The sequence below is a fragment of the Podarcis muralis genome, chromosome 3 (genome assembly GCF_964188315.1).
Source record: "Podarcis muralis chromosome 3, rPodMur119.hap1.1, whole genome shotgun sequence".
NCBI classification, from domain to species: Eukaryota; Metazoa; Chordata; class Lepidosauria; order Squamata; family Lacertidae; genus Podarcis; species Podarcis muralis.
The window spans coordinates 25,938,979-26,227,336 of NC_135657.1; the positions used below are offsets into that span (position 1 = coordinate 25,938,979).

General features: G+C 44.6%; 4 protein-coding genes across 10 annotated transcripts; 3 read left to right on the forward strand and 1 right to left on the reverse strand.

The window, feature by feature from the left end:
• The first annotated feature begins 539 nt into the window (after window positions 1-539).
• VASH2 (vasohibin 2) lies at window positions 540-40,297 on the forward strand. Of its 3 annotated transcripts, none has more exons than XM_028724674.2 (9): window positions 540-735; window positions 1,619-2,081; window positions 8,120-8,208; window positions 10,354-10,410; window positions 18,070-18,144; window positions 26,354-26,735; window positions 27,282-27,397; window positions 28,670-28,708; window positions 35,870-40,297. In XM_028724674.2, the coding sequence occupies exons 2-9, from the start codon at window positions 1,812-1,814 to the stop codon at window positions 35,940-35,942; spliced, it is 1,101 nt and encodes a 366-aa protein (XP_028580507.2). In that variant the 5' UTR covers window positions 540-735; window positions 1,619-1,811; the 3' UTR covers window positions 35,943-40,297. The 3 variants fall into 3 exon arrangements, with proteins under 3 accessions (XP_028580507.2, XP_028580510.2, XP_028580508.2); XM_028724675.2 differs by lacking the exon at window positions 540-735 and adding an exon at window positions 874-1,064; XM_028724677.2 differs by lacking the exon at window positions 28,670-28,708 and having other exon boundaries at window positions 541-735.
• Window positions 40,298-43,334: 3,037 nt separating this feature from the next.
• On the reverse strand, window positions 43,335-57,420 carry ANGEL2 (angel homolog 2). 3 transcript variants are annotated; one of them, XM_028724671.2, is made up of 9 exons: window positions 57,002-57,420; window positions 54,302-54,714; window positions 51,820-52,076; window positions 50,986-51,055; window positions 49,773-50,197; window positions 47,092-47,218; window positions 46,420-46,483; window positions 45,298-45,461; window positions 43,335-43,774 (listed from the first exon to the last, which is right to left on the reverse strand). In XM_028724671.2, exons 2-9 carry the CDS (start codon window positions 54,705-54,707, stop codon window positions 43,623-43,625), a joined length of 1,665 nt encoding a protein of 554 aa, XP_028580504.2. In that variant the 5' UTR covers window positions 54,708-54,714; window positions 57,002-57,420; the 3' UTR covers window positions 43,335-43,622. The 3 variants fall into 3 exon arrangements, with proteins under 3 accessions (XP_028580504.2, XP_028580503.2, XP_028580505.2); XM_028724670.2 differs by having other exon boundaries at window positions 51,820-52,079; XM_028724672.2 differs by lacking the exon at window positions 43,335-43,774 and having other exon boundaries at window positions 45,362-45,497; window positions 51,820-52,079.
• Window positions 57,421-57,606: 186 nt separating this feature from the next.
• KTI12 (KTI12 chromatin associated homolog) lies at window positions 57,607-59,814 on the forward strand. The gene has a single exon (XM_077925568.1). It carries the CDS (start codon window positions 57,716-57,718, stop codon window positions 58,502-58,504), a length of 789 nt encoding a protein of 262 aa, XP_077781694.1. The 5' UTR covers window positions 57,607-57,715; the 3' UTR covers window positions 58,505-59,814.
• A 4,031-nt stretch (window positions 59,815-63,845) lies between these two features.
• Window positions 63,846-162,316, forward strand: RPS6KC1 (ribosomal protein S6 kinase C1). Of its 3 annotated transcripts, XM_028724667.2 has the most exons (16): window positions 63,847-64,409; window positions 72,930-72,965; window positions 81,271-81,391; window positions 90,967-91,082; window positions 93,662-93,755; window positions 94,509-94,565; window positions 95,009-95,371; window positions 115,546-115,667; window positions 120,080-120,172; window positions 132,071-132,118; window positions 134,302-134,434; window positions 140,444-141,967; window positions 142,239-142,328; window positions 155,246-155,328; window positions 156,203-156,298; window positions 160,148-162,316. In XM_028724667.2, the coding sequence occupies exons 1-16, from the start codon at window positions 64,305-64,307 to the stop codon at window positions 160,256-160,258; spliced, it is 3,192 nt and encodes a 1,063-aa protein (XP_028580500.2). In that variant the 5' UTR covers window positions 63,847-64,304; the 3' UTR covers window positions 160,259-162,316. The 3 variants fall into 3 exon arrangements, with proteins under 3 accessions (XP_077781695.1, XP_028580500.2, XP_028580502.2); XM_077925569.1 differs by lacking the exon at window positions 155,246-155,328 and having other exon boundaries at window positions 63,846-64,409; XM_028724669.2 differs by lacking the exons at window positions 63,847-64,409; window positions 81,271-81,391 and having other exon boundaries at window positions 72,935-72,965.
• The last annotated feature ends 126,042 nt before the right edge of the window (window positions 162,317-288,358 follow it).

Consider the following 288,358-nt stretch of genomic DNA (forward strand, 5'->3'; position numbering starts at 1 on the left):
ACGCTCAGCGTTACTTGTGGAATATCCTAGGGTGGGGGGGAGGGGAGCGATGCCTTCAGATCTGTTCGAATCGCTATGAATACGCAGCAGCGAATCAAGAAGACACGCCGCCGCCACCCCTTTCCTTTAATGGATTCGTTTCATCAAATTTATACACTGCTTGTTTAAAAAACAAAAACGAAGCATCAAAGCGATAAAAGATAAAAATGGAAACAAAGATAAAAAGATGAAAAAGACAAAATATAAAAATGGAAATTCACAACCATTCCTGAAAGCACTAATTAAAAAAAACAAAACATTTTTTTAAAAGTTAAAATACTAAAGCAGATTAAAATCACCTCATTTTATAGACCCTTACACCCACTTTGAAAGGGGCGCTGGTGGGAGAACCCCGCTTAATTATTTTTTTAAATGACACGAAGGCCTGACTCGCAGCACGAGCGATCAGATTTCCCGGGCTGGCCTCGCTCGGCGCCCGACGCGGCAGCCAATCGGAGCCCGGCCAGCCTTCCTCGCGCCGCTGCCCGGGCCCGCGAGGCCCGCCCTTCTTTGTTGCGGCGCCCAATGGGGGCGCTCGGAACGTCGGCGGCTGCCGGGTAACATGGTTCCATGTCAGAGAGCAACACTTGATCATGGAACATGGGCTGAGGCCGGGGCGGCCGAGGCAGCTGCAGAGGCAGCATCAGCCGCAGCCGCCGGGAGAGGCTCCGGTGCAATGAATCGCTGCGCGAGCAGGTGAGGCGGGCCGGGTTTTGCGGGGGGGGGGGGGGAAGCCCGAGGATGGGTGGGGTCGCCCGGCGCCGAGAGAGGGAGGAACCGCCTGCTTTTTAAAAAAGGGCTTGCAGTAATCACAGCGGACAGGTCCGCCTTCCCGCACGTCGGGATCCCGAGACCGGTGCCAGCTCGCCTGCAGGCGTGCATGCACCCAGCCTTCCTACCTGCACCATCCGAGGCTCTTTGCCGCATGCAAGCCCCGGAAGAACGAAGCGCGCCGATTCTACTGCTGAACGGCGGCGAGGCTCGCCGAGATGCTCGGTCGGATCCTCGTTCCGACGGCCTTAGCGGTGCGCCCTCCTCCTCGCCTCCCGCCCCCAAGTCAGGCTCCATCCAGGCGCGGAGCCGGGTAGCCAGACACAACAAGCAGGGAGATCTGGCGGAATCCAGCCTCGCTGTGGGGGTGACAGATTTATGATCACCCGGGACAATGTTATGCGGGAAGAGAGGGATCCAGCTCTGCAGCAGCAGGCTCCCGCTTCCTTTTGTGTGGCAGTTCCCAGAGGGTTATTCCAGGGTGTGCGTATAAATGTGTAGATGCGTGTCCTTAGAGGGAGATCAGGGTCCCTCTTCCCTTCTGCCGCGCTCCGGTGAGAGAGAACCTGAGCGGAGTGCTGAGGAGGAGAGGGATCGGAGGGTCCTCCTCTTTTGTTTCATAGGTGTATCCGATAAGTGTCTGCTTTATTATTGCTGTTCCATTGTTTCCCATTTCTGGCTGAGAACAACGGGAGCCTCTGCCTGATGCATCGCGCTCGCTAGTTCTCCTAGTGGGAAACGGGCTGTTTCGTCTGACCATGATGCTAACATGTGCTGTCTTGCACCTTCTGTTGTTATTTTCGAATAGATTCTGCCTGCAAGAGGAGAGACCCGCCGGTGATCTGCTTGGCTGCTGTTAGCAAGCAACTTCATGCCAACCTGATTCCTTGGGGGGTGGGGGAAGAGGGGATGGGGAGTGCTACCTGGTTGGGACACTGAGCTGTCCGTCTCTTCCCGCTTTGCCCCGGAGAGGTGCCTCTCATCCCTTTGAAGGCTCAGCGATGACGGGGTCCAGCTCCAATGCTTCCCGCTACCCTAAAGGAGACAAAGGGGGCCGTTCCAGGAGCTCGCACGCCCGGACGGTTGGCCTTACCAACAGCGGGGGCTCGGAAGAGGAAGACAAAGATGGAGGGGTGGTTTTCCTCGTCAACAAAAGTGGCTTCCCTATTGATGGGAAGACCTGGGAGAGGATGTGGGGCCACGTGGCGAAGGTGCATCCGTCGGGCAAAGAGATGGTGGAGACCATAAGGAATGCTGACAACCTTGCAAAAGTAAGTTATGACTGCAGCTTCCTTTGTCATGGGCCTTATTCTGTGGCAAGGGTCTGCAGATTCTCTAGCCCAGACAGGTGGCTAGTGTACAGATCTCCCAATGTTGTTGGACTTGAAATCCCACCAGCCCCAGCCAGCATGGTTGATGGTCAGGGATGATGGGACACGGAGTCCCATGCAGCACTTGGCGGGCCAAAGGTTAACCACCTCTGCTCTGGCCAGGTGTGTGAATCAAGCTCATGGGTGTGTATTTACTCATTTGCATGATCATTTCTGCTTTCCCCAGTGAGGGTTTCAAAGAACGGTAGAGTTGGAAGGGACCACAAGGGTCATCTAGTCCAACCCCTTGAATTGCAGGGATCTTTTTGTCCAACGTGGGGCTCAAACCCACAACCCTGAGATTAAGAGTCTCGTGCTCTACCGACTGAGCTATCCCGCAGGCTAATTGAAGGTTGGTAGCTCTTTCTTTTGCAAGCAAAGGATTAACTGTAAGGAAGTCAGGCATAGGGTGAGGTAGCCATGGAAATGGGAAAAAGAAACCCCAATTAAATTAATGGACATTAGGCATGCTCATGCGTTCCAATGGGTCTGCTCTGAGTAGGTCTAACATTAGACACAACCCACCAGCTCTAAAGAGGGCACTGAAGTCTTGCCTAGGGACCAGTGTATGCCTTGCTCAGCCTCCTTTGGTCTTTGAGACTTTGCCTAAGTGCCCACATGTTTCCAGGCCTTTCCTGTACCATGAGGACTAGTAAGTTGCTTTAAAAGAAGAAGCTTGTACCAATTTGTATGCATGCGTGCAGTACTGTGGTGTAGTGTAGAATATTCCCAGCCTTGGTTATACTTGCATTAGTAGACCTTTGAGACATCTATAAACGCAGCCCAGCAGCTGTTCATTTTCATCCCTGGAGGAAATGCTTGTAGTTGCACATTAGAGCGGAGGCCAGAGGTGGTTAACAGCGACAGTCATCTGGGCATTTCCATGCTAAGCACTTAATTTTGAGCAACGAATCGCTTTCCGTGCATTTGGAAATGTCGGGTCTCGTCGTTTCCCTCCATGAACAGTTGTGAAAGTTTGCAGCTCTCTGCTAACAGCTCTTGTGATGAAATGAAATCACAGGTGGCACAACAGCTGCAGTTTGGCAGGAAAAATGACACTTGGCTCAGGATTGCGTTGAATTTCGGATTTGATGGGATGCAATGAGAAGTCTGTAGAAACCCTCAAACCAGGCAGTTTGGATTGTTTCACTCTGGCCAGCTGCTCCAAGCTTGTTCTGTGCACTTACAAGTACTACATGAAGCTGCCTAGGCCAGATCATCTAGCTAGTCTTGCCTACCCTGACTGGCAGTGGCTCTCCAGGATCTCAGAGTCTTTCCTACCACCTAGAACTGGAAATGCTGGAGATTGAATCTGCATGCAAAGTATAGACTCTACCAATGAGTTATGGTTCCCTTTCTATCAGATGTGCTCTGCTACTGAGCTATAGTCATCTCCAGAGGCTGCCCACACCTTCAATATAAAGGAGAAGCAAAATTGCACCATTGGTGAGCAAAGAGGCAGGCTTGATGTTGCTTGCAGTCATGGCAACACTAAGGATGATGGACTGTACTTCAAGATGGATTAATGGTTCTTCAGCCCTATACAAGGTCCTCCACACATACCCAACGATATAAGTTGTTTGGAGAAGGGCATTCAAATGGCCTCCAGATGTTCCTTCAGAATTAGTTAAGAACTCTGTGTAACGTTTGGGAAGTGGTATTATCTATTTATATATCACATTTATATCCCACCTTTTTCTTCCAGGAGCCCAAAGTGGCACACATGGTTTCCCTTTCCTCATTTCCCCTCATGGTTTTCCCCTGAACAACCCTGCAAGGTAGGTTAGGCTGGTAGGCAGGGACTGGGCCTAAGGTGGGAATTTGAACCCTGGTCTCCTAGGTCCTAGTCCGACACTACTAACCCACATGGGCTGAATTTGCCACTACTGCAATCCTATGCACATTTAATTAGGTGTAAGCCCTTGACCAAGACTTTCCTAATGCAGCAGGAATTTTAAAGTGGTTTCCACCCCTGTTTTTAGAATGAATTTTAATCTTATTCTTTGTATGATTTTTTTTAACATTCTGTGTACACAGCTTAGAAAGTCTGAATATAAAGCCACATATAAATGCCTTAAATAAATAACAAAATGAAAATATAGTCCCTTAGCCATACTGCCCAGAATCTGTTGTGTATTTATTTCAGCATTCCCCTTTGCTTTGAAAAATGAGGGTGATAATTAGGGTTGCCAACTGACCAGAAAAACCCCCGGCCTGGCTTTCTCCTGTACCTGTCACAGCACCTTGAAGGGCACTGAGTGAAGCATCATGCAGATAAGCATTACCAGCTATGAATGTATGACAATCAAACCATTAAAGGCACAGAAGCAACACTGGGTTGAAAGAAAGACCTGGGTTTTGGTTTTTTGTTTTTTAAGATGGTTGGCAACCCTATTTCCAACCCCTCCATTTTAATTCATCAGCTGCTAGATCCCAATTGAAATCCTTGTGAATGGACTTATTCAAAGTAAGTGCTAAATTGCAACGTATGGGAATCTGGCATATGCCACCCAAATTAAATCTGTAATTAGTGATGATTTTCTTATTAGTGTGTCAGAGGCACGCTATTTCCTCTCGGCCAGAAAGGAATCGGGATTTGGGTTTCAATGAGCATCCCAGCGCCCCAGTTGCTATTGCAGGCGGTCAAGGCAGATGCTTCCTTCCCTCAGCTTTTTCCATTCTGAATTCTAATTCTGCACCATGTGACTTGCGGCTGGCCTGGTGATTGATGAAACAGCTGGCGATGGAGACAACTTGCGATGGAAACTCTCCAGAGATAGCTGCCCTTCCAGCCACCTGTTATGTCTGCAAGGCTACATACTGCGGGGCACTGAGACGGCTTTCCTCTTAAACTCCCTTGTGTTTTAGCAGTCGTGAGCAAGCATGTCGTCCATCTGGGCAGGTTGACATTTTGTTATTATGTGCCACAGAGTTGCTCTGACCATTTGTTTTTCTTTTATACAAAAACAAAACAAAACAAAAAAACCTGAAAACCTGGTCTGATACCCACTGGACTGCCTGATCCTACAGTAGATCTCAGGGTGGCAACTAATTTTTAAATATCCTGTGCACATCTGCGCAAGGCAATTCCAGTGCAAACCAGGAATTAACCCCTTCCGTCACCATGTGTGGAAATCTGCCACACCCCGGATCAGATTATTTATTGTGATGTCAGGTGATTGACAGGTGGGCACAGTCTCCCACCATCAAACTTGGCCCATGGGGGATGGGAGAAAAAACAATCTGTAATACTTTCAAGATCCAGTACTCCACCTCTGGTGAATTCAGTTGAGGGCTTGTGGTCCTCTAGGTGTTGTTCACCTACAGCTCCCATCATCCCTTGCTGACTCAGGCTCATGGGAGTTGGAGTCCAGAAGAAATAAATATGGAGGGCCCCAGGTTCCCTGCCCCGGTCTGCTCTGACTAGTAGGTGACCTTCTCTTCCTTAATGAGCCAGTGTGGTGTAATGGTTACAAGTGTCGGAATAGGACCTGAGAGACCAGGGTTCAAACCCCGACTCAGCCATGAAGCTCACTGGGCCAATCACTGCCTTTCAGCCTAACTTATTTCCTAGGGTGGTTGTGAGGGGAAAATGGGGAGGAGGAGCTATAGCTATGCTAGATCACCTTAATCTTCTTGTAGAAAAGGTGGTATGCAAAATGCAATAAACACAAATAAATAAGTTATAATTTCCTTAAACAAAATCTAGCACCCTGGGGGAACAGAAGAGCAGCATCAAAGGGCTGGGGCAATATTCCACATTTTTGGAAATCGGTGTCCCATTTTTAGGAGTAGGCACTATCCAGAGCTGCGACAGCATTGGAATCCCTGCCGAAATCAGATTGTTAAGAGCGGGTGCTTGGCATTCTTTTGTAAATCTGTTATGCAGCTCTAAATGGTAAACTTCTTTAAAAAGTTGTTCAAGAACCAAGCATGAGATTCTCATGGCAAAGGAAGCTTGTTTGTGTTTCAGACATTTCAGCATCTGGTCACTGGCTCCTGTCACATATGCCAGCAGTCCGGCTGCTGAAGGCATGTGTCCATGTCCGTTTGTCAATTGCTGGCACAGAAGAGTGACATGTGGCATCATAACCAGCTCCCTTTGACAGTGCCGCAAACAGCTGCGGTGAATATTCTGGGGAAAGTATGGCTCAGGGAGCAGTGCTGAGTGATGGGGAACTGTCTTCTGTGCATTGCAAGGTCAAACTAAGAAAACAGTTACTTGATTTGGCAGAGCTGGCCTGACGCTAGAATGAAGACCAAACTGAGCCTGGAGAAGTTGGCTCTTTGCAGCACTGAATGTGTACGTTCTGTCCAAGACTGTCCAATCTTATTGTCATGAATTGGCTGGAAAGAGAAAGGAATGGTGGGAGGCTGGGGAACCCCAAAGGGAAGAAGGCCCCCGGACCTGGCGATTGGTGGTGGGACGATGATGAGTTCTCAGAGGGAGAAGAGGGAGCAAACTGGGAAGACGAAGCTGAAGAGGTAACAGGGCTCAGTGAGAAGGGAGAGTCTTAGGTAAAGAGAAGTTCTGAATCAGAAGTTGCAGCAGGAGAGAGGGGTGAGGGAAGCCAAGAGGCAAAGATGAGCCAGGGTGGTGAAGAAGCTTCCCCCTCCCTGGTCTCCCAGGACCAGGAGAGGCATGAAGTGAGAGAAGCAGAAGCAGACATGCCAGCGTAGTCTCAGATTGCTTGGGAAGGACCTGGGAGAGGCTGAGACTTCGACAGTTGTAGGAAGGTAGGGCTCCTCAGTCTCCACAACTGTCTCATAGGGGCAAGACCTACCAAAGAAGAATTGCTGTGCTCATTAGGCCTGGCACACTATGCTTCTAATAAAGAGTTAACTTTGCTTACTCCATATGATTTATTGCTGGCTGGCTCCTGTCACTTATGCACTTGCCAGGAGTGAAGAATCTGTGGCCCTCCTGAGGTATCATCTGTGACCATTGGCCATATTGACTGGGGACGGTGGGAGTCCTTCAACATCTACAAGGCCCTAGACCAGGCTTCCTCAACCTCAGCCCTCCAGGTGTTTTTGGCCTACAACTCCCATGATCCCTAGCTAGCAGGACCAGTGGTCAAGGATGATGGGAATTGTAGCCTCAAAACATCTGGAGGGCTGAGGTTGAGGAAGCCTGCCCTAGACGCCTAGATAGGGTCAGGCTGCACGAACTTCCTTAGTGTAAACCAGCGATGCTGCTGGCCAGTTGGGACGTGGGGATCAGGAGCCAAGTATCTGCATAAATGGAAGTGTGTCTTGGTGCAAATTTGAGAGTAGGTGGCTAGGGTCTTCCTGGCATTGATGAAGGCCAGTAATCCTGTTGGCAAAGCTTTTTTAAAAAAAAAATTAAGAAAGAGAGCATTTAAGGAAGAATGGAAAATGTTTAGAGAACTTTGGAGCAGTAGTCAGAGAGATGGTTAGTTAGACAAGACACCTTTTGCAATTTTATGAGAAGAAATGAATATGATACTTCTTCAACAAAATATCATAAATGTATACATTTATAAAACAAAGGACCCAACCCATACCTTCCCCCAATTAACTTTATTAAGTATGCTGGTTTCTTTTTCTTTGCTCCCCCCCCCCTTTAAATTTTTTGTCCATGGTTATTGGTATTCTGGATTATACAAATCATTGTTATTTAAAGTTTACCTGCAATTTGCTGTATCCTGTCTAAACTCTGCAATTTTTGTGTGCTTCTTTCCATGTCAGTACTTGCATTTTCAATGTACTCGCATATACCTATCCATATAAATATAAATCAAAAAAACAAATAATGGTAAAAAGCAGGGAAGCGAAGAGTCAAGAGATGTGGGGCCACTGCACAAAAGACCCAGGGCTTGAGCCACCCCATAACCGGACCTCTGGTGTGAGCTCTGCCCCCTTCCTGCTTGAATAAGCAACAACCTCTCAACATTTCTCTCTCTCCTCGTTCACAGCCATCAATGCCATCCTTGCCAAGCTACAGGGCTTCCATGACCATCCCTGAGTGGCTTCAGGCAATACAGAATTACATGAAGATGCTGCAGTATCCTTTTTAAATATATATATATATGTTCTGGAGACCCAAAACTGCAATGTTAAGCTTTTCCATTGAGCTATTGGGTGAATGCATGGAGGGAAAAGGGTAAAATGTGACATGAGAATGGAAAGCGAAGGAGGGGGGAAATTCTCTTTGCTGCCTTTCCCCGGCACTAGGGAAGATTTGTGAGGCTACCTAAGCTTTGGCCTGCTTGGCTTGGTCTTGAGGGCCATGCAATTAGCTTGTGCTGACACTGATGAGGATGTAATTGAAGAGGGAGATTTAGCATCCAATCGATTGAAAATGTCCTTTGTGAACTCCACTTCCAAGGTCATTGGGAAGAGAATTTTCACGTCTTTGTGGTGATGAATTGCTGCTGAGGAAGAAAAGGTGGCGGCCATACCTTTGATATGCCAGAGCGGCCTGTATTGAGCTGAAGGGGCCTGTGAAGCCTTAGGAGCTTGGTGGGGGTAGATCATTAGATGGAACAAGTGAGATCTGCAACAAAATGTTGCCATTCCCCTACACCCCAAATCAGCACTACAGTGGTACCTCGGGTTAAGAACTTAATTCGTTCTGGAGGTCCGTTCTTAACCTGAAACTGTTCTTAACCTGAGGTACCACTTTAGCTAATGGGGCCTCCCGCTGCTGCTGTGCCGCCACCGCATGATTTCTGTTCTCATCCTGAAGCAAAGTTCTTAACCTGAGGTACTATTTCTGGGTTAGCAGGGTCTGTAACCTGAAGTGTCTGTAACCCGAGGTACCACTGTATTTTGTGACTACTGAGCATGCTCAGTACTCCTTGAGCTGCTTCTTGGGTTCCCTCCTCTCTTAGGTGCTGTTTTGCAAATTTTGGGTTCCCCCCCCCAAGCTTACTGGTGCTATCCTCTTGTACATGAACAGTGCCATGAGTGGTTCACAGCCTGGAAAGAGAGGAAATGATACGGTTTAGCAAACTGGGAGTTCTGTAAGAAGGAAGCTGAGTTTTCACCTAAGGAGAAACCCACACCATACATTTACAGACCATGGCTCTGTAGTTTGTTAAGGGTGTGGCGAATTGCAGCTGAGTGAGAAGAAAACTACAGTTCCCAGAATTCTTTGGGGGAAGCCATGTGCTTTAAATGTACAGTGTGGATGTGCCCAATCTATCTCAGTATTGCCTACCCTGACTGGCAGTAGCTCTCCAGGGTTTCAGGGAGGGCATCTTTCCCAGCTTTACCTGGAGATGCTGGGGATCTGCATACAAGGCAGATGCTCTACCCCCAAGGCTACAGCCCTTTCCCAGATAATTGCCTGCAATTCAGACTAGCAGTATGGATTGGAGGGGGAGAAGTGTGCTTTAAGTATACAAAGCATTAAGGATGTCTTGAAATCTGAGTGAACTTTGTTTGACATTGCAACGAACCTGACCAGCTTTTAAAAAATTGACCATTCTAAACCTCCTGAGGTTTACAAAAAAACAACTCTAAAGCAGAGCCGCTTCTCCAGTTTCCCACGCATCTAAAACAGCAAATTAAGCTGGTGCTTTGCTTCCTTTTTGACACATCGCTCCATTACAGTTCAGCTCTCCATGCTGGAAACAGATGTTCCCATTGGGCTATTAAGTGGCCATCCTGTGTCTGGCTATTAAGCTGCAACTCTGAGTCAGAAAGTGATTTAAAACACTGCCAAAAATAAACCACTGTGTTGGCCACAGCGAGGGAACCACCAGAAGGCCCTCAGAGCTGGACCTCAGTGTCTGGGCTGAACAATGAAGATGGAGACGCTCCTTCAGGTATATAGGGCTGAGGCCATTTAGGGCTTTAAAGGTCAGCACCAACACTTTGAATTGTGCTCAGAAACATACCAGGAGCCAGTGTAGATCTCTTAAGACTGGTGTTATATGGTCCCAGCATCCACTCCCAGTCACCAGTCTAGCAGCCACATTCTGGATTAATAGCAGTTTCTGAGTCACCTTCAAAGATAGCCCCACATTCATTGTCAAATACATCTCCATTGTGTATCTTTTTAAATCTGTGATTAATTTGGAGGTAATAACTTTTAATAGATGGTATGCATTTATAGAAATGATGATGGTCATATCACTTGCTCAAACCAATTGATTTCTCCTCCCTGTTATGCAGTTACTTTGCCTTAACCAATGAAACCCAGATACAATCACACAGGGACTCAATTTTTTGAAATTAGGAAATCAAGACCTCTAAGTGGGTAAGTATCAATTGGATTCATTGGGGGTGCCGGATGCTCTGGTGGGCTTGGGTTATTTTATTTTTAAAGAGAGCTCCTAAGGTTGGGTAACTTGTCTGCATGGATAAAACAGGATAGAATGCTCGACATAAGACGAGCCTGTTGGACCAAGCCAATGGCCCATCTAGTCAAGCATGCTGTTCTCACAAAGGCCAGCCAGATTCCTATGGGAAACCTGCAAGCAGGATGCAAGCACAAGAGCCCTCTCGTCTCCAACAACTGTTTCCAGCAACTCAGAAACTTTGGCCATGTGAACAGAGGCCGGAAGGGGAAAGTTGCAATCTTAGCTCAGGTCTGGACCAGTGACAAGGCCAGTTGCCTAGCCAAAAAATGCCAGCTTGTAGTTGCTTCATCGTGGACCAACACTATGTGATAAGTCATTGTGTGAATTGCCCCAAAGACTGCATTACAGTGGTGCCTCGCAAGACGAAATTAATTCGTTCTGCGAGTTTTTTCGCTTAGCGAATTTTTCGTCTTGCGAAGCACGGTTTCCCATAGGAATGCATTGAAAATCAATTAATGCGTTCCTATGGACAAAAAAAGTCCAAACAAAGCCAAATTTGGTACAACAAGAGTTTATTAACTGCTCTTTAAAGTCACACATACTGTAAAGAGCATTTCAAAAATTGAAGGAACAATAAATTAAGTTTCTAAACATGACAGAAAAACATTTAAAAATCAACAAAGTGTACAGTACATTTTCTAAGACTCTGGGGGACCACTCGAAGAAGGTTCCTCTTCCACTCTTTGCTTCTTGCTGAAGAACCTGTCCATGGTCTGCTGCTTCATCCGCCTTTTCAGCACCTCCCTGAAAGGCGACATGACCCTCGTATCAAAAGTGTTCGCAAGGTCATGTGCCACGTGCTTGTTAGGGTGGTGCCGCTGTGCAAAAGCCTGCACATCCTTCCACTTCATGCAAATGTCCCTCAGTTCTTTGGAGGACAGCCGTTCCTCAGTTGCTTCCTCCTCTTCCAGCGAGGCCTACTCCTGCGCAGCCTCTGCCTGCAGTTTGACCAGCTCCTGGGTGGTCAGCTCGTGGTCGTGCTCCTCCACCAGCTCGCTGATGTCCTCCTCTGTGACCTCTAGGCCCATGGTCCTCCCCAAGGCAACAATGTCCTGCACCACTGTTGACTCTGGTGCATCAGAGTCACTTGGTGCCACACAGTCCGGCCACAGGCTGCGCCAAGCGCAATTCAAATTTCTCTGGCTGATCCCGTTCCAGGCCATGGTGATCATCTTCAAGCAGGTGACGATGTCGAAGTGGTCCTTCCAGAATTCCCGCAGGGTGATGGTGGTGCAATCGGTCACCTCGAAGCATCGCCTGAAAAGCTCCCCCAGCCCCTCCCCAACTGTTGCAAACCCCTCCCCAACTGTTCCCCCAGTCACCCAGCACACAGAAATTCAAATCCAGATATTTTTTTTAAAAAACAGCAGAGTGGACCAATGGTCACAGAAAATCATAAAAATGCAGAAAAAACCACACAAGCTTCTAGATTCTTGCAAACCCCTCCCCAACTGTTCCCCCAGCCCCTCCCCAACTGTTGCAAACCCCTCCCCAACTGTTCCCCCAGTCACCCACCACACAGAAATTCAAATCCAGATTTTTTAAAAAAACAACAGCAGAGTGGCCCAATGGTCACAGAAAATCATAAAAATGCAGAAATAAAACCACACAAGCTTCCAGATTCTTGCAAACCCCTCCCCAACTGTTCCCCCAGCCACCCACCACACAGAAATTCAAACCCAGAATTGTTTTCGTCTTGCGAAGCAAGCCCATAGGGAAATTCGTCTTGCGAAGCAGCTCAAAAAATGGAAAACCCTTTCGTCTAGCGAGTTTTTCATCTTGCGAGGCATTCGTCTTGTGGGGCACCACTGTATATGGCTCATCCGCAGCAGCAGCCAGTTGTCAGTTATGACTAGTGGTGTATTAGTAAGTTTTGAAGTGCAGGAGCTTATCATGACAGCCCCATAGCCCTGCTCTCCAGGAGAGACAAAAACATGGTTTTTGTTCCACACCCACACCTAACAATGAGCGCTAGCATAATAGCATAATACAGGCATAGGCAAACTCAGCCCTCCAGATGTTTTGGGACTACAACTCCCATCATCCCTAGCTAAGAGGACCAGTGATCAGGGATGATGGGAATTGTAGTCTCAGAACATCTGGAGGGCCGAGTTTGCCTATGCCTGGCATAATACCTAGTTTGTTAGATCAGCATGATATGCCATCATATCCAGGACTTCCTAGGAGTAAGCTCCAATGAACTCAGCAGTGTTAACTTCCCTAGGATTGCATTCAACGTGACTTACTTAGGTCTGTTAATTTCACTAGGTCTACTCTGCGTAATAGTTCGCTGTAACTACAACCCGTAGGCTTATCTTGAAAAACACATTGAGACAAGGTTTAAACAAAAGATCCCCGTCTGCTGAATTGCAACCTCTTTAGCTTTTGATTGGAAATGCAAACCATCTTGCAAAGAAGGTTACCATTTAAACTGCTAGGGAGAAGTAGGAACAGAAAGAAGAATCCAGCCTCTCCTTGATTATTTTTCTCCTTCTCTGGCCTCCTCTATACTAATTTGTCACAAATAATCTTGGAGGCCCCATTCATTTGCCAGAGCAAGAAGGGTCCATCAATTGCCCTGATGCACTGGCCAATGACATCATTGCTCCTATCCTGAAAAAAGTCGAGAGCTGCACTCCCCTGTATTTCCCTTCCACAGTGCTGCTGTTTTTTGGCCTTAGAATGCAACTCTGTTGCTGGGTCAATGGTCCCACAATGGGGCAGAACAGTCTTCCTTGTGTAACGAGTGGCAAGCTTTTGTTCTGCTGACTTCAGTAACGACCCCAGATCACTGGATGGAATAATGCTTTTAATTGCTTCTACAACGTTTTTAACTAATTGCTCTGATATGTTTCTAACTGCAATTGCTTTTAGAAGCTTTTAACTTAAAAATATGTATCTTTTCATTACTGACAACCCAAAAGTGTGGTAGCAGGGTATTATATCATACCATATAAAAGTGTTTAACCATTTTTTAGAATGGTTTTGCTTTTGCTTTTTAAATTGTGGATCTTCGTGCCACCCTGGGTATTTTTGTGGGGAGGAAGGGTGAGATATAAATTAAGTAAATAAAATCAATCAATCAATCAATCAATCTCAATCAATCAATAATTGTGCAAGTATTGTGTGACCTGACAGACAACATGTGTCTACTTAAATTAAGCTAGCAAAATGCCCGGCATCTTGGATTTTAAATATCTGCCTTCAGTATGTTGGTGAGCAGAGGATCCTGATAAGTGAGGTCTTGCATTGGAAATGGGGCATACATTAAAACATGACTTTGGTATTTTGACAATAAGAGGAGGATGAGTTGCTGCTTGCGTTTGCTCTGCTCAGCTGGTGAAGACTGTCAGGCACTGAAACCATTAATATTCTGCCCACCCTGATGGCTTCAGGAAGCGGGGATAATAATTACCATCTTGTAAAACCCTGTATTGAAAAGCTGCCAAGACGCGCTCCTTTTTCCCAGCTAGCAAGGAGATTGCTGCACATGGCTTTGCATGCACATGGCCTGCTGCTTCTGAGCCTGGTGTCAGAAGTTCTCAAGGCAGGGGGTTCTGAAGCTTCCTGTGGAGATCCAGAAGGTCAACTATTATTTATCCTTCCTCGTATGTCTTTACCTAGGCAGGAAGCTGATTGACAACTAGCCTCTGCTTCCTCCCAACTGGTGTAATAGAAGAGCTTTAAACTTCCACCTCTCATAGTATTTCTACTAAGTACACAGTATTTCTACTAAGCTGGGTTAGATCAAAGGACTACCTGGGCACCAAACTAATATATAGTAAAGCTGTATAATATAAAATAGAACCACAGAGACTGGGAAACTGTGTCTCTGCAGATGTAGTTGGACTACAGCCCCATCATCAATGAACATTCAGTGGCCTTTTAAATGTGATTGTGGTGGCAGCAGCGGTGGTTTGTTTTGTCCTTGTTTTTGTCTTATGTATTTTGTGTTCTTATTTGTATTTTTAAGTTGCGAACCTCCCTGTGATCTTCGGATATGAAGGGTGGTGTACAAATTTAATAGCTAAATAAATAAAGGCAAATAATAGTAATAATAATAATAATTAATAATTTTGTTTATATGGTGGAACATTCCATAAGACACAGCAGTGCAGATGTCTCAGCTCTGCAGGGTCCACCACTTATTTTGACATTTTGATAAGTCTCAGACGGGACTGGCTGGAAGACAATTGTAGGAGACATATTGTTCAGTGTTACTTGGGGGGCCTGTTTGTGCCAGCTCCTCCCAGCACAGCAGGCTGCTTGTCTGTGTTTTAGCTGCTGCATTTCCATAGTGTGATCCCTGATCTATGAATAGGAATTGTTGTGAACGTGGTGAGCCAATGCCTCAGAATGGGGACCTTGAAAAACGCTGAAGCTGTGTCTGTAAGCAGCTTTGGCTGTGATGACAGATGGGATGGGGGGGGCAGGGGAGGTTGTTTCTCTGTCTCCCTGCAGGGGAGATGCAGACATGCCTTTTTTTGAGTGAACTGGAGAAGCACATGGACAGGTACTTGTGCTTCCTGTTCCTCATGCATCCTTGTCACATCTGAAGCTTCTGTGAACAAAAAACACATTGCGGTCTAGACTGGGCTAGTGTGATAACTAAAACAAGGCTTATTCTCCAACTCCACCCATCTACTTTTACAGGGAGCTTCTCTGAGATGTCCTGTTTGGGGACTCAATTGTTTACTGCCGTGACTTTTGTTAGTATAGGGTTTGCTATACGCCGCGGGTGGCGCTGTGGGTTAAACCACAGAGCCTAGGACTTGCAGATCAGAAGGTCGGTGGTTCGAATCCCCATGATAGGGTGAGCTTCCGTTCTTCAGTCCCTGCTTCTGCCAACCTAGCAGTTCGAAAGCACTTCAAAGTGCAAGTAGATAAATAGGTACCGCTCCGGCGGGAAGGTAAACAGCGTTTCCGTGCGCTGCTCTGGTTTGCCAGAAGCGGCTTAGTCATGCTGGCCACATGACCCGGAAGCTGTACACCGGCTCCCTTGGCCAATAAAGCGATATGAGGGCCGCAACCTCAGAGTCGGTCACAACTGGACCTAATGGTCAGGGGTCCCTTTACCCTTTACCTTATACGCCTAAAGCATGCCTTATGAGGAATGGTTGAGGGAATTGGGTATGTTTAGCCTGGTAAAGAGGAAACTGAGAGCAGCTATGACAGGCCTCTTCAAATATCTAAAGGCAGGGGTCAGCAAACTTTTTCAGCAGGAGGCCGGTCCACTGTCCCTCAGACCTTCTGGGGTGGCCGGACTATATTTTGAAGGGAAAAAAATGAACGAATTCCTATGCCCCACAAATAACCCAGAGATGCATTTTAAATAGAAGGACACATTCTACTCATGTAAAAACACACTGATTCCCAGACCGTCTGCGGGCTGGATTGAGAAGGCGATGGGGCCGGATCTGGCCCCTGGGCCTTAATTTGCCTACCCATGATCTAAAGGGCTGTCATCTGGAAAATGGAGCAAGCTTGGTTTCAACTGCTCTGGAGGGAGGACTCAAATCAATGGCTTGAAGTTAGAAGAAAGGAGATGCTGGCTAAACCTCAGGAAGAACTTTCTGAGAGTAAGCCCTGTTTGGCAATGGAACACTCCTTCCTTGGAGGTTGGATAGCCAACAGAGGTTGGATGGCCATCTGTCATGGATGTTTTAACTGAGATTCCTGCATTGGACTAGATGACCCTCAGGGTGCTTTCCAACTTTACAGTTCTATGATGCTATGAAAAGAGGGAATTGCTTTTTTATGCCTGGAAAGTGGCACTCAGGTGAATGGGAATGTTCCTTCGTGCGCTACAGCCAATGTGCTACAGCCACTGGTATGAATGGAATCCAGCGGGATGAACATACGCCAGAAGTGTGATGTGGAGAAAGTCAATTGCAATTCAGCTTGCAGTGAAAGAGCAATGTTTATGAGCGCTAGGAAACTGCCCATCTGGAAGCAGACAAGGTTCAGCAGGCAGCCCACAGAGACGTCAAGACAGAATTGCAGGGCTATAATTAACATATGAGTATAAGAAGAACCTTGCTGGGAAAAGCCCTTCTAATGCAGCAACTGGAACACTTTGGGAATTGTTCTGACTTTTATTGTGTCTGAAATTTGTTTATCCGCAGGAGTTCTGGTGTGCTACAAACGGTCAGGAAAAAGTCTCTATTAGGAATGAAACTGACAAGACCAGAAAGGGGTGAAACATAGGAAATGGTCTAGACAGCCTGATACTGTCTACACCTGAATGTTTTTTGCAGCCCAAGGTCTACATTACTTTCTGGGCAGCCTGGGCGGAGCAAGGAGTGCAAATGTAACCCTTGCAACACAGCTATGTCCTCCTTTGGCCAAAGAGATCAACAGATCCCCAACTGGTTTGAAGAGAGGGAACTTGTTATTGCTGCAAAGTGCGACGCTCTTGTGGACTACAAGGGTGCGCCCTGTGAAAAGGCACTTGCCACACTGAGAAAGGTCCAGAAGATTGCCAGACAATGTGCCAGTCGAGTGTGAATTTCATGCTCTTTATTCAGCTTGTAGTAGCTGAATAAATGAATGAAACTTTCCCCAAAACGTCTGCTATATATACATTATTTACGCAATGGGCCTCGCGTGATTGGCTAATTCCGGGCTGCTCCTGTAGGCCAATCAGGTTACGGATTCACTTCCTCCAGAAACCTGATTGGCTGTTCCTGCAGGCCAATCAGGTTGCGGATTCACTTCCTCCAGAAACCTGATTGGCGGCTCCTGCAGGCCAATCAGGTTGCTGATTCACTTCCACCTGGAGCTGAATTGGGTGGCTCCTGTGGACCAATCAGACTGCTGCATTCTGGCTCCTATTGTTCTAGGATTCAGCTCAGTACATAACACAATAACTATTGGCTAAAGCTTTGCACAGTAGGCTAGCCTCTAAACACCCACCCATCCCACCTAATTCATCCAGACAAGCAAGAGGAATTCAGGGACACATCTCAGCCAGACAAAAGCACTCAGGGTGCAAAGCAGCATCAGTGAGGGGGCTGGCCTTGGGAGGGTTCAGAGGGCCAAAAAGAGAGGATCGGAGGGCCACATTTGGCCCACAGACCTGGGGGTTCTTGACCCCTGGCTTGCAGGGTTTCAGACAGGGTTCTCTCCCAGCCCTGTTTGGAGATGTTGGGGGCTGAAACTGGGGCATTCTGAACTCAAAGTGATGCTGTGCCACAGAACTGCCATCCTTCCCCTGGCAAGCCAATATGGTCAGTTTCACAACTCCAGTTACTTATGTGGAACTAAGTCATGTTGAGGAATTAATAAAGCAGTATAAAACAGGCTGCCCGCTCCACAAGACTCCTCCACAACTCAGTTAGGTTTGTTTAGTCATGAAGTCATCAGTGCCGGATCAAGCAGTTCTTAACATTGTTTTCTTCTGAAATAAAATGTCTGTGTGCAGCTTCCCGGTGTGAAAACATCAGTTGCTTTCTCTGAGTGACTATAGTACATGGCCGTGGATTTCAGGCACAGTGATTCTGGGTCCAGCATTTGTATAAATGATTTGTTTTCTTTTTCCTCCCCTGCTTTCGTAGGTTAATGGAATCGGCAAAAGAAATGACCAGGGAATCTTTACCTATCAAATGCCTTGAAGCAGTTATCCTGGGGATGTATCCTTTTATTTACAAGTTCTTTGCTCGGATCTGTTGTTGTTGTTAATAATGATGATGATGATGATGATGATGATGATGATAATAATAATATAATGGGAACCTACACTTCTTGGATGCTGTGTAACAGCACCGGCCAAAGGTGAGTTAAAACAGAGCTGGTTTGGGGAACCTGCTTCCTTCCAGATGTTTCTGGATTACAGCTAACCATGGGGCTGATGGGAACTGAAGTCCAACAACATCTGGGCTACACATCTGTGAGGCAGAGGATTGTTGGAAGCTTGGCTCCTTTTCAACATGCTTTGAAACATCTCCATTGGCCTAGTTTACTTAGATTACCTAGGAGCAAAGGGTTCATTTTAAAATAAAGCAAGAAATTGTGATGGAAAACTCAGGCTTTCCACATCAGTCACTTTGTCACAAGTATTTTCCCCAAAAATTTGGCATGGTCCAATATAAATCCACCACTCAGTGCTAGGAGCATACCTAGGAGTTAGATAGGTTGGCCTCCACCAAGGGTAAAGTCTCCGGGGTGGGGCCCTCACAAAAATCACATGTCTCCACCCTGGCTTGGTGTCACAGCATCCCTGAGAGGGCACCTCCCCAGTTGGCCGGTAGTGCTATTAGTTCCTTGTCAAGGTCAATATACTATTATTGCGCCCATAACTTGTTGAAGGATATATCCACCAAAACGCAGCAGTCTGGAGGGGCCCTTAGTCAGCAAGAAATTAGCACTCCCCTCCTTTCTGAATGTCAAGATCATGACTGAGCTTCCTGAGTCCCTCTCCTCCTGTGGAAATAAGATACAGGCAGTAATAACCTCATTACGCTGACAGGCCTCGCTGCTGTTTGTGTTCGGGGCAGGATCACGCCAAAGCAGCAGTGCTTAAAAAAAAACACGGGAGCTTCCCAGCGCCAAGCAGATTACTGAGTTGTCATTTTAATCAGGTCTCTTGACAGCTTGCACTGTCAGCTTTTACAAGTGATTTTCCTTTTTTTTTTTTAATAAAAAAAAGATCACTTCTGTAATCTCTTTGTGTGTCAAATTAGGTTTTGGAGCACTCTCTTCCTGCTTAGAAGCCTCTTGAAGTTTTGTGAGGCGGTGAGTTGAAGCACTCAATTCACTGCAAGATTGGTTGAAGGCACAGCTGATGAGTCCTTATCAGAAACTCCCTCCCCACCCCCTCAGGATATCAGACTCTCAGTAAACAGAGCAGGAGAGATTATATGGGACTCTCAGTAAACAGAGCAGGGGAGATTATATGGGTTGCCTGGCTGGAGATTTTCAGACAGCTTCCTCTCCTCATTTGCTTGTTTGGCCTGCAAAAATCCTCCCCGAATTACAGCCCTCCTGAGATAAGAAACATGCTCAATTTTTGTTTAAGAACATAAGAAGAGCTCTAGTCCAACACCCTACTCTCACGGTGTGTTTCCTTTGGGAAACACACAAGTGGGAACTGAACCCAATAGCACTCTCCCCACTTCTGAATCCTAGCAACAGGTACCCAGAGGCATATTGCTTCCCCATGTTGTGCACTGGCCCTGATCTAACAACAGCCATGTAACAGCTGGTATCTTTGGATTTCTTTATACTAACTTGGATCCAGCCTTTGGCTTCTGCATAAAAAAAGAGGCTTTTGATCCAATGGAGGGGTCTCACCAACAGAGGAGAGGTGGCTTTTGCTGATATCTCCCCTTCTCCCTGTAGCCCCCCCGTGCCACCGCCCACACCAGCTTTTCCCAACCAGGTGCCCTTCAGATGTTTTGGACTGTAACTCCTATCAGCACCCGCTACGCGCATGGCCTGTGGTCAGGGATGATGGAAATTGCAGTTCCAAAAACCTGGAGAGCACCAGATTGGGAATGCTGCTCTGTTCAGTTGTGGAGGGCTTCCCAAACCCTGGAAACATGTGGAAAGCGGTGTTGGGAGCTGCAGGGGGAATGGGAATCCAACTAATTCCCACCCCCATAGGTGCTAAGTCTAGATCTAGATCCAATCCTCTGCATTACACACACACACACAGAGCATCCTTCCCTCTTCCCTTTTAAACAAACATGCAAGACAATTTTCATTCTAAAGCAAGATAAAATGTCACTAAAATTAAAGTTTAATTCAAAATCAAACTTTTGAAAAGAACCAACCAGAAGTTCAATCAGTATCAACCAATACAGTCATTTCAGGCAAATATATTTACTGAGCCAAAAGTAAGCCGATAAAAAGGCTGGCAGTGTAGGTGAGACTTCACTATTTTCCGGAAAACACAGGTTGTGTGTTGCTTAGGCAATGAATTCTGTATTTGTAGAGCAGTTACGAGTAGTACTCTGCTCTTCGGTCCTTCCTGATCTTTGTGTCTTGGCTGAAGGAAGCACGGAACAATGTCCTTATCTTGAATGTCCCTTCATGAATGCTCACGCAGATAAAATCTTCCCCTGATGCGCACAGCATCAGTCTCAAAACATGTCCAAATTTATAAAGTTACTATCAGTGCTTTCGGTGTCAGCCGCAAATTCTTGGGCAAGACGGTCACATGGGACTTCACTGAATCTACTCCCTTGTTACAGCAAGTGCAAGGGGCTCTTGTCAGTGGGGCCCATCTGGGGGATATGGGTCCTCAGCAGATGCCTAACTATGCTGACCCCTTGGCGCCATCCCTGAGTGGTTTGTATCAGGAGCAACCTGTCAATCATGAACAGTGAACAAGAATGGATGTTGCATGCCTTCTGCCCAGCAAAAGCCACAGAATTGCACTTATGACCAGCTGAAAATTCTGTATGTGTCTGAGACAAGCCCCATATGGGTGGAGGGTTAACTTTACTTCTGTTTGCGTACATCGTGCAGACACAACACCGGTGGGGAAGCAAGCTTTCTTTCCTGCCGTTGCTGTTTTAGAGTAGGCTCAGGAGTAGGCTTGTTCTGTGTCTGGTTGTACTGTTGTCAGAGCTGCCCCTGGTCCCAGCTCACAAAGGACCAACGCCAGTTCCTCTTTATATACAGAAGTCTTTATTGAAGTTCATTGTTGGTTTGACAGCCGTGGCGCGCAGCCCTACGTCTGAAACCCTAGACCGTCGGAGCTCCATCTGAGTCTCCTCCCCCCAGACACCAGTTTAAGACCCTAGCTTTGCTCCACCTCTTCCTCTGCTCCCTCTTCCTCTGGGTCCGCTTGTCCGCCGAGGTCTTGCCCTTCCTAGACTCTTCTGAGGCTGAATCCCCTGAGTCTTCCCCCTCCCTCCGGCGAGCTTTAGGACCTGGTTCCCAATCCGTGCTTTCTGCTGTCCCGCGCGCCTGTACATTTGAACTTGGCGCGCGCGCCCAGCCTGCCACCTTCCTTCTGACCGTTATACTGCTCCTGTCGCTGCTTCCCTCTTTGAGGATGCCAGCTGGGCTTGACTCCGCCTCCCTGATTGCCGGAGGAGACGCTGACTCTGACCTATGGGGCTCTTCCCTCTCACTACTCTCTGGTGGGGAAGCTGGCCCTGATTTCCAGCTACTGCTTTGGGAGTCTCCGCTGGTCCCCTGCTTCTGGTGTGTCCCCCCTGGGACCCCCCTTGCCCTGGCCATCGGCGCCCCCTTCTGGGAATCTTCTGATTCACTGGAGAGGCTCATGGAATCTCTCGGGTCACTGTCATTCTGCCCTCCGCTGCCCTCAGATTCTTCCCCTTCGCTCTCCATTTCCTCTCTCCCCTGCGCCTCTGCTCCTGAGCCCCTGACAACTGTATTCACCATGAGTCTTTTCATTTCAAAAGAAGAGGTTGATCCCAGCCATTGACTTGCACAAGGTAACAAATGCCTGAAGGTCCCCTTCTCTGGCTATTGTTTCTGTGGTACACAAGAGTGCAAAGTCAAAGGTGATTCTCCTCCTCCTAGTTAGAATTTAATGGGATTAAATAGCAAGGATTTGGGGACCTGAAGGCTTTATGGCTCTGACACAAGGGCAGGTGGTGACAGGGGGCAGCTGTTCAGACTTAACAAAGATCTGCTTGGAGGCAAATGGAGTTAAATTCTTCTGAGATGCAAGGAACAATTGTGACGGATCAGATCAGTGCCTGAAAGACTTGACAGATGCTAGCAAAAGAAAGGGCAGACCTAGAAGTTGGTTACATCGAAGAAGAAATACAACTGGCTTTATAATTTATCTGAGATGAAGTCTGCATTTACTTTTCTTCTGGTGACCCCAAAGCACTTAAAGTTCTAATTAGCAAGAAGGCATTTTGATTTTAAGATTGTAAAACTAGTTGAGAGCTGTATGAGAGGCCTTAGGAGGCTGCTCCACAAGTGAAGAGCGAGGTCTTTGCATGGGACAAAACTAATATTGCTAGAACTCTCCCAGCCATTGCTTTTTTTCTGGGGGGGGGGAATGCAGGGGTACGCAAACCCCTAAACATTTTGTGAATCTAAGTTTGGCCTCATTGAGGGGCAGTATTTCAATATGAGTAGGAAAATGAGAGTATCCCTAAACATTTTTTTAAGAAAAAAGTATTGCTCCCAGCATAATGTCCCATTTGTTGTGTCCTACCAGTAGAGTGTGTGTGTGTGTGTGTGTGTGTGTGTGTGTAAAGGTGTCAGATTGCTCATGGATCTGCAGGATTCAAAGCCTCTAATTCCCCCCAACATAAAAGATTGACCTGAAACAACACCAAGCATATTCTGTTTGGGTATGTGTTGCTGTTCAGTCATTTGCTTTCCACACCAAGTGACCAGAGCATGGTGGCATGTTCCTGTGCTGTGTAGCTTTATCTTTTCCCATAATCACTCCTCCCTTGCCCTCTGCTACCCCCTTTTTTTGTTCTAGGCATGTGCGCAGATATTTCTGTACCCCAGAGGTGTGCAAGAGCACAAGAGCAGGTGTTACCAGCCATTAGTTATCATGTTTCACAGCAGACAAAATGGAGGCTTGGACTCTCCTCCCCCCATATCCATTTGGTGTTTGGTTGTTGTTTTTTTAAATGAAGATTTTGGTCCTGCACCAGAGAGTGATATAATTTCACTATCTTGATCTGCTGCTTGCTTTGGTGGAGACTGGCTCTATACCTCCCTCAAACTAGGAACTAGGAAAACTCTATAGGCCCCCATAGCTATTAGGAGCACAGTCATGCTTCTCCCCCACCCCCAATCCAAAACATACACAATAGCAATGAAATTCTGGAATTCTGATATAGAGGTTTTGTGCAACACCTCCAAATGTCTGTGTATGTGTGTATATATGTACACCCATCTTGGTGGATACGATATGATACGATAATCTTTATTGTCATTGCCCCATACAGAACAATGAAATTGAAAAAATCTACATCAGACATTCAAAAACCAACAAGCCTGCTATCCCAGCCTGGTTAATCCCCTAAAAAATCTGATACCCCATAATTAAATACAATATACTCCCACAGAGACTACCTTACACTGCGTTTAAAACCAAAATCGCATTTGGATAAAAACTGTTTCTCAGGCGGCTAGTCCTAGTCTTTATAACTCTGTACCTTCTTCCAGAAGGCAGAAGCTGAAAGAGATCATTTCTGGGTTGCGTACTATCCTGCACTATCTCTGCAGCTTTCTTATGACACCTGAGGTAATCCACCACATGTGTGGAGATCCTGAGAGAACAGTTATTCTGAACTGAGAGGTGTGGCGATAGAACCCACTGAAACATCAACACACACATATGGTGCTCACCCCAAAAAATGTGCTAAAGAGCTTCCACATCAGTGGTGACTAGGGGTGCATAACTCCTTCTTTTTACTTTGCGGACTTTCTGTGCAATGGGGAACCTCTGTGGAAAAAGGACAGGTTAGCGTTTTGATGTGGATGATGTTATGTGGATGACGGGAGCAGCCTCCAAGCATGAGCTGTATCAATTCCACAACAAACTCCTGCCTGGAAGTGGGCGTGTTTTTGCTTCTGATTTGATGTCGGATCAAGCCTTGTAGGTCTATCAATAACCTTAAGTGACAGAAGGAGGAAGGGAGTGTTTGTCAAGCTATGGCATATCCTGCATTCCATGTAGCCTTTGCTGAAAGGATCAGTAGGAGCGATGTTGGAAAACCATGACTGCAAATATTGCGGATGCCTATAAATTGGTACTGACGTATCCTAAAATGATATTGTGCTAGCAGCGATGCATAAAAAATAGTGTGCACATGACACATATTGATCTGGATAAAAAAGTCTGCTGAAAAGTCCTTCCATTTTTAAGCACTTTCCTGGCACCTCGGGAGTTCATGTTTATGTGAGAATGCAATGGAGGGCAGGCTTTTCTCAGCTGAGTTCCATGCCATTTCAGTTAGACAAAGCCTATTGTTGTTGTTTTTCATTTTGCAAAGGCGTTTTGCAATGTTGGGAGTGATGGAAATGCTTTAGCTCCAGCTCCTGAGTTCACTTTTTTGTATCCTTAGGTTGTACCCTGAGTGTCATAATTATCCAGACCCTTAGCTGGGATAATTACTTGGGGAAATATTGTGTGGGTGAAAAGAGGTTGTGCAGAGTGTTTTAACAGTACAATCCTTCCTGAGCAAATATACATGGATGTTAAAAGGCTCTGGGTTCCCTGGGACTTGCTCTCTACAAAATCCATTTAAGACTGCAGCCCAGTCATCTTGTTAACTTCGAATTCTAAAAAGATGAATAGAGCTTCAGATCAGAATTTGGCACTCATAGAAGCTGCTTTCAAAAAGGAACAGTTCCTTTGCAAACCCCTTTGAGATTAAAGGCAGATAGTAGTTTACAGAGGTTGCATACAGACCATGCATTTAAAGCACACATGCCCCACAGAATCCTGGGAACTGTAGTTCACCCCTCACAGGTCCCAGCATCCTTGACAAACTACAGTTCCCAGAATTCTTTGGGTGGTGGAGGAATGTGCTTTAAACCTATGCCATGTGCAGCTGAGGCTTAAAAGTAGTTTGGCAAGGACAATGGAGCCACACTATACACATAAAGGACCCACACTATGCTTGTGTCTGTGTCTTGTTTTAGACTGTTGTGATATTCTACTTTAAATGGTTGTAATGCACCACGGGACCTTTCGGGCAGGAAATACATAGAAAATAATAATAATTTTTAAAAATAATCTTTTGTCCCACAGCGTCTGTTAAACTGTTTTTGCAGGTTTCATTTATACTGTTTCATACTTTTATAAAACCTGTTTAAGCAGAGGTGAAAGAACTACCTGTGAGGGACAATCCCTTTCTTGAAACTGCTTTCCACACTCCATTAACCAACTGCTCCGAAGTGTTTCCAATTAGGTTGGAGAATATACATCTCTCAGAACTGATGGAGTGATTGTTGCTCTTGAGACCCCTCTGAACATTTTGTACTTTATAGAACAAACACCATCTTTATAAACTTCCTTCCTTTTTTCACTTTACGTACGCTGTGATCTTGAGTCCTTTCAGCAGAAGGCTAGGGCTGACTCAAGCGTTTTGGCAACTGAGGTATAAAACCCAAGTACTGACCCCTCATATAGTTATAAATTGAGTGATACCATCTCTTTAATGGTGGTTAAGATTTGCTGCGAAACTGCCTAAATTGGTTGCCCTGTAGAAGGTACCGTAATTGGCTCCATTACACACACATTTCATGTATTGTAGAAGATTACAAGTTCAATCTCTGACATACCCACTTAAAAGGATCCTCGATAGTAGTGCTTGGAAAACCCTTGTGTCTTGGTGGCAGAGGCCTTGCTAATTGGAATAGATAATACAGGGCTAGAATGACCAATGGTTGCATTCAGATATCACAATAAAACATGGCTTATCATAATAGGAACAACCCTAGGAAAGCACTGGTATTATACACTCCTTTCCTTTCCTTTCTTCTCCTCCCCACCATCACAGCAACACAGAAGAGTTTGAAAGCATTCACTTCTGGTTTTATTCTAACTACAGTTTGTAATGCCATCTGACACAAGCCAGCTACAAGCCGTGGGTTATGAAGATGGTTTGTTTCAACAAAACACAGTTGAGAGGTGAACCATCGTTTGGATGTAATGCTAAACTGTGGTTAGCTGAAATGGCTTCTGATCTCTTGGTTACAGTAGGAAGGAGAGTGTATGAGCTCAAGGCTCACCTAGGTTTGTTCCTACTGCAACAAACCATAGTTGATCATGATGTCTGAACACAGTACAATATAGGCAAATGTTATATGTGTATCACATTCTGCATTGAAAACATTTCTCTCAACAGATGGTCTTTGTTGCCTTGACGCTAGCCTTGCCAGATACTTAACCAATGGGCAGCCTTCAGTGGAACGATTCCCAATCAGTTTTAAATCCCATTTCTCAGGGAACAATTTTCATCATGTGGTGCTTGGAATTTATTTCAATGGTCGATATGGATCTCTGGGCATGAGCAGAAGATCGGAGCTGATGGACAAGCCTTTGATTTTCCGAACTCTGAGTGACCTCATCTTTGAATTTGAAGAGTCCTACAAAAAGTATTTACACTCTGTGAAAAAAGTAAAAATTGGATTGTATGTCCCCCATGAACCACACAGCTTTCAGCCCATCGAATGGAGGCAGTTGGTGCTCAATGTGTCAAAGATGGTGAGGTCAGAGATAAGGAAAGAGCTGGAGAAATATGCCAGAGATATGAGAATGAAGGTATGTGCCCATTTTGTGTGATGCCTGGAGATGATGTGTGTGCGTGTGTGCAAGGGAGCAAGAGAGAGGCAATTACATATAAAACAATTTTAAAAAACACTGACGACAATAAAGTATATAAAACCAATTTCATATCTAATACAGATACTGACTGGAACAACAATCTGCACTTAGAAGGCTTCTTGAAACAGGAAAGTCTTCAACAGACCCCTAAAATAAACCATATTTTATGGTGTATAAATGCTGAATGATAGCTCTCCTTTAAGTCTTTATATTAAGGGGATCCACCAAAAAGAGCACAACTAAAGCAAATAAGCAGAGTCCATAGAAGGCTGAATCACAAGCCAGCAGCAGATACATTCAAAGAACCCCAAAATACCCCATTGTCTTTGTCAGAGTAATCTATAACAGAATGGAGAAGAAAACCTTCAGCTGTGTTAAACCACAATGCAGTTTCATAAATGAAAGGTGCACTTTCTCTCCTATCCAACAATGAATGACTTGCCAGGGAAAACTTTTCTTAACCCACCCATTTCCCTCTTTCAGATTTTGAAGCCCGCAAGTGCCCATTCTCCAGTCAAGCAGCGAACACGGGGGAAGTCCCTCTCCCCCCGAAGAAGACAAACCAGCCCTCAGAGGCGGGCCTGCCGAAGAGACAAATCGTGAGTATAGTCATGTTGAGTTTTGCACTGCTGACTGGGTCAGATATTTGTGGTGAATATGACCTCCAATGCTTTTCAGGCTATATTCTGACCTGGGAAACCCTGAGCTTCCTTGGAAACTTCTCAGGTGTCCTCAAACAGAAGTAGTGGTAGAAAAATCTTTGCTGGAAGACGGCTTGCCTATTATTTAAGATTTAAAGTGCATTGCTTGCCTTCCTTCCATAATGGAATTTATGTTGAAAAACTCAGGTGGTTTCCCATCCTAGCACTGAATGGCTGAACTTCAGCAAGTTTGCTTTATCCTATACCTTCAGACCAAACCTCTCCTCTACAACATGCAAATCCAGAGGAGCAGGGAAGACTATTTTAGGGGTGAGGTGGGCAGAAGTTAGACTTGGTTCTGCTGATGGATCTCTAGGGAATTAGCTGTAGATCAGGAAGAGTTTCTGAGTCCCAGTCATATACTAGCCATGAGCTCAGATACTGAGGTATTTATTGTCCCTCATTTCTGCCCCACCTTGCTTGCATCATTGAACCCAAGGCGGGTTCTGACCAGGCCTGGATATGTTTAGCTTCAGCAAGGTGGTGGCCTCACAGCCTGCATGCTGACTATGTAGCTAAAGCATGGTTGCTGACAAATTAGGAGGCATCAGCCTGCTTGGGTGCACTCCAAGGTTTGCTGGAGTCATATATATGAAAAACCTAGGAGGCAAGTGCCTTTCCCAAAACAGCCCAGTGAGGACTCGACATGCTCAGTGGCCACAGAATGAGAAGCGTCTGTTGTGGGTGGAAAATTGGGGATGTGTGAGAGGGCGAATGGAATGGAGTTCCTGGATGGTTGAAACAATGAATGGGTGCATTCCACAGCACCATTTTGTTGCTGTTCTGAGTTGTTTAATAATAGCAACAACAGAAAGCTCCCCACACTGCAATGTTCCACAGCAGATAGATCTTCTGAAAACCAAACTTGACTGAACACCAAACTTGGTTGCAACTTAATGCTTTTCTTAAAATGGTGCCTGAAGTTGAAACTGCTTGAGTTTAGTTACACTTCAAACCTAACCTAATTTAATTGTCATAGAGAGAGAGGAGGAGAGATTAAGATTGAAATTTCAGCCCTGTGCACAATCACTTGGGCGTAAGGCCTACTAAAAAGAATGGGCCTTACTTCTAAGTATACATGCCTGGGACTATGCTGAATGTAGCACATGTAGTGGATTTAAAGCAAAAATATGCATCCCACAGCAGATTCTGCTTTCTTGATCTTTTTAGGCAGAAACTGAATCCTATCCAACGGACTGGAGTCTTCAGGTATCACGTGACATCACAGGTTTTCAGAGCGAGAACGTTCAGGTGTTAGGAAGAAAGAGGAAATCAGATATAGCCTTAATTTCTAAGACGAAAAATGCCAGGCAGCTTGTCTTGAAGTTGTACCCTCTGACTTAAAAACCCTTATCGCTGCTTTCTCTGGAGAACTGGAGTCAGCACCTGACATCCTTGGCTAGCTGCCAGGGCCTATGGCTGATGCCAGTCCTGAGCCCCCTTGAATTATTTTTCAGGCCCAGCGCCAGGCTGCCAGATATAGCCATGTTCCAATTTCCCACAATGCACCTAACCTAGCATTGTTCTAGTAAACTGAAAGGGTGACTAGACCCAGCTGGCTAATACAGGTTAGAGCATTGCCAGGTATGCCCGCTGTTAAAGGAGCAATGCCATAGCTACGCGGAGGGAGGGGGAGGGGAGGGGAGGGCTAGCCGGTTTTATTTGATGGGTGAAGGCTCCAGAGGGGCACCACTGAGGCTCCCAACCTGTGTGCTTGTGCAAATGCACGCAGTGTGCGTGTGCCAAACCGGGTCTTTGACGTGGGTGAAATAAAGCCTAGTTTCGCCCCTGCATCAGATGACGTTTTGCTCAGGTCCCCTTCAAACCCTACCCAGATCCTTGGGGTCTTTGCAGAGGTGAGAAGAAGACATTCTGTATGTGCTTAAAGGCTCCCTTCTTACATTTTACACCATATGTTTCAGGTCTAAGGCACTGGATTGAAATGAATCTTGAACGGAGGCAGGGTGCCTTTGAGGGATTTGGGGTGTGCCAAAGCGGGTTCTGTTCAAGGCTGCGCAAGTTGAAGCGGGCAACCCTGAAGCACTTTGTGGTGCTTTGGCGATCCAGACATTTTTAAAATGCTGTGTACAAGTTAAAATGTGTCTCTTAAGTTTACAATACAAGGACAATCTCAGGGTACAGGGGCTTTGCAAGAGCGAAACTCTTGTACAGTGGTGCCCCGCAAGACGAATGCCTCGCAAGACGGAAAACCCACTAGACGAAAGGGTTTTCCGTTTTGGAGGTGCTTCGCAAAACGAATTTCCTATGGGCTTGCTTCGCAAGACGAAAATGTCTTGCGAGTTCCTGCAGGGTTTTTTCCCCTTCCCTCCCCTTTTTCCCAAGCCGCTAAGCCGCTTATCAGCTGATCTGCTAAGCCACTAAGCCGCTTAACAGCTGATCCGCTAAGCCGCTTAACAGCTGATCACTAAGCCGCTTATCAGCTGATCCGCTAAGCCGCTTAACAGCTGATCCACTAAGCCGCTTAACAGCTGATCGCTAAGCCGCTTATCAGCTGATCCGCTAAGCCCGCTAAGCCGCTAATAGCGCTAATCCGCTAAGCCGCTAATGGGCTTGCTTTGCAAGACGAAAAAACTGCAAGACGAAGAGACTCGCGGAACGGATTCTTTTCGTCTTGCGAGGCACCACTGTATTATGTATTAAGGATATTTTTGACCAGCTGATCCCAGGGCAGGCTACAACATCCCTTAAACCAAACAGCAATCTACACTTAGATAAATTAAATGGCAAGTAGAATTTCCAGCACACCCAAAGCAGCAGTGGAGTAAGATCCCCAAATGCTTGGAGAAACAGACATATTTCGACCTACACTGAAATGTTAGCAATGCTGGGGCTGGTCATATTTCAGGGGACACCTGAAGGGTGCCAGGTTGCAGAAGGCTGCAACCTGTGATTATTGTGATGCGATTGAGCCACAGTAAGCCTCGGCCTTGCTCACTTCCCTCTGCCGCACTCCTAGTCTGGTGAGGTTTTCCTTGCAAGTTGGTTTGTTTCAAAGCTGTAGCAAAGTGAACACAAGGCAAATATCCATGTTGGAGGAGGAGGAGGCAAAAGGGAAAGGGAAACTGTATAAGCCTGGGACTCACTGAGGTTTGTTCTGGCCCTTCCGTGTCTTGTTAAATGATGGTTTAGAATGACATCCGAATGTGTCCGTTAGGTCCATAATGCGTATGATAGTTGCATTTTAAGTAAGTCTGTGGAGGGGTCTCTTTGCAGTTTCTTAACAGTGAAAAGTGTCACTAGACTGTCTCTCTAAATATACCCCAATGTTCCTCGCAGCTGTTGAATTAACCACACACTTCTATTTTCTCCACAAATTCATACTATCGCTGCACCACCAGCATTCTTGGGGGCCTCTCGGTAGGAGTGCCTGGCCTCATTTAGTGTCTGGATAATTATAGTTGTCAGAGGTTGCAAATCTCTGTGCGAGCTCCTTCTTCCTGCCTCATCGTGCCTACTTTAGGGGAGTATTTTAATCTCCCTGTTTCTGTGGCTGTTTCCACAGTTGCTAGGGTGGCACAAGTGTTCAAGGGGGAGGTGTGTGTTTGACTAAGATGTGTCAGCTCAGCAGGCCTCTCTGGAGCGCCAACTGCTGGGCCAAACGCCAGGTGCACTGTTGCTAGCTCCTTCCCTGCTTTTAAATTTCTCCCAGGACAGGGGCAAGGGAAATTGAAATCCATCCCTTGGCACACTCATGGGTTGCAGCACTTCTGGCCCACAGGTAGGCTGGTCAGCAGCAGGGTCAGAACTCCAGAATAGTGTGTGACTTAGTTCAGCCTTTGTGAACCTGGGGTGCAACTCCCAACAGCAGCTCTCTAAATGTTCCTGGACTACAGTTCCCATCATCCCTGTCCATTGGGCATACTGGTTGGGGCTGATGGTAGTTGTAGTCCAAAACAGCTAGAGCAGTGTTTCCCGAACTTGGGCCTCCAGGTGTTTTTTGAACTACAGCTCCCATCATTCCTAGCTAGCAGGACCAGTGGTCAGGGATAATGGGAATTGTAGTCCCTGAACAGCTGGAGACCCAAGTCTGGGAAACACTGAGCTAGATGGTGAAGACTTTCTAGTTCTTAGAGGTAAACATGATAGGATCCTATGGCGTATTTAAAGTTTTAACACAGTTTTGGAGTAGGATGAGCTTGAGGATCATGAGCAAGGATGGGGAACCTGTGGCTTCGTAAAATGTTGTTGGGGACTTCAGCTCCCATCTGTCACAATAGCCAGTTGGGCCAATAGGGAGGGGTGGTGGGAACTGGAGTCCAACATCTGGAGGGTTCCCCACCCTTGATCATGAGGATTGCTTTGCTGGGATGGTCAAAAGGTCCATTTCACCCAGAATTCTCTTTCTGATGGCGGCCAGCAAAATTCCTCTGGGAGACTCATAAGGGGACTCTGAAGGCAGCAGTTCAGTAGTGTTGTGATTTACACAAAGGCCCACCAATCGCCTCTGTGCAAATCCGGCTTCTATGAAAGCTACAAAAAATAGTTCTTCTCTAATTTCATTTGAGCATGAAAGATGTACAAGTGTTTAAAAGGTACTGAGTACACTGGACTTGCCACTTGAATGATAAACTTCTGAACGCAGCCTGTAATTTTCCGTCTACACCCCGACCGAAAGGAAGTGAAAGTAGACCCAACTACGTTTGGTTTTGCTCACTTTCATCTCACGCCTCTCTTACACATCCTCTCTCTTTCTGTTCTCCTTCCCCTTTGAAATGTGTAAGCTCCTTGGAGCAGGGATCTAGTGCTCTTGGAGGCAGCAATGCGTCTGAATACCTGTTGCTGGAAGCAGCAGGAAGGGAGAATGTTCTTGTGCTTGGGTCCTACTTGCCCGTTTCCTGTGGACATCTAGTTGACCACTGTGAGAATAGGATGTTGGGCTAGATAGATGGGCCATTGCAGCAGGCTCTTCTTACGTTATAAGCCAAATATTATAACAAATAATGTTATAAGCCAAATCTCATAATGGGGCTAGTTTTTAATTTCCGGATACCTGATACATCAGAGTGGCTTCAAATTCCTAATCGGATGGTAATCATTTTCAAGCTGCCTCCTTCAGGCCCCTTAACCCAGAGGGAAAATCCTTTAAATGTAATGGGATTACTCTAGCAAAATTAATTAGGAGGATGCTGTTTCAACTCCTGGTTCCCTTCACTGATGCAGCTAAAATAATGAATGTCTACCAAAGTTGCTTTGCCTCTTTATTTATGATTTTTTTCTTACTTGGGCACGCTAATTAAATCTGATCAAGTGACAAGGTAGGAAACAGGCCCTCAGTCAGCACTTTACCCACCTTCCCCTGGGCTGCATAATTTCATTGGCAAGGGCTGAATAAAAGACTTGGCATTCCCCACGGGGAAGCTTCACCTTCTTAATGGAGTGCTGTGATTAGTCAATGCCTTTTGTCAACAATTAGATTACGTAAGCCTCTTTCGGGGCCAACATTCACTTCACCATTTTTTGAAAACCCAAGTACTGTACAAAACTCGGTAAGCCTCTTATCAGAAACTTTTGTGGAGTCCCCTGTAGCAAATGGGGATCAGGAGGCCTTTAATGCCCCTTCCTTGCCCCTGGCTGCCAGACAGCCCTGTAGGAAACCAGCTACACCTTCTGGCCTTATCTGGTATTTGTTGCCAAGACCTTGCGAGCCCACAGCCTCTTCCCTGCCTCCCCATGCAAGGAGGGACTTGGGGTTGCCCAATTAATAACTAGATCTTAGGATCCTGGACCCGCACATCTTGCAATTCCAGCCAATACTTTATAATTTACTCAGAGTATCTCTGCTCTGCAGCAGCTTCCTGGTCTTTACTAACGTTGATATTGAATTCCAAGTTGTAAAGACTGGAGTTAAACACCTCTGATGCTAAACTCCAGGCTTCTCTATATTTCATCCTGTCCCGCTGCTTTCCACTGCGGAAAACTGTTCTTTAGCGCTCAGTCAGAGCAAACAGCCATTTGGGTTTTATCTGGATTGATGTTTCCTCCTGTTTAGCACTAAAGAGCAGGAGGCTGCATGAAAAAGCGCCTGCAGCTGCTAGGTTACCGTGTGCGCCAGCTGTTAGACAGGGAGGCTAAGCAGACTAAACAGAGCCCTGCTGTGCCTCCAGTCTCCTTGGGGCTTCCTCTGCCCTCTTTGGGCTCTGGGGAGAGCCTCCTTGTGAGCCATGAAGACTCTCCATCTCTCTCCCACCATTTCCTGGTTTGAATTGATCTATTTATTTATTTCCTGGTGCCACAAGTATATGTGGCCATGCGCAAGTTGATAGCACATAAGTGGGAGAGGAGACACCTGTATATACTGAAAGTTGGGTTTGCAAGCTCTTAATGCTTGATGGTGCTTATATACCAAGCACAAGAGGAGCTTGCTGGATCAGGCCCCAACATCCTGTTTTCACAGTGGCCAAGCAGTTGCCCATGCAAGGACATGAGCGCAGCAGCACTCTGCCCACCAACTGGTATTCTGGCCGCAGAAATAAAAGGTTGCTGCCACTTTGTCCAACATGGAGTGAGACAATTTAGTATAGCAACTTCGATTGCTTGAGGCTTGGTACCTGTGTACCTGTCAGGAACGGCTGAAAGTGGGGGTAGAGACCTCTCATGAACTGGGAGTCATTGGATTCCGTTCCGTTTTCAGTCTGTGTGTTCTGATTTAACTCCTCGGCTTCATGGTTATAAAACCAGGCAACGTTCTTCTGTTATTAATCTTGAGAACTGGAAGTAACAGCAGCCTCCAGCTGCAGCTGCTTGGAAAATGTCACTTAGCAGAATCGATTATCTTCACATTTGATTCCAAGTGAAGTTTTGGAAATGCATGCTTTGGGAGTGCCACAGCAAAGTGAGCTTCTGCTTAGATTGGGTTTGTTATGTAAGGTGGAAAATATGTTTCCCCCCCCCAACCTTCTTTGCTGCAATTTGACTGGAAGCTATTGCATGTCTAGGAATGATGACCCTGTGTTCTTCCTGATGAAAAAAATTGCAAACAGGGTGGGAGAACCTTGGCCCTCTGTTGGCCTCTAGCTTCCATTGGCCTCAGCCAGCATGGCCGATGGTCAGAGATGACTGGAATCATAAACCAGCAACATCTGTAGGGCCACAGCTTCCCCTCTCCTGATTTACAACATCAGTGCCTATCTGACAAGTTATGTGCATGTGAGTGATTGTTATGACTATGTATACCTATTTATAATCTCATATGAGAAGGATAAATCACATATGCAACTCAGGCATCAATGTTGTGGAAGTGGTACCTCAGGTTAAGTACTTAATTCGTTCCAGAGGTCCATTCTTAACCTGAAACTGTTCTTAACCTGAAGCACCACTTTAGCTAATGGGGCCTCCTCCTGCCGGTACTATTTCTGGGTTAGTGGAGTCTGTAACCTGAAGCGTAAGTAACCTGAAGCGTATGTAACCCATGGTACCACTGTAGAAGTAAGGCATTTAAAACGTCATATGGGGTGCCATTTGGTCTAGGGCTTTGTGCTCAAATCCTTCTTGCAGTTTCCCCATAGGCATCTTGTTAGGCCACTGTGAGAACAGGATGCTGGACTAGATCATATAATTGTAGAGCTGGAAGGGACCCAAGAGTCATTTAGACCAACCTCCTGCAATGCAGGAATCTCAGCCACAGCATCCATGACAGATGGCCACCCAACCTCTGCTTAAAAATAATAGCCATTTGAAGATGGCTATCATATCTCCTCTTATCCAAGCTAAACATACCCAAGGTGAGCCATTGGGTTGATACAGAAGACTCCTTGTGTTCTTATTAATACCCAAAGCTGCCGTTATAATCCATTCTCACTGGGAGATGCGGTTTGGTAGAAATGTCAGAGATGTGTAGTGAATCAGAGCATCCTGTGAAGATTGGTCAGGGATGATGGGAGTTGTAGTCCAACAACAACAAAATCAGCTGGAGAGCCACCACACTGGCTACCCCAGATTTAGATGGACACAATAGCCTCCTGCTGGTGGTATAGACTGGAAGACCACAGGAGCACTCTCACATTAATAAACAACTTGGTGACGCTTGGTGTTTAGGAATGGCGGTTCATTACTCACTACCTGAAAACACCACCACCATACATTTAAAGTACTCATCTACCACTTTAGGAGTCATGGCGAATCCTGGGAACTGTAGTTCGTTATGGGTGCTGAGAATTGTAGGGCTGAGAGGTCACATCTTCTTTGAAAAAAAAATTCACGGTTGTTTTAGTGCAATAAGAGTGGTTTTTTAAATGTTTGGTGTGGATATGACTTTCAGATACAACTCTGAAACGCTGTTGGCAGTGGTCTCATCCTAGGGAAATCTAATCATTTGCTTTTGAACATCTCCTCTCCCCTTCTTGATTCTAGGCCCGCTGCGCTGGATAAGAAAGTGAGCGAGCTCTCAACACTGAACGATGTCGGCTACCAGCTCCGCATCTGACAAAGCCAGAAGCCAAACGAGACAGCTTCCAGGGTGCTTCTTCCTGAATTTTACCCTGCGATCTATGGACAAAGGGGTGGAAAGAGGGAGCTGCGACTATTTATTATGAACATGAGGATTTTATTTAAGATCCTATGAATTAGGGGTCTTAGTAGTGACAGTGGTGGGGTTTTTTATTTTTATGTTTTATTTTTCAATTCGTGAAGTGGGAATCAAGGAAAAGGGGGAACGGGGGAAACTGGTTTTTTTTTGTCTACAATAATGTTGTTACTCTCCATCAAGCTGAAAAGGGGAGAGGTGATGTGGTTGTGTGGCTTTGGTCGTCGTCCCCGGTCTGGATTGAAATAATTGTTTCCGTCGTGGCTGTTTTGCATTGGAGCTCGGAGCGTTGTGTGGTGTCTGTAGGGTTTTAGAAACCGGCTACGATGAAAGTATATCCCCCCGCGGCGTTGGAAAGGGCTGGGGTGTGGTCGGTTGCTTGCAAGTCAAAGGAAGCCATAGTCCAGCGGGAACTTTCGTTGCACGACTTCCATTGGAATTAACGGGATCTGAGCAACCCCCTCCCCATTTCAGTGGAGCTCAATGGAAGAGGAAGAGGCCAGCAGGCTATTTGTCTCTCCGGTCTGGTGTTTAAATGTGACATTCAGCAATAAAAACAACAAGAGCAGCAGTCCGGAAAAATTATGCGAGTGGCTTTTTCCTCTCTACGGAATATCAATATTACCTCAAGAATCTTGACAATAGATATGCAAAGCTGACAGTATTTTGATTTTATAATGGATTTGTACTGTGTTCCCAGCTTTTCTGGTAGCAGAACATTCACTGGGCCCTTTCTGACCCCACCTCCTCCGCCTTACTCCCCGTATGTGCATGTGTGTGACAAAAGAAAGTATCATGATATGCAAGGGTTTTCTTAAGAGCTCTGAAGTCTTACAATTATTCTGTTAAGGATGCAGCTAACTGTTGAAGCAATTGTTTGCCTACCATAAGGGTAGCCAATGTGGTGATCTTCAGGTGTTCACTGACCATTCACCATGCTTGGATGGGATTTGCAGTCCAGACACACCTGGAGAGCATCATGCTGGCTTCACTTGCCTAACAAATGACTGATACCTGGTTTTTTTGTTTTTTAAAAAATAATGTTTTGAAAATATTTTGTGTCCGGCTATGCAGGGGTAGCCAGTGTAGTCGTGCCCTCCAGATGTTGTTGGATTATGGTGCCCATCAGCCCCAGCCAGCAGAGCCAATGGTCAAGGATGATGGGAGTTGTAGTCCAGCGATGCCTGGAGGGACCAAACCACGGCTACCCTTGGTCTTTAAGCACAAGTGGAATGGCCCAGCAGTTCTGGTGCGTATCTGCGAGCTGTCAGGTTTGCGTTTTGCTCTGTGCATGCAGGTGCACTGTCTTCTGTGCAATGGTGAGTCCTCTGCGCATGTGATGAGCATTCCCCATTATGCTTGGGGAGCATTCCCAAGGGAGAAAAGACTAGGGCGTCCGGCTTGTGCCACAGAGCCCCAGGGACCTTTGGATCACGCCGAAGAACCATAGATGGCTGTTTTGTACAGATGAGCCTTGTAGTGATAGTCATATCAGGTATGTGTGTTGAACATTCTTAAAAATAATGTCAGAATCTATGGGCTTCCCTCAAGAATGTACTCTTCTTCCTCTGTTTGTATGCCTGTAATATTATTATTAATAATAATTGTCTTCAAAAGGATGGACATTTCCAAGCTGATGATGTCTTGGCATCTTATATTAAGATCAGACATCCTGTATGCAGTTATGGCCAAAGTATTAGGGGAAAACAGCCATCTGCACGGAGTGCAGTCAGAGAAAAATGAATGAGGGAAGATACCCCTGGCCAAGGAATTGTCTTTTAGAATGCACCTTGCATTTGGACAAATGGGGTTTTATTTTTGCTTATTGTGGTTTGGAGAGGAGCAGGCTGCTGGATGACTGGCCTGATGCAGAATAACGCTCCTGGTCTTTTAAACACAGTTAAGAGATCTGTGGCTTCAGTCCAATACAGTCTTCCCTGGAATAAGCCCCATGGAATTTCATGGGTCTTTCTTCTGAGCCGACACGTCTTAAATTTGCATTGTCCTCAAACCTTATGCATGCTGACTTGGAGGTAAATCCCAAGTTCACGTGTAATAGGAGTGCAGCCTATGAGCAGGACACCCTCTGGCAAACTCTCTTCCTTTCTCACCTTTCCTATCGGATTTAATTTCCACCGGCTTTCCCCTTAAATAATGTTGATTGCATCCTGATGAATCAACATTATTTAAGGGGAAATGGCTTGCAAAAAAGTGTTTGTTAGCCAAACAGCACACACAAGTCTGCGCCAAGATGCTAGTGAATTTTTATGAGGATTTTCCCCCGCCCCTGAAAAACAATGCAAATTGCAGGAATGTAGAGAACTGAGTTTAAGATTGGGAAAATGAGAAAGGGAGAGAACCCTGATGTGGAACCAGGAGCATGGTGATAAGGGAAAGGAGGGAGAGCAATTGGCCTAAAGAAGGGATGAAGCGGTGGAAAGAAGCATGCCAGCTTTTACCCTCCTCCAGCTCTCTTAACTAAGGTTAAGAGATCAGCAGTGATGTGTCTGCACCAGATCTGTGTGATCATGGAAGAATCTCACATTCAAGGAAATGGCCAGGTGTGGCCAGGTGTATCGCAGGGCCTCACCGCAGTGTAGCCCCTGCTGAGAGCCAGCGGGTGGGAGAGGCTCAGTGGACTTCCTGCTTTGTGACTGTATTCCTGAAAAGCCTAGCCTTCCTCATCCAGTAGTCTTGGACTACAACTCCCATCAGCCTCAGCCAGCATGGCCTGTGACCAAGGACGATGGGAATTGTAGCCCAGGAAGATCTGGAGAGCATCCATGGATAAGGGCTGCCTTAGCCTCATTGGGCGTTCACACCAATGTGTGTAGGCTAAAAGTGGAGAGTGGGCAGGGGTGTGCACACGTATCCTGCCCCCGACACCCCCACATGCTCATGCATGCCCCGCTCCCAACATGCTGGCCTGGGCGAGCTCCGCATGAGATCTGCCCACGTTCTCCAAGCATGCTTAGAAGATCCTTTCAGATCTTCCATCTCAGCACAGAAGTTCTGAAGTGGACTCTGTGTGCTTGGGGAAGGCTGGAGCATGGCTTAGGTGCTCATCCTCCTGCCTGAATTCTCGTTTTTTAGCCCACACCCCTTCACCCTAAATGCCTGAAGAGGACTGCTGTCGAAAATCTAAAGGGCAGGGTTCCCCCCCCCCCAATAAGTGTTAAGTACCACTGAGGGCTGATTAATGTGACACTTTTCTTATTGCAGTGATTTTTTAGCAGTGAAATGCAGTGTTTGGATTTAAAAATAAAATAAAAAAGAGGCTGCGTGCCATACGAAGAGCTGGTTCACATGATTAAATGAACCAAGCTATGGCTTAGTGAGACCACCCGAGTGTGGGGGCTACGGGAGGAGTTTGCTGTTCCCTGATCATGCTGCGCCAAGGACAAATCTGCCACAGCTCATCGTTAGCGAGGCGTGAGCTTAACCACGGGTCCCTGTTTGGATGATGTGCTGCAACAAACCCTGCTTTGGCTCAGCACAGCAGTGGAAGACCAGGAAGCAGATTGGGTGCAAGCTTCTCTTGAGACCCCCATGCTTGTCTGGGCTTGCTAAGCCAGTCTGGCTTACTGTGCTGTGGGAACCAAGTCACATTCTGAGTCTGGATTTTCTCTCTGTTTTTTTCTAAAGTACTATAATGTATGTCTCTAATATATGTGAAGTGTTTGGGGCATGATCCATCATGAACTCTACTTGCATTAGTTCTTGAGATAAACACACCATTCAGGGTTTGCACCATCTATTTAAAGTACGTTCAGCACACACTGACCCCCCCTCCCCAAATAATCCTAGGAACCGTAGTTTTATTCTCATTGGGCTTTGGTTCCCCAAACCCTTAATAAACCAGTTTCCCAGGATTTATGGGGTGGAAGCTATGTGTTTTAAATGTGTGTTGGTTCTGCTTTATTTGTATGGTGTGAATCTGGACTTAGGCCCTCCCCTCCGCCCTAGTCCAAACCTCCTAATGAAACTTTTCTAATGTGGATGAATTATTTTGTATCCAGGCGTCATTTTCCTTACGTACAGATGAATCCTATTCTATCACAACACATACCTGCGATTTTGAAAACTTAGTAACTGTGATTTCAATGACTAGGTTTCTCTATTGCCATAATTTTTTGTCAAATGCTGTTCTGGGTGAGAAATGTGCATGATTTCTTTTTCTTTTTTTTGTTTTTCTCATCATTTGTATGTTTAGTGCAGCATGGAACTTTAATAAAATATCTTGGAAGTCTTGGGTTTTTTTATAGCCTCTTGTGATTTTTTTAAAAAAAAGAAACACAACTTATCCCACAGTGACAGAATTTGATGAGACACCAAATGGTCCTGATGCAGCTGAGCTGCATTTTTTTAATGCAGTAATTGTGCCAAGTATTTTATTTATTGAATGTCTATCCCGCCCTTCCTCCCAAAGGAGCCCAGAGCAGCAAACACAAAAACATTAAAACAATACAACAGGAAGAGGAACTAAATCCAGCTCTCCAACCAGGAGATCAGTGCGGTTACTGTTTTTTAAAAAGAAAGGGGAAGCCCTCTAGCTGTGGTTTGGACTACAACTTCCATCAACCCCAGCCAGCAAGGCCAATGTTCAGGGATGATAGGAGTTGTAGTCCAGCAAGATCAGTGGGCCAGTTTCCTATCTAAGCTTTGCAGAGACCCAGAAGCAGGATTGAAAACATATGCGTAGCACTTGTTGCATGTAAGGTGTGGGGAACCTCTGGCCCTCCAGATGTTCTGGGACTCCAGCTCCCCTTAGGCCCAGCCTGAGAGGCCAGGTGTATCAGGGATTATGAGAGTTGTAGTCATCCAAAACTAGTTTGAAACCCATATTGTGATAACTGTTTCATAATTTTTGACCTGGCGATGTGGGAAAAACCATGAATGAATGCAGCTCTCCCCTGCCTCATACAGGGGGCAGTGAATCACAAGAGCAGGCACCCTGGTCAAAATCACGATGCACGAAAAAACCTCAAAGCCAGCCTCTACATAGCTCTATCCTTATTTCAGATCAAACCTATCCGTTCTTAAGGAAATCAGCCCTGAGTGCTCACTGGAAGGACAGATCCTGAAGCTGAGGCGCCAATACTTTGGCCCCATCATGAGAAGAGAAGACTCCCTGGAAAAGACCCTGATGCTGGGAAAGATTGAGGGCACAAGGAGAAGGGGATGACAGAGGACGAGATGGCTGGACAGCGTTCTCGAAGCTACAGCATGAGTTTGACCAAACTGCGGGAGGCAGTGGAAGGCAGGAGTGCCTAGCGTGCTCTGGTCCATGGGGTCACAAAGAGTTGGACACGACTAAATGACTAAACACCACCACCACCACAGTCATGGGGAAAAGAAAGTATACCCTCTTTGAATTCTGTGGTTTTACATATGAGGAAATAACAACAATCACCTGTTCCTTAGCAGGTCTTAAAATTAGGTAAAAACAAGCTCAGATGAACACCACTACAGTACATGACATATTATACTGTGTCATGCTCTTATGCTTGGGTCCTGCTCACAGCTTCCCACAAGCATCTGGTTGGCTATGGTAAGAACAGGATGCTAGACTAGATGGGCCATTGGCCTGATCCAGAAGACTCTTCTTACGTTCTTATCCCACCTGAAACCCTGGAGAGCCATGTAGACAATATTGAGCTAGACAAGCCAATGGTCTGACTCACTATATGGCTGCTGCCTATGTCTTGTGTGTGTTCCATTAAGTCATTAGCATGAGGATTGTTTCTTAAGCTGCACTGCAGAGTACAGAGTTATAACTATACAGTTGTACCTTGGTTCTCAAACGCCTTGGTACTTGTCCGTTTCGGCTCCCAAACGCCGCAAATCCAGAAGTGTTCCAGTTTGCGAACATTTTTTGGAAGCCAAACATCCAGCGCGCCTTCCGATTTGAGTGCAGGAAGCTCCGGCAGTCAATTGGAAGCCGTGCCTTGGTTTTTGAACGCTTTCAGAAATCTAACTGACTTCTGGAACAGATTTCGTTCGAGAAGCAAGGTACGACTGTATTTGGATTATTAAACTAATGAACTGTGCTTCCATCTGTTTGTTTCAAACCTATGGAGAAATGCAGTCTTGGTGTTTGGTTTTCTGCCAAATGCAAAGGTTATTTCAGGTGTATTCTTCATTGCTTCGTGTGCAGTTAATTAGCTACTCTGAGCTCTCCCCTTTAAAAAAGAAACAAAGTCAGCAAAACCTGCAGGGACATTGTAGAACATTAGTGCTGAAGAACAGCTTCCGAGGGCCAAGGTAATCGGAGAATACAGTAGAACTGCCAAGCAAAGGGCTTGACTGTGCTCCCCTTGAATTAGCAAAGCTGCCCGTACAACCTTGTCATCTTCCTCCTTGCTCTCCTTGCAGCTCACAGTTGCATAACTGGCCAGACTTGTCAACAGCCACTCACCTGTGATGATCAATAAATTGCTTACAGGGAACCAGGCCAGCCAGCCAAAGTATTGTAAATGGGAAGGTACTTCACTCAGGGTCCCGTCCCCCCCGCTTCTAGGCTATCAAAGAGTCAAAAGTAGAAATCAAGTTCTAAGTTGATGGGTGATACGGCTGCCCCAGATTTATTTGCAATGCAAATATTAAATAGGTGTGGCTTTGCAAATCGCTGTGGCTCTGTGCCAGGGACAGAAACACCCTTTCCATTTTTACACACACAACTGCCCTCAAGGCCTAATTGTATCTTGCACAATTCGTGAAGCAGGATTTCCTGATATCTGACCCTTTGCCTCAGGCTGTTTACCTGATAGAAAAATACAATTTGCACCACTGCCACTATGAGCTCCATGGACACAGGTTCAAGAAACAGACACCCAATCCGCTGCCAAAGTTAGAAGAGGCAGTCAGACCTTTGGGGAATATCATAAAAGCAAACTGGGGTGAAGACCCTCTAGGAACATAGCCGCAACCACAAAGTGCTGGACTTAGATGTCAGAAACTCAAGTTCAAATCCCAGGCACAGCCCTGAAAGCCCAGATGGTAGAAAGGGGTTCACTTTCATCATCACACACACCTCTCTGGGCTACTCAGAGGATGAAAGGAGGTAAAGATATAGTGAAGCCCATCTCCTTGGAAGAAAACAATTAAATCAATGTCTAGAAGAAATGCTTGCCTGTAGGATTAAGGAAGCTCCATGAAGGCTATAGCTGAAAGGACGTGTGACGGTTTTTACTTGTTTTATTTTTATTTTTTTGCTGCCTTGAATGTTGCCCTGGACTCCTTTGGGAGGAAGGGTGAGAATCAAAATATTAAGAAATAAAAATCTGATCAACATTTCTGTTTCAAAAAGCACTTTATACCATCTCTTTGATGAAAAGTAAATATATATTTTTAAAAAATTACTGCACAAATACTTTCCATTATTAAAAAAGGAATCCCAATGTAAAACTCCAATTTGCTTTTTTTATATCTGAGTAGCTGTGATAATTTACAATATATATATATACCTGTATTTAAAACCCATCAAGGAGGCATGCACTCTCCAGTCCCTTTTGATGATGTAGAATTAAGGAAAAGGAAAGTGGAACGACAAAAGACAGGTGGGTCATCATTATTTTGGTGTTACTCTTCCAGCCTGAACTTGGCTAGGAGAGGGAGATGGTCAGAGGAGATGGTTTCATTGGGAAGCCCATTGACAGCCCAGAGATCTTTTTCCGTCACCAGTGATAATCGGCCAAGAAGGTTCAGGCGTCCGTCAAAGGCATGTTCAGCTCCTGCGACAGAAAGAAGAGGCTTTCATCAGGTGCCTGTGGACAATCCAGAGGTTTGAAGCATAGCTGTCACCTTTTCTTGCAAGGAATCCTATTCGGAATAAGGGAATTTCCCTTTAAAAAAGGGAACAGTTGACAGCTATGGTTTGAAGAGAGGTACATAAGCACGTAAATTACATTGCAATTGGGCTGGCACCAAGCTGTTCTGAAATAAGCAAGCAGGGAATCACAGTTCCTCTATTGGTCTTTACAGACACTGCATTCTGGGGAACCTTCAAGTCGACGTAAACAATACTGAACATTTATATGATGCTTTCAAGTAAGCGCTTCACACACACTTCCCCACAACTTGCTCCCCTTCAAATATTATGGACTTTAATGCCCTATTCCTGACAATTGGGTCATGCTGGCTGGGGCTTATGGAGGCTGTAGTCCAGCATCAGGCTGGAGAAAGCTACATGATCTACTTATTTCATAGTTCATTGTGTTAGGCACTCTGCCACACCAGCTCTCCATTTATCTCCCAGGTGTGTGTGTGTGGGGGGGGATGTGTGATCCTTCCCCAAATATAACATGGCTTACCTAAGGTCAGTTTCACCACTGGGTTGAAATCTGAAGCGAGAACTTCTTTGTGTGCATCACAGTCTCTTGGCCAATTATGTCCTGCTAGTTCTCCTGATCAACCCAGACTTAATATTCCATCCAGTGGATTTTGCAAAGATGCACAGCGCTGAATATGTGCAACCAAGACAAGCTTCAGTACTGACTTATCCACCGAGGAGATAAGCTTGAAAGCACTTTTAACATTATGGCACCATCTGGTGAGCTTTTGCTGTAACTGCTATTGCTTGATTATTATTTTTTAAAAGAAGTAGTAACCTGGCACAATGTTGTCAGGTAAAATGCATGTAATAACGTGAGCAAAGGCTTCGCCACACTGGAATTGTAAACTTTTAAAAAAACAAACTGGTCCTGTGCCTTTTCAAGCAGCTTGATTTTTAGAGATTAAATGGAAATGTGGTATCTCTTAGTAGTGAGAAGCTCCACTTGCTCATATCTTATAGATCCAGTTTATGTTAAATGCATAGGAACAGGTTGGGCTGGTTTATTTGTGATCCACTGGAAAGCCTGAAACTGAACTGTGTAGGGAGGGAAGTAAGCATTACAAAGACAATGATGCAAAGAAGATCTGTTGGTGCAGGCTACAAATGCAGGTAGTTAAGTGGTGATAAATCTTCTGGTAGAGAATACAGCCAGGCAGCTTCTATATTAAGCTGTGGACTGAGCTGTTTGTTCAGTCAGCACTGAAAATCAAGAGAGGTCTTCTGTTCGAATCAAGTCCCTTCTCTTAGTATTAGCGTTTTATGAATGTGGAATAAAGAACATCTGGAAGCGACAAAGCCACGTGTGTTTATGTGTGGGTGCTTTAAAGAGGCTCTACTGTACTGGAAATTTTTGCTCATTGTGCAGACTGGGTGAGCACCTAGCCAATCATTAGTCACCTATCTTGCTCTAGAGTCACTTGCCTGGTTCTGCAGTTGTGTTCTCCTTTGCTGCAGAATAGAAGATATAATCCACAGTGACGGCGCTCCTGGAGTGGCAAGTGGTGACTTCTGGGGTTCCACTGTCTGGCAGATAATGAGTGTAGGCCGAAGACAAGGGAAAACTGTGGTGCAAATATGTGGGCGACCTAAAATGGGAGAAGTGTTTCAGAAGTCACCAGCGTCTGCTGAGACAAAGGATCACAGATGAGGCCATGCTTACACCAAGCTACTGATGTTTCAGATTTTCCACCCACAATTGTCCATCTGGCCCAGAGCTGCTCTGTTTTCTGTACCTAAGCCACGCACTTTGACATGACAATCCAGACCGAGAATGCTATCGCAACAAGGCAGGGCAAGAACAACGCATTCGTGAGCCACAATCGTTTAACAAAGGAAACATTTGTTCTGCTACTGCTCCTCATCCACTTCATAGTGGACACAGCCTAAACCATGTCCTTCACGCTTTAAATACAATGCTGTATTTTATTCCTTTGTTAATTTTATATCCTGCCCTTCCTCCCAAAGAACCCCAGAGTAACAAACAACAAGAGATCAAACAATGAAAAATATCTTAGAAACAGTATCCAGTATCTTAGAAGCAATTCCAATGGCCCAGTTCCTATATCGCACAGAACAAAACCTCTAAGACAGCATCTGCAAAGTTTTAGTGCAATTATATTGCTAAGAATTATATCCAGGTTAACCTACAGCTTTGCTCAGACCAAAGGCAAAACCAGTTTAGTAACAGGGGCACAAGACCTGGACGGTGTGCTCTCCTTTATCCCATCAGGATGGCCATAAGGAGATCGGAAGCATTTACTGTTGCATCCAAACCTGGCCAAAATATGGTTTTAACTACGGTCTCTTTGAACAAGCCAACTTTGAACTGGGGTCGGTTTGGCTAAACCATGGTTAACCCTAACCACCACATGTTGGATATTCACAAACCCTTGCCAGTTGCAAATTTCCAATCTCTTCTTCCTTGGTGTGTTGGAGGATGAAGTGGGGAGTGCATATATAGCGTTTTAGTGAGTATACAGGTCCAGAGGTGTAGGAGCTGATGCCTGCAAACAAGCTGACAACCGCAGTGATGTCAACATTTACCGTTTTGCTACTGTTACGACCTCTTCTGAATTTTCCAAGCTTGCTTCTTTAGTCTCTTTTCTCTCTGGAAAAAACCAACAACAACAATCATAGAAGCACAGGAAGATGCCTTATACCTGATCAGACGCCTTATACCTGATCAGACCATTTGTTCACTGAGTCCAGTATTATCTAGTCTGCTTGATAGCAAAGTCACCAGCAAGACATCTTCCACCCCTGTTTTGTTATCTGATCCTTCTATAACTGGAGATGGCAGGAATTGAACCTGTAAAACAGGTGATCTGTGTATGAGCTATGGCTCCTACCCTATATGGGAGAGCGCGCACAGATCTACAGCTGCTGCTTATCCATTCAGCCAAAAGTTGTTCATGAGTTGACCTGCAGCTGAGCGCTTGGAAAGAACCAATGTGACCAGTCAACTCTACTAAAATCACTTCTAAGGCTTTTGTAAACATCCACAAAAACTTTTCAGCCACTGATGAATTCCCAATGACTTTATATTTTTAGCTTTTCTGGGGTCAGACAGCGCCTGTAGGACTTGAACTGCCAGCATTATGTGACTGAACTGCTGAAATTACACACGAAGGAACTGCTAGGTTAAATTCAGCTGTAAACATCTGAGGGGAAGTAACCTTTTCGGAAAACACTTGGGTCATCTGCACTGAAATTTACCTCTCTCTTTTTCTAGCTGCTTCTGTTGCTCCTCATACATACAGTCCTGAGAAATGCCGAGGCTTGGAGGCCAAATGGGGATAGTGAGTATCCTATTGCCCCGTGGGGACTGTTCCTGGCCAGACACCTTAAAAAGCAAGAAAGAAAACAAAACAAAACAAAACAACCAAAGAGAAATATGTGCATTTCTAGAAGATGCTCAACAGTGATTTCTGCTGTAAACCAGAACCCACTCACTTACATCACAAACCTAAAAATGTCTACTCAGAGGTAAGCCCCATTAACTTCAATTGGACTTAAAATGGTAAAGGGACCCCTGACCATTAGGTCCAGTCGTGGCCGACTCCGGGGTTGCGGCGCTCATCTCGCTTTACTGGCCGAGGGAGCTGGCGTACAGCTTCCGGGTCATGTGGCCAGCATGACTAAGCCACTTTTGGCGAACCAGAGCAGTGCACGGAAACGCCGTTTACCTTCCCGCCGGAGCGGTACCTACTTGCACTTTGACGTGCTTTCAAACTGCTAGGTGGGCAGGAGCTGGGACTGAGCAACAGGAGCTCAACCCGTTGTGGGGATTCGAACCGCCGACCTTCTGATCAGCAAGTCCTAGGCTCTGTGGTTTAACCCACAGCGCCACCAGCACGTCAGTGCAAGTAGATAAATAGGTACCGCTCTGGCGGGAAGGTAAACAGCGTTTCCGTGCACTGCTCTGGTTCGCCAGAAGCGGCTTAGTCATGCTGGCCACATGACCCGGAAGCTGTACGCCGGCTCTCTCAGCCAATAAAGCGAGATGGGCGCCGCAACCCCAGAGTCGGCCATGACTGGACCTAATGGTCAGGGGTTCCTTTACCTTTACTATATCCCACTCTTCATCCTAAGACCCCAACAGTTAATATATAAAACAATCCACATCAAAACAAAATAGAATATCAGCATTACAAGGAAACAGTCAGTTTGCTGGAAGATGCATGGTGGGATATAAAATTAAAAAATAAACAATTTCAGTACCCATTTTTCTATGTACTTACTTCTAGACAAATGATTTTAGGACTGTAGTCTTAGGTTCAGCCATCTAGCTTGCAGAGCTATTTCATGGCAATTCATAGTTAGCTTGGGATTTTAGCTTTCAAGATAAACTGGCATGATATATTACCTTACTGTTCACTCTCAACTCTGGATCAGTTTTGAATGTTAAAGCGCACCTGTCTTAACACAAATCCTTTCAATGACCCAACAGTTTATTTCTACTATTGTGAGAGCTGCCACGTTTATTTTTAATTTTTGGCTTCCCATTTAGCCACTTTTTGAGCCACAAAAGAACTTCTGCGCCACAGGTACACATTTTTGGAGTCTAGTTGGTGAGAGAGCTGGCAAAAACGTAATTACTTTACATTTATTATGTGTTTGTATGTTCCTATATGTGTGTGTGTGCGCGCACACACACACACACACACACACACACACACACACGTACCATCCCCATTTCATGCAAAAGCAACTATGCTCTAGATTATTTTTAATTCACTGTGCTACCAGTCAGCTGATCAGCAGCACCTGCAAAGCGCTATGAAAAGCACTCCACAATACTCTTGGGTCTTCCTTTGCAAAGAGGCTCAACAAGACCAAACTATCAGCTGACTGATGGGTCATGTGGAGTACTTTGCAAATTGCTCTGCAAGACCCATGTGGGCAAAAAAGGGTCATCTGATGCCAGGAGACATCAGGTGATAAACAAGTGGGTGGCCCCGTTAGCAACCTGTCAGACCTGGCCCAGAAGGGGCAGGAAAGAGAATGATTCTGTCTGCTGGTTAGATGCAGTTCATCATCAGTGTTAGAAACAGAGATATGATAGCTAGGAGCTAAATGGCACCTTAAACATAGGTTATGGGCACCGCAATGGAGTGTTTAGGTGTGCTTTTTAAAAACAAGAGTACAAAACTGAAAATGAACTGCAGCTAAAATCTTATGCTCATTTTTCACATGGTCTAGTCCTCATCTGAAGACTGCAAAAAACAAAACCTTCTCCAGTCTTCAGAAAGTGGCTGGAAGTGGGGAGGCAGAATAAGGTCCTCCTTTTCTTCCAGCAGTGGCAGTTTTAATCTGAACTCTTAGGCTCAGTACTGCGCTCAGAGCTCAGAAACTGCTCGCGCTAATGAAATTCCCTGTCACAAAATGCACCTAGAACAATGGGAGTTTCAAATGCTGTTCGCCATCCCTGCCCAAAGCAATGCTTTGCAAAGTTCTACTCTTCAGTGAACATATCCTACATCACATTTTTTGCATCACCTGGTCTACTGCAGAACTCCTCAGCATCTGACACAGAACCCCTGCTCATCACAGGAAGAGGAGGAGCAAAGACATGTTCTAAGGAACTCAGAGTGTCTTAGAACCGTTGGCCTCACCACAATCCCATGTCTTGGAATTGTCTTCCACCCTCCTGTGGGCTGAAAGCTCCAGAAGATTATTAATGGATGCAACCAACTACTTCCTAAGAACACTGTTTGAAAACCTCATACCTGCACTGGCTTTGGACCACACAGCATATTTTAGAAAGAACAGCAATGCAAATTATCATCATGGAAACCCTACAATGCTATAGGGGTGGGTGGCAGGGACATCGTCTTTTGCGTGTTGTCTACCCATATATATTTTTTCGCACACCGACTTGACAAATGGCTACCTACTTTCCCTATCGCCAGTCCTTCGTAATTCAGCTTGCCTTCCCTTAAGAAATTGTACAGGGGAGAGTGAGGGACAGAATTGAAGTCCCCGCAGATGACGAGGGGGCAGAAACGCCCGTCTTCCTGCATAGCCACGCTGGTAATTTCCGCCAGCAGCATGGCAAGCTGGGTGAGCTTAATGTCCCCCCGCCTCGGGTTATACAGCAGGTGTGTGTTGGCTATGCAGATGGTGGCTGAGGGGGCCTTGCAGGAAAAAAGAGGCTGCAAGAGAACCACCAGGCCCACGTTATCTCTGTCCAAGAGGGGGATGTTGCGACGAAAGAATTCCACTGGATTCGAAGAGAGGAGATGGAACTTGGAGGCCTTGAAGCAAATGGTGCAGCCATCTGGCTTCCTTCCTGTCCTCATCTTGTACTCACAATGATAGCCTGGCGAAGGGAGAAAAAAGGTGCTTCAAAATGTGTCTCCTTTATACTCTGAGCTAAACTCTAAGTACACATGTTTAATATGTTCTGGTCCATTGGGCTGTATGCCGGGGATGGGGAACAATTGGTCCTCCATAAATTGTTCAATGAAAACTCCCATCAGCCCCAGCCAGCGTAACCAATGGTCAGGGAAGGCGTGAGTTGGAGTCCAACATCTGGAGAGCCACAGCTTCCCCATCCCTCAGCTACACAGCAGGGGTGGGGTGGTTCTACTTTTTATAGCAGGGATGGGGAATCTCCTGCCTAAAGGCCAAATATGGCGCACGAGGCTATTTCCACCAAACCACGCACACCTGCCCCGTACTTGCACATCAAGTGTGCGACAGGTAAAGATGCAACTGGATTGGCTGTGTGATTGAATTCATTGTGAGGAACTCAATTGCACAGCCCACCCCTTTGGAAAGCAGGCTTAAAGTCATCACCAATCAGCTGACAGGTGGTGACTTCAAGACTGCTGATTCACTGCACCTCAAAGCACTGTGAAGGGCTCTTTCCGCAGAAGTCCCAACCCTGCCTGCCTGTCAGATTTGGCTTATGGAGGGTTGGGGAGATAAGTACATGGTCTACTGGCAAGACTGTACCTTGGTTCTCCCCATACCTTCTTGCTTTCTATTTGCTCATGGAGATGGGCTGGGGTTAAAATGGCCAAAATCAGTGGACCGTAGGGAGGTAAGCTGGGGAAAGCGGGGTGGGTGGGTGGTGGTTTGACATGTATACTGGACAGTTTATACCTAAGGCTTCCAAACTTGGCTTGATCTCTATTCTGTAGTGGTCTTCTTGTACCTCTTGCAAACAAAGTACCTGTTGGGAGGAAAACAGCTGATCAACAAGTAGCATACTCCCCAGCATAACTAGGCTGGCTTTAAAATTTTAGAAACTGGATTACAACTTTCAATAACATTTCTAAGAAGAAATAATAATGGTAATACTGCAACTGAAAATAATTTCAGGTTATTTAATAGTAAAATTATGTATTGTTAAGAACTGGGTACGATTCAGGCAAATTCAAGCATTTTCAAGCCACGCTGATTCCTGAAGAGCATGGTTAGCTCTGCCAGTGAAATCAACGTGCCTTTAAAAGGAAAATTAACGCTATAAACCGATGCATGTCGTATTGGAAGTAAATCCCATTGTATTTCATTCAGCCCAAGGCTGCAGTTTTATATTCACTTGAACTAAAAATGATTTACTTCCTGAGAAACATGCAAAGGACTGGGCTGTAAGAAAATAAGACCAGGTTAAAAAGGGTTGGTTTTTTTAGAAGGAATCTGAATGGAGAGACATGGCACCAGGTGCATGTTCACTATAGCTAAACATGAAGTGCATGAAATAACCACATGCTCACTTATGGCAGGTGTGGGAACTTCTTGGCCTCTGGATGTTGATGAACTACAATTCCCATGAGCCTCAGCAAGCATGTTGAATGGTCAGGGATGATGGGAGTTGTAATTCAGCAACATCTGGAGGGCCAAAGGATCCTCATGCCTGGCTTACAGTCTGTAAAAGATTTGTCTTCCTATGGATTTCTTTTTTATTGACAACTATAAGGTTAGCTTCCCACTTACATCTGCATCCAGCCGTTTGATGTCTGCGAGAATGTTAGGAAAGCGATAGTTCCAGGCTAGCACATGCCGTTGGCAGTGTCTATACAGGTGAGAGTTGTCTTCTAACAAGTCTTGGGAAAGGATGTTGTACGACATGACGGTGAAATCAAACTTCTCCAGTGTGTCTTGATGATCCTGGTTGATCGGCTTATCCTCTTCAAAGACCTTCATTTTTTTACTTTGCTGGCAGAAGTATTCCCAGTGTCTCTTGACCACACCTGCTGAAACACAACAACCAGGCCAGGAGTGGTGGATTGTTTGCATTCATACTTTTGACTTGAGCTTTTAAAGTCCTGTGTAAAACAATTTAAGTCCTGTTTTGGAGAGCCTACTAATTAAATATGAACTGTCCAGCTCTGCATTAGGGCCTGTTCCCCTTCTGAGATCAGGTGTGTACTGATCAGCGAGGCAGCCTTCTTAGTTGTAGAGCTCTGCCTAGGTATTCCTCTGCTCAGACAAATCTAGGAGGTAGCAAGCTAAAGCCTTTTCTTTTTGATAATTTTGTTGAACTGCTGAATTTTATCTCTCTTTTGGGAAAGCTTTCTGTGGGTTGGGGTATAAGTGTTTCAAATAATAATAATAATAATTTTAAGTGTTTCATTAAGCAGGACTTCTTGTAATTTGGCAATAACACTGGCACCTCTTTAAATAGGAAGTACTTCTGTTCTTGAATTGTTTAACAACAATAGTACCAAAAGAGACCCATCTCTCTGAGGAGTAGCTTTAGTATATAACAGAAAGTAGGAAGAAAACAACAACAACAACAACAACAACAACAACAACAACAACAACAACAGGAAAACCCTGGGATAGCAATAAATAAATTCCACTCTGCTGGGGAGTGGAATTTAACATAAAAGTTGTAATAAACAACTTGCTGGATGCAGGCAAATGAGTGGGCTGGTGGAGGATGGATTCTTCTATTTTGTGATTAATTTTTGTTGGTGAAATTTAATTGATATGCTACCTTTATGTTCTATTTTTGGTACTGAATTGCTGTTGAGTTGCTTCAGCACTTCTTTATGTTTGAAAATGACACATAAACTGAATCATAACAACAGACACATTGCAAAAATGCCTCCCTCACCAGCCTGCTTGGTCTCCATACTAGCTGTGAAGAAACGGAAATATTTTCTTCCATTTATTTCCTGCACGTCCTCCCAGAGGAGCACAGGGTGGCAAACACACGATAAATGTGCCAATTAAAACATCTAAAAACAGTTCAAGATTCCAACACAAACTGGGAATGATCTTTCTTTAAAAGGTTTGTTGAAAGAGGAAAGTCTCCAGTAAGCGCTGAAATGACAACAGAGATGGTGCATCTCTAATATTTAATGGAAGTTATTTCCAAAGAGCAGCTGCCACAATACTCAAGGCCTGATTCCTGCACTGTGCAGAATGGACATCTTGATAAGATGGTACCTGAAGGAGGCCCTCACCTCTAGAGCACAATGATTAATTGGGGATATAAGGGGTGGGGTGAACTTTCAGGTATACTGGTTCCAAGTTGTTCAGGGCTTTGTGCTTCAGAAACAGCATAAAGGTATCAACTGGCAGCAACAAAATGCAGTAGGCTGGTGGTGGGGGACACAAAATAGTAGGATAGAATGATCCATTCATCATTCACCAGTCCACTTAGCAGAGATATTATTATTATTATTATTATTATTATTATTATTATTATTAGCCTAAAAGATTAGTAGCTCAGTGGCAGTGCATCATCTGCCTTGTATGCAGACGATTCCAGGCTCAATCCCTGGCATCTCCAGGTAAGACTGAGAAGGATTCCTGCTTCAGCCTCTGGAAAGCTGCTGCGTGTAAAGCACTGAAGTAGATGGACCAATGAACCACAGAATTGTAGAGCTAGAACGGACCCTGAGGGTCATTTGGTCCAACCCCCTGCAATGCAGGAATCTCAGCAAAAGCATCCATGACGGATGGCCATTCAACCTCTGCTGACTCAATGTAAGGCAGCACCCCATGTTGCTAGAAGCCCGCGTACCCAAGCAGGATATGAAGGAGGGGACTTCACCTGCTCTCTTACAGGCCTGGAAGTGCAGGCAACAACAAAAATGATAACTCTAGTAAATTTTGTTGGCTTATTTCATCAGCTGTTGTCAACAGTGCAAAAGAAAGGTGTGAACAGCTTGTTCATAGGACCATAAACTGAATAGTTGTGCTTTCTGAGCAAGTTGAATTCAGCATATATAATAATATCACACTTTTATCTCATCCTTTCTCCAAGGAATTCAAGGCACCACAAGAATCCGATGAGGTAGGTTAGGCAAGAGACATTGACTGGCTCACTTAGTAAGCTCCATGGCTGAGTGGGGACTTGAACCAAGGCACCCCAGACCCCATGGGCTCTCTTCTCTCCTAAATAAGTAACACAACCCTGTAAATATTAAGAGCAAAGGATCAAGGGAGTAAGATGCCACCATACCTCTTGGTTCTGGAGTGCTTCCTTCTTTACACTGAAGTTGAGGTGGAGACCAGGATGCTTCATCTGAAGGTGAGGTACACAGTTTTTCATTAGGGCTGTGACAAATGTCCTGATCCCCACTATGTCTTCTTCGCTTTACACATGGCTCATCTCCCTCAGCTTTCATTGTAGCAGAGAGATGAATGGAAGAGTTTTGTACGAGGCTAGGAAACTGTGTGCTCCAGAGCAGAGGAAGCCTACAGCTCCCTGGGCAATCCCAAGGGTTCAAGGGCGAGTAACAAGCCCCAAAACAGGATGCAGTTCTCTTCATATGCTGGAAAGCTTGACCATCCCGGAAGAGTCTCTGAGCAACATTCCAGTGGCAAACCCAATCTCTGCCGAGCCTCTGTACACGATGGGACAGCATGGGATATCTGGAAAGAAAGCAGTGTTAGGAAAGATCCTTTGCTGTGAGATATACAGAAATGACAACTAGACAAAGGCCTTGTTCTTACTGCAACAGACTAACATGGTTTCCCATCTGGAAACTGCATCCTCCTCGCTGATCTCGGATGCTGCAACATTACACTCCTCCATTACTTGAAATCTGTAATTGGCTTTATCCTCAAATTACAAATATTTAATCTCATTAAATAAAGAAGGGCATTACTTTTTCTTCAGGAGAAAAGAAACTCTGTCCATTAGCTATGATCCAGGTCTTGCTTTGGTCTCTTAGATGTCTCTACCAAAAACACATTAGGCTGCAATGGGCAAATGCTTTATGCTACTTTGTGTTTCCAGGTGCTGTTGGTTATGATAAAAGGCTGAGCAGTTTCGCCATATAGAACAGGCTTCCTCAACCTTGGCCCTCCATATATTTTTGGCCTACAACTCCCATGATCCCTAGCTAGCAGGACCAGTGGTGAGGGATGATGGGAATTGTAGTCTCAAGACATCTGGAGTGCCGAAGTTGAGGAAGCCTGATATAGAAACAGCAGAAGTGAAACAGAAAGCACACAGTTTGAGAATGACTGGCAGATACCGAACATATTCACTAATGCTCAAGTTCAATCAGCTACTAACTTGTTTACACATCCATGGCCACCATATCAGTTTAGCAGGGACGCGGACTTATAAAAAATATTGGGGGGGGCCCGGGAAAGCTCATGAATAATAAATAAGCTCATGAATATGCAAATAAAGTGGCGCCGCCTCCTCGTGAGCGAATAGGGGAGAGCGTGCTGCGCCTATTAATCAGCTCCAAAGGAAATTGGGTGGAGCTTTTGCTCGGGAGGGAGGGCAGGAGGCATGCAGCCCGCCCCTCCCTGTGCATTTTGGGCTGGGGGAGGGGCGGCGATGGCGCTCTGCTGGAGGGGCGCCGGAGATTATTGGGGGGGCGGAGCCCCCCCAAACGAATTTTTGAGGGGGCTCGGGCCCCCTCAAGCCCCATGGAGTCGGCGCCTATGCAGTTTAGTAATAACCTTGCCCTGAAGCTTCCTATGCTCCTGTGCCTTTTTGGTTGATCCCAGAAAGCTTTACTCCTACCCTGATTTTTACTTTCTGAATATTTTTTTCTAACACATTACACAGCTACCTGCAATGTTTATATATTTTAGATCTTATACATATATGTACAGAAACATCAATGGGCTTATCTCTGGACTCCTCATTAATGGACGTTTTCCTGTCTAAATGTTTTGTCAGCAAAGCAAAATGTGTAACACTGAAATCCTAAGATCATTTATTTGTTAGTTAGTGTGTATGTATACATACATACATACATACATACAAGGACATGAAGGCAGCAATCCTCTCCTGTTGTTTGCTCCTAGCATCTTAATACTCAAGAGGTACACATTCTGCATATGGAGGTTTCACTTAGCTATCATGATCAATAGCTGTTTAGACTTGTATTCCAAAGAGTACCAGGGTATGACTGAAGGCACTTTGCTGAAGCTATGCAGATCTGGGCCTGGTCAGTGCCAAGTACAGTAACTGAAAACCACATGTATGCTGCCTTTCATGACAGGAGAAAGGCTGGGTGCAAAAGTAATTATTTGAGTAACATTTACACGAAACGATGATGTCAAGTGGTATATAAAGTGTCGAAATCAAAAAATGTCCCTCTTTTTTTCACGGGACAGGTAAGCACAGGAGGCCCTAATCCTCCTCACTGCCACCCTTTGAAACCAGGGTGGCAAACTTGTGGCCCTCCAAATGTTGCGGAACTCTCTTCACCCCCTGCCACACTAGCTGGGTCTGACAGGAGAGGAAGTTCAGCTTCACCTGGAGTGCCAAAGGCAACACCTGCCATGGGTGGGATGGGGATCCTGTGGTCCTCAGGTCTTCAGAACCTAAGAGGAGCCTGGTGGATCAGGCCCACCTAGTCCAGCATCCTGTTGTCACAGTGGCCAACAGCGTGGGAAGCCCAGGAGGAGGAAAATCCAAGTGAAATGGTGCTTTCCCCACAGGCAGCCTTCAGAAGGATGGTGTTTTTATATTGCAAGCCGCCTTATGATCCGCAGATGAAAGGCGGTATACAAATTCGGTAATAATTCTGACACTGAAGGCGGAATACAGGCACCAGGGTTGGCAGCCCTGGCCGCCGTTTCTTCTTTGTCGATTCCCTCCCATGTTGCCAGTGTCGGGGGTGATTCGGAGGGCCACAGGTGGCCCCCTCCAGCCTTAGGCCGCCCACCCCGGCAGAGCCGCCGCAGTTACCTCCAGGGGGGACACCTGCCCTCCGCCTTGCCAGGCCGCCCCGGCAGGTTCTCTGCTCCCCGCGCCGGCCCCGCAGAGGGCTCATCTCAGAGGGCCGTGGCCGGCGGCTCCTTCACCACACGCGCTCCAGGTCCGGCTTCCCCCGCGCAGCCGCATCCAAACAAACCGGACTTAGTGGTCGCTCCTCCCCTCACGTAATGAAGGACCCTCTCGCTTTGGCGTCCGCGGGGGCCCATGGGACTTGTAGTTCGGCTTCCGCAACAGACGCTGCCCTCGCCAGCAGACTCATAGATTTATAAATAGACCTACTGAACACGACTTCCGGGTTCCTTTACACTCTTCCCTTTAGAACCTGCTGCGATATTGCGCGTAAATGGGGAAGTTCCATTTCTCCTCTGGCGGAGACCAAATCTTTGCTTCGTTGCTTTCTACCAGTTGCCATTTCCGTAGGACGAGTTCTACTCTAAAGGCGAGTTTGGAAGTATCGTTAGGACTCCACACTCTACTTTTTCCTATCTCTATGGTCCGTGGATAGACGTCGTCGTAGAACACTTCAAAGAAGAGCGGAAGGCGGGGCGAATAATCTCTCGGGAACCATCTTTCTTAAGGGCAACATTAACGCCTCCGCCGCCATTTTTGTGCCGGGAAGAAAGGCCCTGAGGGGGAAGATGATAACAGCCGGCCCGGCTTGCGACTGAGGCGGAGAGAGACGCCATGCCGCTGGTCGTCCTCTGCGGGCTGCCGGGGAGCGGCAAGACCCGGCGTGCCGAAGAGCTGAAGGCGGCGCTGAGCGCCGAGGAGGCCTCAGAGCGGCGGGTCTTCGTGGTGGCCGAGGCCGACTTGGGCGCGGGCGGCGGGGACGGCGTCGCCCGGGCTGCTCTGAGGGCGGAGGCCGAGCGCCTGCTGAGCCGCCGCGACGTGGTGCTGGTGGACTCGGGCGCCGAGCTGAAGAGCTTCCGCTACGAGCTCTACTGCCTCAGCAAGCACGCGGGGACGCCGCACTGCGTGCTCCTGTGCCCGGGAGGCGCCGCCCGCCCGGACCGGCCTCCCCTGGAGCCGCCCGACTCGCGCCACCGCTGGGACTGGCCGCTCTTCGAGGCGCCCGCCGACCCCGCCGAGCCGCTGCCTTGGCCCGAGATCCGCGCCGCCCTCTTCGAGCGCCGCCCGCCGCCGCCCAACCAGTCCACGCGCTCGCAGCCCCTGCAGGCCGCCGGCTTCCTGCACCGCCTCGACCGCCTCACACAGGACGTGCTGGCCGCCCTCATGGCCGCCCAGAGGAACGGAGCCCAGCCGGGGCAGTTCGTGCCGCTGGCGGTGGACGAGCTGTCGCAGGCCGGCGAGCCTCCGGGGCTGCTGCTGACCCGGCCCGTCAGCCTGGCGGAGCTGAGCCGGCTCCGGAGGCAGTTCCTCAGCTACGCCAAGATGCACCCGGGTGAAGGCGAGGGCGACCTGCCACAGCTGGGAGGCATGTTCCTGCAGTACCTGGGCCGCAACCTCCAGTGAGGAGGGGCTGGAAGCCGTCGAGCCGAAAGGAAAGCAAGCCCGAGGGGGATGGAGCAGGCGCGCCGTGGGATTTGGAGGGGCGCCCGCCCGCTATGCACGTGCAGTACACAAGACCCGAAAGAGCCTCCCCGACCATGAAGGGAGTTTGTCTGCTGCTGGAGCTTTTGGCCCTGGGTCGTCTTTGCCGTCTAAACCCGAGAGAGGAATGCACTTCCTGCCTATCAGTTTAAGTGTGTCGAACTGGTCCGAAACCCGATCTTGACAAAAGGGGTTCAGGATTATTGTAAATAAATGAGTTTTTCCTCTCCGCACATCACACACCTGTTTATATTTTAAGTTGCTATTTTGGTTATTTCGTTTTTGTTATGCTTCCTTGCTGCAGGGGGGTTGGACTAGATGACCCTTGGGGGTGTCCAGGTCCCTTTCAGTTCTACGATTCTAGGGTTGTGTACATGGTTCATGTACAGCATACTAAGGGAGGTTGTATCTGGTGGCACAATGAGTCAGTGTGTCAGGTTGTTTTAACAGAAGGTTGGTGGTTCAGGTCCCCTGGAGGGACACTAGATGACTCTCAGAATCCTATCCAACTACAGTTCTATGACTGAGAAACAGTGGCCAGTCTAAAGTCACCCAGTGTGATGCTAATGTGGTCAGACGACGATTCTGATGTAAACTGAGTGTGATCCCCTGAGTTTCTTCATCATGGATTGGGCACAAACCCACTACAATCAACTGCTGGACTGTGTGTTGCAGGACCACAACTTCTGCTATTCTTAACAGACAGCTACTATTGCCTTTTCCAAGAGTAAAACAAAAAGGATGAACATCAGGGCTGGCTCAAGATGCTGTATTTGGTACCTAGGGGGATTATATGTATACTGTACTGCTTTTGTAGATTTGGTGTTTGAAACTTACCTTAAAAGCTATTATGCTGTTTTTAATAGCAAGCTGTCCTAATAAGGTATTGGGAGGGTGGTGTATAAATAAATAATCCCACATCCTACTTAGTAACATGGAGCATGGTGCGCTCCCATATGAAGTGCACTGAAATGAATGGGAATTAAGTGCTCCAGTCCATTTCAATGAGGCTAACACAGGAGACCCTCGTGGGAATTGCTCATAGTTAATGTGCTATCACTCTAGAATGAATTACTATTTGCCATGGGTGGCAACTTTTTAAGGTGCCGCTTTTATTATACCAAAGAGATGCATCAGTGCCTCTAGTGCGAAAGGGAATATGCTGTGATTCTTTCCTGGGGCCAATATCGCTTTATTGGATTATGCTAAATAAATACAGTCTAAACTATAAATTTACTAGTACTGGTAAGGAAATAACATTAAATGGCAGTTTTATATAGACATTGTGAATGCAAACTGTACACCTTGACAATATAATGGGGGAGAGATGGAGGCTGCTGTCCTATGCACACTTAGGAGTTTGCCCAATTGAACAGGTGGCAATCTCTATGCACAATCACATTGGGAGTGAGTCCCATTCAACATATTTATGTACTGCTTAATGTCAGAATATGCTTCTAAGTAGTTTGCAAGTATAAAACCAATGGCGCATAGTGGAATAGCTCAGTTGGTAGAGCACAAGACTTAATCACAGTATGGTGGTTTAAGCCCCACATTGGGCAAAAGATTTCTGCATTACAGGAGGCTGGACTAGATGATCCTCATAGTCCCTTCCAACTCTACAATTCTATGACTTAAATTTTTAAATAAACATACACAGAACCCAGTAACAGAACAATCAAATGAGTTCTAACTAGCTAAGAAACTCACCTTATGGCCATGATGCGGTTCCACATCTAGTTCTACCTTTAAATGAAACAATAGTTGGCGAACTGTGAGGGCAGAATTGGTCCTCTTGGAACCAAATCACAATTGCCATGGAAACCTGTAGTGCTAGACCTAGAACTTTGGAACCATTGTTCTATTGTGATCACACAAAACACCAATCTTAATCAGTGGTGTGGGTTTTCTGGAAAATTTAGAACTGGAGATTTTTTCTAAACAAATTAGGATAATTTGCATCTGGATTTTTTTCAGTGCATCAAAAAGTTTTCTGATGAGAGAGTGATCTAATTCAACATTTTTGCTTTATTTGTATTTACTAAACAAAACAACTTTGAAATTGGTTACCTAATAACTGTTGAGCTCCTTAGAGGAAAGGTGGGATATAAAGGTAATTAGAATATATATATATATATATAATAATATATAAATAACAAATTATTATTAAATGAACTCTAAATGGCCCTTACAAGTTCTGTGCATGTGGTCTTTGGAGGAATAATAAATGAAAAAGACATCACTATATGCTGTATGTTAAATTATGCAGCTAATGAAACTATGGCAAAATACATTAAAAAATCAGAGTAAGGTGATTTACCTCACTGTTCAGTGCATGATTATGAAGTGGTGGCTTTGATTGACATTAATTAATCTTAAGTGCATACCCAAGGGGGTAGTATGTTCACAGTTAACTTCTGGCATCAAGATTTTAATTCTTTACCTGTACTTGGAGATGCCTTGACCAAGGTACTCCATGCTCTGGTAACTTCCAGATTGGATTACTGCAGTGTGCTTTACATGGGACTGCCCTTGAAGACAACTCAGAAACTTCAAGTAGTCCAAAGTGCAGCGGTCAAGTGGCTGCCTTTAGAACTTACATACGGTAGGCGCCGTCCTAAAACATCTGCATTAATTTCCATGTTGTTTCTGGGCCTAATTTAAGGTGCTCACACTAATGTTTAAATCCTTAGAAGGCTTAGGCCCCAAATTTTTGTGAGACTGCCCCCTTTATGATTAGAGGGTTGTATCTCAACTTCCCTTAGAAGTTTGAGGGGGTGATAGCCCAGGAGAGGGCATTTTCTGTGACAGCTCCTAAATTGTGCAGTTACCTCCCCACAGAGGCGTGTTTGGCATCTTCACTGTACAGTTCTCAATGACTGCTGAAGATGCATCTCTTTATCCTGAAATTTGGTACCTGGTGTGTGTGTGTGTGTGTGTGTGTGTGTGTTTGTTTCAGGGCCCACCCTATTCCCATGACTGTAAATTGCTCTGTTTTTAATGCTGAATTTTAAATAGTTGTAACTGCCTCTGGAACCTCCTGGTGAAGAGTGGGTAATATAGCGAAATCAATAATTGCTTATTTTTATTTCTTTTGAAAATTTCTAATCAGTGCCTTTATACAAAACATGGATTTCTGGATGGTGTACATTAAAATCAAGTATCAAAACAGTATTGAAACAATTTTTAAAATAATAATAATAAATTGAGCTGAAAAGGAGTTAAAGTGAAATAAGTCTGTTGCTTTAAAAGGGAGTACCTAGCTGAATGGCAAATAAATCAAGTGGTAAGCTATGGATGTGGATAAACGGTGACCTAGTAATCTAAAAGCACACACCTAGTTACAATAACTAACTGAATTTGCAGCATAGTGCTATGTATAGCATACTGGCTAAAATGTGGGCCTGGGACTGGGGAGTCCAAGGTTCACATTCTCACTCAGTGGGTGACCTTGGGTCAGTAACTATCTCTCAGTCCAACCTGCCATACAGTTGTGAGGATAGGAGGGAGAGAACTATAGAGTGTATAGTATATTTCAATCATTGCACAAAAGGTAAATACTGTATAAGTGCAATGCATATTTACCGGTAAATAGACCAATAATTCCTAAACTAGACCTGTCACACCTGACCATAGCTGTCAACGTTTCAAGCTTCAGTATAAATATTGTTTGTAAATCAGTTCTTGAATACAGTCTTCTTTCCACCCTAAATCATGATTGAAGAACTGGGCCCAAACTAACAAAATGAATTTCAACAGGGACAGATGTCAAGTTCTACGCTTAGCCAGGGATTCCAGTGCTGAGAGTGTGACCTCAAAGCAGAGTTATGCTCCAGCCGTTCCCCACCTTTAAAACTCAACAGACTGCTCACAGTGCTCACATACAGAGATGTGAAAAGAGAATTACAGTGGTACCTCGCAAGACGAATGCCTCGCAAGACGGAAAACTCGCAAAACGAAAGGTTTTTTGGTTTTTTTGAGCTGCTTCGCAAGACGATTTTCCCTATGGGTTTGCTTCGCAAGACGGAAACGTCTTACAAGTTTGTTTCCTTTTTCTTAAAACCGTTAATACAGTTGCGACTTGACTTCGAGGAGCAACTCATAGCACGCGGTGTGGTAGCCTTTTTTGAGGTTTTTGAAGACTTTGGTGATTTTTGAAGCTTTTCCAACACCGTGCTTCGCAAGACGAAAAAAACCGCAAGACGAAAAAACTCGCTGAACGAATTAATTTCGTCTTGCGAGGCACCACTGTAATAATAGGTGCATAGAAAATAGCACATCTGAGACCACAAAGCCTTTCTTCCAGAGGACAAATTGTAGTCTGTAGCTTTTAGGGGATCCTTTGGAAAGGATATGCACTTCCTAAGAATGTCAGAAGAGCTCTGCTGGATCAGGCCAAGGGCCAACCTACTCCAACATCCTGTGGTTGACCACAGTGGCCAACCACAAGCCCATGAGATGCCTGCAAGCAGCACCTGAGTTCAACAGTGCTCTCCACCCCCTACAGTGCTATCCCAGCAACTGGTTTTTCAGGGACATAAAGCATCCATGACAGATGGCCATCCAACCTCATAAATACAGTACTAAACATTCTATAACCTTGGTAGCTATGCGTAGATGTAAGAAGTCATAAATGCATGGACGTAGCCAGGATTTTTGCTGGAGGGGGTCAGACCTTCTATTAGGGGGCTGCAGAACCTCAGTTTGCTACCTATTGTTACTGAATTTTATTGATGGGGGACAGCTGCCTCTCCCCGCCCCTGCCCCGGCTACACCCATGCATAAATACAGGGCTTCATTCAGTCTTGGCATCTTTTTTCAATTGCAAGATTAAACCCTGGCACGTAGGAAATAAAAATAGATTTAAATTGCCAGAGCAGGTGCAGAGTCTATTTCACTCGCCACCACTGAATAAATACATAGAACTGATGTGGTCTACTGGCTAGACATCTGTCCTGGATTTACTAAGTGGCCTTAATCTCTCTCTTAATCCCCCCCCCCTCTGGGAATAATAATACAGATCTTCCTTGCAGGGTTGTTGTGCATAGGCCTACATCGAGACAGTGTGTATGCGACATGCCAGGGACATGAGAAAACGCTACATAAAACGCATCATTATTAGAAATCGTGAGTCAGGATTAAGACTGCACATTTACGCACCGTTTTATTTGGGAGCAAGAAGGACTTACTTCCGAATAAACATGTTTAGGCTTGCGGAAAGAGCGCCCCCAGAAGCGGAAGAGGTGGTGGGAAAGGACAACAACCCCGCGTCTTCGTGTTACTGTACTTTCTCTCAAATTAAACTCTGAGCAGAGGAACCTTTTTTTCCTCCTGATTCTGAAAAGGGTCGCGCGCGCACAGTCATGCGCCCCTGGACATTCCGAGGGACAACCCAGCCGGCCTGACTCTGCCGGCGCTTCTCCTTCCAAGGCGTGTGTGGGTGGGGAGGCTCCATCCCGACCCCCGCGGGAAGGATCGGGCACAGGGCGGGTGGGGGAGGAAAGAGAGGCAGGCCGGCGAGCTGCGTCGCGCGCCGGATCCACGCCGAGGAGAGGAGAGGCGCTGCTTTAGCGGCTGCCGCCGCCGCTCCCTCTCTCCCATCGCTTCCGCCGCCGGCTCGGGCCTGACCCGGGAGTGGATCTTTGCAGCAGCCGGGCGGCGCTGGGCCGGCGCCGAGGAAGCTACGGCCTCCGCACCTCCTGCCGGCCCGCTGCAAGCAAGGATGATCTCCCCGCAGGGACGAGGCGGGGACGTGGCCCGGTTCTACACGGTCACCGAGCCCAAGCGCCATCCTCGGGGATACACCCTGTATAAGGTCACCGCGCGGGTGAGTGAGCCTTGGGAAGCAAAGGGAAAGAGAAAGAGAAATGGGAAGGCCGTCTTCCATGCAATCTTTGATTAGGTTCGGGGGTGACGAACGAGATCCTTCCCCTTCTGTTCTCCGCCACGGGCAGGGAGATCCTGGGAACCTGCCTACCTGCAAGTAGGCAGGTCGTCCGTGCGGCTCGCGGGCAGCGGTTTTCCGGCATCTTCCGAAGCCGGAGAAGGCAGGATTGGAACCCAGGGCCTCTTTTGGCAACGCCCGGCGGGCATGTGCTTTTGCCACAGCGCCATGGCCTCTTACAGGGATGCCTTTGCTCGTCCTCTCTCCAAGCAGATGTCCATCTCTCCCTCTTCCCCCCCCCCCCCATCTGCTGAGAGGAGTGAGTGGGCGGCAGAGAGAGAGCATTGATTCTTTTTCTTCCCCGACATCTCTATTCATTTTTCCTCGCTCTATAGCAGGGGTAGGCAACCTAAGGGCCGTGGGCTGGATGCGGCCCAATCGCCTTCTCAATCTGGCCCGCGGACGGTCTGGGAAACAGCGTGTTTTTACATGAGTAGAATGTGTCCTTTTATTTAAAATGCATCTCTGGGTTATTTATGGGGCATAGGAATTCGTTCACCCCCCGCCCCCATATAGTCTGGCCCGGCCCACGGCTGAAAGAGTTGCTGACCCCTGCTCTATAGGATGGAGGGAGTCGCATTTCCACTCGGAACCCACTCCAGAAGTACCCAGTTTGGGGGGTAGGAGGGATCATGGCATCTCCCTTCCATCTCAGATCCTCCTCATCCCTTGTTTCCATGCATGTGGGTTTTATCTGGAGGGGAGGTCAGTATCCTCTATCTTCAGAGGAGTGGATGGGATGTAGGAATAACACTGCAGGCCTCTGCATGCTTAACCTGGGATAAACACCGCCGAACACGGAGGGACTGGCTTCTTGAACATTGGGTCAGGGATGTGAGCTTCCCCCAGTAGAGATGTGTTTGGGGAGAGAGCCAAAATCTGCATTATGTAAGGCTAGGTCAGAAGGGACAGCCATCGCTATAGGTGTAGAGATGGGAAGCAGTTTGTGGTTGTGCCTGATTTATGGATGGGCCTGGTTGTCCAAAGGGCAACAGGAGGTTTTGGTTTGATCTGGGCTTCCAGCTCAAAGGGCAGAGCCAGGTTTTGATGGTACAGTAGCACCCATTTTTTTTCCTAGACCTGGTCCTTGAGTACAATGCAAAGAGACCATGTCCTCTCATCTGTGCTATTGAAAATGAAGGAAGAGCTGGTTTTTTTGCACAGATGACAGCCTAACTCAAATGAAAGCAAAAAAAGAAAAGAAAAAAAAAGGCATATTTCCTATGTCTTGATCTCCCCACCCATATTTTAACATTTATTTGAGACCCAGTGTGGCATAGTGGCATAGGACCTGGAAGATGAGGTTTCAAATCCTTACTTGGCTATGAAGTTCAATGGGTAACCTTGAGCCAGCCACTGGCTCTCTGCCACACCTCCCTCAGGGTTGTTGGGATTAAATGACAAGGGGGAGAACTATGTCAGGAATTTGAGCTCCTTGGAGAAAAAACATGGGATATAAAAGCAACAAATAAGTAATCAATAAATAATAGATTGGCACCTATCAGAGAATAGCCTCTTTTGAAATTCCGTGCTCCCTTACATCTCCGTTAAGAGACAAGGGCTCATTCAGACATTACTTGGGAGAAACCTTCATCTGCTAAGAGTCTTGGACTCTCATCTCTCTTCTCCTGCAATCCAGCCCACATTCTCACTGCTGGGAGAAAGTAGCATTATATGCAGGCTATACTGGTGTTAATTTAATATATTTATTTTGCAAGGTTTATATATCTTTTAACAAAAGCGGCCTCCAAATGGTTTCCATAAAATACTCATTATTATTATTATTTTAAAATGGTATCCACCTGATTCCCTATCTGTCCTTGGAAAAAATGTGAGTTTCCAATCGTGATGACGGAGATACTGCAGTCAAATAAACATGGTACAGCCTGGATTAGATGCTGCTTTCTTTTCCTTTCAGTAGTTATTACAACTGTTGTGTGTGTGTGTCCCAAACTGTGGTTTGTGGACAACCTGTGATCCGCAGGCTTCCATGGCATGCCTGCATTAAGTATTCGTAACGATTTTATGTTGCATTACTATTGCTGCTTTTATTTCACACACACACACACATATATATACTGTATATATACTGTATATCTATATGTATTTTATTAACATAAGAGCCTGCTGAATCAGGCCAATGCCTCATCTAGTTCAGCATCGTGTTCTCACAGAGGCCAGCCAAAATGCTTATGGAAAGCCTGCAAGCAGAACATGACGGCAACAGCAGTCTGCTCGCTTGCAGCTCCCAACAATTGGTATTGACAGCTGAGATAGCCATCATGGCTAGGTATTCATTGATAGCCTTGCCCTCCATTGACTTTCTCTACTCCTCTTTTAAAGCCATCTAGGTTGGTAGCCATCACTGCCTTCTGTAGGAACCAGTGCCATAGTTTACCTGTGTGCTGTATGAAGAAGTACTTTCTTTTATCTGCTCTGCTCCTCCTAACATTCACCAACCTGCTACTATCAAAGGTGCACCGGTTTAACAAACATTTAAACTCTAGTTATAACTGCCTCTACTTTTTGCATCTTGGTGCCCATTTGACTCCTACCTTGTAATTTTTCTCTGTATTCAGTGGTACCTCGGGTTACAGACTCTGCTAACTCAGAAATATTACCTTGGGTTAAGAACTTTGCTTCAGGGTGAGAACAGAAATCATTCTCTGGCGGCGCGGCAGCAGCAGGAGGCCCCATTAGCTAAAGTGGTGCTTCAGGTTAAGAACAATTTCAGGTTAAGAACAGACCTCCGGAAAGAATTAAGTACATAACCTGAAGTACCACTGTACTTGCCAACTAAGATTTCGCTTTGTGCATCTGAGGAAGTGGGCTTCAGCCCATGATTGTGTTTGTCCCAAGAAGTTTGTTAGCCTTTAATATACCACAAGTCTCTTGGGCCACACCCAAACCCTACATTTAAAGCCGTATAATACCCAGGGACGCGGACTTATAAAAAATATTGGGGGGGCCCGGGAAAGCTCATGAATAATAAATAAGCTCATGAATATGCAAATAAAGTGGCGCCACCTCCTCGTGAGCGAATAGGGGAGACCGTGCTGCGCCTATTAATCAGCTCCAAAGTAAATTGGGTGGAGCTTTTGCTCGGGAGGGAGGGCAGGAGGCATGCAGCCCGCCCCTCCCTGTGCATTTTGGGCTGGGGGAGGGGCGGCGATGGCGCTCTGCTGGAGGGGCGCCGGAGATTATTGGGGGGGCGGAGCCCCCCCAAACGAATTTTTGAGGGGGCTCGGGCCCCCTCAAGCCCCATGGAGTCGGCGCCTATGATAATACCACTTCAAACAGTCATAACTCCCCTCCATCCCAATCCTAGGAACTGTAGTTAGTTAAGGGTGCTGAGAATTGTTAGGAAACTTTTATTCCCAGGGCACCTCTCAGGTGGCCTCCTTTGCCATTATAAGAGAACAAGGGAGGCATTCACAGTGAGTTCTTGCACCTCTTTTTCTAGAAAAATAGCACTGCTTATTCCCCTCACAAAACTCTGGAAACTGTAGCTCTGTGAGGCGAATTGGGGGTCTCCTAACAATTTCCATCACTCTTAACCAACTACAGTGTTTTCATTGTTGGAACCTGTCCTGGGACCTGGCAGGTGTGATGTTCTTTCCTGTCATGTTTGCAAACATCTTCGAAACACAGAGTTGGTCTGCCAATGAACTTGGTGCCAGAAGCCAGCTCCCTATAGAGCACACCTTTGGGGGACCTCTTGTCTTCCATTCTGTGGACGGGACCAAGCCAGCGTTGATGTTGCTGAGATAGGAGTGCAAACATGCTGGGAATGTGGCCCCAGGAGAGCACATATTTGCTTGAAACTCTGTCCTGCCATGTGATACCGAAAATCTTCCTGAGGCAACACATGTAAATAGTAATAGTAATAATAATAATAATACAGTTCCCAGGATCCCTTGGGGGAAAGCCATAACGGTTAAAAGTGGTATGGTAGTACTTTAAATGTAGGGTGCAGATGATGGGCCCTTTGTTGTCCATTCCTGGTGGTAAATTCAACAGTGCCTTTCTCTCAAGAGATAAGAAAACAGGCTTGTCCAGGAGGATGGTAGATAAGAAAACCCGGCTGTTAAATTTCCAAGACAATTCAGTTACTTCATTGTAAGCCTGAGGTGAAGTGGGGTATATGTGTGTGAGAGAGACAAAGAGGAAGAGGGGCGTAAAGATTGTGCAAGGCATGTGAAATGTAAACAGTGAAAGCCAGAACTGTTCCACAATTACAGATAAATGCTCTTAAATCAATATATTAAAACCTGCAGGCCCTTTCTCTTTAAGAGAATTGGATTTTAAATGCACTCGCCCAAGCAAGGTTAAAGAAAAGACTCAGCGCACCTGCTCACACCCACGATAACAGTCTCCAAAAGAGGCTGGGATTCCTTTCCTCCCCCTGCTCATTGCATCATGCTCCCTTGGTTTTATTTGGTTCCCGAGTAACCAAAGCAAATGCATCCGAAGCTTCAAATACCAGGGGGATAGTGCTTGTTAAAGTAATGTTAACAACAAGCATCTACGTAAGGTCTCCCCGTTTTTGTCACAGAATAGTGCCAGCCAGCAGTACAGAGTTTAGCGCTGGTGGCTCTTGAAGCTGCTGGCATGAACTGAGCTTACATGTCAACATGCTGGAATTGGAGTTAAAACTTTGACGGTAAGCTTCCTTAGAATGCTCTCAGTCTTCTCAGGTTGTATTGTGAAATGAGTGATAATCTGAATCGGCCTTCCTGTGATGGTAGGATTGCTTAGTCTTGGGAATTGCGGACTGCCATTGGTTGAGTTGCTGTGATGTCACCGAAGGGCTGCGCAGCCATAGGACAGGCAGCCCAGCATGAAAGCAGATTGGGAGACCTTTAGCAGTTTGAGTTCTAAAGTCCATCAGAGCCTTTATTGAATTAAACTTTTTAAGTGTGCTGCCTTCTTGCCGTGGGGTACTCGGTTGGTTGAGTGGATGCAGAGAAAAAAATAATCCTCTGCATCTCCAGGTTTGGCTTGGAGAGATCCCTATCTGAAGCCCTGAAGAGGTGCTACCAATCAGTGTAGACATTACTGATCCAGATGGATGGATGGTTTGACTCTGCATAAGGCAACTTTCTATGTTCCTCTGAGTGGTATTGGAACATTTTAATGACCACTGACCACTCGCTGCAAGTACCACCAAACACTTTCATTAAGAGTTGATTGGAGCTGCCTTAAGGGTACAAAGGTTATTGCCCTGACCCATCACACACAAGCTGCCTGCAGAATTGGGTTTGTCTATAGCCCTTTTCAATTGTTGCTAAAGTGGCAAAAGTTATCAGCTGGGAGTGCGGGGCAGTGGGGTTGATGAATGTACAGTACTAGCTCCGCACCTTTCTTTTCTTTTAAATTGTTTCTATTAAAGATTTTCTTGGGTTTCAAAAGTACATACAGCATCACTGCTATCAGTTCATAGAGTTCTTTCTAACAGATCACCCAGTCCTCCAAGAAATACGCAAACTAACACAAAAAAAAGGTACTAGAAACAACTCCAGAACTGGCCCTACTGAATATTTTCCAAGACAATAACACACTCAGGCTACACACTCAGGCTACATAAGCCACCTTCTCTCAGCAGCCAGGAATCATAGAATTGTAAAGTTGGAAGAAGTGACCACACTGATCATCCTGCAATGCAGAAATATGTTGCCCAATGTGTGGCTTGAACCCATGATCTTGAGTTTAAGAGTCTCATGCTTTACTGACTGAGCTATCCCAGAGGTAGCATCATAGCTGGACACTGGAGGGACCTGTCAGGAGTAAACATGGACCACTGGTACCAAACTGTATGGGAAACAGTAGGGGACAAACAAAAGATGACGCCGTCACCCCGCTGTGGCTCCCCTTTGTTACGTACACAGCCCAACAAGACAACAACAGGAGCCCACTGACAGCATATGAATCGATATTGCTCCGCACTTTTCTTGCCTTCCCAACTTGTGGAAGCTGACCTTCTGAAGCGTGGATCTTGCTATGCTTGTGGAGGTTTCTGTGTTTTAAAATGCTGGGAAATCAGCCTTTAAGAGTGCAGAAGGCTCCCCATTTCATAGAGGTAACCTCCACAATTGGAGGGAGGTGAGAATTGGAGTGGAAAAAGCCCTTGCTTGTGTTAACTCTCTTTAGTAACACCTGAAGAGGATTTGCCTGCTTTTAAATGGGCTCTTAAGACTGCTTCCTTTCACCAGGCATTTTTTAATTAGAGCCTGTGGGCTGATGCATTTTTATCTGCTGTTCCTGGTGTGTGTTGTTGCGGTATTTTATTGGAGTATGTTGTTGTGCATTTTAGCATCCATCTCTATATGCCATTATATCTTTAAAGATTCTGCATGCCACCTTGATTTGGCACAAAAAGGTGGAATATAAATGCCAAAACGAAGAAAGGAATAGCTTGGGACTTTTTAGCTTTAAGAAAAGGTGAATAATAGAATCTTAGAGTTGGAAGGGACCCAAGGGTCATCTAGTCCAACCCCCTGCAATGCAGGAATCTCAGCTAAAGCATCTATAACAGATGGCTCTCCAATCTCTGCTTAAGAGACATGTTAGAAGTTCTCTGATGTTGAGAAAGTGAAGGCCCCCTCCCCTCAAAATATTGGGCTAGCCTTTTTATCACTTGAGCCCTGCAGCCTGTTTGCGGCCTTCTAAGGATTGGGGCATCTAATTAAAGAGCTTGTGGCTCTAAGGTCAAACTGCCTGCTTGGGTGTCTCAGACCTGGTATTGGCAGTGAGCACTGGGACCCCAGTAGCTGCCTAAGATTCCAGCTGCTGCTGCTGCTTGTCCTGCATGCAGAACAAAAAACATCATCAGGTTTGTAAGCCCAGAAATGGCGGTTGAGTGAGGTCCCAAATACAGTAGTAGCTTGGATGCTACTACTCTTTGCGAGTCGAACGTTTTGGCGAACACCACAAATCCGGAAGTGAGTGTTCTGGTTTGCGAATGTTCTTTGGAATCCAAATGTCTGATGGGGCTTCCGCAGCTTCTGATTGGCTGCAGGAGCTTCCTGCAGCCAATCAGAAGCCGCACTTTGGTTTCCGAATGTTTTGAAAGTCAAACAGACTTCCGGAACAGATTCCGTTTGACTTCCAAGGTATGACTGTAAGGAGGACTGGCAATTTAAAATGACAGAATATGCAGAGCTGGCAGGTCTAACAAGTAAAATAAGACAAGAAGATCAAGTATATAAAGAGGAATAGACAAATTTTGTGTAGTATCTGGAAAACAACTGTAAACATGTGAAAATGTTAGTAGGGTTAAGGTAAATTCAACAGTATAACACATAACAAAGGAGTAATAAAGGAATAAGGGAGTTAAATGGCTAGGCAAGAATATGCGGGAATATTAAAGGAACCAGGGAAGGGGAAGAAGAGAGTTCGTGAATGATCGGTTTATTTTAAAGAAAGATATGAATGGGGAAATGTTTCTTTTAATGTGAATGTGGTTTTGAGAAAAATGTAACACTGAAAAATATAAATAAAATTAAAAAATACAAAAATGTAAGTAGGTCCCAGTGTATGCATTCAGACTTGTTGGTTTGTTTCACCTACAGTGCATCCCTCCTTTTACCTGCAAGCTTTATTATGGTTGTTCTTCCATCAAGCGGGAAAGACCAGTCAGAGACATTTCCGACTTTAGTAATTCAGCAGGAAGGAGACTTTTGGATGCTTTCTAGGGTGTACTTTCAGTTCATACTGGGCAATGCTGAGATCTTGGCCAGCTTGTCTTGTGAGCTGACAATGTACCTTAGAAATTTCCCTAGAATATGGTACCGTACAGGGAGCTTCTCTGTTAGGACACACAGGGGCTTATTAGTAGATTGGTGTGGGGGAAAGTTGGAAATTACTGATGAAGAGGGAAAGAAGGAGGATGAAGAGGAAAAAGAGGTTTCTTTTCTTATCGTGCAGCTGGATTCCATTGTTTTAATGACTTGCCTTTCTGTTCCCTTGCACTTCTGCACTTTTGCCTACGGTACAAAAATACGCTGAATGTGTTGTTGTAAATGACATGGTATTTTGAAGACAGTTTGCAAAGACAACATACACTGAGAGTAATAGGATTGGGTGCTCTTGCTCTGCCTTGCATTGGATCATGATGTTCTCATACGGTCTGAAGTGCATTGAATTCAATCTGCATAGGCATCAGATGCACTCTATGGGACTCACATGAATTGGATTCTACATGTGTAAACCCCTCTGCAGATATGATGCTGGAATGTGTGGATATCAAGACTGGTATGGATGAGTGTAATCCTAAACAAGCATAGTCCCAAATAAATAAAGCATTTTAAAAAATCAGTATTAGATCATTGGGCACTTTTGTGTGCTCTCTGTCTCTCATTAACAAATTCAAGCACTGACAGGGCTTTTGCTTTTGTTTTTCAGATTGTTTCTCGAAAAAATCCAGAAGATGTCCAAGAGGTAAACTTTTTTCTTTTAAAGCATCTTTGGTTCTAGCATAGGTATGGCACAAACTGTTTTGTCTTTTTATATTGCAAAATAGAACAATGAAGTTCTGTTCCTGTTTTAGTGACTAGATTGGCAATTGATGGCTAATCTTGTTTCTGCTGCCTCAGTTGGTCATTTGCTCGCAGGCTAAGTCTAGGGACCTCCTGTGCAGGTGTGCATACACCTCCACATGTACACACACACACACACACACACACACACACGTTCCTCATCATCTATCTGATATTTGAAAGAGAGTCCTAATGGATTGTTAAGGAAATGGGTAGCAATGCACTTTTCTCTTTCAAGCTACCATTGTGTAATTACTGCTTAGCACAGTTCTAATTAAATTAGTGAGTTCCTCAGTCCTACCTTGGGGGTGTTACCTACCCAACATAACTGTTAACTCTTGGTGGCCATTAAGTTTTGCCCAAAATGACAAATACAGTACACACACACACACACACACACACACACAGATAAAACAATGCAAAACCCCCAAAGCATAAGCACAGCACCACTTTCTGAAAACGTCTTAAGAGTCAGGGAAACTACTCAATAGCCTATCTACAACAAATACCAGAATGATGGATGGAGAATTGGAGAGAGATGTGATCCATAACCATCTGAACACCAGGCGGTGAAAGTGATTATGTAAGATTAACAGGATGCAAAACAGAGTTGACAAAAGGAAAAATAAGGATAGGAAGGTAGGAATCCGTCTTCTCTGACAGGCAGTGGCTCCCTAGAGCCTCAGGTAGAGAGGTCTGTCATATCATTTCCTACTTTTTGTCTGAACATTTCCGGGATTAAATCTGAGATTTTATTCATTCACATCATGTGCTCTACCACTGAGCTATGGCTTCTTTCCCAAGGGAAGCGGAACAATCTAAAATACTTGCAGCTGAGAAAGTCTTCACATAAACCTTCGGGCAAAAGCTTTGATGAGTGGAGGAGGGCTGTTTATGAAAACACAACCAGGCCCAAGGCCTATTCAGGTCACATCCATGCCATGCAGTTAGGGCACATGGCTTCCCCAGAAAGAATCCTGGGCTATGTATTTTCTTAAGGGTGCTGGGTTTGTCCCTCTGTGAGGGATAAACTACACTTCCCATGCTTCTTTTGGGGAAACCATGTATGGTGTGGATGTGAAAGCAGTTCAGCATCTTCTTGTCATGGTGTCCACATGTGCATCTGCACATGTGAAGCCTGCAACAGATCCCAAGTCCTGCTTGCAGCAACTGGTGTACAGAAGCATGCTGCCTTTGACAATGAAGGCAGAACATAGCAATCATGGCTAGTAGCCACTGATAGCTTTATCCTCCAAGCATAGGCCAGGAGGCCTGAGGCTGTGAACAGAGCAATATAATTCCACTTGTGCAGTTTTGGGGTGGGAGATGCTCAGCCCCCGTACTGCTGAAGTGCTCACCCGGCTGCATGAAACAGAAGAACCAATGTTTCTTAGTCTTTTCTTGCCACATTCCTCATGCAAGGCTTCCCGACACGTTTTGCATGAGAAAGACACATTCTCTTTAGATCGAAAGCTGTTTCTGCACGCGAAGTAGACTTCTGGGCATGATGCAAGAAATCAGCATGTAGGAAGGTGCAGGCAGAATCAGACAAGAGGGACTGAAAAGAGCAGATGGGTCTGTAGGCAGAGGGGTGAGTGAGAAAGGGTGAGTAAGGTCAAGGAGAGTTGGGAGTGCTTAACACAAGGTTCTGGCAGTATGCTGGCAGTAGAGACTTAGTGAGAATAAAGTGGGTATGATTTCAGTGAGATGGGATTCTAGCAGAGGCATTTTGAAATGATGAAAGAGGGTGGAAGGGAAAGTTGGGAAGATGGTCAGGGTAGATATATCACAAAGCCTTCTCCCTTGTGGCTTCTACAGTATATTTAATATTTCAAAATAAGATCTTTGCCATAATGAAAGATGCATTATGCACTCCCACTTCACCCACAATCTAGAAATAAAACATTTTTTCATAGACTCAGTTGGTTCACCTATTTATAGCAAATTTAGTAAAATCTATCATCTATCTATCTATCTATCTATCTAATCTATCTCTATCATCATCATCAACAACAACAACTATCATCTATCTATCAACGAGGGAAATTTGAACTTGAAACAACCTGATTGATTTTGACAGTCCTTGGATATGGATCATTGAGTAAGAACAAATATAAAAATGGATTAATTACAGAAACATTATCCCAGTACTGTCAAATTGTTTGCTTCCTACTTTCTGTGTGCAAGGGTAAAACCAAGTTGCCAAATCTTTTCCTTGTTTGCCCAGTGGAGGGTGGAGAACCTGCAGCCTTCATAGATGTTGCTGGACTCCAAATTCTAGAATGCCTGGCCCAGTGGTCATACTGGCTTGACCTGATGGGAGTTGGAGCCCAACAAAATCCGAAGGGCCACAAGTTCTCCATCCCTGCATCGATCACAATCTTTCTCAGACCTTTTCTATTTCACCTTTACGTCTGTGACAAAGGCAGACCAGCAAATGAACTCTCTTCCAGATTTGTCTTCTTCTAGTTTGTAACTTGTTGTTCACCTTTTCCAAGGAGGATCCTGAACTGGAAATAACCTGTGAAAACAGGTTGCCATTATCATCTTCCTAAAAAGCCTGCTGGATTGAGCCAATGGCCCATCTAGTCCAGCACCCTGTTCTCACAGTGGCCAACCAGATGCCTGTGGAAAACCCAGAAACAGGACCTGAGCACAAGAGCACTCTCTGCCTCCTGCGTTTTCCAGGAACTGGTTTCAGATGCGTTATTGCCTCTGACTATGGAGGCAGAGCATAGCCGCCATTTTGTCAGACTAGCCATAAGTGTTACATTCACGAGGCACACCGTGGCCTGGTTCACACATCCCATTAAACCATAGTTAAAATACACAAGCCATGGTCTGGCTTGTCACATCATTTGAACCTGGGCTCTTGGTTTGTTTCTCTCTAGACAAACCATAAGTGGAAGATAAAGTTTGTTTTCGGCTTGCCACTTGTGGTTTATTTGGAGGAAAGAAACCACAAGCTTGGGTTTGGATGACACAACTAGTCTGACTTTGGGTTGCTTTTCAGAAGCAGGTCAGATCCTGCTTGTGGGCTTCCCATAGACATCTGCTTGTCCATTGTGAGTCCAGGATGTTGCATAATATGGGGCTTTGGCCTGGTGCACCAGGGCTTTTCTTATGTTCTTATGATATGTCATTGTAAGTTTATCAGCCATTTTAAGTTTACTTTCTGTTGCTGTTCTACAATCCCCAAACCTTGACATTTCTCCAGGGCTTTATTAACAAAGCATAGTAATGCATTTCCTTTCTGGGCCTTAATGGTTTCTGAAAGTGCAAACACTAAGGTGCCATACATGGTAAATCACCAGGGAGTTTTAATTTATATAGATGCGGAAGGCAGATAATAATGCTGGTATACCAAAAGCATTTGTTTGCAGCAGCAAATGCTGCTGATGTGAAAGTTTGCAGCAGTTGACTGTAAGACATTCACTATTTCAGACTGATGCCTAAACCTTTCTCTGCATGAAATAAAATTACTTTTCAAATGGGTTTGGCTTAATGTCTTGTGTGAGCCAGTTCGTTGCACAGGCTCTGTTTTAAACAGAGATGTGATTCCGGTGGGATTCCCCCATCCCATTAATCTGTTGGAAATGGAAACAAGACCTACTGTTTCGGGGGTGGTGAACCTTTTTCAGCTCAAGGGCTGCTTTCCCTTCTAGGTAACACTCTGAGGGCCACGGGTTTGTGCTAAGTGGAGATAGGAGCAAATGCTAATTTACTCACACATCCCACTCTAACCCCCCAGGTAGGCAAGGAGGAAGCACTTATCAGAGTTCAAATACACATTGTAGCCTGGCAAAAGCACTCAAGGGGGACTCAAAGTATGACCAGGGAGGGATGTGGCCTTGGGAGAGTCCTGAGGGCAAGATAGAGAAGCCTAGAGGCCTTCATTTGGCTTACGGCCTCTTCTATGTTCTTAAAGCAGCAACAACAGCACACATAATTTATAATTTTGGAGCCATTAGTGTCTTTTGCTTCCAAACAGTTGTTCACGTGTAAACTTTGGCCCAGGTACAGGGTGAAATGCGCTGTTCGTTGTCAGAAAAGAACCTGCCATTTGTCCATATGGAATGTCTGACTTCCAGACTTGGAGATGAGGGAAATTATCTGGCAAATAGATAGTGCAATTGTGTTTAAATTGTTTTGTTTGATTGCCAGTTGGCTTTGCTTAAAGCTAGTATTATGTGCAGTATATTTTAAAATATATATTACATAATAAATAACAATAACAACAATAACAATAAATGAACCATGATCATCCAGATTTTACTCTTAGGGTTAGAAGTGTCAAGACCTGGAAAGAACAGTATCTCCCTTTCTGTTTTTTCCAATTCTTTGGAGAGAAAAAAAGCAAGTTAAAAACCACATTGCCAATTGCCACTGGAAAGAGGCAACACAATCTGCAAGGCACTGAGGCCCTCAGCTATGCTTAGTTGGTGTGTCCTGGTGTTTGCTGGGTCCTGCTCAGTCTGCTCCTGATTATTGCTCTAGAAAAAGGAACAGTCCACTTCAGATCTTCTGAATTAGCACTGAGTTTTCTCACCAGAAAGCCTATTCTTAATTTGAATAGTGTTGCAATTTGAGTAGCCCAGCAGCTTCTATGTCTAGTTGCTTTCAGAAAATTGTTACCACAGGCAATTTAAGTGGATGGCTATTTAGAACTTTGTGGCAGGGCCGTCTTGAGAGGAAGGACAAGATGGCGGCCATCTCCATTTCTCCTACAGAAAGTGTACTGTTACTGGAAGTAACAGTAAACAGTAAACACTGTCACTTCCACCACACCTAAGGGTGGCAAGTTAGCTTAAGGGGTGCAGGGCTGGCTGCGTGGCACACATACCTCTGCCCCCAGCAGAAGGGGGCTTTTCTGATGCTCCTCATACACTTCAGTACCTGCCACCTGAGGCAGCTTCCTCACTCTGCCTTATAGTAGGGCTGGCCCTCTCTGGTAAAGTGGCAGGAGCTTTAAAGGGATGAGTCTTGATGTAAATCTTTGAGGTGAATGGCTTCCCTCAGAGTAAGAACCTTCCATGATTCACTTTGCAGTGAATTTGGGTCATTGTATTTGCTCACTTCAACACCTTATCAATTTTATCTATCCCCTCCCCCTTTACCATAAGAATTGGCAAATGTTTCTTGTTTTCATCTTAACCAAAGAGCTGCTCCGGTTTCTTAATTTTTTCATTCCAGCAAAAACGTTATAACTAGGTGGAATAGGCACAGACCACATATTCTTAGCATATCATTATTTTTAGTGGTGGATTTTCTGTTTCTGTTCTTGTGGGTGGACATTATTCTTCTCCCTTTCCTTTAACTTTTGGTTGCTGTTAAAGAAATACAATAAGACAGAACCCTTTTGCCATGCTTAGCATTCCTTGTAGCACCCTCCTCTTCTGCTGGATCATCCGCTCAAAGATGTTAGTTTGCTACATAACTGCTGCAAATGAGGCTGAGGTTTTGAACCAAGGGGTAGCAAAGGGCCATAGTAGCTGGTTGTTGTTCCGTGATGCTTCGGTGGTCAAGCTGTACCAGCCACCATTTTGGTTAGGGGTTAATGGCCTGCAGTATGGACAGGGCCCAAACCCGAAGTGGATGGGACCAAGTCATACAGGTGTGCAGACATAGGCACACACATGTACACACACATAGATTTTGAAACAAAGTTGGCTGACGACTGAAGCGTTTTGGGATGCTGTGTGCCCCTCTCTGAGATTATAATTTAGAGGTAGTGAGTGCACTGCCCTTGGGGCCAGCCCAATGCATTCTGCCACCTGAGGCAAAGGACAAGATAAGGTAAAGGTAAAGGTACCCCTGCCCATACGGGCCAGTCTTGCCAGACTCTAGGGTTGTGCGCTCATCTCACTCTATAGGCCGGGAGCCAGCGCTGTCCGCAGACACTTCCGGGTCACGTGGCCAGCGTGACAAGCTGCACCTGGCGAGCCAGCGCAGCACACACGGAACGCCGTTTACCTTCCCGCTGATAAGCGGTCCCTATTTATCTACTTGCACCCGGGGGTGCTTTCGAACTGCTAGGTTGGCAGGCGCTGGGACCGAACGATGGGAGCGCACCCCGCCGCGGGGATTCGAACCGCCGACCATGCGATCGGCAAGTCCTAGGCGCTGAGGTTTTACCCACAGCGCCACCCGCGTCCCTAAAGGACAAGATACACCCCTCCAAACAAAATTCTGTGCGCAGAATCCAGCTGGACTGGCAGCTGAATCTTACTTCAGCAGTAGTGGAGGACAGCGGCCTCCACCACATGTGGGTGTGGCAGGCTATTTCAGGGGGCAAAGGCATATCTCTGTCCCTTGATACCTTTCCACCACTGCCCAACCACCTGGTGCCTGAAGCAGCTGCCTCACTCTGTCTAACGCAGGGACGTCCAACTCCCAATAGACTGCGATCCACTCACAGTATAAAAAAACTGGCAGTCATTTACCCATTGTCGTTGGATCTCAGTTGTTGAGCTTTTTTTTGGAAAGGCAAAGTTCTTGCGCTTTTTGGGGGAGGCCAAAGTTGTTGAGCTTTTGGGGGGGGGGGAGTACCGTAGATCACTGAGGGGCTAGAGATCTACCAGGAACACCCCGCGATCTACCAGTAGATCGCGATTTACCTGTTGGGCATGCCTGGCGCTGGCTGTGCTGCCAAGAGTGCCAAACTGTTTGCCTCCAACTATGGGTGACTGCAGGGGTGGGGGTTGGCAATGCGGGCTGTTGCCCCTTCAGCAGTTAACTGTAACCTCCAGATTCCAAGCTTTCGGTTTTATTTTGTTTTTCAAAAAGAGTGTTTTCCAGCATTTGTAGAGATAAAAGGCAAATGTTCTTCCCACTTTTGTGTGTGAGAAATTATAGACTGTGCCTTTTAGTGTTTTACTTTGTCCTGGCCTGGAAAAATACCCCGCAGTTGCCTAGGGCTCCAATCTTTGTTCTGCCTTTATATTTGTAAGTAAAACAGAAGAACAGAAAGTCCCCATTCGATAGGAAGTCACATCCCCAGGTTAGCGCTATGCCTGGAACTTCTTCCTGCCCAGCAAAGTGAGGAGCATGTGGTAGTACAAAGTAAAATTTATATAGCAGAGACCATACATGTTGCATAATGTTTGAGCTGCAAAGGAGGAATTGAGGGAAGGGCTGTAGTTCAATGGTAGAGCCTTCCTTGCATGCCAAATGTTCCAGGTTCAAATCTCTGACATTTTCATGTAGGGCTGGGAAAGAAATGTTGGGCCCCTCCAGACTTCTGGTTTTTGTGTGTCTTTGTTTTGCGGGTTTATTCTGCAGCATGTCATTGATTTAATAATAGAGTGTTGGGGTGGATTTGTACCGGATAGTCTATGCATCATTCTGCTTTATTTGTTACTTTGCAGTGCTCCCGCAATGTTACTTCTACTATTGCTGTTTGGAGGGGCACCTTTGAGTTATTATAGTGCAGCAAAAGCGAGACACGCGCTTTTCATGATATAAAAAGTCACAGGATTTTAGCAGGAAGCTGCAGGAGATGCACGTACTGGGAATGAGGCAACATGTCTGCCTTGAAACCTTTGCAGGTGCAAATGGTATTGAAAGTAAGGTCGTGTATGACTGCCCTGATACCACAAATCACAGAATTGATCATCATCTGGTCCAACCCCCTGCTATGCAGGAATCTTTTACCCAACGTGGTGCTCAAACCCAAGACCCTGAGATTAAAAATTTCATGCTCTGCTGACTGTGCTATAATCATGAATGCACAATACAAAGCAAATTGAAATTGGGGGGGGGGGGGCGGACGGACTGTCCCGAAAGCCTGCAGAACTGCTGCCACTCAGTGTAGTAGACAATACTAAGGTAGATAGACCAGTGGCCTGACTCAGTATAAAGTAGCTTTCTTCTGTTAACCCAAATCCACAAATGCCCTTTCATTGGGGTGGAAATTGCTTAAGTTCAAGCACAGCAGCTGCTTGTGTAGTTTAAGTAGTTTATGGACTGCCTTGGAGATTAATTGTTGCTTAATATATTGGCTGAACGATACTTCGCAGGGATGCGGGTGGGTGTACAGCAAGGGCAAGATTTGATTAATAGCTGCAGTTAAAGAGTTTAGTGACTTTTAAAAAGATCTCATAGGGCACGTATAATGCGCTACTGTGTTGGTTTCTGCCATTCTTGGTAAATGCTCAATTAGCAGGAATGATTGCCTCATGGGTGTTTGTTTTCTGTTTTCACTTCAGATAGTCGTTTGGAAGAGATACAGTGACTTTAAGAAATTGCACAAAGAACTCTGGCAGATTCATAAACACTTATTCAGGCATACAGAATTGTTTCCTCCTTTTGCTAAAGCAATAGTATTTGGTAAGCATATATACTTTTTTTTTAATTTGCTAAAATGATTTGGGAATGATTGGTGAATAAATCTGTGGATTTTCAGAGTTCTGTATTGTGCTAACATTGTTTTGATTCTGCCAAAAGCAACATAGTAACTGAAGTATATTGTGTGTGATCAGTTTAATAATAATAATAATAATAATAATAATAATAATAATAATAATGTCCCACCCATCTGGCTGGGTTTCCCCAGCCACTCTTTTAAACGCTAGTAACTGGTATTGCATAAGGAAACAAAACCCACAAACCTCTCCTCACCTCCTACACTAGGTCTATAACACATGCTAAGTTTTATTAGTGACTGTAGAAACTTAGACATAAATGATAGTGCAGATCTGCAAACTTTGCAGGGAGACACTTCTGTGGATTCGGTGTAGTCCCAACACTACCTAATATTTTCTTTCATATGTAATATTTTCTTTCATATTTTCATATCCTGGAGTTCCTTAAGCCTTTCTTATTACTTCCTTCATTTGTGCAGATTCCCCTTCCCTTTTATTTTTGAAATGCACCAAGGGTTAGCCGTTAACCATAATTTCTTCATGTGTTTTTTAATAACCACGGGGTTAGCTCCAAACCACAGTTGGCTGTTGTGCTGATCTGTGAGTTGAGATAACTGTGGTTAGTCATGTGTTAGCTCTGAAAAATTATTAGGAAAGGGAAATCTCATGGGCTTGAGGCTGCAAGGCATCCCTGGTATTATAACCGCAATTGCACGGAAAGGGCTTCTATACTTCCAAGTGTGTTTATCTTCTTAAAAATAAGAAATTTTAGTATTTTGTCCGTGTTAGGGCAGAGGGGGCTCACCTGGTGGGTCAGAGTCGCAATGTTAGCTTCCTGGGGGCAGGGTTGCTGCGGCTTACCAGGGAGGCGGAGAAGATTGGGAGGGTGGCACGGTGCAAATGCACTTGTGGAGTGCCGGATTGACTTCACCACTCCCCTCACACACTGCACTGACCTCTTTGCTACCTCTTATTCCCAGTAAGTGACAGCAATGGCTCAGACAGAAAGCTACCATTGTGGCTCTGCCCGACTGGGTGAGCTGCTGGCAAACATGCCAGCAGGTGGCAAACATGGTGCCTTTCAGATGTTGTTGGACTGCAACACACATCTTCCCTGCCTATTGGCCACCCTGGCTGGGACTGATGGGAGTTGGAGCCCAACATAATCTGAAGGTCACTTTGTTGGCCACCCTTGTACTAAATTACCGTATTTTTCGCCCTATAGGACGCAATTTTTCCCCTCCAAAAAATGAAGGGGAAATGTGTGTGCGTCCTATGGGGTGAATACAGGCTTTCGCTGAAGCCTGGAGAGCGAGAGGGGTCGGTGCGCACCGACCCTGCCCTCCTGGGCTCTGCGCAGCTCTGCGCAACCCTCGGGAACCCGGCGGGAAGCCGTGCTGGGCTCCTAAAGGTTGCACAGAGCTGCCTGCATTCCGAAGGCTTGCGGATAGCAGGCTGTTCTGGGGGCTGGGGTCAGGGGTCGGGGGAAGCTCGAGCTTCCCCCGCGCCAGCCCCGTGCCTGGGGGGAAATAATTTTTTTTCTTTATTCCCCCCCCCAAAAAAAAACTAGGTACGTCCTATGGGGCGGTGCGTCCTATGGGGCGAAAAATACGGTAAACAAGAGAGGAATTGCTAGGACAAAACAACCATAATAAGAGAGAGCTTGGTCTCACAGCTTCTGCTAGCACCAAGAATGAGCCTTGTAGTAGGCTGCAGAAAGGCTTTCTTTCCTTTCAGCGTTGCAGTTTCTCTGGGTTTCTCTGTTGCAGAATAACACATTGGCCCAGACTGAATGGGTTCTTTTGCAAGGCTCATGCCGTGCCTAGAACAGGATTGGGCCACACTTGGCTACCAAATTGCCACAGAGCGTTAAGTTTTTAAAAAGCTCAAGGACATGATGCTGATGTGCCCAAAAGACTTGGCAAGGAGAGAGGGGGGGGCAACCTATTTCTATAATTTAAATGTCATCCTGGTTAGTATACAGAGCTGCTGAGCAAGTGGTCCAAAAGCAAGTGACGAAATTATTGCATCACTGAAGTGGCAGGCAGCTGTGATGTTTGAAATACATGCACCAGGGCTTCCCCAGTTTCTTGTAGCACCTCTTCCTGCTGAATGCAAAGACCATGTTCGTGATGGGGACCATAGTTCAGTAGAAGAGAACCTGGTGCAATCTTTGCAATCTTCTGTCAGGTAGCAGTGAGATGAATCACCTCTGTGCCACACTCAGTGGAGGCTTAAAGGTAGCAAGCTGAGGACCCACTTAGAAATGTGCCGTATGTGCAAATAATGATGCCGCCCATCAAACTATATCCATTATTAGGGACTACGCTTTTGCTCTCTTTGCTCACCAACCCCACCTGCCCCCTACCAAACCCCCCTTGCCAAAGCCACACACACACACACACACACACACACACACACACACACACACACTGTTTCTGCTAGAGTACCCAAAACTTCCTCAGTTCACCTGGGCCACCCGCTCACTTGCTTGCCTCACCAACCTGCCTCTCCTAAGCACCCACTATCTCTGAGGGGTGCCTGAGAAAGAAGCCTGCTAGCCTGGAGGTGGGGTGGGTGGGTGATGAAGGAGAGAACAAAGCATCTTTCTCCCCATCTTTTCTCCACCTGCCAATGCTGTGGGAAGTGTGAGAAAGAAGCCTGCCCACTGGCCTGGGTTGCCAGTCTGCCTATTGGCCTGCTCGCCTGCCTCCATCTCCAGTTCCCTCCCTTCTTGCCCACCCCCTCCCCCAGCATGCCTGAGAGCCCAGTTTGTCCTCAGGGTGCAGTTCACTGCCCCACCTGTCTGTGGCCAAGTGAGCCGCAGTGTGATAACATTCGTAGATCTTCATTATATGTATAGAAAAACATGTTTGATGATATTAGAGTATGCACTTTCCCATGTATATTTGGCTAAGTTCTGTGCCATGTGTCGGAAGTTATGTAGCACATAGTTCAGGTGGTGCAGATATTATATATACACCTGTATACTTTTTGTCCTGGCTTTCGATGAAAATACTGATTTTTCAGATGGCCAGCTACACTATGCACTAAAAGTTCTAGAGCATCTCTTGCCTTTTATTCATCTAAAGTTCATTAAAATCAGCCCAGGAGGTCCTGACCAACCCCCCCTTTATTGTTGTGTGGATGGGAGATCCCGAACCTTTCCCCCTTTCTCTCCCTTGGGAATCCCCTCCCCAGAGAGGGACATCTGGCTGGCTTCCTTTTATCATTGATCTTTCAGAGGGTAGACAAAATCTTCCTGCTTAGGAAAGCATCATGATTGCCACATTAGCTGGTGAGATTGTGACTTTTTTAAAAACTGCTTTTTGCAAACTGTATAAGCAATTTGTTGTGTTAAACTGCTTCATTGTTGTTTATCCATTTATATGATTATGCCAGCCATTGTGAGAGGCATGTACTGATCATGGAGGGTAGCAGTATTAAAACATCGAAGTTGGCAAGTATTTTTCCATCCTACTGGGTACAGTTGGCTGGTAAGGGCAGGTGTTTGTAAGTCGCTTTGGGTTGCCTTGGGCAAGGCAAAGCAGCTAACAAATTTAATAAAGAATAAGAATAAGAATAAGATATGGGGATGCCATTGAAAGTGATTGTTGTTCTCTAAATCCCGGTTGTTATTTTTTGCCTTAAATTTTGAATTAATTGGATAATAATTTATCCAGTCTGGCACATATTCTTTCATCTCTTCTATTTTTTTCATTTTTGGTTCTCCCTCTGAAAAATGTAATCACTCATGGTAGGTACCCCATTTATCCCCCATGTTCATTTTACATTTGCCTTCCAAATCTGAAGTATCAGGTCTCCCACTCCCAATAGAAACTTGTGAACTTGGGAATTGGATGAAGGCTGTCCTCTTCTTTTCCTTTTTTAATAAAAAAGGTGAGCTTGGTTTCCAACTGCTGATCCTCAGATAGCCAAAATGGCACCATCTATACCCCAGAGGAAGATGCTGGCAGGCTTGGTGGAGTTTCAAGGTTGGCAGAAGCACAGATCAGCTCAATGAGGACTGAACATGCTCAGGGAGCATGGGGTATTGGGTGTCTGTTGGCGGTGGTGGAAGCAGGGAGGGTGGAATGGGGTGTCTTGGAAGAGGTCATGGCTGGCTGGCTGGCGCTCTGAACAGGAGCACTTGATGTTGCAACATTTTGTTGCAGGTCCCATTTCTCTAATGGAATTTCCAGCATGCTTGTAATAATACAGCAATTCTGAGGAGTTCCCAAAAGGAAGCAATGATCAATAAAACAGTCCCCTCCCCTTCAAACCATCATCTCCTCACCTCCCTGGATGCTTTTATTGAGTTGCATGAGCAAGATTAGAATCCTGGGTAAAATGTGCTCTGAAAGTGGCATTGTTTAATTTCTCTGCTCAAGCAGAGGTTGTAAAATATTCAACGTCGTGATTGGGTTTTGTGGGTTTTGGATGTGTGTGTGTGTGGTTTTTTTTTTAAACAACAGCTTGCATTGGCAACAAGAGTTGGCAAGAGCGAGAGCCCAATAGAAGGGCGGACGAATATTTGGAAGGATGAGAGTAAGACTGGAATGTTTTGCGCATTTGGAATAGTAAAATTAAGGGGATGCGCCTGACAGTTATTGCTCGTTAGTTTTCTCATTTATTTTTTGAAAAAAGCAAAAACTAATTCCCCTGCTTTCAAGACATTTTCTAACACAAAATAGGGACGAAAACCTATTGTTACCTGCTCCTTTGTTCTGTAGACCTTCCCAGTCAGGCATGGTGGGGGTTGGAATCCATTTGGAGGCTACCATGTTGGCTAGCCCTGTCTTGGTGTATATACGGAACAGAATATCCACAGAACAGTTAACCTAAGTACCCCCATGTTGAAAGAAAAGGCTGTAGTGTGGAAGGCAGTGCTGGTTACCACTGGACCAGAGCCCACCAAACATCGGCAGCCACGTTCATGAACCTAAACGCATTCTCTGAGTGCCAGTCCTTACGTCACCAGGCAAGTTGTTAAGCCTTCAAAATCTACTAGGGGCCAAGCTGATCTTCCCTTTATGGGAATAATCTCAAAAAGGCAGCCCACTTCCAGCAAGGCTTAGTTCTCTGGGTGATGAGGGAAGCCAGAGTGTGCCCATTCTCCTCTCCTCTCCTCCACAGCAGCACAGCAACTTGAATAAATGTTTTCTAAATACTTCTGCAGTCCGGAAGAGCTGCTACATTCCGTTCTCTCTGCACCCTGTCCCCCTTTGCAAAATGGGTGGAGAGCTAAGAATTCCCCCGTTCCCACAAAGTTTCAAAGATGGAAAGCCGATGTATTGTTCTTTCGGTGCTGCTACAATAGAGACCTGTGCACCGCGGGGTTGTAAGAACCCTTTGATGATGAGGAAAGAGTTCATGCTGCTTTCCTGAATTTTGCTTGGAGTTTTCCACCTTCTCCACCGGATAGACAATGCTGGCACGGAGCATGGAAACCAAAAGTTAATGACAATAGACCCAGCTGCTCAGCTTTCTTTGATCTTCCCAGATCTAGCTCCAGCAAAGTAACTTACAACCCCGTATGCACCTACTCAAAAGTGAGTGCCCCTGAGTTACTTATAAGTGTGCATGTCAGAGGGTAGCCTTAATCAGTATTTTAAATTCCTGTTCCCCTTCCTTGTGAGGCTCTCTCCAAGTGGCTTTTGAATGATTACAAATGTTAGATGAAAGAGCCTTTCCCTCTACAACTTGGTCTCTACAGCTCACGCCAGCCCCAGCCAGAATGGCCAATGCTGAGGGATAATGGGAGTTGTGGTATCACAACATCTGTAGGATACCACACTGGCTTCTCCTGCTTTATTCATTCATTGAAGAGACAGCTAATACACAATGACAAGCAGTGATCCTAGTCAATGTGGCACAGAGCAATAATGCATCTCTCTCACTCAGAGGCAAAAGTCCTCTTGAAAACCTCAGACTGTGCAACTTTTCTAAATAGCTAAAATGAATTGGCCATCGTAACTAGTGGTGTCTTTTATATCTGACCCGTGTTAGAAAGTCACATATAAAAACCAGGCGCCAAAAGGCTCCTAAAACCAAGGTTTCAGTTGCCAAAATCGAATGTCTAGTTGCCATTTTTGGGCAAGCTGGCTGTAAAGTCTTCTTTTTCAAATGATGGACTGACTGTGATTGATTCTCAGTTAAACATCTGGCTAGTTCAGATGACAAACTTGAGCTAGGCAGTGTTTCTCAACCTGTGGATTCCCAGATGTTGTTGGACTACAACTCCCATAATTCCTAGCCAGCATGACCAGGGGTGAGGGATGATGGGAGTTGTAGTCCAACAACATCTGGGGACTCACAGGTTGAGAACCACTGAGCTAGGCTAAGAACTTTGAGAACTTAAAGAAGAAAAGCCACCTGATCCAGGGACAATCCACAAATATCTTGGCCTATTCCTACCCCCTCTTTTAATGGTGACACAGACCATTCATAACGTAAGAACATTCTTCACAGCTGTGAGCGGGGCAGTGGGGTGGGATAAGTGAAGACAAGTGACAACCATGACGTTGTTCAGTGCTCCTGAAGCATTTTGGTTCCTGCAATTCATTCTGATAGTGCAGATAAAATATAACGGATAGAATTCTACAGGGTGTGGTTATTAGTGTGTGAAAGTGGTCCAGATCCAAGGATCCCCAGGCAGGCACCTCCGGATGGTGGAGATGTCTGATGCCATCCTGGCGCCCAGGCATCTTCACTTGGTCACAAGCGGCTGATAACCAGCTGCAAAATGCGTCAACGCCTGGCTAATTTCGAACCCTGATTATGACACTACAGTGAAAAGTCCTTGGAGGGCTGTTTCAGTGTGTAAAGTTAAGAACACAAGAAGAGGCTGGCTTCTGGATCAGGCCCGTGGCCTGTTTCATCCAAAACCCTCTACTCATAGCAGCCAGTCAGATGCTAATGGGAAGCCTGCAAGCAGGACTCCAATTGCATTGGCACCCTCTCCTCTCACGGTTCTAGCAGCTGGTATTCAGAAGCACAATGTCTCCAGCTATGGAGGCGGAGCTTACCTTCCATGCATCTGCCTCATGCTTTTTTAAAGGTCGTATTTTTAATATTTTCCCCCAAATAGATACATTGCATGGAAAATTGCATAACCAAGGAACATTACAGCTACAGTATAAATAAAAGTGTCTTTCCATCAGGGTTGGGGAAGTCTGTTTCTGTTAGTCATGTGGAAGTGTGAGAAGCAATACAAAGCCCTCGAACTGCTTCCATGATGGCTGGAACTCAGCCACTCCTGTAAGATTTTGTCAGCCGTTACCCAGAGCCTTTTAAGCCTATTTCTGCAAAGATAAGGGACATTGGCTCCCTACGTTGGCTCCCAGTATGTTTCCGAGCACAATTCAAAGTGTTCGTGCTGACCTTTGAAGCCCTAAATGGCCTCGGTCCAGTATACCTGAAGGAGCATTTCCACCCCATTGTTCAGCCTGGACACTGAGGTCCAGCTCTGAGGGTCTTCTGGTGATTCCCTCACTGCGAGAAGCAAAGTTACAGGAAAACAGGCAGAGGGCCTTCTTGGTAGTGGTGTCTGCCTTGTGGAATGCCCTCCCATCAGATGTCAAGGAAATAAACAACTATCTGACTTTTAGAAGACATCTAAAGGCAGCCTAGTTTAGGGAAGTTTTTAATGTCTGATGTTTTATTGTATATTTAATATTTTGTTGGAAGCTGCCCAGAGTGGCTGGGGAAACCCAGCCAGATGGGCGGGAAATACATACATACATACATACATACATACATACATACATTATTATTACTATCATCATCATAATCATCTTAGCTACACAGGTGAATTTATAACGTTATAAATGCATCATAAAAATGTGACACCAGATCCCGCTGTAGAGCGGAAATCCAATGTCTGTGAAAATTTCAATTGGGAGCTGTATCTTTTTATAGCTTTTCTCTCCATAGTGTTTTTTATATCTGTGTAGATCCAGCCAAGGTCTAAAAGCTTGCTTCCCTCTCACCCCCACAATGAAGGCTGGCGGGGTTGAGAAAGCTGAATTCATCACCCAATTCAAAAGATAAAGTATTTATGGAGCATTTCAGAATATAAATATTACTACCGTTTTGTGTTGTTGTTTTGGCCATCATGGTCATATTAACCACAGAAAAAATGAAATGAAATGTGCACTGTTAATATTATCTTTACATTAAAACAGACCAAAATACTACTACTAAATATTCAACATACAAAAGATGACAAAAGAATAAAACAAAAATACTCATTAGAGTACAAATGGTCAAGAGAGCTGATACATTTAAAGGCATCCAGATAAATGTTTAAATCAAATCATCCAATTAAATTATCGTGCTTTGCCATATTAGCCTCCATTAGTTTTTCCCTCCGCTTTTGGGCTGCCGCTGCAAATCTCATAACTCTGTCTTATCTCGAAATTGTCAAAAACAGACAACTGATACGGAATACATATGTATTGCAATGAGCCACACTTTTTGGGAACAAAATAATAAATAAAAAAAATGACTAGAACATTTCTGTGGAGGGGAAGACTCCTATTTACATAAGAACTTTTAATCCAGCGGAGGCTCTCTTTGATGCAGGGAGGAGAAGGTGCCAGTTTCTGACTATTCCCATTTTCCCCAGCAGCTCCTGCAGCTCCAGCTGTTCTGGGCAGTCCTCCAGCCCTCCGGAGCAGATTTCCGGGTTGGGGGGTTGGGATGCACAGGGGCTGCAGGTGGAAGAGGGAATCGGGCGAAAATTGCCTTTCCTTCTGATGGGAGCGTCCCATAAGGAGAGTTCCACTCAACATCCATCCAAGCCTCTGCCTTTATGTTAGCTGAGGGCCCAACTACGTGTGATGTTAATGATGCGATTAGTAATCGCGCTGTGTGTCTTTAAAAATTAAATAACTGTCTGGGGGGAGACCCACACCTGGTACCAAGATTGCAGCGTTCAGGAAGGTGAAATAGAATCTTTACCTCTCCAGCTGCAAACTCTGTAAAATCCACCCCCCTCCACTCCAGTCCTGGTGCAGCAATTACAATTAGGGGAAGGGAAATTAAAAAAAGAAGAAGAATCCCATTGGCACCCGGTATTTAATTTTAGCAATCGTGTTGTTGACTTACACGTGCAGTTAGAGCCTTGCTAGGTGGCGATCCAGTCTGCGCAGGGTTAGGCCTGTAGCTAAGGCAGAACGTGGCCATCCATAATGTGACAAGGAGGATTAGAACATTTAGCTTCTGGAAACTGATGGACATATGCTTGTGTCTCTTGGCTAATCTGGAGTGTTGCTTCGCACGTCTTTTAAAGAGGGTGGAATCTTGGGCTCTGCGAGCCGCTGCCAGATTATATCATTTGATTGCAGGAGGCAGGATTGTAGGGGGCATTTTGAGAAGTGTGAAGCTCGTCGCTGTCTCCCAAAGCGATCATGCGTCTTCATAGATGCAGGGCTTTCTTCTCGTAGGGTGGTGGGTTTTGTTTTGTTTTTTGTTTTTTGATAAAGCAAGGAAAAGGCTTAATTGTTTCTCAGAATGTTGATGCTTTTTATGTTTCAGGGCGATTTGAAGAAAGCGTGATTGAAGAGAGGAGACAGTGCGCAGAAGACTTGCTTCAGTTCTCTGCCAACATCCCGGCGCTCTTTAACAGCAAGCAGCTTGAAGATTTCTTTAAGGTTAAATAACTTCTGAGCCGCTCCGTGCCTCGTCAGTGATGCCACTAGGCAGAATAAGCAACAGCCTCGCTCTTTAAGGCAGCTACTCTTTTGAGAGTCAGGTCAAGTCGGTGTAAACAGGGTCTCCCCTAGGGAAGGAGGGAGGAGGAGGAACCCATTTTAAACGGGTTTATATGTGGGGTGGTATTTGGCCAAGATGGGCTTGGGGTAGACCCATTGAAATGAAAGAAACCTAGTAAGTTAGGTCCATTAATTTCAGTGGGTCTGCTCTTGAGTAGAACTTAAGCCACACCCACACCATCATACCACTTCAAGCAATCATGGTTTCCCCCAAAGGATTCTGGGAACTGTAGCTTGTTAAGGGTTCTGAGCAGGGCTATTTTTTCTAGAAAAAGAGGTGCTGGAACTGTGAATGCCTCACTTGTTCTCTTATCATGGCAGTGGTGCCCACCTGAGAGCTGCCTGATCTGAGTTCCAGTGAGTTCTGGCTGAAAAAAAAGTTCTGGTTCTGAGAGTTGTTAAAACTGTTAAAACTGAAAAGGTAAAGGACCCCTGACAGTTAAGTCCAGTCATGAACGACTCGGGGGTTGCGTGCTCATCTCGCTCTATAGGCCGAGGGAGCCGACATTTGTCCGCAGACGGTTTTTCTGAGTCATGTGGCCAGCATGACTAAGCCGCTTCTGGCGAAACCAGAGCAGCGCACAGAAACACCACTTACCTTCCCGCCGGAGTGGCACCTATTTATCTACTTGCACTTTGATATGCTTTCGAACTGCTAGTTTGGCAGGAGCTGGGACCGAGCAACGGGAGCTCACCCCATCGCAGGGATTCTGAGAGTTGTTAGGAGTCCCTTATTTCCCTCACAGAGATGCAATTTACAGAGTGGTTTAACAGTCAATCCCTCTTCACAAGAACTCATGTGAATTATAAAAACTGGGAGGCAAACAGGGGTCTCCTAACAACTAAGTATCCTAGACAATCTGCAGTTCCCATAATTATTTTGGGGAAACCGTGATTATTTAAAGTGGTGTTAGTGGCCAAGGGCTTTATAATTCAACATATTCAGACTGACACATGCAGAGAAGAGGAAAATAATTAGAGCACCTCATTTGAAATCCTTGGAAAGTTAGATAAGGTATCAACACGAATAGTTAATAGTTAAAAATGCAGCCGTTATCTTAACGATTAATATACCAACTGAAATGTAATTAGAAGGTTATAAAAATGAACCGCAAGGGCTGCATAAAAAAAATTGATCAAGGAGTGCAGGAAACCACTTTGATTAAATTATATAAATTTGGAATCAATTGGAATTATTTTGACTTTAATTGGAACCTGTATAATTGGCAAAACTGGTAATATTGAGTCAATCTTGGAAAATCAATTAAAAAAATTATTTAAAAAAATAAATGAAGTGGTATTAGGAAATACAGCTCTGAACCTTGGTTGGCCTGCATTTGTGAAAGCTCAAACCAGAGTTTCCCAAACCTGGGTCTCCAGCTGTTTCTGGACTACAGTTCCCATCATCCCTGCTAGCTAGGGATGCCATTCATTTCCTATATATGTAGGCATGAATGGCATGTGCCTGTCTTTAAACACCCATATACCAGATTCTGGGAACCCTTGCGTAGTTAGCATGGTCAGTAGGACGTTAAGAAGAGCTCTTCCTGGATCAGACCAAAGACTCATCTAGTCCAGCACCCTGTTCTCAAAATGGCCGACCAGATGCCTGTGGGAAGCCTGCAATGAGGAAGTCTGCGTGCAACAGCATCTCCCCTCTTGCAATGCCCAGCACCTTGGTGTCCAGAGTCATACTGCCTCCGACAGTGGAGGCTGTCATAGCTAGCCATTATGTCTTAAGTAGCTACATATGTATCCCCCATGAATTGCAAGAGGTGCTGGTGTGTTGTATATCACTCGATATATGAATAAATGGGAATATGCCCACAAAGGAGACACTTGTGTGCAGCCAGAATGCCACTCACGCTTCAGAACTGCTCTCTTTTGTGGAATAGGGCTGCAGGCAAGCAGGGTGATTTAAAGTTTAGGGAAGCTTTTAATGTTTGATGCATTACTGTATTTTAATATTGTGTTGGAAGCCGCCCAGAGTGGCTGGGGAAGCCCAGCCAGATGGGCGGGGTATAAATAATAATAATAATAATAATAATAATAATAATAATAATAATAATAATTCTTAAAGTAAATGATATTTTTCTTCACTGAGAAGGCTGCTTTGAATGTGTTGCTTATAGATGCTAGATACTTAGGGCTAAACTGCACACTCACAAAATATGTAGTTGGCAACTTTGAGCTTAAAAAAATACCGTTCAGGTGTGTGTGTGTGTGGGGGGGCTTCCATTGTGGGGAGGGGAGTATAACTTTTCCTTTCCCCAGATGGGTGCAAATACCAGTGAGCCTTTTATTTAAGAAGTTAGGTTTTGAATGCGGAAGGTGTGAAGCCTCTGTGTCCTGGCCACATTTTTCTATAGCTCTTTTCTTTTTCTTGGTGAAAGTGGAAGTTGCTTTAATTCATAGTAAGTAACAGTTAAATAAGTCCTAATTTCTCTTTCTCTTTCAAGGATGGAGAAGTACATGCTGGGTCTGAATTGATTGGCCCTGCAGATCCTCTGTCGGATTCCCTGACAGACAGCCTGTCGGTCTGCAGTTCTGAAGGTTGGCTCCCACTGTGTTACCTCTCGTAATTTTGTCCCCAGCCCAAGTTTACCAAGTAGGGTGATTTATAGCATAGTCAAGGAATGTAAAAGCGCACCTTTTCCCTCCTCATCTCCTCTAGATGGCAGCATTAGCATTTCAGCTAGAATTTTTTTGGTTCGCGCAAACATGTAAATGTAGTTGGTGTTAGCATGCATGGAGTCCCAAACCTTGCCACTCTTCGCTGATATGGGATAAAACCTGCTAATGCCAGAGCTTGAGATACCTTAATGCAGCTGTCTTTCTGTAAAAGGCACTTCTAACACTTGCAACCCTAGGCATGCTTGTTTAGGGTATAAGCCCTGTTAAAAAACTGTGGGGACTCTGAGCAAAAGTGCCTAGGGCCATGCAGCAAGTCTGTAGTTTGGCATATCTGCAATGTCTTTAATAAGCATGTGATTCATTTATATTGTTTTAGTTAGCGCGGGGTTGGTTTCTCAGACCCTTTTTCTCACACCATTTAAAGTGCTGTGCTACCACTTTAAAAATTCGTGGCTTCCCCCACAACTGTTTAAAGCTGTGTATTATTGTGCTTTGAGCTATGAATGCGGCCAAGGTCATTTGATTTCTGCACAGATTAGAGAAAGGGTTCAGTATCCCAGTTATAACACACGCAGGCATCATCTCAAGAGTTGTGACTTGTCCCGGGCTACAGAAACTCACCCACTTTCCCTTCTATATATTTCCCCTCTCTTCCCCCCCTTTGGTTTCAAGCTCGGAAGGATGCCGGTCTCCTCGATGACGTGACACTCAGCCAGTCAGAGTATGGAGGTAAGCGTGAGTAAGGAGCGGTCAATTTGAGTTTCGGTTGTGAACGCAGCAGCGTCGTGCCGATCGTTGCTTCTGCGATTAGCTGAAATCTTGGATTGTGCCATGTGGGGAGGGAGGGGGGTCGTCTTTTTTGCCAGTTCGTTCCCCTCAGAAAATGTACTGGTGAAGCAGCACCCAGCAGGACTGAACTGTCTGCTCACCAGCGGATGAGTGGAGACTTCAGTCGTACTCCATGCAGGGGTCTGTTTCACCACCCCCTTGCATATCAGCTGACATCACCCAGTGACATCACCTGATTGACACTTGGACATGGGTCTCACTGGCCAAATTGGACCCTCTGGCAGCCATGATTTGCCCGCGGCTGGAAGATGCCATGTTGGCTACCTCTGGACTAGATGACCCCCCAGATTCTTTCCCAACTCCATTCTCCTTCTGCCCTTCAGGTTTCTCAAGCGACAGCGACCTGATCTCTTTGACCGTTGATGTGGACTCCCTTGCTGAGTTAGATGATGGAATGGCATCTAACCAGAATTCCCCCAGCAGATCCTTCAGCCTCAGCTTTCCCACTGAACCGCTGGCACAGGCCTCTGCCGTTTCGGACCATGAATGGAGCAAACCTGATGGCGAGAGGGAGAGCCGGGGCCTGTTCACAGGGAGCTTAAAGGCCAAGCTTGGCAGGCGAGACTACCTGGACAAGGCAGGGGAGCTGATAAAGCTGGCCTTGAAGAAGGAGGAAGAGGAAGACTATGAGGCTGCCTTTGGCTTTTATAGGAAAGGAGTGGATCTGCTCCTGGAAGGAGTGCAAGGTATGGTTTTACTTATTGTGGTTTTTTGCCTGTGTTTCTTGTTGACTTGGTTCAGCTTTTCGCCAGCCTGCTGCCCTCCAGAGTCTCAACCTCAGGTGAGAGTTGCCTCTTCCCTTCCGCCGGTTGGAAGATCCCATGTGTGGAACTCTGTCCAGGGGATTCTCCTGCCAATGGGAGCAAACTCAGCATCCCAGTCAATAGCTGCGTTGTGTCTGCTAGTTTGCTAAGTGTTCAAAAGAGTCCACCTAAATTATTAAGCCTGGGGTTTGTCCTGAACTAGGTTTGGCATAAGGTAGAAATGGGGGGACTTGCAACTTCCTAGATGTTCCCGGGCTCCAGCTCCCATGATCCTTGACCACTGGCCATGCTGGTTATGGCTGATGGGATTTGGGAAGTTTGGAGAACTATGGGTTCCTTATCTGTGGTGTAAATTGAAAACCGCCCTGTGAGGACATCAGAGTAGCCCTGCTAGATCAAACCATCTACAGTGGTACCTCGGGTTACATATGCTTCAGGTTGCATACGCTTCAGGTTACAGACTCCACTAACCAGAAACATTAAGAACTTTGCTTCAGGATGAGAACAGAAATCGTGCAGCAGTGACACAGTGGCAGCAGGAGGCCCCATTAGCTAAAGTGGTGCTTCAGGTTAAGAACAGTTTCAGGTTAAGAACAGACCTCCAGAACAAATTAAGTACTTAACTCGAGCTGCCACTGTAATCCTGCCTCTTCTGTCCATCGGTAGCCCTGAACATGGCCTCTGACTACTCACAAGTGTGGCCATTCCTTGGTGTCGTTATCTTCTGACTCCTGCTGTTCCAAAATCGATTTGATTTGATTTATTGTGTTTCTAGGCTGCATTCCTTTCAAATGAATCCCAAAAGCGGCTTGCAAACAATAAAGAGCAGGAGCATATGATGGAACGTAACAGAACATCACAAATGCAGCACAAATCAAATGGAATAATTAGCAAATCATCAGTGTAAAAACTTTTAACAGTCCATAAAATACTGATAACAAAGCAACAACTGAAAAAACAAGCTAAACATTGTGATTAAAGCAAAAAGTCCTATTACAGTCATACCTCGGGTTGAATATGCTTCAGGTTGAGCATTTTCAGGTTACGCTCCGCAGTGACCCGGAAGTAATGGAATGCGTTACTTCCGGGTTTCACCGCTCGCGCATGCGCAGACGCTTAAAAAGATGTCACGCGCATGCGCGGAAGCGGCGAATCACGGCATGCACAGACGCGCAGGATGCGAACGGAGCTCCGGAATGGATCCTGTTCGCATCCAGAGGTACCACTGTATATGCTTTAACTGCTTTGGAGAGGAGGAAAGGGACTGTGTCACTGTTTGCACTGGGATGCTGGATGATGGCCAGAAATGAGACAGGAGCAGTGGGATGGAGAAGGCTTGGGGCCAAAGGACAAAGTAGGAGGTAGGACCGAGGGACAACCCAGGGATCAGGACCGAAGGGCAATGAAAGGATATGGGAATATACGCCAGAGGTCAGGAAGTGTTTGTTTTTCAACTGGAACAAGAAGCTTCTTCCATAGCTTTCTGCCCAGGAGGATCTGTAGACCAGCCTGGGTGGGTGGAGCCACTCCAGGGCCTGAGGGTATTTCACTGAGAAGCTGTCACCTGCATTTCAGAGGCTCAGCGTGGGGCAGCTGTCCACAGATCACAGCTGCTCCAGCCAGTTAATCAGCCCCATAGGAATCTGTATCCTGCCTCACGTTGATTTTCGGAGCGGGCTTCCTCCGAGCTTGATCTAGGGGAGAAGGCTGTGCAGCTCAGTTGAACGTGCTTCTGCAGTAGGCAAGCTGGCCAAAGATATGCATCCTTTTTGCCTATATTCCAAAAAGAGCATTTCCTTCCCAGGCTATCGGCGAAGAGAGCCACCTTGATGCTGTCAAGTCCACACAGGGGCTACTTAAAACTCAAGTTCTGATCTTCACCGGAGTTAGAGGAATCCTTTCCCTTGGAACATTAGCTGAAACCGGAAACTTTACAATTCATGGCTTCCTCAACCTCATTCATTCGTTTCCTTTCTTCAAAATATTTCTAGGGTCGAATTATCTCAGTAAGCGCAGACTTAGGCTCCACTCAAGCAGGGCTTCCCTCTCGCATTTTGGTTTCTTATATTATTAAATGGGTGAGGTTTGAGCACTACAGACCCTGGCTTTTCAACCTTTATGTGTAAGCATTCCAGAACTGCACAGCCAGGTCCAAAAGGTAGTGATGGAACCACCAGCTAGTCTAATCGTATCAATGGCTACAAACCGTGATAACTATATTCTGCTTCTGTGCTGAACACCAGTTGCTGGAGAACATGAGAAGGGAGAGTGCTGTTGTTCTCATGTCCTGCATAGTGGGCTTTCCACAGGCCTCTGGCTGGCCACTGTAAGAACAGGATGCTGGACTAGACGGGCTGTTGGTCAGATCCTGCAGAGCTCTTCTTATGTGTTAATGTCTGTCTAAAGTGATGTGGGTGCATGAGAAACAGTGCAGTCTTGCAGAATTTACATATCTGCATTAATAGTTAGGAAGCTACCTATGGATTTATCAAATGAGTTTATCCTTCCTAGTGAGCTTATGTCAGGAGAAAACTTACCTTCTGCACCTCTGTATTCTTGCTCGCTCCCTTCTCTCTGTCTCTCTCCCCCGCCCCTTCAAAGATGTATAAGAGGCTACTCCTCCCGCCCCGCCCCCCATGCTGCTACTTCACAGTTTGGACCTCAGGAATAGAAGGATTTACACAACTGTTGGTATGTTTTTGCTTGTGAACAAGAGTTTCCATTCTCCATTGATGGAAATAGTGGCAATACAGATTATTGCCACATGGTGGCGCCAAGTAAGTAGGATTTGAAACTTCCAAACTTCAGTTGCAACACGGAGAACAAAAAAACCCAAAAGCACCGCTTCTTGATTTTTATCTTTGCTCTTAATGATTTCTGCTATCAGTTGATCTCGAGCACTTTACTTCGCGGTGTGCCTTGCAGAAATCTCTCCTTTCCATTGACTCCTGTCAGTGCCATATCCCTGTAATAGTGCAATAGCCTCTTAACTGCTGTCTCGTTTAGTTCACAGCATTAAGTTTTATAATTTATATAGTCCAAAAGGCCACTTCTCATGTCCTCTTGCAAGAATCTCATGGTGACATTACATATGCTGTACGTGCAGTGAATTTAAGGGGTACAGCATTGCCCGTTCAGGTGACTTCATATACTGAGATATGAACAAGCCTTTTGCCGTATGTGTGGGAGCGAATTTGGGCAACCCACTATCAAACTGGGAAGCCTCTAATTAGCCACAAGCTTCCAGTTTTCCCTCCCCCTGAACTGGAAAACTATCATTTTCAGTTTGGGAACAAACCAGGGAATTCAAAGCTGCTTTTGATTATGTATGGACTTTATAATTGATTTTATACTTGGAAGCCATTTGGGCAGGCAAGTGGTATGTTAATTAATAACCAGTGATAAATAATGAACTTCACACCATGGTTTAATATCCTGACTTCTCTGAAGCTGGTAACCGCAGTCCCCTAGTTTGGATGTAACAGGAAACTATGGTTGGTTGAATACTTCCTAGTTTGTTTGCCTGTGCCACAAAGGGGCTGCATGCCCTGACAAAAAAGCATGTCATAGCTCTGCTAATAATAATAATAATAATAATAATAATAATAATAATCTGAGAGATGTTTGATCTCCTAAGCACAGCCAGTGCATTAGAAGGGGGTATATTTTCATGAGCGTTTACTTTTGGAACTCCTGAGAAGACCTCTCTCTACCTCAGTGGAGTTTGCATCAAATACCAAACGACTGCAATAAAACTTCAGATTGGTTTGCATATGAGCCCTTAGTAGTTCGTGGTACAAAACGGTTGCCATCCTGCCAACATGCAACATGAGTGTGAAAATCAGATGAACCCAGCCTTTTCTCAGTAGCTCAACCAGCATTTATTCTTACTGTATCTGTAAGTTGCTAAAAGGACTCTTCCCCACCTGCTTTGTTTGGTACAGTGGGGATCTGCTTCCCTTCCATTAATTAACATGCGCACATACAATCACCTAGTTCAGGGGTCTGCAACCTTTAAGACAAAAAGAGCCACTTGGACCCATTTCCAAAGAAAACAACAACTGGGAGCCGCAAAACCATTGCGACATTTAAAACAAATATATCTCCAGAGCCGCGATCTGACAGCGGGCGGGAAGGTGATGTCCGGATGGTGCGTGACTAACACACGCACCGCCCCCATGCGACGTCACAGCCAGTACAGCGCCCACCACAGTGGGGAGTGTCGGGGCGCACAATGCGCTTCCTCCCCTCGCTAGTATCTGCCCCGGAGCCACGGCAAAGGTGTAAAAGAGCCACATGCGGCTCCGGAGCCGCGGGTTGCAGACCCCTGACCTAGTTTATTATCCAAATGATAGAATAGAATACAAAAAGAAAAAGGGAAGCAGACTTTTACAGTGCTCCAGACTTTTTTTTTTAAAAAAAAATGATGCTGGTGCTGATGATTCCGTTGGCTGCTAGATTTGAAAACTGTTTGGAAGCATAGAATCCTGGGACCCTGAGGGTCATCTAGTCCAACCCCCTGCAATGCAGGGATCTCAACCAAAACATCCAAGACATTCAGAGGCATTCAGATGTATGGAAACATAGGAAGCTGCCTTATACCAACTCCTCTAAACGGCTTAGAGGTTTTATTTACAATTAAGCAGTATACAAATTCAATTAAATACATGAATAGATAAAATCTGTTTGACTGCCTTGGCCAGTACAGTGGAACCTGGGTTCTCAAACTTAATCAGTTGGAGGATGGATGGCGGCTAATGGATTGAGGCTGAATCCTGACAAGACAGAAGTACTGTTCTTGGGGGACAGGGGGTAGGCTGGTGTGGAGGACTCCCTGGTCCTGAATGGGGTAACTGTGCCCCTGAAGGACCAGGTGCGCAGCCTGGGAGTCATTTTGGACTCACAGCTGTCCATGGAGGCACAGGTCAAATCTGTGTCCAGGACAGCTGTCTACCAGCTCCATCTGGTACGCAGGCTGAGACCCTACCTGCCCGCAGACTGTCTTGTCAGAGTGGTGAATGTTCTGGTTATCTCTTGCTTGGACTACTGCAATGCGCTCTACGTGGGGCTACTTTGAAGGTGACCCGGTGACTGGTGACTGGGGGCGGCTGCCGAGACCATATAACACTGGTCCTGAAAGACCTACATTGGCTCCCAGTAAGCCCTAAACAGCCTCGGTCCAGTATACCTGAAGGAGCGTCTCCACCCCCATTGTTCTGCCCGGACACTGAGGTCCAGCTCTGAGGGCCTTCTGGCGGTTCCCTCACTGTGAGAAGCAAAGCTACAGGGAACCAGGCAGAGCGCCTTCTCGGTAGTGGCACCCACCCTGTGGAACGCCTCATCAGATGTCAAAGAGACAACTGCCTGACATTTAGAAGACATCTGAAGGCAGCCCTGCTTAGGGAAGTTTTTAATGTGTGACATTTTAATGTATTTTTAATCTTTGTTGGAAGCCGCCCAGAGTGGCTGGGGAAACCCAGCCAGATGGGCGGGATACAAATAATAAAATATTATTATTATTATTATTATTATTATTATTATTATTATTATTAGTCTGTTCCAAAACCAAGGCACACTTTCCCATGGAAAGTAATTCAAAATGGATTAATCCGTTCCAGACTTTTGAAAACAACTCCTAAAACAGCAGTTTAACATGAATTTTACTATCTAACAAGACCATTGGTCCATAAAATGAAAGCAATAATCAGTGTACAGTACTATACAATAAATAAAACAGTATTGTAGATGATAAAAATTAAAATTAATGTTTTTTCTTCTTACCTGCACTGATGATAGTCATTGTTTGGATGGGGGGGGGGGGGCTTTTATCCATTTCTGCAGTCACTCACTCACTCACTCAATCAGTAGCTGAACTGGGACCCACAGTCACAAAAACAAATTAACTGAAAAAGCCTCAAAACAAAAAACGCAAAATAAATAGCAAAAACAAAAGCACCAAATAAAAGCTCCAAATATCACCTCAGAACACCTCAGAACACTGCAATCGGAAATGGAAGGCTTGAATTACAATGGGGCGACGCAAATTAGCAGCGCAACAGGAAACACAGGGCGACTCAAAATGGAGCACGTTCGACTTCCAAAAGAAGGTTTCAAAAATTGGAACACCTACTTCCAGTTTTGCAGCATTCAGGTTCCAAGTTGTTTGTGAACTGAGCTGTTCGAAAACCAAGGTACCACTGTATTGTCTGCTTGGAGGTTTCTCTCATTGCCTGCTACCTGACCCTTTTAACTAGAGCTCACCGGGTTTGAACCCGGGGAGATCTGCATTCAGAGCATGATAGAATTCATAATGCTATGTAGTCAAGGATGGGTAATGGCCATATATGGTCAAGGGGACAGGGGATGGGACCTTTTTCAGAGTGAGGGCCACATTCCATTATGAGCAACCTCCTGGGGGCCACAAGTGTGTGGGGCCAGAGGAAAAGGTAGGCAAAGCAGCAAACCCATAAATCTTACCTGTGAGTGGCAGGCTAGTTTCTACAGTATCAAACCCCCCCCCCCATCCAGGCAAGCAAGGGGCATTCAAGGGCACATTCCTGCAAGGCAAAAATGCTCAAGCAGAGTGGCGTGTGTGGCCGAGGAGGTGTGGCCTGGAGAGAGTCCTGAGGACCAGATAGAGAGGTCTGGAGGGCTGCATTACACCCTCAGGTGTGAGGCCCTGCAGCCTTGATACAGTCCAGTCCTATGCCAAATGCCACTCACAGGAACAACATTTATTCTGACTAAAATTCAGCCTACAGTGTGGCTCACTGAGACAGTGGCAGAGAGGCCCCCATGCACCTAGGAGAGGAGGGGCTTCTTAAAAGAGTTTCTCTAAACCAGAGGCTTTCAGACTTATTTGGCCTACTGCCCTCTTTTCAGAAAAAAGAAAATACTCAGCACCCCCCCCCCCAAATCTACCTTCTTTAAGCGAACAAGCAGGAAGATGCAGTGACAAATCTGCGTTCTTTTATGTATCTCTATTTCTACCTACATCCTACGACATGGTAAAGAAAGATGTTGTTCCAAAGAAGACACCTTGAAGCTTGAAGTGATAAAATTATTTATTAAAATCAACCATAGTAACATTCACACTGCACACAGAAAATTAAGACAATGAAGGATAATATTAACGTAGAAACTATGAATAGCATTGAAAATAATCCTAATGAGAAGGACGAACCTTCTTTCTTTTTGCTTCTGCTGCCCCCTTATTTTTATTCAACGCCCCACAATTGCATCCGAGGCTACTACTGCCCCCCTGGATCATTCCAGCGCCCCCCAGAGGGTGGCACCTCTCATTTCGGGAAACACTGCTTTAAACCCATCAGTGTAAACCTCCCTGTTTCTTGATAACCAGAGCAAAGCTTCTTCATCACTCAGCACTCAACAGCGGAAGCAAGCATTGCTATTTCCTCCTTGGATCCATCATCTGAACTGGCCTTTCTGGTTACATACGAAGCTTTGGTCCATCTCCATGTCTACATCAACTGGCAGAAGGTTGAACCTGAGACCCCTTTGTGTGCAACAGAGACGCTCTTAGCCACAACCCTCCCCTTGGTGTTCACGTTTACGTGCTCTCCAACCAAGAGAAATTGAAACTCAAGGAGATGTGCCTATATCTCTGTGGCTTCACCCTTTCATCCTGGGCTTAGCTCTACCAAGAAATGTTGGCCATGGTGCCAAGTTGCTGAAGAGAGCCGGATCTTCCGAGGCAGAGAACTGTCAAGGAAATTACCCTTGCTTATCAGTGGATTTGGAACCCTTTGGTGGTGCGGCATTGTTGCTGTTGTTTTTCGCCGTCCCTCGTCGCTCTTCTGTCACATGGTTTCCACTTACAAGTCTCTCCAAGAAAACTGATCTGCCTGTCGCTTCAGGGCGAAAGCGGTCGCCTGCCAGTCTCCGTTTGGAAGCTGGAAAACTGGTAGCGCCTGATGGCTGCCCAAGGCTCAGGTACAAGGAGTGAAACCTCTTGGCCCAAATTTTGTTCCTTGGGGATGGTCCAAGGAGAGAGAGAGAGAGAGAGAGAGAGAGAGAGAGAGAGAGAGTCCAGTGAAATAACAAGAGAGCAGCACCAGACGGAAGGATTTTATTTTTTGCTTTGGCTTGGAAATGATCCAGCTGTGTGTTTATATATTTGAAATCCGACTTAACCCTAAAGCACAGGCTGGGTAATGACCTTCAAAACAGAAACACAACAAAAGCACGATAGATAAGAAGAAACCCCTTCATGTCATGGTGGCGGTCCTAGTGTTTTGACTAGGGCAGTGTTTCCCAACCGGTGTTCCACGGCACACTAGTGTGCCGCGAGACGTTGCCTGGTGTGCCGCGGGAAAAATTAAAAAATTCGAAAGCTATCCGGAGAGGCAGCCTTCAGGCGAGTTTTAATTTTAATTTTCCTTCTCCCACTTAATGCCCCACGCTCGCCCGAGCAGCTTGCAGTCCTCGGTAACCACGGCGACCCGAAGGAGGGGAGGGAACAGGGAAGTCGAGGGCGGCGGCGAGCCGCGATGACATCAGTGGGCCGCGCCGCCTCGCCCTGGCACGGTGTGAGAGCCCCGGCTAGTGGCGCGAGCTTCGGAATAAGTGGGATCCGCGTGCGCGAGACCAAGATCGCGGGTAAGGAGCTCAGCCCTGGGCAGGAGGAAGCGGGGCCGCGCGTGCGGGCCACATCCCCACAGAGAGCGAGCCTCCCCCGGCCCACCACTCCGGGCAGGTCCACTCGCATGAGGGGGCGGCGATGGCGACGGCCGGCAGCTTGCCTGCAATGCCATCCCTCGAGCAGGCGAGGAGCCCGGAGGCTACCAGATGCGAGTCCTCTTTCCCACCCTGCTCGGGAGTCCAGAGCACTTGGTCGCATTCAGGATCTAGAGTGGGGAAGCGGGGCTTGTGTCTGGGCTGGACACATTGGGTTGCCTGTGCCGCTCGACCTGCGGGGAGAAATCAGGGTGGGAGTCACGACCGTGAGGCAGGGCTGCCAAGTGTGGCAGAAGAGGACACGGCCGTCGCACCTGTCCTTAGGTAGGAGCTTCTTCCGTATCGACCTGCTGCCCTAAAGTCTTGGCTTTTTTCTTGGCTTTTTGGCGGTTGGCACAGAAGGAAGGCAAGGGGGAGGGGAAAAAATTGAAACTTACACTTTCGTGCGTCCCTCCCGGCGTGACGCTGCACGCTGACGTCACGGGGCTGTAATGGTGGTGTGCCTCGAGATTGTTTTCATGAAACAAGTGTGCCTTTGCCCAAAAAAGGTTGGGAAACACTGGACTAGGGAGATACTTGGCAGGGGTAACGTGGGGCCCCAGATGTTGCTAAACCACACCTGTCACACATGTATCTATTAGGAACCCTCGTGTGTGAAGCTGCCACTCGTGCCCCTTTCTTCTATCACCCCTAGCTAGCATGGCCAATAGTCAAGGCCGATGAGAGCTGTAATCCAACAACATCTGGAGGGCCGAAGGCTCCTCACCCCTAATGTAACTGCATGGCTGAGGCCCAGAGTTCACAACCCTGTTAGATGGGTTACTTCAGGCATGTCCAGCATGGTTGTCTCCAGATGTTGCTACAACCCCACTTACCAGGCTGGCTGGGGCTGATGGAGGCCATCATCCTTTTGACTACCACGGGCATACACGACAACAGCCAGAACAGGGATAAGGAACCCGTGGCCCTCCAGATGTTGCCAGGCTCAACTCCCATCAGCCCCAGCTACCATGACCAGTGGGCAGGGATGGTGGCAGTTGTAGCCCACCAACACCTGGTGATGCATAGGTTCCCCATCCCTGCCGTGGAACTGCGCGGGCTCTGCTTGGACTTTGCAGCTCCAGTTGTAGAGAAAGTCACGATCGGGCCTCCTGCTGCTGCCCCTCCTGTCTTTGATCAGCTTGCAGAGCAGTCTGAGGTCGGTACACCCCTCCAGGCCCATTGATCGCCCTCTGATTTAGTGAGCAGCCTCCTTCTTAATTGACCCTTTGCGGTAGTCCTCGAATGACCCATGTGCCACATAACTGCGTTGCCCGCCCTGTCTTCAATGTTGATTTAAAAATCAACAAGCGAGAAATCTGATTCCTTTATAAGCAAAAGCAGTGGCTTTCCTATTTGTTTGTTTCCCCCCTTCAGGGAATTCTTCCCAAGTTGACAGGGTACTGTTTTATTATTTGGTGAGGTGCCTTGAGCATTGTAGAGGAAAGCAGGGAATGGAAACTATTTTAAATAAATAAATATTGGCCGTGAAATCTCTGCTTGCCACAGAGCATCCTGGGAATGTTCTGGGCCCCTGTTGCCATTTCTCACAGAGCACTGCGTGGACCTATTGGGTAGTGTTCCCTAGTAGCACCTCCACTGCCTTTCTCCTTGCATCTGGTTGCTCTTTATTTATTCTTATTTTGCTTTTATGTACTGTGTTGATTCGGGACGTGGGTGGCGCTGTGGGTTAAAGCCTCAGTGCCTAGGACTTGCCGATCGAAAGGTCGGCGGTTCGAATCCCCGCAGCGGGGTGCGCTCCCGTCGTTCGGTCCCAGCGCCTGCCAACCTAGCAGTTCGAAAGCACCTCCGGGTGCAAGTAGATAAATAGGGACCGCTTAGCAGCGGGAAGGTAAACAGCGTTCCGTGTGCTGCGCTGGCTCGCCAGATGCAGCTTGTCACGCTGGCCACGTGACCCGGAAGTGTCTGCGGACGGCGCTGGCTCCCGGCCTATAGAGTGAGATGAGCGCACAACCCTAGAGTCTGGCAAGACTGGCCCGTACGGGCAGGGGTACCTTTACCTTTTTACTGTGTTGATGTTCCACCTTTTCCCTTCAAGGAGATGAAGGTGGCACACATAATTCCCCAGTCCTCATTTAGTCCCCACAACAACAGTCTGAGGTAGGTTAGGCTGAGAGGCAGTGGTCTGGTCCAAGGCCGCCCATTGAGCTTAATAGCTGAGTGGGGATTTGAACCCTGGTCTCCCAGTCCCTACTGACACTAAACACCACACCGGCTCACAATTTCCTATAAGGAAGAGACTTGTCTATGGAAGTTTAGCAATGTGTGAAGAGGTCCTAGTACAAAGGCAGCAAAGTACACCCGGTGCTATGGGTAGCTAATCTGAGGCCCATCAGCCCCAGTCAGCATGGTCAGTGCCCAGGAATTATGGGAGTTAGAATCATAGAATCATAGAATCATAGAGTTGGAAGAGACCACAAGGGCCATCGAGTCCAACCCCCTGCCAAGCAGGAAACACCATCAGAGCACTCCTGACATATGGTTGTCAAGCCTCTGCTTAAAGACCTCCAAAGAAGGAGACTCCACCACACTCCTTGGCAGCAAATTCCACTGTCGAACAGCTCTTACTGTCAGGAAGTTCTTCCTAATGTTTAGGTGGAATCTTCTTTCTTGTAGTTTGGATCCATTGCTCCGTGTCCGCTTCTCTGGAGCAGCAGAAAACAGCCTTTCTCCCTCCTCTATGTGACATCCTTTTATATATTTGTACATGGCTATCATATCACCCCGTAACCTCCTCTTCTCCAGGCTAAACATGCCCAGCTCCCTTAGCCGTTCCTCATAAGGCATCGTTTCCAGGCCTTTGACCATTTTGGTTGCCCTCCTCTGGACACGTTCGAGTTTGTCAGTGTCCTTCTTGAACTGTGGTGCCCAGAACTGGACACAGTACTCCAGGTGAGGTCTGACCAGAGCAGAATACAGTGGCACTATTACTTCCCTTGATCTAGATGCTATACTCCTATTGATGAGGCCCAGAATTGCATTGGCTTTTTTAGCTGCCGCGTCACATTGTTGGCTCATGTCAAGTTTGTGGTCAACCAAGACTCCTAGATCCTTTTCACATGTACTGCTCTCAAGCCAGGTGTCCCCCATCTTGTATTTGTGCCTCTCATTTTTTTTGCCCAAGTGCAATACTTTACATTTCTCCCTGTTAAAGTTCATCTTGTTTGTTTTGGCCCAGTTCTCTAATCTGTCAAGGTCGTTTTGAAGTGTGATCCTGTCCTCTGGGGTGTTAGCCACCCCTCCCAGTTTGGTGTCATCTGCAAATTTGATCAGGATGCCCTTGAGTCCATCATCCAAGTCGTTGATAAAGATGTTGAATAAGACCGGGCCCAAGACAGAACCCTGTGGCACCCCACTAGTCACTCTTCTCCAGGATGAAGAGGAACCATTGATGAACACCCTTTGGGTTCGGTCAGTCAGCCAGTTACAAATCCACTGAGTGGTAGCATAGTCAAGACAGCATTTTACCAGCTTCTTTACAAGAATATCATGGGGCACCTTGTCAAATGCCTTGCTGAAATCAAGGTAGACTACATCCACTGCGTTCCCTTCATCTACCAGGCTTGTAATTCTGTCAAAAAACGAGATCAGGTTAGTCTGACATGACTTATTTTTCAGAAATCCATGCTGACTATTGGTGATCACAGCATTCCTTTCTAGGTGCTCACAGACTGTTTGCTTAATGATCTGCTCCAGAATCTTCCCTGGTATTGATGTCAGACTGACTGGGCGGTAATTATTTGGGTCCTCTCTTTTCCCCTTTTTGAAAATAGGGACAACATTTGCCCTCCTCCAGTCTGCGGGGACTTCGCCTGTTCTCCAGGAATTCTCAAAGATGACTGCCAGTGGTTCTGAAATCACATCTGCCAGTTCTTTTAATACTCTTGGATGCAGTTCATCTGGCCCTGGAGACTTGAATACATCTAGACTAGCCAAGTATTCTTGTACTGTCTCCTTAGTTATTCTGGGTTGTGTTTCCTCTGCTGAATCATTTGCTCCAAATTCTTCAGGTCGGGCATTGTTTTCTTTATCGGAGAAGACTGAGGCAAAGAAAGCATTGAGGAGTTCAGCCCTTTCTGTGTCCCCTGTTTGCATTTCACCATCTTCTCCTCTGAGTGACCCCACGGTTTCTTTGTTCTTCCTTTTGCTACGAACATACCCATAAAAGCCTTTTTTGTTGCTTTTAACCTCTCTAGCAAGCCTGAGTTCATTTTGTGCTTTAGCTTTTCTGACTTTGTGTCTACACGTGCTGGCTATTTGTTTGAATTCCTCTTTGGTGGTTTCCCCCCTTTTCCATTTTTTGTACACATCCTTTTTTAATCTTAACTCAGTTAAAAGTTCTTTAGATAGCCACCCTGGCTTCTTTAGGCACCTTCCATGTTTCCGTCTCATTGGTATTGCCTGAAGTTGTGCTTTTACTATCTCCCTCTTAACAAACTCCCAGCCATCTTGAACTCCCTTTCCTTTTAGTATTACTGTCCATGGGATCTCACCCAGCACTTCCCTAAGCTTTATGAAGTCGGCTTTCTTAAAGTCGAGAAATTGAGTCCTAGTATGCTTGGCTGCTCCTTTCCGCTGTATAGTAAACTTCAGAAGAGCATGATCACTCGCGCCTAATGATCCTTCCACTTCTACCCCACTAACCAGGTCATCAACATTGGTTAGGACCAGATCTAAAATGGCTGTTCCTCTTGTTGCTTCTCCCACTTTCTGGACAATGAAGTTGTCTGCAAGGGCAGTGAGGAATCTGTTTGACCTTATGCTCTTGGCTGAGTTTGACATCCAGCAAATATCAGGGTAATTGAAGTCCCCCATTACTACTATCTCCCTTCCTTTTGCATGCTTGGCCATCTGTTCCAGGAAGGCATCATCTATGTCCTCCGTTTGGCTTGGGGATCTATAGTAAACTCCCACAATGAGGTCACTGTTATTCTTCTCTCCCTTAATTTTGACCCAAATGCTCTCACTTTGGCTTTGAGGTTCTAAATCTTGGATCTCTTCACAGGTATACACATCCCTGACATATAACGCCACTCCTCCTACTTTCTTGTCTGGTCTGTTTCTTTGAAATAGATTGTATCCCTCCATTATTACATTCCAATCGTGGGATTTATCCCACCAGGTTTCAGTGATTCCTATTATGTCATATTTAGTTTGCTGTACCAGGAGCTCAAGCTCATCTTGTTTATTTCCCATGCTTTGCGCGTTAGTGTACAGACATTGAAGTCCATTAATCATTCCCCCGTGTCTCTTATTTAAGGATTTTTTCCTCCCACCACTAGGTCTGCATGCTCTTTGCTCCATTCGGTCTATGACATTTGGATGATCATCTTCATCAATTGATAGACTCCTACCTTCAGGAGCACTGTCTCCCTCCCCCACATTAGTCAGTTTAAAGCCCTCCTGATGAGGTTTCTGAGATTTTTTGCAAAAACATTCCTCCCAACCGTTGTGAGGTGCAGCCCATCGCTTGCCAGAAGTCCATCTTCAAGAAACTGCAGTCCGTGATCTAAGAATCCAAACCGTTCCTGTTTACACCATTTGCGAAGCCAGTTGTTCACTTCCACTATTTTTCCCTCTCTCCCTGGGCCACGTCGTTCAACTGGGAGGACAGATGAGATGACAATTTGTGCATTTAATTGCTTCAATTTCCTGCCCAGAGCCTCGTAATCTCTTTTGATCTTCTGGAGGCTATTGCTTGCAGTGTCATTGGTTCCCACATGAACCAAGAGGAAGGGGTATTTGTCAGTGGGTTGTAGTCCAAAAGTCTAGAGAGCCACAGGTTCCCTGTTTTACCCTTTTTTGCAATTCAATTTGCAAAAAATGAAAAAAGAAGATAACTTCAGTGTCTTCCAGGAAGCGTGTGATACAAATATTTTTCCTGCAGCCCCTGTATCTAAAGTTATGTTTGCTGTTCAAGCTGCTGTAGCTGGTTTCCCAGGATCAGGCGTCTGCTAGGTTCCTCTTTGTTGCCTAACAAGTTCCCTTTGTGCTACTCTGATTCTTGGCCATCTCTGCCTTTGCTAGATTGAAAGCTCTTCCAGAACAGAATGCAAAGGGAACTGGAAAATATCGCGCCTTCCTTCCCCACTGTTCAGAGGTTGTTTGTGAACAACCTCAGAACGTGGCTATGAAAACAGCCTCCTCCTGTTTCTGTAGTCTTTATGCTGGAACACGGAGCGCTTCTGGCACCATTTTGTTTTCTTGTCGGCAGTAAGAAGCTGTTACTTCTCCCTCCATGTTTTGTCTTGATCCAAAGCCCAGATTTGAAATTTCAACCAGAACAATAAAGCACCCATTGTCACAGAACCAGCTAAGAAGAGGAGACAAAATTATCTTACGTCACCTTTAACTGCCAGCCTAAAGAAAGAGGCAGTAGTGATTCTGGGAAGTGCTCCATCTTTGATTTTGAGAGATAGTCAAAGGAAAGTTTCCTTCTCCATAGAAGGCCAAAACCTTATTTACATCCCGAACCAGCAATGAGGGGACTCCTGCCCTGTGGCATGATTCTCATGCTGCTGTGATTTGAAGACCAAGCTGTGGGAGGTAGTGGAAGACAGGAGTGCCTGGCGTGCTCTGGTCCATGGGGTCACAAAGAGTCGGACACGACTAAACAACTAAACAACAACAATTGGGAAAAACCCACCTCAATGGGTCTTCCTTAAAGGGCCTTTGGACAGTAGTTCAGAGCTATCTGATGAGGCTATGCCCAGCCTCAGCTTGCTTCCTCCCTTTCTCCACCCCTCTCCCCTTTCCCTTGTGTCTTTTTAGATTGGAAACCTGAGGGCAGCTGTTCTTGTAAACCGCTCAGGAAGCTCTGTATGTGTGTGTGTGTACTAAAGAGCGGGGTAAAATACATTGAATAACTAGATAAATGAACGTTAGGAGTGGGATTTCAAAATTACAGTGGAGCATTTTCTAGTTTTCTAAATGGAGCTGCGTTCTGCTCTGCTGCAGTGCTTGGTGGTGGAAAGGAGGACACCTTCTAAGCAGGTTTTGGGGGCACAAGTGGTATGGGGTGGCGGAGGAGGGAGAGGAAAGGGAAGTCCCACTGGGCAAAATGAACCCTGCTTGCACAACCTTAGACATTGCCTGATACCCTGTCATAGGATCCAACCACATTGTTTTGCTACCATTTTAAAGTGAGGAGAGGTTGTGTGTTCTGTGAGAGCGCCTGCCATGGTAAAACTACAGTTATGTTTACTATGCTGCAGCTGAAATACAGTGGTACCTCGGGTTAAGTACTTAACTCGTTCTGGAGGTCTGTTCTTAACCTGAAACTGTTCTTAACCTAAAGCACCACTTTAGCTAATGGGGCCTTTTGCTGCTGCTGCGCTTCCAGAGCACAATTTCTGTTCTCATCCTGAAGCAAAGTACTTAACCCGAGGTAATATTTCTGGGTTAGCGGAATTTGTAGCCAGAAGCGTATGTAACCTGAAGCGTATGTAACCCAAGGTACCACTGTACTCTTTCTGTGAGAAACAAGGAGACGTGCAGAATGGTGCCTGGTGCCAATGGGAAGACTTCTCTGAGCTATAGTTTATATCACATCTCCAAAACTTTTTCTGTAAATCTTTTAGTCTAGTAACCTACATGCACTGGAGTCCTCAAGATGGTGTCCTCATCCAGGAATCCTCAAGATGTTCTGGACTGCAATTCCCATCAGCCATTGCCAGGGGTTAGGGGTGATAGGAATTCTACTCCAACAACATCTAGAGGACATCAGGTTGGGGGAAGGCAATTCTAGAGCTTCTAATCTTCTTATTATTAATGTGGCTGGCGTTTATTGATGATCAAATGCTACTTCCCTCAAATGGCCTCTCCTGAACAAATGACTTCCACACAGAGAGCGCCTCATCCCTCTGCTTGCAGTTGTCGAGCCCCGAAGCCTCTACTGTGAAATTAACAGAGTTCTTTATTGATAAAAACAACAACACAAATTGATTATCTCATTTGCTTTTGAAGCCTACCAAGGAATGTAGTTGACATGTACCATAAATGAATGAATATAGCTCTCATCTTGTTTTCAGTTAGTGTGCTTTTATAGGGTAGTTTTTCAAATTATTATCTTATTTCTGTAAGTAAGGCTTGAGATGCAATATTAACTTTCTATAGTTGGTTAGTGCTGCAGTTTTGACCCACCATAGGTCATGCTGTAATTCAGTCACAGCCAATGTTTTAATGAATTGTTAAGCTTAAACACTGGACAGATTAAATACTCTGCCCATCATACTTGAGGTACTGTGGTACCTTAGGTTACATACGCTTCAGGTTACATACGCTTCAGGTTACAGACTCCGCTAACCCAGAAATAGTGCTTCAGGTTAAGAACTTTGCTTCAGGATGAGAACAGAAATCGTGCTCTGGCGGCGCGGCGGCAGCAGGAGGCCCCATTAGCTAAAGTGGTGCTTCAGGTTAAGAACAGTTTCAGGTTAAGTACAGACCTACAGAACGAATTAAGTACTTAACCCGAGGTACCACTGTATTGGCTGTACAAAAAAACCAGTGTCGAAACTGCCCTTGGATATTTGGGGCAGAAGGAGGGGGTGAAGAATGAGACAGGTTTTTCTGCTTATCCGCATTGCATACAGAAGACCCCAGGTTCGATTGGAGAAGGAGGTCTGTAGCTCGGTGCTAGAGCATCTCCTTTGCATTCAGAGGTTTCCAGGTTCAGTCCTCGCTATTTCCAAGGTAGGGCAGTGTTGGGGTATCTGCACCACATAGACCCAACTTTCCCCATTTAGCCCGCAATGCTAGTTTGGGCAAGCAACACCCATGTACCCTGTACCTGAACTCATACATGGGTGAGGCTTGGCTCTGCTGATCAACCCCCTTCCGCAGCTTCCAGGGTGCCCGACAACCAGGGGCTGGCATTGAAACTGCTGCTGAAACATAGCAAAAAGCCTTTTAGCATCGCCTTGCTGCCTGCCAAGCGCTTTGAATAATAATATCATAATAATAATTTATTATTTATACCCCGCCCATCAGACTGAGTTTCCCCAGCCACTCTGGGCGGCTCCCAATCGAGTGTTAAAAACAATACAGCATTAAATATTAAAAACTTCCCTAAACAGGGCTGCCTTCAGATGTCTTTTAAAAATAAGATATATGCTTATTTCCTTGACATCTGCTGGGAGGGCGTTCCACAGGGCGGGCGCCACTACCGAGAAGACCCTCTGCCTGGTTCCCTGTAACCTCACTTCTCGCAATGAGGGAACCGTCAGAAGGCCCTCGGTGCTGGATCTTAGTGTCCGGGCTGAACGATGGGGGTTGAAGTCCCAACATGCTTTGAAACCCCACCCAGCTGTCAGATTTAACCCTTGCAGCAGATCCTGATAAAGATCTGGCCCTTGGGGACAAAATGGTCCCCAAGTAGATAGGACTTTGGGTTGCCCCTTACTGAAACCCTGGAGAGGTGCTGCCCGTCGTTGTTGAGAATCCTAAGCTTCATGGACCAAGGGTCTGACTGCCAATACAACGCAGTGACCTCTGTTTCTGCATGCTCTTCTGTGGCCAAGAAGAATTCAATTTGACCTGACCAGCTCAGATGCTGATCCAAATAAAAGAAAGATCAGCCCTTTAAGCGCAACAAGATGGTTTGCGACGAGGGGAAGCAAATAGCTAGAAGCCTGTATATGTTGCGTAGTAAGCTGTGTCGAGTCCCCCCCTCCTTTTTTTTAATATTCTGTTTGCAGTAACGGTGAACAGAGCATCTAAAATAACCACTTTCACATTGCAACAAACACATCATCATTTGCTTAAAAAGAGTTATAATTACAGTTGACGAAGCATGGCCACCATAAAAATGCATTAGTTTAGCTTGACACATTAATTACCTGTTTTTGCAGATGTTTTTATATATTGTTGTGCGAACAGTTTACAAAATAATTACAGGAAAGTCATATGGAAAACAAGCTAAGGGGGTGGTTTCTCGCCCAAATATTTTCATTCATGTGAATTTGCGTGAGGCACAGCTGCTGTATAGCAAATGGGGAGGGAGGGAGAGAGAAAGAGAGAGAGAGAGAAGAGGAATCTCGAAGGGTTTTTTTTTTTTATTTGAAGGTCTCTGTCATCAGCATTAACACACTTTTTATATCTTTCTTCAGAGGAGGCTAGTTTTTTCAAACATTTAAAATGACATTGCTCATTTTCTTTTCTTTTTTCGAATCTGACTGATTTAGGTGAAAAGCTTTGATCTTTATCAAATGAAACACAAATATCTGCTGGTATCTAGGAAAACAACTAAATAGAAAATGAATCTTTTGTTTGAAGTGGGGTGACCTTGCATGATCTTGCCATCAAGAAAAATTAAAAGCTTTAACACAGTTAACACTTGTATTCCTATATACATATGAACCCACAAAGCACTGAAAAAAAGAAAGCATCTTAAGTGAACTTAGGAGAAATGCCTATTGAATACCTCAAGATATGTGCTAGAAATATGAATTGTTACAATTTGATAATAATTAGCAATTTCTTTGTCTTGTGTTTGATGTTTATGCGATGAATAGAATTGGAGGCATGTGCAGCATGTTAATTTTTATCTGTTACAAACTCAAAATATATTGTTTGTAAGCAGCAGTCTCTTTCATTTAAACAAGGAAAATAGAATCCTCAACTTTATCCTTAACACCTCAAAAATTCTAAGCTAGAAAATGTTAGCATTGAATGAGATGGTAAATTCTATATGTGTGTGAGTGTATGTGAGTGTGTGTAATAGATGTTAATGTCCAGAATTTGGTGACAACAATAACAATTTTGTTAATTCTATACCGCCCATCTGGCTGGGTTGCCCCAGCCGCTCTGGGTGGCTTACAGCACATCTAAAAACATAGTAAAATGCCAAACATTAAAAAAAGTTCCTGATAGAGGTGAATCATGCAAATGCAAACAATCCCAGATGAATTTTATGAATATCTGTGATACTGAAGCCAAATTGAGCAGTAGTAGTTGGAGGTTATGTAAATACTACTAGGTAGAATTACTTAGTAGTTGGAAGCTTCCAGCAACTCACAACTATGATTTTGAATACAAATGGAAAACCACTGGGTTGTTGCCAGCACTGAACATGTGGTATTCCGCTCGCACAACTGGACTTCCTCTTCCCTTCCTGTGCGCCTGTAAAATCTTCTCCAGAAGGTCCTCCAATCCTCTGAGGCAGATTTTGAGGCGGTGTGTAGGCTCTGTAGGGGAGAGGAGAGAACCACTGCATGAGTAGAACTTTACTTTTCTAGCGGAAAAACAGCCTTGGATGCAGCCCACTGATTTGAGCTGAATCTACAGGAAGACAAAATCTCAGAGGTGGCAGATTTTTAACACTCTTGTCTTATATCACACAGGGGAGTCAAGTCCAACACGCCGTGAAGCAGTGAAGAGGAAGACTTCGGAATATCTGATGAGAGCAGAAAAAATTTCAAGCCTCTATTGTAAACCCTCATCAGAAGATGCTTCAGTTTCTGGAGTAGGTTCTTTTCTTTTTACAAAATGCAAAATAATGTACAGTTGTACCTTGGAAGTCAAACAGAATCCGTTCTGGAAGTCCGTTCGACTTCCAAAATGTTCGGAAACCAAGGCGCGGCTTCCGATTGGTTGCAGGAAGCTCCTGCAGCCAATCGGAAGCCGCAGAAGCCCTGTTGGACATTCGGGTTCCAAAGAATGTTCACAAACGGGAACACTCACTTCCGGGTTTGCAGCGTTCGGGAGCCAAAACGTTTGACTTGCAAAGGCGTTCAGCTTCCAAGGTACGACTGTAATCTCTCTTGGAGTGTTTGTATGTGTTCCATGCATAGTTGTTTGCTTCTCCTTATGGATTACAGAAGCAGGATTCTGCCAGATAAGCAAATACGTACAGCTTTGGACCAAAGCATTGCAGAAGTGGAGAGGGAAGGCTGCCCATAATTAAGGCACTATCCTTGCCATTAGAGAGAGGGAAGCAGCTATCTCAGGTGGCAGATTTGGGGGCAGGGAATGCCAGGGAAACATAGCTGTGTCTGCCATGTGGCTTGCACTGTGCCACGTGCTGTCCTCAGGTGCAGGGAAGGATGGTGTTTGGCCATCAACATTGGAGTCAGATTCTACTGCCAGTTTTTGTGCATGGTATTTTGGGGTGTTGGTGGGCACCATCTTGACTTTTGCTTCAGGCAGACCATAGCTTCCCTGTCCTGTTTGGCTCATCAGCAGTTATTTAGCTTATTTGTGGATTTTCAGCTTAAGAAAGAAGAATGCTGGATTAAAGATCGCAATTCACAAATGAAAAAAATAAAATAAAAAAGGCCAGTCCCAAGTATTGAGCACCACCTTCAAATATCTAAACGGCTGTCACATGGAAGATTGAGCAAGCTTCTTTTTCCCGCTCTGAAGAGTAGGATCCGTACCAAAAGATTAAAGTTGCAAGAAAGGATATTTCACTAAACATCAGGAAGAACTTTCTGACAGTAAGAGGTGTTTGACCGTGGAATGGGCTCCTTCGGGAGGTTGTGGACTCTCCTTCCTTGGAAGTCTTAAAGCAGAGGTTGGATGGCTGTCTGCCTGCCATGGATGCTTTAGCTGAGACTCCTGCATTGCAGGGGGTTGGACTAGATGACCCTTGGGGTCCCTTCCAACTTTACAATTCTATGACTGCATGATTCTTAAACGGGGGCACAAAAACGGCAGTAGCACCACTCTCCGAGGAAAGGGTTGTTTGGGCAGGGTGAGAACAAGGAAGTTTGCAGGTGGGTTTCTTCAGGTGTTAACTTCCAAACTGTAGATGCAACAATAGAAAAAGCACAATCTCACATCCCAGCTTTTTTTTTTTTAAGTTGGAGGTTATGGAGGAGCCTTTCCTTCTGATTTGGAGGGGAGGCGAGCAGACAGGATTGCACAGGAGAAGATGTTCTTTTAAAGTAATGATAAGGGACACCTTGGTGATATGATAGTCTTTGAACATTAAGGCCCTTCTGAAGCCATCTTCAGTGCCATCTTTACATGGGGATTTTTCCAGCGAGGAGTGATCGTTAAAACATTTGCAGGAACTGGGGTGGTAGCTCTTGGACTTGGAACTGAGAGAACGAGATACACCCTTTAACAAATCTTGACTTTGCCCTTCTTCGGCAACAGCCAAAAAATAAAATAAAAGATTCCCCGAGGACCTTTCTGTTCTTAGCTTAGATGTCTTTTGCTGCAGTCACACAAAACTGTGTGTGATTGTCGATGACTGCTCTCATGTAGCAAACGTTAAAAGTTCCAAACTTCCTGTCTGTCTACATTTGTATCACAGAAGGACAAAAAAGGGCAAACGAGTCTTTCATCTTACTTTGAACAACCCTAAGAATAGTTGAAGGCAGCTAGTTGCTGTGAATAGGCAAAGGGGTAAATTAATCTCTGCCTCGCTGAATGGTGATTGCCTTTTGTTGTTGTTTTCTGTTTTGAGGGAGGGTTTTGGGGGCGAGAAAAAACAAAACAGAAGCCTCTTCTACTGCAATAGAACTCCCCAGATGAGCTTTGGAGGACGTTTTTCCCTCCCCCTGAGGGCAGCTTAATTTTTAGCGGTATATTTGTGCATTGGGATGTTATGGTACAGGGTTGGCCTTAAATTCCCTTCAGGTTCTTTCCAAGCTTAGAATGTAGGTCCACCTAACCAAAGATTGAATTGATTGCATAGCAGGAACTCCTGTGTGGAAATTTGTATAATTACCACAAGTATTTCAAGTATTTCGTCAGAGGTAGATGTGGTTTGAGAGAGGCATCAGCATAGAGCCTAACATTGTGGCCTGGCCTATATAGGAGGGGCCTGGCAACACCTATTTATAAAACCCTATGGACTATTGTCTTCACTTGATTCTGTGGGACAAACGTAGATGGATTGCAGCCGGGGTCATGGCTGAGAGGAGGCAGGTTTAACATTTTACAAAATGTCACACTGTATCTCTGGCCCCCATCTGGTATGCTCCTGTTTGGGGTTTCAGTCAGCCTGGAATGGTCCCCATGTAGGGAAAAATTCCAGGTCACACTATGTCAATCATTCTGTCAGGACAGGCGTTTCGGCTGGAAAGCATAGCTGTCAACTTTCCCCTTTTTTTAAGGGAAATTCCCTTATTCCCAATAGGCTTCCTCGCAAGAAAAGGGAAAAGTTGACAGCTATGCTGGAAAGCAGGAACAAGATCCCCTCCCCTTGCTCACTGTTCTGGGGGGTTTTTCGGTCCCCTCCAACCCAATTTTGTGGAACATGGAGGGAGTAGATTGCGGAAGCCCCCATTTTGCCAGCAGAAGTCCTTGCTCTGCCCTCTGCTGACAGGATTCGTTAATTGAACCCCTCACATAGTGTTTTTGAGGGGTTATGAGAAGGGAGGTGAGAAAGAAGAAAAAGACATTTGTTTATTTTTGCCTCCTGCCCTCCTGAAACCTCCCCACAAACTAGAACCATTTTTTTCCTTTTAAGCAGGGCAACTAGAAGCCTTCAGGTGTACAGCTGCACTTCCCTGTAGAGATTTGTGCTGTTCATGCAGACACCAGGAGGAGCAGCTTCTCAGAGTATAAAATGGGGGAAAGGGCTGCTTGGCTTAACCTCACTGCTCTCTTGTGCATTGACACAGAAGTAGACGGTCTGAACAGAGGTATTGGGGTGGGGTTTTACTAAGGCCACATTCACACCACACATTCAAAGCACTTTGAACAATCATGGCTTCCCCCAAAGAATTCTGGGAGCTGTCATTTCTAAGGGTGCTGAGAATTGTTAGGAAACCCCCCCATTCCCCTCAGTGTAGCTCTCTGAGTGGTTTAACACTCAATCCCTCCTCAAAAGTTAACTGGGAATTGCAGCTGTTTGAGGGGAATTGGTGTTTCCTAACATGTGGGTGGCGGTGTGGCCTAAACCACTGAGCCTCTTGGGCTTGCCGATTAGAAGGTCAGCGGTTCGAATCCCCACAACGGGGTGAGCTCTGGTTGCTCGGTCCCAGCTTCTGCCAGCCTAGCAGTTCGAAAGCATGCCAAAAAAGTGCAAGTAGATAAATAGGTACCACTCTGGCGGGAAGGTAAACGGCGTTTCCCTGCGCTGCTCTGGTTTCGCCAGAAGCGGCTTAGTCATGCTGGCCACATGACCCGGAAAAACTGTCTGTGGACAAACGCCAGCTCCCTTGGCCTGTAAAGCGAGATGAGCACCGCAACCCCAGAGTTGTTCGTTACTGGACTTAGCTGTCAGGGGTCCTTTACCTTTTTTTAAACAACTAATCTAATTAGGGAATTTCTACCTTCTGTCAAAATGTGACTGATTTGGGGGGGTGGCAGATTAACTCTCTCTTCTGCCCCACTTGGAGTTGTGACCACTAAGTGCATCTCCTTGGAGGGAAAGGATGTCCCTTACTTATACGTTTATGTTGGGGAACAAGAATTAGGTTCACAATCCATAGTTAGTTTAAAGTCAGGCTATTTAGCAAATCACTTTTTTGGTTTTAGGGTTGTTGTTTTTCTAATGAAAGTCAAGACTGAATAATGGCACAAAACATTGCTGTAGTTTCTCTGCTATACTTTTGTCACTCTTATTTTTGTTCCTCTTCCTTCAAACCCAGAGTAATGGATACGGGTGGGGTTTCTATAGCAATGTACCCGAGATTCCTTGCATGCACAAAGAAGTGTCTAAATTCTTAATATTTTTTTCTTAAAATATTAATATTCCTTTTTGCCACATTTCCATTTTCAGTGTCCCAGCGATTTATTTACTATCAACTCCCCCTGCTTCCTTTTTTGCATTAAGGACAAACAGCAAACTTCTTTCATCTTCCCTCTCTCTGATTTATGATAAATTTAGTTTCCTTCAGCCTGGCATTTGCTCCAGCAGGCAGTCTTCCTTCAAGTACCACCCTGATTGATGTTGTAATCTTTGATATCTTCCATTAGCCTCCAGGATCACTAAGTTCAAGGCCCTCTTGGAACCTAAGGAGCCCTGCCGAGGAACTGAAGGCCTTTAGAGTCCTTGGGGTGATTGACAAGGTAATTCTTCAGTGTCTCTTCAAGAGTTCAGTCATAAATCGACTGCATGCTGACATTCTGTCTTTGAAGCTGCGGATCTTAAGGATATGAAACAAAGAGGGAAAATGACTCAAATGCATCTGCACTTTAAAATAACAAAAGTAGAAGGGGGGAGGGAAAGGCTTTTATCTAAGCAATTCATGTAAGGTCATGCAAAATATATTTGAGCTAAAGAATATGGTGCCAGTCTGCAAAAAGGGCCCAGTGAAATTTCTATATTTTAAAAAAACGCTATGCCCCGGCTACTATGCTGTAGCTAAAAACATGCCAAATAAGGTGCCAGGTTGCTTTTAGAAATGGCAGCTTTGAAAGAAAGTAAGATGGAAAATTGTGCATCCCGTCCCCCCAAAAGATGACGTCCCGATTTTACTCAAAAGGTAAGTGTAAATGCTGCAAATGCTGACAAACAGGTTCTCAAGGCATGCATGTTTCGTTTTCTTTCAACTTGGGTGCAACTTGAAGGGAGGCCCAGAACTAACTTCAAAACAGGAGTTCCTTTAGGGTGGGTCCTCTCTCCCTACTTGCTATGCTCCAGTTTTGCCCCCCGCCCCCCGTACTGGAGCTGGTCAAACATTTTGTGGCTGCGTACACAGCATACGTACAAAGTACATGTGTGAATGGGATGCTGGACTAGATGGGCTACATATCCTGATCCGGCACGGCTTTTCTTACGTTCTAGGAAAGACTGCAGTTTTGGTCTTTCGGTATTAGGTGAGACGGAAACATGGAAAAATATATATACGTTCAGTGGAGTTGGTGTGAGAGTCTGGGGAGTTAGTTGGAGGTTTGCGTGTGTGTGTGTGTGTGTGTGTGTGTGTGTGTGTGTGTGTGTGGCGTAGGGCAACAGAGGAGAATAAAAGTGAATTTTAAAAAGGTGTTTCTCCTTGTTCTTTTCAAACCCCCCCCCCCCCAAGTTAAAAACTATGGGGCAGAAAATGATGGTTCCCTACCTCCTTATTTTTAGTATATGTGGGATAAAATACCTCCAGATTCCATCCAGGGTAATTTCGTTTTGTCTTGAGTAAACATTTATGAACAAGATGTGGCTCTTGTAAGCCTAATTGAGAGACCAAAGAGATGCTGCAATTAAAGTGACTGCCCTGGTTAAGTATAGCCAATTAGTGATCCAAGTCAAACTTGGGTGACATGCTAATGAAATGGGCTGTTTAACTTTTAAAGGCGCACTTCTTCATTCAGCATTTAATCTGCCAGCCTTTTGATGGTTCCTTGTAGTCACTCAGATGAGGTTTATTTCTTTCATTTATTTGAAAATTTTAAACGTGCCCTTTCATAATGTGTGCATTTGATCTGTACTCTAAATTCTGAGTTTAGCACCTCAGTTGCGAGGTGGAAATGCCTGGTTCATATACCAGTTCAGTCACATACTCTCACAGGATAGTGTTACCAGGGACAGAGGATGTGTGACCTGCAGGGTGTGTTTGTATTTGTGTCTGTGTGTTTATGTGTGTTTGTGTAATGGAGAGAGAGAGGGAAATGGGTGTGGCTGTATGCTTTCCCACAGCAAGCATTGGCTCCTCCTACTCTTGCTGTGCTGCTGGCAACTCTTTTCCAAGGGAATGTGATTCTTCATGGTGAGCAGGGACATTCTGTATCTTTGACTTAGGTAAACAACCCGCACTCTTTCTTAGGATAAGCATACTTACACGGTTATAAGAATTATTGAGACAACGAATATGAAGCATGAGACCTGCTATAGAAATCACACACAGAGACAGAGCAAATCAGGAGTCTTCATATATTATATATAAGTCAAGACTCTTGACTTGCATAACATTTTACTTGGAGTGATGGTTACAGATGCCCAACCCTTCGATATCCAAAATATTGAAAATGCCAGATTCCCAAAGCATGTGGACTAGTTCAGGCATAGGCAAACTCGGCCCTCCAGATGTTTTGGGACTACAACTCCCGTCATCCCTAGCTAACAGGAACCAGTGGTCAGGGATGATGGGAATTGTAGTCCCAAAACATCTGGAGGGCCGAGTTTGCCTATGCCTGAACTAGGCTCATGCACTAGAATTCTTCTGGCAGCTGAGACTGTCCTCTGTTTGCTAGAAATGGAAATGGTTGTTGAGGGGAGGGAGTTGGATATGTTAAGCTGAGAAGGAGGGAGGAAGCAGGTTTCTTTCTGTACAGCCCTCCCAGCCAAGGTCCCAACACTCTGTTTGGATGCTGGAGCCATTTGCACCCATTGCCAGATCAGGACTTTGCAAGTGGCTCAAATTTCTTATTATTAGTATTAATTAATTAAATTTCTATACCACCCTTCATCCGAGGATCACAGGGCAGTTTGCAATATAAAAACACAAAAATACACAACACAGTAACAAGCAAAACAATACTCCTCACAAAACTGAACTGAATGCTTCTCCAATAACTGTTGTCTCTTATATTCCCCTCTACCTCTGGTGTTCCTCTACGTCATATTTCATTCTGTTAGCCTATTCAGGCAGGGACTACCAATGTTTCTTCTTGCTACCCTGTAAGGGACCTTGTACACTGATAATCATGTTCTTATTGCACTGTGTCCATGTTCAGAAATATGATTGCTGTTGGGAAGGAGTGGGCAACCCACTGCTTGTTGGTTAGAAATAAAGACACAAGAAATAAAGACACAAGAAATAAATACAAATACCTGATGGATGTCAGTGCAGTAAAACATGTGGCCTTGGGACTAACTAGTAACATCTCCCTTTCGATGTATGATGCATTAAGCTTGCAACGCTAGGAGACCTCTCAGTAATGTCTTGCCGCCTGGATTGCAGACCTCTTTGGTCAGAGCGCTTAGATTTGAGTCAATTTAGTTCCATTTCCTCCAGTGTCACTAGGTCAGGCTTGTAAGTCAACGTCTTTTTCATTCTCATCTGCTTACATCTACTTATAAGGGTCTGATCTGGTCTGGTGTTCCTTTCTTTGCGTATTTATTAAAGAGCCTAGACGGCAAGAGCAATTTGACCAAGCCGATGATAGCTTTCAGCTGTGTATACTGTATAAATCTGTAAGACGGTGGGATGGTCCAGGAACGACTTAACCTCCTAATCCTTCACCAGGAGGGATGGAGCAGATAGCTGCAAGTCTTGGGGTGCATCCATGTGTGGGATTCATCCACTGCTGGTGCACAAGCCAGAACTGTTTGCATAGGAGCAGGACGGAGCTTGAGCACTTCAGCGGCAGAGACCTATGAGATGCTGGCAGTCTGTTAGCGGAAGGCAACAGTCACTGCCTTCTAGGCCAGCCTTGCAAATAAGGGAAAAACAGAACCCAAGATCAGCAAATACAGAGCTTGCCAGATGTGCTCAGCCTCTCTTTTGCTCTCACTTGCTGGCAAGCAGAAATCAAGAGGAAGAAAGGGCAGCCAGCAAATGAGGATTTTTTTTGCCGCCTGAAGGAGGTTTTTGCAGGTGGTCTAGGGCCAGGAATAGCCAACTGGCAGACCAGAGACTGAACCAGTTTTATTTAGCTCCTTGTGGTCTTACTTTTCTTTAATCAATGCGTGGCGGAAAAAAGAAGATGACGAAAGCGAATTGCAAGGAAAGCAAGGGGTTTCCCCACATTTGTAAGATAAGAACTTCAATCCCAATTTAATATTAAATCTCTCTTTGGATTTGCAATTCAATACCCTGGCAGTCGTGTCTGCGAGGAGGCCAGGTTGTGTGGTGAAAATACACCCCTCTCCATCCCGCATCAGGGGAAAAGTTTCCAGAGATAGAAAAGTTGGTTGCTTTAGGTGTAGGCCATGCAGCAAACATTACATGTCTTATGGTATTGCCCAAAGAATCCTGGGAATTATAACTTGGCAAAGATGCTGTCCTTCTCTGAGTTCTTGGAAAGAGCAAATTCCTGTATGGTGCCCATATGCCCCTTTCCCCTGGGCCTAGCAGCAGCTTCAGTGTATGTGGAGCAAATAGATCGGGGTGGTGGTGGCATGGGGGAAAGGGGGTAAATGCTTCCCCTGCAGCGCTGCTTCCCCCTATCAGATCACATTAGTAGCTCGTGTATCTGCTTTGAAGTAAAGAAGGCGACACAGGGGAAATCCAGTCACAGGTTTCTTTGTGGCGTTTGCCCTCCTAGGTGACATCATACTGGGTCATAAGGAAAGGGTTAAATGAGTGTGAAGTGATTGGCTAGTGGGAACCCAAGGGGAGGAGTTAGAGTTAGTGTTGTTAAGGCGTTAGTCGGGTGTTAGAGAAGAGAGAGGGAGGATAAGTCTGTGGGTTGGGATAGTTTGATGTGAGAGAGTGAGAGAATCTGTTACGAGGAGTCAGATAGACAGTTGGGATAATTAGTTAGAAGTTATTAGGAAGGTATAGGCTGGTAAGAACCTAAGATTAAGAGACTGACAAGAAACCACCTGAAACCATAAACTTGTTAAGGCTTATAAAATAAACTTGTTTATTTGGTTTAAGGTTAACAACTGCCTGGACTCACTGTGTACCCGAGAGAAACGGGTTGGTGGCAGCAGGGAAGCAATCACAGTGGTGGCACAGGGATTAATAGACCGTCAAACGTCCGGGGACCCTGTGTGATCGCCACATTCTCACATAAAACATGTACTCTGACCCTCAGTTTCATAGAGCATAGAGCTGTAGAGTTGGACGGGACCACAAGGGTCATCGTAAGTCCAACCCCTGCAGTGCAGGAATCTTTTGCCCAACATTGGACTTGAATTCATGAGCCTAAAATTTAAGAGTCTCACGTTTTACCGACGGAGATACCTTTGTGAAATTTCTTTATTTTATACTCCTTGGGTCTCCATTTGGGATTCTGTTTTACACCAGCCAATGGAAAGTATTGAGGTGCAGACCTAGGACATTGTCTTACACCGAGTTGGACTATTGGTCCATCTAGTTCAGTACGGTCTACACTGACTGGCAGCAGCTCTCTGGGTTTTCAGCGCAAACTGGAGAGGCCAGGGATTGAACCTGGGACCTTCTGCATGCAAGGCAGATGCTCTACCACCCAGCTATGCCTCTTCCCATAAAGCGCTGAATGTCTTACGGAGTTTTGCAAACAAAAACTGATCCAGGGAAGCAGAATTGAGTCCCTGTGGGGTGTTTTACTACCCCCTGATACGCAAATTGTCCCTCCGAATCCATCTATGCAAGTTTCTGTTGAAGGAAAAGCCGACTGGAGACAGGCGCATTTTATTCCTGGCTCGTAGTTCATCTAGTTGTGTCCCTTGTGACCTTGGCTGGGAGTTGAATAAGGTGACTTCGCGATTCGCCATATTCCCTTTTTCTGGTGGCTTGCCTGTTGCCCGCCTCTGGGCTTTCGGCTCCCCTCCCTTTCTGCTGACTTCTGCAGCATTCCTTCTGTCTCTTATCTTGGCGCTTTGATGCATATGTTCTGAAGGTGGCCACCGTGACTTGGGGTGGCAGCAGATGGTAAACCTTCAGGCTGCCACCAGCTAGGCTGGTGTTAAGTTGGAAACTTTGCTTTTGATGAAGAGTCAGCAGTGCATATGAAAGAGCTCTTGCTGCAGAAGTATCTTTTAATTAAAAAAAATTAGCATACCGAAACAGTTGCTAATTTCTGTGTGTTTAAAGGTTTGTTTGTTTTTTAAAAAAAATCAACTCTTTTCTTTAGGCTAAATTGTGGTTATTTTCCAGCTTAAAAACAAATAAACAACCCTCCAGTTTTTGTTTTTTAAAAATGCATTTATTTATTTTCACAAAACTTTTCTTCCCTTCTCCTTTTTTTGGTAAACAAAACTGTTCGATCCCAATTATTTTATTTTATAGTGACGGGGTGGAACGGGGAGTAATTTAGATTTTGCCAGCCTAAGTCTTCATGTGGAGCCAAGGCTGCAATGCTGTGCAATCCTGGGACTGAACCCCATTTATTTCAGTGGAAATGTTTTTAAAGCATCCATATGGGCTGCAGGTTCCTTGATTTGCAGTTAAGTACCGTAATTTCCCATCTATAAGACGCCCCCATGTATAAGGACCCCCCCACTATTTTGGGGGACTCAGTTTTAAGAAAATGAGGGGAGACGGCCCAAAGCTGTTGAGCTTCTCTCCCCATGCAGCTACGGGCAGGAAACACTCCCTAGATTGTTTCCCGTGCGCAGCAGCATCGAGGGAAGTTGCGCTCCCGTCAACCAGCTGGCTGGTGGTGTGTAGCTCCCCCCCCCACTACCCGTGTATTGGACAACCCCAGTTTTTGGCATAATTTTTAGTCAAAAAACCTCGTCTAATACACGGAAAAAATACGGTACACCTTTGCACAGTTACAAAGTTACAATAACAGTATTTGTGTCAATCCTCAACTTTGGGGACGTAAAAATAAAGTGGGATTATTTCTTTATTTCTTGTTTTGCAGCCCTGCCCTCTTCCGAAATTACCGTGTTACTGTCTTAGATATCGTTAATGTTCCCTTGCTGCTCCACTTACAATAATTTGTCCTAATTTTACATGCAATTTTTAGAGCTTTATACTGCTGACTTGGAGACTGAAACTACTGTCAAAGCACAAAGAGGCCTTTGAAGGCATTGACTTGGTTTTTCCTCTTACTGTTTCAATGTGATCTGTATATTTGTCTTTAAAGCATTAGTAAAGGTTTTGTAGTCAGCTGGGTTTTTTTTTAATAAAAAAAACCTCACTAAGTTGTCGGAGAGGCAGTTGTGCAGTTTTGTCATTTTAGGCTCAGTGCTTAATGGTCTTAATGGGGACACCCACCCACACCCTGTTTAGATGGTAAAGTGGATCAAATTGTTCGCTTCTAAATGCGGAACTCCGGCTCTGCTGTGTTTTCTGGCCCTTCTGCCCCACATAGCTGTGTGGGACCCTGGAATCCTGCCCCAAAGTCCTACTGTGATGGGCGCCATTATGGAGAGGTGCCATTTTGGCTGCAGAGCAGTTGAAAGCAAACCAGAGAGAACCAGAGGCCCCTGTCCAAATACAGCCGCTTTGGGGATCATAGCCTAGTCTTTTCTTTCTGCTTTGCTCATCTAGACTAGAGCAAAGGGACTATAAGAAGGTGCCTTATACAGTCGTACCTCGGAAGTGGAGCGGAATCTGTTCTGGAAGTCTGTTCGACTTCCAAAACGTTCAGAATCCAAGGTGCGGCTTCCGATTGGCTGCAGGAAGCTCCAGCAGCCAATCGGAAGCTGCGGAACCCACATCGAACGTTTGGGTTCCAAATAAAGTTTGCAAACCAGAACTTCTCACTTCCAGGGTTGCGGCATTTGGGAGGCAAAACATTCGACTCGCAAGGCGTTCAACTTCCGAATACGACTGTACTGAGTCAGACCATGGGTCCACCTAGCTCAGTATTGTCTACACTGACTGGCAGAGTCTCTCCAGAGTTTCAAGCCCTACCTGGGGATGCTGCAGATTGAACCTAGAACCTTCTTTATCCAAAACAGATTCTTTACCACTAAGCTATGGTGAGGAAGGCTTGCATCCTTAGTGGCAGAACTTGCTAGCAGACTCCTTTGAGGGCTGACAGTGGAGTTGAGATGCTGCTTCACTCCATCCTAGTACAAGTAGTAGCTAATCAGGGGTTTAAAGTATGAGGTGATTGTGTTGGTTTAGAGTTCAGAAAGCTTTTTTTTTAAATCAGGGCTCGTTTTCAGATGTCACATTCACTGAAGCAAGATGAGCAGCACACTCCACAGTTAGGTTTGACTGGACCATCCAGGGGTCCTTTACCTTTTTTACCTTTACAGGTACAGCCAGGCAACGTATCACACTGATGGAGTCTCTTAACTCAATAAAAACTGCATGAGCATTTAATTTTTTAGCTGAGAATCGTATCACCAAGTCTTGGGAAGTACAAAATCAGAAGGATAATTATATTCTGATCTTCACAATTCATCCAGCAGGGCATGTCAGTTCACATCGGAATTCACAGAAATCATATTCCTCAAGCCTCCCTGGTCAAAACATCTTAATTTTGTCAGGTGAAGATTTAGACGGCAATCCTAAAGACATAAAAACAAGGGAAAGCCCTATTAAACATAAATGACTGACTTCTGGGTAAACCTGCCTAGAATTTCACTGGTGGGCAAACAGTTGAGATAATGGTGGCTTCTTGGGCATGTGGCCATTTGGCAAGTCATGAATGCTGACAAAATGGTGGTTCACCGCCCATGGAAATGTATGAAATCTGACGTGAGCCAGGAGGTGGTATGCTGTGATCTTACCACATGTATTAGTGATACGTATATCAGAGCCTTCATAAAAATAGACGATATTTCTGTGGCTATACCAGTGCATCTGCTTCTACGCTATTTACTAAAAAAGGAAAGAGGTTGGAGGTTCGAATTCATGTGACAGGGTGAGCTAACGTTGCTCTGTCCCAGCTCCTGCCAACCTAGCAGTTTGAAAGCATATCAGTGCAAGTAGAAAAATAGGTACCACTGTGGCGGGATGGTAGAGGACGTTTCCGTGCACTCTGGTTTCCGTCACGATGTTCTCATGTGCCAGAAGCAGTTTAATCATGCTGGCCACATGACCCGGAAAGCTGTCTGCGGACAAACGCTGGCTCCCTTAGTCTGAAGCAAGATGCCGCACCCCACGGACACCTTTGACTGGACTTAACCATCCAAGGGTCATTTACCTTTACCTTTACTTAAAAAACAAGGTTGCTAAAAGGAACAGTTCTCTGTTAAAACAAAATGGAAGTGTGTATTGTTAGGATTGGCTTTCCTCTTTTTACCTTGCTGGTGAATTTTGAGCGTAGAATTTTCACAGTTGCAAGAAAATTGGTGCCTGCTTCCATCAAGGCCTGACGTGAAAAATAGGAGGATTGCTGGTGAATTTTGAGCGTAGAATTTTCACAGTTGCAAGAAAATTGGTGCCTGCTTCCATCAAGGCCTGACGTGAAAAATAGGAGGAGATCGAAGATTGGTGAGCAGTGCTTGACGAAGTGGTTGGCCATTGTTTCCAGCTTTGAGTTGGCAAAGCTCAGCAAAAATGGCGCTTCTGCAGTTGACAAGAATAGGATGTGGGTGAGCTGTGCTCAAGGTCATTTGTGGAGATTCTGGGGAAGAGTTGATGTGGCTTGTGGTCAACATGTGACCTACTCCTGCTTAAACAATTAAGAGCCACCCCACATACTAGTTGGGAGGTACAGGAAGAATTAAAGGGAGCATTCTTTTAATGGTATTTGTCCCAATAATGATATGCTATCAAAGGTAATTATTTCATGACGGCTTGGTTACAGCAGTTGTTTTATCCTGAAATGAAAGTCTGTGTTGGGCGCTTTTGATTGGGAAGACGATCATATCAAATTAGTCCAAATTAGATTTTTGTCTTTATAAAGGTGAGCAAAGCCATGAGCAGTGTTATTAAATTGGTATGTTCTAGCCTACAAATGATCCAGCCCTCTTGTGGGTTAAAGAAGCTATTATTCTGTCCTTTATGCTGACGGCTTCACTACCGATTAGCCTTGTGTTGGTATTCTCCCCCCCCCCCCCCAAATAAATGCTTGGCTCCTTATGATCTTTGTGTATGCAATGATAATATTAATACAGAGTCGTAGGCCCATTCATTAAGAAATGACTCTAAAATGAGGTTGCTTCATTTAAAATTGGAGAGCTGCAGATGTTGTGTGCAGACGTTTCTTTTTCGGAATTAGCCGTATGGCTTATAATTTCCAAGTGGCTAAAGCTCTTGTTAGCAAGAGTGCTGGGGTGTTAAGAATGGCCCTATAAATAACTTTAAGAAGGGAAGTTGAAGGTGCTTCTTTTTAAAGACTATTGTTAACTAAACATTATTGCCAAGCAGATGGAAAGCATTCACCAGCCTGATGTTTTTACTCTAATTATATTATCTCCAGTCCTGTACGGCTCAGTTGAAGAGGTGTATCCAGGGGCCAATTTATAATCATTTAACCAACACCTGTTTGGGAAAAATTGACAGTCAAAGGGCACATTTAAAAAAAAATCACATATGTTCTTGTATTTACTGCCTCAATGTGAATGTTAGCTAGCTGAAAACAAACTTGGTTGAAAAGACAAAGTCCCTGGGAAAATTGATGTATCACTTTCTAAGCATTTTTATCTATTTTAATTTGGCATGTCTTTTCCACCCTTGCCTTGTGGCTAAACAGGGAGACCACAGCTCAATTTTCCTGCTATGATTTATCCTATCAGTTCCTAGTCTGCTTTTAAATAGCCCTGATTTGCAATCTTATAAAATCTTGATGGGAAACTCACCAACCTAGGGACATAGAATCAGCACTTGTGTGTATGTATATGCTAGAAGTGAATTCATTTATCTGAGTGCTGTTCTTCATGTAGCCAAAATGGCATTACACGCCTGCAAGGAAAAGTATCATCCCACTTGGGAACGAACCCTAGGGTTTTCCGAAGTACAAATAATATTTCCATGGAGTGGAGAGACTGCGGGGAGGGAGAACACCTCAAAAACATAATAGCAAGGACTGAGCCTTTTCAATGGGCAAAGAGTGATGACTGTCTGTTGGCAGAGGCGGGGGCCGTGGAAAATGGGTGGAAGAGGGAATAGAGTGACTTTTCTGGACACGAACCATGAATATGCCACACCATTTTGTTACTGATCTCCATGAAGCTAGAATTATTACCTAGCGTTTTGGAACTTTTATTGAATGTTGCTTTTATTGCATGTTGTTAGAAGTCTTCATTGTATTAACTGGGATAAATAATAGAATCATAGATAATTTACAATACACAAATAAACAAACTATATACTAGGGTTGCCATATTTCAGAAAGTGAAAATCCAGATGCAGAAGTTGTTGAGCTTTCCCCCCCCTCAAAATAAATAAAATAAAATGGAAGTTTTTACCTATATTTTTTTTTAGGAAAATTGCTAAAAAATCAACATTGCCAATATGGGCTGCCATATGCCCGGGTTTTCCTGGACATTTTAGCCACTTCCTGATAATTCCAGCCAGACACCATTTTCAGCAGATGAATCCCGGCTATGACTGGTAAATTCCGGACGTATGGCAGCCCTACTATATATGAGATCTTTAAATGTCCACAATACGCATATGGATCATGCTCTGAATGAGTTCTGCAACAGAAGCTCTTTAGCTTTGGGGGAAATCTTGGTATGAGGATCAAACATGATTCTAGAAGTTCTGACCACTTGCAGGTGTCTGTGTTCAGAGTATCTGGATAATTGCCACTGGATAAGGACCGGAGCTAACCATGGGCATCCCTGTAGCAAGTTTACACTTCAGATATTCAATAAATACAAGCCCAAATTAGGTGTCATCACCCAACCATTTATGACTATGAGATAAACCAGGACATTAGCATTGACAAAGGTAATGCTAACACATTGGGCGAGGGTGGTGTAGCTGTGGCTGTGTTCATCATATTTGAGAAGAAAGTGGACTTCTCTCGATTTTGTTCTAAGCTGATGCAGTCATATTCTGCAAAGGGTCTGATTTGCACAACAGATAAGACTCCTATTAAAAGTTGCTTCTTCCTCTGTCGCTCATACATTGTTCTCCTGCTGTGGCAAACTGGTTCTCTGTAATGCCCCTCTCAAAACAAAGCAGCAAAGTCAGTGGTCCCTGGGTGGGAACATACACATTATTAAAATAGTAGATAGCAAACACTCTAAAATCAAGTGGGAGTTTGAGTGTTGTGTACTGGTGTGTAAAGGCTGATAACACCCCACTATCACGTTGCATTCTTGAATGACCCACTGTCTTGTTAAGCTTTTGCAGCATTGCTGTTTTTCTAAAAATGCAATGAGTTGTTGCCTATATTCGAGGGTTTTTGTAGAGTTCCTTTGCGGGGGTCTTGTACTCTCTGATATACAGAGAGGAGGCCATAAGAGCTGTTCCGTGAAAGCTCATACAAATTGCCTGCATTTTTGTAATTGCTGGTTTCATTTAGGTTTTGCTGGTAATGGATACTAGGACACAGCAGACATTTATACTGAAGGTAAGTCATTATTTTTTCCTATATCACTTGGTGCGCTGATGTTTGTCTCCTCGCCTGCCCACAGATTCAGTCAACAAAATCAAGACCCCAAAGTGCCACAGCCACTAATTGATAAAGCCTTGAACAACTAAGGTCCAGGGTACCTTAGGGGCCCAGCTGAACCCTTATATCCCAGCTTGATCACTGAGATAATCTGTCAGAGTATTGCTGGTTATCCCCTGAGTTGGTGAGGCTCATATGGCATCAACACAAAATAGAGCCTCTTGCTTGTCTGCATGGAGGATAGAGAGGTATGTGTGTAGAAACAAACCTTAAGGACCACCTCTCTCCATATGAAACTGCCTGGACCCTGAGATCACCTTCTGAGGGCCTTCTTCAGGTGCCTCCTCCAGGAGAGCTCCAGAAGGTGGCACCCAGAGAATGGGCTTTTTCTGCAGTGGCTCCCTGTTTGTGGAATGCTCTCCCCAGGGAAGTTTGGCTGGCGCCTTCATTGTACCCCTCTAAGTGCCTGGCAAAAATGTTCCTCTTCAACCATGCCTTTGACTGATTGAACATCCGATACCCCTTTAAATGTGTTGTGGAAGGGGAGGAGTATGTCTTTGTTCTTATTTTTATTATGTATTTTTTATATTGTAGATATATGGGTATAGGGTTGTTGTTGTTGTTGTTTTTTAGTCGTTTAGTCATGTCTGACTCTTCGCGACCCCATGGACCAGAGCATGCCAGGCACTTCTCTCTTCCACTGCCTCCCGCAGTTTGGTCAAACTCATGCTGGTAGCTTTGAGAATACTGTCCAACCATCTCGTCCTCTGTTGTCCCCTCTCCTTGTGCCCTCCATCTTTCCCAACATCAGGGTCTTTTCCAGAGAGTCTTTTTTTCTCATGAGGTGACCAAAGTATTGGAGCCTCAGCTTCAGGATCTGTCCCTCCAGTGAGCACTCAGGGCTGATTTCCTTAAGAATGGATGCGTTTGATCTTCTTGCAGTCCATGGGACTCTCAGGAGTCTCCTCCAGCACCATAATTCAAAAGCATCAATTCTTCGGCTCAAATTTAATAAGTAATAATAATAATAATAATAATAATAATAATAATAATAATAATAATGAACAAAGGCAAATGTTACATTCCTACCTCTGACGACTTTTGGTTCTGGCCTTGCCAACCGCTGGTGTGTGGCCCCCAGAAGCGAATATGAGCCCCCCTGGTTTCCATACTGTTTGTGGAGTTTAGCGCACAAGGGGAAATCGCATGACACCGTCAGGCTGAAAAAAGTCCCCCACTTTCCACTTTCAGGATATCCGCCTCTCCTGAACCATCTATGATGCCTTTTATTGTTGTGCCTGAGATTATGATAGGAAAAGGTGTTCCGTGAGGTCTGTGTCAGCTAAGGGTGGCAATGCAACATCTCCTTCTGTCTCCTCTTAGCAAGTTTGTAAAACAAAATGCGCAATGTGAAGCCATCAAATGGATGCTTATGACCTTTGTGTAACCTTTGCCAATCTGGTGGCCCCCAGATTTTTAGGACCACAAATCCAAAACATCTGGAGGGCACCAGGCTGGCAAAACCTGCTTTAGTTTCCTGAAACACATTTTATCTGTATGTTTACCAGCAGCAAGGCTCCCCTCATCACACTTCCCTTTGCCCATGCCACCTTTTGAAGTAATAACCTCTTTGGGAAACAAACCGTGTCACGCCATCATGCTGAGGGAAAGACAGAGCGGTGTGTGCTTGCTCCTAACCCATTAAAAGTGGGTCGGAGTATGTGTGTGTGTCTGTGTAGGGGGGAAGGCTTGCCTATGAAACGTGGGTGGATGTAAAAATTTGCACCTTACTCTCCAACTTAAAGCACGACACCCACCCACCCTCCAAAATAGATTTTTAAAAAAAGGTCACGGGGAAATAACAGAGTGTCATCCTGATGACTTGGTTTGCGAGAGATTCTAATGAAAACATTGACCCATGTAATTGATTTTAATGGGAGCTTTGTGCCATCTTCTGTTCTCTGGACCTGCGCCAGATGCCATCAGCAGGGCCTCGGGGGACCGAGGGCCATAGAGCAGCAGATGAGTGGCTTCTCTGAAGCCTGGAGTAACTCGGATAGATTAGTTTGGTTGATAAACACCGAGCACAGCATGCTGCAAAGGCAACTGAGGGTACAACTGACCTTTTTGTTCTCTGTCAGGGTCTAAGGAAAAGTAGCGAGTACAGCAGGAAGAGAAAGACCATCATCCCCCGCTGTGTGCCCAACATGGTGGCCCTGCACAAGTACATCATCTCGGAGGAGTCGGTCTTCCTTGTACTGCGCCATGCGGAAGGTGGGTCTGCCGCTTCAGATCTCTTGCAGGAGGGATCGGGGAGGGGAGGAGGAGGAGGAGAACGATGCTGGCTTTTCAGTCAGCGGCATCCCGGAGTTAGAGGGCTGTCTTTCAAGCCAGAGGTTTTGGAGGCACGGCTGCAAAGTACATAAATGCCACATGCCTCTTTCCGAATCGCTTGCTATGTGCAGTTCCCACTTTTTGCATTTTTGCGCTTGTCTTGGAAGTTTTCCCCAACCCTCATGAAGCACCAAAACACAGGAGGGCAACAGCTCTCAGTTTAAGAGGACCGCAGTACCAGTTAAAAGTTTGGGGGAGGGATGTGGGGAAGCCTTTTTCGCCGCTGCTGGCACTAAACCTCAGCCAACCTGAGCATTTGTACTGCCATGCTAACTCATGACTTGTTTTTAGTGCGTATGAATCTCCTATGCAAGTCGTGCACCTGGGATTTGTAATGCGTTTTTTTTTTTAATGTTTCTGGAGCAGTGCGGTGCACTTGCCATATTTCGACCCATATTGAGCGACAGCAAGTCCCTGTCCTGACCCAGAAATTTTTATTGAGTTTGTGATATATACATTACTTTGAGGCATTTTCTTAATGACAGCAGAAGCCTTTTGGCTTTCCAATATGTTGCTTGTTGCTGCATTTCAAACGTGGCAGTGCTCAAAACCCCCAGCCCAGCTGTGAGTGTGCAAGGCGATGGTGTGTGCAAGGTGGCTGCTTAATCAGCCTTCAAAATGAAATGTGTTGTGCAAAGCAGTGATGATACTCTCAGATAGGTTGTAGCCCAGCTACATCTGGGCAGCCACATGTTCCCTGCTCCTGCCATTAGACTATAAGGAGAGTGCTCCTGGCTCAGATCCAAAGTTCCATCTGGTCCAGCACCCCATTTCCAACTGTAGCCATCCAGATACCTCTAGAAATCCCAAAAGCAGGCTCCGAAGGCAACACCTGACCTCTGCCCCCCATGTCTGATTCTTAGCAGGTAGGCGACCTCTGAACATGGCTCTGTTTTAAAGCAGCCTGGTAAATAAACCCACAGAACTCAACCAGCTGGCAAAAATAGCTAACTTCCTCAATACACAGTTGCTGCTGATGAAGGGAAGGGCAAGCTGGTCCTCCCCAACCCCCTCATTCCATGGACAGAAACTGACCATAGTCAGAGTTGAAACTTGCTTCAGCAATGCTGATGGGGCAGTGTCCACCTCACCAGAGAACAGCAGAGAGCGGTAGACTCATAATCTGGGGAACCGGGTTCGCATCTCCGCTCCTCCACATGCAGCTGCTGGGTGACCTTGGGCCAGTCACACTTCTCTGAGGTCTCTCAGCCCCACTCACCTCACAGAGTGTTTGTTGTGGGGGAGGCAGGGAAAGGAGATTGTTAGCTGCTTTGAGACTCCTTCGGGTAGTGATAAAGTGGGATATCAAACCCAAACTCTCCTCAGGGGGCTGTGTGGCACACATAGCTCTTGTCTCACTCTCGCACTCCCCTGCACCTGACATTTGAGGCAGTTGTCTCACTCTGCCTAATGGTTAGGGATGGCCCTGCTTACCTGTTGAAGGCTTGCAGAGACAGGATAAAGAACTCTGTTCGCCTTACAGCCGCCTGCTGCATTTCTGTGCTGGATGTTGGGGTTGAGGGCTTCCTTCTTTGGGCAACCCACTTGGTTTCCTTGCTGGATGCAGACAAGAGACAGAGCACTCTGCCTTCCCTTCACCAGCCCATACTAGTTCCCTGAACTCGCCTGCATACAAGTCCATATTGCCCTTGCCTACCAGGCTTAAATGCATGGCTGTTCCTAACATGGGAGAAGTTAAACCCCTTGTAATCTTTGGCAAATGAGCTGGTTTCTGTTCTATGGTTAATATACCTAGCATCCATACGAGAATAATCACTGCTGCTTTTAATTATTATTTATTATTATTTTATTTTTTAAAGCAAGCTTTTTGTTGAGTTTCCACAGTCAACGCAGCAACTGATCTGGTTTTCTAAAAGGAAAAATAGCCAATGGCATCACGTAGGAGTTGAAAGCAGCACAGCAGAGTGGTGGCTTCCATGTCTTTAGGAAATTTGCTGGTATGTTCAGGAACAGGTGGCAAAGAATAATTACTTATTAACTCCCCCCACCCACCTGAATAACACAGGGATTTAAATATTTCTTACATTTAATTAGCCCTTTTGTTCAGAATGGAATGGAGCCTTAAAAAAGTACATTGCTGCTAATATCTCTTTACAGCAATCCCTCAGTTTGCATGGGGTTACGTTCCGGGGATTGCCCCTAAAGGCAAAATCTCATGTAATGGTGGGTGGGATTGCCAAAGTTTGTTTCCTCTTGCCCCCCCCCCCCCCTTTTCACTTTTGCTTAATTCTGGAATATATCCATCCAGTCATGTTTTAGAAATCCTGAGCTGCATTCTGGGAACCAGACTCCAAACAACAGAAAGCAGCAGTGCCAATGTTTTTCTTATAGTCGTATCCAGACATCATAGATCAATCTAGTAGAACCTTATCTCTTCTCTCTTCCTCCCCCCCACTGTCTCTCCCGCAACATCTTGGTCACGATGTATTAAATGTCTTGTTAAAGACGAGGACATCCATAAAGTGTCTGTTAGCTATGTCACAAAGCACTTGGCTAGATGTAATGTGATGGAAAGCCAATCTGAGGCTTCACTACTACTTAGCGGTGTCAGTGCCAGAAATTGTTGAAACAGATGCTTGTTTATGCTTAAAAAGAGTTGACACTTCCCAACAGCCACTTAGACGCTGATATCCGTCAAAGCCCTCCCCACCCCTGGCCCCCCAGACTCCTTTAAAACAGTCTGGGGGGCAAGGGGTGCGAAGGGCTTTGACGGATATCGGAGTTTAAGTGGCTGTTAGAAAGTGTCAACTCTTTTTAAGCATAAACAAGCTGGAGTTCATATCCATCTGGAAAGCACTCAAGAAACTTCAAAATGAAGATGTTTCCTGTTAGCAGACGCTGATATTGTAGCAGGACAATACTATAGTAGCCTTATATCTTTCCTGTCTACATTCTTAAGGGTCATGCGTGTGGATGTAGAAAGGCACTGTTTTCCATTCTGCCGTGTCTTCGTCTCAGTGCGGCACTGTTTCTTTAACACTGCAGTTCATCTTCTGCCCCAAAGTACATTATTCATTTCACATTATCTTCTCAATAAATTATTCTGACCTGATCATTTTAGTGCAAAGGAAGCACACTGTAAATTGAGCGGTGGTGGGATAATCAGTTGTGTATTGTTTTGTGCACTGAGCGAAACAACAGTGAATATCAGTCATATTCACTGGATTGATTTCTGTTCCAGACAAGGGACAAATAAGTGAACCTCCTTCAATCCCTGCCCCCAGCCCCATTTTCAGTAGACTTCTCTGACGTCTCTAGTCAGAAGTACTGCCAGCTGTACATTTTGTTCTATGGACAGAAAGCAGGAAGCGCGTGTCCCGTCCCCCCAAAGACTCTCTTTAGCTTGACACAAAAATTGTTCAGTAAATATAAACCGCTTTTGGGAGATGGCTCTTACCTGGACCTAGCTTGGTGGTGTGTCTCAAGGCAGCTTACAACATGAGAAGATTTACATAATTACAAACATAACAAAAGTAGTCATGAATAATAAATAAAACACATCTAAAAGTTGATGCGTGTTGGTGTCCATCTGCCTCAAGAGACAATGGAGTGTCCCTTCAGGGGTGAAGTCAAACCACTGTGTTAGCAGCACTGGAGTGACCTTTCCAAGGTGCAAACCTGGGCGGTGTGTATGGAGATCCTGGGCTGCCCAGATGACAAGACAAGATCTTAGCCTCACCAATTGTGGTCCAGAGCAAAAAGTACACAAGCAAATTGAAGAATATCCGTATAAATAGCAAATCATAAGATCTAACAGTAAAGATGCAAAAATGAATATCAATAGTAGCAACAGCATGCGTCCCCCCCCCAAGCAAACCCCCAAAAGTCATTCTGTCATTCCCTTCAGTCATTCAGCCCAAAAGTCTGAATGACTGAAGGGAAGCTACATGGATATTTAGATGCTGACATGGAAAATGTCTATTAGACAGCTGATGCAAGGGACTGGACCTGGGACCTTTTGCATGCAAAGCATGCCCTCTACCTATGAACCTTTCCTAATTGCTAATAAGGTGCAATATTTAAGGAAACTCCTTTGCATCAATTGATTTCCCCAACCCCCTGATATTTTTACATGCATTAGATGGCCAGTAGTGCACCAGCTCTGCCTAATGCATTTAATTGATCTTATCCATCGCAGTACAAGATAGAAAAGATTATTAGTGTGTCATTTATAAAGACATAATTACATACCCAGAAGGAAATATTGCTCCTCTGTAACCTAGATTGGGCATTTTGAGGTGTCTTTGTATGAAATAAAATCATTGATTCTGTTTCTCTATTTTTTTTTTTTAAGTGTTTACATATTTTTACTTTGGTACCTTTCCCATAACATTCATACAGAAATGACGATATATTCAAATGATTTTCATTGGTTGAGCATTGAGGTGTGCATCAACATCGAAAATGGGGTTTTCCTTTATTTTCACTCTCAGCTTCTAAAAACAGTTGTGCGGTGTTTTTTTCCTAACTTTTGGGAGTGCATTGATCAGAGTAATGACAGGTTTCAGAAAGCATCTGAAATTAAGAGCTTAGAATTGTATTTATGATGATGCCAATTATTTATAAAGCGGCATCAGTAAACATGGCACTTTGTAGAGCAAAATGCAGGTCCCTTTCCCCCAAGAGTTTAAAATCTAAATTTAGATGGGCGGGACACAGTGAAAGGAGGCAGGGGAGGGGGGAGTAAATAGCTGAAAGCAAGCAAATCCACTTGCATATATTTAAGCTTTGTTTCCGCTAGGTATGAATTCTTAAGGGATAGAATTCTTGCGGATAGAGCACATGCAGAAGGTCTCAGGTCCCAGGAACTCTGCTTAGAAGAATAAGGTAGGAAGAGATAAGAATGGCTACTGCCTGACACCAGCCACAATACTCAATACAAGGCTAGGCGTATTAAAAGCCTGGTGTTATAAGGTAGCATCATATGTTCATAAGGATTTAAGAACTAGAAAACCTCCATGGAAAGGAAGGGACACAATGGGTAGGTGGCCGAGTTTGTAAAAGTAAACGTTAACAGTTGGACTTTAGGTAAATACATGCCCCTGCCTCTGAGAGCTCAAAAGAATTTCTAGTGATATTTCACATTGTATTCCCTACCTACCTATTAATATTAATTAATATTAATCAAATATCCTCTTCCTCCTCTTGCTGTTGCTCCTCCTCCTCCTCCCCCCCGCAGTATGTTTATGATTTGTTAAGCTTGTTAGGTGCTTGTTGCCTGAAGGTCTCCTACAACACATTTAAAAACATAAACATAAATATATTAGATCATAAAAACCAAACGAAACAGATGACTTCAGATGATTGTGTCAGACAAAAGCTTTCTCTGAAGTGTGACACGGTTTGATAGCGTTCGCTTATTACTGCCTGGTGGCATGGTATATATTTTTATATATCATGAGATTTTATGCTTTAAATTTCATACAAATTTGTGTAAATAAATGCACAAGAAAGAAACAGTTAGTCAACTAGCAATAATATGCTTCCTGAAGTCTTCCATTTGGGGTCCAACTTAAAGCTAATTGATGCTCATTTAAAGGTAAGAGTAAGGCGGGCAACTATTGACAGTTGCTTGTTTGCAAGGTTGGAGATGGGAAGGGCTTGACGAGATGGTCAGTGCAGATATATTGCTAATTTGTCTAAGCAGGGTTAGAGAATTAGAAGCAGACTGGAATGTAGTACGGACTATCTGTCATATGGGCATTCAACCCCTTCTCTTGCTTTCAACCATTCTTAACCATGGGTGCAACAAGCTAGGGTTGTTTGTTTCTTAACCTAGCATTTAGAACCAAGGGCAATTTGATGTTTTCCTGACATGCATGTCTGTAAAGAAAACACAATTAATCCCAATTACTTTATTTGTTGTAGGAGGCAAGCTGTGGTCTTATATCAGTAAGTTCCTCAACAGAAGCCCCGAAGAAAGCTTTGAAGAGCCCAAATCCAGAAGATCGAGTTCTACCAAAATACATTTGCACCAGGCAACTCCTAGCCCTCGAGATATTGGCAGCAGCATTGACTCTAGAGGAAGCAATGGTGGTGACATGCTGAAGGTGTTACCGCTGAAGACCAGTCTCACTCCAAGTTCTCAAGATGGCAGTAGTAACCAGGAAGATGGCCAGGAAAGTTCTCTCAAGTGGATTGATTCGGGGTCCAGTTCAGAGGAAGAATGCACTACAAGTTATCTAACCTTATGCAATGAATATGGTCAAGAAAAGGTCGACCCCGGATCGTTAAATGAGGAGCCTATTCTGAAAACAGACAATGGCAATCTCATTACCAAAGAACAGGGAGGCATCAAGGCACGTGATGAGCCTGCCAGTGGGAATTTGGGGTCCCCATTCACATCTCAGGAAGTAAACTTTTTTGCCGACGACGTTGATCAAGAAATTGTTAGTCCCACCCGAATATCAGAATCATTAAGTAAATCCAAGAACAGCCCCATGGAATTCTTCAGAATTGACAGCAAAGACAGTGCCAGTGAACACCTGGGGCTGGATTTTGGAGATAAACTTTACAGCTTAAAATCTGAGTCTTTGAAACAGTTTTTGTCCATGCCAGATCAGGAGAAGAGCCTCGATGCCATAGAAATCAAACTGGGCCCTGCCTACCAGGACACAATCAGCAGGGGCTCCAATGACTCGGTGCCCGTGATCTCCTTCAAGGATGTCGCCTTCGACGATGTGAGTAGCGTGGACGAAGGAAGACCTGACCTTCTGGTCAACCTGCCAGGCCTCACGGAGCAAACGAAAGAAGCCACGGCAGACGGGCCGGCTAAGCTGGCGGAGCAGAAGGGTGACAATTTGGAGAGCAAACTTTTGGAAACCCCTGACGTCTTGCAATTGAATAACAGCGCAGAGCAATGCAGAGGAGGCCTTGAGCCAAAGGTGGACCAGGTGGTGGGAGAAGACACTCAGGAAGCGATCAGGACATTCCACAGAGCTGCTAGTGACCCAGTTGGCTCCGGGGATAGGACTCTCTTTGGAGGGCTTGGAGCAGCCTCTGCGTCATCACTGGACGCATTCGGTGTGCAGGGAAGGTTGCTGACTTCTAAGGCGCAAGTGGGTGCTGAAGAACGTAGCTTAGATTTGGACAACGAGGCTGTTCTGCTGTTTTCTGATCAGGCGGAAGACTTGAGTAAAGAGGAAACCGCCTCTGCTATGTTTCACAAAGCAGAACGCAAAGAGTCAGGTGCGAGGGGCAGAGGAGAGAATGAGATACACCAGATATTTCAGGACCTCGACGAGAGATTAGCGCTAACCTCCAGATTTTACCTCCCTGAGGGCTGCGTTCAGAGATGGGCAGCTGAAATGGTAGTAGCCCTTGATGCCTTGCATCGAGAAGGAATTGTGTGCCGTGATTTGAACCCAAACAACATCTTATTGAATGATCGAGGTCAGGAACTTCTGCAAATGCATTTCTTTTTATTCGCTGTTGCTTCCAATTAACTGAGTAGGCGTTTTATCTTGTAATTAGTATCTTCATTTCCTGTCTAGAGCTTCATTATCAATGCAGCAAATTCACCCCCAGTAATAGCTTCTAGTACTTAATGATGCCATTATTCTTAATGATACTGTTTTTAGCTACAAAAGGAGTAATTACAGTTCACTTCTGCAGAAAATGGAAGGGAAAAATGTTTTGATTTCTCCTGTCGTTTTGTTTTTAGGACACATTCAGCTAACGTATTTTAGCAGGTGGAGTGAGGTTGAAGATTCCTGTGACAACGATGCCATAGAGAGAATGTACTGTGCCCCAGGTTAGAGCAATCACCTCAAATGTTTCACTTGGAAAACAGATTAGCAGCTTTCATTTTCTCATGGAGCTTTCATCCCATCCCACCCTCTGTTCCTTGGGAATACAAGCTGTTCAACATCTTCTAGCTCTTTTTTATTTTTATTTTTAATACGTTATTTTGGAATCTGAAATGCTGATAACTGAGCGTTGTTTAGCTGGAGAATGTCACTGAGAATTGTAGATTTAACACATATGCATTAAGGTTCTGAAAAGCCATGTTCTTTTAAGAGTGTGCAAACATCATCTATGTGTACTCCAGGGATGGGGAATCTGTGCCTCGGGTGGTGTTGGGACTCCTATTCCCATCAGCCCCAGTAAGCATGGCCAGTGGCTTGGCATGATGGGAATTGTAGTCTAGCAACATCTAGAGGGCTTGAGGCTCCCCATCCCTGACGTTATTCATGGAAATGAGAGCGCTGTTGTTAAAATATATCGTGCTTTGGGGGACATGTCGAAAATGCATTATGTGCCTTCTTGTGCTATCTTGCACAAGAGATGTTCCCAGTAGACTGTGTCTCTGTGGTGCTGAATGTGCCATGGATTCCCAGTACATCCAAACACAAGTAGCCAGGGGTGTACAAGAAGTGGCAGTGACACGTCTTTGTGACCTTTAAAAGTTCTAAAGATAATGTGGCGAGAATATGCTTTGTGTAGACAAATTTTCATGTCAAGTAAGCTGGGCTCCAGAGGAGGAAGGCTTAAAGAATTGCGGTGTTTCAGATTGGGAAATGCTTCTTTGTGAAAGAAAGTACTTCTTTTCACAGCATGTAGTTAAACTGTGGAACTCGCTGCCACAGGAAGCAGTGGCGGTGACCAATTTGATGGCTTTAAAAGAGGATTAGACAAAGTTCATGATGGTAAAGGCTATGCTTCTGAATACCAGTGTCTGGAAACAACGGTTGGGGTGGGGTGGGGGGTTGGGCAATGCTCTTGTGCTCAGGTCCTGCTTGTGGGCTCTTCACAGGCATCTGGTTGGCCACAGGATGCTGGCCACATGGGCCTTTGGCGTGATCCACCAGGCCTTTTCTTATGTCTTATGAAGGCAGCCTGAGACATTAATCAAGGAAGTGTCTGCTGAACATCCACGGGGAGACTGTTCTGTAAATAGGGCTCCCCAGTGGAAGAAGACCCCACCGAACGACTGAATAGGGAGATGCTCGGAGAAGAGCTTCAGAAGATAACCTTAATAGGCTGGCAGATTCACATAGACAAAGGGCCTCTTAGGACTTTATAGGTCACAGCCAGCACTTTCGCCCAGAAATAAATTGGAGGCCAGTGCAGTTTGTTTCAGCACCAGTCTTTTTGGTTAACATTTGTCAGTATCCCAGTTGTTGCATTCTGAACTAGTCATATTTTCCCAAAACACCTTTAAAACACATTGTGCTAATCTAACACAGATTAGATCAGATAGGTCTCTCTCAGGTGCAAGAGCCAGTGGGGATCTTATTGCCTCAGTAGGCCAGTGGGGTTCTAGAACTAAACTTCATACAGTGGTACCTCGGGTTACATACGCTTCAGGTTACAGACTTTGCTAACCCAGAAATAGTGCTTCAGGTTAAGAACTTTGCTTCAGGATGAGAACAGAAATCGGGCTCCGGCGGCGTGGCAGCAGCAGGAGGCCCCATTAGCTAAAGTGGTGCTTCAGGTTAAGAACAGTTTCAGGTTAAGTACGGACCTCCAGAACGAATTAAGTACTTAACCTGAGGTACCACTATAATCTCTTTTGATAAATTGCAAAGGGTTGGCCTGTGCCTGTCAGGGACTACTGCAAACTTGATAGACAGAACTGCATATTCTTTGCTTTTAATCCTCTAAAATGTAATGCAGTTAAGGAGGCATTGCTGCTAGGAATCCCTTCTTTCTGGAACTTTGATCTTACTTCTAAAAGCACAGATTGCGTTTGCAAACTTTCAGTTCTTAAAGTCATATATGGAAGCATTGCTTTGAGTAATGTTTACACGAATGAATGAATTTGAGTGGCACGTGCCAATATGTATAGTCACATTGTACAGCTCTGGCTGTTTGACTTAAATTCTCACCTCTGCCCTGCTCTGGCATGTACACACACACAAAGACACACACGTACACCCTGTTTTCTGTGTCCATATTTTCTGCTGGCTCCTAATGCTTCAGGTAGCATCATTTGGAATTTTAACACCGTCAAGCCTTTTCCAAAGGTTACTGGCTTCATAAAGATGGAGCTAACCTTTTGTGAGCATTTGTTTGTTGCAAAGCAGAAAACAAGAAAGCTCGCTACAGTCAATATTATAATAATATCTTGTTATTTCTGAAGCATTTTTTTTAAAGCAAGGCACTGTACAATATGCTAACATAAGATTAACTGTGACAAAACCCTATCTGCAGACTTACAATATAAATAAACAGGTCTGTGAAGAAAAGCAAGGCAGGGGATGTAAGGCAAGAAACTGCTTAAGTATTTATGGATTTCTAAATCTTGATTTCTGTTTGCAGAGATGGGATCTTGCAGCACTTCATCTCATGCTGCAGGAGATGAGCTAAAGCTGCTTTCCCCAACTTGGTGGTGCCCTCTGGGCGTTTTGGACTCCCATCATCCCCAGGTGGTATGACCATAGGTCAGGGATGATGGGAATTGTAGTCCTGAAGCGTACCAGGTTGGAGAAAGCTGATCTACAAGAAAGCTCACATTCAACTAAGCTATGGTGTAGAATCAGGATTTACTTCGTGTGTTCTTCTGTGGTGGTTGCTGCAACAGGCACAGCTTTGGCTGTCCTTAGTTGTACATCTGGTGGATTTTGAGGCAAGAGGACAAAAGACGTTGCTCGCATAAGGCAGGGGCTGCCAATGTGATTCCCACTAGACACTGGACTACACCGTCCCTGCTCATTGGTCATGCCAGTTGGGACTGATGGGAGTTGTAGTCCTAACAACAGCCGGAGGGCACCATTTCCCACCGTCCCTGCTCATTGGTCATGCCAGTTGGGACTGATGGGAGTTGTAGTCCTAACAACAGCTGGAGGGCACCATTTTGGCTACCCCTGCCCTAAGCAGGGTCCACCACTTATTCCTGTCCTACCTTCTACTTCAAAGCAACAAGAACAGCAGTCCAAGCAGCACTGGGCAATTAGGTCTGGGAGCCGCCATTTTGGTTTCTCACAGCGATCTTAAATGAAGCATTGCTCTCGGGGCATTGTGGGAAATTATGAAATGACTCCGAGTCACTTGGCACTGCTTCCTACCTGTCAAGACCTGCCCACATAATAGGGCCACCAGAGTGCACTTTGCTAAGGACTGTCCCGAATTGGGAGCCTGCCCTGATGAGACGAGGGGGGAAAATAGGGGGCAGGTACCGAAAATGGCAGTCCTATGCCAGGTTTACTCTTTTCGCTATATAATGTACAGTAATAACAATGTGTGAGATGATGGTCATCACCTCACATTTTTCTCCTCCCCTCCCAAACACAGCCAATGAAATGACTGGGGGAAGTGATGATGAGGCATCATTTACTCCTCGTTTCAGGGGAGAGGAAGGAGTCAATGCTGGGTTGCCATTTTTTTGCCAGGAGCATCCCCATGCTCTTTGCCATGCTTAACTTCTGCCCTCAAACTCCCCTCATATTTTTCGCCTGGATTTATGCTGTGTGGATATATGTTGGCTCCATGGTTGAAAGGGATGAATGCAGGTGGCAACGCAGCATGAATGGTCACACAGGGGGAAAAAAGTGAAGTGATTCTCTGCTACTCCAAGGGCTCTTTAGTTCCATCCTAGGGCATCTTTCCAAGTCGAGAAAAGATGCTTTGAGAATCCCCAGCTGACAGAGGAATTAGCAAGAAGAGCTGCCTCTCATGTCTCTTGGTGTGGGGTAAAGCAGAAGAGGGGTGAGGCTGGGGGTCCTGTGTCAAGCTTCCCCTGACTTTTCTACCCCATCCACCCCTTCCTAATTTGAGGGACCGGACCACGTCCTTTATTGAATGTAAGGCATTTTCTCCATTTGAGCCAATGCACTTCCAGTCAATGTATTTTTTGCAGAGGCATGTAATTTGTTAAATAGATTTCTATGCTGCTTTTTCGTTTGCAGAAGGAAAAAAAGAAATACCAAAGCAGTTCAGACCTTAGCAACAAAGTGAATAATAAAAACTCCCCAGTTACGTTCCAAGGCACAGAATTGTAGAGTTGGAAAGGATCCCAATGGCCATCTAGTCCAACCCCCTGCAATGCAGGAGTCAGGGTTGTTGCAATCAAGGATGTGCAAAGTATGTGAGATTGAAGGCAGTGGTTGGCTTGCCAGGAAGGACCTTGTTCCATAGCAGCACAGATGCACAGTATGCCATCTCAGTTGTAGGCAATACTGAGCTACATGGAGCAATGGTCTGATTTGATGCATGTTGTGGTTATATGCCAAAGCACGTCCTGGGACGTTGTACTGGCTTTGGTGTCTTTAAACAGGGTCATACATTCATGGCTATGTGGCATGAATGGAACCTCCATGTCCAGAGACAGTATACCCTTCAGACATCTGATTCTGGGAACAAATGGAAAGGCAGTCACTGCTGACCTCTACTGGAAGCAGTATGCTGGGTGAGATGCGCTTTGGTTTGATACAGCAAAACAGTTCCTTGGCAGAGGAAAAGGCCCCTGTTTGGCCTTCAAGAACATACCCATGCCTGTGCAACGACACACTGGTTCTGCAGTTTTTTTCCTGCAACCCGCTTGGAGGCAAAGCCCCGGCACACATGGACTGCAGGGTTGATGCTTCTGTTTCAGCCTAGCCCCTTTTGCCTTTTTAAAAATAATTTGTCTCCTGATCCTGGAGAAAAGAGACAATGTGGAGAGAAACAGGCCGCGATTTATTTCTCCAACTTGTCTTTTAAAATGCCCATTAAATAAAATCCACTTTTAGGGGACCAATATTCCATGTACCAAAAAACAAAAAAACCTTGAGCTGGCTGCAGCTCAAAACCAGCTCTGTGCTCCAAAAGTGCCGCTTCCAGCTGCTTTTCAAGACAGGAGTGTTTGGAAGGTAGCAAGTGGGAGTGGGAAAGCAGTCGGCAGGGAAAGGGTCAAGCCCCCCTCCCTTGGTTGCTTTTCCATAAACAAAGCAGCCCTCTGGCTTGGAAGGTGTGTGTGTGTGGAATGACCAAACCCAAAATATTCATTTGCTGGTAGCATCTGCTTCGGCCCTCAAACAGCTTTTGCCAGGGGAATTCTTTCTTGAAGTTGGCCAGTAGGTGGCAACCTACCATTAACTGATTTCTGTGGTCAAGGGGGGGGGGGGGCTAGCATTTCCCCCCAGTGCTCCAGATCTAGATATAGAGGAGCTTTGTTGTAATTGCTTGTGCTCATCTGCTCTGTCGGCTGTGCGAGTTTCTGAGTATTCTAGTACTATCACATATCAGGCCATCCCTTTAGTTCCCAGAGTCCCAAGGACAGGTTACGTAAAGAAGTTTAAGCTGAAATAAATAACTATAATGCTATTTGCAGAAGCTCTCCAAGTAAAGCACTCGCCAAAGCGAAAAAGGCGTGCTGCCCAAACAAAAGTCAGATTTTTTTTAAAAAAAAATCACTATATTCCGTAGCATAATAGGAATGATTGACTCCAAAATCCATCCTGGTAATTAATAAAATAAAGAAGAAGAACATTTAATAATATGTTTTAGCTCCATAAAAAGCAAGGCGGCTGCGTATGAAAATTATAAAACACACGACTGTGCCCAAAGGCTTACAATCACAAGAGCAGAACTATATATTGTAAGAAATGCCGGTGCCAAAAATAGGGTTGTAGTCCGCTAATCCTGCTCAGAATAGACCCACTGAAATGGATAGACGCAAGCTAGTCATATCTTTCAGTTTATGATTCCATAATTCCCACAATTCTGCTGAGCGTATGATTGATGCAGGATGCGGCCTCATGGACTCATGTGTTGCCCTCCTTGCCTGCAGAATGTATAGCACAACTTACTCAGTGCCCTGATGACATTATCTGCAGGGTTTCCCCATCCTTTGCACCGTCAGCTAGCGATACGGAGCGAAAGGCACAGAAAACAAAACAGCTCCGTATTTCTTAAAACGCAGATCGGTCGTGACCAATCAATAACACAAGGGAGAGGGAGAGAAAGGAAGAGGTAAGGGAAAGCAACAGTAGTAGTCTCAGGCTGCATTTACATTTATTATCTTTTCCTAACATTTCTCATAACTGTTAATTTCCACATCGTATCTGAGCTTTCACGAGACATAAAAGCAACCTCCAGAGATATAGCAGAATATAGCACAAGTCTGGCGCTCATTTCCCTCTTGTTCATTTCCAGGGAAAATTCCGTTTGCAAATAACACACGGCTTCTATGTCGTGTGGAAGCTCAGATATAAAGTGGAAATTAACAAATGTCAGGGAAACAGAATAAACTTCTTTGTGAACGCAGCCTCAGTTACTTCTGCTGATTAGCCAAAGCATTGTGGGCTGTGGGAGGCATTCAACAAAATATTTGCACTGGAGCAGGGATTAGCGCTGGAGCCCCCTCCTTCCTCCCCCTGTCCCCATAGCACTATCCCCATATCTGTTCTGGAGAGTTGGGGGAACCCCAGAACTGATTTAGGGGTGCCTGGGAGAAGGGGAGGGGGATAACTTCCCATTGTCCAATAAATCCTTGCACTGACAGAACTTTCTCCTCAGCGCTGGGTTGAATACAACCCTATATTATTGACACATAATATCGTAGTATTTTGGAGCACGCATGTTCTGGTCGAACAGTCTTGAGTTTTATCAGGAAAGACAACACCAGAGTAGATGGCCTGTGGTCTGAGCAGGTTTAAGGCAATTTCCCAATAGCAAGTTAGTAACCAGTGCTTGAGAGTTTGCGGCACACCGGTAGCTCCCAAAATGCTTGACGTTCATTCATTTTTTTAAAGAAAGAAAAAGAAACCCACTATATATAATTTTTTTTAAAAAAGAAAGTAATGTAAGCATATCTATGTATGTGGGTGGTGTTTGGATAAAAGGGCAAAGTTGTCCTGAACTCATGATGCAAATGTTTCACTTCTGTTTAAACACCCCTTTGCTCCCAGTGTCCCCTGGGAATCCTTATCACATATTTGTGCTAAAAAAACATTAACCACCTGCCCTGTGCTTTGTAATATCAGCAACTGATCTTTTTATCTCTTGGTTAATGTGCCTTGGTATTTTGAAAGGGGGAGGAGGGGTGAGTGGGGAGGGGAGGAGGAGGAGGAGGAGGGGAGCTGAGGGAAAAATTCCAGTAACATTCGATTTGCAGGGACCGAAAATTTTGAGCAAATGCCAAGCTAGCAGGGGGGCTATTATTCTGCTCTATAAATAAGTTTGAAAAAAGAAACACAAACACTCTCACACACAAACCTTTTAAATCAACATGTTTTGGTCTAATTGAGCAAGAAAGATAAATTTTGAAATGCAAATGATCGCCTTCTGTTATTGACATATTCCTGCAACCGTTCCACGCCCCCGTCAACATTATGATCTTGGATTTTAGAGAGTCATTGCAGTGTTAGAAACTGAGATATGAAAGCTAGGAGCTAAATGACACCTTAAACCTAGGTTATGGGCACAACAACGGAATGCCTAGGCATACTTTTTATAACAAGAATACAAAGCTGAAAATGAATGAACTGCAGCTAAAATCTTATGTTCATTTTTCACATGGTCTAGTCCTCATCTGAAGACTTCAAAAAACAAATACATGCTTCCCCTGCCCGCCCCCTAATATTTTTTAAAGGGTCTCTTCTGCAGTCATCAGAGAGTGGCTGGAAGTGAGGAGGCAGAAAAAGGTCCTCCTTTCCTTTCACTCTGCAGGCAAGCCCTGGATTCTCACTACACCCCCTTTCCTTCATACAAATATATCTTTTTGTCACCACAATTAACACATATTAAAGGCCTATACAACTGATGGCAGAGACACCCACCTTGAGTGTCCAGTTTTCAAACCTAAGACTTAAGGGTCCTTCAATGATCTCAGTCCAAAATTTGTTTGGATTTTAAGCATCACTGTGAGAGTCTGAGATAGATAATGCTTTAACATGCACTAATTAAACCATCATAACTAACTGGCTAGTATATTTCAGATTAAAAGCACATCATACATTAAAAGTACATTAAACAAGGCAACCAAAACCTAAACAAGACATGTTGGGGTTAAAAGAAAAGAAAGTTTCAGGTCCCCAATCTATTCATGTTTTACTTGGTAGGAAGCCTCATTGAACTGACTGGGATTTACTTCCAAGTAACGGCGGCAACTTGAATCTGAAATCTGAGGCGCAGTACTGCACCCAGAGCTATAAAACTGCTCGCGTTTATGAAATTCCCTGTCGCAAAACGCGCCTAGAAGAATGGGAGTTTTGAACGCTGAGTCATTGGCAGCAAAACAAGGCAAAAGGTATAAGCTGCTGCTAGCTCACAAACAATACAAAGTTTATAAAACTGCAGTTTGGGGACTTGGTTCAGGGGAGGCTAGCTGATCCTTTTGTTCTTATCTGCAAGGAGCTATAGCCTAGTCAAGGCTACCCTCAATCTGGACATCAGCGCTTAATTTGTTCCAAGAGAGGATCTTGCTGTCAATATCAGGACACTTGTCATGTGAAAGAAATTCTTCTTATTATCATTTATTACCTGCTTTTCACCTTAAGTTCCCAGGGAGGCTTACAACAATTAAAACACAATATTAATATTAAAGCACCATATTTCAAAATATTAGAAACAGTTTAGAACAAAATGACAAAAACAAGGCAGGTCCTAAAAAGATACCTGTCAGGTGTCAGAAGCCAGGGTACCACATACAATGCGGAGTCATAGCAGTGTTCCATCTGCCATAGTACTGAATGGAATAATCTGAGATCCCTGGGAAAGTCCTTTTCCAGTGTTGCCACTTTTTCCTTTAATTGGAGATAAGAAGAGTTGAACCCTAGGGGCTTCTGCATGCGTGATGTGTGCTTTACTACTCGGCTATGATTCCTCCCCTTGTTTCCTAGATTATTGGCATCATCAGTTTTAGCCGAGACCTTTTTCTGTCACCTGTCAGCTAGGTGGGAAAAAGCTCCTCTCTGGATGTATGTACCACCCCCCTCCTCCCTGCTGAACACCCTCAGTTATTCTCTATACATCTAGGATTATGGGATAGGGCTTCCCGTTCAGCGGGCTTGTATTTCAGGGCAAGGTTGAGTATCAGCACATCACGTGTTTAGAAAGTGACACATCAGGTCAGGTGAGATATCCTTGGCCCTTACCAAGTAATGCCTTTCAAAACTCTGTTGCGATACATTTTAGGGCTTGTTGCTACTGAACAACAAACCTTTGTGCCCTTAAGTTAAGTCATATTGACTCGCACGTTTCGGCACTTCAGAGAAAGAAAAGTTGTAGGGGAAAATGGAGTTCTATTTGCATAGAAATATTTTTTACAGGGGAGGTGGATAATCCAGAGACCTAGGTACACATGGAGCATCAGTAAAGAGAGCCAGTTCTGTGTGTAGAGAATTGACCCTCCATTGAAATGAGTGGGGGAGCCCATTGGCAGTGAAGCTTTATGTGAGCACTGGAGAGTCCAAATATTGGTTTGGCATGCTTGATCTTCGATCTACGAATTCCACACTGTTATTGTCGGAAGAGCAAATGGATTCTAAGTGCTGTATTCTTAAACATTGCATACAGCAAATTACTCTTTTTGTATTTTTCAAGGCACCAGGAACAAAGTGCAATCCACATTTAAAATGAAGCCGTAGTTCTCAAAGGGAGCCACTTATTAGGTCACAAGACCTGAATGTAGTAGTTCTATGGTTTGGGGTGGGGTAGTTGCTCTTCTATATAATTGAAAGGAGCTAAAGGGCAGGCTAGGAGTGAGTGTTTATCATCTTTGATAACACGGCACTAAACAACTTTGTCCTTTTTATATTGCCAGATGGGTTTAGAGGAAGTTTTAAATCCATCCTGAGGCCAGCTAACAGGAAGAAAAAGAAGGATTCCTTCTATTGCCGTTAGTCTTTGTCTTAAAGGACACAGGGGTTTTTAATTTTTATTTCACAAAGCAGAATGTAGATGCTTGTATGTTTTGAAATGAAATGCTTCATATTTTTCAGACTTTCCTTGTTGTCAGAGCTTCCTGGATGCATATGAGAAACATAACTGAGTACAAAATTTGCAGGAAACATTTTGATGGTTAATGTGGATTAAAAAAGAAGTTACAAAAGTGTTTGTCCGATGAAAATTAAGGGAGGAGCTGGAAGAAGCACAGCTAGTTGGAGACAAAGTCCGAAGAGGACTTGCAATCCGGAGAATTCCTGGCATGATGACCTGATGACAAATTCAGCACATTGTGACGTCTGGATGGGGAAAATCAAAATCAAGGCTGAGGAACAGCTCCAAGTTGGCTGTCCAAAGATCAAGGACAGTGTGGGTTCTGTAGGTGGAGCAATGACCTGATTTGGAGTATGGCATCTTCCCCTGCTTCTCAATCCAGATAGCCCCACGTTCTTCCCTGAATGACTCCTGAATGGCTTGTATCCACTAAGTGGAGAGACCTGTTGGAAGGAATTGCAGTGATAGGAAAGCAAAGCAACTGGTCACTTAAGCTTGTATGACGCTGCCATTTGTTGTGTAAATGACTTGGGTGATGTGAACGAAATGGCTTCATTATTAAGAATGGGTATTGGGATTAGATTTACTGCAACATTAAAGCTGGGGGGGGGGGGCTGGGGAGAGCAATTTTGTCATGCAGAATGGCATTAGCTGCTTGGACAACTTATCACATGAAATCACACCACAATCTATAGTTTTCTAGATTTTTCTTCTTCTCCCCTGGGATGCCTTATTGAGAGAAAAGGTACCCTTATTGATGTGCTATACCGAGCCTATTACTATCAATAAGTTGTGGTGGCCATTATGTGACCCATTCAAAGGAAGGGAGAGAATATGGCAAATGTTTATCTGCCTCTGTCTCCTTGATTATTGAAAGTCTCTCACTTTAATTCTGAATGTGGAAACAGCCAGCTCTGAGAGGCAAAGCAGGGAGAATGAAGATACTGAGGGATGGAAGGGTAAAATAAAATTATATCGAAGAGCGACTACCCAGTTGGCCAAAACATCTATGATCTTCAAGGCTGCAAATCTTTGCATGCTTATCTTGAATGTTAACTGAACTCAGTGGGGTTTTCCATTGAGTAAACATGCAAAGGTTTGGATTCTTACAGTGCAATCTTATGCGTGTCTGCTCAGAAGTAACACACACAGCATTCTGATGTTGCAGCCTGGCAAAGCCTCACTGAGTGTGTACTGGTAGTTAAGACTCAGGATTTTAAGGTCTTATGGGGGACCTCCCTCTGCACAATGAATTCTGTATTACTTTACTGACAAAATCTGGTAATCAGCCTTATTCTGCTGAGTGGGGCCCTGGGCCTGGGGCCCAAAGTCCTGTCCTGACAGCACCACAGAGGTTAATGGGACTCACTCCTATATAGTTGTGCTTAGGACTGCAGCCTTATTTGATTTCACTACTTTGTGGGTGGCTAACATTGGGCTTGGCTCTATAGAAAGGGCATTAAGTGGTTGTTTGAATACAGCTTTTAATTGTTTGTAAATTACAAAAGATACACACAGCACAGCACATTTTTTTTTTTATACTGATCAGGTTTTTTAGAAAATTTATAGAAGGAAGCTAGTCTAAAAGGACTGAACGATAATGCTTATGTAGTTATGGTCTGTAGCTATGGTTTGTTGGAACAAAACAGCAGGGAGTTGCAACAGACACTAGTCCCCGTCCTGCTCATGTGTGGAAGAGCTGAACCCATTCGGTTCAGTGTTGGCACACGTTTGAGCAGACATTCCCACTGTATTCTCAAGAGTTGTTCCCATATTGGCCCTGTGCAACTACTGTGTCATGTAAACCTGGTTGGGCGATACGCCTGAATGTCTAAACCAGCGGTAGCCAATGTGGGCCCTCCAGAACTTGTTGGACTACAGCTCCGATCAGGCTCATCTAATATGGTCAATGGTCAGGGATGTTGGGAGACCAGCAACATCCAGAGGGCACAGCTTAAACTTCGCAAAGTGGGGTTTTGTTTTTGTTTTTGCTAACCACCTCCAGATGTTGTTGGACTTTAACTCGCATCATCCCAAGCTGTTGAGAGTTTGATTCCAGCAGCATCTGGAGGGCCATAGGTTCCCCACCCTTAATGTGAAGACTGATAATATACCATGGTTCTGCTGTATTTTGTGTGGGGTGAGGGCAGTGCTAACCAAGATTAAGGCAACAAACTACCAGTTCCGCGTTCATGTAAAGAGACACTCATGCACCCAGGACACTGTGATATGCTATAGTGGGCATACCTTTTCCTTCAATGTGCCAGGGGAATTCATCCCTCTTCATAAAGATTTGCGGTGGAGAGAACTGACATAAACCCATAAGAAGAGTCTGTTTGATCAGGCCAGTGGCTTATTGAGTCCTGCATCCTATTCTCACAGTGGCCAGCCAGATTCCTGGGGGAAGCCCTACAAGCTGGACCTGAGCTCAATATTACTCTGCCCATCTGTGATTCCCAGCAACTGGTATTCTGAAGCATAACTTCTCCGACAGTGAGGAGAGAACATAGCCATTGTGGCTAGGTGCCATTGATAGCCTCATCCTCGGTGAATTTGTCTAATGCTCTTTTAAAGCCATTCAAGGTGTGTGGCTGGGAGGAGGAGGTGTTTAGGAGGGAGCAGCAGCCTCTGTTGACATTCCAAACTGAAGAGTAAATCATTTTGTCTGTAATGATGCGTGTCTATGCACTAGGTTGTCTGAAGGGCTTAGCTTCAGATATGCTCCACTAGCATCTGTGTCTCCTTGGAAATGCAAGTTTCAAGGTGCACACATCGCTTGGATTTTCATTGCAAATGTCTTTCATTCAGAAGTTGGCGTTGTCTTTGAAGAAACGGAGGCCTGCGATTGGTGGAGTCTAGGTGCTTTGCTCTTTGAACTTCTGACGGGGAAGGTGAGCCATCCTGACCATTATTTAGCAAAAGGGGCATAGCACATAACAGAAACTTTGAGAAGATCAGCAGTCTCTTTATTGAGAGTAACTGAAGTGCAGGATGCATACTTCTGTACTGCACAGAACTCTTCAACAGGCAAAGGCATTCTGACAAACAGATGATGCTAGATCATCTCACTAGGGATGCTCTATTCTTGGGGCAGAATGAATCATTGATTGTGTTAATGTAGACACTGTTAATTAAATTCACAACAGACCATTCTGGTAAGATTCATGGCACCAAAAGTCTTTCCAGGGACAATGAAAAAGTTACGTTCTTCTTGAAAAGGTATCATATAGGAGCAAAATTTACAATGAATGTTGCAGGATGTGGCTTGTGGGCTTCTAGGCTGACCACTGTACACAGTCTGCTGATATATCATGTTAACTCCTGTATTTTTTTATGTTGACTCTTGCATTTTGGGGACTTTGTAGAAGTCTAGGAAGACAGAGAACAGAAAAAGGCAAGACAGTAATCTGGTTTGCACGCCACACTAAGCCAAACCATGGTTTAACATGTGCAGGTGCTAGGAGAGGAAATCAGGGCTGTTCTGCTTCTCTTCAGTCATTCTGCTGGTTAGAGCTAACCCATGAGCCTGATTCATGATGGCATGCTAAGTCGAACCATGTCCTTCTCCATCTCTGAATGTAAAATGAGATTCTGAGCATGCACATTGATCTCTCAGCAGATCAAACTCCCAAAGCCAACTGTTTTGGAGACACATGTGCAGAGGTTCTGTAGCAGAGCACTGTGGTGCACATTACTCTTCTTTTACATCATTATATCACTATATACATTAACAACATTATCATGTTTCTTGTTGGTTTGCTATAGACTTTGCTGGAGTGCCACCCAGCAGGAATAAATACCCACACCTGTCTGAACGTGCCAGATCACATCTCAGAAGAGGCAAGATCACTCCTTCAACAGGTACGTTCCTGGAGAATTTGTATATGCGATTTCTATACACATACATGCCAGCTGGTGATTCTTTGTTAAAGGGTCTGCATCAACCTTCGCTGACCTGGCTCTCCCTTCTGATGTTTTGGATAACAACTCCCAACAACCCCTTGCTTGTCACAGCCATACTGGCAAGGGCTGATGGAAATTGTAGTCCAAAACATCTGAATGGCCCCAGGTTGGTGTAAACCTTTGATATCACACACACACACACACAAACCCATGTTTTCAACTGAGCAAGGACTGCAACCAGTGGGAGCTTCCCACTCAAGTAGAAGCTACAAATGGAAGCTATGGGAGAGCCTGATCCAGATCAGACTCACGGCAGAGGCAAGGCATTAAAGCAGGGAGTGTGGAACTTCTTACATTTCGAGGGCCACACTCCCTTCTGGGCAGCCTTTAGGGGGCCACCTACCAATGGCAGGAAGTGCAGAGGTAAAAGTGGGTGGAGGAGCAAATGAAAATTGCACCTGTGTGCAGCAGGCTGGTTTCTACACACAGTCCCCCACACCCCTCTGTTCTATATCTAGGCTAACAAGGGTTCAAGAACCTAATCTACCTAGTGAAAGCACTCAAGGAGGGTGCACAGCAGAACCACTGAGGGGTGTGGCCTGGGAAAGGGGTGTGGCCTCGAGATGGCAGCAACAGAGGGGCCTGGAAGTCTGCACTTGGCCTCTAGGCCTGAGGCTCCCCACCCCAGAATTAAAGCTTCATTCCTCTTACACCACAGTCATAATCCTTGATTATTCCTTTGGCCTCTGGCATTTACTTTTAGGAAAACATGCAGCTATTAATGTGAATGCATCATGTCTGTTTGTGCCATCTTCTCTGGAAAGTCCTTAGGGGTGTTTAACATCTACTTGGGAGCCCCCATGAACTAAAAATCTGAGAAGTGTGCTCAGAGGTCTGTGGGCTGTCTTGGTGGAATGAACTGCACCTTTTGGCCACAGATACTCTCTTTCTTTCTTGAGCATCCCAGCAAACAGACAGAAGCAACTAGAACTACACCTGTCCTTTAAAAGTGGGGGGTGGGGAGCGTAGCCAGGAGCTGAGAAATGAATGATTAACAAGGATGGCCTGCAAAAGGCACATAGCCATAAAAATGTGTAGAGCTGCAAATGGACATGCATTTCCTGACCATTTTTGTAAGTGAAGGTGGTTCATCTTGGAAAGAGGTTAAAGAGTTGTTGAGGGTTTGGCATAAGGGACCTTCACAGCTGTGGTCATGGCAAGTGTAACTGTGGCCTGAATTTACTGCGAAAATCAAGTGATTTTAAATTTTTTTTTTAGGTCTTTAATAGTTGATCCGAGGTGGGTGATCCACCCCTTTGACACCTGACATATATATACATTCAGGACTCTCCCTAGTCCTGCACCTTTTGTATGAGTTAAACTGTTTTAATATCGAACTGAACTGTTTAATATTGAATTGAATATTGAATATTGACTCAGCCACCCAGTCAGATGGGTGGGATATAAATAATGATGATGATGAAATTTTTGTAGCCTGCCCTGAGACCTTATGATGAAAGGTGTGTAAAAAACTGAAATAATACTAATAATAATATTAATAGGAGTAGTAAAATAACAATACTGCTGCTGCTACCAATAGCAGCCTGTCCACTGTACCAAAGTGAATGTAATACTTCATAACTATGCTCATCCAGTACATAAAATCTCATAGAAGGCTGAGTGCTTCCCCTCTGCACACACAGAGATTGAAAATAAATGGAATTTTACCACTGGCATCTTGGAGACCTTTATTAAAGCAACACATAGCAGTGCTCAGCTCCTGTGGGACCTCTTAAGCCAGGCCATTTGCTATTTCCCTCCTCTCCAAGTTCAAAGCCACCCGTGTCCTAGAGGAAGCGTTCCAGCCCTAGGCTGCACGTGGCTGACTTTTGGGTCGAAGGCTATGCCCCATTGGCTAGTAAATCAACCTTCTGTTGTGTGTCTATCCAAGGAAACTACCATTCATATTTGAGGAAGCTTAGTCAGGAAAAGGAAAAAGGGGCTCTTGGCATGGCTGGTCATTTGTCATTGTAATTTTCCTCTTCCATCCCCTCGCAGGGTTGCTTGGGTCAGCCTGTTGCAGAATGCCTAGGAGAGGAACAGTGTGCAGATGCTATGCCAAATGTGTCTCATGACACAGCTTCCAAAACCAGTGACCTCATTAAAAAAAAAAAAAAATCACACTCCCCCCCCCCCCCTTTGGCCAACTAAGTATTCTGTAATTCAGAGCTGTTATTATTTATATTTGGATGTCTAAATCTTTTTAGATGAAGTTTGGAAGGGCTGACTTGACTGGCATTTTGTCCGCAAGATCTTTCTCAAAGGTTGTCTCGGCAAAGCATAATAAACCCGTGTGTTTCCCAGCCATGTAGATCCAGCACAATTTATTCTGCATTTGCTTTCCAAGATTATAGTTCTCTCCTTGCAGAAAGGGGAGAAAGCTTCAGAGCATAATTTTCTTTGCACTTAACTTTCCCACCTGCTGTCACTTGTTCCGTTTTGCAGGAAGGACAGCAGAATGGCAATGCCTGCGACTGTTTTTCTGTCGGCTCATGTATATTCACAAAGGAGAGGCTTGTTTTTGCTCTCCGAGTTATCTCTACCAAGTGAGAGGTTTGAGAGATTTTAAGTGGCAGAGCCAACTTAAGATGTGCAAATGAATACATTTTATGGGGAAATTTCTCACTTTGATTATGGGGTTGTATGCATTTGAAGACGCACCGCCCAGAAGAATACAGAGCACTACTAAATGACAATGGGATGTAGGGAGTTGCATTATACAGGAGTCAGTCCTTTAGAGGAAACCCAGAAACGAATTTATTCTTTTGAACTGTTTATTTAGAATGCGACAGTCTCATAAGATGGCAAAATGTAAACTTCAGCTCCTTTATCCTTGGTAAATATTTTCCTGCCTCTTTGCTGGTTACTTCCTTTCAAGCAATCATTCTCCATCAGAATTTGCAGATATGAAGAGCTGGCTTCACTTTCTACATATATTCAGCCCCCCCCCCCCTTGAATATATTGTAAGTTCTTCAATGCAAAATAAACAAGCTGCTTAGTTTTCATAATTCTGGCAATCAGCTGCTCCATTTCCTTTAGACTTGGTTTTAGAGCATCACTAGTTTCTAAAGATTACAAAGACTTCCTTTGCACATTACTCTCCCCCCTCCCTCATTTTGAAACGTACACCTAAAAGTGTGGCTGCAACAAGAATGAAGTTCGTTAAGATGGGGGTTGTAATTGGTATGTTCATCATAATCAGGGATGGGGGACCAAGACTGTCAGTGGCTGCCTGTTGAGCCTGCACTTGGTGTCTGCTCCCACACACTGTGTGGAATTGCCCTACGAACCGGAGAGGCAGGCAGGTACCAACAAAGTGAAGCTTAAGAAGGGCTCAGATATAATGGAAGAAAGAACAAAATTCAAAACTAGTTGGCTAGGGCAAAGACAGTAGCAATTCAGGGAAGGAATTAGAAGTTGCCCCTGAATAGCTTGGGACCAAAGTATCTTCTCCATTACCAGCCATCTCAGGCCCTATGATGGGCAGAGCACATGTTGGTGCCGCTGCCACTGGGAGTTGCCCGGTTGGAAGTGATCCCTGATGGGACCTTATTTATTCTAGTTCCCCATTTGTTGAATGCCTTCCCTAGTTTGTATGCTGCTCAATAGCTAAGATCTCTGGGAAGCTTACAGGAATGATACAATCATAAACACAATCTCACGGACTGTACCAAGTCCGTTCTGGTATGCTTGCTGAGCACTTTTATTCCTATGGTTCATACTAACTCTGTATATTTTGCCTTAAGCTTTTGCAGTTCAATGCTGTGGAGCGTCTTGGTGCTGGAATCGCCGGAGTTGAAGACATAAAATCCCACCCCTTTTTTGCCCCCATCGACTGGGCGGAATTAACAAAGTGATAAGGTGCGATGAGTCCACTGCCCATGTTTACAGATACCTTTCTTGGCCGGCTGCCATCATAAAGGTTCTCGGATCTTCTGGGCAAGGATGAATAAAGTTGGAGACTGGAAAGGCATCAAAGAGAGAACAGTTTTAGCCAGAATTGAGGACTAGGCCAAACTAAGGTGTGGTCTACACTGATGGGCACTGTATTTAGTAGTCCTTTTTGGCCAGGATGAGATGTGATGCTGATCATGCCCCACTCTCTGTCTTTGTTCTGTTTTGGAGAAACAATGCTGTACATTTCCTCACCCCACTTTTCATGTTTTTGGCAGCCATTTGGGATTGGGGTGGCGAATGCATGGGAACGGGGAGCTCAACACAGAACTGGAAGTTTATGGTGGCGACCTGTGTTCGTGATCCCATCTGGTTTGAGTACTTGGGAATTACGTATAATGGAATGCACCTTTTGTGTTTCTCTTGTAAGTCATGACGGAGCTGCGGCACTCCTGTTGTACATGCCAAGCTCCTCTTGCATATGCCAGCTGGAAATAGCCCTCCCCCTCTTTTTATAGTGTCAATGTACTCCTTCCCTAAGCTAGACGCAGCTGAGGTTGGGGAACGGGGAGAAGAATAACTTATTAATAACATATGCTAAATAAAATGCTATGGTGTTTCTGCAAAACTTGACATGTAACATGTATATCTCTGTATGTTTGCTGAGTGAGGGGGGCGTACATAGCATCATGTAATGTAACTCCAGAATGATTGCCTAACATCTGTCAAAAGATGGAAGAGGGCAATCTGGCTACTCTTATCTTGTGTACGTTGGTTGGCAATGCTTGTTTTAAAGCACTAACTCTAACCTCCAGTGAATTATATGTTTTAAGTCACTACAGGATATCTCTCAGCCTGATCATGATTGCTTTAGTAGTTGAACTTGGAGCAAGGCAAGAAGATGCTGACTAAGTGTGCAGATATAAATGTTTGGATATATATATATATATTTAACAAAGCTGCCACATTCCTGTTTAGGCTATTTTAGGTCTCATCTGTACAGGCAGATAAAAATCAAGTGCTATGGAATTCATTACCTGTCTCATCTCAGATTGCAGGTGGGGAACCTTTGGGATGCTTTCCCATTTCAGAACCTCCTTGGACTCTCCTCCCTTGGAGGTTTTTTAGCAGACGTTGGACAACTATCTGTCATGGATGCTTTAGCTGAGAATCCTGCATTGCGGGGCGGGGGCGGTTGGATTAGATGGCCCTTGGGGTCCCTTCCAACTCTACAGTTCTGTGATTCTGTCACCATGGAAAGCTAACATATCAAGCATTAGTGCCGGCCCACCTCCCCTCCCTGCAAAGCTAAAGAAGGGCTTTTTTTTAATGGGAAAAGACAGTTGTGGTGTTTTGTTTTGGCTTTTTCTTTTTTCATGTGGGAATGCTGAACCGTGCAGGATCCCACCTGCAAAATGGAATCGTGTACCACACGATCTATTTGCATGTGCATATTAATTCTGAAAAATGTCGTTTTGCCGCCTCCTAGATTCCACTGCCGCCCTGTTTCTTCATTCAGAAACACCCAATAAATATGTGTTTGGGTCTTACCTATGTGCATCCCTCCTAAGGAGGAGAGAGCCTCCAAATTGGCGTGCTTAGATTTGAAATGGGGTCATCTTAAATTGCTTCACTAAGAAGCACATTGGAAGCCTTCCATATGCAACAGAATTCTACCATTTTGAATTCCATGGCACTTGCTGTGGGCAAGTTTCTGACTACATGTATGGGCTGTCCACAAGAAGATGGCTGTCCTTTTCTGGAAAACAACCGCTCTTTTCAAACGGATTGTTCACTAAGAAGCTGTTTCAGGTGGGTTGTAGGCCCACCAACTGCTTAAGTCCATAAAAACCATGGTAGTTCTGCCATTGATACTTAAAACATGTTGGTAATTTTGCCAGAGGGAGAAAAAAAGGAGACGATACTGCGGGCTGCAGATGTTTTGAGGGAAGGGAGTGGGGGAAATAAAGCACTCAAAGTTGATATTTCTATCTAAATAAAGAGATTTTCTTTTAAAAAAATGCTTTTGTTTTATTAAATTTATAACTCACAGGGGGTACCAATTCAAAGTCTTCAGAGATAAAAACTGCCATGAGGATATTCTTGCACTGTTCCCAGATTGCTAAGTGCGTGCTGCAGAAGATGCTTTTCAACATTGCCTCTGAGAGTTGCTTTGGCTTTGAAGGAAAGGCGTTCCAGAGCTGGGAGCTGTCACCACCCGCATGTTGGCATGTACCCTGTTGATATTTGGTGCAGGCACCCTTCCTTCAGTTCACTATAAGCAACTAGGAAGTGCTCTCTCTTGTGCAAGCCCAATCTTTTGAAAGCTTTGGGGGAGGTCTTTGATGTACTCAGAAGACTGCTACATCCCAGGGCAGCACATGGAAAGACCAGCATGGTGGGTTTCAGGTGTCTTGCTCTCTCTGGGTAAGGATGGGCAAATATGTCCATTTCAGTATCTCTCAGTTTCTCATTCTTCAAGTTCAGTTCTCTGCGTTTCTTCATCAGTTTGCTTTTTTTTAATTTTTTTTAAAGGAACTAGTTCTTAATGTGAATTTTCACCTCACGTACACGTTTTTGGCAGGCAGCCTTGCCTAACAGACACATTTTGGCAAAGCAGTTTCTCCTTATATAATGCACACCCGTGTGTTATTTTCACTATTGCACACATTATAGAAACACACTTTGCACTAGTGCACTAGTGCCCGTCACTTGGCTGGAGAAACTGCATTGCAAAAGGGCTGATTTCAAAGGCTGGCTGCGTTTCGCTTTGCCCCTCAGAAAGTGTGTGTTGGGTAAGTTTGCCTTTAAAATGTGAACTGAATTAAACTTCACTCCAACCATACCTACAGAAACGGTTTCTGCACCTTTGGTGCTCGCTGCAGCTTCCAGACGGGAAGTAGAAGCAAACAAGAAACAACAAGAAAAATAACAACCCACAACTGGGGGGGTGGGGGGTAGACAAATATGAAGTTCTGTGCTTCGTACCCTACTGGTCCTTCTTCAGGGAAATTCAGAGAACAGTGGTTCAGAATTCAGAAGTGCTACTTCTTGCTTCTGCTTCCTTAACCCTTTTTGGAGTTCCCATTTTTGTCGCAGGCTCTGCACATCAACTGATCCCGTGTACATTTTCTCTGAAGTAATTCCCAGCGTTGCTTTCTCCCCAGGATGTTTGGCAAGGATTGAAGCCTTAGGATTACCACCTGCTATATATTTGCATGTGTAAGTGAGACTTGCTGTCATCGCAGCCTCAAGCAGTTCTCTCCAGCAACTGGTTACGGGTTAGAGAAACCCACTTTTCAAAGTGAAAGATGAAGCCCACAACTTTGAGAAGGGTCGCACAGCAAAGAAAAGAATATTTTTCAGTAGGGATGGGCGGATCTATCAATATTAATCTCAGTTTCTCATTTTACCGGTCTTAAATTCCGTCCTCTACATTTTCAAATTTAAGTCCTCATGAAAACCTAGCAGCTTTTTAGTGTGGTCCCACCCCCATACACAATTTGGCATGCGATTTTGCCTGACAGACATTTTTGTAAAGCAGTTTCTCCACATATAACACATTTTTTTCATGTTAATATGCAATTTTATACACACATTACCATAGCATTTTTGTACATGTTCCTTGGCTGGAAAACTGCACTGCAAAATTGAGAAGTCAAGTGCCGATGTCTAAAGATGGTCGTGTTTTGGTTTGTACATCGTTTCGGGAAGTGTGGATTTGATCGAGTCGCCTTTAGATGTGAACTCAATTTCCTCCCCATCCCTCCTTTTCTATTCTCTCTGCCAGGGTAATGTCTCCAGCAAGATGGGCAAAGTTGTCAGTTCACTCACAAGTGAGAACTGGAACAGAAATCACCAGCCCCTCTGAACATTCGTAGAGTACGCTGGGGCGCGTGTACACCACGATGCGTTAATATCTCTCGCCTGTGCATTCTTTTCCCCCAGCTTTATCCGGAGAACAAAGGGCAAATTCCTTTTGGTAAAGGAGTTTTCAGGCTTTTCAACAACTCTCGCTGCTCATCCTAGTTCATGGGTCAACCTTGGATTTTTATGGGCTGTCCCCCAAGTTCATCTGAACAGACTGCATCTGTTAGGCGCCAGGACTGCGTGGTCACATAATATGGAAAAGGAAAAGAGCTCATTTAAGCAAAGGAAATCTGGAAGCTCTTTTTTTCTTTTCTTTTGAAATTATTCTGCTCCTGTTTCCCCACTCCCTCTCTCCCTTGTGATATAAACACAAGCCACAGGACTGTAATAACACTGTAGGCTGCAACCAGGTCACCAGTAGAATTACTACGATGGAGGGCTCTCCAAGATTACATCATTCTCCAAAACTTCCTTTGAGCAAAACCATTCCATGGCTACATAACAGGAAGTCTCTCAGGTGAGCTGCAGCAACAACTTCCTGTGCTGAGAGGTGAGGAAATCTCTGAAGTTGAGAGAAATATAGTGTTTCCTTCCAGCAGTGTTTCCCCCCCCCCCATTGGTTTGGAAGAGGATCTCATTCTGAAGGCCACAATCCATGGATTGATTTGATGGACAGTAATGATAACAGATTGGAATGGCTGGTCTTTTACCGCATTGTGGCACAAGAAGTATTCTCTTCAAAGAATCAAAACAAAATGGTTCTGCACTTGCATCCTTCTCATTTTGTAATTCTTACTCTGTATGAGATTTTAAAGTCAGCCTTACAAGATCAATTTCCATCGTTGTGTAGAATACGAAACCACAATCCAATAATAAAATATAAAGGGTGATGTTTAACAAAGTCATACTTGGGGCAGACCCATTGAAAATCCAGTGATTGTTGTTAGGAGGCCTCTATTCCCCTCACAAAACTACAATTCCTGCAATTTTCTGTGAAGAGGGATTTCTTAAACCATTCTGGAAATTATAGATCTGTGAGGGGAACAGAGTTCTCCTAAGAACTCTCAACACCCTTAACTACAGCTCCCGGAATTATTTGGGGCAAGCCATGACTGTGTAAAGTGGTACCATGGTGCTTTAAACGTATGGTGTGTACACAGACATGTCAATAACAGAGCAATAGTTGTGCTGGATTTATACTGGCGCATTTACGCATCATTCCACTTTATTATTCCCCCACAGGCACCCGACCCTGAATATTTGTGGTATGCAGAGTTACAGGACTTCAACAAGACCATGAGGTTAATCCAAGGCACAATTATTGCTAATTGAAAACTTTCCCCACTGCCACAAATTATGCTGTCAATGAGGCATGCACCCATTGGGAACAAAGCAACATGTCCAACCCCCAGACTTTTGCAGGTGCAGACAGTGTTGGAAGTGGGATTGCGCATAAGTGCCCTGATGCTGTCATGCACCCCAATCATCATGAATGCGCAAGAAAAAGGGTGTCTGGTGGGTCCCTCCGTTGTATAGCCTTAAATGACTCTTCAGTTGGTTTGCAAATTATGAAGTCCTTTAAAAAGTTCCTACAAAGAGATTCCAGTTGGTAGATTTTGCATCAAGGGAGGCCAGCAGGTTCTTCCCATAACATGTTTAGACTAAACAAGATGCAAGGGAGTAGGAACTCAAGTGACTGTAGATTTCTTGTGAATGTCGTTCCGATTGTTTTCTCAAGGACGCCAAATGGAAAGCTGAAGAAACAGGAACTTCCTCTTTGGCAAGATTTATGAGAGTGATTTAAGTAATAAAATGAGAGCTTATTTGCTTTCGTAGCCATCAATACTTTATTTTTTTTTTAAAGTTACAATATACTGCTGTTCAGAAGGAGATTTAATCAGGAGATGACTGTAATCTAAATGAGAAGCGCTGAATGCTCGTTCTCTCGCAATTCCCAGGCACATGCAATGAATGAAGCAGGCAAGCACCAATTTAAAATTGAACTTATCACTTCTGTCAGTTTTATCTGCCTTACAGCTTAAGACTGCAGTGTTTTACACGCACTTCGTTGGAAAAGCTGGGGCAGGGCCCCTGCTCCCCACAGTTGCATTTCTTTTCTCCAACCACCTCAAATGTCTTCAGGTGGGGTGGGCAGACTTTAGGCTTGTGGGATCTACTTTGTTGTAATCCAGAACTTCATGGTGCATTCCCTGGAGACAGATTCAAAAGAATAGCTTGGAATCAGATGACTTGGAGGGCATCCATCTGAATTACTGCAGATCAGAGAATCTAACAAACTAGTTTTCTTCAATGGTGGCGGCGGCGGCTGCATAAGTATGAAAATAAAACTGCCTTTTTGTTTTTAAACTCTTTTTGATCTACTGTAAATGATCTAGCACTCTACAAGTAGATCCCAGCCTACCTTTTGCCCACTCTCACCTTGAAGGGTCTTCTCCTTGCTTGGTGCTTGACACAAAACAGAAAAGGTGGAAGAAGTTCTTTAAAAAAATGCATTCTGGCCAGACTCCGTGTCAACACGTTGCAGTCATTTGGCAGGTGGGACATGCCCTGGAACAATGGCTATTCCTATCTCCAATGGAGATGGGGCAGGCTTCAGCCAACCTTCTCTTCAGGCCACGTAGAAAAATAGTTAAACCATACTACTCAACTGTTCTGATTTAAGTGGAACATCCTGGAATTACAGAAGCCACTCCCGGCTTCTGATTGGATCCTGGAATGTCCTGTATTTTGGTCTGGTGCAAGTCAGCTGGCCAGACCAAAAGGCATTGTTTTTTTTGGAAGGTCTGGTTAAACACATGTAAGCAATATGTGAAAAGAGCCCTGTGGAAATTTACCCTGGAAAGTCCCACTAAACCAGTGTTCTAAAGCAACACTGAAAGAAAGCGATGCACCCACAACTCCTGGATTAGCAGTAGGGGCGGGGGGTTGATTTATGTATTGAAAGCTGAACTTATCAAAGTTGCACTTTCTGAAACATAACAAAAACATAGCCATCCTTTGAAATTTGTACTTATCTGAATTCTGATTTGTGGAGGGTTTACTACCTAGCCTTTTCTTCTCCTGAAGGCAGCAGAAGTTTAGGATCAGAGTATTCCTTCTTTCTGATGGGCTACCTTCCCAGGTTGACGAGCCCCATCTGCCCCTCACTTCCCTCTATAGCAGATACAGAAACCACCTTCTTGATCGTTGGACACACTGTTGGTCTTTTCCACTCAGTCCCCCGGAATCTGTCTTCACATACAGGGGAATTCCATAACTCACTGAGGGTTTGAGACCCATCAGCTACCCACACTTGCTGTAGCTGGCCAGCCAAAGCCATTCCTGGGGTGTGGCTGCTGTCGCATGCTGACAGCTTCTAGGAGCCACAGGTGAGAGCTGAGTGTGGGGTGAGGACCGAAGGTGGGCAAACTACTCCAGAAGGAGCATGGCGTGTCCCCCACCAGAGGTGCTATCCCTCCCCTAACATCCCAAAAGAGAATAAGAATACAATAGAACAATAGTCCTGCTGAATCAGACAAAAGGCCCATTGGGTTTAGCATCCTGGTCTCACAGTGACCAAGCTGATGCCCATGGGGAGCTTATAAGCACGACACATGAGCAACAACACTATCCCCACTTTTGTTACCCAGTAACTGGCATTCAGAGGCCCACTCCCTCTGACTCTGGAGGCAGCACACAGCTGGTCCAGGATGGTGGTGGTGTTAGTGGCAGTCGTGGGTCCATTGCTGTGCAGGATGAATTACATTTGTCCTTACTGTTCTTCCAACAAGGACTAAAGTGGGAATCAAAGAGATAATGCTTCTGTGGATGGGTGACGGCTTAAGGCAGTGGTCCAGCTGTTGGGGGACCACAGGCAATGATTCACCAAAGGCAGCTCTACCTCCATCTTTTTGGCCAGCCGAGTGCTCAATGAGGATTAAAGCTCTCCTGCTGGAGGGTTGATCTGGCCTTGTGTTGGGCACAGGAAGGAGGGGCAATCACCCCGATTCTTCTGCAGCTGTAAACCCAAGATCCTAGGTTTGGCTGGTTTGGGAAAAGCCCTTCTGGGGGAAGTAAACCACACTGGCCAGCTGGCAAATGATCTGGCTAGGGAAGCCTAAAACTGAATTAGGGGAGGACCAGCCAAGAAAACAACAGATGTCGTGATGGTCAGAGGCTCTTTCGAAAAACCGGCAATGCAAAACCTCTTTCTAATTTGACTGGGGGTTAATAAGCGGCGCATCTCTGGATAGTCTTGCCTTGGCACCGCGTGAACTTCTGAGCAATTCTCTTTCCCAAATATGATGGAAAGACAAATTAATTGAATTATAGGCACTAATATGCAGGAAACTGTTTAGTTCATCATTTTGTCCGGCAAGGTTTCATACGGCAAGGACAGGGAGCGGCCGCCTTTGCTCCCTTTTGTTTATCATTTCTGTAGCACTTCTGGAGTCATTGTGATTTTGCAAAGAACTTTTCAGTCTGTCCTGACTTTGATCTCTGGGCAACCCTGTGAGCCGTATTAATGCCTTCCTTGTACTGTGCTGCCCATTTGGATAAAGAATGACCCTCAAAATCACACTACGATGTAAGAGAGGAGATGAGGCATGGAAGCATGCAGTTAGTCATTCTCCTCAGTTGGCAAAACAAGAGGCAGAAGAGACCATGGTCAGGTTAGGGCCTCAGTCCTGGGAACCCAAATGCAGTCCTCCAGATCTCTCAATCCAGTCTTTGGGACTCTGCCACGGCCACACACATCCCTGGAAGCCACACATCTCACTGACCCTTCTTCTCTGTCTCCTCAGGTGCTTTTGCCTGGCTGGAATGTGTCCTTGAATAGCAATACAGTGGTACCTCTAGTTACGAACTTAATTCGTTCCGGAGGTCCATTCTTAACCTGAAACTCTTCTTAACTAGAGGCGTGCTTTTGCTAATGGGGCCTCTTGCTGCTGCTGCGGTGCCGGCACACGATTTCCGTTCTCATCCTGGGGCAAAGTTCTCAACTCGAGGTAACTCTTCCAGGTTAGTGGAGTTTGTAACCTGAAGCATTTGTAACCTGAGGGGTTTGTAACTTGAGGTACCACTGTAATGCCTCTTGCCTGCCTGGCTGGAGAGTGGTGAGTATAGTAAACTCAAACTTTTATGTGGCTGGAATGTCACCAAGAATAAGAGTGACATCCATTGCTCCACCCACTTTGGATGCTGGCCCCACCCACTTTCACTTCTGGCTCCGCCTGCCACTGGTTCCAGAAGGTTCCCCATGAGTGAATGAGGCTGGAAAAGTCAACAATACTGAGCTAGATGGACCAACAACCCGACTTGCTATAAGGCTTCCTATGTATCCTGCAAGTAACAATGCAGTAACGCTAAGAACCAGTTAAACTGTAAAACCAAATTCAGTTAAAATGCCTGCTGAATTTTCAAAGTCTTCAGTAGGCACCAGAAGTTCAATGGGGAGGGGTGATGTTTGACCGACCTCAACTAGAGGGGAGTTCCCTCCAAACTAGAAGGGAGTTCTGCCTGTCTGTGTGCCATGTGGAGACCAGCAGGAGATGATTGCGGCCTCGTCTCAGGGTAGATGAAGATCGTGAAGCTTTTGATGCGGAGAACGAGCGCTTCTGATATCTGACAAAAACCCTGCTCAGAACTCTGTGCTGGGGCTTTCCCACGCACGTTTATAGATGAACTTGGGGTGAATGGCAGGTCTTACGAACTCAAAGAGGTCCCCAGCGAAACGATCCTTTGTAGATGTCCCCGGCCCCCCATTCTCCCCCCCCCTCTGCCTCCTCTCCTTTTTGTCTCCTTCAGCAGTCGGGAGCAGCATCCCCAGCCAAACGGGAGAGAGCATGGTAGCCGTTCCAGACCCCAGATGCCAATATGTGGCAGCATCTGGTTCATTGGCAGGCATCGCAGACAGTTGTGCTGGCTGCTCTTGAGCCTTTCGTGTGGCTTATTTTGCTGTCAGGCACACTGACTCTTTGAGAAAGTGGTCCCAACTGTGCGAACAAAGAGCGAACGGAAGAAAAGTGGCGCTGGCATTGTGTGTGTGTGTGTGTGTGTGTGTGTGTGTGTGTGTGTGTGTGGAATGGCCTGCATTAGAGATGGAGCTTACAAGGTAAGGTGACTGGTGTTGTGGGATGCTTCCCCTGTTCTCGCGCCACTGAACATCCCATCCCGATGCATCTCGAATAACTGCACCTTCTTGCGACGTTACTGTTTTTGCAGGTGCCTTAAGGCATGGAGCTCCTTGAAAGAGAAACACAAATAGCTCAAAACGGAGAGATAAAAAACAAACCAAAACCCCCTCTCTCCTTAGAGGCCATGTGTTTGGCTTGGGAAACACACGATAACAGCTTGCTTGAAAAAGGTGACATTTCTACCGAAAAGCTGAATAATAAAAATAAAAATAAAAGAATGCCGCTATAAATGCAGCTCGCCCGTGTCTTCAGACAGGGACGAGACTTTTCTGATGGAGACAACCTCTTTGTTGGATGAAATAAACTTTTACCTTGAACGACAGACATTTAAATTTCTGCCACCCAGCTGGATCCGAGCAAGGTATGTACGGGGAAGGGTAGAGAAATGTCACCTGTTTTCATGGTGCAAACCAGAAATGCCATTCCTTCCGGGCTTTTACTGGGTGCTGGTGGGGGTGGTTGTGTTCTGTTTTGTTCAAGCCTTGTCTGCCTAAAGAGTTTCTCTGAACAATAACACAGCAAGGATTTCTGGGGGGCGTTTTTAATAGCATGCTTTGCAAGGGAAAACTTACTTTAACAAGACTTGTGGGAGATGCAAGCTCTGTTCACTCTTATCACTACCCAGGATTAGACAAATCCATGCACTGGAAGGCTGCTAGCTGCAATAGCTGTGCTCCACTGCCAGAGGCAATACTCAGTTGCTGGGGAATTGCAGGTGGGCAGAGTGCTATTTGACTCAGTCATGGCAGGTTTCCCACAGGCTGGCCACTGCGAGAACAGGATGATGGACTAGACAGGCCATTGGCCTGATCCAGCAGAGCTTTCTTTTTTGTTCTTATGGCATCTTACATTAGCACAGCACCAACTCATCACCTGTGCCCTGTCTGCCAAAGAGGCTGGACTCCATTAGAGATGACAGCCTTGTTCCAATGCCAGGAGAACCTTCTCTCTATTCCTGCAAAAACCAAGCCAGCCCTGGAGAGCAGTGATTGATTGGCCTGCATGTGATGCCACTAAGTCACTATGTGGATAGTGTCATGATACAGTTTGGTCTCTAGGTGGCACTGGACTTGGACACAGCTGGGGGAGTCCTGTTACTATTCTGGTTCAGCTGCAAAAGCGAGAATAAAGTTGTTGTCAATAAAATGTGTCCCCTATTCCTTTCATGGCCTCCACTTTCTCTTCTCTTTGCAGAGTACTGTTATCCATAATCAAATTTTGATTTGTACATCTATCAAATGGGTTGCTAAGTTGGGGAGTAGTGGGGAAAAAGCTGGGCTTGAGCTGTGCAGGGGAGAAACATGATCAAGGTACACAAATACGTTGCCTTGCTGAGACCTATACGTTACTGTTGAAACAAACTGTAGGGCACGCAGAAATTTTCAGTCTCCAGGCTTCTGATTAGTAGCTGGTCAATGGCTTTCCTGGAAGAATAGGCACTGGAATAGATGGATCAATGGTTTGACCCAATACAACGAGGAGGCATTTGCCCGTTCAGTTAGTATGAGGTTCTTATGATGCACTGATCTCTTTTACTTGGGTGTGCATCTATAAATCAAGTCATTAGCAAACTTTATCTTTCTGGGTTTGAAACACAGATCGGCTTTGATACTTGGCAGTCTCCATGCTGTCCGCTTGAGATAAGCTAACAGGAGTCGTGAATGGCCCCTTTAGGAGTTCCACCCATTACAGTGCAGGGGCTCACGTGAGCCTCCTGTATGTTTTGGTTGAGCTTTTCTGGCACAGCTTACGGAATCTCTGGAGCGTCTCGTGGCCATCATTCCGGGGATGGCTTTGTGACCTCCCCTCCCGTTTCAGAGCAGCATCAGCCACCATGCCAGCACACGCTCTCTCTCTCTCTCTCAGTCACATTGTTGGCAAGGCCCCTGGAAATGTAGTATCTAAAATTAAAGATTTGTATCCGTTTTGGAAAATCTGAGCTGACCTTTGCCCCTCCAAAGAGGAGAGGGTGGTTATGAGGAAAGACTTGGCTCTACCCAGGGTAATTAGGAAAAATACAGTTTGGAGCAGAGAGATGCTTCGTACCTGAATGGAAGTGAAGGATTTAAAACCTTGAAACAGACAACATCATTATCATAATCACCATCCTCATCTTCATTGTTTTGGATTCTGCTTTTCCTCTGAGCAGTCCAAGGTAGCACATGTGGCTTAATCTCATTTAGATTTGTTTTTGAGAGGTTAAGAACAACAGAGGAGCACTATGGGATGGGACTCCTCTATGCCACATTCACACCTAAATATATTTAAAGCACTGCTTTTAATGCTTCCCCCACAATAATCTTGGGAGCTGTGGCTTGTTAGGGGTGCTGAGAGTTGTTAGGGGACCCCTATTCCCCTCACAGAGCTAAGATTTCTTAGAGTGGTTTAATGGTCAATTCTTCTTCACAGGGGACTCTGGGAATTGTAGCTCTGTGAGGGGAATGAGGGGCAGGTGTCTCCTAACAACTCACAGCACCCTTAAGAAACTACAGCGTCCAGAATTCTTTGGGGGAAGCCATGGCTCTTTCTATGTAGCGCTCTAAATGTATGGTGTGAATGTGGCCCTTGTCCAACAACCAGATGCCTATGGGAAGCCCACAAGAACCTGAGACCAACAGCGATCTCCTCACTTCCTCAACAACTGGTACTGAGAAGCATGCCACCTCTTATTCTGGAAGTAATATAATATATACTAATATATATATATATAAATAAGAAAATTGTCCAGTAGCACTTTAAAGACCAACTACAGTGGTCTCGGGTTACATACGCTTCAGGTTACATACGCTTCAGATTACAGACTCTGCTAACCCAGAAATAGTGCTTCAGGTTAAGAACTTTTCTTCAGGATGAGAACAGAAATTGTGCTCCGGCAGCGTGGCAGCAGCAGGAGGCCCCATTAGCTAAAATGCTTCAGGTTAAGAACAGTTTCAGGTTAAGTACGAACCTCTGGAACAAATTAAGTACTTAACCCGAGGTACCACTGTATGTTTGTTCTTGGTATAAGCTTTTGTGTGCATGTACACTTCTTCAGATACCTGCATGCACACAAAAGCTTATACCAAGAACAAACTTAGTTGGTCTCTAAGGTGCTACTGGACAATTTTATAATTATTATTTTATATATTTTGACTGCGTCAGGCCAACATGGCTACCTACCTGATAATATATATTGTATGACTACTAGTTATCAATAGCCTTATCCTCCATGAAATTGTTCGATTCCTTTTAAAAGCCATCATTTGAATGTGCAATAGCAGAAGTGGAAAATTACAAAAAAACCACACCCAGCTACCTTTTATGTGAGGTCATGTGGCATTTCCTTGCAGGGAAAGTGTGTGGCTTTGAGCTAACCCCACAAGGGCTGGTCCTACTAGCAGGCAGAGGCAGCTGATTTTGGGTGTCATGAAAGGGCAGGAAGTTGTTAAGATACATGATTTGTTAATGTTGTATTTTCCCTGCCAGAAACTAGCACTTGTGGGATTCATATTGTCAAAATAATTTAGCCACTCTCAGATAGTGGGCACCTCAGGGACTTCTTGGGGTTTCCAGCAACTGCTATTCAAACCACTGAGACTCTTGGGCTTGCCGATAGGAAGGTTGGTGGTTTGAATCCCTGCGACAGGACGAGGTCCCGTTGCTCTGTCCCGGCTCCTTCCAACCTAGCAGTTCAAAAGCAAACCAGTGCAAGTAGATTAAGAGGTACCGCTGCAGTGGGAAGGTAAATGGCGTTTCCGTGAGTTCTGGCACTTGTCATGGTGTCCCATTGCACCAGAAGCAGTTTAGTCATGTTGGCCACATGATCTGGAAAGCTGTCTGTGGACAAACGCTGACTCCCTTGGCCTGAAAGCGGAGATGAGCGATGCACCCCATAGTCACCTTTGACTGGAATAAACCATCCAGGGGTCCTTTACCTTTAATTCAGAAGCATCTCTGCCTCTGACCATGGAGGCAGAATATTGCCTCCATTGTGGTTGGTAGCCACTATCCCCAGTATGCATGGATTTGCATAGGCATATTGATGTGTAAGGACTGTGGATAATGGATGTGCTTGGCTACACAGATCCATCCCGCTCTGAAACCCCGAAGTGGAAATCCCTTGGGACATTCAGTCCTAATGGTGCCCCCAGCCACCCACCCACCTGGCTCAGAAAAACATCACATTGCAAAAGGGTTTATATTGTCATCTGCACTGGCAGGGCACATGAAAGGCTCCTTCCATGTGTGGAACTCTCTTTCTGGATCGGGAAGTCTGCTGCTAATTGTATTACATGCGCAGATTCTGTGCTTGTCACAGCAACCTATCCAAATAGTGGGGAAATAGGGGGAAAGGTGGAAAACAAGTATTTTCTTCTTTATTTCTACCCCAGCCTTCTCCCAAGGATAGAGATGTTTTCTAGAAAATAAATAAATGGGCAGATGAACAAATAAAGGCTAAGCTGTTCACGAGTAGATAATAACTTGCATTATTAGACACTTGTATTTCGCAGGGGTTATGGAGTTTATTGCCGGCTTGAAATTGTGAATAATTTGATGCTGCTGCTTATTATGCATTGGTTATTATGTATTATGTACTGAGTACTCTTATGTACTGCTTATTATTATGAACTGTATTTTAATAACTTTTCATTTTTGGATTTTGCAGATATTGCGTTCTATTATTATGATGTTGTTTATCATGTTACTGTGTTGTAAACGACACTGTGGCCTTTTTGGGTGCTATATAAATATCTTAAACAAATATAACAAATAGGCATGATCTTTTCAGTCATCGGCATCTGCTCTTAAAAGGATCAAGGGGAGCATGGCTGGAAGCACTGTCTCCTCGAGATCTTCCAAGACTCTCTGTGGGTGAAAGCAGGTGTGCGGAAACTTTGCTGAACTACAACTCCCATCAGCCCCATCAAGCACGGCCAATGCTCAGGAATGTTGGCAGTTGTAGTTCAGCAACATCCAGGGGCCCAAAGGCTCCCCAGGCGGGAGTTTGAGTGCGGCCAGAACTGAGTAGGTGGACCAAGGCACTGACTCAAGGATGGCCTAAGCCATTTTGCTACCTGAAGCAGACAAGATGGCTCCTCCCTCTCCTCCCACCTGTTCCAGAAGCCGACCAGGGATGCAGTTGACTCTTTCTTCAACACGGCCAATGGGACAATGTCCTCTGCTGCACTTGAGGGCAGCAGACTAGCATGCAATTGCTGCCTGAAGCGGCTGCCTCCCCCAGTCTAATGATAGGGCCGGCCCTGCACTGACCCCAGTGTGTAAAGCAGCTTCTGTTCCCCCCAACACCCATTTCTGTGGTTAAGAGAAGAACTCTCCTAAAGGTTTTTTTTTCTTTTTAAGTTTGCTTCAGGTTGAGGTATTTTTGAACCCGCCACAATTTTTTTGTTGTTGTTTGACAGACATGACAGCCTGTCCTCATTATTATGGAAAATATAGGGTTGGTGGTAATTACTATCTGAATATGAATGGGTACAGAAGTGGGCACTGCTGCCACTGGCCTTCCTTTGACAAGGCATAACTTTCTTCTGAATTTCTGCATTAATTAATGCTTATTTAAAAACCACTTTAATTGGCAGTAAACACCTCAACTTTTTGTACTCATTAAAATGCAGCCATTGATGTGTGATGGATTTTTTTTAAAGCTTAATTAACTTTTCTTTCTGTATATATAACCTATAATAATGACAAACATTGAAAACGGCTCTCACCCCCCCCCCTGCATATTGCTATCACTTCAAGAAAAGGCTATAGAAGCAGAAAAAGCATCTCTGACTTGGTTAGGATCAGATGGCATTTGGAAGATTAACACGGCGCATCACATCAGTGCTAAGTGAGACATTAATAGATCAGACACTGCCTGTATCTGTGTGACACCTGCCACATCAAGTATTGAATGAGGGACCTCCCAGTTTAAAAGCACAAAATCTGTGCGCTTGAGCTGCAAAGCTGGAAAACTGTAGTCAGACAGCAAAAAAAGAAAAGGAAAAAAGTAATGGATACAAATGGTTCTCTGAGTAGGGAGTCTGTGAAACATATGAACTAGGGAGAGACAGTTCTTCTCTGGAGCAACAGCTCCCATCATCCCTGACTGTGGGCCATGCCAGCTGGGGCATTTGGCTGGCCACAGTGAGAACAGGATACTGGACTGGACTAGATGGGCTATTGGCTTGATCCAGCAGGATTCTTCTTGTGTCTCTATGCAGGCACGGGGAGAGGATGATCTGCAGGTTTCTAATGCCTTAGCAGCCGCTCACAAGTCTGATAGAGGTAAAGGTAAAGGGACCCCTGACCGTTAGGTCCAGTCGTGACCAACTTTGGGGTTGCGGCGCTCATCTCGCTTTATTGGCCGAGGGAGCCGGTGTACAGCTTCCGGGTCATGTGGCCAGCATGACTAAGCCGCTTCTGGCGAACCAGAGCAGCACACGGAAACACCGTTTACCTTCCCGCCGGAGCGGTACCTATTTATTTACTTGCACTGCGTGCTTTCAAACTACTAGGTTGGCAGGAGCAGGGACCGAACAACGGGCACTCACCCCGTCGTGGGGATTCGAACCGCTGACCTTCTGATCTGCAAGCCCTAGGCTCTGTGGTTTAACCCACAGCGCCACCCGTGTCCCTAAGTCTGATAGATGAGGGGCATTAATGCCAGGCCTGGTGCTGGTCTCAAATTTGAGGAGACCCTAAGACATGACTGCCAGTGGGGCTTCTTTCTACAGTGGGTTTCTCTCCTCCTTGCTTTGGTTCATTCACTCAGCAGGCAGAGAGAGAGAGAGAGAGAGAGAGAGAGAGAGAGAGAGAGAAGGTGGTGGTGGTATTGGAGAGGACAGGGCATAGAATCACAGACTCATAGGGCATGCAGAGTTTATTGATAATAATAATAATAATAATAATAATAATAATAATAATAATAATAATAATATACTGGTAATCATAATAATTTATTAGTTATACCCCACCCATCTGGCTGGGTTTCCCCAGCCACTCTGGGCGGCTTCCAACAAAACACTAAAATACAATAACCTATTAAACATTAAAAGCTTTCCTAAACATGGCTGCCTTCAGATGTCTTCTAAAAGTTTGGTCGTTATTTTTCTCTTTGACATCTGATGGGAGGGCGTTCCACAGGGCGGGTGCCGCTCCCGAGAAGGACCTCTGCCTGGTTCCCTGCAACTTGGCTTCTCGCAGCGAGGGAACCGCCAGAAAGCCCTCAGCGCTGGACCTCAGTGTCCGGGCAGAACGATGGAGGTGGAGACGCTCCTAAGCCAAGATTGCACTGAACCTTTGTCTGTGTTGGGCATAGGGAATGTTGGCCCTCCAGATGTTGCTGAACTATAACTCCCTGGAGCATTTGGTCTGATGGCCAATGTAAGTTCTTATGTACAATACCTTCTTTTTCTAGTAATTCCTCCCTGAAGTGCCATGCTGGAAGTGGGGATAGTTTCCAATGCATTAAATATTGTCTATGGCTCCCCAGCTTCCCAATCAACCCTTTGGCTGCGATGGTCACTGGGTCCTTTACTTTTTGCATCCCGTCACAATTGCTTTCAAGAAGGCTATGTTGTGTTGTCGCCAATGTTAGAATCATGACTATATCTCACCCCAGGCCTGGATGGAGGAGTTTGCTTTTGCCATTGTGACGGACATAAATCTGGGTAGTCATTGCAATTCTGTAAAGTGCTTGGCTAAGAAAAGGAACTAGGTATAAATCAATAGCCATACCTTGATTCACAACTGGTCCTGTTCACCAAAACATGTCAGCATCTATTACATACAACTGAAGTCTGCATTAATAACAGAATACGTTAAGTCTACTGTCACCTTGACCCGCCTGATGCTATCCTGTTTGTCTTTCACCAGTCTGCATGTTGTCATCATCCAAGACGGACGCTGTTTAGAACAAGGACTGAATCTGCTTGTAAAAACTTTCTATGTGGAATGCAATTTTAATTCCAAAAGACCCCAGTCAACCACGGACCTTGAATTAGAGTCACTCGCTATTGGTTGTTCTGCACACAATAGAATCAGGATGCAGCATTTAGATTGGAAAGATTCAGTCTGTGATGCAAATGGGTCACAATTTTACCTCCAAGACATTCTATTCTCCATGGCAGGGGCCAGAGAACCTGTGACCCTTCCTTCAGATATGACAGGAGTACAACTCCCATCATCTCTCATTATTGGCTTGCTGACTGAGGCTGCTGGGAATTTAAGTCCAAGAACACATGGAGGGCCATAGGTTCACCACCCCTGCTCTGTGGATATGTTGTTCTAATAGATACAGAGGCAGATTTCGGGGAGCATGACAGGTTCAGTTGCACCAGGCACAGAGCTGGGGATGACACAGCTATGACTTAGAATGGAGTGTGAGAGGTGGAGGAGTGCTGAATTTTGGCACCACACATGGCGCTGCTGGAATTGGAGACCCCAAGACCTGCCACTGATATGTACCACTAAGATAATGTGCAAATTGTATCTTTCTGTCAGGGACTGGACCGCCCCACCTCCTTCCACACTTCCCAGAGAAGAGGGAGACAGTGCAGATTTACAACAGTGGTTTGCAGAAGGTCCATAGGCGCCGACTCCATGGGGCCTGAGGGGGCCCGAGCCCCCTCAAAAATTCGTTTGGGGGGGCTCCGCCCCCCCAATAATTTAAGAAAATTATTAGTTCGGCCTCATTACGCCCCCCCCGGCGATTCTCTGCCAGCCGCTTCATTCCGCTTCCACGTGCCTCGGATAGAAGGTGACGCGCGCCGCTACCTTCTGTCGCCTCCGTCACTTCCCGGCTTCGTCTCCCTTCGTCCCCGCCCACTCTTGGTTCTTCGGCGCTCCTGCTCGGCCGGCAACAGCGGAGACTGCGACCCGCTCCGAACCGGCGCTCTCCAGGCGTGAAAAACCCGCGAGGGGGTCTTCCCATCCGCCGCCTGGAGCTGCGCGCAGCTTCTCTGCTGGAAGCGCGAAGTCGCCGAGGGGATGGAGCACGGGAAAAGCAGGAGTAGGAGACCGGAGGCGCCCAAAATAAAACTGTAACGGCATTCAGCACTCCGCCTCCCCGGTGGGATCCCGCATGGGCGGCCGGGCAAACGACGAGCCGCCTCCCTGGTGGGATCCCGCACGGGCGGCCGGGCAAACGACGAGCCTGCCTTTCAGCCCCGGCTGACTGACAGCGGGTTCAAAGCGCAGTCACCGCTCCGGCTTTCTGTGCACTGGCCGCGCCCGCCCCCCGCCAGCCTAGTTGGCTCCACCCTCCCCGGTATGGGCCCCCCCAATATTTTTTATACGTCGGCGCCCCTGAGAAGGTCACAGTTCAGAGGCTGCAGAGGGGAGAAGTTGGGAAATATTGAGAGAGGAGCAGGAAGAAGAAGAAGCACCAGTGTCTTTAGAAAGCGTTCCAGACCCCCCCCCCCCAGGACCCGGTGGTATTAAAAGTAGAACAGAAAACTCAGAGACAGAAAGCACAGGTCAGTCAACATAGCGATGATGTATAATAGGAGAGATGGAGGGGTTGGGGCTTTACTCTGAGCAATGCCATTATCCAAGAGAGATGGCGTTTCTATGTCTCTCTCTGTGAATATTGAATGAAAGACACTGGTAAGAGCTTCCTGTCTTTCCATTACTGGCAGACTGCCGTGAGGGAGGGGGATCGGATTCCCTGAAGCCTGTCACTTTCTCAACAGGAAGCTGTAGCCAATTGTGACTCCCCAGTGATTATTGGTACATGCCCATTTTACATTTTAAGGCAGGGTTAAATTTAGGGTTGGACTCCAAATCCCATTAGCGCCAGCCAGCATGGACCATGATCAGGGAGTATATTGTTCTATATCTATATCACTTAATGCAGGCATAGGCAAACTCGGCCCTCCAGATGTTTTGGGACTATAACTCCCATCATCCCTAGCTAACAGGATCAGTGGTCGGGGATGATGGGAGTTGTAGTCTCAAAACATCTGGAGGGCCGAGTTTGCCTGTGCCTGACTTAACGCCAGAATAAGAGGGTGGCAGCTGTAGTGTGGCAACATTAAAATATAACATCAAAATATAGAACGTGAATGGGACATTTTAAGAGGTACACTTAACAGCACAATCCTATTTGTGTCCACCAAGAAGTAAATCTCACTGAGTTCACTAGGTCTTTATTCTCTCAAACATCGCAGGCATTTAGCTAAAAATGTGGTGGTGAAGGAATAACATGGCCTGTATGTGACTAATTAACATTTCATGCCTCTGTTGTCCTGTTCTATAGCTGCTGGCTCTCCCAGTTTTATCGGTGTATACAGTACAGATGTGCTACACGTTACACCAGTTGTGCTAAATATGCTCGATTCTGGCAGAGGGGCACCGCTTCCAACTGTGAGCTTAACAGATCTATATCACATAAGCTGTAGTTTTTGGAACAAGGTTTCCAGCTAACAGAACATTCTCAAGGGACAAGAAATCGCACCTGGGACTTCTGGGGGAAATTTCATGTGCACTGCACAAAGCCTGGCTTTGCTTTCAGCTTAAAATATTTTACTGGAGTTTTCCATTGCAGTTACAATATTAAGTACACAAACATTACAAAGTTACACAACTTGGTTATGATTAACTGGTGCTGTGTCGAATGTTTGGGAGGTTTTCTATTTGAAAATTACCATCTGGAGGAGGCAAAAGTGGCCACCACCCCCTTTCCCACTCTTTCACACAATTTTTCCACACCTGCTCTGTCATTGTTTCCCTGATCTGGTGCTGTTTTGGAAATTGTGTGTGTGTGAGAGAGAGAGCGCGATATTTTTCACTGCACAAGCCCAACCAATCAAGGATCATGTCCGGAACATGATAACCTCAGTGGCATGTAGTCTGGAAGATCTGGCAATTTGATAAGGGAAACTGAAGCCCTTTGAATGTGGGGAGGCAAAGGGAACGTATCCCTACAGCTCAGGTCATCATATCAACAATCCCTGTCTTGCCACAGTGCGCCTATCTTTTAACCTGAACATCTAGGAATATGTGGTTTAATAACTCATCCAGTATTTGGAGACCTAAATAGCCCAATCAACAGTATCAGCTCATCTGCTCTGTACAGAATCGAGCAATTCTCAGCCTCATCATTGCTGCCGTATTTGGGAACACACGTCCACATTTTGTGTCTCCTTGGTATAATCCACTGGGAAGTTCTCCTGCACAAGCCACACTGGAATGAATGGGTTCTGCATGGATGGAATGGTAATTCTGTTGTGCACCTTTCATTCATTTTAGTGGGACTTGCCACTGCATTGTGTCCCTAGTCGCCTGTGGATGTATATACTAATGAACAAAATATTGTGTGCAGTCCTTCATGCTAAGTAAGATACTTCAGTGGAGAAATGTATTTCTGGAGCAACATCTGCAGGTCTTTCTCAAAGCAGGGGAGGGGGGGTTTTGAGCAGTAAAATGCTGATCCCAGACAAAACCTTTTGGCCACAAACAGGCTGCTGTAATCTTTCGCTTTTGTTGTTGAATTTTCCTTCTAATGCAAAATGAAGGAGAGCTTGCCACTTTCCTCAAATTTCTCCCATGATTGAGAGATGAGTGAGCCTGGCAACTGCGATATCCGATGGCTTTGGCGATTCAAGGATATGATGACTGAGTAATAATGCCCAATTTTACACACTTCAGATCCATTAGTAGCAATTACCTTCCCCGAGGTGTTTTGAGTTAGTTTTAGTGCAGCATTCTTGCAGTTGGTGGATAATGAGAGTAATAATGTATACAGCATTTTCAAGTCGCTGTGTTTTTAGCTGCAATAATGCCATTAGGATGGCTATTTAACAAATGTGTTTCAGAGTCAAAGTTAAGATTTTTGTTAACAGCTCCCTCTCTCCCCTCCCTTCGCTGTCTCGCCATGTTGTTTCACAACAGCTAGATTTTCTTTTTAAAAAATAAAGTTTGCAGGTAGGGATCAGTGATTTTTACATTTTATTTTATTTGTCCCCATAGGACAAAAATTGAGCCCATACTCCATCCCAGGGGTAGATTCTGCACAGACAGGTGGTTGTGGTGAGTTTTTTTAACCCCCTGGAAACACCAACTGAATATATGTTTATACCGCTGAAACTAAAGTAACAAGCTAGGTAATCACCAGAGCAATTCTAGACTCAGCTGTGTTCAACTGCATAGTTCAACTAGTACTTATAGGATCCCAAATCGCAGTCTAAGAAACCTGGCACAGAGTAGCAGTTATTGGAAGTGTGGGTCTGGGGAATGCAAATTACGATCACTGCTGCTAAGTTCATAAAAAGAAGAAAGTAAGCTGAGGACCAAAGGATTGACTCAAGAGTCCTAGTCCAGCATTCTGTTTCCAGCAATCTCTCCCGCAATCAAGGCATGAAGGAAACAGGGTCCTTTGTTGTTTGTCCCTAGCACCTAGTATTCAGCCTCTGATGTAGGGTGGTCACCTAAGCATCACCCAAGAGGAAATGCACAGCTTTGAATTGTTCCCAGCAGTGAATCGGCAACTTGTTCTGAAATGGGCGTAATAGGCTCACACACCCATGTTGCTGTGAGCATCCTAGCTGCCATATTCTGTAACCTACTTCACAGGGTTGTTGTGAGACTTAAAAAGGCAGACTTAAAGCCTGACGTTCATACCTAGCATATCAAGACAGCCAGTGTAGCATGTAGTGGTTAGTATGTTGCCTAAAAAGAGCCAGTTTCAAATGAGCCCTGAAGCTCACTGGCCCAGCTTACCTCAGTGGGTTAATGTGATGATGAAATGGGGAGAGGAGATGCTATCCTGAGGGCCTTGGATGGATGGTCTGAAATAAACAATAACATAAGGAGGACTGTGCACACCTAGGCCTCAACTCCCCCCACCCTGAGACCTCCCACAGGAAGAAGAGAACACAGAGGTCCCACATCAGTCCCTGTGGTTCACTGCCACCACAAAACCCATGCTATAAATTTCTGCCACAGGCGTACAATTCTGTGGTGAGAGCTAGCATTCATTTTTATGAAGGAAACTTGGAATCAAGAGTCCCCCCTCATGTGCTAAATACCATCTTTCACCACAGGAGGGGGCATTCAAATGTAATATATACTATGGGACTCTCATGTGGCAAACTTCTCTTGTAATTTTAGCACAAAAACGAGGGTTCCTCCTCACCAGAAAGGCCCTCCTACAAACACCAGCCTCATAGGTAAAAGGCCAATGCTCATTAAACACACTATGTGTGTGTGTGATTTAAACATGCTAATCCAAAAGTCTATGAAACGGGGCAATGAAAGCATTTGCTGGCATGGTCTTTGAATCTGCTATGGACAGAAAAGTGGGAGAGTTTGTTCACTCGGTGAAGAGGCTGATGCCTTGATTTTCCAATAGGGCTGAAGCCTTTCCTTGGTCACCTCAGGGAATCCACTTATAACTCTATTACCTGGCAAATTAGCGGAGTGATTCAGTCAGGTATATTTATCACGAAGAGAACTGTAGATAATTAATACACTGCATTGAATGCAAATTGCACCCACAGCACTTATCTCATTTTCAATTAGCACAAACGTTACAGCACTGCAGGCTTGTTATAGTTTTTTTTTGTTTTTTTTAACCAGGAGCTGGGTAATTAATTTCTGTGAGCTACATATCAGACACCTGATAATGTCGTTTATTAATAAATGTCACCCCAGGTATCTGTTAGGAGAGGTAAATAAATTAAATGTTCAGTTGCCTGCCCTGCACAAATCTATTCTTACACCTCATTGCATCTTTCCCCCTGTTTGTTTATCAGGTGGAATGGCTGCAGAGATTATGGTTAAAAACAAAAGCGATATATGTGACCGATGATAATCCGTACGGTTGGTATTTTCCCTGGCAAATCCCAGTGCCTGTAGATAATCATGTGTTGGACAGAATCCCAACAGGTAGAACTCCCCCTCCTGCCCCCGAAGGAGCGTAAGGTGATGAGGAAATCCTTCACCTGTTGAATTTCTGTTTGCTCGGCAGCTGTTAAATATACTCTACCAGTCTTTCCAAGACCAAATGACAGCTGTAGTAATTGTGCTGAAAATAGCAACTTTTCCAGAAAAATATAATATTTCCAGCCTTGGAACAGGGAGATAACTGGCAAAGGAATGTAAATACACACACCCTCCAGTTGTTCACCAATGGAGAAAGGGACAAATTCAGGGTGATTGTAGGTCCTACTTTGTGAGAACAGTCCTCTGTTTGAAGTTGTCCTCTCTTTGAAGGGCTCTCTGACCCATGTCTGGTTTAAAGGCAAAGAACTATGTGCAGGGAGAGCAGGAGCCCTGGAGTTGTCCATTGGCTGTGAGTGGCTGAACAGCACCCTCAGCTCAGCAGGTCATATAGTCTTCCCCACTCTGGTGAGCTGTGTTATATTTCTGTTTAAGCCAGTAATGCATGGTGGAGTGAGGCAGCAGCTCTCGCCTGACATCTGCTCATTTGCAGCACTGCTGCTTACTGGGAGATAGAGAAGGATGGACAAGGCAGCAGTGAGGTCAGCACAGTGCAAATGTGCCAGCAGAGTCAACCCAATACTCTGATGCATTTGTACCACACTGACCTTGCCCAGGAACATGGAGTGGACCACAAGCTTAACATGAGTCAACAGTGTGATGCAGCAGCAAAAAAACAGAAGCCTCAACAGAATATAGTGCCCAGATCAAGGGAAGTAATGGTACCACTCTATTTTGCCTTGGTCAGACCACACCTGGAATACTGTGTCCAATTCTGGGTGCCACAATTTAAGAAGGATGTTGACAAGCTGGAACGTGTGCAGAGGAGGGCAACCAAAATAATCAAGGGTCTGGAAACTAAGCCTTTTGAGGAGCACTTGAAGGAGCTGGGTATGTTTAGCCTGGAAAAAGAGGAGACTGAGAGGAGATATGATAGCCATCTTCAAATATCTTAAGGGCTGTCACATGGAGGAGGGAGCAGGCTTGTTTTATCCTGCTCTGGAAGGTAGGACTCGAACCAATGGCTTCAAGTTGCAAGAAAGGAGATTCCGACTAAACATTCGGGAAAACTTCCTGATGATAAGAGCTGTTCAGCAGTGGAACAAATTCCCACAAGAGGTGGTGAACTCTCCTTCCTTGGAGGTTTATAAACACAGGTTGGATGGCTGTCTGTCATGGATGCTTTAGCTGAGATTCCTGCATTGCAGGGGGTTGGACTAGATGACCCTTGGGTTCCTTCCAACTCTAAAATTTTATGATTCTATGCAGTGCTTTTTCGGGGGGGGGGGGGCGCAGGGATGCGCATACCCCTAAACATTTTGTGAATCTAAGTTTGGCCTCATTGAGGGGCAGTACTTCAATATGAGTAGGAAAATGAGAGTACCCCTAAACGTTTTTTAATAGAAAACCCCCCCACTGATTCTATGATTCTGTGATACAAACCTCATGGCCCGTGGCATCTTTTCCAGGAGAGGCTGTGTGGAAGAGAGCTTCCTCACTGCTTTCTATGATCCCTCTGCTTTCCTTGTGGCAAAGCTTCCTTGCAAAGGAAAGGTGTGGAGGACACTGGCAGGGAAGTGAGCAAAAGCATGGCTCAACCAAACTGAGTGTTCCTATAAATGCTCCAAAACTCACTCAAGGTTTTTGAGCATTCAACAGCGATGCTCAAAAAGATCGATTGGTTTTTAGAGTACACTGGAGGAGACTTACACATCATAAGTTGCTGTATGTATCTGAATCGCAGAGTCAGTTCCCTAAAAAGTGCAATGATCTCCATTGTGACATTCTGTTAAGCATTTTTAATTATTTTTTTCAAGGAATTTGTGATACTCTGCTGCTTCAGAAGCCAACCTATTATAGAGTAAATAAATACATCATGTAGGCAAGGAAGAGAATTGGATAGCTCTGGCAAAATGTAATTATTTCCCACCCTGTTTTCTGTGACCTCTGATACCCCCAGTGTGTTCTGGTAAATCATCCAGGAATTATGTGCAGCATACAGTGCTTGGTGGCAAACCCACTATTATATTAGCATCACATTTTAAAAGAACATTTGACTATTTATCATGAAAGAAAAATATGGATGTCACTAAACAACTTGAGTTATCTTTGCAGGCGTTGGTTAAAGCATTCTGCAGGTGCCTTCAGAAGGTCCAGTGAAAAAGAAAATAATGTATGTATTTACTGTGCACGAAACTGGTGCCTGCTTTTACTTTGTATAAATTAGCTTGCCAACCAACACAATGTATTTGTGAGACAGATCATAAAACAGACAGAGCAATTAGTCCATTCACGATTTGTGGGGAAGTTCTTGAGGTCTTGTATTTCATTCACTACCAGGGGGCCTATCCATTTTGATAGTCCAAAAATAGGTAGTCCACTTGCACATCACTAAAGATAAAAGAAGAAACATGCCACTTGGACCCCTTCCAATTGGGATTCAGGTCCCATCATGGGGCTGAAACCGCCTTGGTCACGCTGGTTGATGATCTCTGATGGCCTAGGAAAAAGGTGAAAGCTGTTTCCTGGTTCTGCTGGATCCCTCACTGAGACAAGTGAAGTTACAGGGAACCAGGCAGAGGGCCTTCTTGGTATTCATGCCCGCTGTGTGGAACGCCCTTGTGTCAGATGTTAAAGAGATAAACAATTAAAAGACCTTCCGTAGATATCTGAAGGCAGCCCTGGATCGGAAAGCTTTTGATGTTTGGTGTTGTATTTTGTTGGGAGCTGCCCAGAGTGTCTGGGGCAACCCAGTCAGATGGGTGAGGTTAAACAAACAGACAAAGACAAAAGAGAACACCAATTTGCATAAACGTTTGCACACACCAATTTCTATGTATATATGAATATTGAGAAATCATAGAAATGCAATACATCTCATTGTGATTGTGATCAGGTGACCTGGGTGCCTATACGGGCTACCCTCTAGGTGCTAACTGTTGATGGACAATTTCAAGGCTCCTAAAGGTAGAGACCTTCTTGCCAGTGATGGCTCATTGGGACTGGTAGGGTGGAAAGCAAGGAGGCCAACAGTAGATGGAGCCAGAGCCAAGACAGATAGAGTCACCCTCTTCGTGGTCTAATTATATGCGCCTTTTCCACGAGGCCTGGTGCATGCCAACAAGAGGCGGTTGTTATTCACCTTAACTACTCAGTTTGCATTCCTCCTAACAATATGTATTTGCAAACCAGGAGCTGCAACTTTATGCATCTGATTAGATGGACCCTTCTAGTCGGTCCAAGAAAGCTTACACCATAAAATAGTTAGTCTTGAAGGTGCTACCAGAGTCTTTGTTGCTTTTGCTGGGAGAAATTAATGTGGTCACCTTTCTGGCAAGAAAAACTGCTTATGCGCACATCAAGGAAGTTATGGTCCGCTGAGGAGTAAGGCATGGCCTGGTGAACATTTTTGAGGCCTTGGGAATCTGATAATGTTGCTTTTAAGTATAGGGCTTTCCTTACATAGATACGGGCAACACTCATGATGCGACTCACTATTAGGTGGTGCAGGATTATCGAACGCCTCCCTGTAGGGCGGCCTACACGGCCTTCCACCTCCTGCTCTCGCAACCTACAAGCTTAGCAAGGCCTGCTTGGCTCCGTATTTGGATATAGGATTTGCAGTTAAGTGCTTCTTTAGAAAGATAAAGTCATTGCTTGAAGGATCAGTTCAAAAAAATGCCTTAGTTGGATTAGTGATCCCTCTCCAGACAAGTCTGCATTTTCAAAGGCCAAATGGCTCGTGAGTATCGGTTAAGAGAGTCGTTTACTTTGTGAAGGATGGTGTGCGAAGCCAGCATTTAAACGGCAACATGATATCCATGTTAAAAAGATTAGGAAACATGGATTTTATACGGCTTTCCGCCCCCTCTTCCCTCTCAGGTATACTGGATTCTATGACTTTGGAGCTCCCCGATGCATAATAGAAGTTATGTGAGTAGCCACAGGCAATTTTCTCTCTCTTCTAATTAGAGACTCGCTAGCTACTGCACATGATATAGGTCTATACCTAGGCTTCCTCCCTGGCATTAGGCCCAGCCATATTTGTATTGGCTCTACTCAAACCCACATTACCAGATCCCCTGCCAACAAGAAAATCTTCGCAAGTCACCAAAGAGGCTGTTGCTGAGAAGATCCTTGAGGCTAGTCATGCTGTTGAGGGGTCAATACAATACAATACTGTACAGCTGTACCTTGGTTCCCGAACGCCCTGGAACTTGGACATTTTGGCTCTCGAACACCGTAAACCTGGAAGTGATTGTTCCAGTTTGCGAACGTTCTTTTGGAACCTGAATGTGTGATGAGGCTTCCGTGGCTTCTGATTGGCTGCAGGAGCTTCCTGCAGCCAATCAGAAGCCGCAATTTGGTTTTCGAAAGTTTTGGAAGTTGAACGGACCTCTGGAATGGATTCCGTTCGACTTCCAAAGTACAACTGTACTCTACTTATGTATTGCATTTATATCCCCATCTTGCTTCCATCATGGAACTCAAGGTGGTGTGTATTATTGTAATCTAATCTATCTATCTATCTATCTATCTATCTATCTATCTATCTATCTATCATCTATCTATCTATCTATCTATCTATCTATCTATCTATCATCATCTATCTATCTATCATCTATTAAATTTGGATACCACCTTTCATTCAAAGATCGCAGAACGGTGGTTTCCCATCCAAGCACTGATCACCTTGCTCAGCTTCAGCAAGATGGCCACCTCATATGCCTTTAGACCACTTCTGTTTTTAATATGTATTTTTAATTTATTTATTTTAAAAAGCATTTCCAAAAAACAATCATTAAAAAAATCAATTCTGGACAGTATAGAAAAACAACATAGAAACAAGAAAACAGTATCATCAAAACAGTAAAAAAAAAAGTGTTATAAAGACAGATTGAAAACAGGGGAAAAACGGATTTTAGGAATAATACCATCTGGTCTTATGGGTCAGGTAAAGCCTAAGCAAAAGGATATATCATCACAAATTGTGTGAAGCAGCTAATAAGAGGTGCGGGGAAAATGGCAGAAAATGCCTGTTTGGGGGCTACTGCCCTGTGTTATTCTGTAGGGGTGTGTTGCTGTGAGTAAAATTCCTTGACATGAGTGACCTTACAGGTCTATACTGGAGCAGGCAGGATTTCAGGTAATCTGCCCCCATATTGTTCAAGGCTTTATATGTTATAACTAGACCGGGGATATACATTGATGAGCCTAGTCCAGGGATATTCAATGTGCTGCTGTCTGGTTATTTTGGGTTCCAACTTCAATCACAGAATTGTAGAGCTGGAAGGGACCCCAGGGGTCTTCCATATATACCCCAAGGAATATAGAGTAATAGAGTTGGAAGGAAGTCCCAGTTAGCATGGCAATCGTCAGGGAAGAAGGGTGTTCTAATAAAAACACATCTGGAAGTCATCATCTTGGCTGGCCTTGGTCTAATCATTGATTGATTAATTGATGGGGTTTACAGAATGCCCTGTCTCAAGGGCTTGGGGTTGGTACCAGTATATCCGTTTGCCCACCCTATCCCTTCCTTCTTTCTGGATGCTGTAAACCAGTTTGAATAGAAATATCTCACATCGCTTACAGAACATGCACAGACTGTGCCTTTGGTAAATCTCCAATGACACAGAATTCTAAAGTTGAGGGAATGTTTCTCTCCTCATGATTTTGAGGATCTGATTTGGAGCATGGATGGCAAACTTGAGAGTGTTTTCCGGGTCACTCTTAAAGGTCATGGAAAATCTTTAAGCTGCCTCTTCCAATTATTTGTCTGCTTCATTGCATTTGTGGTCAGGTGTGTAGTAAGATTCTCCTTATCATTTTGCCGGACAGCACAGAGAGTAGATCGAATAGTTGTTAGATCTCTAGTCCCTTAACCAGAGCCACATTTTCTAGAGTTCCCTGGAAAGATGGTTAAACCACCCTGGAAATTGTAGCTGCATGAGGCGAAGGGGGTTTCCTAGCCACTCTCAGCACCCTTAACAACTACAGTTTCCAGGATTGTTTGGAGGAATCCATGACTGTTTCAATTTGCAGGATACTGCTTTAAATGCATAGTACAGATGGGGCCTTGGAGTCAGAAGGAATCATGGAGGTCATCTAACACAACTTCCTCCTCAGTGCAAGGTTTGCAATGCAGGAGGCATCTACAGCACCACTGACAGATATCTGTCCAGACACTGTTCAGGAAGGCTATTTAAAACTGATCAGTTTATATCAAACTATATAGCCCTTTGCAATATTTCTGTAGTTATTGGTGTCACTTCCAATTCCCAAGTCAATGCATTTATCTTTTTTAAAAAATAATAATAATGCAAAACCAAATGAAACATTTCAAGTTTTCCCACTATCAACAGATCAGATGTGAGAAACAAGAGTGCTGTGCAATGCGACACAATTCCTAGAAAGTAAGTCCCTCAGAGCTCAAAAAAACTCTGTCCTTAGTTATCTGTGCAAGGGATTGCAGTCTTAATTAAAGGTAAAGGGACCCCTGACCGTTAGGTCCAGTCGTGGCCGACTCTAGGCTTGCGGTGCTCCTCTCACTTTATTGGCCGAGGGAGCCGGCGTACAGCTTCCGGGTCATGTGGCCAGCATGACTAAGCCGCTTCTGGCGAACCAGAGCAGTGCACGGAAATAGCATTTACCTTCCCACCGGAGCGGTACCTATTTATCTACTTACACTTTGACGTGCTTTCAAACTGCTAGGTTGGCAGGAGCAGGGACCCAACAACAATAGCTCACTCCGTCGCGGGGATTCGAACTGCTGACCTTCTGATCGGCAAGTCCTAGGCTCTGTGGTTTAACCCACAGCGCCACCCGTGTCCTAGCGCAGTCTTAATTAGTGCACCTCTATATACTAAACTTCCTGCCAACCTAGCAGTTCGAAAGCATGTCAAAGTGCAAGTAGATAAATAGGTACCACTCCGGCAGGAAGGTAAACAGTGTTTCCATGCTCTGTTCTGGTTCACCAGAAGCAGCTTAGTCATGCTGGCCACATAACCTGGAAGCTGTACGCCGGCTCCCTCGGCCAGTAAAGCGAGATGAGCGCCGCAACCCCAGAGTCGTCCGCGACTGGACCTAACAGTCAGGGGACCCTTTACCTTTATATACTAAACTATCATATGCCTTTTTATGTAGAAGAAAGTCCCACTGTGTTACATGGGGCTTATTATAGTCAGGGAAATAGGCGCAGGGCTGCAGCTGGATAAACGTGGTAAGGCAAGAGGTAACATTTACATGCTTACTACTAAACTGAAACAGAATCCAAGATGCTAAATGTTCCAGTGATGTAGGAAACATCCATAGCAAATTATATCTTTTAGCACATGAAATTAATAGTCCATCAATCATGGATGTCCAAGGAGTTTACTTAAAATCCCGCTAAATCACTACAACCGAGGTGGTATTTTTTTTTTAACTAAGTCCCTGGTAAATGCTACAAGGACAATTGGTTTCAGTAATAAGAAGTTACCATATTAATGTTTTAGCTATTTATCTCAGTAAATTTTAGGAAGCATTCATGTTTTGGAAGGTTCTTTTCTTATATACAATCTTAAGAAGTGTTTTGTATTAAGGCAGAAAAGCACGAGAGGGAATTTGCATTAGCAAGTGATTGAAGCATAAAAATGAAAGGTTACCTGTTTGTTTGTCAACAGGATGAAATAAAGAATAGTAAAGGAAAAAAACCTTCCGAGACACCAGTCAAAGGCAATCAAATATGTATTTAATTAAAGCAAACATAAAAATTAAAGTTACATGTTGAATCAATAAACAGCACTTTTTTCTACATGCATTTTGAACAAGACAGATCAGAATCTTGCATGATGAAGACATAACGTGTCATAATAATTAGGAGCACAGACAAAGGAACAGCTAATCAACATGCAAATGTATGCAGTTCTGGCGATTCAGATGAGGCAGATTTCTACCTCTTTTTTTTTTTTTTTGCTTGATTCATCTTCATTGCTAATCATCTGAAGGCTGCCAAATGTTCACTGACACTAATGTATTATAGGTCAAGAGAGGCAGGTCTTCACCTATTACCCCCACAAACAATATGCTTTCCTACCCTGTTTCCTCTTCAGGATTTTCAGCAATTACTGCCAGATGCAATCAGACTCCTTGAATAGGAGCAACTGGGGCTTGTTTGTGGCTTGGATTCATTAGAATCAGGAGGATGAAGAAAGGAATAAATTACTTAATTGCACAAAAAAGTTGCAGCCAAAGTGATGGCGAGAGAAGCTGATTGTGTGGATGTGTATGAGGCCACTCTTGGAATGGAGGATCTTAGAATAGCTGGTAGTTTGGCCCGGCAGATTCAGACAGACTTGGGTGTCCTCCAAAACAGATGGCTCCACATACCATCTATTCTTCCCTTTGTCAGGTTTTACCATTTATTTGATCTTGTTCATCTATGATGCTGGTTGTATTAGATGTAACTCAAATATGCATTCAGATCATACCCATTTACTCTTGCCTCCCAACTTTCTCCCTCTCTCCCTTTTTTCTTTTTGTCTTTTTTGATGAGATGATCAAGTTGAACAAAGCCCTTGTTGTCCTCTTCCTGAGCGGCGCCCAAAAGAAAGCGCTGCAGAATGGGGCTCTCACAACCCTTACGCGCAGCCAGATTTACCCCTGGAGTTTAAGGATATGTTTCAAAATTTTCTTATATTATTATTATTTATTCTTATTCCTCAGCAGACATCATTTGGACGTGTTCGCAAATGGAGCAATGATCAAACAAAGCAAATAATTGTTCCTATGGTTCCGGTGAACATGAAAATTTGCATCTGCCTAGGCAAAAATTGCTTTTCTCTCCCTTCTTCTAAGCAGACCCCTCCTCAAATATTCTCTTCAGGTTCCAGTCCATGTGCGATGCTTGCGGGTGGTCTTAAGATCTTAATAAAACACACACAGACAGGCTGCTCTGTGAAGTTATCTATCCTCGGGTATAATAAGCCTTTAAAAAAGAAAAGAAAAAGAGTGTAGTTACTGTTACACAACTCCCCTTAGAACTATGTGCTTAATTTCCCCTTTTCGAGAACGATCGAAACTTTATTTCAAAAACATCAACAGTCAGAGCAATGGCTGAAATCGCCATTTTTTAAATCAAAACAGTACTTTGTCCTGCAGTGCCAAATGGAACAATTCAGGTTTCGACCTTTGATTCCTTCTTCTGAAATGTATGTATATTGTTGGCAGGGTTGTTGTGGCTGGTGCTAGACAATGGGAGGTGAGGTCTCCTTTTATTTATTGATTGTCACCGTTAGAGTTGCATCGGATGGTGTCTTTTTCTCCTGAGGGACATTGTGCTACTCTCAAATATTAGCTCAGTGGCAGTAGCCCATGTCGCTACTGAACTCGCCTCCCATTTTGCGATATTTTCCTGAGATGATAAGAAAGGGGAGAGGCCATGGCCGCAGTGGTAGCACATCTGCTTTGCAGGAAGAAGATCATGGGTTCAATTCCCGACACCTCTGGTAAAAGAACAATGGAGCAGATGAGGTGGAAGACTTCTGTCCTGAGACCTTGAGAGGCCCTGCTAGTCAGCATAGACAAAGGGTGGGTGGAAGGGAAATGGGTACATCTCTGGGGGATATGAAGCTGACCAGCTAGTATTTCAAACTCCCAGTTCTGTTCACAATGGCAATGACAAAAATGCCTCTCCCCACTCTAAAATATACTGCTAAAATGAAGGAAGGTGAAGGGGTGGATCGGGAGCAGATAGTAAGGGCTGAAAGTCTCATTCAGTTCTGGTCTTCAAAACAAGCTCATGGGCTCAGAATTCTGTCTTTTATAACTGTTAAGAATTTCCCACCTGGCTCCACTTAGTGGATCTAAAGGCTCTTTTTAAAACAACAACAAAACAAAACAAAACCACAGGGAGAGGCACAATTGCTCATAGCAAAGAACTGGAAAGGACTTGATCATCTACACATCACACAATGGAAACAGAACATATGGACAATTGCTTTATCTGAGAAACTAACTAAGAGAGTGAGTGCCCTGAACGATGCAACTGATAATGTTGATTTTGTAGTAATATGGCACCCCGCTATAAAGAATTCAAGTGAAAACCCAGAAGACTGGCACCCGCCAACTACACATATAGATTACTGGGAAAATTTGTAGTACAGTCAATCCCCTATTTAAACGCGCATTCAATGTGTGCACGACCGCGCACAGGCACATCACTCCGAATTGGAAAGTGACCCTAAAAACATCACAAAAACGTTATGAAAAGGAGTGGAATGGGGCAGGGGTGGAAGGGTTTGTTTGCAGGCCTTTTTGATGGTGTTCTTCTATGTGTGATTTCACTGACACGCGTGGTGCCTCGGAACATAACCCCAGCATAATTGGGGTGTGTGTGTGCGTGCGTTAGTCTTCTGTCCTGAGGGAAGGTTAAAATCAGTTGTTTTGATAGTGTTATGTGTATGCTTACATCTGTTTCTTGAAAATTAATAGCGTTTATTAAAAAAACAAAACAAAGCAAAGCACCTCCTGCAAGCCTGAAGTTCCTGGCCAGTTCTGGCCTGGAATATGCTGTGTTAGATGAACCAATAGTCTGACCTGATGTAAGGCAGCTAACTATTTTTTTAGGCACAGCTAACAATCCCCATAGGTTCAGCTGGTCAAGTGATAATTGATTATTGTACAAGTAATAAACTGCATGAGTTTACCCTTCTGTATTCAAAAGCTCAGTGAACCAAAATTATTTGAAGGTGGTGAAGTTGAAGGCCACATTTTTAGTACACATAGGTGCAGTGCTTGATTTTACTGGCTCATTGGAACAGACCAACCACTGTGCCGCTGGGTGGACATGAAGACAGCGACATGTTGTGAACGGAGTTTCTACCTTATAGGGGGATCAAGCTGAGTTTTACTGCAAGCTGCAATCTCAGATACTAGGTAATCCTGGTTGTCTCTTGAGTGTAAATGCAAAAATTTGTTTGTTGTAAAGCTAAAGGTAAAGGTAAAGGGACCCCTGACAATTAAGTCCAGTCATGAATGACTCTGGGGTTGCAATACTCATCTCACTTTAAAGGCTGAGGGAGCCAGCTTTTGTCTGCTTCCGCAGACAGTTTTTCCGGGTCATGTGGCCTGCATGACTAAGCCGCTTCTGGTGAAACCAGAGCAGCACACAGAAACGCTGTTTACCTTCCCGCTGGAGCAGTACCTATTTATCTACTCACACTGTGTGCTTTCAAACTGCAAGGCTGACAGGAGCTGGGACCGAACAATGGGGCTCACCCCGTCGCTGGGATTCAACCCGCTGACCTTTCGATTGGCAAGCCCAAGCGGCACAGTAGTTTAACCCACAGCACCACCCGCCTCCCTTGTTTGTTGTAGTGACATGTAAAGAGCCAAAATACAAAACTGGGTTTGAGGGTATAGATCTGTAAATTAATATACAAAGTGTGGAAATGGAAACATACAACTTTAATCTCTCCACAAAACTTAAAAACACAAGATGTTTAAAAAGCCTGAAGTACTAAATATATATTTTAAAACATATTGGTATTTCAGATAATGTAAACATCTCATTTATTTGAGTTCTGTGGAGAGATTTGTATATTTTCATTTACGCACTTCGTTTATTAAATTACAGATCTATATGCTCAAATCCAATTTTGATTCTGTTGCTGACATTGTTTTTTGTATTTCCTTGTTCTCTACCTATTGCACATGCAAGTGTGAAGTGTGCTTTTTATGTGTGAAGAGACCTGGTGCCTCTTACAGTCATGAGGAATATATAAAGAATCCTAACCCTGGTCAGGGTTAATTTTTTAAAAGTCTGCACTAGAGCACAATCACTTGCATCACACACCCCAAAAGGAAATGCATCACTGAAAAGAAAGAGGATAACATAGGGTCATCCTGCTGCAGTTGGTCCAGTCCTGGATTAAACCCTGTGGAGGCCCCCTAGGCAGCTGAACTCTTGTTGCCCCTCCCCTCACATATTATCTCCTAATACATTTTTCTTTCAAGATCAAATCAATAATATTTTGATCCATTGTTGCAGGGCCCCTAAAAGATGTGGGGCCTATAAGCCAGTGCCTGTTCTGCCTATTTGGTAATCCGGCACTGACTTGGTCACTAAGAGAGAACCAAAGCCCTGTTAAACATATAGATTCATTGCTATATTTCAGTAACAAAGAGAGGTTATAAAGGTCACCCCTCTCCCTGTTGTGTGCTGCTGCTTGCGGCGGACAGCAGACATCACCTCACTCGTCTCTGAAGATTCCTCAGGAACTCATGCTGATGGGTGAACTTGCTCACCAAAGCCGAGTCTATTACCTCCTTTGTTTTGGCATGTTTTATGTTTCCTGTTATCATGAATCTTCCCCATTTGCTGCATTTTCCTGTAGGTGTTTTGTCTTCCAGATGTCCAGTGGTTGACTATTTTGGTAACTGTTGAGTGTAATATAATATAACCTTTTCTTTTTCAAAAACTGTGATGGAAAACCCCACAGTGGGCAAAGAACATTTGTTCCGCAGGTCACACATTTAAAAACCTGCATTTTATAACATTATTTTAAATATTATCTTAAATATGGTAAAGTGACATGATTGCCTTGAGTAAGCAGAGTCCAATGTATCCAATGCTGCTTCCAGTCATGCAACTGGATTTCTCCTCCCTCTCCTCCCTCTTCTTCTGGGGGGTGTCCTCCAGAGCAGAGTTTGGCGGCCCAGTGTCCCTCCAAGTGTCCCTATTTTCTGGGGACAGTCCGGGATTTACAGAAGCTGTCCCGGTTTCTGATTTGATCCCGGAACGTCCCGCTTTTCCTTAGAAGAAGAAGAGTTTGGATTTGATATCCCACTTTATTACTATCCTAAGGAGTCTCAAAGTGGCTAACATTTTCCTTTCCCTTCCTCCCCCACAACAAACACTCTGTGATGTGAGTGAGGCTGAGAGACTTCAGAGAAGTGTGACTAGCCCAAGGTCACCCAGCAGCTGCATGTGGAGGAGCGGAGACGCGAACCCGGTTCACCAGATTATGAGTCCACCGCTCTTAACCACTACACCACACTGACTGGACATCCCTATTTTCATTGAAGAAATGTTGGAGGGTATGGAGTTATGTGACCCCCTGAGCTAAGGAGATAAGTAACTATACAACCTTTAGAAGACATCTGAAGGCAGCCCTGTATAAGGAAGTTTTTAAAAAATGTTTAATGTTTTATCATGTTTTTATATATGTTGGAAGCCACCCAGAGTGGCTGCCCAGTCAGATGAGCAGGGAATAATGATGATGATGATGATGGAATAGGGTGTCCTTATTTTCATAGGAGGAATGTTGGAGGGTATGTGATGAGGGAGGAGCTGCAGAATGGGAAAGGAAGTCCTGCGGTTTGAGTCGAAGTCCACTTGCACCATGTTGGATGTAGCCCATGGTGACTTTCTAAATAAAGGGGGACAGTGCACTTATCCACTCAGGTATATCCATCCAGGATCAGAATCACTACATTCTTTCTCCATGCAGTGGATGGAGGAAGGAAATGGTGATCTTGCTGCAGAAGGGATAGCTGCACTATCGTAGGATTGCCAAGTCAATTGGGATAAACTATGGTGTGTGTGTGTCTGTCTTAAGCTTTGCTTTTATGGATTGTTAACATGTTGCCTTTAAGAGAAATCAAGTTGAATCCTGGGGAAAGCAGACCCCAGGACAGTTATGTTACGACCAAATGGCATGCCACCTTAATGGCATAATGGTGGTGGACTATGGGATCTCAAATTTCTGCTGTGCCCTGTGTGATGCTAAAATTCAGCGCCTCCCACCTCTCGCACTACAGCATTGCTTTGGTGCCCCCTGCAGCACGGTGCCCAAGGCGACCACCCTTCAATCACCTCTGGCTCTGTCCTTGATTGGAAGTTTTCCTCAACATCTGCATCAAGACCCTTCTACCCTCCTCCACTTGCCGTGTGAATTCAGATCATTGCAATTCGCGCATTGCCAAACAAGCTCCCTGTCCAGTTCTGTGGGCAACTGCGAGGAGCAGTCAGTGTCCAGTGTCCAGTGTCTCAAGTCCAAGTCAAGCAGGGAAGATGCAGGACCCTGGACAGCTCCAAGGGTCCCTACTAAGGCAGCTTTAAGAGATGTTGTCTCTGCAGGGAGCTAGAGCCAACTGAAGCTTTGTGCAGGTTCACCAGACCTTGTGCGTTATGCCCCGCCTCACTGGAGGAGCTGGCTGACTGGTTAAAGGGCCCCCACCTTATTTTGTAGCCTGTGGATTCTGTAAACCTGGGGAGACAGCAGTCCAGCAGGAGACATCCTCTGAGTCAGAAGACGAAGGCAGGGCTGTGTCCTCTCACTGGAAGGGCCCAGAAGAAAGTAGTGGTGGTTCTCTCCCTGACAATCTAGCCTGAACCTTGTTCACATCCAAGACCTCAGGTGCCACATTGCAAAGTCATGACAGCTCCCTTAATTTCAAAGGGACATTTTCTTGCATGCAAGTCTGTGCAGGCCTCTCCTGAGTTCTGGGATGTTTTCAACAAGGCATGTTTAGTTTTCTACATTTCCCTAATCTGGAGTATAACATGTGCAGGTAGACCCCCTGCATTCAAACCTACCCAGCTGGCAAAACAGATTCATAACAGCATGGGAATTGCGGCAGGAGTGACCTGCTTATCTCTGGTATTATGAGTACAAGTTTTTTTTTTTTTTTTTTCTTTATTATTTATACCCCGCCCATCTGGCTGAGCTTCCCCAGCCACTCTGGGCGGCTCCCAATCAGTGTTAAAAACAGTACAGCATTACATATTAAAAACTTCCCTGAACAGGGCTGCCTTAAGATGTCTTCTGAATATCAGGTAATTATTTATCTCTTTGACATCTAATGGGAGGGCGTTCCACAGGGCGGGCGCCACTACCGAGAAGGCCCTCTGTCTGGTTCCCTGTAGCCTCACTTCTCGCAATGAGGGAACCGCCAGAAGGCCCTCGGCGCTGGATCTCAGTGTCCGGGCTGAATGATGGGGGTGGAGACGCTCCTTCAGGTATACAGGACCGAGGCCGTTTAGGGCTTTAAAGGTCAGCACCAACACTTTGAATCGTGCTCGGAAACGTACTGGGAGCCAATGCAGGTCTCTCAGAACCGGTGTTATATGGTCCCGGCGGCCACTCCCAGTCACCAGTCTAGCTGCCGCATTCTGGATTAATTGCAGTTTCCGGGTCACCTTCAAAGGTAGCCCCACGTAGAGCGCGTTGCAGTAGTCCAAGCGTGAGATAACTAGAGCATGCACCACTCTGGCGAGACAGTTCGCGGGCAGGTAGGGTCTTAGCCTGCGTACCAGGTGGAGCTGGTAGACAGCTGCCCTGGACACAGAGTTAACCTGCGCCTCCATGGACAGCTGTGAGTCCAAAATGACTCCCAGGCTACGCACCTGGTCCTTTAGGGGCACAGTTACCCCATTCAAGACCAGGGAATCCCCCACACCAACCCGCTCCCTGTCCCCCAAAAACAGTACTTCTGTCTTGTCAGGATTCAACCTCAGTCTGTTAGCCGCCATCCATCCTCCAACCGCCTCCAGGCACTCACACAGGACCTTCACCGCCCTCACTGGTTCTGATTTAAAGGAGAGGTAGAGCTGGGTGTCATCTGCGTACTGATGAACACCCAGTCCAAACCCCCTGATGATCTCTCCCAGCGGCTTCATATAGATATTAAAAAGCATGGGGGAGAGGACAGAACCCTGAGGCACCCCACAAGTGAGAGCCCAGGGGTCTGAGCACTCATCCCCCACCACCACTTTCTGGACACGACCCAGGAGGAAGGAGCGGAACCACTGTATGACAGTGCCCCCAGCTCCCAGCCCCTCTAGACGGTCCAGAAGGATGTTATGGTCGATGGTGTCAAAGGCCGCTGAGAGATCCAGCAGAACTAGGAAACAGCTCTCACCTTTGTCCCTAGCCCGCCGGAGATCATCAACCAGCGCGACCAAGGCAGTTTCAGTCCCATGGTGAGGCCTGAATCCCGATTGGAAGGGATCCAAATGGTCCGTTTCCTCCAGGCGTGCTTGGAGTTGTTCAGCAACCACCCGCTCAATCACCTTGCCCAGGAATGGTAGATTTGAGACTGGGCGATAGTTGGCCAAATTGGCCGGGTCTAAAGATGTTTTTTTAAGAAGCGGTTTAATGACCGCCTCTTTCAGCGGGTCTGGGAAGGCTCCCTCACAGAGGGAAGCATTCACCACCCCGCAGAGCCCATCGCCCAGCCCTTCCCGGCTCGCTTTTATCAGCCAGGATGGGCAAGGATCAAGGAGACAGGTGGTCGGTTTCACTTTTCCAAGCAGCCTGTCCACATCCTCGGAGGTAACAGACTGGAATTGATCCCATATAACAGGACCAGACAGAACCCTAGCACTCTCCCGCCCTGGCCCTGCTCCCACGGTGGAGTCTACCTCCTTCTGAATCTGAGCGATTTTATCTGCAAAAAACTTTGCAAAAGCATTGCAGGAGATCTTGGGGTCCCTACCAGGCCCCGGTGGTACAGGTGGTTCCGATAGATTGCGAACCACCTGAAAAAGTCTCCTGCTGCTGTTTTCTGCAGATGCTATGGAGGCAGCGAAGAAGGCCCTCTTCGCCGTCACCATTGCCACTTGGTAGGCTCGACGTTGAGCTCTAACCCGTGTCCGGTCTGATTCAGAATGAGTTTTCCGCCACCGGCGCTCTAGCCGTCTCAACGATTGTTTCATCACCCTCAGCTCCGGGGAAAACCACGGGGCTGTCCGGGCTCCATGCAATCGGAGAGGGCGCTTCGGAGCCAGACAGTCAATAGCCCTGGTTAACTCCGCATTCCAGCGTGCCACCAGGGAATCAGCTGAAAGGCCATCAACTTGGGATAAAGCATCCCCTACCACTCTCTGGAAGCCAATTGGATCCATTAAGTGGCGGGGGCGGACCATCTGAATTGGTCCCACCTCCCTGCAGAGGGGAAGGGTTGCGGAGAAGTCCAGTTGCACCAGGAAGTGATCTGACCATGAGATGTACCCATCTATACTTAGTTTCCAGCACCCAGAAGGGAAATGATTGCCTAAACTGGGGAAGTGGGGATATTTCCATTAACAAAATAATGGGTTGTGGGAGAAAACGTTGTCTTGATCCTCCACCAGAACCAACAAACAGCTTCACATTTCCAGTGCGTGCAATACGGTGAGGCCCCAAGTCTACATTTTGCTGCATTGCTTACACATGATGATAAAAATACAAGCTGGGAGATGGAACATATTCCACGACACACCTATGAAATTCTAGGAAGCCTGTCTTTATTAATAGCAGTTGTTGTAGCTGATAGTATCATCATAATAAAACTGATGTTTCCACTGCTTATCTGGATTTTAAATGAAATGTAGACAAAGTGGTGGGTTGTTGTTTTATAACCCCCCCATCAGATATCTTGTACATCAGATTTCGGGGAACCTGTCACACTCCAGGTGTCATTGTACTCTGATTCCCCTCAACGCCATCCAGGTCAGGAATGGTGAGAATTGTGGTCCTACAAGTTCACCAACCTTGCTGCACATTAATATTTAAGGATAAGCCTGCAGAATTTGCACCCCACCAAGCTGAATCTAGCCCACCAGCCATGCATTGTGGTCTGCAAGGCACTTGGCAACTTGGCAAGAAAGTCCACCCTCAGCAGACAGGCTCCCCTTGGAACACCATGGCCCCGTCGTTCCACTTACCTTGCATACACACACACCTGCCCACGCTCTTCTCCTCTTCCAGCTGTGCATGCCCACAAGAGTTCTAGAGTGCTGACAGCATTACTTTTTATGTGCATAGGAAGATATATTTCCCTTCTTCATTTTGTTCCTTCCCAGTCTCAAATTAATTAAGCAGAAGAAATGGTATGTTTTGCCGTATTCCCTTTTCTTTTTCAAATGAAACATTGCAAGAATTTATGATAGTGGATGGGTATAATTGAATGAGATTGATAGTGTATGTTGATGCTACACAAGCCTCCAACCTTAATCCCTGTTAAAAATATCCATCTATAAGAACGCTTAATGCTGAAGGCACAAAGCATGACTGAAAGAAAAATGAATAAATGAGCAAGTATTTTCCTGTAGGGTAAGAAGGGAGAAAAGATGGGTCTAAGTGCAATATGTACAATGTTCAGAATTCTCCTATTTCTCCACCACCACTAGTAGCATGTCCCCACCCACAGCCACAGATTATCCTCAGGGGAATGTAATCCATGACAGAAAAAAAGGAGGTGCTTCCTTGGCTTACAGCAGGGGTGCCCAAACTTTTTTCAAAGAGGGCCAGATTTGATGAAGTGAACATGTGTGAGGGCCGTCCAAAGTTGTTGAGGTTTTTTTTAGGATTGAAGTTGAATTGAATTTTTTTAGGATTTTACCCCAGGACATATACTGCCACAGGGGCCAGATCAAATCAACCGGTAGGCCCTCAAAATGGACTTTGGACATGCCTGGCTTACAGCATCCAAAAAGCCATTTTCTAAACCAGATTTCAGTTCTTATTTAAGTAGAAGTTTTACAGGGGTTTCCCTGTCCATAGGCAGCTTCTCTCTCCTCAGACCAGAGGAAGTGGGTGCCACTTTTACCTAATTATTGGCTCCTCCCAGGAAGTGCAACACAAGCAGATTGCCTCTAGTGGTGTTTTGCTATTATTACACTATACAACCTTACTGGCTAACTGATTAGTCAGCTGACTCTGTGGAGCCATGTTGTGATAAGATCCTCCAACAACTGCACTTGTTTGGCAGACAAGGTGCCTTCTGAGAAAGCTTGGTCTCAATTACTAGCTGTGTGTTCTTTCCTGCTTCATCATACCCATGTTTTCCATCCCCTCTCTGAAAGACAATGCTTGTACCTAGGATGCCTTTCATCTCCCCCGAAAGAGCATTTTGTGACTGAGAGTGATAATGAGGCCTACCAAGTTTGTTGCTTTGTTCAAAGAAAGATGTCATCCAGTGCTTGCGGCTGGAGATGGTTGCTCAGGAAGGTTTCTAATTCAGGGGGTCTTAATTTTTGTAAAGCATGAATTACAAGATGTCAAAAGAATGATGCAAAGAGCATTTAATAATGCACATTCACAAAAGAAGTGGTGTAACGACATTAATTAGGCAAGTCTTGCGTAAAGATGCAATGTAATTATATATTTGAGACAGTTAATTAGGGAGCTACTTGGAAATTTCAGTGAATATTAAGGTAATTATACATAAATACTATAACCATTAAGACTGCACCCATAATGAAAGCAATAACTAATTACATAAATAACAGCATACTTATGTTTTTACATTACCAACACCTAACAATGCTTCCTCTTTTCCTCTCTTCCCCTTACCACGTAAAGGACAAAACTTCTATTTCTATTTCAGATATTCTTGCAAATCGTTAGAGAAACAATGAACTTTCCTCTTTCTTTCCCCCCTCCTCGAGATACCCCAAACACCTGCAGCTGTGAACACCTCACTGCATAGAAGGAAACATACTCATTTGATAAATGGTGAGATTATCCTAAAAGCATTCATCGCACAAGACACAGAGACCTCTTGTCAGCTTCCACATGCCCCTTCCACAGTTTAGTAGTCTACAGACCCTTATGCTAGTCTTAAGGTTGTGAAGTATGCAAGTGGCTGTTGTCTGCGAGGAACAAAGACTTCTTGTTAAGGCTAGAGAAGAGATGCCATCTTGGAGAACATTCCAGATTGATCTCCTGCTGCTTCCTGCCCTGTCCACCCCCCTTCTTCTAACACAGGGGATGGAGAGCTTGTAGCCCTTTAGATGTTGTTGGGCAACGACTTCCATCATCCCTGACCATTGGACATGCTGACTGGGACTGATGGGATTTGGAGTCTGACAGCACCAGGTGGGCCCCAGTAAAAATTGCCGAGCTTACAGTTAAAAGTTTTTGTGTGGGTTTTTAAAAAACACCTGTGCTTCACTATGTTGTTTCTTCAGCTTAACCAGTAGTGCAATTTAGCTTTGGAAAAAAATCAGTATTGAAGAAACTTGAATGTTCTACCAAATGACAACAGAGATGCAAATAATAATAATAATAATAATAATAATAATAATAATAATAATAATAATAATAATAATATATTTATTGTCATTACCCCCTCTCGGGGACAATGAACCCTAATTAAAAGAATACAGTATAGTACAGCAAGGAAGATTAGATGACTTTCAAAGTCCAGGCTTCCCATTCAGGGCCGAGATCGCTCTGGAGAAGAAGCTGTTCTTAAGACGGCTCGTTCTTGTCTTCATCGTCCTGTATCTCCGTCCCGACGGCAGGAGCTCGAAGAGACAGTGACCAGGATGTGATGGATCTTTTACTATGTCCAGTGCCTTCCTATGGCACCTTGTGGCATAAATCTGCTCTAAGGTGGAGAGTGGGCAGCCAACAATGCTCTCTGCTGCCTTTACAACTCTGCACAACCCCATCCTGTCCTGGGTAGTACAGCTTCCATACCACACACATAAGCCATAAGTGAGCACGCTCTCAATGGCACAGTGATAGAAGGCAAGCAGCAGTTTCTGCGGAAGATGGTTTTTCCTTAGAATTCTCAAAAAGTACAGTCTCTGCTGCGCTCCCTCTGGAGGGATTTAAGTTTTAAAATGAGTTAAGGCTATCGAAGTATGGTTTACTACAAACACTGAAACCTGGATATGGTATGTTTCATTTGCGAGCCATCAAAACAAAACAAAACAAAACCACCCACATTTTGTTCTTCAGACTGGCAATGTGAGACCACACTGAAGGGCCCAGAGACATGGAGCTATGGAGAAGCAACAACGCTGATTTAAAAAATGGGACTGTATCACACTGTGGGACTGCACCAATGGCTGAAGCCCTTGGGCTAGCTAGACAATGCCATGTACCTGTTTTACATTGATATAATTCCATTAAGTTCTGTGGAGTTACTTTTGATTTACACAGGGATATGCGAAGCTGAAAATTATGGCCATGCCCTTCAGGGGTGATGTATGGGCAATACTTAACAGTGTTCAGGGCTGTTATAAAGAAGTCCAAAGAGGAAAGCCATTCAGACAGGCAACATCCATGCGGCGGAATTATTCAAGAGCTGCACCGTGGCTTTTACAATACAGTAAATCAGTTTTAGTCAGCAAGCTGAAGGAAAACAAACTTGGACCTTTTATTATTTGATGGAGCAATTGATACAGAAGTCTGTGTAGGGAACGGGGACTAAGTTGCTACTTGAGCGCCCTTGAAGCCTGGGCACAGTGGCACCCATATTATTTACTGTCTGGATTCAATAATTACCACAAGCAGCCATTGCTTTAGGACACAGGTAGCAAATGTGATGCCCTCCAGATGCTGTTGGGCTACAACTCCCATCAGCCCCAACCAGTGATCAGGGATGATGGGAGCTGTAGTCCAACAACATCTGAAGGACATCATGTTGGCTACTCCATTTTAGGAAGAATAGTACAAACTATGGGTTGCATTAGACTAAGCTATACAACCGCTGATTTTAGTGGGTCTATTCTGAGTATGACTTAGTTGAATACAACCCGTGAGTTTAGGTTTTAAAGCATCATCACCTCCACCACATTTCCCCTAACTGCTATAAACAGCCCTAGAGGCTGGAGGCACAAGGAAGAATAAGTGAAAATCTCATCTGCTGAAATAGGACTTTGTTGGATCCCATAAACGATGTTTTCCCCCCAGAGGGTAGGACTCGAACCAGTGGATCCAAGTTACAAGAAAGGAGATTCTGACTAAACATCAGGAAGAACTTTCTGACGGCAAGAGCTGTTTGACAGTGGAATGGACTCCCTCGGGATGTTGTGGACTCTCCTTCCTTGGAAGTCTTAAAGCAGAGGTTGGATGGCCATCTGTCAGGGAAGCTTTAAGTTGAGATTCCTGCATTGCAGGGGCTTTGGACCAGATAACCTTCAGGGTCCCTTCAAACTTTACAGTTGTAAGATTTTATGAACCTATTATCAAACAACCACCCTTAATGAGGCACCTCTGGTTATGATCTCATGTTGTATCCATTAACCATTTAAGGTTGATTCACACAACAGCTATTTGCACACAGCGTTTTTGATGCTTTTGCAAACTCAGGTGTGCATCTGCCTCCCAGGGTTTCTAGGAGTAGGTTACAGCAACGCTCCAGCATTTCTGTTATCTGGCTTCTACCTTTCATGTGCTTATTTTGAGATATCAAAACCATGTCAAAGTGATTCCTCTTTCCTCCTTCATTTTCAGCTGATTTGAGAGAAACCTTCTTGATAAATCCATACTTGTGCAAGTGGACTATAATGATAAAAGAGTGATGATATCAGGGACTTATATAACTCCCAAAAAGTAGATCCCCATTGCCTACATGCCCTGCCTATGGACTTCTCAGAGGTATCTTGACAGTGGCTACTGGATTAGACCTTTGGTCTAATCTAGCAGGGCTTTTCTCATGTTTATATAGCAAGAAGTGCCTCCGCATTGGCTGTTGTAGTTCTGTTGTACTGTCATCATAGGAACTAAGGAACTCAGCCTATAGGTCTATCTAGGTTATTATTACCTATAGATTCTGGCAGAGACTCTCCAGGGTTTTCCTCCCAGCCCTGCCTGGAGATGCTCAGGATTGAATCTGGGACCAATGTTCGACCCCTGAGCTACAATTTTTCATCACTTATTGGGCTCTGTAACAACTGTATTGAATTGGAGATTGAAGATGAGGATTGGTGAATTCCTAAGAATTTGTTTAATGTCTGAAAATTCACTGATTTCTGCAGTTTCTTAACAAGACCTAGCAATTCATTCTGCCAACAGAGGCCAGAGGCCTGTGAAGCAATCTATACACAGTGGCTGATAATTGAGAGAATTCATAGCGGTGGATAACAATTGGTTTATTAGAGCTGACTGATTGACAGTCCTGTTGACAGCAACCTGAGCCAAAGGTTAACCAGACAGTATGACCTTTCTGAAGTGGGAGGGGATGTTCTTTCTGACCCTATAATATATACTAGTGGTTAATATATCATTAACCTCCAACATGATGATGATGGAATGAAGGCAAAATGAGTTTTATCTTCATATTTTTTACTTTTAATGGCAATTAAAAATTGCACAACTGTTTTAGAACTTCTTGATGTAATTATAGTTAGCAACCTAACTTAAACCTCCCTAGCAAATAATTGTTTAGGCCTTTGCTCTTCTTAATCTGGGCTGTGCAGCTGTATATTATCAGAATTTTCTTGCTAATACAGCTTTCTGATTTATCAACAAAAGAGCGGGTAAGGCTGTCAGTAAATAAAAATGAAGGGCGTTTCCATAATGGATTCCACCCCCGCCCATTGCTAAGAATGAAATAAATAATAGGTATTACAAAAGAATCCTATCAGATTATTTTGTGGTTGGGTTGCAGGTTTTTTTTTTTTTAATGCCTAACTTTCTAAATAGTTTGGAGCCCATCCTTAGTTTCTGGAAATATTTCCCATATTTCAGTTAGTAGTCTTGCAGTGTAATAATTCCCCATACAACTGTGCCAGCGGAGTGGGGAAATGTGAGCTATAATATGATAGCACCAATTTGGGTATCAGTTTTGAGGGTTCAGATGGATGGCCGTCTGTCATGAATGCTTTAGTGGAGATCCCAGCCTTGTAGGGGGTTGGACAAGATGAGCCTCAGAATTGCTTCCAGCTCTATGATTCTGTGTGAGACTAAAAACAGGTCCTCAACCACCCTCTAGGTCAGGGGTCAGCAACCTTTTTCAGCCGTGGGCCGGTCCACCGTCCCTCAGACCATGTGGTGGGCCCCACAAATAACCCAGAGATGCAATTTAAATAAAAGCACACATTCTACTCATGTAAAAACATGCTGATTCCCGGACCATCTGCAGGCCGGATTGAGAAGGTGATTGGGCCGCATCCGGCCCACAGGCTTTAGGTTGCCTACCCCTGCTCTAGGTATTTAGGATGGGATCAGTTACCCTATTTTATTCCTTTATTGCAGCCCTCCCAGGTGCGATGCTCTTCAGATGTTTTGGGCTCCCAACTCCCACCTACCCCAACCAGCTTGGCCAATGGTTGATAGGAGGTGAAGTCTAGCAGCATCTGGAGAACGTCAGGTTGGGAAAAGCAGCCCCCCCCTTTCTAAGTACACTTTGCCCCAGGTTGTCCCAAGACATTTTGCAGCCTGAGGTGGAACAGAAATAAACACCCCGCCCTCCCCAGATCAAATTGCATAGCACCTAGAGCCAGCCAAGTTGTTTTGCCACCCGAGTCTGACAATCTCACCAGCTCTTCTCCTCTTCCTCCTCCTCTTCCTCCTCCTCCTCCCTGGTAGTAAAAATATGAAGATAATGCACCCCACAAGAAATTATTTGCTGCTGTTTTGTTAATTTCTAGCACTAATTCCAGATGCAGTTTGCCCCCGCACTTGGATCATTTTTCTCCTCTGTGTTACTAAGGGCCCCCCAGTCCTCCACAGCACATTTTGTGAGCATGCCAGGGGGAAGTGTCAGCAGGTGGTGGGGGGGGGGGAAGAAGGGAAGCCCTAAGTCCTACTGCATGATAATTATAATTATAATAATTTATTATTTATACCCCGCCCAACTGGCTGGGTTTCCCCAGCCACTCTGGGCGGCTTCCAACCGAATATTCAAAACAATACAGCGTCAGACATTAAAAACTTCCCTAAACAGGGCTGTCTTTTAAAAGTAAAATAGTTGTTTGTTGCCTTGACATCTGCTGGGAGGGCGTTCCACAGGGCAGGCGCCACCACTAAGAAGGCCCTCTGCCTGGTTCCCTGTAACCTCACTTCTCGCAGCGAGGGAACCGCCAGAAGGCCCTTGGAGCTGGACCTCAGTGTCCGGGCTGGATGATGGGGGTGGAGATGCTCCTTCCATGAGTGGATTTCCATTGCACAAGTGGGCAACGGGGAAGGAGAGCAAGGAGAAGTCTTGTTGGATCTCACCCAGGAGCAGCCAGCATTGAGGGGTGCATTGGATATTGTTCCTGCTAACCAGGTACTGGAAAAGTCAATCTGGTCATCCTGCTCGTGTGCCAGCACAGCTCTGACCTCGCTGTCATCCTGCCGCACCCCCTTAAGAACACAGGAATATGTCTTAATCCGAGTCAGACCAGCTACTGGCAGATGCTCTCCAGGGTTTCAGAAACACAATGTTTCTCCATTGTACCTGGACTGGATAAGCCATTGGCCTGATCTATCAGGCGCTTCTTATGTTCTTCTATCCTTAGGTATTTGACTTTATGGTTGTGGGTTATTTTTTTTAATGTTCGCCACCTTGAAAGAATTACCGGCAGAAAGACAGGATGTAAGTATCTTAACAATTAAATGAAATATAAGTGCAAAGCAGCTGGAGCAATCCGCCTGTGATCTGCCTGTGCTTTTTCGTGAATGAGGTTTTTGGAGTTTGGTGGCAGAAAGGGCTAATCGTTTTAAAGCAAAAGCTCCAGGCACAATTTCAGATCCGAATCCCCAGCGAAGACCAATTGCAGTGTGTGCTTCCTGAATGCTAGCAAGAGCACATTCCTTTTCATACACTGATCTTGTAAACAATGTTCAGATGAAAATATGCATTATATGGTATATTACTGAAAGCGTGCCATGGCTGATTTGTATGAATGGCTGTGTTGTATTTGTCCCCCCACAGAACTGTGAAATCTTTAATTATCTAAGTTCTAATTAAGCTTTTATAGCTTCTGAAAACACAAGCTCATTTTTGTGTGTGCTTGCTTCATGCTAAGGTTTCCCAATGCAGTTATCTCATAGGCAACAACATATTAGGCACATAAAGCAAGAATTCGTCGGTGGCTTTCCTTAATTTTTGTGGATCGTGCAGGGTTCTCTCTCTCCCCCAATTTCCTGGGACCTCAACAAACTCTGGTTGTCCTCCTTATGGTTCCTATCCTAAATTCATCTCTGCTGTGTGACTTCATGTAAATGACTGGAGCCAAAGAAAGGATGAATAAAGACTGGCTTATACTAAATTACCTGCCAAGGAAGAAGGTGTGGAGTGAAAGGGAATTATCTACAGTATTGTTTTTTTTCCTGGTGGGATTTTGGCTGGTGATGCTTGCAGAGGTCTACAGACAGATTTCTTGGACAGTGATACTATGGAACAGACTGGATGCTTTGCCAGTCAGAACCCAACCAAGAGTTAGCCACATTCTCTGAATGTTTTGAAAGAGCTGCACAATAAGGCCTTTGGCAGCTTGATGTTCAGATTGTTGCCTTTTGTAAAGGAAAATAAAACAGGCTCCTAAGAGCTCCTCTTCCTTTTGTATTGTAGCGATACAATTTTTGTATTTTCTGTTTTCTGATTAATTTGCTGCCATATTAGAAAGGGCAGTACCGCTGATACCCCTGGGGGTCCCTTCCACTTCCACAGTTCTCTGATACTATGATTTCATTTTGCTGACTGCACTTCTTGCTTTCCTGCTTTGCTTCTTGAATATTTTGTCAATGGTAGTTTTATCAATTCCTAATTATATGCTGCACTTTAGGTGTGTGCATTTCTATTATGGCACTGTAGTTTTCTCCTGATCCACAGCATCTTCATCACTCCTCCGAACAGAGAGAGGCAGTCCGCGAACGAGTAACCCGGCTTCGCGCTAGAATGATGACCCTAGGCAGATCCAAGGTGCTGGGTTGAATGCAAGAGATCTAGTAGATCAACAGTATCACCTGTCATCTAAAGCAGGGGTGGGTACCTGTGTCCTTCCAGATGCTGTTGAATAGCAGTTCCTAACATCTGCAACCATTGACCAGGCTGGATGGGGCAGATGGGAGATGGAGTCCAAAAGCATCTGGCAGGAAACGGCTCCACTACTACTGATCTAGAATTTAAACTACCTACGATGAAAGAAGAATGGAGGATGAAATTGATAGACTATGCAGAATTAGATAAACTAACAGGAAGGATTCGAAACCTGCGGGATCAGAGATTCTCAGAAGACTGGAGTAAATTTATGGGCTATTTGAAAAGTAATTGTGGTGGACAGATTACGCTAGTAGGTGTGCAAGAAGTTTTGTAAGGTAAATTCTTTGAAATATTGCAAAAAAGACAATGAGGAGAATTATTAGTTAAAGATAATTAAAGGTAATATGAAATTAAGAAATGCGTAATAAGTGATAAGAACGGAAAATCATCAGAGGTGTTGATGGAAGTCCAAAAAATATTGTATAAGATGTGAAGTTGATGTATGAATGTTAATGAATATGTTAAAAACTAATAAAAATGTATGTGTGTGTGTGTGTGTGTGTGTGTGTGTGTGTGTGTGTGTGTGTAAGCTTTAAACTACCTGTTTCTGTCACAGAGGTGTTGCAAACAATGTTGTTGGCCTTTTGGATCAGGTAAACAAGCTTTGCCAGAGCTCCACTGCTACATCGGAGCAGAGCTTTTTGCAAGAGCTCATTTTCTTTGCAAGGCAATCAGTGTTAACGTGATTAACTCACATCAGACAAGCTTTGCAGTCTAAATAGAATGTCTACGATAAATTGTTTTTATTGATTAATTAAACTTATGTCCTGCCCTTCAAATGAGGATCACAGGTTGGTTTACAGTATAAAGGCATATCATCATAACCAGTGAAACAATAATGCCACCCCCCCGACATGTTGGAGAGGAACATTTTTGCCTGGCACCTAAAAGTATGTAACGAAGGCACCAGGTGAGCCTCCCTGGAGAGAGCACTCCACAAATGGGGAGCCACTGCAGAAAAGGCCTGTCCTCATGTTCATAGAATCACAGAATCGTAGAACTGTAGAGTTGGATGGTACCCCAAGGGTCATCCAGTCAAAGAGTCATCTATCATGGAGGGGGGCACGTGAAGAAGGGCCTCAGATGATGATCACAGAGCCTGGAACAGAACAGAATGCTGAGCCCTGTTTGCTTGAGGACATGAAAAGTGGGACCATGCTAGATGGCTGTGTCCCTTTGTCCTCCACGCCAGTCCCCTCCTTCTTGCATGTGGAGAACGAGACACGGGAGAACGTAAACACAAAGAGGACACTCCCTGCTTCAGAAGCGCCTCTTCTACACGGCTATGTCAAGGACTTAATAGAGTGATGGGCACAAGTGCTTACGGCCTTCTTTGCCTCCCTCTCACAATGGGAGTCATAGGAGGGATAAACATAAGGAGCTGCCTTATTTCAAGTCAGACTATTGGTTCATCGGCCTCAATATTGTCCATACTGACTTGCAGCAGCTCACAAGGATTTCAGATAGAGGGCACTCCCAGTGCTGTCTGAAGACACCAGGGATTTAACTTGGGACCTGGGATGTTGTACCGCTGAGCCCCCCCTGAATGTGGGGCTTCACCATTCAATCCACTTCTAGGAAGCTATATATAATTATTCTTGATTTTAGCATATTTTAAAGTAATGTGCCGAAATATCAGAACACTTTTATTGGTTTTTACTTTTAGTAAGGGACTGTTAGATTGGATTGGGATGGAACCTAATTCAGCCTTCCAGTTGGTCCTAAACTGGCAGGCACAGAGCCTGTGATTTCCCTACAGAGTTTAAGATAAAGGAGGAGGAGGTGGTGGAGGAAGGCAATCGGATGAGTGTTGGAGCAGAGTTGGACAAGGCTATAGTTTGTCGCACGGATGCATGGAGGAACCGTATTGCTGGCAGGGCTCAATTTGTTGCAGTCTACAGCTGTCTGCCTCCTCCTGCCAAAGCCTGTGCTTTTACAATGGCATGTTCCTGTTTGTTTCTTTCTTTCCCCTCTTGCTGTGGAAAGCCCACACAAACAGGGAAAACTGGCAATATGGGGCGTAGGGGTTGTGAAGAGTCTCGGTGATTATTCACAAAGCATTCAGCCGAGCGAAATGTGTAAACAACACGCCAAAATAGATTCCCCGCTTTCCCTGTCATTTCCTTCAGATGGGTAATCTTGAACGTTTTAAATTTCTGCAAAAGTGGCCCTAAACAGCATTTTGCAGGTTTCATGGAAAGGTAAAGGAATCAAATTCCAGGTCTGCTTTTATGAGGGTATTTGACCAATGGCTGTTGACTTTAAAAATCCAGCAGGTTATGGGCCATGTTACCTTATCCACAAGGGAGGTTGTTTTCAATGGGGACTTCTCACATGTAGCTGATACCAGCGTTCAAAGCTCCCCTTGTTCTAGGCGTGTTTTGCAACAGGGAATTTCATTAATGCGAGCAGTTTCTGAGCTCTGGGCACAGCACTGAGCCTAAGATTTCATATTAAAACTGCCACTGCTGGAAGAAAAGGAGGACCTTTTTCTGCCTCCCCACTTCCAGCCAGTGTGGTGTAGTGGTTAAGAGAGGTAGACTCATAATCTGGTGAACTGGGTTTGCGTCTCCACATGCAGCTGCTGGGTGACCTTGGGTTAGTCACACTTCTTTGAAGTCTCTCAGCCCCACTCACCTCACAGAGTGTTTGTTGTGGGGGAGGAAGGAAAAGGAAAATGTTAGCTGCTTTGAGACTCCTTCGGGTAGTGATAAAGCGGGATATCAAATCCAAACTCCTCCTCCTCCTCTTCTTCTTCTCTCTGAAGACTGGAGAAGGGACCCTCATAAGAATATGAGGGGGGTGGGAAGGGAAGTCTTCAGATAAGGACTAGACCATGTGAAAAATGAACGTAAGATTTTAGCTGCAGTTCATTATTTTCAGCTTTGTATTCTTGTTATAAAAAAGTGCACCTAGACACTCCACTGTGGTGCCCATAACCTAGGTTTAAGGTGCTATTTGGCTCCTAGCTTTCATATCTCAGTTTCTAACACTGGCTGATACAGCCTGCCATTGGGGTCCCAACTGGAAAATGTCCACATCAGCAGTGCTGGGAGACTGAATATTAGGAAGGTGATAACATACAAACTTCCCCCAAAAAAACCAAAAATAGAAACAAACCTGTAGCACATAATACAAAGCAGTGTATTAGAGAAACCCACACTTACCCATAATTTTTTTCTTAAGATACTTTAAATGCAAAAACTAGGCATGGATGAATCTGCCAATTTTGGTTTCTCACACTTTCTAATTTTTCCAGTCTGAAGTACAGTTCTCCACATTTCTGAATCAGTGTCTGGTTTTTTTTTTTTTAAATGTCTTGAAAATTCTCCAGCATTTCAATGCAATGTTCACCTATTGGACACATTTTTTTGCATGAATTTTTTCCTGATTTATGGATTTTATACCCCTCCCCACCTATTGCAGAGTCTCTGCGATCTGTTTTAATTGCTTTAGTCTCTTTGACATTTCTGCACTCAAGTCTTGAAACACCTGTGTTTGCTTGTCCTTGTTTTTCACTTCTCTAAGGTTCCCAAAACTTTGAAGATTTTGTCTTTAGTTTTGTAGCATTCAAGCAGACCAATTATACCTCTCAGGAATTCCACTGACAGTTTAGGGGGACCCTGGACCCTGCGCGCCTGTTCAAAATCATAGGCTGCAATAGGAGTTCCTAACTGTCGAATATTCAGCCATTCTGCCAAGAATTCAGCCATAGCTGTCTTTCCCTCCCATTCCATAACCCCACACCAGAAAATATTTCTATCCTCCTGATCTACTCCAGGTGCTATTTTTAGTGCCTCTAATTTAAGTTGATGTTCCAGTTCCAGATTCATTAGCTGTTTTTGTAACAGGCACCCAATAATTGCTGAGATTATAGTTTCAATGGGCTCTAGAGCTGCGCTCCAGTCCTTTGACAATACCTTGTGAATCTTATCAATGTAATGTCAGTCTCCTGATGTGCCGCTACATCGGATGGGTGGGGTATACATAAAAATGAATAAATAAATGAAAAACTTGCTGATTTCCCACTTTTCATCGCCTTGCCGCCATTGCGTGCCATGTTGATGCCACTGAGAGCTCTGATTAACTCAGCCAATTATTAGGTTCACCTTGAAGTTTTGGAATGTTGCAGTATTTCACAACATTCATGAGGACGTATTCTTTAGATTCATACTATGATTTCTTCAAAAAATTAATTCCCTGCCCCTGTCATCCAGCTAGTTTTGATTCCAATATAGGGAGAACTGAAGAATTATGCCTCCATTTTGCCTGCTGGCAAACCACTCCCCTGCTTCTTGTCTTCTCGGTCAATAATGGGTTGTGGGTTTAGGACTTCGCATACCAAGTGGACCATAAGAAGCCACCAGCAGTTACTGCTTTTAATAAAATACTTGAGGTTCACTTTTCTAAGATACGTTGATTGTAGTTAAAGATTAATGTCAGCTTTATCAGCACACTGAAGTGAAAAACTCAGTTATATAATTCCTTTTCAACTTTTTCAATTCATTATGAAATGAATAGCAGCAGAAGCATCATTCTAATGCCAGTTACCAAGGAAGCAAGACTATCACAATTAACACATTGTCTGTTGCGCGCTAGATTCTGTCTTTATCTGTTGGTCAAATATAATTGGCCAGTAGATATTAAGTTTATGTATCTTCTAAACATGAGCAACAATCAGTTTTGGATTATTTTTTTCCAATGGTGCAAGATGTCTCTCAGTGTGGACAAAAATGTTAAAGAAGCAGTTCTATAATCCAGAACAGAGACGTTAATGCACATTTACCTGCAAGTAAGCCTCACTAAATGCAGAAGGGGTTAACCTTTGAGTAAAAAGCTGTAGGACTGCACTATTACCGTAATATCAATGAAATCTAAAAGCTAATCCATATTACATATCAATAGTCCACATACAACAATAATAAGCTGGATAGAAATTTACCCATGATAATAAATACATTAAAATATGCAAAGAACTAAACCTCTTTCTACTTTGGTACAGTAAACAATGCATATCTTAATTTTCATGTGCATATCCTATTTCTTTACATAATTTTGCCCGATCTATAGCTTGTCCGCAATTTCATAGCTAGTGTCTGCACTTCAAGCTTTTGTATATTTACGCATAGACATATACCCAGCTCCTCACATTTCAGCAGGACAAGAATTCCTTACAGCTGTAGTAGATCTCTACTAGAGAGAAGGAAACAGCTTTCATTTGTAATGAGCAATGACTAATTTTTGTTTATGGGAAATGGGAGGCAGGAAGTAAGTATCAGAAGAGCCTAACATACTTCCACTTTGGAAGGACAAACATTTTTCATACAAGACAAGGGGAAGTTATATTAGCTGTTTCAGCCAAATGAAGATAGACTCAGGTTTTTAAAAAGTGATTCAGAATGAACTTAATTTTAACAATGAGTTCCGAGGGCAGTCATAGACTTATTATTTGGCTCACACTTAAACAGCTTCCGGTACCAGGCCGGTAAAGAAGCAAAGTACAAGAAATGTCAAATAAATCTAAGTGGTTGGTTATTTATCTCAGTTCCTTACCTCAGAATTAGGGATAGGTGAATACATCAATTTTACTTTTTCTGAACTCCCCCCCCCCCAACCTTAAGGTTACAAACTTTGGGTTGGGCATAGAAAATGAAGGCCTGTGCAGCTCAGGAGGTCAGTTGGAACTTCAATCCCTGCCATTTCTCAAACAACCTCCATCCCACCCCACCACCCCTGTTTTCCTGACTCCTTCATGAGGGTAAGTTTGCTGTTTTTGGTGGCCACTGGTCCTAAATTAAGTGGACTTTGAGACAGATTTTTAAATGGGAGGACTGCCTGTTCTGAATCTTCCAGTCTTCCCCACCATCACTATTCTTGAACATTTCCCCATTCTGTTTACTTCAGCAGATTTACTTAGTGATATCACCAAGATGGAGGGTGCATTTGTCATTCACCAGAGGGATGTGGACATTGTTTCCAGATGGTCAGATCCTATCAGCTTGGTGGCATCTCTAGGACAGAAGTCCATGTGGCACAGTGGTTAAGAGCGGTAGACCCGTAATCTGGTGAACCAGGTTCACGTCTCTGCTCCTCCACATGCAGCTGCTGGGTGACCTTGGGCTAGTCACACTTCTCTGAAGTCTCTCACCCTCACTCAGCTCACAGATTGTTTGTTGTGGGGGAGGAAGGGAAAGGAGAATGTTAGCTTCTTTGAGACTCCATAGGGTAGTGATAAAGCGGGATATCAAATCCAAACTCCTCCTCCTCCTCCTCCTCCTCCTCCTCCTCCTCCTCCTCCTCTTCTTCTTCTTCTTCTTCTTTTTCTTTTTCGGCGGATGGTTGTGTGGGTGGGCCCTGGACTGCCTCTGCAAACCAGCCTATTGCAGGTTGGATCATCCTCCTGCTGCCAAATTGGCCAAGGCCAGCAGGAATTAGAGGCCGTTCCCCTGGGGCGGGACCAACTGACCAATAGTGGCACTTGGCCCAGCACCGAGGGCAAAGATAAATTCCTGGCCTGCTGGGCCTTCAGCCTCTCTCTTGCCACACTGGGGGAGCATTAAATTTCAGAATTCATATCAGCAAAAAGGAAAGAACTCACTCTGAATCTCACTTACAGATGGTACCTAACACCACGGAAACTAGCGCTAATACGCCCAGGAACCTCACCAAAATGCTGGAGAGGGTGCACCTCCACAGGCACATACCTCCACATGTGGCAGGAATGTCCCAAAATCCTAATCTTCTGGACAGCAATCATATAAGAAATATGCAAAATAACTAAGCAAGTATTAGAAGTCATCCCAGAACTGGCCCTACTAAACATCTTCCAAGATAATAATGCCCAATCATACCATAAAGAGCTCATAACCTACCTACTCTCAGCAGCCAGAAACATCATAGCCAGACGCTGGAGAGACCTGTCAGGAGTAAGCATGGACCAATGGTGTCAAATAGTATGGGAAACAGCCTTATTAGAAAAACTAGCCAATAAACTGAAACTGACACGGGGACAAATAGAGGAAGACGCCTGGTTCCACTTTATCACTTACATAGCCTAACAAGACAACAAGAATCCGCCAAGAGCATAAGAATAAATCTGGCTAACCTGATTCAGAAATACACACTCATACCCCACTCACACACACAAAAAACAACTCTTACTACAGCCAACCAAAGATAACCAAACACACCCTAAGTCACCCCCAACCTCTCTCACCACCAAGGAAATACAACAAGTGAATAGTAAGAGAAACCATACAAGTAACGCTGGCACAACCCCTCACACACACTAAGTAGAATAATAGAAGCATAACCACCCCACCCCACCTGCCACTCCCCCTCCCCTCCCCCTCCCTTCCTCCTCCTCCTCCTCCTCCTCCTCCTCCTCCTCCTCCTCCTCTTCTTCTTCTTCTTTCTAATTGTTTAAACCAATTTATGAACCAAGAACCTGTACACTGACCACTAATAATGAAACATATGTTGTAGATATTTTCCCACATTTATTATGCTATTTTTGTGATATACAAATGACATGAGAAAACTTGGTATATTTGTTTGTATAACATTATTCTTGTTTATAAAACCTAATAATAATAATAATAATAATAATAAGGCGGCTTAGGAGAAAGTAAGGCACCAGCAGGTTGTTCAGCTTGATCAGTGCCCTTTGGCAGAAGCATAAATGCACCACCCTCTCAGTCAAAAAAAGTCCATGTTTGTCTACTTTGGCAGGTGCCCTGCACGGTCTCGCATACCTTTAAGGGAATGGTCGAGCTCACCAAAAACAACACGCGAAACATGGATGGAAATTTCAGGTGCTTGGATGCTTTATGGTCCATGGTGCTAGGAAGGAAGGCTGAATCTGTAACTGTGATTGCGGCAGTTTATTTGTGCCCACAAGGATGGTTTTAAAAGTTAGGGTGAATGCTGAGAAAGCTTTGTTTTCATTATTCTACCTGCCTTGAATGGAGCACAGCATGGCAAATTAGTGCATTTTTTTTTAAAAAAACACCCATTGATTTCTTTTAAAATATGCATATGTTTCTCCTGTGTGTGTGTGTGTCACTTACTGAGGCTGGCTAGATGTTCCAGTGCATTGTTTCCTGTTAATCTACTTTGATTCCTATCTTATGATTTAACGGAGTCATGTGCAAGTGAAACAAGTGTGTGTTTGATCTGCTAGGTTATACCTTAAGAGCACACACACACACACACACAGAGAGAGAGAGAGAGAGAGAGAGAGAGAGAGAGAAAGACTGATGAAGGTATCAGCTGGGTACTGCCTACAGTTATGTCAAACAAAGTAAGGCTGGAAGTGCCAACTTTCTTTTTGTGCTATGACACTGAGCACTGCCAAAAGATATTTAAAAAGCTTGCGTGAACTAGGTGATGGCAGCTATAACGGAGCTATTGCCAGGCTGCTGAAAAATGCTTTGTTGGTGCTAAGTTTGTGTGTGTGTGTGTGTGTGTGTGTGTAGATAAATATATATAATTCCTGATTTGTTTGGCCTTTTTAAAGCAACCAAGCCCACCCAAATAGGCTGTGATCGGATTGTGCTCCTACACCATTTGCTACCCCTACAGAGGCAGCAGCTTAGCAGAGGCAGCGGAGGGAGACAGTCTCAGGCAGCAGCTGATGATATAGAAGTCATATTTCTTTTGGATAGGACCCTAATCTGTTTCTCAACCCCCCCCCCCCCATCCCTCCCTCTTATGGGTCATTGTCAATCCAAGAAAACCTTAGACTAGCGGACGGCAAAACGGCAAACGTGCTTGCACACACACACACACACACACACACACACACACACGACCAAAAAAACCCCCAAAAAACCCACCCCAAAACAAAACCCACAGCTTTTCTCTGTTCTTTCCATGTTGGCTCCAAATGGACGTCTGCAGTATAGCCAGCTCCTACTAGCCCCTGCCAACCCTACATCTGCTCTCTAAAACCTCCAGCAAATAAGAATTACTGTGGGCTTGTTTAACCAACGCTTACAATATACACACTTTTCATTTTCATCCCCCCCCCCTCCTGCCGCCTCTATATCTGCACGCCGGTGGCAAAGGTTTGGGAGATAATGGAGAATGATACCTATCAACTCTCCCCCCCCCCTTTTTTGGTGTTGTGATGCAGGAAGAGGGGGGGCAAGCGCAAGCTAGCCTTGTCTGCTGGCAAGTGAATCAGAGATATAAAATTTATTTCATTGTCCCGGGCTTTTGGGAAAGGGTCTGCATTGGGCTTGGTGGTTGGCTGTAGCTTTTCCTCTTTTTTTCTTTTTTTTTTTGGTAGTCTTCTGTTGAGTTGCCTCTTATTCAGCTGTCTGTTAAATAATTCATACACCTCATGAATGTCGTATTTCTAAGAGGCACTTTCCCCAGTTCGCTATCTTTTTGTTTTCTCGTCTACTCCAACCTTGTGCATTCTTCTTTTTCTTTTTCTTCTTCTTTTTACAAAATAAACATAACAGGATAAGGGCATATTGCTTGCCTTGCATTCAGTATTAAATTAATTTCTTCCCCCATATATACACTAGAATCAAAGAACGTTAATGGAAGATCTGGACTGTTGATCTTCCATTCGGCCTCTTCCCCAGCCAGGCAATCTTGAACAAAATAAAAAATAAATCCTAATACTCTTACATTATTTGAGAACAACTAGCTTCAAGACGGCCCCCGTTCCCAAGAAAAAAGCGTGTCTCAATGCATATCTAAGACCCCCACCCCCACCTCATTGAGACGCTTAAAGAAGGGCTTTGGGTCTCTCTGGGGTCATTTGTGAAATGCGTGACTGGGAGATACAACACAGAGGAGAAATCAAATGTCCGTTCTTGGCATTGTGTCAGTTTTGCATTTGTACCACAGACCAATTATTTAAGGAAAAGCTGATTTAAGCTGCATGTGTAAAAAAAAAAAAAGGGGGGGGGTTTATAACCCTCTTTGAAAAACAGCAGACTCCAGTTGGGTGGCATTACTCCAAGCTGAGCTGATGTACACTGACCATACATGTCGGGCACATTTACTGAACAGCACTTCCTCCAAACTATGAAGTGAAGGACCCTGTGTGAGAGGCAGGGAAGGAAAGATCTCCCAGGGTGAGAGGCTGGGGGAAGAAAGGGATGCTCCCAGGTGAGAGCCGGGAGGGCTCACCTTTTTCTGTTTGGGACAAAAATTGAGATACACATGTGAGAGAAGACTTTGCATTCTTCTCTCTTTTTCTTAGTCTTTCTGTCTTCTTTTTTGCATTTTTAAAAAATAATTTTGTGCTTAGATTAGTCTCTTTTTTGTATTATGAAAAGTCATAATGAAATTTATTTAGAAACGAACAAACTGTTGTTTCTTCAGGGTGCTGGGAATAGTAGCTCTGTGAGGGGGTTAACTACAGTCCCTAGGATTAAATGTGCTTTAAACGTATGATGTGTATGCAGCCTTCTGCCAAGTTCCTGACCTCCCATTGATTGATGGATTTGTTAGTCTTGTATATTGCTTTATACTAAAAAAAATCTCAAAGCGATTTATATGTAACAAAAGATTACAAAACAATGAACAATCTCAGTGCAGTTACTCTTCTAAAACACACAGATTGGGTAACTGTAACATCAAAATAATTAAAGCAATTATCATTGACTGATGGGGTTGAGATTCCTTCCCCAAACACTTTGTTAGGAAATTGGTTCCTTTGGACTCTGTTTGACTTTCCTTTGAGTAGCCACATTTAGTGTATCCCAATTTTGGTTTGGGCTGCATTTAGACTCCTGCTCGAGGGAAAGTTGGAAGTGAGTGTATTTATTACTATGGCTCCTACTAGGACAACCAGCTATGAAGTCAAATGCTCCTCACACACTACAAAATATAAGGTGCTCAATCTACCACGGGGGGGGGGGGGAACCAGGCATCTCTGTTTCACCTCAGGCCAAAGCCTTCACCAGGCCTGCTCTGTGTCCTCTTGTGAACTTGTGCTGGTGAACAGGCACACACATACAGAGATTTCACACACAACACACACACACTTCCCGCACTGCTCAGTCCCTCTCTTTAGATGATCCATAATTCACTCTGCTTTGGTCCCATCTCTCCCCACAGCGCCCCCCCTTCCTGTTCCCCCTGAATTCTACCTGGGGTCAATAACGATAACAGGAGCTGTTGCAGCCTTCATTTGGAAACAGCTGTGGTAAGACCGCTGGGAAGTCTAGTTTATTTGGGATGCACAAGCCCTGGGAAAGTAGACTTCTCTGGTACGACTGGAGCCAGGACGACCAAGTTTCAAGGGAAATGGAAGGGGCAGTAATGGAGAAGCTCAAAGAAGGGGACCCTCCCCCTCCAGGCCTCAGTTTCCCCAACATCCTCACCAGAAGCCAAATGAAATGTCAGAATGGCAAGCCAATTTGAGCCTGATCTGAACTGAGCACCAATTAGCTCATTTTGGGCAAGCCAGCAGGCTCTGGGGAAGGTGTAGTCATCTGGGTCTTCCCAGATGTTCTAAGACAGACAGACAGCAGCTGAAGAATCCATATCTGAAAGTCACTCTTTTGAAGCCTCTGCTGCAATTGCCAACAGCATTGTGCAAAATGAACATTTGTGTACATTGTGACCTGAATTTTCTTGGAAGGCAATCTTCTTTGGAAGGGGAGGGTAGTGAGGTGTGTACATTGGTCCATTATGTTCATCTTCTTAGCGTCACATTACTTTGTCCTAAACAACAATCAGGCGAACAAGAAGAGTCTAAAGGCTGCTGGCATTTGCCAACACAATGCAACCATGCATCCCTATCACCTCAGGAGAGAAATATATTTTAGTTTGCGTTTCAGTGCTGATGTACTTGTTTCACACTTCCGAAAACAATGCATGATCTGTAACACAGGTATCCTTCCAACTTTGCATCTTTTTGAATTTTGCAGTGCAGTTTTCCTTTCCAACTCTCCCCCCTCAACATGTATACATTAGGAGAAAGCGGGCAAAGATACATTGTGTTAAAAAGACGTTGCTTGCAAACTGTGCCACTGTGAGAACAGGATGCTAAAACTAGATGGGCTATTGGCCTCATCCAGCAGGCACATCTTTTGTTCTTTATAGCATATGCAACAAAAATTGCATACAAAAATGTGTCTCTTGGAAGAGATGAACCCTGAAATGCTGGCCGGTTTTCCCCATGAGGACTTAAAATTGTAAACCGATGCAGAATTGTGGTGAACTGAATTTAAGATTGGTGGGGTTGGGGGGACAGGGAGAAACGGGGAGAAACTGAAAGTCTCAGCCGTCCCTAATCTCAACGCGAATTCTTGGTTTTCCTCCTCTGAGCAGCTTGCGGATGCCATGCCTCCCCTTTGGCAAGGCAAATGGGTGCGTTGTGTGTGTCATGGAAATGCTGACAGACCTCCACTGTTACGGCACGAACGGCACCAGTGAAATAACAGTGGAACAGATGCTGCCACCACTGCCCCTGGTGGGGGAAACACGATGAAACAGAAGGGCATTAGAGTTGGTAGATGGCAAATTAATCCTATTGTACTAGCAGCTGCAACTAGCAAGACGTTAGCATTCGTGCTTCGGCTCTTCCAGCGCACCAGCTCTGGTAGAGATGGTTGGAAGAGACAAGACAATGAAAGGTCACCAGTTTCAATGGAATAATAATGATGGGGAGGAGGGGGGTGGAGTGGGGAGAGCCACATTCATGGACATGTTCTGTGAATGAGACCCTTTCTTTTTCAATAGATCGAGCCAAGCTGGGCTTCTTAACATGGGCTCAGAATTCTCAGGTATATGCCATTGCCTTATTGGTATGTATATATATAAAACAAGGCTTTAAAAAAAGAAAAGAATTGCCGTCCTTCCTTGTTCTGGCAGCCCAATGTTTAAGCAGATCACAGCACCAGCTCTGATCCGATTGGCAAAAGAGAGAGAAAGAGAAGCCGTCACTCTCCTTGTTCATTTAGGGGAGAAAGAAGGAGCTTGTTCTCATGTTTCCCTAGAATATGGTGATTTTGGCAGTGGATCAGCCCAACAGAAATCTGGTCTTCTGCTTCCAAGCGGTACCTGATTTTCTTTTTCTCATTTTGGCGTGCCAATGTGAAAACTTGTTGAAGGGGAATGTGCAAACAATGGCTGGTATATGCCAAAAGTTGGCATCCAACGGTTCTTAATGTCTGAATGAGAGCCGCCTCTTTCACCCCCCCCTTCCTGAACGAGATACTCTGCCAAGGGAAGAAGGAGCTGCTTTAAGCATTTACAAATGGTAATGCACCAACAGCTGGTCTCAATCCAACTCAGCTATTGTTGGGATTTCCACCCTCCCCCCCCTTAAAAAAAAGACAGGCCAGAGTTTGAAATCTACTGCCAAAGTCCTGGGCAGAATTGGGTAACATTTTATTAGAGTAGGAAGGCTGGGAGAGAGAAAGTGGGAAAGCTGATCTTCTGTTTGTTTGTCACTTCAATGCCCAGCGCAAAGTGGTGCTCTTTTAATTTGTGGTGGAAGATGTTGGGCAAGATGTGATTGCTCATTCATTTCTAATTTTACTTGCATGCTGCTTCTGCACAAAAAGAACCAGGTTCAAAGAAAGCAATAACACATCTCAAGATCAACCGTTGCAAAAATAATTTCATAATAATATAATAAAAAAACAGCAAGGTAACAGCAGATTTAACAACATACCAAGAACGTTTCTGTACTATAAACAGAGCAAAGACTTCATTGACAATGTTACACCTCCTGGCCACAGCAGAACTAACCAGGGAGCTTGGCAATTTCACCTTGGTCCTAAAAACTCCCCTCACATGATGTTGCTGAGGTAAGCTTCATGATTGCTACCCCATGTTTAAAGATCCTGGTCTGTGCTGTTAGGTACATTTTCCAATGACAATGCATAAGCACCTCATGAGGATTTGATTAGGTTTACATTTGTGGTAGCATGCACAGTGCTAGAAAAACAATGGCTCTGGATTGAACATTCAGAACTGGTGCAGCAAACCTTGGGACCTGGGAATAACAGAAAAATGAACATGTCATCTTAAATCACAGAGGAACCCACATGTAACAGGCTCATTTCCAACAACTTGGAAAACTTTTTCTCTTTCATCAGTCAGGAGGCATTAATCAGTTTCATTCAGACAGATATGAGACCTATACAAATTTTCTTTCAAACTTATAACAGCAGACCCAGGTCCGTAAATGGTACTTATAAGGATGGTCCCAATTTTTGAACTAAACATTAAAAAAATCAAAAAACTGTAATCAGTAATGACACGCTCTTTCCTCCCCTATATTGGGAATCTGATGGATATTATACATTGCTATATATGGCTAGCTTACGGTGGACATGTTTTAGAAAGTTACTTGTTGTCTTCTTAGAAATAGAAGGTTTATTTTATTTTATTTTTTACAAAACAAAATGTCCAGTGCAAGTCTCTCAGAGACCCCAAACCTTGCCTGGCATGCCAGACAGCCACAGATGGCTTGATCTAATCACACATGCATGTGTGAACAACAATACCCATCATCCTATGCTTTCTGGGGCGGATGGGAGTTGTAGTTCAGCAACATCTGCAGAAGGGGAAAGGTTCCCCGACAACTACTCTCATGTTTTTTCTGACATCTCTCCTTTCCCAACATCTGCAGGTGCAAAAGGTCCCCCAGCATCTAATGCTTTTCTGACAGCACACCTTCTACCAGGGAACTCAGGTGATGGGACAGAAATGGAGCCAATGCAGAGATACAGAGAAGCAAAGGGGAACTATCAGCAGGCTTGGGGGGACTCCTAGAGAAGCAAATAAAAGTACCCTGAAGGAGCAGCCCAATCAAAAATAGCCCAATGAGAACAGAGCATGCTCAATAGCTAAGGAATGTTGAGTTTCAGCTTGAAATGAAAAAAAAAGGGGGGGGGGGAATGAGGGAGCAGGAAGGATGGAATGGTCTGCTGGAGTTGGATATGAGCATCTATCTGTCTGCCCGGAACCCTGAATTCCTGTTAGGAGGTGAGAATATACTGCAACATTTTGTTGTAGTTCCCACTTGTAGAATACAGAACCTTCAAGAATGGATTGCTTCTTTGATTTGATATTGAATAGTCCCCCCCCCCTTTTAAAAACTAAAAATTGTGCTGTAGCTGTCAACCAATCAACAGTAATATTGGCGGATGGATCAATGATTTAACTTATTTAAATACATTTTAATAGGTGTCAGCGCAGGTGCCCTTTTAGGTATGGTGTTCACAAACATGTTTCCTCTTCTAAATATTACAAAAGAACACTGCATGTGCTAAATGCGTTGCCTGAGTAAATATAGCCTCTTGACAATAATATTGTGGGCCATGATAAATGTATCCCAAGTAGTATCTCTAACTAAAATTTGAATTGGGTAAAAAAAATCTACATTTTAAAATATTTTAAATTCTTTCCTTCCACCCCCACAGAAACCTGAAAAGTTCCCTGGCTCTACTGCCTGGAAAATCCAAAATCTTATTTTTTATACAGGTATTAGTGGTATAGAAAATTGTCCTCTACCAGTTGCTAATTTGAATGACCATCCTTAAAAATAAAAGTAAAGTATATGGTAACACACAATGGGACTTACTCCTAAGTAAATGAGTATAATATTGCAGCTTAAATATTCTCTCTGATTCACTAGTTTAATGGCTCATCATACGATGTTTGCTGAGACATATCCACAAAATTTACAGCTGTTTTCCCTGCCCACAATGTTTAAATACCAGCTTTTGCTTTTCGAATTGCTATTTTTAGACAAATATCAATGTGACAAATTGCATTTATGTAGACTGCAAAGATGTTGTTTAGAAATTAGGTTTATCTGCATACACAGACAGGTACAATTATTAAAACCTCGGTCAAATTGATCTAAATAGTGCTTTCAGCCGGTTGTATTATCTGTTTTATATATTTCAGTTTCTGTATCTCCATGGATGCAATTGCCCGTATACCATATCATAGTACATCCTACTGAAAACCAATGAGATTTACTCTAGGGCAACAGTGTGGGAAATTATGAACTATCTGTGCAGAATTTTGTATGTATGAGACCCGTGGTTAAGAATAGAAGCTTTCTGAGGAAGGGCTTCTTTTGATCAGGGCTTGCAAAGTAGAAGTTCCTGGAAATCCCCTCGCCTATGACGTTTTGAACCTGGAGAAATCTAGGACGGATATCAATATACCATAGTTTTGAATGAATCAGTGCTTTGGGACAGATTTCGGGTGCTTCTCACTGGAAACATTTCAGTGCAGGAGATCATTCAAGCAACGAAAGTTAAAAATGATTACATAACTTGGATCTACCTAAGATTCCAGTCCTTGGGTTGATTTGGAGCAGGTTGCATGAGGTATGTGTTACGCTGCAACATTTTCACATGTACACTTGGGAAATTACTAGTCATCCTATAGATTTATTTGTTAAAAAATCATAAAAATTAAAACACACTAACAGTTCTTATAAATGATAGCAATAATTCTATTAGAGTGGCTGGGAAAACCCAGCCAGATGGGAGGGATAATAATAATAATAAGTAGTAGTAATAATAATAATAATAATAATAATAATAATATCAGGGCAACATCTGATTAGATAAATCTTAGGCAATGTGGGGGTTTTGAAAAACCAATCCATCAATTAAATTTGCATGTATTTGTGGGAAAGCAATGTATCCATAACAAGAAGTATACCTTTCTGCTGCTTTTAAGATGATGTGGCTGTGTGTGTTATATTTGCAGGGGCAATTTTCCTGTGTCAGAAAGAAGGCTGTGGGCTGGTTGCAGTACAGCAGATGGGGCACTGCCCCACCAACCTCAGGCTGCCCTCAGCCAGCCTCACCTGCCTGCCTTCTTACTTGAGACTAGTCCAGAAGGTGGGCCTGGTTTCAGCTTTCTCCTCCTCCTCAGTCTCAGTGTTGCCCATGTAGAGCATACTAGAGAGAAGGATGAGGTCAAAACTATAGTTGGTAGGCTCCACCTGCCATTGGCTCTGGTTCTACCAATCATTAGGCTCCCTGCCTCCCACTCCACCAATCAGAACCAGTCCTAGTCACACCTGGCTTGTTGCATCCTCACGCAGGCAGGGCGTGGCTTTCTACGGGAGCTCTTAGTGGTGGATGCTGCTCCCTGTCCTGGACCGCTGCAGCCACAGGGGAGGTGACAATGTGTTTGGATGCCTGGTAAGAAAGTCAGGTTCATGGGCTCTTCTGATGTCCCCATGCATTTCATTAATATAATAGTTAAAACGTGAAAAATGTGGAATTTTCCTCACTCTTCCAAACAACTAGAATAACAACAACAACTTCTTCTTCTTCTTCTTCTTCTTCTTCTTCTTCTTCTTCTTCTTCTTCATTCTTCTTCTTCTTCTTCTTCTTCTTCTTCTTCTTCTTCTTCTTCTTCTTCTTCTTCTTCTTCCTCCTCCTCCTCCTCCTCCTCCTCCTCCTCCTCCTCCTCCTCCTTGGATCAAAACACTTCAGCATATTGAAAGCACAGGAAATGTTTTACCCCTTTAAGGCAAGGGCGTGGCTGCTGGCATCTACTGGCTAGAGTGCTGCCAAGTATTATTTTTAATTGTGTTTTCTAGTTTTAGATTCCCTTTTTTTAAAAAAAGGTTGTTATTAAATTTGTTTAAATATACATTATTGTATATTGGAAGAGCCAGGGCAGGTCTCCTCACAGCACACGGTTTAACTATGGATCTTGTCACCTCAGGAGAAGGTTGCCACCAACCCAGATGGCTTTAAAAGAGGGTTGAATAAACTCATGGGGATGAAGGCTATGGATGGCTACTAGCCATTATGGCTATCCTGTGCCTCCACAGTTGGAGGCGGCAATGCTTCTCAATACTCACAGGAAGGGAGAGTGCTCTTGTGTTTGAATCCTGCTTGCAGGTTTCCTGCCGGGGCATCTGGCTGTGAGGACTGGGTCCTGGACTAGATGGGACATTGCTGACCTGATCCAAAGAGCTCTTTTGGTGTTCTGGTGCTCTTATAAAAAACCTTGTTTTATAAAAGGCGAGGTGCGCACCTATGAAATCAACAAAAGAGAGTACCTCTTTTAAGACAATGGTTGCAATCTGCAGTTTTTAAAGCCATTGAAAACCCTAGGGTATTGTCTGAAGGCGCATGAGGATACTGGTGTAACTAAGCCAGTCTGAGTATAATCAGAGTCTAGATGGGTGACAGTCTGGGAATCGCATTGTATACATTGCCTTGGGTTTCAAGAAGGAAAAAAGGCAGGATATATAGGTAAGAAAATCAATAAGATGTGGAATTTTTTTTGCGGGGTGGGGATGTGTTGCCTAGTTAACCGGTGACAACTTTTTAGTTGCTCAAGTGTCTTTGATCAATTGATCCAATAAAAGCGCCATCATGTGCATGTTCACTCAGAAGCCTGACTGAGTTCCGCAGGACTTCCTTCCCAGTAAGAGTTGTAGGATTGCCCCCTTATGAATATAGGCAGTGGAACCCAACCCAACTCCCTCTTTACGTCGGGCTGTGGTGGTGGGGTTGTAATGAGCGAAGGTTTCTCTTCATTCTGCAGTGTTGGCTGAACCAGCTGGCTGCTAGATGTGGGAGTGGAAAGCCCTAAGACTGGACTTTCAGAGGGGAGAGATGGGCTGAACTGGCCTGGGATTCCGAGCCAGTCTTGCTGCCATTGCGCAACAGCATTGGGCCTCATCTGGCCCCAATCACTGCACCAGCCTGGATGGAGCTGATGCAGATGTATGGCATGATCGTCTTTCCAACCCCCACTGCCTCTGTGAATGGTGGGGAGTCTCCATTTGCACAGGAACAAGCCCTGTTGGACTCAGTAGAGCTTCCTTCCAAGCAGGCATGTGTGGAGTTGCAACCCTAATGAAAATATGAATCGTTTCAATCACCTGTTTCAGAGGAGCTCTGCATGATGAGCCATCTTTTTAAATTACTATTAAAGATAGAATTCAAGAGGAGGTCAGTCCCTCTGCATCAAGGACCATCTCTGGTTGTGCAGTTTGCCATTTATACATTAAAAAGAGAGAGAGATGCACTCAGGTTCTCTCTTGTACTCTAGCATACTTTGCACGTATTCTTTTGCTGATTCTAAATCTCCAGGAAATTGTGGAACTAAAAGGATGCTTTATAGCTAATATAATTACTGATGAAGTCTGTTTGTGACCAATGTACTGCAGAGTGAAACAGGAATAACTCCGAAGGCCTTGGTTATTAGTATTACAGCTTTTGCATCCCCTTGCTTTCTTTTTCCTGAATGGAAACTAAGCAAACAGGCTCCCCGATACCCCCATTCCAGCCACAAAGATAAACAATAAAATCTGTTGATATGCATTATTTCAACTTGACATCTATGTCAAACATTTTTCCAAGGAGCATTGATTAATTTTAAAAAGTCAAGCGACATGGCGAAAAAGAAAAAGAGAGAGAACAAAGTTAGCCAAATTGTGATCTGTATATAATCTCACATGCCTGGCTCACATACGTATTTGTATTTACAAGATGTTTGCGAAGAGTAGCACTCTGCCCGTCGGCTTGCGATCGTCCCTCACTCCCCCCCTTGCCACTTCTTTAACAATCGTATGGCTTGATTCCGTTTCCCAGATTTTCCCCTTCCAAGAGCTGCTATTTGATTTTTTTTAAAAAAATGAAATAAATAAATGTTTGTCTCCATTTCCCTATTAATGGCCTCACTGTAATACAACCTGCTGCCGTTAGAAATGGCAAAACAGATGCCACAATGAAAATTCAAAGTGACGGACACTCAGCTTTGCCTGTAAAAGCTGCTCACAATTTAGAGAGCTGGAGTGCGCTTCTGGAGCTGGGAAGAGGCGCTCCAAAAGCACCCATGAAAAGGCAAGGCAAAGCGGCTGGTTGTTAACTGGAGGGGCTGTGCTAGGAAAACTACCCTTGCCGGGATGATTCTCTGCCTTCCGAAGTTTGGCCCCTTCTACTGATGAACATCAAATATAGGACTGTTTTCAACAGAAAGCTGTGCTAACAGCTTTTTTCTTTTGGGCTTGTGCCTTTAGCTGGGGCTTCCTGTTGCATTTTAAAATGGGTGTGCTTACCTCCATGATAGGGATGGGCAAATCTGCAAGTTGGGTTTCTCATTTTTCTAGTCCGAAGTTCATTTCTCTATTAAAAAACCTATTATTCATAAGATTTGTATCCTATTTTGACTTACTATCTAGGGATACCTAGGTAAAGGTAAAGGTAAAGGGACCCCTGACTGTTAGGTCCAGTCGTGGACGACTCTGGGGTTGCGGCGCTCATCTCGCTTTACTGGCCGAGGGAGCCGGTGTACAGCTTCCGGGTCATGTGGCCAGCATGACTAAGCCGCTTCTGGTGAACCAGAGCAGCGCACGGAAATGACGTTTACCTTCCCACCGGAGTGGTACCTATTTATCTACTTGCACTTCATGCTTTTGAACTGCTAGGTTGGCAGGAGCAGGGACCGAGCAACAGGAGCTCACCCCGTTGCGGGGATTCGAACCACCGACCTTCTGATCGGCAAGCCCTAGGCTCTGTGGTTTAACCCACAGTGCCACCCGTATCCCATACATTGACTTCCTATCTAGGGATCCCTAGGTAAACATGTTTAAATATGGGCTCAGTTCACTGCAGTAACACAGTGTTCACAGTGACTCTGCAATTCAGGAAAAGTCATGGTGGAGATGGGTGATCATCAGCCTCCCATTGCTTGTTATATCTGCTGAACATATCCATAGCTGGTCATACGGAAGCCCCGCTTAGACCTGCTGTGCTGATCATCTGGATTGCAGCCAGGGCATTAAACACAAAGTGGGAGGAGGAAAATTGATTATTTTTTATCCCGAGATGGTGAAAGAGCTGGAACGCTGCTCTCCCTCCAAACCATAACAATCTCATTGCAACAGAAAATGAGCCGCACAAAAGACGATACTAACAGCATAAGACCACAGCTAAAACAGAAGTCAATTTCATAAGGAAACAGAGGGTTAATTTTTTTTTAAAAAACCTGACTTTACCCCTCTCCTAAACAAAAGCAAAAGAAAGATTTATTAAAAGAAAGGAAGATTATTGTCAGAAAAGCCTGTTATTTTAAGCAGCTGGAGATGGCAGTTCAGAACCAATAAGAAAATCAAAATTTGCACCAATGTATTTCGAAGTGGAATGTGCTGTTGAGCATTATATGTGTTTGTGTTTCTTGAATCTTCCCCTTAGGATTTCTGACCAATAACTATTGTTGTTTTGTGGATCTCAGTTCGTCTTGACAAAAGAAGGAATTGTTAGAAGCAAAGTTTACCAACCTGTAATGGTCAATATTTTGTTGGAGTTGTACTTAAACTTTGTCCAGTGTGGTGTAGTGGTTAAGAGCGGTAGTCTCGTAATCTGGGGAACTGGGTTCGCGTCTCCGCTCCTCCACATGCAGCTGCTGGGTGAACTTGGGCTAGTCAAACTTCTCTGAAGTCTCGCAGCCCCACTCACCTCACAGAATGTTTGATGTGGGGGAGGAAGAGAAAGGAGAATGTTAGCTGCTTTGAGACTCCTGAAGGGGAGTGAAAGGCGGGATATCAAATCCAAACTCCTCCTCTTCCTCCTCCTCCTCCTCTCCTCCTCCTCCTCCTCCTCCTCCTCCTCCTCCTCCTCCTTCTCCTCCTGAATATCTATATCTATCATCTATCATCTATCTATTTATCATCTATCTATCTATCATCTATCTATCTATCTATCATCTATCTATCTATCTATCTATCTATCTATCTATCTATCTATCTATCTATCTATCTATCTATCTCTATCTATCTATCATCTATCTATCTATCATCTATCTATCTATCTATCTATCTATCTATCTATCTATCTATCTATCACCTATCACCTATGCACAAATTGCAGTCTGGTGGCCTTAGCACCTCTGAGGACACTTGACTAGGGATGTAGAGGATTCTGCCAAAAACAGAAATGGAAGTGGAAATTGCTGATGTTTGACTGTTTGCCCTATTTGTTTTAACAATTTGGTAAAAGAATAACCGGGGGGGGGGGGGAGGCAGTGGCGTAGCGTGGGTTGTCAGCACCCGGGGCAAGGCAAGTAATTTGCGCCCCCTAACCTGTGGATTTGCGCCCCCTAACCCATGGATTTGCCCTAACTCCAGATGTTGCGCCCGGTGCGACCGGCCCCCCCTGCACCCCCCACGCTACGCCACTGGGGGGAGGAGTACTATTTGGTGAGAGAGTCCCAGCAGAGATTTAAAATCACAAAACATGCAGCAAAGCAAACTGTGTGGAGATATAGGTTGTTACTTTTAAAATAGGCCCTTATAAGTCACCCACGTCCCTTAGAGTAGAACAAGGCCACACGTTTGGTAAGTTAAAACTGCTTTACCTACAAACACTTCAAAGTCAGATTCATGGACATTTTGGATTTGGAAGGGTTTGACAACAGATTTGGTTGGCATGCATATATATGGTATGACAAGGTAAAAATGCATAAAGGCTTTAAAAACCATATTGTCAGGAAAGCATTATATAATGTTTGGATGCGGTATACAGATCTATTGGAAAGTAAAACTCCCAGGTGGTTATCACCAATGGAAGCCAAAGAAGTGAAAAAACTTAATATGGAGTCTAAATGGCCAAAATACTGGGAAATTTTAGAGCAAGATGAGGGAAAAATCAAACTACAGAGCTATGAAAAATTGAAGTTTAAGGTACGAGACTGGCTTCATTATTATCAAATAATGGAGGTGTTTAAACAGGACAGGAAAATTGGCTTCCAGGTGGAGAGGTCAAAACTAGAAACAGAACTGTTAGAACCCAATACTAAGAACTTGTCAAGAATGTATAATTTGCTGTTGAAATGGAATACACAGGATGAAACGGTGAAATCAGCCATGATTAAATGGGCACAAGACATCGGTCATGACATCATGTTTGTTGACTGGGAACAGTTATGGACCACTGGTGTTAAGTTCACGGCATGTAATGCCGTAAGAGAAAATATTATGAAAATGATTTACAGGTGGTACATGACCCCAGTCAAACTTGCAAAAATTTATCATTTGCCCAATAACAAATGCTGGAAATGTAATGAGGCTGAAGGTACCTTTTACCATCTTTGGTGGACCTGCCCGAAGATTAAAGCCTTTTGGGAAATGATCTATAATGAAATTAAGAAAGTCCTTAAAAGGACTTTTCCTAAGAAACCAGAGGCTTTTCTCCTGGGCATGGTCGGCCAATCGGTGTTAAGGAAGGATAGGACGTTTTTTATGTATGCTACCACAGCAGCAAGGATCTTTTTAGGAAAGTATTGGAAGACACAAGAACTACCCACGCTGGAAGAATGGCAGACGAAGGTGATTGACTATATGGGACTGGCGGAGATGACTGGCAGAATCCGTGACCAGGGGAAAGAGACAGTGGAAGAAGACTGGAAGAAAGTTAAAACATATCTTTAGAATTGTTGTAAAATTGAGGAGTGTTAAGATGTCAAGGAATTAGGAAATAGAGAATTGCAGCTGTAATCAATAAGTAAAAAAAAAAGAACTTAAATGAAATTGAATTGAATAATTAGTTAATTGGAGGAGTTGCTGAAGAAATGTAAAACAAGGATGCAGAAAAGAGGAGGTATGGGGAAGTCTGGGAAGTAAGGTGTATGAAAATAAGATTATGAAATTATACATGTTTATATGTTTGTATGTTTGTGTATTGTGTATTGTTGGTTTTTATTATGTGTTTGGAAAACTAATAAAAATTTATTAAAAAAACAACAACAAAGTCAGATTCATGGTCTTTTCCACACAGCAATAATAATAATAATAATAATAATAATAATAATAATAATAATAATAATAATAATAATAATAATACGAAAAGACAAGCAGCAAAACTTTGGTTAATTTCAAAGTGGTAAACATTTCTAAATTATTTGTATAGAAACACAAAGGTGGCTTGCTAAAGCCCCACAGTCTAATCTTGGAGCATCCATCTTAGACACCTGTACTGGTCAGGTTAACATGGCGGAAGAAATGAGAGAACAAAGAATTTGGTAACATTTCCTTCCAAGGTGAGGGGGTGTGACCTAGCTAAGCCTGACAGGACACCTTACTCTATTGTCTTAACTCCTTCATGCATTAATTAGAGTTAAGCATGTTTGTCATATGAGGCTGGGTTTATCCCAAAAAGAACAGAAACCAAGCAAGCAAATACAGTCAACATTCACTGTTGTTGCTGTTTTCAGTTTGCTAACGATATGTAATTGATTACGCCCCCCCCCCCAGTGCATTGCATTTCCTTTGCACTGAACTGAATGGGGTGGAATAATGTAATTAAGTACATAAAGAACGGTGTAAAAACTTAACATAATGGACAGTTAGATGAATGACACAGTTTTGTCAGAAGATGAACTGTAGCAGAACAGAAGCAGCACTGTATGTGACAAATATGAATACTGATGCTTTCTTCCATTTCTACTCATGACACCACTGCATTTCTTGACATCATTGAACAGGTTTCCTCAACCTCGGCCTTCCAGATGTTTTGAGACTACAGTTCCCATCATCCCTGACCACTGGTCCTGCTAGCTAGGGATCATGGGAGTTGTAGGCCAAAAACATCTGGAGAGCCGAGGTTGAGGAAGCTTGTCGTTGGATCTTAGCAGTGGCTGTGGTCATTTTAATCATTTGTTTCAAAAAACATAACATTCATTCTGTTACTTCATCTCACCATCCATTCCATACAGTCACTATAACCACTCACTACCTCAAGCATTATCTGTATCATAGAATCATTGAACTGTAGAGTTGGAAGGGACTCCAAGCGTCATCTAATCCAACCCCTTACAATGCAGGAATCTCAGCTAAAGCATCCATGACAGGTGGCCACCCAACCTCTGCTTTAAGAAACTCCAATGAAGGAGAGTCCACAACCTTCCGAGGAAGTCCTTTCCACTGTTGAACAGATCTTACCACCAGAAAGTTCTTCCTGATGTTTAGTCGGAATCTTCTTTATTGTAACTTGGAGCCATTGGTTTGGTTCCTACCCTTCAGAACAGGAGAAAACAAGCTTGCGCCATCTTCCATGTGGCAGCCCTTTAGATATTTGAAGATGGTTATCATGTCTCCTCTTATCACAGCTAAACATACCCAACTCTCTCAATTGTTCCTCACAAGGCTTGGTTTCCACACCCTTGATCATCTTGGCTGCTCTCCTCTGTACACGTTCCAGCTTGTCAATATCCTTCTTAAATTCTGGTGCCCAGAACAGGGTGCAGTACTTGAGGTGTGGTCTGACCAAGGCACAATGAAGTGGTGCTATTATTACCGTGGTTCTCCAGTGTCACCACTCCTGCTCTGAAAAAAAAGTCCCAGAGCGGCTCTCTTCTGCTCCCCTCTTCCCCTACACCACTGCCAAAGCTATGACCTACATTTCATTGTTTTCATTCTTACTCATGGATGTAGGAGAGACATCAAAAGCAACATTCTGAGCTTACCATTCAATTGCTGGAAGGTCCAGCTCTGAGGGCCTTCTGGTGGTTCCCTCACTGCGAGAAGTGAGGTTACAGGGAACCAGGCAGATGGTCTTCTCAGATGTCAAGGAAATAAACAACTATCTGACTTTTAGAAGACATCTGAAGGCAGCCATGTTTAGGGAAGTTTTTAATGGTTGATATCTGATGTTTTATCATGTTTTCAATATATTCTGTTGGAAGCTGCCCAGAGTGGCTGGGGAAACCCAGTCAGATGGGCAATTTATAAATATATTATTATTATTATTATTATTATTATTATTATTATTATTATTACGAATAAGTTATGCTATTTCAGAATGCTCCTTTCTATGGTAACATTAGAACGTTCCTTTCAAAGTCTCTCCTGCATCCATAAGTAACATTCAAAACATCCCGTCCCCTTTCTGAGAGCTGCATCACTTTCATCTCAGCATCTCCAGTACATCCTTTGCAGACAACTATACTGAAGATCTTAACCAGATAACAATAGTTTGTGTTTGTTTTGCTTAATTGCCTGAAAGTAGCACTGACATCTCTGTGTCTGTAGAGCTTCAGGTCACTTTGGAAGAATATCTGATTGGTGCCTCAGAACTGAGAAATGTGCAAGCAGATAATGCAGAGGGCAATCCCACTTGTCTTCCTAGAGCCAGGGCACATGTTGGAAGAAGTGACTCTGCGAATGACTTGCTCGCAATACAGAGACATCATCCCTCATATAAAACGCTGCTGGGGGGAAGCGGACGAACGGGCAGGCCAAGGTGGCAGATGGCTTTTAGGGGCCTGCTGCTTTCTGTTCTCCTACCTTTTTAGCATTTGTGCAATTGAAGGCTCTTAGTTACTGGGTTTTCATTATTATTTTCTGGGAACTGTTGCTGTCCATTGGCCCTACTGGGAGCTTTTGTTGTCATGAACAAATGCACCATATTTTCAGCGAGAGGCCATGACCGGCCATGCTGAGCTTTGCCTTCTTGGAGGAAGGCAGTACAATGGTTCAGAAAGGATCAGAAGAATTTGCAGATAATAGCCATCATCGTGTCTCGGAAACATTTAGGCTCTAGTATTTAAATAAGCTGTAGTAAAAGGACCCTGTAGATCAGGAATGGAGAACCTTTCTGAGCCAAGGAGCCACATCATTCCCATCTGGGCAAGCTTCCAGGAGGTCACATACCCATGATGGGCGGGGCCAGAAGCAAAAGTGGGTGGAGCATTAAATATCAACATTTGCTATTGCTAATCTATGTAAGAGGGGATCCATGCTACAGTCAAAAATGCTTGAAGCTGTAAATCAGTAGAAATGCTAGCTTTATTGATGAACTTCTGAGTCTGAAATAGGGATGGGCGAGTCTGCCATTTTTGGTGCCCCCCCCCCCCAGTTTCTCATTTTTCCAATATTAAGTTAATATCTCCGCATATCCACATTAGTTTAAGATTTTATTTTATTTTTAAAGAAATGAATCTCTATGAAACTTCAGGGGGCATTTTAATGTGTTTTGGATTCCAATTGTTTCAAGGAATTTAATGCATTTCTATATGTTATTTTCACTAATATTCATTCATTCATTCATTTATTAAACTTTTTCTACACCTCTTTTTGCAAAAGTGTTTTTATGAAGTGTACAATAACACTTCACAAAACTACGTAAGAAGAAAACCACACAACATGCTACAAGTTGATGCACATTTCCCCCAATATACACATTTGTGTGTACATTTTTGGTTGAAGTACTGCCTCACAAAATAGGAGGCGTGTGAATGTTAATGGGTAGCTGCGTTGTGGATCATGTATTGTTTTTGAAAGTGTTTATACATTTATTTGTATTAAACTTCAAATTGAGCAGAGTTCCTTCCTTCTCCCTACCTCAGGCAACAATATGTATTTGGATAGAGAACTCTGGGTACAGCAGAAGAAGAAGAAGAAGAAGAGTTTGGATTTGATATCCCGCCTTTCACTCCCCTTCGGGAGTCTCAAAGCGGCTAACAATCTCCTTTCCCTTCCTCCCCCACAACAAACACTCTGTGAGGTGAGTGAGGCTGAGAGACTTCAAAGAAGTGTGACTGGCCCAAGGTCACCCAGCAGCTGCAGGTGGAGGAGCGGAGACGCGAACCCGGTTCCCCAGATTACGAGACTACCGCTCTTAACCACTACACCACACTGGCTCTGTATTCCTACTTTCCCAGCAGATCTGGGAAAGTAGGAATACTTAATGGAAAATTCTCAATATCCTTCTCAAATTATAAGTCTCAGGATTTTAGCATGTGTGCATGGGAGCCCCTGATGTTAATCCAGTATAAAACATATAGGTCTCATCCAACACTGCCGTTCCACTCACACGACAGATTTCTGCTTGTACAATGGAACTTCTGCCTCCCCTCCCCTCTGCGTACTCAAAATCTGTTCCAAAGGGTTGGAGGATCCCCCAAGAGCAGATTTTTTTGGGGGGGGGGTTGCAAAGAGAAGGAGCAGTCTTACAGGGTGAGTGGAACTGTGCTTATGCAGTGTAGGAGACAAGCCTATACAGTGGTACCTTGGGTTACAGACACTTCAGGTTACAGACTCCGCTAACCCAGAAATAGTTCCTCGGGTTAAGAACTTTGCTTCAGGATGAGAATAGAAATTGCACACCGGCGGCGCAGTGGCAGCAGGAGGCCCTATTAGGTAAAGTGGTACCTCAGGTTAAGAACAGTTTCAGGTTAAGAACAGACCTCCAGAACAAATTAAGTTCTTAACCCGAGGTACCACTGTATGTTTATAGAGCAGGTATTCTCTTGCTTCTGCAATCTTATGATGGTAGATGCTGTGCTGTGAGCACTCGCCTCCTTCCATCAGGGCTTTGAATCAATCTGGCGATGAGAGCCGAGCATCAAGCCCACCAATTGTCCCGTTGATGATACAACCTGAGCTTTTCTCAGTATAGCGGCTTACATTTATGGGATGTGTATTTAGCATTACCTCTAATATTATTGTCACCTTTACTATGGAATCCACATATATTTACATTCGCATGCTTCCATTGCCAAGCCTGGGCCTCTTTGTAATGAAAATCTATGCAGCGTTTGCACAAGCAGAGAAGCTTGCCATCTGATTTTCATTGTGTTTTGGCGCAAACTTTGATCTTCCGACTCTCAGATGCGAGAGTATGTTGATATTCTTTGGCTCATTTGATCTCATCCATGCATCTGGAATGAAGTCTCCTTCTCATATACATTCTTGAGACCAGGTTAGGCATTTATATGGAGAAAAAAATTCAGTTTGGGATTGTTAAGCCTCTTACATTTTTTTATCAGATTCCATGCACCCAGGATACAAATTTATAGCATGGGTTGCTATTATTATTAATTTCCACCCCCCTCTCTTGTAGGGATTATAGCTGAGCAAGAAGCATGAATTTGATAATGGATTTTTCAGCTCTATTTTTCTGAGGTTGTTTTTATTTGAGTTTATGGATCACACGGTAGCTATAAAAAGTCATATTATATTTTCAAGGTCTGTTTCATTATTTATGATGTGCATGCAGAGTTGTCTAGCTAGCGCCTGGTGGATTGAACAAGAACTGAAAGAGACCTGGGGAGAAGCACTTGAGGAGACCATCACCAGGACTGTAGATGAGAAGACACACACTTCCACAAGGATGTGGCAGCAAAGTGTTTTTGTTTAAACCAATAGATATAGGCAGACTATTTTATTTGCTGGTTTCTTGGTTCACATTATTTATTGACGAGTAGGGTTGCCATATTTCAAACAGTGAAAATCCGGACAGAAAAGTTGTTGAGCTTTTGGGGCTAAATTGCTAATAAAATTGCCGATTTTGAGCTATTTTTATGGACTGCCATACGCCCAGATTTTCCCAATTTCCACATGGACACAGTATTCTGGACATATGGCAACCCTGCTGTTCCCACCTTGATGTGCATTTCAATCAACTGAAACAACAACAGACAATCAACAAAGTAACTAACCCTAACAGCAAAATTGGCTTGTAAAGGCAGGGTGGGGTGCAGTACTGGCTTCCGGGCGGGGGGGGGGTGTCATTGTTGCTTATCAAGAGGGAGAGGAAAGTTGAGAGGGAGGTTTGCACTGCACTAACTCCCACCACCTTGTCTCTCCCCCTCTCCCAGCCAGGAAGTGATCATAGAGACTCTCCTTCACCAGGAGAGCCTGAAAGGCAGCAATAGGACAATAATACAAGGCAAATGCCCATCTTGTCCAGCATCCTATTCTCGCAAGGATGGGAAACCTTCTGGTTCATATAAACAGAGGTCTGGAGGGCCATATTTGGGCCCTGGGCCTGAGGTTCCCCATCCCTCAAGATTGGAAGTCTGGAAGTAGAGACACGATTCCACTTCTGGCAGTATTTCAATGGCTGGGTGCTGCTAAATCATGACTCTCTGGAAACACCCTGTTAATGACTCTGCCCTAGTTTGCCCTGAACTAATAGAAAACTAATTGGGGGCATTTGCTCTTTTCTGTTCAATGATGGCTTAGATAACCATCATTGAACCAACCAAGATAACCAAGAAGATGAGTGTTTAAAGTGTTTTGAAATTGCTCAAGGAATTCAAGTTTTGCAGTTCTTCGAAAGAAGCAGCAAGCCTGTGCCAGTGTGTTGATTCCTTTCTTGTAAATGGAACCTTACACGGTTGATTCAGAAGTCCCACTGTATTCAGTGGAGCTCACTCCCAGGTAACTGGGTAAAGACTGTGCAGCCTTACACTGCAGTCCTAAGCATTTGTACTCAAAACTGAGTTCAACAAAATTGACTCTTTGGTATGTCTCTGATCATTCTCACAGTTCCTCCTCCTCCTGCTATTATTATTTATTATTATTATTATTATTATTATTATTATTATTATTATTATTATTACTATTATTATTATTCCGCCTTTTTCCCTGACAGGGACTCAAGGCAGCTTAAGGCTACAAATTAATTTCATTCCATTTATCTGTGGAAGGCGTTGTACACGATCCTTTCCCTCACACATAGAATCTTTACAACAATCTGCTGAGGTAGGTTAGACAGAGAGGTTGTAATTGGCTCAAGGTGACAGATGTGTACAGTGGTACCTCGGGTTACATACGCTTCAGGTTACATACGCTTCAGGTTACAGACTCCGCTAACCCAGAAATAGTGCTTCAGGTTAAGAACTTTGCTTCAGGATGAGAATACAAATTGGGCTCCGGCAGCGCAGCAGCAGTAGGAGGCCCCATTAGCTAAAGTGGTGCTTCAGGTTAAGAACAGTTTCAGGTTAAGAACGGACCTCTGGAATGAATTAAATACTTAAACCTGAGGTACCACTGTATGTGTATATGCTATCTATGTGTGCCACGAGACCAAACACAGGAGAAGCTTCCTGATGTAGAATAGGTTGTCCCTATTTACTTTGGGACGCGGGTGGTGCTGTGGGTAAAACCTCAGCGCCTAGGACTTGCCGATCGCATGGTCGGCGGTTCGAATCCCCGCAGCGGGGTGCGCTCCCGTTGCTCGGTCCCAGCGCCTGCCAACCTAGCAGTTTGAAAGCACCCCCGGGTGCAAGTAGATAAATAGGGACCGCTTACTGGCGGGAAGGTAAACGGTGTTTCCGTGTGCTGCGCTGGCTCGCCAGATGCAGCTTGTCACGCTGGCCACATGACCTGGAAGTGTCTGCGGACAGCGCTGGCTCCCGGCCTATAGAGTGAGATGAGCGCACAACCCTAGAGTCTGGCAAGACTGGCCCATACGGGCAGGGGTACCTTTACCTTTACTATTTTCTTTGGAGAAATGTTGGAGGGTATGAAAAGGCCATAGAATGTTAATCAGAGAAAGGCCTGTTTTCGCCTGGCACCTAAAGGTATGTAATGAAGGAACCAGGCGAGCCTCCCTGGGGAGAGCATCCCACTCTTCAGCCCGTCTCTGCTGCACATTGATAGCACTTGTGTTCAAAATGTTGTCCACCCAGAGCCTAATGTATTAGCCGAACTAGTGAAAAGGCTGGATTGTATTCCATTGAGCCAGTGTGGTGTAGTGGTTAAGAGCGGTAGTCACGTAATCTGGGTAACCGGGTTCGCGTCTCCGCTCCTCCACATGCAGCTGCTGGGTGACCTTGGGCCAGTCACATTTCTTTGAAGTCTCTCAGCCCCACTCACCTCACAGAGTGTTTGTTGTGGGGGAGGAAGGGAAAGGAGATTGTTAGTCGCTTTGAGACTCCTGAAGGGGAGTGAAAGGCGGGATATCAAATCCAAACTCTTCTTCTTCATTGAAATTCACAGAGAGATGGGGGGTTCTTAACCACTTTCTGTGTAGAGCTTTTAAAAGTCAAAAATGTTATTTCTTTTCAAACTATGTGTACGAAGAGCATATAGCACCCGAGGGGATCCATTAATAAGCAAAGCAGCGGGGGCGGGGGCAGAGAAGAGATGGGCAGAATTTCACAGCATCCTTTGCAAGATTGTTTGTTGACGGAAACTCAGCTCCTTATTAAGAGCGTTCTAGCATAATTTGACTTTAAAAACAATTCCTCTTTCTCCCCTCGAAAGCCATGGTGTTTTTGCTGCTAGTCTTTCCAACATGTTTGTCTGATGGAAGAGTCCTAAGACGTTTGAGAATCGAAAGCAGGAGATTTCTTTTCTTTTCTTTACTTGACTTTAAAGTGAGTGCAAGAGCAAAGACTTAAGAGCTATTGATGCTTTTTTGTTTTGTTTTGTTAAAAACAGGTCCCTGCATTTAAATTATAACTTAGGAGAAAGGGTGTGTTTTATACCACTGTTTTGATATGAAAACTGGACTCAAAATAATGTGCACTGGTATGGCTGCTCTCAACTGGTTGTTGACTGAAATAAATACTGGTATGACTGCCAACTTATGATTTTTAAAATTCACTTTTAACAAACTACAGTCCCCCAGATTCTTTGTGGGGTGGGGGGTGGGGAGCCATGGCTGTTAAAGTGGTATCACAGTGCTTTACATATATGGGGCAGATGTGGCCTTTTATTCTAGACTTAATGGATTTATGAAGGTCCCCTTCATTATATGGCAATGTGTATTACATCAGCGACTGCAAACTGTGGTAATGAACTGTGGTTATGAACACACAATAATTAACCAAGTCAGCTGAAAAGTTTCAAGTTAACAGGGATGCCAACTTGAATAAAATATTGGGTGTGTGTGTGGCCCAGGTAAGCCCCACCCTGCCTGATCACATGACATGGCACACCACATCATTGGAAAAGCAATGCCCATCAAATTTGGGGCCCCTGACCCCCTCAAATATTTTAGGGGGTAAGGGGGGTAAAGGCTGCTCTGGTTCACCAGAAGCGGCTGAGTCATACTGGCCACATGACCCAGAAGCTGTCTGCGGACAAACGCCGGCTCCCTCGGCCTATAAAGCGAGATGAGCGCACAGCCCCAGAGTCGTCTGCAACTGGACCTAACGGTCAGGGGTACCTTTACCTTTAAAGGGACCTGAACCCCTAGGAGTGGGCTCCTATGGTTGTAAACAAATTAATTGTAAAGAGAATACTTGTGTTGTTCTATTTTATTTTGTTTTTATCCCTCCTTGTGTGGAATTTCATCTTTGTTTCCTGGAATTTGAAGGTCTGTAGATTACCAATAAAGATGGAAAAGTGGAATGTACCTGAGTCAGCAAGCTGGACCTAATGGGCTTCTCTAATGGGTTTGAGGTACTGGGCCCATCAAGAGGAATTGGGAAAATCACATGTTGAACTTCTGGTATTGCTAAAATTCATCAAGTTGAGGCAACCACCACTGAAGCTTTACCCAAGTAAAAAGCAGATACATGAAAAGCAGATACACGAACCTTTTCTTATTTCCCCAAAGGTTTGATGAAGTCTTGACATAGTCTGCAAAGTGCTTCAGGTTGAAAATGTTTATTTCTGGCTGTGTCCCTTTTGCATGCATTTATTCATTAGTCTGTCCCATATTGTTCCTGCAAAAACCTGCATTAACATTTGCATTTAGAAATTGTAGAGCAAAATCTGATGGATAACTATGTTCTGGTCCACACTTCAGTGCTGGTAGCTCAGATCCTGTCAGTTTGCTCTGAATTTCATAATTCCTCAAGCATCCTTAGCTAGGACTAACTGGAAAGCTAACCAACTCAACATAAGTCTTATTACTGGTCTGGAAAAGTAGCTGCTTTTTCTGAAACTTAGTTTGGTCTTTCCTTCTTTCGAATGCTTTCCCCTGTGAGCTGCCCGGACGGCACAGAAAGCAAAGCATATACAAACTTAGATATCTGTACCCAAGTGGAAATAATGTTTTATGAGAAGCAGAGGTAAATCAGTGCAGTTATTGGAGTAAATTGGCCTAGTATAATATAAACTCAGCTATTTATTTTATTTTATTTTGCATTTCTTTCATGCTGCCTTTTATTTGGGGAGGGGCAGTGGCGATCTTGTGAATGAAAAGATGCTTATATATGCAAGGGAGTGGGGGAAAGTGCTTTAGCTTTGTTTCAGTCTATCAAGGGAAAATAGGTACACACACACACAAAAGTGCGTATTACCATATTGACCCTATTTATTTTCACAGCAGGTGCAAGATAGCTTGCGCTATCAATGACCACTGGAAACAAAGACGGGCAGAAGTGTGAACTTGCTTTCACCTCTTATAATTCCACAGTGGTCTCAGAGGTTAATGCATAAAATAATTCAGGTCACCATGACTTGAAACCACCAGACCATGGAAGCCTCCTTCAGAGCCAATCAGGCCTAACGTGCAGCATTTTAGACCGCCTGCCTACTTGTGCCTGGATCAGATATTACTGGTTTTTCAGGAGATCACACGGCAGGGGAATAAATGGCACCTTGCCCAAGAGCACTTGGTGAACTTCATGGTGAGTAAACTGCAACCCTAACCTCTCTTCTGGGTTTCCCATTGGCAGCTTGCTGGTCAATGTGAATCACAGAATCATAGAGTTGACCCAGGGTCATCTAGTCCAACCCCCTGCAATGCAGGAATCTCAGCTAAAGCGTCCATGACAGATGGCCATCTGCTTCAAAACCTCCAAGGAAGGAGAGTCCACCACCTCTCGTGGGAGTCTGTTCCACTGCCGGACAGCTCTGACTGTCAGAAACTTTTTCCTGATTAGTCGGAATCTCCTTTCTTGTAACTTGAAGCCATTGGTTTGAATCCTACCCTCCAGAGCAGGAGAAAGCAAGCATGCTCCCTCTTCCATGTGACAGCCCTTAAGATATTTGAAGAGGGCTATCATATCTCCTCTCAGTCTCCTCTTTTCCAGGCTCAACAGGCTAAACTTAACATCCTGTGAGGACAGAATACTGGAATAGATGGGCCTTTGCCTGATATAGCAGGGCTATTCTTGTGTTGATTATTATTATTGTAATTGTTGTTGTTGTTGTTGTTATTTCTACTGGTTCCCCAGCCACTCTGGGTGGCTTACACATAAACACATTTGCCGTTTTAAGCTCCCTCCCTCACTCCCTTTCCTACATTTACATCCAACATTTCTACCAAGGATCTCAGAGTGGTGCACATAGTTCTTCTCCCCACTTTATCCGCACAACAACCCTGTGAGGTAGGTTAGGCTGAGAGTGAGTGACTGACCCAAGGCCACCCAATAAGCTTCATGGCTGAGTGGGGATTCAGACCCTGGTCTCCCTGGTCCTAGTCCAATACACCAACCATTACACCACACCGACGGAACCGCCAGCTGTTTCAGCTAACCGTGCTGGCTGGGGCAGGCCCTCCAATACGAAGGTGCCCCTAACCGGGACGCCATTTTCCAGGGCCACACTCCCACATGAGTCACGTGTCCTGTCTGAGACTGCAGCCCCCCCCAAAGCACTTTTGTGCATTTTGGGGTGCTGCACAAGATTGCTGCTCCCCCAAGCACTTTTTTCAAGGCAAGAGTGTGGTCTGAAATCGTGTGAGATATTGGTGGCCATTTTGGCCGCCGTCTTCATGTGAGGGAAAAAAATGGGGTGTCCCCCCCCATCACAGTTGACAGGTATGCCAGGGTTTGGGATGGCTGACCTACTTCACGAGCACCTCCCCCTGCCCCAGTGATTTTAGATTTCATTGTGAGTTTGGCTACTGGTGGCACGATTCAAGTCATGTTAACTCCCAGATGTTTCAAGCAGTTACTTATATCTCACCCACCGAAACCAGTAGGACTCCCAAGGGCTTCGCTTTGGCTGGGATGTACCCTGTATTGTATTCTCTGCAAAGCTGTGCTGCAATATTGTCCTTTCAAATCAGCCATTCCACTTGCTCTGGGACATCCTTACAATGTCCTATGGAAGGACAAACATGCACAGATGTTCTCCACTCTATTCTTTCTCTATCTATCCTGCAGCACTCTTGCCCGATGTGCTCTGAAGCCAGTCACCCCTCCTTTAAAAGGTTTGGCTCAGGGCAAAGCGACAGCAGCTGTGAGGCAGGTGAAGGGTTAACCTAAAGCATGCAGCTGCTAATGTTAGTTTCGGAGGCAGACCCAAGTCTTCGGGGATAATCTATCCAGGCAAGATCTGACATGAGATGTGACATTTACTATCCAGCACAGCTAAGGCCGTCGGGGATGTTATCAGGAGTGACTGAAGACACCTCTTCTTGCCTCTCTTCCTTTATGCCTTCTGTAAATGAAGTTACTTCCTGGTTGTTTTCAAAGCATCCCCAACCATTGGCCCTGCTGGCTAGGGCACAGCATGGTGGGAATCCCAAAACATGCTAATGATTAAGTGGTATGTAAATGCTTACAGTGCGGGTGGCGCTGTGGTCTAAACCACTGAGCCTAGGGCTTGCCGATCAGAAGGTCGGTGGTTCAAATCCCCGCGGCGGGGTGAGCTCCCGTTGCTCAGTCCCAGCTCCTGCCAACCTAGCAGTTCGAAAGCACGTCAAAGTGCAAGTAGATAAATAGGTACCACTCCGGTGGGAAGGTAAATGGCGTTTCCGTGCGCTGCTCTGGTTTCTCCAGAAGCGGCTTAGTCATGCTGGCCACATGACCCGGAAAAACTGTGGACAAACATCGGCTCCCTCGGCCAATAAAGTGAGATGAGTGCCGCAACCCCAGAGTTGTTCACGACTGGACTTAACCGTCAGGGGTCCTTTACCTTTGTTGTTGTTTAGTCGTTTAGTCGTGTCCAACTCTTCGTGACCCCATGGACCAGAGCACGCCAGGCACCCCTGTCCTCCACCGCCTCCCGCAGCTTGGTCAGGCTCATGTTTGTAGCCTCGAGAACACTATCCAACCATCTCATCCTCTGTCGTCCCCTTCTCCTTGTGCCCTCCATCTTTCCCAACATCAGGGTCTTTTCCAGGGAGTCTTCTCTTCTCATGAGGTGGCCAAAGTATTGGAGCCTCAACTTCACAATCTGTCCTTCCAGTGAGCACTCAGGTCTGATTTCCTTAAGAATGGATGCGTTTGATCTTCTTGCAGTCCATGGGACTCTCAAGAGTCTCCTCCAGCACCATAATTCGAAAGCATCAATTCTTCGGCGATCAGCCTTCTTTATGGTCCAGCTCTCACTTCCATACATCACTACTGGGAAAACCATGGCTTTAACTATACGGACCTTTGTTGGTAAGGTGATGTCTCTACTTTTTAAGATGTTGTCTAGATTTGCCATCGCCTTTCTCCCAAGGAGCAGGCGTCTTTTAATTTCGTGACTGCTGTCACCATCTGCAGTGATCACGGAGCCCAAGAAAATAAAATCTCTCACTGCCTCCATTTCTTCCCCTTCTATTTGCCAGGAGGTGATGGGACCAGTGGCCATGATCTTCGTTTTTTTGATGTTGAGCTTCAGACCATATTTTGCGCTCTCCTCTTTCACCCTCATTAAAAGGTTCTTTAATTCCTCCTCACTTTCTGCCATCAAGGTTGTGTCATCTGCATATCTGAGGTTGTTGATTTACCTTTACCTTTTAAAAATGCCTTAAATAAACAAATGAAGGTCTGGAGGACCACAGGTTTCCTATCTGTGGGTTAGTGTGTACGATGGAGATGGGGAACTGGTGGCCCTTCAGATGTTGCTGGACCACAACTCCCAGCATTCCCTGCCCATTGGGTCATTCTGGCCTGTGGCTGATGGGAATTGGAATTCAACATCTCCTTGAGGGCCATAGGTTCTCCATCCCTGGTGTAGGACTCAAACTGAGGCGATTCAGATTCAGATCCCCACTTTGCCATGAAGCTCACTCGCTAACCTTGGGGCAGTGTTCCTCACTTTTGCCTGCATTGCAGGGTGGCTATGGGGATAGAAGGTGGGAAACTTTGAGCTCTTTAGAGGAAAGGTGGGATATAACTGAGGGCTCCACATTTCTGATTCTCCTTTGCTTTTTTTTAAGGCACAGTTCCAAGAGATGTTTCATTTGCCCCACCACTTTCCCCAGGAAAACTCACTGATTACCACTGAATTGGAACAAATGTCAATCTGCAGAAAACCTGATTGATGAGTGTTTTGATTCAGCAGGACGAAATAAAAACCTCTTGGACATGGAAAGGACAGGACAATTGTGGATGAGCTGGGAGAGAGCACCTCATCTGTTATGTATGCAGGAGGTCACTGCAGTCTGCGAGAGAGGGTCTCATTGAAGAACCAAAGATCTCAGAAGTTTGCTCTATGATAACTCAGAACGGGGTTTGGAATATTATGAAAATTATGAAAAAGAAAAGAAGAACATAGCTTTGAGTTCTGTGAAACAGCCCACTCCCTTCACTTTTTAGAAACGATGGAAAATACCTTTGTTCTGACAGTTTTTCCCAGCTGGATGAATGGGTCTCCCCCAATAGGCATCCATTCGGTGGAAACTAAATTTTACTCATAGTGGACCCATTGAAATTAATGGACCTAACTTTGGACTATATGGAACTTGCCGAACTGACCAGAGAGAAGAGGCGGTGGAAGAAGATTGGAAGAAGTTTAAAGAATATTTGAAAAAAAATATGTTAATATTTAAATCTTAGAATAGCTTTGGAAGTGGATATAGGCTGTAGGGTTAGAAGTAGAAGATAGTGTATTTTAAAATAGTATTATTCGTAAGTGATAAAATGTGAAGATTTTAATGGTAAAAGTAAGTGTGATTAAGAAACTGCTAAAGATGAGGTAAAATGAAAATCAGATTGGGGGGACTTGGGGAAGTTCACCTAACAATGTTTAGAAAAAATAAGGATAAGAGAAGAATTTGTTTGTATTGTTTGTTTTTCTGTTTGTGTTGTTTAGTTGTGTTATAAAATGAATAAATATTTTTTGGAAAAAAAATTAATGGACCTAACTTGGTCATGTTCATTAATTTCAGTGCGTCTGCTCTGAGTAAAACATAGTTTGATCCCACACATAATTTTGCACAACAAGATGAGTTCTGGGTGGAAGGTGAACTGCAGGGGAACAGAAGCACCGCTGTGTGTGATATACTGTATACAGGGCAGAATGGAAAACGTTGCTTTCTTACATCCCTTGCAGGCAATGTTGAATAAATGTGTCACATGCCTGAATGAAATCCGTTTTTGGAGCCAAATTCCTTTAGTTTTGCATGGCATTCATTTGAGAGGACGGGGGAAGCTGCAAAGTTCTGGAGCAACCAAAGTTGGCTCGCTCTTCCTCCTGATGTGCCTCCTGCGAACTCCTAGAATTGAATTTGTGATGTTACAATAATTTATTTGCCAAGAGAGTGTGCTGAAATAAACAGAGGATTATTGTGACTCCCCTCCCCTTTTAAACCAAGCGCACACACGCACACAGAGAGAAAGGAAACGAGGCTGTGAGAAAAGTGGGAAGAAAGCTTACATGCAAAAATTAACACCATCAGTAATTAGCAGAAATAATGAGGGAAGAGAAGGAAAAAGAGCAGGTCAAAGCACTTGCTATGCAGCTTAAGAATATTTCCCTTCATGTGGCAGTGAGAGACATCTTCCACAGGCACAGTTAATAGGAAGAATCCTCAATGCATATCCTTGAAAATATAGAGCGTGCCGCTGCTACCTTCAAGGGAAATTCAGTTGGTCCTCTAATCCAAAAGGTTATTGTATTTTGTCAGCGATTGGTGCTTTGCAACCACAGACAGTATCAGCACCCGAGTTAAACACCAGAGGGACACCAAAGGAAACATTTCCCTGGAACAGCCTTCCCCACACCTGGGGCCACCCAGATGTTTTGGATGAGAACTATCAGCCCCAGCCAACATGGCTGATGGTCAGAGGGATGGTGAGATTTGCACCCCAGCAGCATTTGAGTTGAAGAAGGCTATTCTAGAAGTCTGCAATAGAAATGAAACAGGGCAGTGGACAGTGGGGTGGCAGAGGGGAGAGCACTTGCCTTCTGCCCTAAGCTGGGCTTCCAGAAGCATCTGGCTACGCATTATGAGAAATAGGAGGAAGCCTTTGGTCTGACCCAGCAGGATTCTTCTGATATACAGAATATTGCGTGATACATTTTTTTTTGCTTCTAGTTTGAAGAACCAAAGAGCAGTCAACACAATAGCCTTGCTGTATGATGGCAAAGAGAGTTGTAGGACTGGCTGGCTTGACCATTACTTGATCTATGGATGCGCCATCCAGACACACCGACTCCTGCCCCCAGTGTCTTTGTCGCCTCTGACACCTGTGTCACAGGCTGAGCATTGATCAATTGGGATCGCTGCCACAAAGAGGCGGAGAGTGCAGACTCAAATGGAGCCTAAATGGGGCCATGAAGTGAAAAAGGGCAGCCTTAGCATCCATTCTCCAGGAAATCAGGTTTGTAAAAGTACACGTGGACATAAAAAGAGATCTATGGGGCACCCTCCCCCACCAAACATCTTCATAAGGACTGCACATGTTAAGTAACCACAAAATGTTCCATTGGAAAAGAAAAGTGGGGGAAAGTGGTAGGCTGGATGGAACGGAATGGAGTCTCTGGGAGAGGTGCATGTCTGCCTGGCCGACCAGTTCCTTGAAGACCTTTTGTTGCTGGCCTCATTTGTAATGCTCCTATTTATTCTTACTGCCCCAAGGGAAAAGCAGTGGTGCACCTTCTTATCGGTGGCCCATTGGTTCTGAATGTCTGGCTAGGCCTTGCAGGTGTGTCAAGTTTTATCCAACGTATGCTGCCGTCTGCCAGTGATCTGGGGATGGTCCTAAAGAATCAATCGGTTATCAGGCCAAATGGCACGTTTTTTACCACCTTGCAATAAGAAAAGGCTTTTTTTTTTGGGGGGGGGGGGTGTCACAGTTGTTTGAGGCTCCAGCTGAAAGCTTTTCTCACTGCTTTCAAAGCATTGAAGCTGTGCTTGTCACCTCTCGCTGCAAATTTGGACGAAGCTAGCCATATGGCAAGTGGAAAGCAGTGCTGGGAAACCTTCCACACGTGATGCTTTTCTGCTAAATGAGGATTTCTTTCGAAGGTACTGATTTCACACGCAAGTCTCTGGAGTAATGCGCAATGTTGTCAAGAAAGGCTGGCAGTAGTTGCCAACAGCCTGTTCTGAATTCCCAGGAGAGGCCTACCTCCACCTCCACCTTGGGGCTACCTGGCTGTTTTTCATCCCTCTTTTTCACCCTCTCTTCAAGATGCCATGCTGGCTGTGTCGAATCCTGAGCCGTCTCGTCAGCAACTGTTCCACCAGGCCGTTCCCCGCAGTGTGGTCTCTCTGGAATTTCCCCTGAATAATGCTCCAATTTGCTCCTGGAAGCTTCCGATGAAATCTCCCCATTCTCGGAACTATGTTGTGTTCTTGTAAATAGCCTACTGGAGCCAAGATATCTTCCAGAGTGCGATTTTATGGTTGTATAAACTCCAGTTGTCATTTATTTCCATTGTCTTATGTTACAATGGGAGCTTACCTTCTTGATAGCGAAGTCAAAAAGGATTCTTGAAATCTGCAAGCATTTCTCTGAGTGTGAACAACAAGGCTTGGCTTTATAAGTGCTTTTGTATTTTCACACTTACTCCGTGAGCAACAAGGCACCCAAGGATGTTTGTAGAGGTTTAGAAAATTGCAAATGGCATGGAGGAAAAAGGGAATTATTTCTCCGTCTCTTATTGTACTAAGAAGTCTTCCATTGAATTTGATTGGATGTGGGAAGGATTGAAGAAGCTCTTCTTGCAGCAAAGAGTCCACTTGTGGAACTTGCTTCAACAAGATGTGCTGATGGCCCTAGATTAGGTGCCTTTCAAAAAGGATTCAACAAATCCTTGGAGAACAGGTCTATTGGTTAAGCAGCTAGAGGTCCAAAAGCAGTATTATTTGGAGATGGATGCTTCATTTGATCCAGAGTCTCCTTTCATTTTCTGTTTCAGCAAGACCGAGGCTAGACTGGGTGGAAGCTGGCTCTTGGAGCTCACTAGCTCATGAAGATCCCACTGCTGATTACTTTCAGTACTGGGCAATGGGCTGTAGTTGGTGGTGAAACAAGGGTCAAACCATAGAGTTAGGCACTGGGCTGAGGGAATTGGGTGTCACAATTCCTGAGATGAGATGTACAGGTGATGCCCCTGGTTGCCACAAGATGTACACGCTCAGGTGATGGGGCCACCAGGAGGGTCTGACCTGCATGTATCAATGAATGGGCTGGCTGGGATGGGAGAAGGTGCTCCCTTAGGGCTTTGAGTCCCTTTTTATGTGAGTTGAAATATTTTGGGTTGGGATATTGTTGAGTGAGATTGGTTTATGTATGAGATCTAGTGGTCTTAGCAAACCACAAGCTCAACATGCGTCAGCAGTGTGCTGCAACAGCAAAAACAGCTAATACTTTTCTAGGTTGCATAGTCCAGATCAGGGGTCAGCAACCTTTTTCAGCTGTGGGCCGGTCCACTGTCCCTCAGACCATGTGGTGGGCCGGACTGTATTTTGAAAAAAATATATGAACAAATTCCTATGCCCCACAAATAACCCAGAGATGCATTTTAAATAAACGATTCCCAGACTGTCTGTGGGCCGGATTTAGCAGGCAGTTGGGCCGGATCCGGCCCCTGGGCCTTAGGCTGCCTACCCATGGTTCAGATCAAGGAAAGCAATAGTTCAGCTGTATTCTGCCTTGGTCCTGAACCAAGGCTTCAATTTACAAGAAAGGAGACTCCATTTAAACATCAGGAAGAACTTTCTGTGGGTATGAACTGTTCAACAGTGGAACAGTCTTCCTCGGGAGATTGTGGACTCTCTTCCATTGGAGGTTTTTAAGCAGAGGTTGGATGGCCATCTGTCATGGATGCTTTAGATGAGATTCCTGCATTGCAGAGGATTGAATCCTTGGTCATCCAATTAGGACAGAGCTCTTCACTTTTGGGTCTCCAGACATTGCTGAATTATGGTCAAAATACCATCTCCTTTCTTATATACCAAACCAAACGCTGCATTCTGCAGGGAGGGCATTCTGCAGATACCGTCTTCTCAGGAGATCTGTTTTGCATGATGTCGGAGTCGGGACTTTTGTGTGGTGGCACCTGCCCTGTGGAATTCCCTCCCAACACATCAGACAGTCACTGCTTCTATTGTCTTTTTGGCATATGTTGAACATTTCCCCCTTTCAACAGACCTCCTAATTGGTGCTTTTTAGGCTGGTTGGTATCTATGTTGGACTTGAAACAAGTTTTATATATGTGACTATTTAAAGTGGTTTGATAGTTTTGTTTTTAATATATGCAGTTGCCTGATATGGCATAGTGGAATCACTTTGAGATGCTTCATCGGAAGCAACACATAAATGATGCTGATAATAATAGTAATGATAGTATCATTCCCGTCCTCCTTGACCATTGGCTAAGCTGGCTGGGGACCCAAGGCTGAAGAAGGCTACTTTTAGGGCTTTATTTGTCAACAAGACCACCTTGGAAGTGCTCTGGTTACAATTTTGTGTCTAAAGCAGCTTAGGGTTCCCTGCCATATATGTGCAGATGAATTAAACCAGTAAGTGGTTAATGGAAGGGGAGAGAGAAAGGGTTTAACTTTAATGAAGCTTTATAAGAAATATGTCAAGAGAGGTATATTTTCTTGGATGCAGGTGGATACACGTTTTGTTTCTAGACCAGACTTTTCTGACATGGTGCCCTCTGGTTCTTTTGGGCAGCAACACACACTGGCTGGTGCTGGTCTAGTCCTAGTTAAAAGAGAACAGTAGTGAAGGAGGAAGACAGGGGGAAGGGGCTGGAGGGGAATGAAACAGACTCAGTGAATAACATACTCAAGAGCTCTCCTGCACAATGAGATTAGCATGATGTGATCGTTTTGATGCCAAGGTGCTAACACAATAATACACGCTAGTTTGCCAACTTTTCAAATTGAATGTATTTGATTATTTGCTTTTAATTAGGGTGAGTTTTGGAGTATGTACAGGATTGTTAGAGATCCGTGCAAAGCCTCCTGCAGCAGGACGGCGTATTCTCCACAAAGATGGTGCAGCATTGTTCTTTTTGAGCCGTGGAGAATGAGATTTAACAGCAACGCTAAACGTTTTAGCCCCTTCTCTCTTGTGCCTCCGTGTTTTGGCTGACTGGCAGAACCCCCAGCGGACGTGAGAAAATGATAGCACAAACCTCTACTCGGAAGTAAGCCTTGCTGAGGTCGGTGGGAGTTAGTCAGAAGTGGGTATAGTTATATGCTTACTCAGTGAACTCAGTGGGGCTTGCTTGTGAGTAGACACACAGAGGATTGTGCTTTCAATCCCTGATCTTATTTGAAAGCCGAGGGCTCCATCAGGAGCGAATTTGAACTCTAACTCTGGACTTCTTGAGCACAGAGTGGCTACTTTGGACTTATTCCCATCTTCTGAAATGAAATATTAAGAAGATACTTCAGTTTGAGCTCCCCTGTGTATGATGGATCCACTACTTGCTGTGCTCCATTTCCCTTCCTTTTAAACAGTGGTTGGAGGAAAGGTATTAGAGATAAGCAAGTCACTATCCTAGCCAAGCTCAGCCTGCTACAGGATTGTAACTTGGGGGTCGGATGCTAATAGAAGGCAAATGCCAGAGTCCTGCTCAAGCAATAGACCGTGAGCCTGGGAAACTCCAGTGTTTGTGAATACCTATAGGATAAGGTGCTGCTGGAGGCACCACAGCTTTAGTGCAGCATCTCCCAAAGCAGTGCCTTCTAGAGGTTTTGGACTACAACTCTCATTATCCTTGAGCATTGACCATGTTGATGGGGGCTGATAGGACTTGTAGTCTAAACCATCTGAAGGGCACCAGGTTTAGGACAGCTGCTTTAGTGTCAAAGGCGGGTGGCGCTGTGGTCTAAACCGCTGAGCCTCTTGGGCTTGCCGATCAGAAGGTTGGCGGTTCGAATCCCTGCGACGGGGTGAGCTCCGTTGCTCTGTCCCTGCCAACCTAGCAGTTCAAAAGCATATCAGCGCAAGTAGACAAATAGCTACCGCTGTGGCAGGATGGTAAAAGGCGTTTCCATGCGCTCTGGTTTCCGTCACGATGTTCTCATGTGCCAGAAGCGGTTTCGTCATGCTGGCCACATGACCCGGAAAGCTGTCTGTGGACAAACGCCTTCTCTCTCGGCCTGAAAGTGAGATGAGCACTGCAACCGCCTTGTCCCCTTTGACTGGACTTAACAGTCCAGGGGTCCTTTACCTTTTTTACCTTACCTTTACTGGCACAGTACATGCAGAAAATAGCAAATTCTATCTCTGATGGGTTTTTTTTTTAGAAGGATCAGATAGCAAGTGAAGCAATGGCAAAAGTCCCTTGGAGACTATATAGCCCAGGATGCGGAGGTGTATGCCTTTTCTCTGGCTTTGCAAGGTGTGGGTGCCCAGAACTGGTCTATCCTTACTGTGAATGACTCTGCTTATGTGGCATGGTGTTTTATGGAAGAAGTTGATGTAAGAACATGAGAATACCCTGCTGGATCAGGCCAGCAGCTCAGCTAATTCAAGCTGCTGTTGGTGACTACCACTGCCACCACTAGTAGCTATTGATAGTCTTATCCTCCAGATATTTGTCAAATCCTCTTTCAAACCATCCAAGTTGGGAGCCATCATTGCCTCCTGTGGAAGTGAGTTCCATAGTTTCAATTATACCCTGCATGAGGACGTTCTTCATCTTGTCTGCCCTCAATCTTTCAGCACTTAGCTTCATTGGACATTTGGGTTTCAAATGGGGTTCACTCCAATAGGCAAAAGCCAAGCCCTTTTCTCATGTTGGGCTTAGTTCAAGATGGTACCATCTCAACAATAGTGGGCTTGGTGGAAGAATAGGGTCGTATTCAACAAACTCATTGTGTCCGCAGAAGCCAGCACAGGAATTCCCACCAGCGCAATGGGAATTTCACCCTGTTCACCTTGCTCTGGAGGGGTGGAACCTCAGAACAGATTTAGAGGGGGAAGGGAGGGGGAGAAGGTTCCATTGCTCAAGGAAAATCCTTGCACTGCTGGAACCTTAGCCATAGTGTTACCCTATGCCATAGTCTGAATTGGTATAAATTCAGATTGTTTTTTGAGGATCAATGGAAAGATATGCCTCATTAATTTATGAAAATTCCTTTGACAAGTTGTAGTGACAAGATGGCTAGTAGCTTGGATATGGTGTGGGGATGCAAGGCCAGTCTGCAACAAGCCACATCCGATACTACCTTTCCATTCACCTCCTGAGTCACTGGGGTAAAACAGGTTGAGCATATAATGCCAATTCTGGCTCAAGTGCACTGGCTGCCAATTAGTTTCTGGGCCCAATTCAAAGTGTTTGTTTTGACCTATAAAGCCTTAAATGGCTCAGGAGCACAATGCCTCAATGGCCGCCTCTCCCCATAGGAACCGACCCGAACCCTGCAATCATCACCAGAGGCCCTTCATCATGTGCCTCCTCAGTGAGAGGTCCAGAACGAGTCTTTTCTGTTGTGGCTCCCCATTTGTGGAATGCTCTCCCCAGCGAAGCTCACCTGGCACCTTCATTACATATATCTAGGTGCCAGGCAAAAGCATTCCTATTTTCCCAGGGCTTTGGCTAATTAAATAATCTATGGCCTTTTAAACTGCGTGTAAGTTTTTTTTTAAAATGTTTTTGTTTGTTATTCTGGTATGAATTTTTTGTGTTTTCATATTGTAAATCGCCCTGTGATCTTCGTATGAAGGGCAGTATTTGTTGTTGTTTAGCCATTTAGTCGTGTCCGACTCTTTGTGACCCCATGGACCAGAGCACGCCAGGCACTCTATATGCCTGTTGTCTTTGTCCATGGAGTTTTCTTGGCAGGGATACTGGAGTGGCTTGCCGGTTCCTGCTCCAGGTGGATCACGTTTGGTCAAAACTCTCCACTATGACCTGTCCATCTTGGGTGGCCCTGCACGGCATAGCTCATAGCTTCTCTGAGTTATTCAAGCCCCTTCGCCATGACAAGGCAGTGATCCATGAAGGAGGAAGGGCAGTATAGAAATTTAATTAATTAATTAATAATAATAATAATAATAATAATAATAATAATAATAATAATAATGGAGAGGAACTTCAAGAGTTCCAGATAAATTTTCAATCTTCCCCTCCCTTTGGTCAAAGTATGCAGTGTAAAAGTGCGGTCTGCCAGGTTTGATCCTAGCATCTCCAGTTAGGGCTGGGAGAAGCCCTTGCTTGAAACCTTGAAGAGCCTCTGCCAGCCAGTATAGACAATTCTGAACTAGATGGACCACTGGCCTGACTGCATATAGCAGCTTCCTGTGTTCTCCATCATGGAATGGCAGAACAAGGTGTGTATTGCATCTGCACAAAACACAAAAGCAATGTTGTTTCTGGACCCAGAGCTTGCAATCGGAGGTAGATAGATGAAAACTGGTGGGCCACACCGCTGCTCTAATACAAACACATCATATCAGTACCCTTCCTTACCAATACTTGATGATAACTGTAACTTACATAGGGAGCAGACTTCCAAGTCAGACTATTGGTCCATCTAGCTGAGTATTGCCCAGTGCCTAGCAGTGGCTATAAAAGATTTTAAACTGGGAGTCTTTACCAGACTCCCTGAGGACTGAACTCAGGATCCTTTGCATGCAGAGGAGGTGCTCTGTCACCAAGCGATCCCCGTTTACCTTATTGTAGGAACAGAGTGGTAATCAAAGAAAGCAAAAGGAGACAGCCAGAGAGCGAGCTGTACTAAATCAAATGAAACTGTATGCTATTTACTTTCTTGGTTCCTTTGCAGCTTCAAAGCACTTGGTTCTTCTGCACTCCCTCGAAATCAGGAGGGCGAGACGTACATACATTGTGTGCAACCGCACAGGCTTTTTTACCTACAGACTTTTTCAGATGGACATGTATATTTAAAATCCCCCACCCCCTTAAACAATAGAAAGAAACAAATGGTTGACAATAACAACGGCAGCAGCTCTCCAACAAAAGCGTGCAATTATTACAATTATACTATCCTTGATTAGGCTCCCATGCATTGCATTTCAATGTAATTGATGTTGTAGGTTGACACATTGGACACCAAATATTCTCGCCTGTCCCTTCAGTCTTTTGTTTCAGAGGCTGATTTGCATTTTCTATGCTTTTAGTAATGAAGACTTAGCACTTTTCCTCCATTAGAAAGAGAGAGAGAGAGAGAGACATACACATACACACACACACAGGCACACATACACACACACGCACAATAATCTGCAACTCGGCACTTGTTTAAAGATTCTGACCCCCCAAAATACCACTTTGCTTCACACATTAGCTGCTTACAAAGAAGGGAGCTAATGTATCATCTAATTGGGCAAACCACTGCATCTGATTTCTCTCAATCAGACTATTAGCTTCGTAATTACCCATCTGCCTCATGTGGAAAAACGGCAAGGCGAACACCCAGCTAATAACATTCTCAAGAGCTCTCCAGCACAGTGAGATGAGCACAATGTTGCGAGATATGGTCCCTAACCATTTAAGTGCCAAGGAGGTCTCTCCGCGATGCAGGGGGAGTTTGCCAACCTTCCCAGTTTCAACGCGGTTAATTATTTGTCTTTAATTAGTCTGAGTTTTGCGGGTCTGTTTGGAGTTTTGTGCGTGCGTGTTTCGAGAAACAAATGACAGCGGCGGAAGCCCCTTAAGCATCCTAGCACCGCTTCCAATATCATGGACCCATGTTTGTAGCAGAAGACTGAAACCTCCCGAATAGCTAACATTTCTAGGCTTTTATTTGGTTTTTATATTTTGTCCTTATGTCTTAACTAAGAAGTTAATTGTGCCGGAACTTGGATGTTGCCATTCTATCAAGCGCAGCCCCACCCTCCATTTCTCTATCATGTCATCAGATGAAATGAGCCATGTGACACCAACATGCTGTGGGTTTCCCCACATCTCCCCCCCCCCCAATTAATTTCATTTGCTGCCACTTGTGGGGAAACACACAACATGATGTCTTAATTTGGTTTTATCATGTATTTCAGAGGAAAGAGGAGGCGCTGTAGCTCAGTAGGAAAGCACTTGCTTTTACAAGCTTCCAGGTTCAAGCCTCAGCGTCTCTTGGCAGGCTTGGAAAAAAGTCCTGTGTGAAGCTCTGGAGAACAAACCACTGTCAGGGTTAAAAATACTGGGACCAATGGCCTGACTTAGAAGAAGGCAGATTCCTGTGTTCTTAACATGCAGTTTTGCACTGAAGGTCACTTTCAACAGAATCCGGTGCCAAAGCTTGCCTTGAACCCTGCCATTTCAAACTGCAGGAGGTCCATATGACCGAATGCTTTCCCACAGTAACACACACACACACACCTCCTTACATCTACATATCCTGCTGCAGACTGGAGAGCAAAGGGGTGAACTGACTAAGTAGAAAGCATCTAGGAAAGCATCTAGGATGGATGGGTGGACCATGGATAGCTCACTGTGGCTGTCAGGACCATGGAGAGCTCACTGTGGCAGGTGGTGGCAAGGGAACAAGTGTAGTGGCTGGAGTGTTGTTCCAGCAATAGTCTGGTGCAGTGTGGTCAACTGTGAGATTAAGTTCTCCCTCAATAAAGTGCATGTCTCTAGCTCTGTCTCCTCAGAGAAAGATGGCTTGGGCTTAAATGGGTACCTTGGGCTTAAATGGGTACCTTCTCTGCTGGAGCTAGGAACATACTAAGTCAGACCACTGGTCAAATTCACTTGGTGTTTTCCTGCATGAGTTGGCAAAGGCTCTCTAGGGTTTCAGATACTTGGAGATGCCCGGGATTGAATGTAGGCCTTTGTGTATGCAAAACATGCGCTCTACCTCTGATCGACAGTCACTGTTGGGTGTGGTGTGGCAGCAGAGGGGGTTCCCTCCTGATCTGGTGAGGCTCTCTGCTGTGGTAGCTCCTGATCATAGAAGCAAAGAATTGTAGAGTTGGAAGGGACCATAAGGGTCATCTAGTCCAATCCCCTGCAATGCAGGAATCTTTTGCCCAAGTGGGGCTCAAACCCATGACTCCGAGATTAAGAGCCTCATGCTCTCCCAGCTGAGCTATCCCAGTGTTTGCTGGTCACTCCTCTAACAGTGGAGTGGGAGGGCAGGTTCTGAATATATAATGGAAGCATTTAAAAAAAAATTGTCTACTGCCAAATGGTTCCTTATGGTTCCTCCTGTCACAACAGGTCCTATTGTACGCCAGTATTAATCCCATTTTACAGGTGGCAAAATGATACTTGTGCTTTTCTTCCAAGGCAGTAAGAACATTCTCTTTTAAAATAAATAAATAAACAAACTTCATTAAAGCATATATAAATAATGACACAAGATAGCAGAGATACATACATGCAATAAATACTCACATTATAATTATGCTTACTTAATATTTTACCAGATTAAAAAGCTATTATATCCCTCCACATTTATGTTGCATTCATTCTGCATGAATTCAGCAAGAGGGTTCCATTTATCTTTAAAACTGTCTCTTTCTTGTCTGCCTTCTCTCACCCTGCTCAATTCTGGAAGCTTGTACAGATCTCTTTCTGTATCTTCCGCCCAGACAAGCAAGAGGCAGAGTTCAAGAATTCATTTCAGCCAAGCAAGTGTAAAAAAAGGTAAAGGGACCCCTGACCATTAGGTCCAGTCGTGACCGACTCTGGTGTTGCGGCGCTCATCTCGCTTTATTGGCCGAGGGAGCCGGCATGACTAAGCCGCTTCTGGCGAACCAGAGCAGCGTACGGAAATGCCGTTGACCTTCCCGCTGGAGTGGTACCTATTTATCTACTTGCACTTTGACGTGCTTTCAAACTGCTAGGTTGGCAGGAGCAGGAACCAAGCAACGGGAGCTCACCCCATCGTGGGGATTCGAACCGCCGACTTTCTGATCGGCAAGTCCTAGGCTCTGTGGTTTAACCCACAGCGCGTCCCCAGGCAAGTGTACTCAGGGTATAACACAGGACCACTAAGGAGTGTGGCCTGTGGTCAGAGGGGGTGTGGCCTGAGAGAAGAGATGATGGCCAAATGGAGAGTCCTGGAAGGCTTCATCTGGTCCCCAGACCTGATGTTCATCACCCAGCAATAGCAATGGATGAAGTGAAGAAGCTCAAGCCAGGAGCTTGTGCCATCAGCTCCCAAGGGGCCATCAACAAGCTGAGAGAACTCATGGAGCAGCTCTTCCCTCACCTTCCCAGCAAACCATGAGGGAAGGCTTGTGCTTCGGAAGCTGGCCTATTTTTCTTCTCTTGTATTAAATTATAAACTGCCCTGGCAGAAAGGCAGTGTATGAATGTGATAAGCATGACTTGTCATATCAATGCAGAGTCTTGCCTTCTGTGTTGTGGGCCCAACTCTGTGGAAGTCCTTCCCACAAGAAGTTAGGCAGACACCGTCCAGACTGAGTTTCAGGTGCTTGTTCAAAAACTGTTTTACTTCTGGAAGTATTTGCACCCTGAATGCCCTCAGATGTTTTGCATTTTTCTCTTTTAGATTTTAAATTACTGAGGTTTAAAATTCAGAGGGTTGGGCTAGCTCCAGAGAGACCCGATTTCAAATCCTTGCGCACTGTGACGCTCCTGAGTGATCTTGGGCTTAACCTACTTCACAGGGCTAGTGCGTGAGAGAGACTGAGGGGGGGAGGGTACCTATATATGCTCTTGTGCTCTTTTGAGGGAGGGTAGAAAATTGGTTTTATTCTTGCAAACCACTTAGAAGCTACCTTGGCAATTAGACAATACGCTGCTGCTTGATGATATGAATGAAACAAATAAAATGAGATCACCCCTGAATGCAACATAGTCGTATGTTGTATTTAGAAATCCGCTTCCCCTTTTAACCTCTGTTAGCAAAGTGTCTGGCACTCTCATAGCCAAGGCTGAATTTTTAGAATAATGAGCCTGTGTAAAATTGTGATTCCCATCTTCCTGTTATTCCTTGCAGCAGCATCCAGGGTAAGGATGAGTACAGATTTAGTGTTAGCAGGCTGAAGCTCCAAACTTCGTGGAGAAATTAAAGTAGCTGGACCGAAAAGGACTTTAGAAACAGCAGTTTTGATAAACTGTCAACTGTCAAAACATTGTTTTTTTAACATATTTTTATTCATTTTCCAAACATTTTTATACAATCAATTCACATTTTATCAGACATTCATCAATTTTTTGACTTCCCTCAGTTTCTCTGCCAATCTTCCGTTTAAATTTATATTATTAACGCATTTCTAAACTTAATATTGCCTTTAAATATCACCTTTCCCTTCTTACTCTCTTTTTTACAATATTTCTTAATTTTTCACAGAGTCTCTTGAAAACCAACAAGCGTTATCTGTACATCACAAATGCTTTTCAGATATTCTGTAAATCTCCCCCAGTCCTCGATAAACTTTTGGTCTCTCTGATATTGAATCTTCCCTGTTAGTTTGTCCAATTCTGCGTATTCAGTCAATTTCGTTCTCCATTCTTCCACCGTTGGAATTTCTTCCTGCTTCCATCTTTGCGCCAGAAGTATTCTCGCTGCTGTTACTGCGTATTGGAAAAGTTTACAATCTTTCTTATTAATTTCATTACCTACCAATCCTAGTAAGAAGGCCTCCGGTTTCTTAACAAACGTATATTTCAACATCTTTTTCAATTCATTATATATCATTTCCCAGAAGCCTTTCACCCTTTTACACTCCCACCACATATGATAGAAAGTTCCTTCTTTTTCTTTACATTTCCAACACTTATTGCATGTTTTATACATTTTAGCCAGTTTTACTGGCGTTATATGCCATCTGTATACCATTTTCATTATGTTTTCCTTCAACGCAGTACAGGCCGTAAATTTTAACCTTTCGTTCCATAATTTCATCCAATCATCATATTGTATATTATACCCAAAATCTCTGGCCCAATGTATCATTACCGATTTGACCTCTTCATCTTTTGTATGCCATTCCAGCAACATTTTATACATTTTTGACAAATTTTTATACTCGTTATTCAGTACCTCTGTTTAAAATTTTGATTCTTTTTCTTCCTATCCACACTCTTTACAGTCTTTTTTAAACATTTCATTAACCTGATAATAATGCAACCAATCATAAACAAATTCTTTCACATCTTCATAAGATTTCATTTTCCATTCCCCCCCCCCCCTTACTATCAATTCTCCATATGTTATACAAAACATTGTTAGAACGCAAAACTCTGTGGTGGCTTTCTCCATTGGAAGCCTTTGCAGTAAAAAAGAAAAACATGGGAAGTGAATGGGCAACATAGAAATACCTGTTAATCGAAGTGGATAATAAACTAAAGGTAAAGCCATTTGAAGAACTGAGAGAAAAACTAACTGATTGGTTGCAGTATCACCAGTTGCAGGATGTATTCAGAGAAGATAGCAAAAGAACCGGGTTTGGTAGCACAAAATCAAAAACAGAGACTGAATTGAGTAGTAAAAGGAAAATACTGTTGAACATGTATAAACTATTACTGGAGTGGCACACAAAGGATGAGGAGGTAAAAAGTGTTATGATTAAATGGGCCCAGGATTTGGGACATAATATTGATTTTGAAAAATGGGAAAAATTATGGAACAAGACAATTAAATTTACAGTGTGTATGTCACTCAAAGAAAACTTATTGAAGATGATGCATTGATGGTACATGACACCGGCTAAACTTGCAAAAATGTATAGAAATCAAGATAAAAATTGTTGGAAATGTAAGGAGAAGGAGGGGAATTTCCTCCATATGTGGTGGACGTGTACTAGGGTGAAAACTTATTGGGACATAATTTACAATGAATTAAAAAAGATCTTTAAATATAATTTCTGTAAAAAACCAGAGTTATTTTTGCTAGGTCTATTTGGAGATGATTTTTTTTTTTAAAAAAAGATGTGAATCTTTTTATGTATGCCACAACGGCCGCAAGGATACTTCTGGCTCAGAAATAGAAATCACAGGAGATTCCAACATTGGAAGAATGACGGAGTAAGATGGTGTAATACGTTGAGTTAGCAAAGCTGATGGGGAAGATCTGGAATCAGCGCGATGAACTGTTTCAAAAGGACTGGAGCAAATTTATATTATATATGAAAGAATATTGTAAACATCTGAAAACGTTTGTAGCTTTGAGTTGAAATGTTTTGTAATGACAATATAAGGAACTGATTTACATTTAACAAGGGGAAATATAAAAATAAGGAAGAAGGTAAAAAAGTGGTTATAGAAATGCTAAGATTAAAGTAAATATATATGGAAGTCAGGAAGAGGGGCGGGAGGAGGTTGATGCTCTGGTAAGAGCGAGGTTTGAGTTTATTGATGTATGTATGGATATTGTGATTACAAAATTGAAAATGTAATAAAAAATATTTTTTAAAAAATAAAAAAAATAAAGGAGCCCTTCTGAGAGGCCTGGCTTGGAGGACTACAATGGTTTGGATGGTGATGCCAGTATAGAATAAGAAAAAAAAATGTTAAAAAGTTTCCGAAAACCCCCTCCCAACAATTTTCAGGTGAGCCACTGTCCTAGAGCATCTTCTCACCAAAATTTGAAATGGCACCACTCAATGAGTGTTGTAGTACACTCTTTGTAAACCTGCTACCCTCCTGACGTTTCAAACTACAATTCCCATGAGCCCCAGTGAGCATGGCCCAGTCCCAAGCACCCAGTTGGCAAAGGTAGTGTAGCACATGGACTCCAGGCAAGGTATGCAATTAGTTAACTTGTGCTCTGATATTGAAGACATCTGCATGAAATTAAATCGCAAGGATGTCAAGGAAACATGTTTGTGTTTGAATGCAGCAGCCATTGGATGCTTTGATCCTTTTTTTATATATATATCTCCTTGATGGGCTTCAGTTTCTTGCTCCTATTGTCCTGTCTCTCTCCCTGAGATGCCCCTGGCTTCTCCTTCAAATCACTGACTTGCACCTTATGCATGAACTCACTCAGAATTGATATATAGCGCTCCTTTCAGAGAAAACAAACAAGCATAATGTAAAACAAAGGCTGGAGCATGGAATGAAAGAAAGGATGAACGAAAAGGTGAATGAAAGGGCAAAAGGCAGTTTCAGTGGAGGAAGAATATAGCAAAATGAATTTTAATTGTGACCAATTAACCCTCCTCTGAACATATAAGAGAATTATAGTAATGTGCCTATACTTGTAAACTCCAACGGGTGGTTCTCACTCCTCCTCTAGATGACTCAATGCCATAACAAGACACCTTAGAGATGTATTTTCTCTTTGGTTTATTTACTTAAAGTTCTCAATTTAATTTTTTTTTTCATTGTGTGCTCTTTGGTGCATTAAATGGTACCTGCGTATACTCTGATGCAACATAATGTTTTGGACTCTGTAAGACAGGGGTCCTCAAACTTTTTAAAGAGGGGGTCAGTTCACAGTCCCTCAGACACTGTTGGGGGCTGGACTAAAGAAGTGCCAGAAACATGCTATTTCTCATGTATTTTTTATTATTATTATTATTATTATTATTATTATTATTATTATTATTATTATTATTATTTTAAAAAACCTTGCTTCAAAATAATACCCAGAACAGACATACAACAGGCGCTATCAGTAATAATATAAGTTACCTATACCTCACCGTTATACTTCATTTCTTCCGGGTTATTTTTGATGTTGTTGTTTCTCATGCATATGACATTCTCTGTATTGAAGTTTATTTTAAAACTTGGGGAAGTTTGGGTGGAGAGCTTTATTTTGAAGATTACACTATTTACATGGAGATTCCCTTGTACAATAAACTGTGGTGATTCAGACTTCTCTTCTTGCTAATTCTATTTGCATATGTTGCCTGTGTTTTTGGTGCTTCCCTAACTTTTAAGGTTGCCAAGGCCGCTGCATGGGACCTGCGTGCACCTTAAGGAGGCAATCGGCCGGCAAGGCGCTGCTCTGGTGGGCATGGAGCCAGCCTGAGGGGAAGGGAGGAGGGGAAGGGCTGGCATGGAAGGGGTTCCTTCACCACCGTCCTGCCCTCCATGTGGTGCCAGTGTTGTGTAGTGGTTAAGAGCTGTAGACTCGTAATCTGGGGAACCTGGTTTGCTTCCCCGCTCCTCCACACACAGCTGCTGGGTGACCTTGGGCTAGTCATACTTCTTTGAAGTCTCTCAGCCCCACTCACCTCACAGAGTGTTTGTTGTGGGGGAGGAAGGGAAAGGAGAATGTTAGCTGCTTTGAGACTCCTTCAGGTAGTGATAAAGCGGGATATCAAATCCAAACCCCTCCTCCTCCTCCTCCTCTTCCTCCTCCTCCTCCTCCTCTTCTTCTTCTTCTTCTTCTTCTTCTTCTTCTTCTTCTTCTTCTTCTTCTTCTCCAGTGGCTTAAAGGGGCAGCACGCCGTTATCAAGCAGCCAGTGCTGGTGGTGGCAACCGCATTACCAGGGCTTTGTTACACGTGCATGCTTTTACCTCAGGGCTCTTCCTGCCTGGCTGCTTCTGAGCCTTGGGCCTTGCAGGGGGTGGGGGTAGGGCTGGCTTCAGGACCCTGGCAGGACCCCTGCTGTAAGAGGTATGGTCAGGGAAAGGGGATTTCATACAGAAAGTGCTTCTTCTGTTGCAATGTTCAGTTATTAGGCTGGAACTGAACATATGATCCTGCTCTATTTCAAATGGGTTAGAGCCACTATAGCACAGTGGTTAAGAGACTAATGTTCGTGGCTCAACTCTCAGCTCTGCTGTGAATTCAGAAGGTGTGAGCTGCCTGCTCTTAGCACAGTCTTCCCCAACCTCCTGCTCTGTTTTGGCCAGTGTGGTGTAGTGGTTAAGAGTGGTAGTCTCGTAATCTGATGAACTGGGTTCATGTCTCCGCTCCTCCACATGCAGCTGCTGGGTGACCTTGGGCCAGTCACACTTCTCTGAAGTCTCTCAGCCCCACTCACCTCACAGAGTGTTTGTTGTGGGGAAGGAAGGAAAAGGAGAATGTTAGCCGCTTTGAGACTCCTTAGGGTAGTGATAAAGCAGGATATCAAATCCAAACTCTTTTTCTTTTCTTATCTTCAACATCCACCAGCTCTCTACAGAGCTATTTTTCTAGAATAAGAGGTGCCGGAACCTCACCATGAACACCTCCCTTGTTCTCTTATAATGGCAATGGCACCCACCAGAGAGGTGCAGGAACTGAGTTCCGGTGAGTTCCAGCTGAAAAAGAGAGAGCCCTGCACCTCTATCATGTTTTCTCACAGTCGCCTTTTCATAGTGTCCCAAATGTTGTGACCTTCCCCACAAGGAATTGCTCCAACCAATGGATTGTTCTGGTTGCCCTTTTCTGAAACCTTTCCCAGCTCTACAATATCCCTTTTGAAGGCCAACAGAATGAGGTGAGCACTTCTGTTGGCAGAAGCTGGGGAGTGGGGAGCAGCTGCCTGCCTCTGAACCTCCCTCAGCCCTGCAATATCCATTTTTGAGGTAAGGTGACCTCGACCGGAGCTGCAGAGAGCATTTTGAGTGTGGTGGTGCCTCAGATTTTCATGAAGGCTTTACTATATTAGCCGTTTTAATTATTATTATTTTAATCCCTCTCCTAACGATCCCCAGCAAGGCATTCATCGTTTCCACAGCTGCCGCATGCTAGGTCACTATGCACTACCACAGCATCAACCATCTTTTCTTCCTCACTTGCTGTCAGTTCAGGCGTCCATGAAACAAACTAGCCTTGAATTACTCTTCTTTTGTTGCACTTAAGTCACCACAAGCAAGAACAAAATAAGGCTCTGACTCATCTCTCTCTCCTTTCCCAGGTACGATGTGAGATCTTTTCAAAAATATAAAAGGATGAAGATGAAGATGAAGATAAACGAGATGGTTTCAGAAAAAAAGGATGTTGAAATAACAATCGCGGGGCTCGAGGAAAAAAAATAAAGGTGGAAAAAGCTTCTAGAAGAGGGTGTCTGTTTTAAAAACATTACGGCTCATGATGTGATAAACATCATTCATAAGCAAACAGAACAGCTGCGAAACACAGTAAAATCACTTGAAAAGTTCATTGATTTTGCAGTAAAACTGTAAGTACTTCACTTTATAAAGCCTGTTCTGCTCATGCTCTCAAATCTTGTACTTGAGCTACAAGTGCATTCAGGTCAGGGTTGCATTAATTTTTTTTTTTAAAAGGCACCAGAAGATAATAAAGCATGAGTAGAGAGATACTTTAATCATGAGCTACTTTAGAAACCAAAGCAAAACAAAATCATTTGGGTAGAAGATTATTAGAAGATGCTAATTCTTTGCTTACATTATTTCCCTTAGTTCTTTTTTTTTTTTTTTTAGGAATGCCCTCTCTTATATTTATAATTGTATTTTATGATTTCACTTACATGGTTGGGTGGGCTTTGACCCACCCCCACCCCCACCTCCACTGCTGATTGTGGACAGGGTGTGTGAGCAAATTGAATCTGAATTCCTGGCTTGGTTTTATTTTCATGGAAATGTTACACCGACGTAGCTTAGCAAATGGTGCGGCTTTCTGCAAACGTTTGCTTTGGGTCTGCAGATATATTTAAAGTAAGTGAGCAGCTTTACGAAGGAGGCTCATGTGGGGATGTGGAACCCTGCTAGGCACAGACTGCCTTGCAAAATCAAGACAGACTTTTTAAAAAAACGGGGAGGGGGGACCCCACTCATTACAAGCCAGTTAAAAGGCATAAGCACGTCTCCTGCATCAAAAAATCCAGATTGAGAGCAAGGAAAATATGCTGTTTGTATGGGAGCATTTGCTTCAAATTATTTTTTTTTAAAATGCACATTTTTAAAAAGTGACCCGGGACTATTTTTATCTTTATGAATATTCATAGGAATACGATCACAAGAAATAATGGCATTCTTGCCCAAAATGCTTTTTATAAGAGTGCTTACTGACACCTTAAGTAGAAACACAGAGCAAAACTGTTCGCAGAAAGTGTTGAGCCAAAATTTCTTGGAAGGCATTTCCCATACCCCAGAAACATTTCCCTGCTTTTTATTACCCCCCCCCCCAAAAAAAAGAGAGGCCACAGAATTGTATCAGAATATTCTCCACCATTTTTGGGGTGGTGATAACCCCCCAGAACCATATCAACACAATGCCCCAGAAAGACACTAGCTCAAGGACTTTGTGGGGGATGAGTAACAGATGCTGATGCGATAAAATAATAATAATGGTATGAAGAAGAAGCAGGGGCAGAAGGAAGGCAGGCAGGAAGGAAGAAGAAATAAGAAACTGTGCCAGGAAGCTCCCCCCAAACTTGCAGGTTTTCTCATCCCCCTGGAGGAATTTGATGAAATGGTAACCCCAATTTCTCTGGTCACTGCAAAAATCATGTGGGGAATCACGTGGTCGTTTGTACACAACTGTTACAAAAATAGTACAACCATCATCCATTTGGTTTGGCAACTTTATGTGCTGCTGGGAAACTCTTGGACAAACCTCTCTTGGAAGCTGCTTGGCCTAATGTAACAAGCGCATTTCTAAATTTCAACCTAATCAGACAAAACCTAATCAGTCCAATGAAGTAACATGTGCAGAGTGGAAGGGCTCTCTAACAGTGCATTGCATGCAAAAATAACCCCAGGTGCCTCTACGTAAGCCTGGGGGAAATCTCTGTGTGAAGGCTGTGGGTCCTTGCTCCTGCAAGTGTGCTATAACATACAAATATACAAAGAGCCCTGCTGGATCCGACCAGAGACCTATCTACTCCAATGGAGGCCAACCTTTTTTTTGAGTGGATACATTTGGAATAATGAGAAAATGCCGTGGGTGCCCATCACAAAATGGCTGCTGTGTAGACCTGGTACAACACAAAAGGGCTGTTGTGAGGATGTACAGCTACCTCTGACCATTAGGTCCAGTCGCGGACAACTCTGGGGTTGCGGCACTCATCTCGCTTTATTGGCTGAGGGAGCCGACGTTTGTCCACAGTTTTTTCGGTCATGTGGCCAGCATGACTAAGCCGCTTCTGGAGAAACCAGAGCAGCGCACGGAAACGCCATTTACCTTCCCACCGGAGTGGTACCTATTTATCTACTTGCACTTTGACGTGCTTTCGAACTGCTAGGTTGGCAGGAGCTGGGACTGAGTAACGGGAGCTCAGCCCGTTGCGGGGATTCGAACCACCGACCTTCTGATTGACAAGCCCTAGGCTTCAGAGCCAATGTGTTGTAGTGGTTAAGAGCGGTAGACTCGTAATCTGGTGAACCGGGTTCGCTTCCCCGCTCCTCCACATGCAGCTGCTGGGTGACCTTGGGCTAGTCACACTTCTTTGAAGTCTCTCAGCCCCACTCACCTCACAGAGTGTTTGTTATGGGGAAGGAAGGAAAAGGAGAATGTTAGCCGCTTTGAGACTCCTTCAGGTAGTGATAAAGCGGTATATCAAATCCAAACTCTTCTCCTTCTTCTTCTTCTTCTTCTTCTCCTTCTTCTTCTTCTTCTTCTTCTTCTTCTTCTTCTGTGGTTTAGACATATGAGAGTGCTGGAGGTGAAATAGTTAAACAGGTTACCGAATCAGAACCCAGGGGGTGGAGTCAGAGGGACTATAAAACCAGCTCTGGGAGGGGCGAAGAGAGTTGGGAGTTGGGTGGTTGGTTGGAGTGGGAGTGAATTGGGATAGAGTCTGTGAGTAGGTTGAGTTAGTGTAGCAAAATAAGCTGAGTCAGGAACAGTTAGGAGCTAGGAAGACAAGTAAATATCTGAGAGGTGGTTTAGTAAGTGAGAGCAGATAGCGGAAGTTATAGGTCTGGATAGGCACCCCATGATTGTAATTGACTGAGACAGTTTATGAATCCGCACGCTTGTTAAACTGCAATAAATAAACAGAAGTTTATGTTCCAATTTAACCCTGACTGGACTCAGTATGTTTACCAGGTAGGGCCTGGGTGGTGGCAGCGAGAAATAAAGTGGTGGCACAGGGATCAATAGACGGTGAAACGTCCAGGGACCCTGTGTGATCGCCACACCCTCTTCTGTTCAAAATGGAAGGGAAGGTGGTTGTTTACTTCTGGTATCCAATGAAATATTGACATGTCTGAGGATGCATGATCGAGGTAGGAGAGACTGAGCCAGTGCAGACAGAAGCTGAGCAGGAAGAGCAAATGGTTTCTTTGTGCATTGTGGTTTTTTAAGGGGCTAATTACTTAGGCCCTTTGAAGGTGGCCTCAGTAGGTATTGGTGGAAGCCACCTACAGGCAACATGTTGGCAACCGGTTATTCACTCCGTCTGTTCCACTATGGCCCTCCCAGTTGCTTCTGAGAAGTCCACAAGTGTTGATTAATTAACATGTTTATAACCCACCCTATGCCATGCAATTCAATTAAAATAGCAAGCAGCGCATAAAATAACAACACACGCAATGATAAGGAATAAGCATAGTCTTCAAAAAAACAAGAGCTGGTCATAATATTAAGCACCATGCCCAACCTCACCAAAAAGGCCAGGTGAATAACCAGACCTTCTTCTGGAGATGGAACAAAGCCAGTGTTAGTGCCAGGCAGGCCTCAGGGAAGATGCCATTCCATAAGTAGGGCACTAGAACAGAGAAGGGTGTCTCCATGGCGCAGCTCCCAAGGGGGGACAACGTTGTGCTTGAAGAAAATAGTCCCTCCACTCTGTTCCTCCACTCCACAGTAACTGGTACTCAGTGGCATATTGCCTCTGTTTGAATATGGAGGTTTGTACAAAATCTGCCCAATTACGTTTCAATAATTCAATAATAATAATAATAATAATAATAATAATAATAATAATAATATAATTTTTATAGCGCCCTATACCAGTGGGTCTCAGAGCGGTTCACAGAATAAAATCAAGATGTAAAACCACAAAATACCTAATAAAAATTAAAACAACAACTTATAATGTTGCATTTTAAATAGTTGGAACTGCCCATGGGGAAAGGTTGGTTATAAACTTTGATGATGATGATGGTGATGATGATGATATGGATACTAAGAGAAAACTAAGGGAACTGCACAGCAAAACCACAGATACATTTTCCCAGCCTTTCAATTTAACCTACAAAAGAGCAAACTGATTTCAGTTATATCATGAGCACTCATAGGCATATTGTATAACATGAACCAAATAAACAATAAACCAAAACAAAAGGTATTTTATATACTATAGAGAGAGAGAAGGGTGGGGAGAGAGAGGGAGAGATGCTTTATATTTGAAGCTTCAAATAAACTGTGCTGATATCACGTTGGAAAGCGATAGACACAAAGTGAAGCACTTTAAAAAAAAATAAAATGGATACCTCCTGGTAATGTTAGGGTTTCATCTTGGTTTGTCCTTCTTTTATATGGCCTTATTTACGACACTGGTGCTCATGGTGCGATATCTCCTTCTCCACCACCACCCAGGGCAACAATGGTCCGAGACCCCGTACCAGCTGGCTGAACTGTGTTTTCTGGGAAGTCCTCTAGGATTGTCTTCTCCAATTTGTTTTGACTGTTTTTGCTGCTGGGCAGGCCTAGTGATGCGTTGAACTGATGCACCACCTTGAAGAATCTGCCCCCCTCCCCTTCCACCAGCCGCCTAATTAGTGCTTTGTTGGCTATTCTTGTTTCACTGCACACTCCGAGTCTTTGACTGTGTCCTTTCCCCCTGTGCTCCCATTTGATTCTTCAAACAGTCTGTTCAGTCGGGTGTACTCAGCTGAACTACCATTCAGAGTTGCGCCGAGCAGTTTCTAAGCCTTATCAAGGTTTTCCAGAAGACAGGGCAGCTGTGATGGGGAAGGGCCGTAGCTCAGTGGCAGAGCACCTGCGTTACATGCAGAAGGTCCCAGGTTCAATCCTTGGCCTCTCCAGGTAGGGCTGGGAGAGGACTCTGCCAAAATTTCAGAGAGCCTCTGTCAATTAATGTAGATCAGGAATGGGAGACCTTTTGTCCTCCAGATGTTGCTGACCTACAATCCCTGTCAGCCTCAGCATGCATGCCCAATGGACAGCTGTGGTGGGAGTTGTAGTGGTAGTAGTAGTAGTTGTAGTCGTAGTAGTAGTAGTAATAATAATAATTTATTATTTATACCCTGCCCATCTGGCTGGACTTCCCCAGCCACTCTGGGTGGCATCCAACAAAATATTAAAATACAGTAATGCATCAAACATTAAAAGCTTCCCTAAACAGGGCTGCCTTCAAATGTCTTCTAAAAGTCTTGTAGTTGTTTTTTTTCTTTGACATCTGGTGGGAGGGTGTTCCACAGGATGGGTGCCACTACTGAGAAGGCCCTCTGCCTGGTTCCCTGTAACTTGGCTTCTCACAGTGAGGGAACCGCCAGAAGGCCCTTGGCGCTGGACCTCAGTGTCCGGGTAGGACGATACCCAATACTCACAGGCAGTTCAGAAACACCTGGAGTTTTCCCAGATTTTGTGTAGACAATACCAAACTATTGGTGTGACTTTATATTGCTGCTGCTGGCAGTGTGGGTAGCTCAGTTGGTTAGGGTGTGGTGCCGATAACACCAAGGTTGCAGGTTCAATCCCTGCATGGGGCTGCTGCATATTCCTGCACTGCAGGAGGTCAGACCAGACAATCCTCAGGGTCCCTTCCAGCTCTACACTTCTATGATCCTTCTGTCTTGAGAGACAATGGAGTGTGCCTCTGAGGGTGAAGTCAAACCGCTGCGTTGGCAGCACTGAAGTGACCTTCAGCAGGACGCAAGCCTGCTAGGTATCCAGGCACCTTGTGTTTTGCATAACTAGATGGTCAGTGGTTTTGCCTACGTGGTGGTGTTTATATTCTAGTGGCAGTGAGTTCCACGGATGCTGTGCAGATGGTAGCTGGTTTTCTGCAACAGCGGGCTTGCGTCCTGCTCCAGTAATGGGGACCCGGCATTCTGGGAGGAGAATTCCAAGAGAGGGAGCAATTTCCCCTGCGATCATTCTTCTTAGGCTGATGATGAAGCCCAGAGGTGTGCATCTCTGTTCCCAAAAGGCAGAGTCCGTTTTCTCCAAAACATGAAGGGACGAGGGAAGTCAGAGAGAAAGAGATGGAAAGACAATGTTCTGTGTATCACAAGTTTCCATGTTTGCCTCACCAGGAAGCGGTGGCATGGCAGGGAAGCTAGCAATTCTAAAGTAACAGGAATAGCTGTGAAAAGGTTGCACAAGTGTCTTCATGGTTCTTTGACCATGGGCTGTGAACAGGTGTCTTTGAGGTTCTTTGTAGCCAGGTAGTTGTTCCACGTTGTCAGTGTCAGGACGTTTTACCTGCAACTGTGTGTGCAGTCAGTGGTGTCAAGACTGAGGGTGATAGCTCAGAGCCAGTGAATTCTGAGCTATATCATTCTGGTATTGGAAGTTTGCTGTATATTTCTCAATAAAGTAGACAAGATTAAGTTACTCTGTTAGAATCTTGAGTAGGGTTTGTAAGTACTTGTATTGTAGTAAAAGGTAAAGGTAAAAGACCCCTGGACGGTTAAGTCCAGTCAAAGGCGATTGTATTGTAGTAGCCTGGAAAGGGCTGAAACATGTTTTTATTATATGTAGTTGTTGTCTTAAGTGGTCACCCTCAAGACCTGAAGTGCTTTGTATATAGTGACTGGTCCAACTTGCCTGACTGAGAGCCAGTGTGGTGTAGTGGTTAAGAGTGGTAGACTCATAATCTGGTGAACCGGGTTCGCGTCTCCGCTCCTCCACATGCAGCTGCTGGGTGACCTTGGGCTAGTCACACTTCTCTGAAGTCTCTCAACCCCACTCACCTCACAGAGTGTTTGTTGTTGGGGAGGAAGGGAAAGGAGAATGTTAGCTGCTTTGAGACTCCTTTGGGTAGTGCTAAAGTGGGATATCAAATCCAAACTCTTCTTATGGTGTTTCAGTTTGGCGATTCCTTGGTTTGGTAGAAGTCCAGGAAGCAAACTGATTGTTGCTGGTGTGTAACCCAATCTCTTAGATTTTTTTCAGAGACATGCTCAACTGGTTAAAATGTTGGGGTTTGCAGTGCGTGATGTATGAGCATTATAGTCATGGTTCCTACTGTTTCTGTAAAAATGTGAGGGGGTGTTAGATATTCTTTCTCCGTGTGAGAATCATTTGTTCCAGAAACAGAGAACAGAGAAGAAGTTTCAAGAAGCAGCAGAAGGTTGAGATTGTTTTGCCTATGGAAGGACGTTTTCAGTGGGAACTGTTCTTTGAACATGCACAGTGTGGCAGGAAGTACTGATAACAATGGTTCTGTATAACTTGTTGCAACTTGTTGCGAGTCTCTTGCTTGCGTCTTGCGGTGAGAGTCTTGTTGGATTCTAAGCATGCCTTGACCACAGCAGTGGTGAATGTCTCTGTATATTTTCTACCAATATGCTTTTATGCCTGTCAAGTAAACACCTCTACACTTGACTGAATCTTTTATGTGTACCTTCAACCCCAAAGACGCTTCCAAGGAAGAAGGTAACTGCTGAGTATGGATTCTGGAACACACATGCAGAAAAAGTGATCCAGTCCTTCTAAATCATACATCTGAGGTTGATGGATTGATCCAACAGCATATTCCTGCACTGCCTGGGCAGTGTGTATGGAGGTCCTGAGCTTCACCAGACGACAAGACCCCCCCCTCACCGAAGTGGTCCAAAGGAAAGCAGAGCAATACGTTTGGCACCAGCTTGACTGCAGGAGTTGGCGCCATTCAAATATCTTAGGGACCCCACTTTAGATTTGTGTAAGGTTTACTGCTTAGCTTTTTCTTCTCTCAGACCAGATCCAGGCGCTTTTGGAAGAAACTGATTTTCTGGATCCATTTCAACTGGATTTTAGGCCCGGTTTTGGCACAGAAACTGATTTGGTTGCCCTGTATGATGACCTCTGTTGAGAGATAGACAAGGGAAACATGTCCCTGTTAATTCTTCTCGACCTCTCAGCAGCTTTTGATACCATTGACCATGGTATCCTTCTGGAGCGACTGTCTGAACTAGGAGTGGGTGGCACTGCTTTGCGGTAGTTCCAGTCCTACTTGGATGGTCGTTCCCAGAGGGTGTTGCTTGGGGAATGCTTTTCAGCCCCATGGCACTATCAATTTGGGGTTCCACAGGGCTCAATCCTATCCCCTATGCTGTTTAGCATCTACATGAAACCGCTGAGTGGGGTTATCTGGAGGTTTGGAATATGTTGTCAACAGTATGCTGCTAACACCCAGCACTATTTCTTCTTTACATCTGCAAGTGAGGCAGTGGAAGTGCTGGACCAGTGTCTTGCCTTGGTAATGGACTGGATGAGAGCCAACAAACTGAAACTCAATCCAGATAAGACTGAGGCACTGTTAGTGGGTGGTTCCCTAGACCAGATGGGTGGGAGATCACCTGCTATTGATAGTGTTACAGTTCTTCTGAATGAGCAGGTTTGTAGCTTGGGGGACTCCTGGATCCTTTGCTGTTGCACGAGGCTCAGGTGGCCTCAGTGGCCTGGAGTGCCTTCCATCAGCTTTGGCTGGTGGCCCAGCTGGACAAGGATAGCCTAACTACTGTTGCCTATATTCTGGTTACCTCAAGGTTGGATTACTGCAATGTGTTATACATAGGGCTGCCTCTGAAGATGGTTTGAAAACTGCACCTAGTGCAGAATTCAGCGGCCAGGTTGCTCACCCGAGCAAGATCGTTTGACCATATTACACCGATCCTGGCTGATTGAACAGGCTACCAATTAGTTTCCAGGCCCAATTCAAAGTGCTGGTTTTGACCTATAAAACCTTAAGTGTGCCTAGACAGATATAGAGAGATACAGCAACACACCTTCCTGACAGCTATGTCTGAGCATGCTTATGTTTACATCCATCTATATGTAATGCATTTGTGTAGCACGCATGATTTGTGAAGGGGTTGGTTTTTTTTTTTAGCATAGTACTTATTTTAATCAGCGCTCTGACATTTTAAGTGCAAGGACAATAAGAATAATACAACATATGCCAGAAGCCAGGGAATTGTAATAGTAATTTTCATTTCAAAATCTGTATCATTAAGGAATTCTCCAAGATTACATCGCTACAAGCCTGAGCTGGGGAGGTGGGGGAGGGGAGGAAATAAAAAAGAGCAACAGCTTTAAGCATTAATGTAGTTAATCCCACCATGTAGCACTTGGTCATAGGAAGGATTTGGAATTAAGACTCAAATGGTGATATTTCAAGGGAAGGTCAGTTAGAATGGATAATAATGCTTTGCATTTCCTCCCCTCTAGTGCGTTCCCTTATGGGTCCAAGCAGTGCTGTGGAAACGTGAACGAATGAATGAAAATTTGCAGGACAATCTTGGTAGCTGCACCGTTTGAGGGCATCTATTTTACAGAGGACAAAACACACACGTTTTGGGGTGCCATGTGAGATTGCATCTCCCCAAAATTATTCAGGAAGAGACCTCTGTGCAAAATTGTGCAAGGTCACAGCAACCCAAATGGCCGCCATGCTCTCATGGCGAAAAACGGGATTTCCCTGGACACTTGCAGGTATGGATTTGAGCACCCCAGCAGGAGAGTCTGCTTGGCTTTATTGGTACACCCAAACCAGTGTGACCTTGCTGCTGCAGACATTCCCCAGGGGCTGTTCCTGTAGTGCCAGTAGAGACGCTAGTCCCCTTTTTGTGGCCAGTTTTTGTTGTCGCCATACTTTCCCTCCTGCCCTGCTAACTGACTGCTGCTGAACTCCAAAGATATACAGTGGTACCTCTGGTTACATACGCTTCAGGTTACATACACTTCACGTTACAGACTCTGCTAACCCAGAAATAGTACCTTGGTTTAAGAACTTTGCTTCAGGATGAGAACAGAGACCACATGGCAGCAGCAGGAGGCCCCATTAGCTAAAGTGGTACCTCAGGTTAAGAACAGTTTCAGGTTAAGAACGGACCTCCAGAACGAATTAAGTACGTAACCAGAGGTACCACTGTGTATATATATACGAAAGCAAATATATATATATATATATATATATATATATATAATAAAAAAGTATTGAGCTTGTTGTGCCTAAGGTGCAAATCAAGCTGATAACTGTGCAATTCAAAGTGCCGAAAGCTGCCTCATGGCAGGGAAGGGGGAAAAAATCTTTTCCATAAGTGGTGAAACAGACTAAAGAATATCACAGTCAGCTTCCCTTGTAGTCAATTGTACTCTTAAGGAAGGAAAGGAAGGAAGTTTGTATTGTCATAGAATTTAATTGGATTAGACTCTTGGTTTCAGGTTGCACCTACAAAGACAGATCTGAGTTACTGCTAGGTTTTATAGATTAAAACATGGAGGATTAGGTATTATTTGCTCCTTGGTGCCAGCAGTCCTAGGAGCGACGTGGAATTGACACAGCACCTAAGAGAGCCTAATCCAATTCAGTCTGTAGTTACTTCCTACGCTCCATTTGAAGATGGGGGCTATGTGTAGACTTTGCGGCTTCGACATCAAGGAAAAGATGGGAAGGAAAGGATAGAAAGGAGGGTCATCTCCTCCTTCCATCTCTATTCTCCAGGAGGGCAGGTGAGCAGTGAAGTGGGGCACAAACCTGAGGAATGTCAGGAAATGTTGTTTTCCCCAAGATGGCACCCACTATGGATGGAAGGATCTTTCCACTCCATTTCTCTCACTGTCTCATTTTTCCGATCTTAAATTCACTTCTCATTTCTGAAACCATTTCTGGATTTTTAAAAAATTATTTTAAAAAATGCATCGTGAAAATTCTTTTGCATTTTAGTGCGAATTTCCCCTACACATTTTTGTATGCCGTTCTGCGTAATGTACACATTTTTGCAAGCAATGCCTCCCAATATAATGAAGTTTTATATCTAATTTTCACTAATATATTAATTTTTATGCACACATTCACCTAATGTAGGAATCTTTGTAAGTATATTTTTTTAGAAAACTGTGTTGCAAAATTCAGGGAAGTGCAAATTTCAAAGGATAGCTGTCTTTCACTTCTCATATTGTTCCGGAAAGTGCAAATGTGACCAATTTGCCTTTCAATGAGAAAAGAATTGAGTTTCTCTCCCATTCCTAGTAGCCACACCTCGAGATGGTTGGACAGTGTTCTCGAAGCTACTAAAATGTGTTTGACCAAACTCCGGGAGGCAGTGGAAGATAGGAGTGCCTGGTGTGCTCTGGTCCATGGGGTCATGAAGAGTCGGACACGACTAAACAACAAAGCACTGCACATCATGGTGGCTTCCTTCCCCTCTTCTTTTCTCCCCACATGCCTCCTTCTACCACTTATATATTTTACTTCTTTGCCTGAAGATCCTGGATTTTCCCCAATCTTTTTAAATAGCGGGTATGTTATGTACTGTGGACCCCTTTGAGAGCCTTTAGGCTGATGAGCAGGTTAAGAAACCATCAAAACAAAAATGTTGGTACATAATGGAAAACAACAAACAAGATTTAGGGAAAGGCACATGTGTGCATATTCTATTAGTCCTACCAAATACAGCTATGCCCGTGGAAAGGGACTTATGAAGAGCTCAATGGAACCTCTTCCTCACCTTCCATTTCTAGGACTGTAGGGCATGAGCAATCTGTCAGAATTCCTGCTCCATGATTGCAGTCATAGGATTGTTGTCTATCACATGATGGTATGTATTTTGACTCCACAGAGTGGGAAGTGACGGAGACAGGATGTTTGTGTTACTGTGTTCCGTGAAGTGGGACTATTGTCCTTTGTTCTTTTTCTCTTTGCTGTCTGATGCTAGAGAGAGAGGGAGCCATGTTGCAGTGCTCCGTGTGTGTTTATATGTAAATAAAGTAGTTTAGCCAAAATGCTGAGTTGCTGAGGTCTGTTACGCAAGGTGTGCAAACTCTGCGGATCCTTAAGTGTGCCAGGGTCGGTTGGCATTGGTCATTGTGATGTTCGGGCTGAAGAAAGATTTTGTAGCTCCCAAACGATTGACCAGGAGGGAGAGAACATGCCGTCAGGCATGTGTCTCTGCCAGGGTCCTACTCGAGTGTAGGCTGGACTCCTGACACAATTACTGAGCTGGAGGTCTAGGGAAGAGACGGATCAGTGAATGGTTTTGCAAAAGGCATGTGCTAGGGGTCTATAGCAAATAATGCTGGCATGCTGGGTGCACGAGTACTTGGGGAAGGGAAAAGGGCTCCATTGAACCTTAGGCCAGCCCCTCCCACGGTGATATGGAGGATCATGCCCAGTGCAAATTTTGAAAATTAAGCAAAATGTAGAATTTATGCAGCCGTAGTCTTTGCTGATCTAAATCAGTGATGGGGAACCTGTGGCCCTCCAGATGGACTACAGTTTTCATTCTTCTTGACCAATGGTCAACAACATCTGGAGGGCCCCAGGTTCCCACCCTTGAGCCAAATGTTTGTTTTCAGTGGAATAAAAATACTTCGCTGGAACAATATGGTACTTACAAAGGCAGGAGATAGAGAATCCGGCCACTTGAGTGCCCTCTCCTTGCCTGTCCCTCCACAAGTCTGGCCCAACATTGTTTCTGCTGTATATCTTACAACAAAAACATACTGTTCAAAGCGAAATGCTATTGAAATCGATTGCTAATTAAATTGACGTCTAAATTAATAAATCACAGCTATTCAGATCGTGTTCCTATGAATAATTTCAATTATGGTGAACATAATTATTAGATTTTGCATTTAATGAACCATATTGTTCAATGCTAGTCTTCTGACAATTGGGACTAATAGAATATGTTAACCTTTATTCTCCTCAGCTTGACACCACATTAGACCATGAATTAATATCTAAGCACTTAGGAGAGTTTCATAATTGAGTAGCCATTGTGCCTCCTTTGGCCTATGGGATGAGTTACGTTCTTCATTAAGTAGAAGCATTTGAAGTAAGCCATAGCAGCCCATACAATCAGAAGAGGGTTTCAGCGCCGGGTGTATCGTGGCTCTATGCAGCTACCTGGTCAGCTGATTTCTGTGTATTTTGCTGGGGCTGAGTTACACAAATCAAGTCATAGATAAAGACACAAAAATATAAGAAGCTCTTTAGAAGAATGATTGCCTCCTGTTGTACATGTCTTGTTAGATGTCACAAGTAGAGATGCAGCCAGACTTTGGCTCAGGTAGTTGCTGCTCACTTGGGATATGAACTCTGAGCTCACAATGTTTGGACATATCCTAAGCTACTGGTGCCCATGCTTTCTGGACTGGATCATGATCCAAGCCAGAGAACCATTTCCCAGTCCTGCCCTGCCTTATCCAGGCACCTTCTGGCTGCTTATCTAGCCTGTCTTGTGGTGTAGTGGTTAAGAGTGGTAGACTCGTAATCTGGTGAACCGGGTTCATGTCTCCGCTCCTCCACATGCAGCTGCTGGGTGACCTTGGGCCAGTCACACTTCTCTGAAGTTTCTCAGCCCCACTAACCTCACAGAGTGTTTGTTGTGGGGGAGGAAGGGAAAGGAGAATGTTAGTGCTTTGAGACTCCTTCGGGTAGTGATAAAGCGGTATATCAAATCCAAACTCTTCTTCTTCTTCTTCTTCCTGATGCCTTCAACTGTAACCATGCCAGGCCTTGTAAGTGCTTAGATGTATTGAACCTAGAAGTACATGGGCTGACCCTGGCCAGTTTTTTTTTTTAAGTCCTCAGGTTTGCCAGGGAAACATGTTGATGGTAACACAAGTCTATCAGGAAAACATAGCTTCCTGCAAACTAGCAGTCTACATGATCAGGCCCCAGGGCTAAGTAAGAACAGAAGGCAGCTAGCCTTAGACAAAAGCTGATGGGCAGCAGGCCTGAGTATATCAGATAATGAATGCACTTAATCATTTGTAAATTTATATTTATACATACTTGTAGTTGCTCTGCATTATTTTAAAATACTATCTTAGTTGTGCTCACATGTTTTGCAAGCACAAGGCCCCAGGTTGAATCCCAAGGTTGGGCTGGAAAAGACTTTGGCCTGCAAACTTGGAATTTGTCTGACTCTGTATATGGCAACTTATTATGGCAATAACTGTATTACTGTAAATTGCCTCAAGTCATATGTGAAATGATAATGATGATATGCAACCAGGACAACTGTACCACCCATTTGAGAAAAAGGTGATTAATAGGCTGGTTTCTAAATGTCTGCTGAACTTAAATGCTAATCCTTAAGGAAACTGAAAAATAATGCAAAGTATAATCAGAAATCTATTCTCAGAGAAAATTGTAGAGCAGATCCTTTCACCATAATCCACTTAAAAAGTGTTGCAAAATATATTGAACGTTGTATTTCTTTTTTTTAAAAAAACCTTTATATAAAGCATCTGACAGTTTTCACAACTCTCAGACAACCGTTGTTGGGTTTTTTTGATGCAGTTATCAAGCCACTGCTGTATTTTTATTTTATTTTATTAACAACCAGGTTTTAAGCTCCTAATGAAATGAAACTATATAGGGTTCCACAAAAAATGCATCTAGGGCAGGGGTCAGCAAACTTTTTCAGCAGGGGGCTGGGCCACTGTCCCTCAGACCTTGTGGGGGGCCAGGCTATCTATCTATCTATCTATCTATCTATCTATCTATCTATCTATCTATCTATCTATCTATTGGGGGGGGGATATGAACAAATTCCTATGCCCCACAAATAACCCAGAGATGCATTTTAAATAAAAGCACACATTCTACTCATGTCAAAACATGCTGATTCCCGGACCTTCTTTGGGCCGGATTTAGAAGGTGATTGGGCCAGATCCGGCCCCTGGGCCTTAGTTTGCCTACCTATGATCTAGGGCAAAGGTTATAGAACACACAGCAGCCTTTCTTGTTTATTGCACCCAAATTGCCTCCTTGTGCAAGAACCATAATGAATAAAGTAAAAAAAAAAGCACCCCACAAAAATAACATTAATAAATCAAAATATTCTTAGCATGCTCCACTCTGAATTACTTCAAGAGCCTAGTATTTTATTGGGGGTGGAGTGCCGTCTAGATCTAAAACAAATTAAATGTGTGAGTCCATTCAATCAGGGAGCATTCCAGTGCAAGAGGAGGTTTTCTCTACCTCAATTTTGGGAAGTTGCTCCCATTCTCTGACATATGAGGAGCTGGCCAATGTTGAGACAGGTATGATGGCTTTGCTCCATCTACCTTTTTGCCTCTGGTCCTGCCCAACACTCAACCTTTAACCCCTGGAAGGTTGCTCATGAGGAGATGTGACCTTCAGGCTGAAAAATGCCCCCTGCTCCTGGGTTAGAGGAACAAGTGACAGTCGCAGGTTCTCATGTCACTTTCTGTCACATTATTAGGTGAAACTTGGAAAGTGTGACTATATCAGATGTGTGTATGCAAATACCTGTATCATGCAAGTTACCTGTTGAGTCTACACTTGCCATCCTGGTCTTTCCACTTCCAGCCCCAATGCTGTTTTCATCTTGTAACAAAAGTTGCCGTGCGTAGGGGGGAAAGCTCTGGTACACCCTATAAATATATGGACCTGCCCTATTCCTGTGACTGTAGTTTGCTTTTAACTGTTTTTAATATTATCCTTTAAATAGGTGTAACTCACCAAGGGACCTTATGGTGAATGGTGGGCAAATAATTATAATAATACTCGGGATGAAGTCATTGACATGGAAATGGGTTATTAACATATATTGTCAGAATCTACCTGCAACGACCTGCGAATGACAGGTGATAAACAGCAAGGTGTGTGGCAGAAAGAACTGGGAAAAGAACTGTTCATGTGGACGGGGATGTTATATCACAATTGCAAGTTAGTTTCGTTTATTACGGTATATTTATATATCACTTCACCTATCCAGAGGCATCATCCCAAAGCGATTTACAACCGAGTTTGTAACCTCTAAATCTCAAATTAAGCCCTAAAGCCACAGCGGTGGCAACCAAAGACTGAAATCGCAGAGCTTTGCATTTCTACACATATATATTTTTCGACATTTAAATTGCCCTAACCCTTATACCTTTTCGTTTTGCATTCTGTGCAGTTTTTGCCACGGAATTTCTGTATGCTTTGGGAAGTGTCAGGTACTAATTAGGCAGATATACACTATATTTATAAATTTTCAGGTGATGCATACTGCTAATTAGGAAGCAATATTTTGCAATAGAATATGCTGGCAGTTGAGAAATTCCTTTAGCTTCCTGTCCCATTTCTCTGCAGGGCAGTAGCTCAGTGGTAGAAAGTTTGTGTTGCATGCGGAAGGTCTCAGGTTCAATCTATGGCATCTTCAGGAAGGGTTGGGCAGGACTCCAGCCTAAAATCCCGGAAAGCGGCTGCCAGTCAGTGTAGACTGACTGGACCAATGTTCTGACTCACTATAAGGCCAGCTTCCTAATGTTCTTTGCTGCATTCACCTGCCTTCCACTGCCTCCTGCAAAAGTTCTGTTGGATTCTTCTCTGTAATATATTTACATCTCCCTGTGGTGTAGTGGTTAAGAGTGGTAGACTTGTAATCTGGTGAACTGGGTTCGCTTCCCCGCCCCTCCACATGCTGGGTGACCTTGGGTTAGTCACACTGCTTTGAAGTCTCTCAGCCCCACTCACCTCACAGTGTTTGTTGTGGGGGAGGAAGGGGAACGAGATTGTTAGCCGCTTTGAGATTCCTTAGGGTAGTGATAAAGCGGGATATCAAATCCAAACTCTTCTTCTTCTTCTCTACAGGTTATCTGTTTCTTTAGAGACTTTCCTTCATGCTACCATAGAAGAATGCTGACCTTTTTTTTTTGAAAATAATTTTTATTAGCTTTCAGTTACAATAATCCAATAATAGCCTCATTATAGCAATGCCAAATTATAATACAATTACTAATGCCAATAATTCAGATGCAAAATTATATAATTTAAGTGACCCCCTGCATGCTAGAATTGATGGTTTGCTTTATTTCTGCGTTCCAAACTCTTATTAATTTCAATTGCACTCCAGTCAAAATAACAATCCCTTATACAACAACTGCAATATTAACGACTTCCATTCGCATCAATACATTAAATGATTTATAAATCTACAGGTGAAGCATTCAAACTATATCCTTGTTCTTCCGGGGTGTGGCAATTATTCTGTCCGTGATGCTTCTTCCTGTCCTTGTAAAATACAGTAAATAACCTGTTTTCGCCATTTTCCTCTCAGAAGAATGCTGACCTTGTGAAAAATTGACACAGTCAACCCTCCTTATCCGACCAGCCACCTATTTCTGAAAAAGCCGTTCTGGAACTATAATTAAGTTCATTCAAGAAGCTATCACCCATGTGAGCCAGGTACAAATGAGCCTGAGAGCCAACAGCTCAACACCACACATACAGTGGCACCTCGGGTTACAGACGCTTCAGGTTACATACAGACTCCGCTAACCCAGAAATATTACCTTGGGTTAAGAACTTTGCTTCAGGATGAGAACAGAAATCGTGCTCTGGCGGCGTGGAGGCAGCAGGAGGCCCCATTAGCTAAAGTGGTGCTTCAAGTTAAGAACAGTTTCAGGTTAAGAACGGACCTCTGGAACGAATTAAGTACTTAACCTGAGGTACCACTGTACTCTTCTTTTACTTGAGCTCTGTCACCTATGTGAATGGCCCACAACTATGGATTTTAGGTGATGCCAGGAGATATAAGAACTCCTGACCTCACAGTGGCCAACCAGATGCTTGTGGGACACATGTAAGCAGGACCTGGGCACAATATCACTCCTCCTGCAGTTCCCAACAACTGGTGTGCAGAGCTTGGAGCCATTGATACTGTCTCCTCCATGAATGAGTGTGAGGTGAGAGACTCCATCAGGCAAGGCCTCCTTTCACCTGCCTTGCGCCACCCTCCAACCCTAGGAGTCCTCATAAGGGAGCTGTTTCTGGAGGAAGAACTGTGAGGGGAGAGGCTCCATCAGGCAAGGCCTCTTTCCACCTGCCTTGCCCCACCCTCTAGTCTCTGCTTCTCAATTTGTATTGTATTATTTTATGTACTGTGGCTTGCTGCTGTTTTATTGATTATAGTTTAGAAATTATTTATTGTAACTGTTGAGTGGATTTCTGTTTAACTTTTATATGTTATTATTATTTAATACTATTCTAATGATTGTTGAATGTTACTTTTTGATGTAGGTTGCCTATTTCAAAGTTATGTTTTATTATCACATTTTTGTATTGCATTAGATTGTTAAAAGATGTACATTTTTTGTTTCTTCAGTTTGTAAACCGCCTTGAGTATTGTAAGATAGAAAGACGGTATACAAATTAAAAATTATGATGATGATGATGATGAATGTGTCTGATTTTCGTTTAAGTCATCCAAGTCGGTGACCATCACTGCCTCCCATGGGAGAGAATTACGTAGTTTAGCTATGCACTGCCTGGAGATGTCTCATCTGTAATGCTTGAACTGTGATGTTGGTTTCATACATGGCCATTTCTCTTGACCATCCATTGAAAATGGATGTATGAACAGACGCTTAGAAATAGCAGCAAGGGATAGCTGGGCAAAGGTTTCATGTCATGGGACAGAGAGTTCCATTCCATTTTCTTTTCTTTTTTCTTTCTTTTATTAAATTTTCTTAAACAAGGAAAACTTTAAAATATATACAATACCGACATACAAACATTCAAGAATGGTAGAGACTGTAAAGAGTATAAGTAGAAAAAAGGAGAAGAAAAAGAGATGAATGTGTGAATAGAAAAAAAACAAACACCAATTATATCTAATGTGGGAATCAGCGAATAAAAGAAACTTCTGACTAAGACCATTGTACTGATTTACAATTAATCTATTATTTACGCAGTTACATAAAGTTGTTTTTCTTTGACTTAATTTGACATTTCCCAACAAATATTTTATATTGCATTCCATTTTATATTGAGTTCCATTCCATTTTCAATGGAACCAAACGTTATAAGAAAAGTTAGAGACTCTCCACCCAACTTTGAAGCATTTGAACTATAGCTTAGACCAGGGGTTGGAAACCCTTTTCAGCTTGAAGACCACATTTGCTGATAGGTGACCTTCCAGGGGTCACATGACAGTGGTGGGAGGGGCCAAAGGCGAAAGTGAGGAGTGCAATAGATGTGACTCTTACCTGTGTAGAGCAGAGCACATAACAGCCACACAAACCTACCAGCCATGCAAACCTATCTCAGGCCTTTCATTTCCACAATTCCACAATTCAGCCAGCCAAAAGCACTCAAGGAGGGTGTGGTGCAAAGCAACTTTTAAATGCTTTTATTTATTTATTTATTTACTTACTTACTTACTTACTATCCTGCCCTTCCTCCTGAAGGAGCCCAGGGGACACACAAAAACAGAACAATACAATTTAAAATAAAAACAAAACCATAAAAAAATTAGAAACCTTTAAAAACATGCAAAAACAGTCACATATCCTTGCAGCTAATATTTTCAAGCATGCATTAGCAATGCAAAACATTCTCCATGGTTTTTTGGATTTTCTAAGCTGTGCTTTTTCCTCACCCAAGTTGAGCATATACTCTCAGTGTATTATATTGCTCTGCCTATGTGTCAATTTATTTTATAAATGTCTATACAAGCCCCAGAAAAACAAGCATGTAAATACATCTATATGTATGAATATATCTATGTATGAATGAATGCATGTATATATTTGTGTGTGTGTGTGTGTGTGTGTGTGTGTGTGCCTCTGTATGACTGAGTGCTGTGCATGCGCACACACGCAAACACACACATAAATATACAATTTCCTCTTGCTGCAGGTTGTTGTCTTGCAAGGCTGACAGATCGTCCTTGTCATGTGACCTAC

Bases quoted from the DNA above. Each gene is read 5' to 3' on its own strand.
- VASH2 (XM_028724674.2), top strand. From the start codon at position 1,812: ATGACGGGGTCCAGCTCCAATGCTTCCCGCTACCCTAAAGGAGACAAA. The intron at 8,209-10,353 runs GTATCCTTTTTA...AATGAAACCCAG, and splicing joins AATTACATGAAGATGCTGCA to ATACAATCACACAGGGACTC. The intron at 18,145-26,353 runs GTATCCTTTTAT...TAGCCTTGCCAG, and splicing joins GAAGCAGTTATCCTGGGGAT to ATACTTAACCAATGGGCAGC.
- ANGEL2 (XM_028724670.2), bottom strand. From the start codon at position 54,707: ATGCTGTCCCATCGTGTACAGAGGCTCGGCAGAGATTGGGTTTGCCAC. The intron at 47,219-49,772 runs GTAGGTAGCCAT...TTGCTTTTTAAG, and splicing joins AAGGACTGGCGATAGGGAAA to GTGTCTGGCCAGGAACAGTC. The intron at 45,462-46,419 runs GTAAATGTTGAC...CTCCCATTTTAG, and splicing joins GTCGTAACAGTAGCAAAACG to GTCGCCCACATATTTGCACC.
- KTI12 (XM_077925568.1), top strand. From the start codon at position 57,716: ATGCCGCTGGTCGTCCTCTGCGGGCTGCCGGGGAGCGGCAAGACCCGG.
- RPS6KC1 (XM_028724667.2), top strand. From the start codon at position 64,305: ATGATCTCCCCGCAGGGACGAGGCGGGGACGTGGCCCGGTTCTACACG. The intron at 64,410-72,929 runs GTGAGTGAGCCT...TTTGTTTTTCAG, and splicing joins TGTATAAGGTCACCGCGCGG to ATTGTTTCTCGAAAAAATCC. The intron at 120,173-132,070 runs GTAATTCTTCAG...GGTTTCATTTAG, and splicing joins TCCTTGGGGTGATTGACAAG to GTTTTGCTGGTAATGGATAC.